This window comes from Sinohyriopsis cumingii, chromosome 19 (assembly GCF_028554795.1).
Source record: "Sinohyriopsis cumingii isolate HCF-2022 chromosome 19, ASM2855479v2, whole genome shotgun sequence".
NCBI classification, from domain to species: Eukaryota; Metazoa; Mollusca; class Bivalvia; order Unionida; family Unionidae; genus Sinohyriopsis; species Sinohyriopsis cumingii.
This window is the reverse complement of record NC_142979.1, coordinates 65,072,008-65,294,038: the sequence shown is the minus strand read 5'-3', so window position 1 is coordinate 65,294,038 and position 222,031 is coordinate 65,072,008. Positions and strand designations below refer to the sequence as shown.

The 222,031-nt window shown below is 34.6% G+C and overlaps 1 protein-coding gene and 1 long non-coding RNA gene across 6 annotated transcripts; one reads left to right on the top strand and one right to left on the bottom strand.

The window, feature by feature from the left end:
• The first annotated feature begins 12,510 nt into the window (after window positions 1–12,510).
• LOC149775862 (unconventional myosin-Ic-like) lies at window positions 12,511–181,507 on the top strand. 5 transcript variants are annotated; one of them, XR_016416624.1, is made up of 34 exons: window positions 12,511–12,611; window positions 18,699–18,805; window positions 61,080–61,313; window positions 69,579–69,694; window positions 76,569–76,767; window positions 79,668–79,748; window positions 82,387–82,566; window positions 83,733–83,831; window positions 84,760–84,873; window positions 85,657–85,728; window positions 88,976–89,095; window positions 89,822–89,889; window positions 90,169–90,274; window positions 91,373–91,453; window positions 101,587–101,724; window positions 102,500–102,595; window positions 105,588–105,668; window positions 108,204–108,309; window positions 112,278–112,395; window positions 112,645–112,758; window positions 117,287–117,363; window positions 118,150–118,218; window positions 121,749–121,833; window positions 128,679–128,838; window positions 129,865–129,948; window positions 132,937–133,030; window positions 133,913–133,980; window positions 134,441–134,582; window positions 135,674–135,744; window positions 138,775–138,798; window positions 148,503–148,603; window positions 149,476–149,575; window positions 163,948–164,256; window positions 179,708–181,507. XR_016416624.1 is itself a non-coding variant. In XM_089944487.1 (33 exons), the coding sequence occupies exons 3-33, from the start codon at window positions 61,188–61,190 to the stop codon at window positions 163,966–163,968; spliced, it is 3,111 nt and encodes a 1,036-aa protein (XP_089800613.1). In that variant the 5' UTR covers window positions 12,511–12,611; window positions 18,699–18,805; window positions 61,080–61,187; the 3' UTR covers window positions 163,969–177,500. The 5 variants fall into 5 exon arrangements, 4 of the variants coding, with proteins under 4 accessions (XP_089800613.1, XP_089800612.1, XP_089800611.1 ...); XM_089944487.1 differs by lacking the exon at window positions 179,708–181,507 and having other exon boundaries at window positions 163,948–177,500; XM_089944486.1 differs by lacking the exons at window positions 138,775–138,798; window positions 163,948–164,256; window positions 179,708–181,507 and adding an exon at window positions 157,428–158,693.
• Window positions 181,508–209,855: 28,348 nt separating this feature from the next.
• LOC149775861 (uncharacterized) lies at window positions 209,856–215,482 on the bottom strand. The gene is made up of 2 exons (XR_016416576.1): window positions 215,377–215,482; window positions 209,856–210,054 (listed from the first exon to the last, which is right to left on the bottom strand). It is a non-coding gene; the product is annotated as an uncharacterized LOC149775861 (long non-coding RNA).
• Window positions 215,483–222,031: the final 6,549 nt, after the last annotated feature.

Below are 222,031 nucleotides of genomic sequence, written 5' to 3'. Positions count from 1 at the left end.
ATTATGCTTCTCCCCCAAGGAGCTGGTCCATCTTTTAATTATAAATATTCCTAAATTGGTCCAATAGTAGAAAAAAAAAATAATAATAATTTTTTAAATTTAAATTTAATTTGATTTGATTTGCAATCCGAACTTCTAATTGCATACATTTTTTTAAAGTTTAAAATAAATTTAATTTTTAAATTTCAATTTTATTTCACAAGAATATTTGTTGAGGTTAGAGACAGAAAGGATAGATATTTGGTTTAAATTATTTTCAAGAGAGTTCCTTTCCAGATTCTCCCATGGGCCTGTTCACTTCGCGTAGCGCCATGTGACATAGCCCCATGGCATCATTATCTGTACTTTCCCTCTTGAGGTATTTCCTAAGTTAAAATTTAATTGGGCCACACTTTTTAATATTATTGACAATAAAACTTGAAATTTTGTATAAGGTTGGTTTGCTAAAATCACCATCAAGATATAGTAGACATTTTGGTTTAAAATTACTGTTTATATTAATTTCATCAATTATAATTTTTCTATCGTTCTGTGTTTCCCTACAATTTAAAATTACATGTTTTTTATTAAAAGTTCCTATTTTACACAGTGGACATTTTGGCGGTGCTCTGACCATATGCCGTCTCACTGCAACCTCTCCTGTCAACCACGCATCATGCATGTATTTGAAGGCGAGGCTTTGTATTTTTAAAGATCCTAATTGTGACCAGTGCCCCCATGCCTTTTTCCAGTTAACGTATAAATTCTCCTGTTCAACTTTACATTGTATATTTTTGGTTATGTCATTCCGAATCCATTTATATGAGAGTTTTTCGTCCATGTCCCAAAATTCTTTTTTATCCCTATATTTCATTAATAAATCTTTTATACTTTTAAACTTCCTGGGTGTTTCTAATAATTTCATTACTTTATTATTTTTATATATCCCCTCCCTGTTCCGCAAAACGAAACCAAACCAATATATATATATATATATCCCCTCCCATGGTAATTTAGGTTCGTCATTCAGTCGTTTAAATCTTTTTAAAATATTGGTAATTTTTAAAATTATGGGACTTGGTATCCCTATTCCCCCCAGTTCTTTTGCTTTGTACAAAGTTTCTTTTATTACATAATGTAGTTTAAAATCCCATATATATTTGATTATAAGTTTATCTATGTTATTCAATATTATGTTACTTATGTTGGTGGACTTCATTATATAATTAAGATTTACATACATATACATGTATGTTTTGGCCACTTGGGCCCGTTCCATTAAACATAACGGCGTAAGTGCCCAGATATCGACATTCCGTTTTATCTCACTTTCCATTTTTTTATAGTTATCCTTCTCTTCGTTTTTGCCAAAGCACACCCCGAGTGCTTTAACAGTATCTTTGAATACATGGGCTGGTATGCTTGAATGCCTACCACGCCAGTTACCTATCTCTAATATTTCCGTTTTGTCATGATTTATTTAAGATCCAGACGCTTGTCCAAATTTTCCATATTCCTTTATTAGGTACTCAAAGGATTTCGGATCATCTAAAAAGTTGGTGCAATCATCTGCATGTTGTAGCATTTTCACTTCATCTGTAATATTTGGAACTTTTATACATTTAATTTCTTTGTTTAGTTTTATGCTAATGCTCAGCATTTCGATTGCTATTACGTATAGTAGCATTGATAGTGGGCACCCTTGCCGCACTGATCTTTTTATGTCAAATTGTTCTGTCATTGCTCCATTATTTTGTACTCTGGATGTTATATTATTATATAGTATTTTAATCCATTTTCGTAAAGGTTCTCCGAATCCAAATTTTTCCAAGACTTTTTGTATATAATTGTGCTCAATTCTATCAAAGGCTTTTTCCTGATCAGAAAGTACCATAGCAGCTTTTTGTCCCTTAATTTGTAAATAGTCAATTATTGTGGTTATGTTTAAAATATTACTTTGTATATCCCTATTTTTTGGCCCACAAGTTTGATTTACATTTATTACATCCCCTATCCCATTTTTAAGTCTATTACTTAGGATCCTACTCAAAATCTTATAGTCTGTGTTAAGGAGGGAGATGGGCCTCCAGTTTTTCAAGTCTTCCCTATCCCCTTTCCCTTTGTATATTAAAATAATTATCCCCTCCTTCATCGTCCCTGCCATTTCCATATTTTTCAAAAATATATTATTATATAACCATTCGAGAATGGGCAACATATCTCCGCAGAATGTCATATAGAATTCTGCAGAGAGTCCATCTCCTCCTGGCGATTTTCCCTTATTCATTAATTTTATGCTTTCTAAAATTTCCTCTTGTGTGATAAATTCATCACAGAGTTGTTTAAAATCATGGTTGATTTTTTTACAGGGTATTTTTTAAAAATAATTATCAATTTCATTCCCTGCTATATTTTGCGATTCATAAAGTGTGGCATAATAGTTTTTAATATGTTTCATAATTTCCTCTTTTTCTGTTATTGTTGTTGTTGTTGTTGTCGTGTTGATTTTAATTTTATCCATAGTTTTATCTCCCCCCAATCTTTTCTCCTCCCTTTTATACAACCCCTCTGCTTTTTTGTATATCCCCGTAAATTTCCCTGCCCTGATTTCTCTACCCCTGCTTTCTATTTTATTTATTTCTTCCAATCTGTTTTTTAAATTGGTCTCTCTATCATTAGTGTTTAGTTTTTGCAGTTGGTATCTAATCGCTTCTCTTTCCATTTTTAGTTTCTTACTTTTTAAGTTAGTGTTCTATCGCTAATTTTTTAAATTTGACTTTTAATTTTTCCCATTCTAGTATTATATCTATATTTTCCCTACTTTTAAGTTTATCTATCTCTTTTTTGATACTTTGTATAAAATCTGTCTTTTAGAATCGAGTTATTTAGCATCCATCTTCCTTTCCCCCATTTTATTCTAGTTTTAATTGTTACGGTCATATTTATAAGTTTGTGATCAGATATTTTAAAATCCGTAATATTAGTTTCTTTGTGTATATTTTTATCGTAATTATTGCAGTAAAATTTATCTAAGCGACTTCCTTTATTAATTTTATATTCGTAAGTAAACTGTTTCCTTAATAAATTTTGTACTCTATATACATCTATTAATTTGTACTTTTTAATAAAATATTCCATTTCTGGTTTAATCCTAATGTCATTTGGTGCCAGGTTTCCCTCCCTGTCTATATTATCTCCCACCCAATTAAAATCACCCCCTATGATAAGATTCCCTGTAGCATATTTCTCTATATATTTGTTTAAATGTTCTAAAAATTCTTTCTTCTGTTCCCTGTTAGCTGGCATATATATATTAATTATGTTTATTTCTTCAATTATAATATGCATCATTCTACCTTTAAAAAACCCTTCTACTTCTATTCTATCCCATGATAATCCCTTTTTATTTTTAATTAAAATTGCCACCCCCCACCCCCTTTAATGTCTGTACTTTCATAATCACTAGTTATTAAAATTCCGTCCAGGTGACTTTCAAATGCTAATTTTATGTTGTCTTTAAAACCATTGTGTGTTTCTTGTATACACATTACGCCATAATTTAAGTCTTTTGGAAATTTAAACACTTTTTCTTTATTTATACCATTTACATTAATAGACAGGCGCTGTAAGTTTTTTCCTTCCATTCCTGTCTCTTACCAGGGTGTTGCTTTTTGATTCTTTTAATCTTTCAGATTGTTATAAAATTTTATTTTATATACTTAGTTGTGAATTTAGTTGTGAATTTTCGTTCGGGGGGGGGGGGGAACTGGTTTCCCCACCCCCCTGTGTTGAATCTATAGTGCTTTCACTTTCGGCTGCACTGGTGATTGTGTGTTGTATTGTACTTTCTGTTTCCGTGTTATTTGTTTGTGTTGATTCGATTGTCCCTTTGGTCCCTGTATCCTCCATTAGCCAGACATGCAAGCTCAGTAGTTCTGGGTTTGGGTGCATGCATGGCAGCCTGAGTAGCATGGCTCGAATTCAACACAAATTTCTTTGTAGCCAGAAGGACTAGTATATTGAGAAATTTACTAGTCCTGCCGAATCTTTACTAGTCCTGTTCACAAAACAATGTCACACAGCTTTCATGTACGTTTACCGATTCAATTTTAAAGTTCGCACAACCCGTAATAAAACTGGATGTTTTCTGTGTGTTATTTTTTGTGAATTGCATACACCAGTTACACCACACAACGTTCCTTTCTTCGTCATAATTCAGCCATTCCCCGTCTTTTGTCCGTTTCTTCTGAAATTTTCCATTACGCTTTTCCCTATCATATGAATTATTCCTCATCATTCTCATTCAACTTTTGCTTTTTTTCCAGTGGCTGAACACCTTATATCAAATGCCACATTTTTCCTGTCTTATAAGGAGGGAATTATGCCTTGTTTTGAAATACGAGATGTTATAGTATAGCTGACGCAAATTATTTAAAGCAAGAAAAGGAATGGCACAGTGTCCTTTATATAAGAAAGTCAGAGCAAGAAACATGTTTCAAAAGAAAGTGTCTTTGCCCCCTCCCACAATTAAATGGCCTCTCCCTAACAAAGACTTAACTTAGCGGATGTTCGGCATGATCAAAGCAGTGGCTATTTTGTAAACACTGTTATAAAATATTAGCATCAGGAGGTAGTGTTAGTTTCAGCTTGGAAAAGGTGTGTTCCCATCAAACGAAGCCATGACACTCGGCGCGTTGTATTTAATAGCTCCAATTACTGTATCGTTAAGTCGTAAGTTTGGTAATTGTTCCTAATTAATCGAACCTCAATGTATTGTTGAAATTAATAATAATGCGGAACATTTTCAAATCTTAGATGCCCATGCTCAGAAATTTTAATTCCCAACAAATGTACAGCATTCTGCTTGGATATCTCCACGTGTGTTCAATTATTTGTCCATTCTTTTAAGGGAAAAATATAAAAACTATTCTTATCGTCATAGAAAACGTAGTTGTATGGAAAGGATGTGTCACTAACGCAATCGTAATAAATTGATCCAATTCTTATCATTATTTCAATGGAAATGTAAGATATGTAGTTTCCTGTTTGTGACTGTTGGAGCGTTTGGGTGGCGAGCAAATAAAAGAACCTTCAACAAAAAAACGTGCAAACTAATTTCTTTGAATAGTTTTTGCCATGTTTTTTTGTGTGGTATACCGCTTTGTAGTTTGTTACTGTAGTCAAGTGAATAAAGTGTGATACCACATTCTTTTTTCATTTAATTCGTTATCAGATTAATTATGATCAATTACCAAACTTCCGTTGTTAATGACGGGACCATAATTTGCGCTGTTAAGTGAAATGCACAAGTTCGGATGGATTCATGTTATAGAAGCGCACCTATCCGAGGCAGAAATTGACTTCATCTTCTCATGCTAATATTTTATGATGTGTTTACAATGGCCACTGCTTTGATTCTACAGGACATCTGCTAAGTCAAGTCTTTATTAGGGAATGGCGTACACAAACGCTGACTATTGATAACCGAAACTTACTAGCACATCGGACTATTAACATTATTAAATTTACTAGCCCAACAGGAAATCTGCTAGCCTCAGGCTAGCGGACTACCGCTAATTTCGAGCCCTGATGTATGACATTGTTTATAAATGTATAACATTCTTTATAGATATATTACATTCTTTATGTATGTATGACATTTTTTATATTTGTATTTAAAAGATTAACTACTCTTGTTACCTGGCCACTTCATCTTTCATTTTATGCATTTATAAGCCAAACCAGGGTCTAGGGGAAAAAAAAACAAGTTAAACGATGACTCTGTGCCCCAAAATTTGGAATGATGACTGTACTGTGACTCTTGACTAGCTAAATTAAGTACAATTGTGCAAGCAGAGCCTAACAATTAGTAATTTAATGACAAAAAAGCAAATTTTATATTGGAAAGAAAGAATATTGCTCAATTAATTTAATTGTTTAGTATGCCAGGCATACTTAACAATTAAATTAATTTAGCAATATTCTATTTTTCATGTCATGCACATTATCATGTCACAATCTAGATAAAGTTACTTAGACCATAGACAATTTTAAAAGTCCTAGCCCTTTAACATTTATCACATATGCAGATTCAAGCAAAAAAGAATCTGTACCAATCAGGTCAGGATTTACATTTCAGAACCTTCTTTTTCACATCATTATCAGAAACACATGTAATAGGGAGGGCTTATTGGATGGGATTCAAATGAATCTAATGTAATAATAATAATAATAATGAGGACTTTGTGTAGTGCCTAATCTTTAGAAGCTCTGAGCGCTTTACAACATTAGACAACACCTATAACATAAAAAAACAACAAATATTGATATGATTACAAAATACAAACAACATGAAATTAGAAAAAATTAAAAACATTCTGAAAATATTTAAGGTTGGAAACATTAATAGGTCTTTATGTTTGTTCTTGCAGTCAAAATAAGTGAGTTTTAAGATCACTCTTGAATGGGATCACTGTGTCTTTGTGTCTAAGTTCAGTGGGCCATTCATTCCACATTGCTGGGCCCTGGTATGCAAAAGAACGTCCATATAACTCGTGGTGGGAATAATGAGTATATGATTGTCAGAAGAGGAGCATAATTATCTTGCTGGTGTGTACACATGGGTGAGGTTGGATAGGTATGTTGGACTTGAGTCCATCAGTGAAACGTAGCACAGAGAACAAATTTTGTGTTTGAGTCTGGATCAAATGGATAGCCAGTGTAGGGTACAGAGCAGGGGGGAGGTGTGCTCTGATCGTGGTACTCAAAGTATGATCCGAGCAGCTGTGTTTTGAACTTTTTGAAGTTTCTGAAGTAGATATTGAGATGAACCAGACAGAATTGAGTTACAATAGTCCAGTCTTGAAAGTACTAATGTACACACAAGTGTTTTAGTGGAATCAGCTGAAAGATATTTGTGAATGGAGCTGATGCATCTCAACTCAAGATATGCAGCCTTGCATATTTTCATGACAAGTTGGTGCATTGTGAGAGTACTGTCCAGAGTGACACCTAGGTTTCATACTGACTGTGAATTTAATGTTGGTGTTGCTGATATTTATTGTTTGAGGTAAAGGATGTGACTGAGCAAGTCTTTGTGTTGTGATCAGAATGGCCTCAGTTTTATCATCATGTCATCTATGATTTAGCATCAGAAATTCACCTCTCTACACCTTGGATGGTAGCGTCAACTTCAGTTGGGTGGCTAGATTTGTATATTTGGGTGTCGTCAGCATACAATTGGTGAGACACTGGATGATGATCTATGACACTTGAGAGAGGCTGAGTGTATAGGATGAGGAGAACAGGTCCAAAAACAGACCCCTGTGGAACACCATAACATAGATTAACTAGGTTGGAGTGTATTCCATTTGTAGACAAAATTTGTGTCCTGTTGACCATGTAGGACTTGAACCACAGTAAGACTGTATCATAAATGCCAAATACATGCTGGAGACGGTGAAGTAAAATATCATGGCCTATTGTGTCAAATGCTGCAGACAAATCAAGGAGGGCGAGGACTGTAATCTTACCACTATCCAAAGCAGAGAGAATGTGGTTAACTACTTTTAGAAAATTAGTTTCAGTTCCTGTGGCAAGGGCAATATGCAGATTGGACATTGATAAAAATGTAAATGATCTGCAAGCTTTTACTGTATATTTCCTGAACTGATATCTGCAAATTCTCAATGCATATACAGTCTGTATAAAATCAGTATGAGAAATATCTAGCTGTAGATACACTATAATGCACTGCATTATGTCATTTATTTTAGTAACATTTTTTATTATTGGGGGTAAGGATTCATGATAAAGTACAATTAAATACCTAGTTGTCAATGTACATTCAGGTGTTTGCAGACTCGTATAATAAAAATAAAATATTCTCTACAAAAAAAAAACAAACTAAAATGGTGGTTCAGTGATGGCTTGAGGCATTAATCAAACTTAGTTTTTATTGATGCAGAACTACTTCCATATAGGAACCCTCATTATAACACATTTCCAGTTATACAGAATGTATGGTCATTGGTCTTGGGTTAAAAAAAGGCATGCATAATGAATCAGAATTTAGAATATGTTTCTTATGAGGAAAGAAAATTTTGAAATTAAAGTTTCAGATATGTTTATTGTAAGAATGTGTAAAAGCATATACAGTATACACAATACATTTCGCTGTCATGTTCCTAAGTACATGTTCTAGTTAACTGTTTGAGAGATTTTTCATAAAATATTTTGTTTTTGTTTTGTGATATTTAAGTTTACTAGCAGAATTTAATTTTTAGCTTTTACTGGTCTTAGACCAGAGGAACTTATGCGATGGTCTGTTGTCCATTGTCCGATGTCCATCTGTCCTTTAGCACAAGTTTTTTGTTGCTAATCCTATATGAAACTTTACACACAAATTCATCCCATGGTCTAGTTTGTCCAAGATGGAAATGGTACCACTCACATTCAATATGGCCACCACAGTGGCCATCTTGATAATCTTGTTAAAGCTAAAAACTCCTGTCTAGTTGGTCCTAAATGAAAATGATGCTGATTTGACATCCAGAATGCACACCATGACAGCTATTTTGAAAATCTTGTTATGGCAACTCCTCATCTTCACTAGCCAAGGTTCCAATATGTTAACCCTAGCTATACCTTGGCAGATCAAGCAGATATTTTATTGCTTTCTCCTAGTGACATCTATTGGATTCCATGAATTGCCTCCCTTAGTATGTTATGCCAACCAACCAATAGCATGTAACAGCTGTGCATTGTATATTGGCTGAAAATGGTAAAGGCAATTGACTTTAAAAGGATACTTTGTATGTTTAACATCGAAAGTATGACTACATACAAGAGAGAAGCCATTATTGGTGTAGTTAAGTGAATGGTATTTGTACAAGCATGGACCAGCAGTGGAAGATTGCTTGTTTATGAGTCTGTTCAAGTTGTGGTGGTTTGCCACCACATCCAATGAAATTCACAGACCCGAAGCACAAATATTTGCTCGATCTGCCAAGGTGTAGATATGATTAACATATTGGAACCTTGGCTAGCAAAGATGGTAAGTCCGGAACATAAAATTGTATTATTGATGTCGGGTTTTCACCAAAGCACTTATTATGATGCCCAATTTGGTCTTAAATGATTACAGTGCTGATTGGACATTCATCATGGCCACCACACAGCAGCCATCTTGACAGTCTTACTGACACTCATGAATGGATGGTCGTAACAATATGAGGTTTTCAGGAATGACTTCTTATGATGTTTGATTGTTCCTACATGAAAATGGTGTTGATCTGGTGTCAAATATGGCCACCACAGCAGTCATTTTGAAACTCTTGTATTTTTTGCTACTCCTCCTTAATATAAAGTCATACAAGGACTTTTTTTTAATGTCATGTTGTCCTATTTGAAAAAGGTGCTGATCTGAAATCCAATAAGGTGATCTTGAAAAATCTTATTTCCAATCCTTCCAAATGGAAATATATATTGACATGATGTTTCTACCAGAAGACTTCTTATGATGAGTTTAAGTCATAAAACAATGGTGCTGATCTAATATGGCTGCCACAGTGGCCTGCTTCAGTATAAAATCTTATAATGACTTCTCTCTTCTTACAGCATGGAGTTTTTACTAAAAGATTTAATCTTCTGTTGACTCTTAATTAAAATGCTATTTTGGTGTCTGATATGTGGCCATCTTGAAAAATTTGTTTCCCCTAATCTTAATGGGGAAGTCTGTTGACATGAGGATTTCAGCAGAGTTCTTATGGTATTTGCTTGGTCCTAATGGAAATGACTAAACCTCAACATGAACAACATTCTGGCCATCTTGAAAATATTGTTGTCTGTAGTCCCCAAATGGATGGCTATATCAATAAGTGGTTTTAACCAGTAGACTTAACCACTCCAGTGGCCTAATGGTTAGAGCATCTGCCTCAGATGCGAGAGGTTGTGGGTTTGAACCTCAGCTGAGCCATACCAGCTACTCATAAAAATGGTACTAGCGGCTGCTTCGCTAGGCACTCAGCATTAAGAGGTTAGTGTTAGAACTGGTTGACCTGGTGTCAGGATAATGTGGATGGGTGTGACATCATGCTACATGTCTGGGGCATGATGCCCAAGTGCTAGACATCACTATAAACTGCCACACTGCAGGCATCATAGCGATATGACTGAAAAATATTTAGAGCTACAAAACACACCAGTAGACTTTCTTATGATATATATTGGTCATAAATGAAAATGGTGCCAGTTGTAATAATAATAATAATAATACTTTATTTATAGAGGCTGACTCATAAGTCAAGGACTATTCACCCATGAGCCCCTCTTAAGGAGAGTATAACAATGTGCATTATATGAAGACAGCAATCATTACTGTTTATTTTAATATTTTTAGTATTAAAATACTAAATTCCATTATCTTTTAGAAATACATACATGCTCATGATCTCTTCTTAAATACTGTAATATTTTCAGCATATTTTACATGTAGTGGAAGCTTGTTACACTTAACTGTACCAGAGTATTGGAAGCTCTTTTTAAATTGCTCTGCTCTTAGTTTTGGTGCTAGAAGGTTTCCATGTGATATTGATACTGGTATTGTGTTGAAAAAGGCCTTAATAAGTCCTGAAGATACTCTGGTTCAGTTCCATTTAGACATTTATATACATGAACTTCCTTGTGAAAAGCTATCCTTTGTACTTCCAATATGGCTGCCATGATGGCAGTCTTGAAAATCTTGTTTTCTCTGAATGGATCATTATGACATGGGATTTTTACCAAAAGATTCTAATGATGTCTACTTTGTCCTAAATGAAAATGTGCCAATCTGATGCCCAATATGTCCACCACAGCAGCTAATTTGAAAATCTTATTACTGAAGAATATCAGAGATGGTTTCAGCACAGTTAAGGAAACAAATATCCTTAGCTTGAATTCCAGGAAATTCTTTTTGCCCACATGAGTGTCAATGCCAAGCCCTTCAAGGGATGTTGTTTAAAAATGTTAACAAAACATTTAGATTGAATTAAATAAGCTGATAGGTGAACAATGCTCAGTACATGTATCTTAGAAAAACTACATTATCCTTTTCAAGATCTACCTAAATATGTGTATAATATATAATTGCTTATAAACTGAGTCCAACTACAAACTACACAGACCCGGGTCTGCCATTGCATAATGTGCTGACAGATCCAGATCTGTGCAGTAGAACAAACAACATAGATCCATATCTGCTGGCACACTAGCATTTGGACTTATAAGTGAATATGTACAGTACTTTTATATGTCTGTTTTCATTAAAAGTATGTTGTTACAACTTCTAGAATTGACCACCCATCATGTCTTAACGGATAAAATAATTCCAGTTTAGATTGATGATCTTTTAAGGGTACAGAAAGTTATATGCATGATATTTAAAATTATTATAACATTTAATATGCGTTTTGCAAAAGGCAGGGATTAAGTAGACATGCTGACCATCTTTTCAGTGTACTGTTAGTGTCTATTCTTGCACACTGTTAGTATGCAGGCTTGAAACTTTGGGATAACGATTGGGTTGGTCTCTGTTAGTGCACATTTGTGGGGTTAAAATCTGAAACAATTTTTTACAAATTGTTCTTGTAAACCTGAATGCTGGAGTGCTTTATTGCAGTACAGTAGGGACATTTAATTTGATTTAACTGTTTCCAGTTTTCCAGTCTTGTACATAGTCACACTGAATAGAATCCAGATTTCAAGAAATGTTCTGCTTCTGCAGTCTAAAAATATAATAATTATTGAGGTTCGGGCTAAATCATATACTTTTTGGATTACACCAAATGGTCTTGCCCCCAGATGCAGAAGAATGTTGCCCTAGGGGTCATGACTTGAAAACTGTTGAGATTCCCACCCTGTAACAATATGTAAGTTTGAATGTCAGGTGGAAACAAAATCATATATATTGTATATTGAACACAGAGAATGGGGTTGGGGACTTGTCTTTGTGTCATAGTGTGGAAAATGTTGAGATCTCCACCCAGCATGTATAACCATATTTTCATTTAAGATCATGAAGATATAAACACACTTGTACATCCAACACAGACCCTAGGTCATGCCCTTCAAGTCTTGTAACTCTCAAGATCCCCATGTTATTAGTCATTTATAAACTAATTGGATTTGAAGAGATACAGGATACAGTGTATAGTGTTGTAACATTGGACTCAGGGTCTGGCTGTGTCCCAAGTGAAATAGCTGGAAGAGAGGGAATATGCAATGGCATGCCATTTACCCCAAATTCTAGTATTATATGAAAGTGTTTCATGCTGCTTGCCTTGGAAGGAAAGCATCAAAGCAAGGAAACATGTTAATTAAGGTTGTTATTGCTTGTTTGATATAAAGCTTCAGTGTCTACAGCCATCAGGAAGAAAGGTAATGTAAGGGAAGCCTGAATGTTTGTTTATTAGGGCGGCTAATGTATGTTGGCCCTGATAAGAACATCTTTGGCACTCAGAAACACTTTAGCAAACTGTCATACCAGACTTACTTAGGACTAAATTGGATGATCTCTCCTATAGGGCAGTACACACATTACATACATGAGTTTACCACTAAATTGGATGTCCTCTCCTATTGGCAGTCCACAGGTGAGTTTAGATAGCCTCTCCTCTCAGACAGGACACCTAACATGCAGGTGAGTTGAGGACTTTAAATGGTGTCTTCTGTTGGGCAGTATACCTATTTCACAGGTGAGTTTAAGACTTTTGATGACCTCTCCTACTGGGCAGGACACCTGTTATTCAGGTGAGTTTAGGACTTAGATGGTCTCCTGTTGGGCAGTACACCTATTAAACAGGTGAGTTCAGTACTTGGCAACTCCTATTAAGCTGGACACCTATTACACATGTGACTTTAGGACTTTAGATGGCCTCTCCTATTGAGCAGTACACCTATTGCACAGGTGAGTTCAGGACTTCAGATGGCCTCTCTTATCGGGGCCATATACCTCTTACAAAGAAGGCCTCTCCTCTCAGGCAGGATACAAAGGTGAGTTTAGGACTTCAGATGACCTCTTATGTTGTGCAGTATATGCATTACACAGGTGAGTTCAGGACATCTAAAATGGCCTCTGACACCTGTTACACAGGTGAGTTTATGTCTTTAGTTGGCTTCACATTTTTGGCAATATTACACAAGTAATAGGCAATTACCTATTACAAAAGGAGTTTATGACTTTAGTTGGTTTCTCCCATTTGTCACTTGTCAGTCTCCTAATGGGCAATACACTTGTTGCACAAGCAAGTCAAGCAACATAGAGAGTTCACTGTAGTCAAACACTGTTGTTGCCATAAAATCTATATATAAAAAAATACTCACAAAAAATGTTTAAATTACAACATTCATCTTTTGCAAGACTTCAGGTTATTCTGTCCAGAAAGCATGAGGTTAACTATCATATATTACAGTATCCATTCCAAAAGTTTGTAATGTCATGTTTGGACTGACTGTCAAAAGCGTTAAGTTTTCAACTTTCAAATATTATAACTTTCAGCCAGACAACCTGACTTCTAGATCTCTAACTAAATGCCTGGTCTAGTTTTGTTTTGTTTGGTGTCTTATGGCACAACACCACAAATAGGTTATTCATTGCTTAGTCAGCTGGTCTACAGGGTCTTGCCCAAGGACATACAATTGTAGTTTGATGAAGGGTGGTCAGTAAGATTCAAACCCACTTCTTTTCACTAAACTAACTGCCTCTGGTACAGTAACCATTTTGCCATGATGGATCCTATCTCCATTAGTTGCCCCTATTGGCACATGACAGGCTTCATATGGCCTACTCCACATCCCAAAACATGTAGGGCATCTAATTAAATGTAGTGAATTGATGAGTTTTCTATAAATTTATCAAGGGTCCTGTTGCAACAAAATATTTGCTAAGATCAAATTACCTGATTTATCAGAATTTAACAACAGATAGACAGAGAGGCATAAAAATACAGATTTAAAGAAAAAGTCACTGAAAAGAGAACAACAAACAGTGGATGAGCTTTGATAATGTGGAAGTCCAGAATGAATAGTACCATATATACTTGCTTATAAGTCAAATCATACTGCAAATAGCAAAGATCCTGATCTGCTAGAGCATAATGCACCTGTTGATCTGGGTCTATGTTATTTGTTTTACTGATTACTTCTATCAAACTGCACAGACTCAGACCTGTTGGCACATTATGCAATGACAAATCTTGGTCTGTGCAATTTGCAGTTGAACTTGATTTATGAGTGAGTACTGATGGTATCTGTGTTGACTCATTATCAGGGTAAATTTTTCTGTGGGGTTTCCTTGGTATCTTACAGGCAGAGCATTTGGAGGAAGTACATGTACTTGGATTGTATTGTAGAGTGACAATTTACTAGTTCACAATTGCATGTTGACTCAGGGGTGTTTTCCTGTAATGCCTTAAAAAGGAAATGGTGCAGTTTGCCTGATTAATTGTATCACTAGAACTTTGACACTGAATTTGTTATTGTGTCATAATCTTGTGAACATAGCTTACTTACTATAACTCTGTATAATCAGTGCTTAAAGAAAATAATTACAGAAACAAGCTCAGGGCTGGTGACTTTAAAAAAAATCAAATTCCAGACTCAGATTCCAAAAGCCCTGACTACAATTTCCATATGCCATAAATGTCCACTTTAAAAAAAAAAATATTTTTCACACAAAGTTGCAATTGCTATACTTCAGATATATAGGGTTCAGTATGAGGTTTGAAGATTGTTGTTGTTGTTGTTGTCAGGTTTAATGCCATTTTTCAGCACAAGATAGGCTATGCATGGCAGCCAGTATAAATGATGGAGGAAGAACCCGGGAAAACCCCAGAAAGAATACTGACCCACCAGAAGGTACTCCCAAGCTTTCTTACATACCAACATAGGCAGAATATGAGAATCAGACCATCTCAGACAGATTATGATGGCAGCGATCTGTAAAGGTGAGCGCTTTGGACCATTAGGCCACACGGTGCCCCATGTTTGAAAATGTAATGCAAGTGTCATTAGTGTTCATCACTATACTCACTAGGGACTGGATGTTAATGGTATTCAGAAATTTCTCTGCTGGATTCTTTGAGTGAATCCTGGTCACAACCAAGTTGTTCTGGACAATTATAATATTAGCATTGTCAAAACTATCTCTCATGCAGTCTGATAACAAGCTATGCTTGTTTTTATTGAAAAATTAATATGCATCACTTTTGGGACTGACCATTTCATTGGGGGAGGAGGTCATAATATGTTCTTCAATGGAGGGCTTTACAGGTAATAAACGCCTTTCCATTATGGGTGCTAAAGATTTATCAGCACAAATCAACTGTGCAAACACAAGTGTGTGCTTATTATTGTCTTTCAATCAGTTTCATGGCTAAATAGTATTTTAACAAGATTAAGTTAATGAATAATAATAAAGAGAACTAAGCTGTTATGTTCAACTCAGCCTTTCAAATATGTTACATACAGTGCTCCTTTTTGACAGACTTGGTACACAGGAATGAAGTATATCACTTGGTTGTTTGCTGTATGTATAAAGAATAAAATGCCCCCAACCCCTTTCTTGATGCTGGTGTGCTTCACAAAGTAAAAGACCATCAACCAACAGTTTTGAAATTTAATTTTGCTGGGTATTGCTTCCTAAATTGTCTTAAAAAATGAATTGTACTGAAAACTATTCCGGCAGCTGAAATGCTTTCTGCTTTCATAGAAATGTTCTGCTGTTCACAAACTTGTCAGTAATCTTTAATGCAGATCACTTAAACATTCCTGTTCAAGGCAATGATATATGATAACCAGGGAGGGATTACCTATTAAGCACACTAAGCATGTGCTTAGAGCACCAGTTCAACACTGTCACCAGAAAAAATTCAAATTGTTGATGATAAAATTGAACAAATAATATATGACGATTTTGACCAGCATATACATGTATTTTGATTTGGAATGATGGCAACACTGGTATTTTCCCACCTTTTTAGCTTATAATGTTGATTTTCTTTTGAGTTTCACATTTTGTAGGCGGGGGTGGGGGGTGTTTTGAGAGCACCATGATATTTTCAGTGCTTAGGGCCCTGGAAAGCCTTATTTCAGCCCTGATAATAACTTTTGTTCTCCTACATATATCTAGCATCTCTTTGATTGAACTGATATTGGGTTGTTCCACTTTGTGATCATTACCTATGCAAATTAGTACAATGGGCTCACCCACCACAGTATTCAAACACATCACACTAGCTATTGTCAGCCATTTAAGTAACATGTGAAAATAGTGGTTTAACCTCACCTCTTAGCCTTTGTTTAAACTGCCCAAATAATAGTTTTACATCAGCTCTAACCATGATTGTTTACTGTTTATGCATGCACATGCATTGTTTATTGTAAGGGGCTCAACCACTGCAGTATTGAAATACATTACAAGAGCTATTGTCAGCTAGCTGAGTAATACATGAAATAGTTGTGCATATCTCAACTCTTAGCCTCTCTTTAAACTGACCAAAGAATGATTTTACATTAACTCCAACCATGACTATATGTTTACCATGTATACATAATATATATAATTGGCATATACTAAAGTGTTCTTTTTGGTTCTGTTTTTGAAGATTATTGAAAATCATGTTTTTGAAACACAACTGAATCCAGGGTTTTGGGACTAAAAATCAAATTTTGAGCATGACATGCCATCTTATGGCAGGTCAAGATCTTGAAAATAACTTTCATCAACATGATCAATGTTTTCCAGGCAAATTAATATTTTTTTGACAAGCCCTGGCACCTCACTTGGAATACAGGAGATGCCCGATTTGAAATTAAAGGGGTCCTGGGTTTTGGGCTATCAGATTTTTGTTAGCACTGATATATAAAAGAGCCATAGACATAGGTAAATGCATTAATTAGTGTGCCTCCATAATAACGTAAATATAGTAATTAGTGCGACTCATTTAAAAAAGAAAATGTAATTTTTTTCAGTCTTTTTTTCTATTAGATGTTCTATCTGGAACTTATGTATAAATGTATACATAAGTCTCAGGTTCTATATATAATAGGTTAATTGAATACATGTATATTAGATTTTATTTGGCTGTCTTTACATGAATGGATAGAAATTGATGTACAGGGTATTTAGTGACATTCTGTTTTATAGGAAATTATTCGCCTTAAAGCTTTTGGGTTTCTTTTGTAGATTTTTTGATGGTCTGATATAAGTTTTAGCAAGGTTTTCTCCACCTGTTAAGTTATGAACCATGCATACCAACCAGCAAACAACTTGGACCCAGATCACATGATATGATTATCTTGATGGTATCCACTAACTGTTAGCTTATGTACCATGCATGTCAAACAACTTGGACCCAGATCACCTGATACGATTAATATGAAGGTATTCAGAGTGTTTGCAGTTTGCAGTCCTGTAAGAAAATTGTGGTATATACATGGATCTAAGTATTCTTTGATTGGAATCAGTACATTACTGATGCTGATGGTTTTATTTATATTCCTAATAGATGAAACTTTGTTGTTAGGGGTATTGTTCCGTTGCTATGGGTATGACTATTCAAAGTTGTTGTAGGGATAATAATTAGCTTGATCAAAGGATATACATGTGTAACACAGGTAGATTATCAAAAGGTAAGTCATCTACTGTAAAGTTGGATTTTTCAAGTAAGTAGGTTATGATTATTATTTTTTTTTGGTACTAGATATCAGATTTAAGTAGGTCAGTTACATGAAAGTACCAAGAATTCTAGTATATTTTAAAGGTAACATGCATTTATAGTATATTTGCACAGGAAACATGTATACAATTGCAAATAGCACACACTGAGATCTTGGGAACTACGTGAAATGTAAAAATTGATGATTGGTTCATCTTAATTATCACCCTTTAATTTTAATTATGCAGCAGTTAAAGACAGCTGTGCACATTTTTTGGAGTTTTTTTTTGACAATGTCATTTTTCAATACTTGGTTACAGTTAAATTTGTCATGTGTCAGGTAGTTCCATTTGGGATATTCTAAATAATGGAAAGTTACATATATGTTAACTGGAAGCTATTATTCACCTACTTGCATTGTAATTTTCATCCCAAAACGTTGAGTAGCTTATGAAAAAGAACATGTTTATGATTTTGAACATGGTAAATATTAATAAAATGCTTGTCATGTGACTTTTCTTACCATTTTTATAAATTAATAATTGTCACACCACTGACCCATGCTGATGCTGTCAGCTTGTACATGAAATGTCGAACAGCATAGACCCAGATAATGATGAAATTGTGCTGGCAGGTTAGGGTCAGTAATAACTGCATGATTTGTCCATGAATTATGCTGTGGCAGATCAAGATTTGTGATCGTTGAGGTTGGATGCTTATCATACTTTGTTAAATTGGCATGCCTTGATCATTTGGCTCATAGATGTAGGAAGAGTAGATAGATTTTTGTATACTGTATGTGGGAAAAGTAGATAGATTTCTGTATACTGTATGTGGTAAGAGTAGATAGATTTCTGTATACTGTATGTGGGAAGAGTAGATAGATTTCTGCATACTGTGTGTGGGAAGAGCAGATAGATTTCTGTATACTGTATGTGGGAAGAGCAGATAGATTTCTGTATACTGTATGTGAGAAGAGTAGATAGATTTCCTTAAGTATTGTAAACCACATATCTGTTTCAGATGACAGGCTGTAAACAGCTTGGCACTGGATAAGAGGATCAGTGATAGCATTCAGTGAGGCTGACTACAGCATCAAAAGGGTGTGGACAGATATTGATCAAGAAAAGGTGAGTTTGCTGTTATAGTTGGGCTTGTAGAAGCTACCATGTATTATATACAGTATCCAAGATGTCAACATCACTAAAATCTTTACTAATGGCTCAGGTTTGCGTATTTATTTAACATTTATTGGTTTATAATATTTCTTTCATTGTGTAAGATACAGAAGCTCTAACATGAAAGAAGTAAAATGAGGACTGCATGAGTGTGTTTGTGGATTTTTAACGTAGCTTTAACAGCTTGAGTCATATTACTACGATATCTTCAGTGTGGCAGTTTATAGTGATGTCTAGCATTGGGCATCATGCTGCAGACATGTAGCATCATGTCCCATCCATTCACATTATCCTGACACCAGGCCGATTTTTTTTAACATTAGCATATTAATGCTGAGCACCAGGTGAGGCAGCTGCTAGTACCATTTCTATAAGTTATTAGTATGGCTCAGTGGGGATTCAAACCCATCACATCCTGCATCTGAGGCAGATGCTCTAACAACTTAGACTACCAGAGTGGTCTCAAATAAGAACTGCTCATTTCAAATAAAATTTCTAAATTTGAAATGAAGTCAAATAATGGATTGCTCATTTAAAATGAAATTTCTAAAACAAGTCAAATAATGGACTGCTCATTGGAAATGAAATTTATGAGACAAGTGAAATAATGGACTGCTTATTTTGAATGCAATTTCCAAAACAAGTCAAATAATGGACTGCTCACTTTAAATGAATTTCCTGAAAAAAGTTAAATAATTGATGTCATCTTGAGCCTTTATGAGCTGAATAAATTTCATTTAATATTTGAACAAAAGATTCTGTCTTCATACGATGACAAATACTTTTTTTTTTTTTTTTTAGCAAACCAATGAAACGCACAGAGAAATGGCTCTGAAATACATTTAGATGTCTTTTTCACAATGTCTGTTCAGGCTTGACAGTGCTAGAGATATTTAATACATGTTATATGTGTATATAGAATAACTATGGGTATATCCACCTAAATAAATCTGTACTGGTAGTCATGTGATAAATTAAAGCTTTTTTGACAGTGATGATTATCATTGTTTTCTGCTTGTCAGTTTGCATTATTTTTTATTGCTGTATTAATTCCTTTCTAAGAAAGTCTTAGGGACTTTTTTTGTAACTGAATGATCTGTCTGTCTGTCTGTCTGTCCATCCTACAAGGGCTGTCACGGCCAAATTGACCTATCATAACAGCAAACATAGCCACTGTATAGCATAGTATTTAACACAAGTCAGGTCATTGTATATTGACACCTACCCAGTCTGAATCAGTGTTAACACATTAACCCCTGGAGGTTTTTGTTGTTTTCGCCTGAAATTCGAGTAGAAAACACATTTTGAAAGCTATTTCTGAATACATCCTAATACATCAACTTCCAGGTGATTTTCCAATAACCTCATGCCTAGTTGTGTTAGAAACATCGTTTTTCATTGGCTATTTGGCTCGTGCATGAGCAGAAGGGTAAAAGTTAGATTTTTTTTTTTACTTATCATTTTCATATCGAGACCACTCTTTATTCCAAATGCCCATCTTTTCCTACTTTTTGAAAGGGTTCATCTGTCTCTTTGTAGTTCATACCGGTCTGCCTTAGATCTGAGACCAAAAAGTCTAAAATCCAGACACAAAATTGGATTCTGACCATGAGCAAATTTTGGGTAAACAAAAATCAGGTCTAAGGAATGAGGTTTTTCCCTCTGTATTATGTAGTGCAAGTAGAACTTCCAGATTATTTGGTATCATTGAAGAGCTACATCTGTCTACCTTTCTATAATAGCACTCACCTTAGTGTATCATACATGACCTTGACGCTACAGAGCTTGGCAGTAGGCTACTACCTCCTGCCACGTAAACTCGTTGGCAGGGGTTAATGTGTTATTGTTTTACTGCATGCTGTAAGATCCATGAAAATGGTTGAAAAATGTTCAAGTTAGGTAGTTTGAATTTATGTATGGTGTACCATGGAAATTGATAGGTGGTGGGCATTTAAGGCCTGGATGAGTTTTAACTGCCAGTGTGCCTGAAAATCATGACTTGGTACCCAAACCTTGATCAGGTGGTCCTTAGGTATCAGCATTTGTTTGGGTTCGTTGTTGTTGTTCAGGGTTTAATGCCATTTTTCAGTGCATGATTGCTGTACATGGTGGCCAGTATTGTTGGAGGAAGAAGAACCAGAGAAAATCCCAGTAAAACCACTGACCCATGGGAAGCTACTAGCAAGCTTTCTGTCATTCCCACATTGGCTGAGTGACATTTGACAATACATTCATTTCCATTAGCACCAATGTTTCTATGCTAAGATCATTGTGGATAAGAAAAGAATTTCTTCATACATGTATTTAGTTTTTTCATTTACGGTCGAAATCCGCTTTAAAAATATAATTTTTACTTGTTATAAAAAACCCAAAAGTAAATATTTTATTCAATAATTTCATCATTTTGTCCAAACTTTGGTACAGTCATGGACCAGTGGCCTTGCCAGCCTTACTGGTGATGATAGCAGTGAAAACTGTATCTCATGACTGTCCGAATTACTGGGTAAGATAAGAACATAACTGCCAACTGACAAGGTGCAAACATTTTCTTGGCATGCCTTCTAGCCATCTTGTTTTTATCTGATTGGGAATGAATATTGCACAGGGGAATGAGACATTTTCAAATGGCTGAATTTATTTCCCATAAGTGGATTGTCATCAGACATAGCACCTAAGGTCAAGTAAACAAAGTTTTGTGTTTCCTGTAACCCAGTCATCCTTTGTAAAATTCCCTTTAACTAAATTCTTTTTTCAGACATCATATTTTTATCTAGCATTATTTCTGCAAATTTTCACATCTGGTCTGTTTTGGAAATTTTGTGTGTGGTCACTTTAGTATAAGTATCACTCAGAATACTTTGTTTTCTTCAGTTTGAAAATCAAAACTGATAGAGATTGTGGGTTATTATTTTTGGTTTTATTCCTTACAGGCAATCTGATTAAAATCCCAGTTTTTGATGTTATGGTCATGTGTTGTAGTTGAAGGCAGGTAGTATCCCAGTTTTTGATGTATCACCATATGCTGTAGTTAAAGGCAGCTAGTATCCCAGTGATTAATGTATCACAATATGATATAGCTGAAGGCAGCTAGTATCCCAGTTTTTATGTGTCACCATATGATGTAGTTGAAGGCAGCTAGTATCCCAGTTTTTAATGTATCACCATGTGCTGTAGTTAAATGCAGCTAGTATCCCAGTTTTTAATGTATCACAATATGTTATAGTTGAAGGCAGCTAGTATCCCAGTTTTTTATATGTCACTATGTGATGTAATTGAAGGCAGCAGGTATCCCAGTTTCTGACACAATCAGCATGATTTTTAGTTGAAGGCAGCTATTATCCCAATGTTTGATGTATCATGATGCATTGTAGTTTATGGCAGTTTTTGATGTGTCATGATTTATTGTAATTGAAGGCAGCTGGTATCCCAGTTTTTGAATATCACCATGATTTTTAGTTGAAGGTAGCTGGTATCCAAGTTTTTGTTGTTTCACCATGTGTTGTTGTTGAGGGCAGCTAGTATCCCATTTTTTGATGCATCACCATGTGTTGTAGTTGAAGGCAGTTTTTGATGTATTTTGATGTGTTACAATTGAAGGCAGCTGGTAACCCAGTTTGTGACATAATAATTTATAGCTGAAGGTAGCTAGTATCCCTGTTTTTGGACATATCATGATTTGTTGATGAAGGCAGTTATTAGTATAATACTGTATATATTGTACATAAAAGATAGAAAGCCTCAAGGTAGATTAGTTCTGTAACTAATTGATTTACCTTATTATTATTATTATTATTATTATTATTATCCCAGTTTTTAATATACCACATTGTGTATTAGTTAAAGGCAATGTACAAGAGAATCTTGTGCTTTCTCATAGTTGTGGAAAGCAATGTACGTTATGTACTTGCTTATATGTAAAGTTTACCAACAAGTATAATGCACTTGTTGATCAGGGTCTTTGTTGTTTGTTCCTCCGATCTCTACTAGCAAAATCCATAGAGCCAGATCTGCCAGTGCATCATGCAGCGGCAACTCTTGGTATGTGCTGTTTGCAGTTGGACTTGACTTATAAGTGAGTACAGATTGTTCAAAAATTTTAATAAAGAACAAGTTCTGGATGACCTTCATAAAGTTTCATGGAATACAATCCAAAATTTTGATGACATAGATGAATCTCTCAAGGTGTGGACAGACTGATTTATGGATGTAGTCTCTTAACATGCACCACTGAAAGTACATCCAGTAAAGTATGAAATCCAGTCTAAATGGCTCACTACTGAAATCCTAGATGCCATGAAAACACTAGACCAATTCAAGGCTATGGGAAGCCATGCGAAATATAAAATATGGAGAAATAAAATAACAGGTTTGATATAAAAAAAAAACTATAAAAACCAAACTTATTATCAATCAATGCAAAACAAAGAGCAACTCAATTTCTAATTGGAAAGTTTTCAAATGAATGAGGGAAAACAATGATCAGACAAATAAAATTCAATCACTTCTGGTAAATGACACCACTGTAGTGGTGTTTGGGTAGTTTTGATTGGCGTATTGTACCTTCTTATAAGGTGTCCACTTTATTTGGTTCTCGTTATCTAGGAGATGATCGCCCTCTGTGTTATTACCCGGATTGAGTAAATATTAACATAAAGTGTGAAACTTATAGGTGGAATAAATAGAGATCTGAGCAGATATATAGAACAGAAAGACATGAGCCCCCATACATGAAGAAAAAACAGCAGTTTAATCAATTACATAAACAACTGTAATTATACATTACATTAGGAAGATACGCTACTTTTTGAAATAAATCTTCCACCGAATTTCAAACACATATATATTTATAAAAATAGCCGATCTGTTTTAAAGGATTGAAGTGGTTCATCATAGAATTGAGTGAACAATTGAAGTCATTGCCTTGTACAACTTCATAACCTGCTGATTTCCAGTCCACTTCATCTTCACTGTGGTTCTTCCTTTAGGTCGTTTCGTTTTTTCCCTTCTCCAACCTCCCTACTGTCTTGCCTCATTTTGGCCCTCAAACTTTGTGTGAGTAGGTGGATACTTAAGAATGTAGATATTTAGATACTTGGATCTGTAGGTATATGGATATGTCAGTAGATACCTCATTGGATACATCAGTGGATACTTCAATGGATACATCAGTGTATATTTCAGTGGATACATCAGTGGAGCTATTTCCCCTTTCAAAATAAACAAGAGAAGCAACCTAAATCTTCTGTCAGTTGTCCTACTGGGAACAGAACATTACTCCCCTCTCGTTATGTCAGATATCGTTCTATCAGAATTCAGACAGATACCAAAAGCTATCTGGTCAAACTAAACATGGCAGACCATAAAAAAACCTAGTTTCACAAGATTAATGTACTTCCTAATGGCTATTTCATCACTGATTCCCATTAATATTACACGAGATATAACAATTCCATTCTTGTCTTAATTACACAAATGAATGAATGAAATTCATTACATGACTTAACTACATTATTTTCAGCGAATACACACATTTGAGTCTTTAGCATACATGAAATCATCAAAGATTGGTGAATTCACATGGATTCTTGTAATTCAACTAAAGTAATGCATGTAATTCTTAGATTCCTATAACAATCAAGATGACAAATTCAAACAATTCATCAAACTTATACGAAGAAGATCATTGTACAAATTCAGATAGATGAACTCAAACACAGTCAGACTCATATCAAAAGAATTGATCTTCGGATTTAAACAAATAAATTCATGCAAATATAAGCAAATAAATTCCAACAAATCATTATATTGGTATCAACAAATTACATGAGATTGATGCAGATTCCTTGTGCTTTCAAGCTTTGTTCACTTCTACCACCAGAATTGTGTCCATTGACTTTCCAGACATCCGGTCCATTTGACAAATGTTTTACGAGAGAATTTCTTCCAAATTCAATCTCGGAGTCCCTATTTTCACTCTTGCAGGAAAAATGCAGACTGATTAGATTTTTCGATTAGGGCAATTTAAACCCAAGAAATTTTGTGTGGGAACCATGCCCCTTATTTAGCATAACCAATCAGGATTAAATATATCTACCTCATTTTATAACTAGTCCCCAAAATTGTGGTCAGCCTGACTTCTAGATATCCAAACAACTGATTCTGGAAAAACTCAGCTTCCGTCTTTTCTGATATAAAATCGAAGTTAACCTTCCCTTTCCTAGTCTGTCTAACAGTTAAATAAATGAAGGCTGAATTAAGAATCACTTCCTCTTCTGACACAGACATTAGAAACTATTGCAGTATAGCGATCTAACAAGCACCTGTCCCCATAAATCTAATTAATTGTTCTCTGGCCCAAATTAACATGCTCTTTATAGATCAACAGAAATTTGCATCCTTACAATGTTTTCAATGATTTTTCACCAACATTACCACATAGTTAATGAACCAGTGAGAGAAAGCAGGTTTTATGAACTGAAAAGGTTCTGCAGGAGCAAAATCCCTAAATAGTTTTGTTTCTGTACCCCACCAGTATATAAAAAAAACTGTGTTAAAAAATGTCATTGAACTTGTTACTAAGAAATCTACAGGACTTGATCAGATTGGTCCATGACTCATTAAAACTTCTGCCTCAGCTATTTCAGATAGCATAACATTCATAATCAGTTTAAGTATTGCACCCTCATCTGTCCCGAGAATATGGAAAACTGCTAAAGTAACGCTTTTCACAAATCTGGTTCAAAGAATGATGCTGATAACTACTGACCAATCTCAATTTTATCAAACTAAAATTAACTGAAAAACATGTCCATGACTCTTTCATGTCATATTTAACCCTTTACCTCACACAAAGTGCAGCGTGCTATAAATAAAACACCTGTCACCTATTTGACTCCATACGCATAGGCCTGCCTGTTAACTGTTAAGCAATGTAGTGTATGTTATGTTTAACAACAATTTTAACCATTTTACCTTTTTGGTACACAACTATTATGTGTGGAAAAATTTAAGAGTAAAGTCCGATTGTTATAGCTGTGTAATTTTTTGTCTGCGTCTACATCACTAAGTCATCTGAATTTGATAATTTATAAAAACTAATTACTGTCTACATCAATATCAGAGCCTTTACCTAAGTTATTTAAACTTTCATAGTTGTGATTCTAATCGTGAAAACTTCGTAAGTACTGAATGATATCCGTGACCTCCATTTTGGAGAGTGGAGATTACGAACCAGTTACTTTAAATAGCAAATATCGACCAGAGCATAAACAGTGACCATGTGATCTGACGTAATTGTCTTTCGCGGAAATGAATGTAGTATTTAATAGGGGGTTTTCCCTGAAGGTGGTGCTATGAAAACCGGCTTAAAATGGCTGATGTTTACAGCAGACATCAAAAGGCGCTTCCATGCGAATGGAGTAGAGACGTCAAAAGGCGCTTCTGTGCGAATGGAGTAGAGGTGTCCAAAGGCGCTTGCATGAGGTAAAGGGTTAACCAAACACTTACCGTTACACCCTAAACAATCATGCTTTAAACAGAAACATTCACGTGAGACTGCCTTGATCTCACTAACCAATAAATGGCTTCAAGCACTTGATCAAGGTATAATAATATTATCTGTATTTGTAGATTTCAGAAAAGCTTTTGACATGGTGGATCATGAAATCCTTTTGAAGGAACTGAAAGTTTACAAATGTGATAAAAGCACAGTTAAATAGATTATTTCATAGTTAAGTAAGGAAAGACAACATGTTTATATAAATAATGTTATGTCTGAACCTGGAACAATCAGATATGCCCATTCTATTTCCTTCTTCTAAACCCAGTATATCCAGTGGCTTCAGAGATGCAGCTAAAATAAATAAATTTCCTTTGTATGAGGGCCTCAAGGTAGATTAGTTCTTAGCTAATTGTGTTACCACTTTAAATAAAGTCACTTATTATTATTATTATTATTATTATTATTGAGTACCACTGTTTGTATTATTTATTAATGACCTACCAATTTTACTGGGTGATTGAATTTCATCTACAGATCTCTATGCAGGTGATACAACATTGTCAGACATCCAAAACACAAAGCTTGAACTGGAGATTTCTTTACAGTATGCCCTAAACATACTGGACAACTGGTGCACATGCAATAGCATGGTGGTAAATACTGGTATTACTTATCAACACAGCAAAAAATAACAGATCTTGATAGTGATGAACTATGTCTGACATGAAGGATAAAAATTTGTAAATGGTCTGTCATGATAGACTAGATTATAACCTATCCTGGACTGAACACATATCAGAAACACAGTCATTTCAAGTTTATGGCTTCTAAGTAGGATAAGACATTTTATCCCAGAAAAGCAGAGAAAACTATTTTATAACAGTTACAAAATGATAAAGTTACATACAACCCTATTTAGACTACTGTAATACAGTATGGGATAATTCAGATGATAAAACATAGCAAAGCTAGCACATCTTCAAAAAAGTGCATTTGTGCTAATTTCAATCCGAACAGAAAGCAAGGAAAATTTAGCTGGTAAGTAAAAAATATTACCTATTAAAGACCAAATCCTGCTGAGAAAAAGCCAAATTAATGTACAGGATATCCAATAAAGTGCTCTCACTATAGGCTACCTGGTAATACTCCCCACCTGCGATTCATGTCTAGTAAACAGTATAGAAATCCCAAACAAATAAGGAATTATTAAAAAAAGTAGGGATATTTCCAGTTGAGATTAGAAATGCCCACTCTATTTCCTTTTTCCAAACCCAATATATCCAGTGGCTTCAGAGATGTAGTTAAAATCAGAATGAAAATACAGTAACTGTATTTTGTATTAATAAATGCCTCTGGACATCATCAGATATACTACACATCTGTTTTGTCACTAATTGCATACTGCATGTATATGACTGGGGGTTCAATATATATGGGCAAGTATCCATCTGGTGAAAGGAAAGAAAGTAAACATATTGTGTCTATACATGTACATGTGTGTATATGTATGCATTTGTATATAAATAAGTTCCATTGTTTGAAGGCTTCAAGGTAGATTAGTTCTTCATCTAATTGCATTACCCTCTTTAAAAATAGTCATTATTACTATTATTATTACCTGGAATCCCTCTAATTTTGTTGGTGTATCAAAAGTTCAGGATAACATGACATTGTTTAGGAGCCTGTGTATCATAATGTCAGCTTGATTTTAATCCAATCACTATAAAATCCCAAAAAATTTGATAACTTAGAGGCATGCAATGCAGTGGTTAGAGTATGCCTTCGGTGATTTTCTCACACAGTATTGTTTGTTGAGTCATATTAATTTGTCAAGTGGGTTACTAACCCTTTCAGTGAAATTGTGTTAGTGTAACCTATTTTTCACGTTCCTGTAATTTGTGTTAACCTTTGTGTCAAGCTCATTTTCTCTGGTACTATTGTCTGTGGAATCACATAATTTGGTATGTAATTGTGTCAAGAGTCATTAGTGAGAATTAGGTCACTAAGATGTATATTTCTTGGTTTGCAATCATGCCACATCATCATTGGTTTATTTGTTGATCTAGTGTAATATGTACAATTGTTGTTGGGGACCATCTAATATGTCATGAATTTCCAGGTTGATGGGATAGGGGTGGTGGTGGAATGGAGTCGGGGAGGGAAATACATGATATTGGCTTAAAAAAGGAAATATACGCCTCATTAAAAACATGGGATTTGCAAGGATGAGTCATCAAAGGAACAAAATGCATGAGCATTTGTCATGGTTCATGATCACAAGGGTTTAAGATATATTCTTTTAATGGTGGAAATAAATGGATATTTTGGGAGTTTTCACCAGGTAATTTTGATTTAAAAAGTGATGTGTACAAACATGTAAATACTTCAGAATGACCCTTAAAATAGATGCATTTTGTGTACCTAACAAACATTTAAAGTATAAATTTGTATTTGTTTTCCACCCCTAAATTGTCACTTCATTATTTTATTTGAAAGCTGGTGTTGGTTTTACAGACCAACATTGCCTTATATGGCTTATTTAGAGTAGCTTTATGGGATGATTTAGGATATCTACCGATCCTGCTTTCTGCCAGTAAACTTGCAACAAAACACGACTTTTTTTGCTACATTGTTATCATTGAAATGGATGAATCAGTTATGTCCTCAGTTATGTCCTGTAGGTATTTGCTTATAAGTAAAATCACAATATAGACTGCACAGACCCATGCAGTAATGTCCTCACACATAATGCACTGGCAGATCTGTGTCTGCAGGTTGTTAGGAATAATCATTAGAACAAACCACATATACCCTGATCGGCAGTATATACTGACAGATCAGGGTCTGTGTTGTTTGCAGTTGCATGTGACTTGTAAGTGAGGATATATGGTAACTAAACTCTCCACCCATAAATACTGTGACTCTGTTGATGATTGTTATCCACTGAGTTCATATAGTCATGCAGTTTTAAATCAGCCCTATCATTGTTATGGCAAATTGTGCCCAAGAAAATATCCTTGGCAGTAAGAGGGTTCGTGTTACACCTAGTTTTATTAGTTGGCAATGCCACCATTGAAATCAATAATTTACCTGCACATGGAGTAAATTGTGAAGGTGTGTGGACAATATGTCAATTGTACAGTATTTCTGATTTCAAAGGACTGTATACTACAGGGATTTAATCAGGTAAAATTATTAATAATTTTCTGGGTAAAAGTTTAAGTATTTATCAGTTAGGATGCTAATAATTAAGACACTTGCAGTTCTGCAAGATTGAAGGTGATTCTGGGAAATATCACTTGTCTGTGATACATTGTCACTGAGAACTTTTACAGTGGTTTTGATCATCAGTATTTACAAAAATTTGATCATGTAAGTTTGAGACTAAATTAGCAATACAGCAATTGAAACAAAATTAGCGGTATTGCAAATTAAACAAAATTAACCATATAGATATTAAGGGAAATTGATTCATATATTCATTGGTTTTGAACTTAAAGTGTTTTCATATTTTTGATTAAGTACATCAGTATACATTTTTGTACCATAATGGATAATAATAATAATAATAATAATGATAATAAAGACTTTAGAAGGTAACTCAGTTAGTTACAGCACTAATCTACCTTGAGACCTGCTATCTATTATGCACAATAAATACAGTATATACAACATGATGTGAAAAATCTGGCTTGACACTAAATAATTAAGTGATTTTAAAAATGGCTGAATATAACCTTGATAAAAGATGACCCTGTGCTGAAGAGAAATGTTTGTTTTGATTTTCCTTAGTATCCAAAGATAAGAATTAACCTTGTTTGAAATATGTTTAATATGAATATATATGTGTGGACCCAGAAAGCTAAATGCTTATGGCAATTAATGTGTATTGATTTTAATTTTTATGGCTATTATATTTTGTTGCTTCAGAAGGAAACTTGCATTTTTTGTTGGTACTAATATTTGTGGGTTGGGGAAGGGGATATTGCTATTTTTACAGAAGTATAAGTTGTAGATTGGCAAAGGGATCCTGCTATTTCCACAGAAGTACTGTATAATTTATGGATTGGAGAAGTGGATCCTATTATTTCCACAGGAGTATAGTTTTTCATTGGGTCTTCAACGTGCCCACACACTTGCACACAGTTATGCATGTAGTATTAGTACTCACAGCTCATGTATCAACACCCTGTGCCATCTCTCTACCCATTGGATTTGTTTTAGATTCTGATTACATTAACCCCTGGTGATGAGGTTTACATAGCAGGAGGTAGTAGCCTACTGCCGAGCTCTGTAGCATCAAGGTGATGTATGATACACTAAAGTACTAGGTGGTATTATAGAAAGGTAGACAGATGTAGCTCTACAATGATACCAAATAATCTGGAATTTCTAGTTTTACTTCAAAATACAGAGGGAAAAACCTCATTTTTTGGACCTGATTTGTTTCTACACAAAATTCGCCCGTGGTCAGAATCCGATTTTGTGTCCAGATTTTAGACTTTTTGGTCTCAGATCTAAGGCAGACTGGTATGAACTGCAAACAGACAGATGAACCTTTGGAAAAAGTAGGATAAGATGGGCATTTGGAATAAAGAGTGGTTTTGATACGAAAATAATGGGTCCGTTAAGCAAAAAAAGAAGAAAGAAAAAAGAACTCCAACTTTTACCCTTCTGCTCATGCGCGAGCCAAATAGCCAATGAAAAATGATGTTTCTAACACAACTAGGCAGTATGTTATTGGAAGATCACTTGGAAGTTGGTGTTTTGGGATGTATTCAGAAATAGCTTTCAAAATGTGTTTCCTACTCGAATTTCAGACGAAAACAAAAACCTCCAGGGATTAATGTGTTAAACTGAGCTCATTTGCAGCAGATGTGGTACCTTGTATGTGGCATCAACTTTAGAGCAGCTAAAATAATACATATCTTCCTAGTTTGTAATGAAGATACTCATTCACACATCGTTTAGAATTTAGAATTTCATCACCTATGATGTGTGGCAAAAAATTGCATAACAGTCTTATTGCTATCTATTTAACCAAATGTATGTGTGTGTGTGTGTGTATATATATATATATATATATATATATATATATATATATATATATATATATATATATACACACACATATATACACACACATATATAACACTGTAAATGCTTAATGATTTAATATTTAATTTATGTGATGAGTTGAATGATTTCTGCAAGCCTTCATAAACAAATGCTGGAAATTATTCAACAAATTTTATAAATAGTAATAGCAAAGAACAGGTTCTAGAAGGTGGATGCAGGAAATGTCCCATGGTTGCAGCCAATCAATAATGAGAATACTGCACATGGATTTTGTAAGGCTTTTTTGGACCAATCATATTTACAGAATGTGATATGTTAACATTGTTAACATGTTGACATATGATAAATATGAAACTGCAAACTGTATGTAAATTGTACAAAGTGATATATAAGTTATTTACATATTAGAGTAGTTATTATGTATGGTGACCTAAGTATTATTTTGACAATTTATCCTTTACTATCTATCAGATAATTGTAAACATGATTAGTAAAACAGGTATGTATACCTCTAACTACATATACATGTATGGTGTGGTGGCATGAGTACAACATAAGGACATACTTCCTGGTGTATTGAATTTAATGAATGAAACACTCCCATATGTTTGTTCCCACCAATGTACATGAATACATGTAAGCTGACTAATCACACATGCAAACTTGAAAATAATTAGTCAGCTTGAAATTAATTGTTGAAGGCTAGCATACACACCTGTAATTACTCACCTGTAATAACCCTGTCTTTGTAGCATCATACAATTATGCAGTATTCCCTCATTATGACACTAAGCAGGAGCTTCTGTATAGTATCATTACATAATATAGTATTCCCTTATTCTAACACTGTAGGTATGAGCCACGGAGTATACTGCCTTGGAGTGAGACTGCCTCATAATTTAAAAAAAACCATGATGCATACAGTTTTAATAGAAAATGAACATGATACATAAAATATTGCTATCAATTAATAAAATGGGTTTCCATGACTGCACCTGCCTTATAATAGGAACTATGTTTTAATGAAGGGCCTTAAAGTGAGTGAGTTCTGTATGATAAAGGACAATGTTTGCATGTGCCATGTTTTAAAAAAAAAAACCTGATATGTCATTTAAAAATTGTATGATAATGCATAATAAGTTTTAATTACCCTAATTTCTGTGTGAAAATGTTCATATGAAATTGACAATACAGTACTGTATGTCTGAATTCTATCTACTGTTTTACTCTGATTTGTGTGCTTTGAAATTGGCTAAGAGGCAGTGGCTTAGAATAATTGAATCTTTGCATTTTTTTTTACATGCTTGGCTTAAAGTCTTTGTAAACTCACCCAGCATATATATATATATATATATATATATATATATATATATATATATATATATATATATATATATATATATATATATATATATATATATATATTGTTCTACCGTGTTAATTGGAGCTGGATACTAGACTAAAAGAACCATCATTCTCTTCACATCTAAAGAGGTAGGTTATAATCAAAGAGGCTTAATTGGCTGAGAAATAGTAAAATCTAAGAATGTTACAATATCATGGCTACTGTCTTTTCAATCACTTCTGTTATTTGTAAAGATTAATTTTTAGTAGCCCAAAACAGTTGTTACTTGGCCTTCTAGCTGCAGTATAGGGTAACAGCTTTTGTTGGGTCCTGGTGCCATTTATCATCAGGTTTGGTTCTGGTGCCATTTATCATCAGGTACTTGATAAAGGGGAAATGGCTTTGCAGTATTTCAGAACAATCACAAATGCAATAAATAAGATAAATAAGAATTTCTAATCACTTAGGAAAAAATATGCTGCAAGGCAGCATCATGTTTTGGCTTTAAAGTGACTTTGAAGTTTCAAATTAAACATGTTGTAAAAGAAAGAAAACATCTTACCATAAAGAATAGCACAAATTTTAAAAAATTCCATTTGTCCAAGTAATTCTGATTTTCTTGTAACCTTACCAACCCTTCTAAAATCCTGCTGGCTCCATTTTTTTCCTGGAAATTTTATATCATGTTTCATATTTTTTTTTGTCATTTCTGTATTTAGAACTGACTATTTGGAATACTTCATAGTTCTACTGTTGGCAATTGGAACTGATTGAATCTGTATGAAAAGAAGAAATGTTTTTTCTTCTTAAAAAGCTTACCTTCTGACCCAACTGTTTTTTAAACCTGTTGCAGGAATTTATTGATTTAAAAAAAACAACAACTTGGCAATATAGCTTTTGAAGAAATTTAAGCTTAGAAATTTTCAAAGGAGGTAATTTCTTCATAGCTCAATAATATTCAGAAGTTCCGCTAGTGTCGTACAAGATATCAAATACTTTGTAAAAGACTGAAATCTTTAAATGAAACCTTAAAGCTGTTTACAATTATACAAGAACACGTCAAATGGTTATACACACTTGCATAATTATTTCAAAGTTTTATCAAGAAAAATTATAAGAATTTAAATGTTTTAAATACAATTTAAATTGCTGTAAAATTTCACCTTAAATCAGATCATTTTCATATGTTAGTGGACACTTTTGTAGTTCTAAACTCAGACTAAATTTACTCATGGAGAAAATTTACCCTGTTCACTTCTAATAAATTTAAATGCATTGTTACTTTTTCAACTTAATTCAAACTTTAAATTCTTAATTTTAATCTTTATTATCTTTTACATTTCACAAATATTTAGCTGCATATATTTACCCAGATATTTCAAGTAAATGACTTTGCTTAATCTTTTGTTTAATCTTAAATTATTTTTCAGAACATTTTACATTGTTTTTCCTCATTTATGACATCAAAATTAAGAGAAGGTAATTATTTTGCATTGAGTTACATCCCCTTAAAACAATTCACATGCTTGTAACTCTAAAGAACACATGATACTGACTGTAGGGAAAAATGGGAACCAGCCATGAAATTGGTGAACACATAATAGAGTATTTATGGGTTTGAGTGGCCTGGATTGGTTGATAATGGAAGTTATTTGTAGGAAAAAGAATCTTTTGAGAGCTTATCCTAATTGCAACATAAAAAAAATAGAGACATTGTTTTCTTGATGGAATTTCAGTCCTTTAACTGTCATGAGTTTGGAACACTCATTACTGAAAATAGTACTTGACTCTGGTGCTGAATTGAAGGCATGTTTCAGACACATATAGGTTCAGAAAATGCTGTGGCTCATATCCTTTTCTCTACACAGAAGCTATCATCAAGGTTTCATCTATACTGATAAATATAGGTTTGATCATGAGCACTCAGAAATTTAAAGTTATTGAATTTTTAATATCAGGGCGTTTGCATAGGTTTACTTTGGGAACTGAATTAATACATGTACCATGAGTCCTATAGCTCTGCAAGATTTTGACCTATTTTCATGGCTTTAGTACAGATTGTGTCATCTTTGAATATATGACATAATTTTAAATTTCATTGTTTCTCATTTCCCTGAGTCAAAGGATAATTCTGAAGTTGGCATCTTAAAGGCTGATGAAACTTTTAATTAATGATTGACATCTTAGATTTCTGAGTAGAAATTTGTATATTTGTCATTAAAGTTGGTTCAGCACATTACCAATTTATGTCCACTTTGGACCTCAGCATTTCATTCAGAAAAAAATTCTCAGGGTTCTGCCCTTGGGGTAGAATAGTAATATTATGGTTTAATTTGTCATTAATTGTCCATAGATAAAAAAAAAGTACTTGTTACCACTCTCCCAAAGAAAAAATAAAACTGGATTTGTGCTTTTGGTGGATTAAGATGAGTAAATGTTTCAAAAGCACTTTTTCTTAATGCTGCTTTATGCTAGTTCAAAACTGATGATTATTATTTAGAAAAATTACACTTGTCCATGCATTTTAATTAAATACTGGGAACTTATAGGTGATTTAAGAAGAGAATATAAAAAGTATAATTTAAAATAGGTAAAAAAATATATTTTTACAGAAATATTTTCCTTTTGCTATGCTTTGCCAGATTTAATTACATGCCTGGACAAACCACCCAGATGTGATTGTGAAGTCAGCTAGAAAAGCTTTGAGCATCTTCAGGGTCAAAGATAATTGAGGAAGTTTATACCTAAATGGGTAGTGTTAATTTTTTTCCAAGTGGGAAGCAAGTTAAAATAAACTTATTTCATATGAAGGTATTAGTTTCAGACACCAGATCTGTAAATTTTGATTGTCTGATCAGTATACAAATTCAAGCAAGGTAGGTGCCATGAAAGTAAGTAAAAATATTTTGTATGTGTATCTTTGTAGGGGGACATATATTGACATTAATCATCTGCGTTTCATGTCCATCACAAATTGATTTCAGTCAGTAACATTTGAAGGACATCATGGATTGAAATTTGGTATGTGGCTTTTCATGAAGATCTAGTTCAGGTTTGATTTGTACGATTTCATGACAGCATTTAATGGATCTATTGTCCCCTTTTTGCTTTTGAACTTTTTCCTTCAGTTACATCATAGTAGGGGCATATGTGTCATATGAACACATTTACGGTATTTTCAGGCATCACTGGTCAGCTTTTTTTTATATGATTTCAATAAGATGGAGCATATTGTGTTGTCATGTTACCATCCATCTGTCCATGTGTCTTCTACCAATTTTGTTTATACACAATAACTTTAGCTGTTTACCTTATTTGGCCCAAACTGTGTGAGTACCTTGCACTTGTGATAATTAAAAATCTTCTCAGTTTTCATGTCAAAAGCTTAATATTGTAGGTCACACAGGCTGAAAGAAGAAAGCTGGTTTATGTTTGGAAAACTTCATTTATTTACATAGAGTACTATTATAGATTGGGCTTGAATTTAATATTTTGTTCATGGCATTCTTGTTTTATCTGTGATCTTGATGATGCTACCAGTCAAGCAAAAAGAGGCCATAAATATGCAATTGTATGAGCAATAAACCATAATGTGACAATAGTTTTTTGATATTTTTCTTGAGAGAAAAAACTCATCCATGAATCACTCATTGGGACAAGCAGACATATTAATTTCTGGACTCAGCTTTTGTTTCCATGTAACTCCTTCATATTTATTAGCAAGGAATCTGAGTTACTTATGACTACTAAGGAAACTACAAGGAATATTGTATAAGAAACTACACACAGTAGAACATGGTACCTGATACAGCATGCGTATGGTCATGAATTCCATTATGCTGGTTGAATTTATGGCCGTGTTGTATCCTAACGTAAGGCAGACTTGTCTATAACATGGCAGGTTTTATGGCTTCCCATTGAACATCATTATTGTGAGGACCACTGTAGTAGCTAAATCACTACGGAACTACAGGATATAAAAGTTTTGATGAGATACAAGCTCCAGGATACAGTGATATTTTAGCTATAAAATTCCCGATTGTTTATTTATTTATATATATATATATATATATATATATATATATATATATATATATATATATATATATATATATATATATATATATGCTTTTACAAGAGTTGCATACTAATAGAAAGATATCTCCAAGATGCGCTGAGATGTCTAGTTTCATTCAGTTGACCTTGAACTTTTTTTCCTTCAAAGTACGCATGCATCAGGCAACATGTTCTTAGAGATTCCTGAGTAATGACTTCAAAGTTTAAGTTTGACTCTGCAAAATTAAGGTTTAATAATTTAAGCAAGCAAGTAGAGTTATTAAAAATATGAACTTTCATAAAGTTCTCAGATTTTTGGTCTGTTCTAATTAAATTTCTAGAGTTTTAAAGTTTTTGAACTTTGAGATTATTTCTAGAATACATGACATGAATTACAGTATATACTTCCTGTGAGTCCAACTGCAAGCTTCAGAGACCCAGATATGCTGTTGTGTAATGCACCGACAGATCTGGTTCTGTGCAGTTTTTTATGAGTAATAAGTAGAACAAGCAACATAAACCCTGATGTGGAGGTGCATTATACTCTGGCAGATCTGGATCTTTGTTGTTTGCGGTTGGACTCGACTTATAATCTAGTATTTATGGTAAACATTAATCGTGTACGAGGGCAACCTAGCTATAATACACTTTTGTTATAGGACAAATTCCAGTATGACATAGTACACCTCTCCCTCGATAACTCACGCACAACGGGGTCCACAAACACCGACTGCACTATAAGCGAGGCGTGTGTTACCGAGGGACCTCCAGAAATTGAAAAAATCACTTTGACATCAAGAAAACAGGGGCAGTGTTAGGAAACTGGGCTGTTTATTGACTGAATCTTCATTTTACAACTACATGTATGTCGATAATAATTTTTAATAATAAGCTTTTTCTAATGAAGTTGTTCATTATTCTGTTCAAAAAACATTTATTTTCAAAATGTCCATCATATGAAAGATAGTTCCAACTGGTTTCAACAACCATCACATGCACGTGAAAAAATCTGTGTATTGTGTCATTGCTTTTTGTTTTCTTGATGAGTCTGGTTCCTGTAGTGTTATTTACTATTATCCTGCCAAATCGGGAGTCCACATGGCAGGGAACTAGACTAACTGTTGATACAACACCAAACTTTTTTCTTCAAAAACAAGTGACATTTATTTCATGAGACAATCGTCTACATTGAAACTCAATTTTTGTATTGCTCAATTAGTACAATATTGATGTCATGAATTAATTAAATGGAATTATTATTGAGGATATCCCTAAGTGCCAGTTCAAGAATTCTCTGAAACTAGCTTGCCCACAATTGTCCGTATCTGTGAAATCAAGCTCTTTATTTTGCAAAGTATTTGTTTTGCTTGGCTGCCTTGTTATTTTTGATCACAGTTATGAGACAGTCGGTTAATTTAAGGTAGTTTATGTTACATACACAATAACATTTATAAGTGTTCGATTGATCAAATGAAGTGAGTTCACCTGACATATGACTGGGGCCACTAGATTTTAAGATTGTAGGATTTTCGTGCCTTTTAACTTTTCTTTTATTCCATCTCCTTTATTTGATTCAATAGACATAATTAATATGATAATAGAAAGGAGGGCAGCTTTTAATTCAGTGCAACAATACAACAAATAATTGAGTTAAGGTACCAACATGTGTTCACAAATTTTCCTCAGTCAGAACTAACATTCCTTGATAAAGTAGCATTGTGAAGTTAGTTAAAACCTAAGACTCATTGGTGAATATAAAGTAACATTTTCCATTGGTTCAGTCAGATTGGAGTTGCTATGGAGAAATCTTGCTGTTAATAAGGATCTGATTGGCTGATTGGCTCAGTCTGATAAAGTTTTTAATACGGGAAGCTAGAATCTTGATTGATCACTCATCAGTATTAATTAGCTGTGACTAGACCTTTCCTCCTCTTTAGTCACATCTTCATCCTTGAGGTTTAGGTATTTTTGTACACAACACATTTTATGGAGCTGTGATGGGAACTGTCGTGGCTCACAGGTTAAGGCATTGGACTTGAGACCAGAAGGGTCCAAGTTTGAGTCCCACATTAGATCTGCCCGAATTGGCTACTATGCTGTTTTCTTGGACAAGGCATTTATGCCTATTTTCTTTTGCATGATATAACCTTCAGTGTGTTCTTCTACTTTATAATGCCACAAGAAACCAAACTAAACCAAAAACATGCATTAAAATACAAATGCACATACATACAAACAATGCTCACGTACTGTCCTTTGTAGTGAATATATATATATATATATATATATATATATATATATATATATATATATATATATATATATATATATATATATATAAGGCATAGAGCTCAACAACCATATTAATTTCCATTGTTTTTAAAAGTAAGATGTGTTCATGTAAACAAGCATAATGACACAGGTGGCTTTTTGTGAATACCAAAATACATAAATCAACCACACACCCAATGGCATTCTTAGCATTGTACAAAGTTCAACATACTATTTACTGTACTACTTTTATGCAAAAAAAACCCAAACCTGTTAGCAGGTGTGTAGAATGACAAAAGTACATGTCTAAGTTTGGTGGACTGATCAGAATTTGTGTTTAGAGAAGTGCAAAAATGTTGTCTACTTTTGTCTCTTATCTGCAGTATTTATCTAAACACCTGGATTTTACCAGAATAACGCCGGTGTACTGGTGCAAATTCTTGTTAAAAATAATTGATAATCACAATGAAACACATGTTAAAAAGATACATTAGGAGCCACAAAAAAACTTGCCCTATATAGATAGGTTATGCATTTAAATAGATGATAAAAATATAACAAAACCGAGAAATTAAAATAATTCTAAAAATGTGTGCATCATAAACTGTCTTTTTTTTTCTCAGAGGTGTCACCTTGAGTAGTTTTTATAATGGCGCTTGTACTGAATTAAACGTTTTGCTAAAAATAGACATGACATCACTGTGCCCGGCTGCCACCATATTGTTTTCGGACAAAGCACGGAGAGATGCTTAGAAACATGTTGTAATTCAGGACATATAGTCAAAAATAAAGTTGTTTTTATTTGCTCTTCCCTCTCTATGTATTGTTTTGATATATTCTACAATAATATATGAGTGTGTACAGTAATAATTTTGTACATTTTATTTCTTTGTCATCCTTTTGTATTGTTTTCAAATCTACATTGAGTAAAGCTGTAGTGTGTACACATTAAAGGAATATATATATGTGTGTGTGTGTGTGTGTGTCCTAAATGAATGTGTTGAAACAAGTAATATTTATTTATATATTTATTTATATTTACTTTGTTTCCTTTTCAGTTAGTTTTTGTGTGTAAAATGTGTATCATTTTAAGGGTGGTTGTCGTCATTAGGGACAGCAGTTTTTGTATTGCTGTATCCATCAATACATGCATACAATTATACTTCCGACAAAATGTAATTGTATATATCTTTTAATTAAGGAAATGTAATACCCACATAGTATAAATATAATCACTATAATAACCAATGGAAAATGTTACCTTATTATAATATATATAATTAATATAATTAAATAATAATGCTGCTCTTTTCAACACCATAACCCTAATGAACATAATGCATTCTTTTATGTTCTAAACTGCCATTCAAAATTACGATTAGTTTGTAAAACAGACATTGAAATACACATAAAAAAATTTCTCCTTTTTTCTTAACTTTGTTACTGATTATCACATCAGAATCAGAAAAGATTAATAAAATCACTAATGCATAATAATAATCAAAAAAACATTGTTTTTAAACTTATGGATTATATATGCAGCATTTCTAGATTTTACATGCACAATACCACATCAACTAAGCAGAGCGTAATTTTATGCGCTAAACAAAATATAAGAAATAGTAACTTTCCTACACACATCCCTCTCTATGTGTATGTTAAAACAGGAATCACATATACGATTACTTCATTGACATTATTTAATGGCCGGGGGAGGGGGGGGGCGCGGCTGGCAGTTCCTTTGGAATTTTAATCCTAAAATATTCAGGGTATATCTATTGGTGATGAAATGCAAGGGTTTTGTGTATTATACTGTTCTAGAAGATTCATCAAATTTGGTTAATATGATTTATAGTCTGCAGGCTTAAGCACCACTGTAACTAAATATTGGAATGCACATCTTTATTCATATGAACAAATTTAACGCCTGGTACATGGTTTTCAGTAAGAACAGTAATAAGAATAATAACACGGAAAAGAAGACTAAACACCATATCGCCGGTTCGCCTTGTCCGAATGGCTATTTTTAGAAACTGATATCACTGCTTGTGATGTTTCACAGAGGTAAAAAGTACAAGCGCCATACTAGGCCATGCTTTGTGCTAACTATTTGTGACTAAGTTGCTTGTGTGCTCAGTGTGCAATTAGTGGGTTCAGGTTTGAATCCCACCTTGACAAAGCTGGTTGGATGCCATACAGGGTCTGATAAGCTTTGTGCCCCGAGCCCAGGGGTGTTACCACAGTGATAGGTTTGGGCTATTATTCACACTGTATTGAAGTCAGATAGTCCAGTGATCTACTACATAGTATCATGAATTGTTCGATCTTTTTTCAAAAACATCCAAATCAGGGATACTGAAATTTAATCTTTTGCCAAACAATTCCTGAAAATTAGTGTGGTTGCCAGATATTTGTGAAATATAATATGAAATCTTTAAAAGTAGGTTGTAGCAGAAAAAAAGAAAACCATTGATATAGTAAATTATTATTAAATGAACTGAAAATGGACTTTTTTATTCTGGATTTCTCGTAGCTTCATTTCCTGTATAATTATACTTCATTTTCCACTTGTTTAATCACAAATTATTCATTTATAGATTTATGTTTCATTTTCAGAAGGGGCCCCATGAGTAATCTAAAGCACTTGCTTTTACAGATCACTACAATCATACTTATGTCTATGTGGGTTTGAGTCTTTGACTCAGCCTGTGTGGGTTTGTGAGAAAGCTTCTGATGATACATTAAAAAATGGCATTCAACCCAAAAGCAACAAGATTTTCAGAAAAATATATTATAGAATTGTACCCCAGAACTGAATTTTACTACATTTAACTACTTTAAAAATTAATTAATAACTACTATAAAGAGACTGACTCAGACATTCATGACAATTGATGGGCATTCCTGGTCAAGTCCTACTGAATTTAAGCTAAGCTACCAGGTTATTTTTCTGGTAACCAGCTGGACTACCATCTGATTTATAACTTTTTTAGACCCCACCATTTGGAATCTGTGGGCATGGCTTTTGTTTACTCCTATTCAGTCTGGCTGCCTCTGCACTAGTCTTGTATGTACTGATGTGCTGTTATGCATCTATCTACATCTTTACAAATCCACATGAAGGAAATACAGTATCCTTATCAGCCAGATCCCATTTCCCTGCAGGCAGTCTAGTCACATTGTTTACTGATGGCGGAATGTACTTGTAGACATGAGGTCAAAATTGTTGAAATTCTCTTCACTCCTCTTTTTGGTATGCTAATCCAGCTGGCAGCTGATCTCAGACATTCAGTTAATATTTTCAGTTTAAATTGAAATTCAGAAAGATTTATGGAATTTTTGAAGTTGGAGAAATTGGAAGTATGTTGTCCACTTTTTGAAATATAGACAGTAAGTAACTTTATTATGTTTTTATGCCCCATGATTAGTATCATAAACTTAACTGGTGAACCAATATATAGTACCCGTACTGACTCCTGAAGCTAGACTGATATAACCATTGCTCCTCCACCACCATCTTCACGCAGCGACCCTTCTTGCCCCTCCCCTCTACCTCTCACCCCAAAAAAATCCTACAAACTGTTATTTTTTATTTATTACATTTATTATTTATTTATTACATTTATTTTTATTTATTTCATTTACTTTTCAGTTATTGAAATGAAGTAGTACTATGAGAATGTGCTTTTGAATGTTTCCTCCTCTGAAAAGATGAAATTATTATTATTGGCATAAAGTCTTTATATCACCAACATGACCCTTTTTTCATGAAGACCTCACTCCATAAGAAATTGCTGGCTGGATTAATGCATTCAGAGATACTGTAAGGGGCCCCGAGTGGCCGAGTGGTCTAAAGCGCTCTCCGTTACGGATCACTGCCATCTCACCTCTGTCTGCGTAGGTTCGAGTCTCGGATTCGGCCAATGTGGGTATGTGAGAAAGCTTGCCAGTAGCTTCTCGAGGGTCAGTGGTTCTTTCCTGGGATTTTCCGGGTTCTTCCTCCACCATTAATACTGGCCGCCATGTATAGCCTATCGTGTGCTGAAAAATGGCGTAAAACCCTACAACAACAATCAGACATACTGTATACAGAAAAGAAACAAAACTTCCTGGTCAAAATATTAATAATTTGCATGCCTCTCTTTCTCTGTCTGTCTGTCTGGCTCTCTCTCTCTCTCTCTCTGTGTCTGTCTCTGTCTCTCTCTCTTTATATATATATATATATATATATATATATATATATATATATATATATATATATATATATATATATATATATATATATATATATATATATATATATATATATAAATATATATATATATATATATATATATATATATATATATATATATATATATATATATATATATAAATATATATATATAAATATATATATATATATATATATATATATATATATATATATATATATATATATATATATATATATGAACAATACATACATTTTCATAACTGGTGGTTTTGTAATTCATGAAATTGGAATACTTTGTAAAATCTCTTTCTCTCTCTGTCTGTCTGTCTCTCTTTCTCTTTATATATATATATATATATATATATATATATATATATATATATATATATATATATATATATATATATATATATATATATGAACAATACATACATTTTCATAACTGCGGTGGTTTTGTCACTAAATTCATGAAATTGAATAATTTGTAAAATTTTGCCATTGATTATTCATCAATATTTACTCGACGTTACTGATTCTAACTGTGATTAATATTATTGTCTCATACATATACCGCCTAAGTGATCAGAGTGTCTGCCTCGGATGTAGGAGATTGTGGGTTCAAACCCTGGCTGAGTCATACCAAAGACATAAAAAATGATACTAACATCTGCCTTGCTTGGCACTCAACATTAAGATGTTAGTGTTAGGACTGGTCAGCCTGCTGTTAGGATAATGTGACTGGGTGGGACATAATGTCATATGTCTGCAGCGTGATGCCCCAGTGCTAGACAACACTATAAACTGCCACACTACAGACATTATAGTGTTATGACTAAACATTTTAAAGCATCTAAATCACTGTCTCACATATATCACTTTTACAACACGAATGTTTATATCCTAAAGTAGCACGTTAACCTCTCAGAAATGTATATACTAATGTACATGTACTAGGAGTACACTGTTGTACCTGTTGCTCAGGATTAAGAGATTAGTGTTTGGACTGGTGAGCCTGATGTCTCAATAATGTCACTGGGTAGGACATGATGCCACATATCGTAGCATGATGCTCCAGTACTAGACATCACTATAAGCTGCCACACTACAGACTTTGTAGCAGTATGAATCAGACTGTTAAAGCGACATCAAAAATATATGCACACATTCATGCACACACACACTACTACTACTACTACTACCACTACAGATAAATTGATATTATTGTTTTGCAATACTACATAGAAATGGTTATTATTAATTTACTGTACTGTATAGAAATGATTAATATTATTTTTACATTACTACACAGAAATGGTTATTCTTTTAATTTACTGCATAGAAATGGTCATGATTATTTTACAGTTCTGTTTAAAATGGTAAATATCATTTCAAAATACTACATAGAAATTGTTATTATTTTACAGTTCTGTTTAGAATGGTAAATATTATTTCAAAATACTACGATGAAACTTATTATTTTACAGTGTTCTATACAGTACTAAATTATTGCAGGAGAGTAGTATCATGACCACTAGCACTTCATTTCAAGTGAACTTGTCAATATTTTTGTTCGTGTGTATGAAATACTACCACTGTCAGCTTATCAATCAGCTTCCACACCTGTTATGAAGTACATTAGGACAGAGTTTGCATGACCTTTACTTTGCCAGTGCTCCATGTTAGCATGGTGCATAGTCAGCTACCTGCAGTATTGATATATGTTTACATCTGCCATTGCATAAAATCCATGTTACCATATATACTTTGCATGGTGCATAGTCAACTGCCAACAGCATTGATGTATATTTACATCTGCCATTGCATAAAGTCCATGTTGCCATATATTCTTTGCATGGTGCATAGTCAACTGCCAACAGCATTGATATATATTTACATCTGCCATTGCATAAAGCCCATGTTACCATATATACTTTGCAAGGTGCATAGTCAACTGCCAACAGCACTCATGTATATTTACATCTGCCATTGCATAAAGCCCATGTTACCAAATATACTTTGCATGGTGCATAGACAGCTGTCAAGAACTGAGATTCAGATCTGTCTATACATAATGTCCACATTACAATACGTACTGTGCATTGTGCAGTCCCAGCTGTAAACAGCACAGATCCAGATGTGCCTTTGCATTAAGTCCAGTGTATAGTACCAATATTCTTTGCATCATGCATATCCAATTACCAACAGCATATATCTAGAACTGTCTTTGCATGAAGTCTATATATTGATGTCTACTTTGTATCTTGCATACCCAGTTGCCTACAGCACAGATCAGACCTGTCTTTTTATAAAGCCTGTATAACCATATATACTTGTTATTGTACGTACCATTGCCTACAGCACAGATTAGATCTGTCTTTGCATTAAATCCATATTACTATGTATGCTTTGTATTGTGTATACCATTGCCTACAGCACAGATCAGATCTGACTTTGTATAAAGTCCATATAAGTATGTATGCTTTGTATTGTGCATACCATTGCCTACAGCACAGATCAGATCTGACTTTGTATAAAGTCCATATAAGTATGTATGCTTTGTATTGTGCATACCATTGCCTACAGCACAGATCAGATCTGTCTTTGCATTAAGTCCATATAAGTATGTATGCTTTGTATTGTGCATACCATTGCCTACAGCACAGATCAGATGTGACTGTGTATAAAGTCCATATAACTATGTATGCTTTGTATTGTGCATACCCAACTACCAATGTCATTGATTCAGATTTGTCTTTTGTATGATGAGTTGGCAGATTAAGGTCTATGCTGTTCACTTAAATCAACATGAGAGCAAACAACGTAGACCCTAATATATTGGCATATTATGCATTGACAGTTCTGGGTCTATACTATGTATAATCTGGTATACATTTTACATGAACAGATATGGTACTGAGTTGAACAGGTGGACCTTTACAACAGACATGCTCTTCCTAAACACCTCTAATTTGGTCTGCAAGTATTTAGTTCTGTATTCAACATCATTCTTTATTAGTTGGAAAAAATATCAGTATCTGCATTTAACCTGTTACCGAGCAACCAGTTGTAACTCTAATCCTCAGAACTTACAGGAAATGAAGTATTTACTGGATGCTCTTGAGATAACCATGCAGAATCGAAAAGGAAAGGATACAGCTAGGTCCTGATAAAAGTAACATAAGTAAACAATGATTAAGCTTCTAGGCTCAATCCACATCTGTTCTTTGTCTTTCAGTTTTTGGTCTATCTCATTTTCCCCTATTTCAAGAAAGTTGATTCAGTTTTTATATTCAGCCCTGCATACTTTACATTCTAAAAATTGACGAGAAGGAAATTATTGGGGGCTTCAAATACTGACAATTTTTAAGTTTGTCATGGTTTAAGGAAGTTCTTGAAGTGATCTATTTATATATCTTTAATATGGAAATTTACATGTAATTACAAATTGTATGAACAGCAAATCACAATAGTTATGAATAATTTGAGCTTTAGATGGATAAAAGTTCAAGTGAAGTAAGAATTTTACTTTCTAGGTGATATAAATATTGACCTCAGTGATTAAATAATAATGAATTGGATATATTGTATTGCTTCATTTATTATGGAGCAGCTGGTAAATGAACTCACTATAGTAATATTTACCTCTAAAACAGTTATAGACAATATTGATACCAATGCAAAAGAAAATGTTCTGGAATTAAATGGTTTCAAAGATTGAATTATGTGACCACTTTGCAATTTTTCTAATACTTAAAGTCGGTAGCAAATCAGACAAAAATAATATCCATAGATCTATTTCTTATAGAGTGTTCAAAGCTTTGATATTGTTTAATTCCTTAGTTCCTTAATGATTTAAAAAGATTTGAGTCAACATCTTTGATGATATCAGTATATTTTTAGATACTTGGAAATGATCTTTTCATGGAAACAGTAAAGAAACTTTCCCATTTTAAAATGTACAGGATAAAGAAAGACCATCAGCCAGTTTGGATCCTTTCAAAAGTTTAGAAGCAATAAAGCAAAGAGACCATCTAAAATCTGTACGAGATCGAGCTGAATATAAAATTTGGAGGAATTAAATTAATACAGTGATAAATCAATTCAAAGTAGCATGCTTCAAAAAAGTACCATATGAAATTAGGAATAACCCAAAAGATATTTGGAGCGGTTTTACCATGTTCGGTGCAGGGAAATGTAAAAGTAAAACAAAAATTGTATCCCTCAATCTTGAAGGCATTTATACTGATAATTCATGTGACATCTCAATAACTTTTAATAACATTTTGTTCATATTCCTGGAAAGAACTTAAAATTACCTCTGATCAACTGGAACTTTTGTTGAAATATATTCTAAAACTGGATGATTAAAAAACCACAGGACCAAGGCCAGGTTTTTAAAAAGGACAAATATTTGAAGGTCAAAGTCACAGTGACCAAACTTAGATTTGTGGTATTGGATTACATTTATGCACAGTAATTTAAGTTCCTTATTGAACAGATTTCAGTTAAATCCAATATTTGTGTTCCTCTCAGATGAAACTAAGGAAGCCTATTGAATTAGATTGATTTCTTCCTGTTTTTTATGGAAAGTATTTTAGGGATAAATCTTGTCAGTTGTATGAAGTTGGCTTATTATTAGAAGTTGTATATAAAGTAGCTCAGAGTAATGATGAATTAAAAAATTATTTGTACATACTGCTAACAAATGATTTCAAAAGTGATCAACAGTGTTAGTTATTATAACAATTAACAGATAAACCATGGTCAGTAACATAAACTGAAACTCGTTCACCTTAAAGGACTCTCCTTTATTTGATTATGGAACAAACAAACAGGACACCCTCATGAGTTCTTGAAGGAAATCATGTTATTTGTGTTTAACAGATGTTATAAAAGTGAAGATTTTATTGTCAGTTAACAGTATAATTTTTTTGGCTGTTTTACTGGCAGAAGGTAAAAATCAGCTTGTCAGTAAGAGTTGCAATTAATGTCTTCATGTCTACAAATAAAAAAATATTTATACCAATTGTACCGAGATTATTTCTGAGCTCTAGTGGTCATAAACCAGAAATGATTATGATGCGGCCCGTTGTCCATTGTCTATCATCCGCACTCTGTCATCTAACATCCATCTTCTGATGTCCATTAGTACACGTTTGTTATTGTTTCCCCTTTTAGGCTACTTGGAGGATTACCACACATTCATGCCAAGACTTGTTTGGTCCTAAATGAAAATGGTGCTGCAGAGACATACAATATGGCTGCCACAGCAGTCATCTTGAAAATGGTGTTTTAGTTCTTGAACAGATTGTCATATCAACATGGGGTTTTCAATAATAGACTTCCTATGATGTTCAGTTGGTTCTAAATGAAAATAATGCTAATCTGATATCCAATATGGTCATGATGGAAGTTTTACCTTGAAAATCTTGCTACTGGTACTACTATGCCTCCTGAATAGAAAGTGATAATGGCATAGGGCTTTCACTAGAATACTACCTTTGATGTCTTGATGGTCCTAAGTGAAAATGATACCACCCAGTCATCAAATATGGACACCACAAGGGCCGTCTTGAAAATCTAGTGCTATAGTTGCTGTGCCTGACTGGATGGTCATATCAGTATGGAAAGTTCACTAAAAGACTTCTTATATTTTTTCTAGTTGGTTTATAAGTGAAAATGGTACAGATTTGTTATCTGGTATGACCAGCACAGTAGCCATCTTGAAAAACAGGTTATTGTAACACATCCTGAATGGAAAGTCATATCAGCATGTGGTTTTCATCAAACAATTTCTTATGGTGTCTGTCTGTGTTTACTGACATTCAGTACGGCCACAATGGAAGCCATGTTGAAAATCTTATTTTTGCTACTCTTTTTGAATGGAAAGTCATATTGACATGGTGTTTTTACCAGAAGATAAATTACAATATTAAATGAAAATGGTGTCAATCTGACTAATTATGGTTGCCACAATGAACACATTGAAAACTTTCTCACTGACTCTCTTGACTGGTTCATCATATCATCATGGGGTTTTCATTAGAAGCTTTCTAATGGTGCCTAGTTTTTCTTCAATGAAAATGGTGCTAATCTTACATCCAGTATGGCTGCCACAGTGGCTAATTGGAAAATCTTATAATTCAAGAATATCAGAAATGGTTGCAGCACTCATTAGTTAAAAGAAGAAATGCTTGAATTCCTGGAAATTCTTTTCAGACAATATAGTGTCAGTCCATTCAAGGGACTATATAAAGAGGGTCAAAAGGGATGGTATTGATGGGAGTATGGTACAAGAAGCATATGATTAAGCAGAGAACTACAACTTGTGGTCGTTGTTAAATCAACTTTTGGTTGCATTCCTGAACAGTTTGTCACAATTAAAGCAAAATGAGTCAAGTCACTAAATCAATTCCTGTTTCTGTATTAGCTCCAAAGTCTTTCTCATTCACAAGGAAAATGAAATGAACTGTATTATTATGTGACAAACACAGGCTGATTTAAGCCAAAAATATACCAGTGACTTGAAACTTGAATTGTACTGGATGTTAGGATTGGCAAAAGATTTTTCTAATATAATTATCCAGTGAAACTACTCCCTGCATAATTATTAACTGTCCCATATTATATGCAATATTTTTGCTTGTTGCAGACATGGAATGTAGCTCCGTGCTAATGTCTTCCGAGAATGAAGAATAATTAACAGTTGTATGACAGGCCCTCTAAGCCATCTGTTATGTTGGCAGATTACTATAATTGCTGTTTTTTTATTCTAGCAAAATTCCTATTTTGTAATCTATGCTGTTCTGTCTTTGATAGCAGATCATTATCTGTGTTGTTTTACATCTAATGGTAAATCAGATCTGTTTTTTTTCTTCAATTCTGGTAAATTGGGATCTGTCTTGTTTGTTCTACTCTGATGGTAAATCAGGATGTGTTATTTGTTCAACACTGGTAGCAGAGCAGAATCAGTGTTGTTTTACATATGACGGTAAATAGGATCTGTGTTATTTGTTCTGTTCTGATGGTAAATCAGATTGGTGTTATTTGTTCTACTCTGATGGTAAATTAGATCTGTGTTATTTGTTTTACTCTGATGGTAAATCATGATCTATGGTATTTGTTCAACTCTGTTAGCGGATCATTATCTGTTGTTTTACATCTGATGGTAAATCAGGATCTGTGTTATTTGCTCTACTCTGATGGTAAATCATGGTAAGTGTTATTTGTTCTACTTTTGATGGCAGATCAGGGTTTGTGCTATTTTTTGCTACTTCTGACAGCAGATCAGTGTCTATGTTGTTTGTTATACTTTTGTGGCTGTTTGTTCTAGTTTTGATGGTAAGTCAGGGTCTATACTGTTCACTGTATTTCTGATAACAGATCAGATCCTTTGCCTTTTATGGTAGATCAAGGTCTATGCAGATTTTTATATGGTAGAACAGGATTTTAGTGTGATTTTGATGGCAGATCAGGGCCTATGATCTATTTTATATTAGATCAGGATCTGCGTTCTACTTCTGATATAGATTATGGTCTGTGCTATTCTAATTATGTTAGCAAATCAGGGTATATGCTGTTTTTTCTACCAATTATAGCAAATAAGGGTCTATACGCTATTTGTTCTACTTCTTTTAGCAAGTCATGCTTTGTGCTGTTTGTTCTATGGTAGCTCAGGATCTACACTTTTAGTTCTGATGGTTGATCATGAGTGCTATCTTATGTGTTCTACTTCTGACAGATCATATTATGTGTTTGTTTTACTTCTGATAGCAAGTCAGGATCTTTGCTGTTTGTCCTTCTACAGATGAAAAATCAGGGTATGTGCAGTTCAGCTTGTGATGGCAGATCAGGGTCTATATTCATTTAGCTTCTGATGGCATAATCTGTGCTGTTCTACTTCTGATGGCAGACAAGGGTATGTTTGTTCTAGGTCTGATGGCAGATCAAGGCCTCTACTGTTCTACTTCAGAATACAGATCAGGGTCTATGCTGTTCATTCTGTTTCTGATGACAGATCAGGGCCTGTGATGTTTGTTCTATGGTAGATCAGGATCATTGATGTCTGTTCTACTCTTGTTGACAGATCAGCTCTCTACTGATTCTACTTCTTATGGCAAAACAAGGTCTATGATGTTTTTCCTCTACTTTAAATGACATCACTCTAAACTGTTAGTTCTGCATCAGATTTTAATCGAGATAATACAAACTAATTTGCTTTTCATCAGGTGATGTCAAGTCAAATAGTGTACATTAGATTTGAAACTATGGAATCTACAAGTTTACAGTCAAATTTAATTTTGACATCTTTACTTAAGACTGTTTTCTATGAAGCATGCATTCCTGCTGTTCTTACATACAGTATAAACCTTTGCTATCTGTATTACAGTGTACCTACATTTTTACCATTGATAAAAACTAGGTCAACGTACATGTTCATTGAAAGATATTAAATGTAGGTAATATTACACCAGTAATGACCTTTCTTGAGGTGAATATACATTTTGCATCAGTATACAGAAGACAGTGCAGATCCAGCTATAAAAATTGATCAGTTGAAAAGTATATTTAATTGTTGTTAATAAACGTTGTAAAGTTAACTGATAAAATAATTGTTGAAACTATTTTCCGTTCTATGCCTTTGGCTATAAGAGTCAGCTGCTTCATGTGTTTGCAACAATTTACACCCCCTCCCAGCTTTAGTGCACAGTAAAGTTCAAACAATCTCTGACATGAGTGCTTTGATATATTGAAACATTTTTTAATTTGAACAGTGTATAGAGATTTATCAAGATCGAGTTTCCAGCTACTTTGTCATTTGCATGAAATACAGGTTGTCCACTACCATCCACTTTGAAAAAGCACACATCACTCCCTATCAAATGACCTATCTAACTTTAAATAGTACATTCTATTTATTTGAATCTTGGTAAACAAATCTATCTTGCTAAACCTTGTTTTTCATCTGCAAATATTTTTTTGTTGTTCATAAATGTTTGTTAAGTAAAATAAACTCAGCACACCATAAAGATAGATGAATCTTATTTTTCATCTGCAAACATTTTCTTAAAATCAAAAATGTTTGGAAAGCAAAAATCTCAGCACCCCATATTGGTACTTGTTAAGAGTTGATTCTGTTCTTTGCACTCTAGTGAACACGTTACAGAGATAACTTCCTAATCCTGAAGTGGAAAAAAGATGGAACACCAATAAAACAATGAAATGGGGCAGAGCAGAAATCAAAGGTCAGAAACAGATAGGGTGCACTGATTTTGGAGCAGTGGGTCACATCTTTCCATACTTGCCTAACCAGAACACTGAAATCCAAATCCCTGGGGGTAAATTTCAATTTCATGCTCCACCCCCACCCCTATTTAGATTGGAATACCATTCTGTCAAACATATGGCGGGAGGCTAATTGGAACCCATGAAGATTTATGATGAATTTGATGCTTTAAGGATATGAACATGTACATAATATTTAGTATACTGGTTGACTGGTTTCTAAATGGTACTTTAAACACAATCATTACTCCCTCATTATAATGCTGTTCATTTGAACCCTAGAGTATATTGCTTTAATGTGAGACTACCTTATAATGAAATACATGATATCATTTTAATAATAAAATCAGATCTATGAGACACTCACCTTATATTAGAAACCATGTTATAATGAGGGGCCTTTTAGTGAGGGAGTGCTGTATTGGCCATACCACACACAGAAAATGGGAATTAAGTGTCTTCACAAGGACACACACCAAGGCAGCTGATGTGGGATAGACTGGGTGAGTATAAAACCTGCAACCATTGGATTACAAGTCCGTTGCTCCATGAACTGAGCTAGCTGCTTCTTTGCAGTATTTTGTTAATTTGTTGTTGTTGTTCTAGGGTTTAACGCCATTTTTCAGCACAAGATAGGCTATACATGGCGGCCAGTATAACTGGTGGAGGAAGAACCTTGGAAAACCCCGGAAAGAACCACTGACCCACTAGAAGCTACTGGCAAGCTTTCTCACGTACCAACGTTAGCCAAGCCTGAGACTCGAACCCACGCAGACAGCAGTGAGATGGCAGTGATCCGGAACAGTGAGCACTTTAGACCACTCGGCCACTCGGGGCCCCTATTTTGTTAATATCAGTGACATTGGAGGTAAAATACAGGGCTTTCCCTCTAGCAGTAACTTCTGTGAAATTGAGGATAAAGAAAAAACATTAACAAAGCAATTTCCAGTTTTTCCCAACTGATTCATAAATGCTCAATTAGAAAATGAAATAGCAAATATCATTCAGTTTAATTAATATTGGGTAAATAAAATTTTCAATAAGCATTGGGTAAGATTAGAATTAAGATTTAACCCACTGTGATTCAGAATTGCCCTAATTCCAGTATGCCCCATGACATATAGTTAGCATTATGTAACTTGTGTTTATAACTAATATCCTTGTTAATCAATGGGATCCAAATGCAAACTGCATAGACCTGGATCTGCCATCATTCAGCCTGATAAACGTTTTAACTTTTTCCCACACTACAATCTCCTTGGTTATCTATATATAAGGTCATGGGGTACACTCTTGAACATCACAGTCAACCAGATGCATTTGAGTCATGGTCATCTGTGCAACTGTCACTTCATTGCTTATTTAAATTATTGATGTTAAGTTCCAGGGTTAACCTTGTTATTTGATTGAATGAAATACCTGGCTTCAGAGAATTCAAGAACTAATTACTTTTAATAGTTCTGTATCTCACAAAAGTGATTTTTTAATTAGTAGTTACAAGAAATGAACGTCGTTGAATCAGGGCATAGCCTAACATTTCATCATCTACAATGCAGTTCATTCTTTTTTACAGTTTATATTTTCCAAAACAAAGTTTTTTCACTTGCATTTAATCAAATTTACCTTTTTTGTATTTTTAATAAAAATTATTTTGATTATTGAGGTTGGCTTTCATATTACTGTTTATATGATAATGTTCATGAATAACAACTTCACATCAGTGATAAAAAAATATTTGCATGCCATGTCTGGCATAGTTAACCAAATATTGGAAAAACCCCAGAATATTTATTAAAATGAATATTTTATATACAAACATATTTGAGTCAGAAAATGATAACCTTTGAAGTGATTACTATCCCCATGATTGAACTGTAACAGATTTACTTTTGTGAACATTAATATGTGGATGCATCTCAAAAGAGTTACTGAACAATATAAAAATTAGGTCAATGTGAGCTAATTTTCATGCTTGAGTAGCATGTATACTTGAAGCCACATGTTCTTTACGCTTGCAATATCTTAGAGCTCACTTCACCTTCACTCACCATGATGTATCTCAAAGTGAGTAAACAAGCCATACCAAAGTTAGGTCCTCGTGTCTTAATTTTTGAGCTTAAATGATTTTTAAAAAAAAATTTCAGCTATATGTGATGCCTTGATAAAATCAAGCTCATCAGCCATGAGTTGCAGGTTTGACTATTCTGGGTCAGTTAGCCTTGATAAAGGGGCATAGCTCTGATTTCCTTGGCATGATATAAACAAAAAAATGATGATGTCTCATTAAAAACTAACCAACATAACAACCTATATGAAATTTGTATGCTGATGCATCTCAGGGTTGTTTGGTTGATGGTTTAGAAAGCACTTTTATGCATCTTAAGGCAAGTTATTAATAGCAAAATGGGTCCCTGCTATCTAATTTTCATGCTTGAGTGATTTTTGTATTTTCAGCCATTTGCTTGTTACATGCTTTATATCTTGGATCCTATTTCACCTTCACATATGAAAATGATATTTGGAGGCATCATTAGTAGAGAAATGCAACCATTAACCTAATATTTATGTTAGAATGACATTTGTTTCTTATGTCCTTTGTATGTTTAATCATATATCATCGAGGTTAATCAAACTTTACTTTGACCCTACAGGCCAACAATGATGAAACTTTGTTGGTGTGTCTTACTGTGCCGTATATTACAGTAATATTTCCTACCACCCTGTGGTCATTTGCTTAGACTCGCAATCCATGAGTAAGAGGCTCAAATCATGTCAAGTTGAACATGAATTGCCCTTCATGGAGTAGCTCTTTGTAAGGCTGTTAACTCAAGATCCTTTGTACTAGTATGCACATTGTTGATTCACAATCCTGTATACCAAAGTGCATGTTGTTGCTTTACAATCCTTTATACCAGTCTGCATGTTGTTGATTTATAATCCTGGATACCAGTCTGCATGTTGTCGATTCACAAACCTGTATTAAAAAGTGCATGTTGTTGATTTATAATCCTGGATACCAGTCTGCGTGCTGTTGATTCACAATAATGTATACCAGTCTACATGTTGTCACTACTCCCAATGAAGTCTTGGCAAGAGATTTGTGTTTATGAGTGAACAGCTTGTTGTAATATTGATTTTATGCAAATCTCATAACCCAAATTTCTCTCCACATTACAGAGTTATTTTTTTGTGCCATCCATATAATCAGTAGATGCAAGATGTCATGTATGACTATAGGCTGCATAGACCTAGATCAGCTAGTGCATTATGTGATGTCTGATCTTGGTCAGTGTAGTTTGTGATTTGGCTTGACTTATAAGTGTGTATATACAGTAAATAGTAGACAGTTTATATGATGTTAATTTAATTATTTTAATACAAGTTAAAATAAATCTATACAAAATGATTTTATTGCCAGCTCTTTACTACTCTCAATTTACACTCTTCAGGGTTTTCCCCAATTCTTCCTCCACCAAATATACTGACTATCATGTATAGCCAGCCTATCATGTGCTCAAAAACATAACAACTAACCAACATTGTTTAATGCCCTGATGACAGCCAGGCTAGCTTCAGTAGAACATTATCATCATCACAACAACCTACTTAATGTTCCAGAACAGTGGTCTTCAAGCACATGGTCAATTGCACTTCATATATATATATATATATATATATATACAGTGGAGCCTCATTAATCTGGACTCTGTTTATCTGGAAACCTCGCTATCCGGACATAATTCAACGGGAACGGAATTCCTAAACATTAATTTGCTCCGTTAATCAAGAAATCCACATTCCGGATCCAGAAATCAAAATCGGGGACCAAAGTGTAAAATTACATTAAAACTTGTCTCGATAATCCGGAAATAATCTGTCCAAAAATAAGAAAATTAGAAAAATTGTATGTGAAAATACAATCAGAAGAATAATACATAAAACACAGTAGTGAAGCTCTTGAGAATCTATGGCCACTATCAATAACTAAGTAGCGTGACCATATTGTAACCAGCGATTGTATAAACAATGTCTGTTTTAGCTAGTTGCCGACAGGAGTGTTAATAATTAAATAAACACACTGGGATCAAATCGTCCACGCTTTTTGACATAACATATGGTAAATAAATTAAGTGTCATTAAGCCTCTTTGTTGTTTACCAATTGTATGTAACAATCACAGTTTATTGTTTGCTGTGCAAATACAGTTGACATTTTTAAGCTGTGGACAGTATAGGGCTTCATTTTCGAATAAAATGGGGACGTCAGTCATTAGCAACTGTAAAATACGACTTATAAAAATGACTGCATTTTATTAGTTTACCATTACGCATTTAACTGGGAGATAACAGTTTGTATTCGTTTTACTTTTTACATATATTATGGCAACACCATCAAGCAAGCGCAGACGAGTAGAGATACCAGCCAGCATAAAAAAGAAGATTTGCCAGCACAAAGAAGATCACCCAAAAGCTACAATTCAAGATATACGCCAGCATATTATAGCTTACTATTCCTTAGACATTGGCAAGTCGACAGTTGCGGACATTATAAAAAACAAGGACAAATGGTTGCCCGTACCTGCCAACTCAGCAGACCTAACCTGCGCTCGCCATGCCAAATATCAACAAGTCAATGATGCCGTATTCATGTGGTTCTCAGACGTCGGCCCACCACGCTGCCATCAACGATGAAATGCTGATTGCCAAGGCAAAGATACTCAGAGACCAACTCAGCACCACTGACTTTGCCTATTCTCGTGGATGGCTACAACGCTTAAAGAATCGGTGGGGCATCAAACGCAAATTGTATGAGGGAGAAGCAGAGAGTGCCGACATGAACAAAGTGCAGGCCAGCAGAGAAGAACTAAAGTGACTACTGCAAGACTACAACCCACAAGACATATTCAACCTGGACAAAACTGGATTGTTTTTCCGACTGGGGCCAAACTACAGTTTAGCTACCCACAACATTAAAGGCCAGAAAAAGTCAAAGGATAGGATCACCGTGACACTCGCTGCGAATGCAACAGGGACCATCAAATTGAAACCATTTGTCATAACTAAAGTCAACAGACCTAGGTGTTTTGGCAAAACATATAATCCAGACACGTATGTGAGATACAGACACAACTGCAAAGCTTGGATGACGGCAGAACTTTTCATTGACTGGTTGAATGAATTCGATAGATGAGGGTAGCCAAACGCAACATCATCTTACTTGTAGACAACACTGCAAGCCACACACAAGGGGACGTTCGATTAGGCAACGTAAAACTACACTTCCTTCTGGCAAATACAACAGCACACATTCAGCCAATGGACGCTGGCATAATATGTGCATTCAAGGCCCACTACAGGAAACAACTGGTTAGACATTACATTGACTGTGCTGAGCAAGGCTAGGTTCAAACTGTGGACGTTAGGCAGGCAATACACATGGTAATGACAGCGTGGGGTTCAGTAACACCAACAATCTCAAACTGCTTTAGACATGTACAGATCATACCGACAATAACCACTAATGTCGAAGATATTGATGACGGAGATGACATGCCATTAAGTGATCTCAGAGATCTAATAAGAAGCCTTCCCACCCAGACTGAGATGTCTGCCGAGGAATTTGTACGGATAGACGAAAAGGAAGAGCAGGGCAACAACTCAACGATGACGACATTTTGACTCTGGTATCTAAAGATGAGGTTCCAGACAAAGATAATGAAGAAGATGATGATGACACTACCGACCCCGAGAGAAAAGACATTACCATCCACCTAAGCCATGGACAGTTTAGCAACATTAACTTTGTATTTTGAGCAGACGTCAGAAAATTTCACCAGTGATGACATAAAACACAATAGCGAAGCCCTTGACAATCTATGGCCACTATCAGTAATCATTGCAGATAGATCCGCCAAAGAATCCAGGCAAACAAAGGTTACAGACTTCTTCAGGAAATTGACATAATAAATGTATGTACAGTAAATACATGTACATGAACATAGTGTGATGTATGTGATGTGTTAATTGTCTAAACTTCTATTTACTGTATATGTACGTACAAGCACGTTATAATAATGTTGTTGTTGTTGTAGGGTTTAACGCCATTTTTCAGCACACGATAGGCTATACATGGCGGCCAGTATTAATGGTGGAGGAAGAACCCGGGAAATCCCCGGAAAGAACCACCGACCCTCGAGAAGCTACTGGCAAGTTTTCTCACATATCCACATTGGCCAAATCCGAGACTCGAACCCATGCAGACAGAGGTGAGATGGCAGTGATCCGTAACGGAGAGCGCTTTAGACCACTCGGCCACTCGGGGCCCCGTTATAATAATGTGAAATAAACACAAATTAATAGATGTATTCATTAATTTATTTCAACCATTATTGATATACAGTACATTACATTTAAAGCTAGCATATACATGTACATATATACGGTGTGATGATATCGTAAAATAAAAAATGTGCATGATTCAATTATCTGGAAAACTCATTAATCCGGACATATTCGCTGGGAACAAATGTGTCCGGATTAACGAGGCTTCACTGTATGTATATATATATGTGTGTGTGTATATATATATATATATATATATATATATATATATATATATATATATATATATATATATATATATATATACACACACACACACACACACACACACACACATACATATATACATACATACATACATACATACATACATACATACATACATACATACATACATACATACACTGGTAATTGTGTCATCATGTAAATTATATGGTCATTTGAAATTGAGATCCCAATCTCCAATACTAAATTCAGAAATTGTCAATCAGTAAATTACAGTTATGGGTGTCCAATACAGCATTTGTGCAAATCAGAGCTCTACAGTCCAATCTAGGTCTGTGGAGATCATATTTTAATTCATATTTGGTTATACAATAATTGTTTCACTGAGTAAATTACATTGTCTTCTGCTTGTCTAAGTCTGTAATTCTAGATGCAAAAATTGTCAATCTACATTACATTGTCAATTGCACATTTCACTCTGAAATTCTAGATACAGTAGTGTGTCATTCTGTTAATACAGTTTTAATTTACACTTTTAAGTCTTTAATCCTAAAGTAGATTTAATGTATTACTATGGAGATCTGATTTAATTCCATATATAGGAATTCCATCAATCTGCAAAATATGTTGTCAGCTGCATGTCTGAATCTGTAATTCTAGATACAATAATTGTGTCAGACTGTAACAGTTATTGAAAATTATCCAGTTGCACATTAATAAGATGCATTGCTAAACGCTAAGGTTGCATATGTTGCAAGAAAGCAAATTCCAAAAATGTGTGGCAAATGTATAAACTTCTTCACTGCTTTTGTTGAAAGGGTTCTATAGGAGTAGTTTTTACCTTTACTGGACATACACAAGATGAGCTGATGGTCTGGTCTGTTGTCCATCTGGCTTCCTTGTAATTTCTGTCTGCTAGCACAAGTTTGTTGTCATTACTTCTGCTAAACTACTTGGAGGATTGCCATGAAACTTTGCCCAGTACACATTTGTCCCATGGTCTGATTAGTCCTCCATGCAACAGTGCTGCTGCAAATTCAAATGCCAATATTACAGGCCATATTGAAAATCTTGTTATTCCTGTTGATCAGAGGGATACATCAGCATGTGGTTTTCACTACAAGATTTCTTATGATGTCTAGTTGGCCATAAATAGGAGTGGTACCAGTTTGATTTCTAATGTGACTGCCATGACAGCAATCTTGAAATCTTTTTTTGACTACTTTCCTGAATGGAAAGTCGTATCAGCACAGGATTTTCATCCAAATATTTCTTTTGATGCCTAGTTGGTCCTAAAGGGTGCTGAAGTTACATCATGGCTGCTGGCTTGAAAATCTTATTATCACTACTCTTTATGAACAAATGTCACATCAACATGAGGTTTTCATGTCAAGTTGCTCCTAAATGAGAATGGTACAAATTAGTCTGACATCTAATGCAATCACCACAGCACATCTTGAAAATCTTGTATTTGTCCTAAATGTAAAGTCATAGCGACATGTGGTTTTCAGGAAAAGACTTTTTATGGTATATAGTTGGGCTAAAGAAAATGATGCTTATCATATACCTAATATGGCCATTATGGTGGCCATCTTGGAAATCTTGTGATAGCTACTCCTCCTGAATGGATGGTCATATTCACATGGGGTCTTCACCAAAGACATATGATGTCTAGTTGGTCCTAAATGAAACTGGTAATGATCTAATATCTAATATGGCCACACAAGTGTCTAATTTGAAAATCTTATTATTGTTCAAAATAGGAGAGATGGTTTAAACATTCAGCAGCTAAAAAGTTAATAGTCTTACCTTGAATTCCTCCTAGAAATTCTAATCAATTAGGAGAGCATCAGTCCCTTCAAGGGACTCTTGTTTTTATCTTCCTAATCATGCTATTTATTATTTCAGATGAAAATTAGGATGACTGCCATAACCCATAAAATCTAATTAAACCAGTCTGATACCACTGTATTATTGTAAAAGAAGTATTGATAACTGTCATCACAATAACAGAAAATGGAGGAAGAACTACATCATCGAGACCACACTGGAGTACAGGACTTTGTACTACTTGAGGACTTTACAAACCCTGACGCATTCATGGAAAACTTGAAAAAAAGATTTCATGAGGACTTAATATATGTAAGAAATTATTTTTATTATTATAATTATTATTATTATTATAATTATTATTATTATTATTATTATTATTATTATTATTATTATTATTACTGGTATATGACCAATGATACAGTAAAAGTGTATATGTGATAGTCCTGCATTGGGTTGGTTGGTTGATTGGGTTTTAATGGCCCTTGAGGAATCATGAAAATACTGAGGCTGTCAACCTGGGATGGCCTGGATGGGCATCGAATCCGTGACACTTGGATTATGAGTCCAGCACTCTACGAACTGAACTACAAAGGTGGAGTTCTTTGTGTCCATCATCTTTCATCCTTAAGCAATTGTTATTGCTGCTTTTAAAAATAAGTGAAGGACAGTCTTTAAACTTGGCATTTTTTCATCCTAATGTCTTGTTGGTCCTGCTTGAGAATGGTGGCCATCTTGAAAATCTTTTTATCACTGCTTCTCTTGAATTGATATTAATATCAACATGTGATTTTTGCTGAATAGTTCATATGCTATGTGAACAGTTCTAAATGGAAATTGTGCCACTAGAGAGTCTTGTTATCACTATTCTTGGGTTTTCACAAGATACTGGATTTGTGTCAGCTAATGCAAGTCACAAGATACTGGATTTGTGTCAGCTAATGCAAGTCACAAGATACTGGATTTGTGTCAGCTAATGCAAGTCACAAGATACTGGATTTGTGTCAGCTAATGCAAGTCACAAGATACTGGATTTGTGTCAGCTGATGCAAGAAATTAATTGTTAGATGCAGCAGGTGAAAGGGCAGTCCAGTTCTGTAATCTATTGAAAGTTTTCTTGAAGTAATACATTAGGACATTGATGGTCATGACCAGTTCTAAGATATTTTCCTGTCTGTCACAAATAGTACGACATGTTTGAATATATGATACAAACTGTATATACAACCTGTCAGCTATAAAATCTAAATATTTGAATCAACAGTATCTGAATGATGCAGGAATAAGGTACATTTACTTATAGACACTGGGAGATTGCTGCAATTGGAGGTTTTGATTGATTGGTTATCTTTATTTCCTAAAGAATAAAGAAGGAAAGAATTTTAAAGAGTATGTTGTTCAGATATGAAGAATTATAAAATGAACAAATTCTGGTTTGCTACAGAGCATCCATAGAAACTGATGCCTCTTGGACAGGTAAAGCCATATTTGCAGAGACTCAGGAATGGAAATAGTAGAATATATGGCACGGTTGGCAAGCAAAGATTTATGAATTAGGTATTCAAAACTCGTGAGCAGACTGATGGGAATGTATACATTTAGAAGTATGTGGGTAGGGAATATCATACATGCCCCAAATGTCTGTGAACACATTATAGTACATGACTTTGTGTCCAGTCAGTTTAGTTCTCTGTGCCACTACAAGTACAGTAATGGAAGTTTAAATGTTAAACAGACTTGTGTCATTAAAAATGTGCTAATTGTAGAATAATGTGTTAAGATGATGAGTTTAAATATACCACTATTGTATACAGTGGCCCCTGAAATCAGTTCACTGAATATGAAAGCATTTCAAACACAACCATAATTATTATCATGATCATCAAAGATTAACAACAGTGTTTGCTGTCATATTACAGTACTTTCAAACATTGTATGGGTATGTTATTCAAGAAAAATGCTAAAGGCACCCAATGTACAATAGAAAATCTCTCAATGGCTGCCCTGGACTATCACATAGAATCTTGTGTACAAGTTCCACAAGTGTAATGGCCACAGGACATCAGTGGTTAGCATGCCAGACTTGTGACACAAAGGGTGTGAGTTCGAATCTTACCATCAAACCAATCTGGCCTAGCTATTTTGGTGTGTCCTTTGGCAAAGCAATGAGCTGTTTATCTTGCACATCTGTATGGCACCAATTCAACCCAAACTACAACTACTGGGTTAATGTGATGTGGACTATACATGATATCCAACCCAAACTACAACTACTGGGTTAATGTAATGTGAACTATACATGATATCCAACCCAAACTACAACTACTGGGTTAATGTAATGTGGACTATACATGATATCCAACCCAAACTACATCTACTGGGTTAATGTAATGTGAACTATACATGATATCCAACCCAAACTACAACTACTGGGTTAATGTGATGTGGACTATACATGATATCCAACCCAAACTACAACTACTGGGTTAATGTAATGTGGACTATACACAATATCCAACCCATACTACAACTACTGGGTTAAGCTATTGTGGACTATACATGATATCCAACCCAAACTACAACTACTGGGTTAATGTAATGGGGACTATACATGAAATCCAACCCAAACTACAACTACTGGGTTGATGTAATGGGGACTGTACATGATATCAAACCAAAACTACAACTACTGGGTTGATGTAATGTGGACTATACATGATATCCAATCCATACTACAACCTCTGGGTTAATGTAATGTGGACTATACATGATATCAAACCCAAACTACAACTACTGGGTTAAGGTAATGTGGACTATACATGATATCCAAATCAAACTACAACTACTTGGTTCATGTAATGTGGACTATACATGATATCCAACCCAAACAACAACTGCTGGATTAATGTAATGTGGACTATACATGATATCCAACCCAAACTACAATTACTGGGTTAATGTAATGTGGACTATACATGATATCCAACCCAAACTACAACTACTAGGTTAATGTAATGTGGACTATACATGAAATCCAACCCAAGCTACAACTACTGGGTTAATGTAATGTGGACTATACATGATATCCAACCCAAACTACATCTACTGGATTAATGTAATGTGGAGTATACATGATATCCAACCCAAACTACAACTGCTGGGTTAATCTATTGTGGACTATACATGATATCTGAACCATACTACAACTACTGGGTTAATTTAATGTGGACTGTACATGATATCAAACCCAAACTACAACTACTGGATTAATGTAATGTGAACTATACATGATATCCAACCCAAACTACAACTACTGGGTTAATGTAATGTGGACTATACATGATATCCAACCCATACTACAACTACTGGGTTGATGTAATGTGGACTCTGCATGATATCCAACCCATACTACAACCTCTAGGTTAATGTACTGTGGACTATACATGATATCCAACCCAAACTACAACTACTGGGCTTATGTAATGTGGAGTATACATGATATCCAACCCAAACTACAACTACTGGGTTAAGGTAATGTGGACTATACATGATATCCAACCCAAACTACATGTACTGGGTTAATGTAATGTGGACTATACATGATATCCAACCCAAACTACATGTACTGGGTTAATGTAATGTGGAGTATACATGATATCAAACCCAAACTACAACTACTGGGTTACGGTAATGTGGACTATACATGATATCCAACCCAATCTACAACTACTGGGTTAATGTAATGTGGACTATACATGATATCAAACCCAAACTACAACTACTGGATTAATGTAATGTGAACTATACAGGATATCCAACCCAATCTACAACTACTGGGTTAATGTAATGTGGACTATACATGATATCAAACCCAAACTACAACTACTGGATTAATGTAATGTGGACTATACATGATATCCAACCCAAACTACAACTACTGGGTTACGGTAATGTGGACTATACATGATATCTAACCCAAACTACAACTACTGGGTTAATGTAATGTGGACTATACATGATATCCAACCCAAACTACAACTACTGGGTTAATGTAATGTGGACTATACATGAGATCAAACCCAAACTACAACTACTGGGCTAATGTAATGTGGAGTATACATGATATCCAACCCAAACTACAACTACTGGGTTAAGGTAATGTGGACTATACATGATATCTAACCCAAACTACAACTACTGGGTTAATGTAATGTGGAGTATACATGATATCCAACCCAAACTACAACTACTGGGATAAGGTAATGTGGACAATACATGATATCCAACCCAAACTACAACTACTGGGTTAATGTAATGTGGACTATACATGATATCCAACCCAAACTACATCTACTGGGTTAATGTAATGTTGACTATACATGATATCCAACCCAAACTACAACTACTGGGTTACGGTAATGTGGACTATACATGATATCCAACCCAAGCTACAACTACTGGGTTAAAGTAATGTGGACTATACATGATATCCAACCCAAGCTACAACTACTGGGTTAAAGTAATGTGGACTATACACGATATCCAACCCATACTACAACTACTGGGTTAATGTAATGTGGACTATACATGATATCAAACCCAAACTACAACTGCTGGGTTAAGGTAATGTGGATTATACATGATATCCAACCCAACCTACAGCTACTGGGATAAGGTAATGTGGACTATACATGATATCCAACCCAAGCTACAACTACTGGGTTAAAGTAATGTGGACTATACACGATATCCAACCCATACTACAACTACTGGGTTAATGTAATGTGGACTATACATGATATCAAACCCAAACTACCACTACTGGGTTAATGTAATGTGGAGTATACATGATATCAAACCCAAACTACAACTACTGGGTTAATGTAATGTGGACTATACATGAAATCCAACCCAAACTACAACTACTGGGTTAATGTAATGTGGACTATACATGATATCTAAACCAAACTACAACTACTGGGTTAATGTAATGGGGTCTATACATGATATCCAAATCAAACTACAACTACTGGGTTAATGTAATGTGGACTATACATGATATCCAAATCAAACTACAAGTACTGGATTAATGTAATGTGGACTATACATGATATCTAAACCAAACTACAACTACTGGATTAATGTAATCGGGACTATACATGATATCCAACCCAAACTACAATTACTGGGTTAATGTAATGTGGAGTGTACATGATATCCAACCCAAACTACAATTACTGTGTTAATGTAATGTGGACTATACATGATATCCAACCCAAACTACAATTACTGGGTTAATGTAATGTGGAGTGTACATGATATCCAACCCAAACTACAACTACTGGGTTAATGTAATGTGGACTATACATGATATCAAACACATACTACAACTACTGGGTTGATGTAATGTGGACTCTACATGATATCCAACCCATACTACAACCTCTGGGTTAATGTAATGTGGACTATGCATGATATCCAACCCAAACTACAATTACTGGTTTAATGTAATGTGGAGTATACATGATATCCAACCCAAACTACAACTACTGGGTTAAGGTAATATGTACTATACATGATATCAAACCCAGTCTACAACTACTGGGTTAATATAATGTGGACTACACATGATATCCAACCCAAACTACAACTACTTGGTTAATGTAATGTTGACTATACATGATATCAAACCCAAACTACAACTATTGGACTAATGTAATGTGGAGTATACATGATATCCAACCCAAACTACAACTACTGGGTTAAGGTAATGTGGACTATACATGATATCAAACCCAATCTACAACTACTGGGTTAAGGTAATGTGGACTATACATGAGATCCAACCCAAACTACATGTACTGGGTTAATGTAATGTGGACTATACATGATATCCAACCCAAACTACAACTACTGGGTTAATGTAATGTTGACTATACATGATATCAAACCCAAACTACAACTATTGGGCTAATGTAATGTGGAGTATACATGATATCCAACCCAAACTACAACTACTGGGTTAAGGTAATGTGGACTATACATGAGATCCAACCCAAACTACAACTACTGGGTTAATGTAATGTGGACTATACATGATATCCAACCCAAACTACAACTACTGGGTTAATGTAATGTTGACTATACATGAGATCCAACCCAAACTACAATTACTGGGTTAATGTAATGTGGACTATACATGATATCCAACCCAAACTACAACTACTGGGTTAATCTATTGTGGACTATACATGATGATTAGTTTATGAAGAACTTTATGTATATTTGTCAGTAACTTTTGTTTTACTATTATGTTTTACTATTATACAGTTAATAAATATAGTTTTTCTAAATAAATGCAAAAACTCTGCAGATTCTGTGGTCCATGGGGATTTACCACAACATGATGCAGTTATAATGTAACAACAGTCAGACAAGAGATGGATGTTTTCAAGGTTTATACATGGTGATAGTTTGGTACTGTTTTCAAACTGTACTGTTGTAACATTTGGAGAATGGATGTCCATCGTCTGCCCTGCATTAAAATATTTGGATTTAGGCACTGATTATTCACATTTCAGTATCTAACCTTATTAAAGATTTATATCTTTCTTGTCTCAGTTGCATTTGTCATTGTGACTCCACTCTACAACTTGGAGCTGTATAGTAACTAAGTTCTTTTGTATATCTGTTAAGAATTTGAGTTCCACAAGGTAAGAGAAGTTGTGGCCCCTGATTTTATCTCTACCCCCAAGACTGGATTTCAGCAGAAATTTACCTAATTTCTCTCCAGGCCAACCCCTATCTTATTTTACGTGTTTAGGTTTGAATAAACAGTAACACAAGAAATAGGGCAAACAACAAGCTTTGAAAAATACAATATTTTATTTCCCTGGAAAAATTCTGTGACAATGAAAAAATTTGAACTTACAGTTCAATGAAAAAATTTGAACTTACAGTTTTATAGAATCAGATCCAGAAATAATCCAAGAATAATCCACAAATCAAATTTTAGTAGTCCTAATAACAAAATGTTCTAATGATTTCAAGTTTGAGTCCCGATGAAGAATACAATATGGAAAACGATGTATGCTGTAACCTGTTGTGTTGAAGTCTACAGTTCCTTGTAGAAACAAGAAATATCACTCCAGTTTTTGGAAATCTGAATAAATATTTATAAGAGCTGTCTTTGCTCAGGAATTTTGTATGAGCACATGTATTTTCAAGGAAAAAAAGAATTAATCCTTTTGCATCCAAGTAATTTGAAATAACTGCAAACAGCACAATATACAACTTCCAGTATAACAGTCCAACTAACACTGAGAATATCTCTCCAAAACAAAGGTTATATCATATTTGAAAATGCAAAAAGGGGGTCACATGATCGTGTTCCAGAACCTCATAGAAATTATGTACTTGTTAAAGATCACATATATCCAGTGTGGCACTGATGAAAACCAATCATTTTACTCTAAGAAATAAAAAAATAAAAAAAATTGTTTACATCTTAAACATGTAGTCCCATCATGACCTCGACAACAACCAATCATTTTAAAATAAAAATAAAACTTATTTACATGGTTGCTACTAATTTTAAATGAAGGTTAGGATCTAGATCAACACCTGGTGTTTACAAAACAAACAGTCAAGGTCAAACTATTTTCTGAAAAAGGTATCATCTCTAGTGAATAAACTTACATTACTATAGCATGTAATGAAAAATAATATAAAAAAAATTAAAACTGACAAACAAACAATTAAATTGAAATTAATATATATGAAATCAGATATAATTAAATAACACCTACAGCACTCTGTTAGCTGTACTGATGCTTCTTAGACCCACTTAGCCCCACTACACCTTAAATGAACTTGCTGCAACACCATCATTGTTCATTCAGCTCTTTGAAAGGTTCTTTTAAATCAGAAGGATTACATTTTACATGTAATTTAACAATTATTTAAGATCAGTACATAAGATATTGGCCTTTTCCCATATTTTTGAAGACTTTTGTTCTGTACTTTTAAGCATAAATGTACTCGTCTGCAGTTAGATGACCAAACTGCTGATATGTTTATCACTATACCTGTTAAGATATCTGGGGAGTATACTGCTTGTACAAGTTTGCTTTTCAGCTTTCTGTCAATTTGCAGCAGTTATAATAATTAAAAATAAATTCTCATGCATTTATTGTCGTACTCTCTGCCCTCAGAGTCAACATTATAATGAGGGATAATGTATGCCAATGGCCTGTTTCCATATTGAGGCTGTCTGTTTTTAACCCTAGAGATAATTTGATCAGACTTTACCTAGGTCCAAATCTTATTATACAGTCATCAAGTTCCTAGCTCCAAGTTCAATGTTATTAGTAGGGAAAAGGCCACCAGACTTGTGTACTATGTGCTGTTTTTGTTACTTGTATATTTTTTTCCCCCACCACAAATGAAATTAAGATATGCAGCTTACTGCTGTCCATCTGTCTCATTGGCTTAGTCTTGCAATTAGCAGTTAGATAACTTTTTAGGCACTATGGTGTGGCAGTCATGTTCTATGATCTCATTTATATTTTATTTCAGACATACATAGGTTCTGTTCTGGTCTCTGTCAACCCCTACCATGAGCTGGATATCTACAATGGAAAATTTATCAACACGTACAGAAATGTCAACTTCTATGAGCTGCCACCCCATGTGTTAGTATTGCATGATACTTTATTGTTATGTAAAATTATCACCCATTTCATTGCTGCATTTCCAATCAAGCACCAGAAAAAAAAGCTTTTCCATGAATGCCTTAGAATTTTGATGCCATCATCAATTTCTACATGGATGGGCATATAGTGATATTCATATAATTTCATCCATTTATACATGCTGCAGTGCATCACATGATTTTCTTTCAAGTCAAACATTTCAGAAAGTGTAAATATATTTGAATATATCTGAATCTCGGTTAGGAAAGGAGGGATGAGGGAGGGCTTGAGACGTGTACCAGGAAGACCCAGGTTAAATTTTATTGTCACCCTCAGTCATCAAAACTTAAAGGAGACCAGAAATAAAACATTTTCTTTTATGTATGTAATTCTCTACAAATTTTTGTTTGACTGTAATGTTTATAAATTAAATATCGTATTTGGGTAGTGATTACATTGCACGGAAGATGCCATGATTCCGTAAATTATATCTGTTGAATTGTGTGTTAACAGTGTGTTTAAGACCTGACAGCAGAAAAGTACAACACCAAGAAGGTGCTTATATTTCATATTTTTGGAATTTTAAAAAAGCAATGTAATTTTAAAATAAATACTTATACACTGTGTAATGTGCAAAAATGTGATAAGGATTAAGTGACTGTGCCCAATGTAAAAATTAAAAATTTACCACAATACAATAAATTCATTTGGCAGGTCTGGTAGCCTACTGCCGAGCTCTGTAGCATCAAGGTCATGTATGATAGACTAAATGGGTGGTATTATAGAAAGGTAGATAGATAGATGTAGCTCTACAATGATACCAAATAATCTGGAAGTTCTAGTTGCACTACAAAATACAAAGGGAAAAACCTCATTCTTTGGACCCAATTTTGTTTCCACCCCAAATTCGCCCGTGGTCTGAATCTGATTTTCTGACTTTTTGGTATCATATCTTAGGCAGGCTGGTATACTACAGACAGACAGATGAACCTTTGCAAAAAGTAGGATAAGATGGGCATTTGGAATAAAGAGTGTTCTCGATATGAAAATGATGGGTCCGTTAAGCACACAAAAAAAAGAATAAAACAACACTCCAACTTTTACCCTTTTGCTCATGCGTGAGCGAAATAGCCAATGAAAAATGATGTTTCTAACAGAACTAGGCATTAGGTTATTGGAAAATCACCTGGAAGTTGATGTATTAGGATGTATTTAGAAATAGGTTTCAAAATGTGTTTCCTATTTGAATTTCAGGCGAAAACAACAAAAACCTCCAGGGGTTAATGTGTTAAGAAGGATGAGGTACAATCATATTATATGTGAATGACATATTTATTATGTACACACACACACACACACACACACACACACACACACACACACACACACACACACACACACACACACACACACACACACACACACACACACACACACACACACACACACACACACACACACACACACACACACACACACACACACACACACACACACACACACACACACACACACACACACACACACACACACACACACACACACACACACACACACACACACACACACACACACACACACACACACACACACACACACACACACACACACACACACACACACACACACACACACACACACACACACACACACACACACACACACACACACACACACACACACACACACACACACACACACACACACACACACACACACACACACACACACACACACACACACACACACACACACACACACACACACACACACACACACACACACACACACACACACACACACACACACACACACACACACACACACACACACACACACACACACACACACACACACACACACACACACACACACACACACACACACACACACACACACACACACACACACACACACACACACACACACACACACGAGTCTGATATCTTGAAAATATACATCAAAAGCTGAGAGATAATACTGAATCCTAGGCAAAGAGACTAAAATGGGAACTGACTTGTGTGTGAAACAGTATCCATTACCGGGGAGGTGTAATAGGCATTGAGAATGGTTTTCATCGGTCGTAACTTAAGCATTAGTTTTTCACACAAAAAAAATCCACAAATAAATTTGCAAAGCAGAAATCATAAATAATTAATTTAAACATTAAGAAGATTCCTTCCTAGGATTCAATTACAGTATTTTACATGCAGGCTACAGTTAGTGCATTGAAAAATCTAATAGGTTTGACATGTCTGGTATAAATAGTTTAGATTATGAGTTATATAACTATAAGCAATTATAAGAATCAATAACTTTTCTCATAGAAACTGTTTCCATGAGGTTTATTTAAAAGGTACTGCAGAGAAACAATACTGAGATCAGCAGTTTCTTTTTATGACATATGGTACACACAGTGCATTACTTCTGGTTCATTTTTATAAATACAGTAATTTATAATATCCTGTAACATTTGGTTTGGATTTGATAACTAAGTAATCAGGCATTATGTAAAGTAACTGCCATCTTAATAAGAAAGAGAAGTTTACTTGCTTATAAACCAAACTATAAACTGCACAAACCAAGATCTGCCATGACATAATGTGCCAGCAAATCTTGGTCTATTTACTTTGTTATGAGTAATAAGTAGAACAAATAGAACAGACCCTGATCTGCCAGTGCATAATATCATGTCAGTGATGTTTGCAGTTGGATTCAACTTACAAGCAAGGACGTATGGTAACACTTGCCATAGAAATTGATTTACAAAATATGGTGTAGGAATTTTTGTGCATTTTACATTTGTAATCTAGCTAAAGTAATTGGTGATTTTCCTCCCAGACAGTAACATATCCTACCATGACAATGGAAGAGCATGGGGTGTTACCCTCAACCAGCCATCCAACCATCTGTCCATTACATTTTGGCCAGGTTTTGTGTATATCTCAGTATTCAGGCACTGTAGTGGCCCATCCACTATTTTTCTTGAACATATTTTTTTAAAATATACATTTATTATATTGATCAGGAATTAAATAACTATTAGTCTTTGTATTACCATAATTAAAAAAAATAATTATACATAATTTATCAAATAAGAGGTTAGAAAGCAAAAAGTAAATTAGGAATTCAGTGATTACAAGTGATTGTACTTTAATTGATTACAGTAAAAATTATCCTGTAATTACCACAACTTACTAATTATGTAATTATTTGGGTCTCTTCAATCCTGGACAGTTATCGCAAATTGTGCTAAATTGACTAAATGTGCAAAACATTATGCATGACATTTTCAAACCAGTCCTTAATTTCTTCAAAAAAAATACCTCCAATATTTAGAAAATATGACATTTTTTGTAAATGGATGGTCATGTACCCCATGAATTTTCATTTCTTGAAATGCCAATGATTTTTATTATATGCAGGGTTCCGTCGCTACCGGGAAATCGGGGGAAAAGTTGGGAGAAATGATAAATTTTTATTATATGATACTTATTTTAATTTTCAATATTTGCTGACTTAGAACTGCCCTTGAGTTGTTAAGATTTTTGTCCAGATTTTTAAAAAAATCATAACTTATTGTTATTTCTATTATTATTATTATCATTGTTGTTGTTGATGTTGTTATTATTATTGTTGTTGTTTTCCACCTTTTTTTAATAAAGCAGGAGGCACTGTATGCTTGTTTCCTTCTATCCGCATATCACACTTTCAGTTCTGCACTATACATCTGTAGCCATTTTGAGAATAAGGGAAGAAACTTGCTGAAGTCATACATCATTAGAAAGTATGTTGTGTAGCTCTTTGGTTATTCTATCTTAGTACTTTTTTGTTCCACTTTTATTTCTGTTCTGTAACTTTCATTCCTTCTGAGATTAAGGAATTAACCTGAGATTAAGGAATTAAACTTAGTGTTATTATACCTCATTATCAGAAGGTGTGTCATGAACCACATTTTGGTTACTATATTTAAGGTTAAGTCACAGCACAACTTTTAATTTTGCCTCAGTTTAATTTCTGCTCAATAACTTTCAAGCCATTGGAGATTATAGATTATTGGATGATTTGTTTGGTGCTTTGTGTCACAGTATCACATGTAGGTTATTTAGTGCCAAGGCAGTTGGAGTAATGTGCCTTGTCCAAGGACACACCACGGTAGCTGACCCAGGCTGATCTGATGGTAGAATTTATGGCTGCACCCTTTTGGTCATGAGTCCACCATGCTAACAACTGATCAACTGTGACACCCTGGATTAAGGGAAGAAGATTAATATAATAAATTATTATTAGAATTTTTTTGTGAACCATATTGGGCGTCTTGTTTTCAAGGTCAAGGTCATTGCTTAATATTTTGTTTTTCCTCACAAATTGAATTTCACTATATCTAGAAGCTGTTTAAGATCAAGAGATTAAGCTTTGTATACATACACATTATCATTATAATATGTTTCATTTGCCAAAATTTAAGTCCTGTTTTTGAGTTCAAGGTCATATTTCACTATTTTAAGTATTCCATCACACTTTTCACTCTGGTGTATAATTTTATAACTATTTGATTTTTAGGGGATGAACTTTTGTATATTTACACATCATCACTAGAAGGTGTGTTGTGTATGACATAGTTGGTCAAGTCAGCTGACCATGATTGGTTTTGTCTTAACTCCACTGCCCATGACTGGTCAGTCTTAACTCAACTGCCTATGATTGGTCAGTCTTTAATCCTTTAAACCAATTTGAATACCTCAATAATAAATGGTATTTTGCCCCACAAAATCCTCTTTAGGTTTTAGAACAGTTATGCCCCTGATTTTAAATGCTTAATGTCATAGAACAATATGGGTATTGCCACCTAGCAAATTCCCTTCCACCCTATAGCTATTTTCAGGTTGTAAAATATTTAAAATGTTTAAAAGCCTTCGATTCTTTTTGTAAAGCTGAAGACAGATTCTGTCCAACGATTATAATCAAATGTAGTGCAGCCATCAGCTTAAATTGTATGTTGATGTAAAAATGCATCAAGTAAACCCTCCCTCTTCATGTTTCTTTATTGATCTCTTAAGATCTTTAATCAGCGTTGTAGCTTTTACAAGTTCTTTAATGACAATATGATGGGTATGTGAATATAATGGGTATATGATTATGATGGGTATGTGAATATGATCGGTTTCTGAATATGATGGATGTGTGAATATGGTGGGAGTGTGAATATGGGAAGCTGTGAATATGATGGGTGTGTGAATATGGGAAGCTGTGAATATGATGGATATGTGAATATGATGGATATGTGAACATGTCGGCTATGTGAATATGATTGGTATGTGAATATGATGGGTATGCGAATATGATGGGTATGATAATATGTGAAGTTTGTGAATATGATTGGTATGTGAATACGTTGGGTATGTGAATATGATGGCTATGTGAATATAATGGGTATGATAATATAAGAAGTTTGTGAATATGATTGGTATGTGAATACGTTGGGTATGTGAATATGATGGCTATGTGAATATAATGGGTATGATAATATAAGAAGTTTGTGAATATGATAGGCATGTGAATATGATGGGTATGTGAATATGATGGATATGTGAATATAATGGGCATGCAAATACAATGGCTATGTGAATATGACAGATATGTGAATAATGGCTATGTAGCTATGATAGGTATGTAAATATAATGGCTATTTGAATATGATGGCTATGTGTATATGATGGGTATGTGAATATGATGGCTATGTGAATATGATGGGCATGTGAATATGATGGTTATGTCAATATGACAGGTATGTGAATATTATGGGTAGATGGATGCGATGGATATGTGAATATGATGGGCATGCAAATACGATGGCTATATAAATATGACAGATATGTGAATGGTGGCTATGTGACTATGACAGATAAATGAATGTTAGGTATGTAAATATAACTGCTATGTGAACATGATGAATATGTGAATATGATGGGTGTGTGAATATGATGGCTATGTGCTTCATATAATTGTAAATATTAGATGAGCATTCATGACTTTTTATATGAATTACACCATGTTTTATGATCACTTGGATCAATCAAAAATTAAAACTAATGGACACTTTTTTACTGCCTTATCGTAAGACCGCCTTATAATGAAGTCATCGATACACAGAGTATGCCCTTATTAGAATGCTGTCCTTGAGAGCCAGAGAGTACACTGCCTTATGGTGAGACTGCCTTATAATTAAATACACAATATCAAAAGTATGCCCTATTTAAAATGGCTGCCTTGTGGTGAGACCACTTTGTAATGAAGTACATGATAATTATAACATTACTCCCTCTTGGTATGGTGCCATGAGTGGCTGAGCGGTCTAAAGCGCTCACCATTACGGCTCACTGCCATCTCACCTCTATCTACATGGGTTCAAGTCTCGGGTTCAGCCAATGTGGGTACGTGAGAAAGCTTGCCAGTAGCTTCTCGTTAGTCGGTGGTTCTTTCTGGGGTTTTCCTGGGTTCTTCCTCCACCATTAATACTGGCAGCAATGTTTAGCCTATCTTGTGCTGAAAAATGGTGTTAAACCCAACAACAACAACCCTCATTGGGAGCCAAATAGGATACCACCTTTATACTGTGACTGCCATGTGTGAACTATGTGTGTAATTTTACCACCACTTAATGAATGCCATCCATACAATTCTCACCTTAAAATAGGAACCACGTTAACATGATGTGTCTTCTATTGAGTGAGAGTTATAATTTAAAACCTTTGTTTGGTCTGAATTTTATCTGTTTGGCTTAGAAGTTCCAGTTGGCCAGTGTCATCATAATTTACTGAATTTTCAAGCTAGAATTCAGTTATTTTTAAGATTTCCAATTCCCATCTTTCAGGTTTGCTATTGCAGACGCATCTTACCGATCAATGCGAGGAGAAAACAGGGACCAGTGTATTTTGATATCTGGTGAGTCCGGTGCTGGGAAGACAGAGGCATCCAAAAAGATCTTGCAGTACATTGCTGCCACCAGCACACATTCCAAAAATGTGGAGGTCATCAGGGACAGACTTCTTCAGTCAAATCCATTGTTAGAGGTTTGTAGAAGAGAAGTGTTGGTATATGATTCACTTTTCAAGATTGATCATTAATTCCCTCTGACTAGTGAATGTTCAATGAAATATTAATTTAACTTTTTCTGTGCAGTGTTGAAAACTTCATAGATGATAATTGGTCCATTTTCTTATGAAATCAAGTAAAAAGTAAAGAGGCTAATTTGAAAATGGTTTTTTTTGAGACTTTTTTAAACCCTGTTTCTCAAATGCAGTGAAACTTTTAATAAAGTAGTAAGCAAGCTTTATCATTACTTTAAGAAAAATCCCTGCCATATTGCATGAAAAATAGATTCCAGCCAAAATTGGTCATAGAAATTGTAATTGATTGATATTAAATTGAATATGGATGCTTGATGAATGTTTAAATGCAACAGAAGGAGAAGACTATAGTATCACACACACACACACATATATATATATATATATATATATATATATATATATATATATATATATATATATATATATACACACACACACACATATATACATGATGATTTTTGCCAGTCATGACCATATGAATTGTTGAAACCTCCATTTTCAGATTACCCTAATCAGACATCAGTGATGAATTATTTTAATTCCTTATTGAGTCATCTAACAACAACACTAATCCAAAGCAAAGCAACAAATAATCAATAAAAACCCCTATAAAAACAACTTGCACTGCAGTGATACCTATACACTCTTCAGTATCTCCCAATTGAACTGTAATATGCAACATAAAGGTGATGGCTGTTACCGGTACTGTCCTCCTGTGTCATGGTAGGGATCTTTCTCTTTCTAAATTCTGAATCAAAGTTTGTGTATTTCTTTTTTCAAGGTTTTACCCTTTTTGGGGAAATTGGGAGTAACAAATGCATATCATTTTTTAATTTGTTTTTACAAATTTCATTTTCTGACCATGTTTCTTATTGACCTCTTTGGACAAATTGGCGAGTTAGACAGTTAGGTATCTTAGATATACAGAAGTGTTTGACACATTTGATGCATTTTTGCAGTAAATCCAAAGCCAATACTTGATTCATGTTATGGGCCCTACTTACCCAAATTTCACCATTTCTAGTGTTGCTGTAGTAAAACAAATCAAACATATAAATAAAAGTCACATAGTGTTTATAGAAAAATGAAGGAAAAAAACCCCATAAACTTCTCAAAATATTCATTCTGAAAAAGACTAGTGAAAATCTGTAAATGTTGCAGCAGTTTGAAGAAAACCAGATTCACTATGCAGAGAGCACATGTCAATGTGGTAGTCACATGACACCAACAAACACATCGCTGACATGTGCTCTGTACTTCTTGAAAATGATTTTCTCCACCCTTCTGTGATACCAACATGTTTCTGGTCATTGTTTTCAGAATAAATATGTTGAGAATTAAGAGTGCATTATATTTATTTGCAAACATTAAGTGACTTCTACATAATATGTCCAAATTCTATGTACAACAACTTTGGAAATTTGTTTATTGTCGATATCACATGACCATATGACCTCTGATGTCATTAACATGTAGGTTGTGAGATTTGTATAGTCATGTGAGTTGGAATGCAAATGGCCAGATCCAGGTCAGATTTCAGCAACGATGTACTTTCATCTATCAGCTGATTAAAGACGATGAATGCGCTATGTTCATGAGTTTTTAGAAAGTAAATCATATTCCTATCGATTTCATGCAGGTATATCTCGATCAAAGGTTGTTCAAGTTTGCTGGGCCGACTAGTATGTGGCTATCCCATGCCGACACCAAATGGTGCCGGTGAGTTCCAACTTGTCGATAGGGAATTGACTCTGACCCTACACTCCAACATAAATGTCCAGATATAAAAAAATGGGGTGACAAGGGTCAGAGGAAACTCAGACTACCAATGCCTCTGCAGTTCATCAACCCATTTATTTGCAAGTCTGATAAATGTTAACAGAAAATAAGGCATTGATGCTCATCTGTGACAATTTTTATTTGGATAACAGATGAGCAAGAGAATTTTCAGTTCGCCATCATGATGAAAATATTTGCAGTGTTTATGTCATTTGTATATTTTCTGTGGCAAATTATGATTTCTAAGGCAGATTATGATTTCTTTTCACAACAGATGAACATCATAGTTTTATTCCTATCACGCAGTTCTGTCAGGGATAGCCTTTTAAATTGCAATTTCTGTCAGCATTTTTGGCATATCATGAAAGGACTATGTATAGACTATATCATATCATTATAGGACTATTTATAGACTGGTGTATCACGAAAGGACTATTTATAGACTGGCATATCATGAAAGAACTATTTATAGACTGGCATATCATGAAAGGACTATTTATAGACTATATCATATCATGAAAGGACTATTTATGGACTGGCATATCATGAAAGGACTATTTATAGACTGGCATATCACGAAAGGACTATTTATAGACTATATCATGAAAGGACTATTTATAGACTGGCTTATCAGGAAAGGACTATTTATAGACTGGCATTATCATGAAAGGACTTTATAGACTGGCATATCATGAAAGGACTATTTATAGACTATATCATGAAAGGACTATGTATGGACTATATCATATCATGAAAGGACTATTTATAGACAATGGTCTATTAGTTAAGTCTTTGATGTATATATATGTATGTATGTATGTTTGTATGTATGTATGTCTGTGTGTGTGTATGTATGTATGTATGTATGTATGTATGTATGCATTGTCAAAGGTAGTATTACACATGTGAAAACAGTATAATACATGTGCCTCATGTTTATTCTGCTTAAATCATGTTTTTCAATACATTTGCTTAAGTACTTTATATTTAAAATAGATATCTTTATTTTGTCTTGAAAATTACTTTCTACTTGAAAGCAGTTTTAATTTCCTTTCATGCAGGCATTTGGAAATGCTAAGACAAATCGAAATGACAATTCCAGTCGATTTGGAAAGTACATGGATATCCAGTTTGATTACAAGGTATGATGGTTTATTAATCATATACTTGTAATGGTACTTGGGTAGCTGTTTTAGCTTATTTCAAATAGGGATTATTTTTAGAACTATTCAGTGGAATTATTCAAAAGTTTGCAAAAGACATTGACACCTTTTGAAAGCCTAAATAGTTTATCTTCTTTCATAATTATTTTTGTGCATCTCATGGAAGAAAAACAGGAACTTTGATATTTGTCAAGTCTGTGTTTAGCATATATATATATATATATATATATATATATATATATATATATATATATATATATATATATACGTTTTCATTTATGAAATTTTACTCTTCAGATGTTTTATAAAGAATGATAACAATCACAACTGCAACAGCATTTATAAATATTATAAAAACAAAAATAGATTGCAATAGCAACCCAAGGAATTTTGCATGCCCCCCCCCCCATCACTTTCATTCATTCATGACAAGTTGTTGTTGTTGTTTTAGGGTTTAACACCATTTTTCAGCACACGATAGGCTATACATGGCGGCCAGTATTAATGGTGGAGGAAGAACCCGGGAAAACCCCGGAAAGAACCACCGACCCACGAGAAGCTACTGGCAAGCTTTCTCACATACCCACATAGGCTGAATCCGAGACTCGAACTCACGCAGACAGAGGTGAGATGGCAGTGATCTGTAACGGAGAGCGCTTTAGACCACTCGGCCACTCGGGGGCCCCCTTCATGACGAGTAAATTGAAACCAAAATTTAGCAATATGGAAGACATACCATCCAATCCAACAATTTCAGTTAGTGGAAAGGAAATCTTCCATATAATATTGAAACCTGTCTTTTGTTTCTTATAAGGTTTGTCTTCCTTTTCATTGGGGAAATCATACTATTGGAATTGGAATCGGCCAACTCAGCAGCAGATCTTAGCCAGGTCATCATGGGGCTGTGGTATTCACACACCTTCCTGTTTGTTTGTACCCCTCTAACCCTTCTACCAATTTTAGTAACAAGGATGTAAAAAATGACAAAAACTTGGTCATTTCATTTAATCCATATTGCTACATATTGGTATGATTTGGTCATGGGGTCCATAATGGTACCATTATATCTGGAGTCACATTATGAAAAGGTGCATTATAATGGAGGAGAGCTGCATACATGTATGTTACCCAGTAAATAAAAGTCACCTATTTTCAAAGTTACTATTATAATGCAAAATCTAAAAACATAATATTGAATGCTACTGGTGACTTAATGAACAAATATTTTGAAAACATCTACTGTTAACTGCCTTTTAAAGTTTGAAATAAACATGTTCTGAAAAATAAAATTTTATTTATATATTTGAGATCTGGTGAAAACACTCCTATCCTTATCTAAGAAAATTTTTGTGAAACATAGGGTTATGAACAAATTTAATTTGTACAAGATGGATAAACCAATCAGCAGCAGTGCGGGAAAAAACCTAAATGAAGAAACTAAATCAATCTTACACATTAAAAATTAAAATAATACTTAAAGACATTTATTATTATTAATTTTTATTATTACTATTTTTTATGCATTGGGTTTGGTTGGTCATTTCTCCCAAAGACTGCTGTTATATATGTATATTTAATTTAATTGTTGGTTTGTTAGTGATATTTTTTAATTTTATTACATGCTATTGTAATGTACCACTGTATGTTGGACTTGACCTTGTCCAAAACTGAGTTCATTTCTGCTTGACCTGATTGAAATTTTTTTTATTTCATTTTATTTAAGCAACTAATACATAACTAAATTATTCTCTCTGTGTATGGGCTTAATATCAGGCTCTTTATTAATAGAAGAAGAAAATGTTTATTTCAGTCAGGGTTTTGGAATTTCCTAAGTGAATTTTACAGGTTATGATTTTGATTTTGTAAACATCAGGATCATTCTAGAAGGTTATTTTCCATTAGGTAATTTTTTAAAATAGAAAATGCTAATTGTGGCCTAGGTCAAGTAGAGAACTATATAATCTTATAATTGTGAGGACTTGGTTATTCATGCTCATCTAATACCTTCAAGTTGTATTATGTTGTGACCAGTTGGGCTGAATTTTATTTTCTTCAAATTATTGAATTAAAGTGATTATTTTCTCTTGAAATACAAAAGCACTCTGATAAAATTCTTGGATAAAGACATTCACTGGAATTTATACTGAATTCAAACCTGGAACTACATTACTGTGATTCAGCAAACGACTTGACACATCAACACTCAATAAGCTATAACAGACAAGTCATTGCCTTCAGTTTTTGGATTTCTTTGAGACTTGTACTGAATTTTATTCAGCACTTTAAATTACTAGGACTCGTGTCTGTAATTCTTGGATTATTGTGGGATTTAATTCACAATACCATAAGTTCTTTTTTCTCATTTTCACTTTGTATTCTAGGGAAATAATTTGTTACATTTTACAAAGCTTGTTGTCTTTCACTCTTTTGTGTTATTTATTTTAAGAGCATAGACTTGTAACAATGCAAAATGTTTCTTTGTTAGGACCTAGCAACTTTCTCTGAAAGCAAATCTGGCCTGACTCCTGCTATAAGATTATTGATGTTTCAGCAACATTTAAGCACTAATGCTTAGAATATTTAAAACCAATGTTTGTCCTTTTTTCTTTCCATAAAGGGAGCACCAATTGGAGGCCATATTATAAACTACCTTCTGGAGAAATCACGAGTCGTGCATCAAGCAGAGGGAGAGAGAAATTTTCATGTATTCTATCAGCTCCTGGAAGGTGCCACTCCAGTGCTGTTAAGTCAATTGAAATTAGAGAATTCTTCTGAAAAGTACTATTACCTGAACCAGGTGAGGCTGACTTCAGAAGTGTGTCACTCTCTCCTTTGTTTCAAACTTAAAAAATGTGTAAAAAAATAAATACTTTTCAGCTTCACAACTTAGGATAGCATCGTTTATACTTCGTAACAAAATTTTATTGTTACACATATTTTGCATCCTTTTTAATAAATAATGAACTAAATTAACCAAATAAATAATTAAGCAATAATTAAATAATTGATCATTTACTTTCAAATGGTACAAAATGTGTTCTTTCAGAGTTAATAACACATTACTGTGACCTTGAATGACCTTGAATATCAATATTAAGTTGAACAACTTTAAAATATTATCAGCAGTCTTGTATATAATTAATTTAACACCTAAATGATGATTTTAAAAAATATTGATATGTTTAAGAGGGGTAATGTTAATATCCCGTATAGGAGGAACAGCTGCCAAAATTTTATTTTAATGTTAGACCCTGCAACAGGTTTCACACTATGATTAATTGTTTTTGGTGGCTTAGTGTTGAGCATGCCAGACGTGAAATCAGAAGGATCTGGGTTGGAATCCTGTTCATATAAGATTCCAGTTGCCTCAGCATGATATAAATTTTCATGTGTTGATGTGACATCCAGAAACCATCCAGATAATATTTTTAATAATAACACTTTACTCCATGGTATTAGATAACAAATCAGTGAAAATTTTCTATGAAGCATTTCATTTGCACATGTGATATAGAGGATAGCACATCTGTGCTCAGTCCAGATTGTATTTATGTGTTGAGTAATTTCTCTTGTTTTTTAAACCTTGGCAAGTAAGAAATTGAAATTATTCAGTGACTTTCATGAAGTTCGTTTAACAAATGTATGAATCTACCACATTACAAAAATACTTTGATTTTATGAAAGGTAAAAAATAGCATTGTGAAACAATTTTAAATTACATTTTAGTGCCTTTGTCTTAGAGAGTATCTTGAGGCTTTATTGAAAATGTATAATATGGGAACATTGATATGGGTTTAAAACCTTAATAAGAGTGTAGTCTTGTGATAACAAGTTTTTATATTGTTTTATATTTGTTGTTTTTGTATTGATCTGACATTAAATTTACATTGCAAATGAAGGGCTATCCTTAAATGAAAACTTGTTTTGTATGATAATAAAAATATGGTCTTAGTTTTGTCATAGGGCCACAGCAACAGTCTGACTAGTGTAGATGATAGAGCTAACTGGAGGGCTGTTCAGCATGCTTTAGATGTGTGCAGCTTCTCAAACCAGGAACAAAAGGTAATATTTTTTAATTGGGCTGCATACTTCGACAGATTTCCTGTGGTCAGTAATCTGCATCTTTATGTCCATCCATCCATCCATTGGTCAGTTTTTCTTGTAACCTAAATTCTTTCAACATTGATTGAGAGAGGTCAATTATATTTGGTGTGATGTGTCTTAACCTGGAGTAGAAGACAACAATGGTTTTGGAACCTCAACTTTTAATGGTGTGGTTGGGGTGCAGGGCTGGAAACATTAACTTGTTGTTTGGTTATATTTTTTAGCAGTTTTGATTACATTTGAGTACATGACATCAAAAGTTTCAGACCCTGAATGCCGGCCCTGAGGAGAGGTGAAAGGTGATGTGTGGAGGTCAAAAGTCAGTTTCGTAATAATAGAAAGTGCTGAAATTTGCATTTATTTTCATCACTAGTATGATCACTAAATTGTTCATTCTGATTATTTTCAAAATTGTAAACTTACTATTTAATCATCTATTTTAACTCTTGTATCAAATTTTGCTTTACCAGTGACAATCCAAACAAAATCAATGTTCCTTACAGAGACTAATTGCTTTCAGTAATTAGAATATTTCCAACAACTTAGCATCACATTGTTTGCTGAAGATTTGATGAGTGAAACCATTTTATTTCTGGTGATGGTGTCCTTCCATTATATTTACATCACTTGTATCAGATTCGAGTGAGGAAACAAGAGCAGTCTGAAATAATTTCCTGATTTCTACGAAAAATGTAAATATTACACAATTCTTGTAAACACGACCCCATTTAGTCCTTAATGGATATAAAACTACCATCATGGTAAAATCATTCAAATTTAATACAGTGTAATGTTTAATAATAGTGGGCACTACACCTTATTTATTTGGACAGACTTAGATTATGTGTAAAAGTTCTCATATTAAAAGCCTTTGTTACTATTTTAGGACCTGTTTGCAATTGTTGCTGCAGTATTGCATCTTGGGAATGTTAAATTTAGCGGAGAAGATGGAGGACCAGCCACCATCACTAACAGTGAACCAGTCATCTTCATTTCACAGGTAAGTACTTGGCTTAAGGTCTTTAGTCAAAACTAGATTTTAAATTAACATGGTGCTATTTTTGTATTTTTTTCTTATGTGGACCTACCATACAAAAGTCAGTTATGGTCCCCCAACCCCTACCCTGCAAAAAAAGCAACAAATCAGATATGATACCTTAATTCACGTACATGTAATTATTGAATTATTTTGGGTGCATAAGCACTTTCATATGACAATTAAATAATGTATGCAAGTAAATGCAGTTATTATAATTTTACAATATCTTTTATCCATATGCTTCCACACACATTCATAGAGTTTTTTAATATCTTTTTCATTATGTTACATAATTATTTATTATATGACATATTTGTATGTGCATGTGTTATTTGGATTTTTAATGTAGGTTTAAAAAATGTCAGTGATATCGCTACGATGTCTGCAGTGTGGCAGATTATAGTGATGTCTAGCACTGGGGCATCATGCCACAGACATGTAGCATGATGTCCCACCCAGCCACATTATTCTGAATCAGGCGGACCAGTCCTAACACTAACTCTTAATGCTGAGCACCTAGCAAGGCAGCTGTTAGTAACATTTTTATAAGTCTTTGGTATGATTCAGCTGAGGTTCGAACTCGCAACCTCCTGCATTTGATGCAGGCACTGTAACCATTAGGCCATAGGAGCAGTTGACATATTTGTATATAATGCATTTGTTAGCTATGGACGTTAATTAGCAATTAATTAATTATAGCAAAGGAGCAGTATTTGTTTATATCAATTCTTTTCTTTTATCCAGTTGCTGGGATGTGAAGAAGAAATCCTTCTGTTAGCACTGCAACACAGAACCATTGAGGCTAAGGGCGATAGGGTATACTTACTCAACATCTGTCTTCTGTTTGTCAGTGTGTCTGTCTGTTAAATCATCTTTTCTCTAACCTTAAATAACACAAAGATATGCAGATATAGGGATAAAAATGTCCTGACTTTCCATCTGTCTGTCTGATTGTTTGTAATTCTATTGACTGAGTAGTATAAGTATAATCCCTTAAGATTTCTGGACCTATTTGCTTCATTAATTGGCAGGCACTGAAAAGTGAAAATTCATAATGATAATAAGATTCAAAGGTTGGATGTCCAGGTAGCTACATGTAAAAGTAACTTCAGTTTCCTCATGCTATTTTTTTGGTGAACTCTTTGGGTTGCTGTTTTTTGGTGAACTCTTTTGGTTGCTGTTTTTTGGTAAACTCATTGGGTTGCTGTTTTTGGTGAACTCTTTGGGTTGCTGTTTTTTGGTGAACTCTTTGGGTTGCTGTTGCATATTGCAACTCCCTATTTATTTGAGAGGCAAAAAGTTCAAAGGACAAATTGCTGCATATTATAGCAGAATTTTGAACCATAAGAAGGATTTTTTTTTTCAAATACAGTACCCAATCATAATACATTAAGTGAATATTCACTACATCTGATATCCAGCCCTCTGAAGTGATAAAGACATTAAAACCATTCCGTTCTGGCTTCTTTAGCAATGAAAGTGCCACAGTGTCATCTGCTTACAGAGATAACATCATCATATGTTCATTTATTATTTATGCATGTGTCTAACTAGGTTACTTAAAGGGGCCTTGCAAATACCTTCATTTTATGACTTTCCTGAAGTTGGGACCATGATTAGAAGTTTTTTCATCACATGGGAGCATCGACCGTCTACTTTCTTACTCAATTTAATTTGGTTTGCATTGTTATATAAATATATGTTGGGTCTCAGTTGTCTATTTCATCATACAATAAGCTACCATATACACTGATAAGTCGAGTTCAACTGCAAGTAACATAGACCATGATCTGTTATTGCATAATGCATAGCAGGTCAGGATCTGTGTTGTTTGTTTTACAAATTACTACTATCAAAACAGCATAGACCCAGATCTGCCTGCATGTTAGGTGATGGCAGATGTGGGTCTCTGCATGTGAGTACACATAGTAACTGTGCCATCCTAATTCTCTACTCCAGTAGTTAATAGTAACTAAAATATATTTCAGTATTTAACTCTATTTCATTTTATTCCATGTAAATGATCATTTATTCTTATTACTTTGATAAGTATCCCTTCAGAGTTTAATATGGGGGATAGAGCTATTGCTGTTTCCATCCATTGTCTGTCTGTCTGTCTGTGCATAATCTGTCTGTCTGTCTGTAAACATTTTCATTTCCAGGACAAAACTCTTAACATTAAATTATTGAAGGTAACCATTTGAAACTTTGGAACAATTATTGGACTACTGATCTAGATGTGCCCTTTGCTATTCACAATTCTTCAATTTCAATATTTTGTCTATTTTTCTGTCCATGCATCTCTTCATTCATTATGCCCACTTTAATTTTCAGGGCAGAACTCCAGGACCATTTAAAATACTCTGTGAAACATAGCAAATATAGTAGACTAATTGTCCAAATGTGGTTTTTGCTGTTTACAAATCTTCAATATCAGTATTTGTTAATATTTTTACCCATTTGTGTTTTCATCCATCCATCAGTCACACTGTAATGTCCATTCTTGTTTCTTTATGAAACAGAATTTTTTACCTGTATAATGCATAGAAGTCAAATCCAAGTAAGTACATCTAGGTTGGTGAATGGAAGGATTTTTGTTTTGCTTATAATGTTAAGATGTTGGTATGGTGTCATCAGTAATAGTTATATGAAAGTTCCCAGCTTGATGTGCTAGGATTTTATGTCCTATCTGGATAAACAGCAAGTGACATCTTCATTCCTGTGTTCACGGGTGAGTATAGCTGCCAACCCTGATGATTTTGGCGTGAATTTCATGACTTTTTCAGCGATTCACAGATTCATGCTGCAAGCAAAAATTCATGAATTCTCCAATTCTCAGTTATTTTAAAGCTTTAATAATATAATCAATTTCCCGTTAAGCGCTAGTTGTGATATTGGCAGTTGCCGAAATGGTCTGGTTCTGACGGTCACAATATTAGTAGAACTACATCCAGTTGGTACAGTTGGCCCGGTAGCAAGCATTTTAGCCTATTTTAATCTATATGTATAAGAGTAGTTTTACAAATGCTTTTGAGAGAAACTGTGGCCGAACCGGAATTTTGCTCCGTGCATGTGTCACCAACACTGATTTGAATTACATTCAACATCTCATGTAAGGGCATGTAAGATCTTGAAAGTTTAATTTGGAATATACCAAATATTGGCCGTGCATTCTGCCATTAAACATTGATATACATGATGCTTTTTGCACGCAGTGTGCTAACAATTTTAGTACTGGGCATGGTGGCAGAGACGATGCGAGGAAGCACATTGGTTGCAAAAAACACGTAGATGTTGGGAAAATTTAGAATTCGCAGATTTCAGCTCTGGAATATTTTAAGCCATCAACGGAAGACCTGCAAGCTACCAGTGCTGAAGCATTATTTGTGAGTTTTCTTGTTGAACACAATCTTTATCAGCTGGAGACCATGCTAAACATTTGTTCCGACAAATGTTCCCGGTCTCGAAAATCGTTCCCAAATTTTCCTGTGGAAGAACCAAAAGTGCTGCAGCTCCTGTGCATTCCTGACAGCAACAATGACAGCGAAAGAGTATTTTCTCTTGTGAGGAAATATAAGACAGACTTTATGGCCCCCTTATCTTCAGAAAATTTGTCAGCAGTGTTAGTCACCGAGATCAACCAGCAGGCAAGAAGTCTGAACTGTTTTGAAAACAAATTTACGATCAAAAAGTTGAGGAAGTTCAAGTCTGCCAAAGTATCATGTCTTGATAAATAATCACAAGAACAAGTGAAGTTTATGAATACCATATTAAATAGAAATGCAGATATGTAGTGTTTTAGTTTTATATTGCAATCTTGATATAGTGTAGTATTGACAGTCAGAGTGGATGGAGTTATTGTCATGGTATTTATCACTAATTCATGTCCAAATTCACTAATTTTTATCCCTATTTTCACTAATTGCAAGCCTGGAAGGTTGGCAGCTATGGGTGAGATGCATGATTCCACAAAATCATTGTTCAGTTAAATTCTTTTCTTGTAAGTTTATTATTGTATAAGCTCTAAGGAACTTTACTGCAAAATGTTATGCTTCTATTCTAGGTGATGTCCCCACTGACTCTGGACCAGGCACTGTATGCCCGGGATGCCCTGGCAAAGGGTGTATATGACCGACTCTTTACTTGGATTGTGACGAAAATCAATGACTCCTTGAACAGTAGGGTAATAAAACAAATTCTCTTGATTCACTTTTTGGTTGGGTGCCAATTTTTGTTAAGCCCCTGTCAGTGGAAAGTGAGATATGGCAATCACTTTTCTTCCATCAGTATCCACATCAACAGTTGCATTGAATTTTTTGTCAGATTTTTTCATTTTGATATGGACTTAGTCAAGGCTTTCTAGTCTAATATTTGGTTGCCACAAACTTTGAATTAAAAGCACCGGTGTAAAAGCAGCTACCTTAGAGAAAGAAATAATCTATTACTGCTATTAGAAGCGTATTCATGAATTTGAGCACCAACAAATCTATCCTTTTCATAAGAAAAGAACCCATAAATAATTAACAAAAGCTTTACTCATCAAAAATAATTGAATGACCTTTAATTTCGAAAGTCATATTATTTTGAATTATGTCTGTTTAGACTAACTTGACAGGGTGTATTATCACAAACAGGTTTGATGGATTCATCTGGAACAGGATCACTCATCACTGCCAAAGGAAGATCACAGCAACCTGGTTTCTAGGCTTAATTGATTGTGTTTCTTATTCATTAAGCTCTTTATCTCAGACACTTAAGTATATATAATCATTTTGGGTAGAGGGATAGTCCTACATAACACTAATTAAAGAAGATATAAGTGGCCTACTTTTTATGTTTCAGCAGTCCAACAAAAAGAAAGTTTTAGTGCCCAATTTATTTCATATACTCCATAAATGTTTCATTTCAGAGAAAGCAAAAACACAGTTTGATGGGTCTTCTGGATATCTATGGTTTTGAAATATTCCAAGTTAATTGGTAAGCAACAAGGTCTAGTTTTTATAATATACAAAGTTGAAAATTTCTGTTTTCGTTGTTTCTTATGTGGCATAGGTCAGAACTAACATTTTTGCTAGTCTGGCATTCAAGCTGACAATGTATGATACACATACCTAATATTTCTATTGTCTATCATAATTATTTTTTTATATGTTAGATTTTCCCATAAGCATTTTGTAATTATTGATACATTTTGAAGACCATGTTCATGTCCAAAAATCTGACATTATTATTGCTTATATATCCCTGTATTTTCAGCTTTGAGCAATTTTCCATCAATTACTGTAATGAGAAGCTACAGCAGCTGTTCATCGAGTTAACCCTGAAATCTGAACAGGAAGAATATCAGAGAGAAGGCATTGAGGTAATGATTATGGGGGGGGGATGAGAAGGATCACAAGTGATGATGATAATACTGATGGTGATGGAGGTGGCGATGATATAAATTATGATGATAATTTTGATGATGATGATGATGGCAACTAAATATTACTACAACTAGTTGAGTTAGTAATATTAATTATTATATACTTTATTCACAGTCCAGTTAGTATTAATGTTGTTGTTACTGGTCAGGATCCAGTTGTATTGACCATAATTGTGTAAAAGTATTCAGTACTTTCTTGTGTTTTAAGCATGTGCCAGCATTCGAAGAACTACTTTCAGCTACAGCTAAATATAGATGGCAATAGAAATATGGAATGATGACCATGTCGTGAATCTGATGGCAATAGAAACTTGGAATGATGACCATGTTATGAATCTGATGGCAATAGAAATGTGGAATGATGACCATGTTATGAATCTGATGGCAATAGAAACTTGGAATGATGACCATGTCATGAATCTGATGGCAATAGAAACTTGGAATGATGACCATGTTATGAATCTGATGGCAATAGAAATGTGGAATGATGACCATGTCGTGAATCTGATGGCAATAGAAACTTGGAATGATGACCATGTTATGAATCTGATGGCAATAGAAATGTGGAATGATGACCATGTCGTGAATCTGATGGCAATAGAAACTTGGAATGATGACCATGTTATGAATCTGATGGCAATAGAAATGTGGAATGATGACCATGTTATGAATCTGATGGCAATAGAAATATGGAATGATGACCATGTCGTGAATCTGATGGCAATAGAAATGTGGAATGATGACCATGTTATGAATCTGATGGCAATAGAAATGTGGAATGATGACCATGTTATGAATCTGATGGCCAACAGATAGTGACAGTAACCCTTTCTACCTGATACCAATACTTGAGGATCAATAGATTTAACTCTCATCCAAAGGAAAATATTTATCATCCAAATTAAAAAGAGAAAATCTGATGACATACAAAGACTTAAATTTTAAGGAGAAAAAAGACTTCTAAAATTATTGCAGAGAGAGATAAAGAAAATTAATATGGATACATAAAAATAATGTAAAATGTTTTTATTTCAGTGGGAACCAGTGCAATATTTCAACAACAAGATTATCTGTGACTTGATTGAGGGAAAACCAATGGGAATCATTGCTGTTTTGGTAAGACATCTTGGTTTTTCTTCATGGTATCAAAGTTACAGCACATTACCCATGGTAACAGGCTTTCTGATTGGTTTAGAGTATAAATTTGTGGCAGGAAAATCAGCAATAATCTGTTCTAAAAATATGATGCAGTTCCACCATGTCCTCTAGTGTCACATAAAATTCCATTATATAAAATTTATGAAGAAAATCTTTTATAAGGTCTTTGAATATTCTTGCATTAACTGTTATTTTAACTGGTATTTCATGCAAATATACAGTTTACAAGCATAACTGAAACAGCTTTAACTATATTTGTAACAGTGAAAACACATTCCTGTCAGTATCATCTGTCTCAAAGATTTCAACTGAATTTTGTTGATCATCGTTTACTTGTAAAACTGCTGACAGCCAATGAAATGCTGCAGCAGATGCAATGTAAGTTGCAGCCTTGACATTTTTGTCTTTATTGATGTGAAAGTAATTTTAACACATTAACCCCTGGTGACGAGTTTACGTGGCACTAGGTAGTAGCCCAGAACTGCCAACTCTTACGATTTTACCGTAAGTCTTATGAAAATTACCCTTAAAATACGGATTTATGGCATAAAAGCAAAAACCTACGGAAAAATGATCATTGCCGAAAAATCCAGAAAATTTGTTTATCTGTGTTTGATTTGGATCTGGGTTTCATATTAGAAGTAGTGAAATTGATTAGGGAACCAGACTAACTTTACAGCAGTGCATCAGATGCTTTAATCTGGACCTATTTGTTCATGTGAAGCATCTGCATGATCAAACTGTTGATCATATAATTTTTTTTATATAAATTGCATTCAGCAAGCGATGTATGTTTAGGACGAAAGGGAAAAATAAGCCTCTTGAAAAGTGTTAATAATCAACACAGGAAAAATAAAAAAGGAATATTCAGATTTATGTGAATAAAAGCTGGAAGGGACACAATTATGTTTATTAGACATCACTTGCCAATTTGAGTGACTTGTGGTTGAAAATATGATTGTCATCGTCATGTGAAATGGAAAAATAATTTCCAGGAATTACGTCAAGTATAGAGACAGCAACAAGCCATTGAGCTGCATAGGGTTTGGAACTAAACTTTATGCACTGTACTAGTGGTAAATAAAGTCTATGCTTACTTTACAAACTTTTCAGTTGAACATAATGTTTATTGTCGCTGCTTGTTCTGAATACTGAACTTTTAATTACGTTTTCCAACTTTACAATAGCAGTTTATGATATTTTGTTACATCTTACTGAAAACTGGTCAGACTTGCGGAAAAAAAATCAACTGCCTTACTGAGACAGACTTGTCAGGGTTGGCAAGTCTGGTAGCCTACTGCTGAGCTCTGTAGCATCCAGGTCATGTATGATAGACTAAAGTGGGTGGTATTGTAGAAAGGTAGACAGATGTAGCTTTACAATGGTACCAAATAATCTGGAAGTTCTATTTGCACTACAAAATACAGAGGGAAAAACCTCATTGTTTGGACCAGATTTTTTTCCACCAAAAATTTGATTGTGGTCGGAATCCAATTTTGTGTCTGGATTTTAGACTTTTTGGTCTCAGATCTAAGGCAGTCTGGTATGAACTGCAAACAGACAGATGAACCTTTGCAAAAGGTAGAATAAAATGGGCATTTGGAATAAAGAGTGGTTTCTATATGAAAATAATGGGTCCATTAAGCAAAAAAAAAAAAACTCCCAACTTTTACCCTTTTGCTCATGCGCAAGCCAAATAGCCATGAATAATGATGTTTCTAACACAACTAGGCATTAGGTTATTGGAAAATCACCTGGAAGTTAATTTATTAGGATTTATTCAGAAATAGCTTTCAAAATGTGTTTCCTACTTGAATTTCAGGCGAAAAGGACAAAAACCTCCAGGGGTTAATGTTTTAATGGGTGTATTTTGATGACATCACCAAATTTGAATATTCCTTGCATATTTAATCACCTGTGCATCAACATTGCACATAAATTATAAATTTAGCCATTCCTTAATGATTTGTAAAGGGGCCTTGAGTGGCCGAGTGGTCTAAAGCACTCTTCATTACGGATCACTGTCATCTCACCTCTGCCTGCGTCGGTTTGAGTCTAAGATTCAGCCAATGTGGGTATGTGAGAAAGCTTGCCAGTAGCTTCTCGTGGGTCGGTGGTTCTTTCCGGGGTTTTCCCGGGTTCTTCCTCCACCATTAATACTGGCTGCCATATATAGCCTATCGTATGCTGAAAAATGGCGTTAAACCCCACAACAACAACAACAACAACAACAACGATTTGTTAAAAAAATTAAAAAATCCTTGTTAACACATTATCTCCTGGTGATGAGTTTACGTGGCAGGAGGTAGTAGACTACTGCCGAGCTCTGTAGCATCAAGGTCATGTATGATACACTAAAGTGGGTGGTATTATAGAAATGTAGACAGATGTATCTCTACAATGACCCCAAATAATCTGGAAGTTCTAGTTGCACTACAAAATACAGAAGGAAAAGCCTCATTTTTTGGACCTGATTTTTTTCCACCCAAAGTTTGCCCCAGGTTGAAATCGATTTTGTGTCTGGATTTTAGACTGTTTGGTCTCAGATCTAAGGCAGACTGGTATGAACTGCAAATAGACAGATGAACCTTTGCAAAAAGTAGGATAAGATGGGCATTTGGAATAAAGAGTGGTCTCTACGAAAATAATGTTTCCGTTAAGCAAAAAGGAAAAAAGATAGCTCCAACTTTTACCCTTCTGCTCATGCGCAAGCCAAATAGCCAATGAAAAACAATATTTCTAACACAACTAGGATTATGTTATTGGAAGATCACCTGGAAGTTGATTTATTAGGATTTATTCAGAAATAGCTTTCAAAACGTGTTTCTTACTCAAATTTCAGGCAGAAACAACAAAAACCTCCAGGGGTTAATGTGTTAATATAAATAAAAAAATGGAAATGATAAATAGATTTCAACTAGAATCATTCCTCATACTCACATTTACTGCTTATTTTCATGGACAGCAAAACTGTTGCTCATTAAGTTGTGAAATCAGTTGGCTGTGCTTTTAATGTGTGATCCAGTTTGCTTTTAGTGCTTGTCACAGCTAGCCTTACATTTATTCCACATGTATTTTATGGAGTCCAGATACTGGATGGAGTACCCAACTATTTTTTATATGCACACACATAAATTAAATCACCATCAACATAGCAGCCAACCCTCATGAATTTGGCATGAATTTCACGACTTGTTGAGAGATTCACAGATTCATGCCGCAATCCGAAAATTCACAAATTCTCCAATTCTCAATTATTTTAAATCTTTAATAAAATAACCGATTTCCTGTTAAGCGCTAGTCGTGATATTGGTAGTTGCCAAAACGGTCCGGTACTGCTGGTCACAATATTAGAACTACAGCCGATTAGTAGTTTGCCCGGTAGCAAGTATTTTAGCCTATTTTAATCTATATGTATAAGAGTAGTTTTACAAATGCTTTTGAGACAAACTGTGGCCTAACCGGAATTTTGTTCTGCGCATGCGTCACCAAAACTGATTTGAGTTACCGTTAGGCATCACATATAAGATCTTGAAAATGTCTTCACCTCCAAGGAAAACAAAATGTATTGCTCAAAAAGTGAAGTTTAATTTGGAATATATCAAAAATTTCCATGCATTCTGCCATTAAACATTGATATACGTCATGCTTTTTGCACATAGTGTGCCACAAATTTTAGTATTGGGCATGGTGGCAGAGACAATGTGAGGAAGCACATAGGTTGCAAAAAACATGTAGAATTTGGGAAAATTAAGAATTCACAGATTTCAGCTTTGGAATATTTTAAGCCATCGGCAGAAGACCTGCAAGCTACCAGTGCTGAAGCATTATTTGTGAGTTTTCTTCTTGAACACAATCTACCTGTATCAGCTGGAGACCATGCTAAACATTTGTTCTGACAAATGTTTTCGGACTCGAAAATCGTTTCCATATTTTCCTGTGGAAGAACCAAAAGTGCTGCAGCTCCTGTGCATTCTTCACAGCAACAATGACAGCGAAAGAGTATTTTCTCTAGTGAGGAAATATAAGGCAGACTTTAGGGCCTCTTTAGCTGCAGAAAATTTGTCAGCAATTTTAGTCACCAAGATCAACCAGCAGGCAAGAAGTCTGAACTGTTTAGAAAACAAATTTACAATCAAGCGGTTGAGGAAGTTCAAGTAAATAACTACAAAAACAGGTGAAGTTTATGAATACCGTAATAAATTGAAATGCAGATATATTTCTGATATATGTAGTGTTTTAGTTTTATATTGCGATCTTGATATAGTGTAGTATTGATGGTCAGATTGGATGGAGATATTGTCATGGTATTTTTCACTAATTCATGTCCAAATTCACTACCTTTTATCCCTATTTGCACTAATTGCGAGCCGGGAAGGTTGGCAGCTATGCATCAACCGTTTCAATTGTTACTAATGCAGGATTAAAAGTTTTGATCGAAGAGTTCTTGTTACTGAAACGCAGACTCTAGAGAAATTATTTATTATTATTGTATAAGGAAAACTGTAAATATATTGATTTAAATTTTTTTTTCTTTTTGAATGTTCATGAGATGAATACAGTAGCTCACTCGAAAATTTGCAATAAATGAATGATGCAAACTATGGGATTTGCATATGAACTACTGCATTCGTCAAAAATTAAATGCTAATTAAGGCATTGAGATGTGAGAGCCCTATTGGGATCACCATTCCATCTCTCCATCTGCTAGTCTGTCTGTCCATTGTACACTTGTAACCATCAAGCTATGCAACCCTTGCACATAATTTGATGTTATTTCATTGGTGAAGTGCCTATTACATGTAAAATGTTCCTTTTTAAATGTTTTCATATTCAATTTTTCTAGAGATATTCCTGTTTTTAGATGTATTCATAATCTCCACTAAAGCAAATCCATGTAATGAAATCCAACTTCAAATTTCATTGATCCAGATCTTCCATTTCATAATGTAGCAGCAGATCTGGGTCAGTAGAGTTTGTTAGGAGCAGTCAGTAGAATAAACAGCATAGACATTAATCAGGGGATGCATTATGTGATAACACATCAGAGTCTGCATTGTATGCAGTTGGATCTGACCTATAAGGTATCACGGTACCAATTGTTTTTCCATATACCTCAATGCTAATGTTTTGTGAAATAAATATACTTTCTGTCCTACTTGGGCATGCATGTCACACGCTGTCATATAGAACAATGCTAGATTGTCAATTTGACAATGACATAACCAGGTACTCCATTGCATTTAAGAGAGATAACTCTACTGGAACTAGACAGGGGTAAGAGTTATCTAGTCACAACAAGCACATTTTCAGTCATGTGTACCATATTTTAAAAAAATCATAAAAAATACAAAATATGATCTAGATAGAAATTAACACAAGCTCACATGTTGCCAAGAGGCTCAACTTTTTTTTAAGCCAAACAGAAAGCACAAGTCTTACATAATGCACCAATCACAGCTAGTTTTGTTCTTTAATTCTGAATACAATGTTCCATACACCTTAAGCTCCGCCCACCTGGACTTGCGCAATTGGTACCGTTATACCTATAGCAAACCTTAATTTTTCCAATAATCTGTGAAATAGTTCGGGACTGTATAAGTAACAAATATACTTAGTCTCACTTGTGAAAAACAATTTGATGAGGTACTAACCTATGTCTTATATGAATGTGTATAGAAATGTCATTGAGCTGTTTGAACTATTGTTTTCATACTTTTGCTTCACCATCAAAATCATCTTTTGAAATAAAATGAATTCTTTCAACTATGAGTTCTATCTTATTCATATCAGCAATTATTGAACTTCACATAGGTGATATGGGATAAATCACATTATATCATATTATGTAATAACTAGGTCAAAGGTCAATGTACCAAATAGTATGCACCTGTCCTACTTCAAAATGTACAATTCACCTAAAAGAAAGGAATTTATATTTGTTTGGTAGGTGCAGAACTTAACATCAGAGACAGGTGGACATGACCCAATCTTATTATAAAGTATAAGCTTTGACCACTTTACACTATCTACAGATACAAGAGGTCACTAACCACCAGTCCTCACACAAAGGTCCACCTACCCATCCTCTTTGTAACACAAATAGTAAGCTTTCCTCCTTTGTAATGTGAATAAAATTGTTTCAATAAGCCAGTCAGTCACCAAATATAGTAAATCGCAGCTTCTAAGTGGTTATGTTTGGATTGGGAGGTGAAATTAGGGGAATAAAATACAGAAAAATGCCAAATATAAACACTAAGTATAGCACATCAAATGGAGTTAAAAACAGGAGGAAAGTGTTTATCTAAAAGGGAGAGGTAGCTTATGATAAAGGAATTAAAGGTGGCAAAGTCAGCAATGCGAAAAATGAGAAGTGAAAGTTTGATGACCTTACCTTGGACAAATATATGGGGCAGGGCCCAACAGGTCCAAGGACAGCCCAAAGGCCACTGTGCTATAACATCCCTTACAGGACCCAAATTTCAAGTGAAGTTGTGTTCATTTCCATCTAATATAAAAGGGTGAATAATTTAGATAATATAGATACATATAAAGTATATTTCTTCTACATAAGAATTTAATAATAATTGGCATAAGATAGAGAGAAACTTATCTCAGAGCCAAGCAGAACATACCTTATCAGTTTTTAAACTTGTAAACTTTACTGTGAGAAATTATCAAATTGCTTCTACTTACATTTGCATCAAGATTGAGGGCTAATATAATACTTCACAAATCTTCTCTTTATTTTCATAATCAGTCACTGAAAATGTGAGATTTTATTTCCTTGAAATGTTATGACTGGTGTAAGGGAGATAACTGAATGATATACATAAGGTGTGGTAACCTTGAATACATTATCCATGTAATATAGATGAGTTCATCAACAACCTGTATTAACTTCATTGCAATTAAATTATCTCAAAATACATTACTGACAAAGTGAGAACCTAACATTTAGGCTCCTATGTTTAGTGGAGACCTCAAGAGTCATGTAATTTTAATTTCTAAGATGACGCAGCTCTTTCATATCACATAGTTCATATTTTCTACAATGCCGGCATGTAGAGTGCAGCCTTCCATAACCATGCAGATATCATCTCATGCCAATTTGGATTCTTGCGATGGGATGCAAAGTTTCAAGAACAGTGTGGATTTGAATGGAATGAATACGCACTGTGTGACTAAAATGGTTATCATTCTGTAATGTTGGACCAAACATGGAAATTCCACAGGAGCAGCTTGACAGAAAGAAATAGGATTAATTGAAAGTCAATAGTAGATTATAATTGGGCTTATATAAGTGCCAATGGGAAATGCTGACTTAAGGAAACTGTTCTTGTTTGTTGGTATTCACTGCTACTTCAACAAAAGGGAATGCAAGAGAACTGAACTAACTACATGAACAATTTCAAAGCAGGAGAGTGTAAAAAAAAAGGGACAATTAGAGCAGGACAATTCAAATCAAAATGGGAAGGAATACCAAATCCTTAATAAATTACCTAAAAATTATTCATGCCAGAACATCCCACATGATACAAGTGATCTATCTACAAGTGTACTTAGAATGTTCTCTATCCTGGTTTATGGCATGCCTTACAAGAACAAGATAGTTGTTTTTGTACACATGATTTTTCATCTTTTGCAGGTACAATAGCCAATATTTGGCCAAAATCAACTATATTATGTTTCCATAACTTATTTTGTTGCATGCATTCCAATCTAGGAGGTAACAGCACATACATAAAGGCATCAGGTAACACAAGTCTATATCTATCATAGCTATAGTTATCAAAAGTCCCCATCCAAAGCCATCTTGTGCTATTTTCTAAAGATTTCATACATTTTATTCTTAAAGAACTTTCAATATTTGACCAAAAGTGTTCAGCATACATTTGTTTTCCTACATCAAACTAGTATAGTTCATAAATGCCGCCCACATGTATGCGTTTCTATGGAAACACTGTGAGGCTATTCTTTCCTTTAGGTATCACGGTACCAATTGTTTTTCCATATACCTCAATGCTAATGTTTTGTGAAATAAATATACTTTCTGTCCTACTTGGGCATGCATGTCACACGCTGTCATATAGAACAATGCTAGATTGTCAATTTGACAATGACATAACCAGGTACTCCATTGCATTTAAGAGAGATAACTCTACTGGAACTAGACAGGGGTAAGAGTTATCTAGTCACAACAAGCACATTTTCAGTCATGTGTACCATATTTTAAAAAAATCATAAAAAATACAAAATATGATCTAGATAGAAATTAACACAAGCTCACATGTTGCCAAGAGGCTCAACTTTTTTTTAAGCCAAACAGAAAGCACAAGTCTTACATAATGCACCAATCACAGCTAGTTTTGTTCTTTAATTCTGAATACAATGTTCCATACACCTTAAGCTCCGCCCACCTGGACTTGCGCAATTGGTACCGTTATACCATAAGCAAGCCTTTTATACATTTTATTTTATCTACTCAATTTTGGAAGAGTTATAGCCCCTGACAATCAACTTGATATCTTTACATGGGATATTATTTGTAACTGTAGCTCAAGAAACATTCAACATATTCTGTCAGATGCAGTTTGATTTAAACAAGACTTAGATATTTTATGTCAAGAATCTCCCAGAGCTCATAGTACTTTGGTATACTGTGATGAAAGTGATAAACAAGTGAACTTCATATAGAGGTGTGTTTTACAGGACATGTTACATCATCCTGTTATTGTGGTTGCTGATGATACTGCATGGACTTTTACTGTTACTATCATGTTTTGGTCCAAAATGATGCTGGCTGGACCAGTTGCAGCATAATGGACTGGTCATTTTTTATGCTAAATGAATTTGTACTGTCACTATTATACAATGGTCCCTAGTGATAATGGCTGGACTTTTTAATCAAGATTTACTTATACTTCAAGTTAGTACAGTACTGTCTCAAAATTTAGTTCATGAAAGCAAACAAATGAATGGATGCCAATGAAAATAATCTATGGAAAGAGCTCAGTACTATTTTTTGATGCTCCTCCATCATGAATATGGAATGGATGGACACATTAATATTACTTTTTCTCATCCATCATGAATATGGAATGGACACAGTAGCATTACTTTTTTTCATCCATCATGAATATGGAATGGATGGACACAGTAGTATTACTTTTTCTCATCCATCATGAATATGGAATGGATGGACATGGTAGCATTACTTTTTCTCCTCCATCATGAATATGGAATGGATGGACACTAGCATTACTTTCTCTCCTCCATCATGAATATGGAATGGACACAGTAGCATTACTTTTTCTCCTCCATCATGAATATGGAATGGACACAGTAGCATTACTTTTTCTCCTCCATCATGAATATGGAATGGACACAGTAGCATTACTTTTTCTCCTCCATCATGAATATGGAATGGACACAGTAGCGTTACTTTTTCTCCTCCATCATGAATATGGAATGGATGGACACAGTAGCATTACTTTTTCTCCTCCATCATGAATATGGAATGGACACAATAGCATTACTTTTTCTCCTCCATCATGAATATGGAATGGACACAGTAGCATTACTTTTTCTCCTCCATCATGAATATGGAATGGACACAGCAGCATTACTTTTTCTCCTCAATCATGAATATGGAATGGACACAGTAGCATTACTTTTTCTCATCCATCTGATTAAATTCTGCATGTAGGTCATGCAAAAAATATAGGTCAAGGGAATGAATACATTTCTTGTTAAATAAGCTTTAGTTTCAGTTGAATGAGAACAGAAAATCAGGACAAAGTAAGTGTCCAGATTAAACATGTCCTTTATTTAAAAGGTCATTTATTCAATCATTTTTATCAGGAATATCCATAATGCCCTATATTGAAAGGTGTTCTTTGCTTTGCAGTAAATTTCTTTGATCATTTCACAAATGTGAAAGGTGAATTTATGGGAGTATAATTTAACTTACCACTGTTTTTCTTTCTACATCCAGTTAAACTTTTAGGTAACTGTGGTGGGGCATTTGTGTTGCTTGAATATATTTTTGTTTTAACCTGGTATCATATAAAAAATACCGCCACTTTCAGGATGAGGAATGTCTGAGACCAGGGGATGCCACAGATGAAACCTTCCTGGAAAAGTTGACAAAAACGATCGGCAAACACGTGCACTTTGTCAGCCATGCTACCACAGATAACACAACACGCAAAACCATAGGCAGGGATGTAAGTGTCATTTTCAGATATGAATCTTTGCTTATTCCATGATGAAGGGGAGTTTTCTAAGTGATACACATACAAACTGGCAAATACCAGTCTTTTTGAAATTTTCATACCGAATTCTCTTGAATCAAAAATAAGTCCATTAAAGATAGACAAACATCAGAAATTGTATGAGCCCTTTTTGCACATTTATTAGATGAATTTAGCAAAAAAGTTTATCAGAAATCATCACATAAATTTATACAAATGTTTAAACTTGATTCATAATATTATTTGTGATCCGAGTTTCACTTTGACCTTTCTTTTGCTCTTTCTATTCCAAAACAGATTACATGAAATTGTTTTCATATCGTGGGTCAACATCAGCATCTGTTGGACCTTTTGGTTGGTTATTTAAGTAGACTGCTTGGTGTGCATGCATCTAGCTTGCTTGGTCTGTGTACATTAACTCCAGCTCATCCAGCATACACTGTGTATGCATAACACTATACCTTTATCTTAAATTGTCAACATTACACTTTTGGCATAATCATTGCTGTTTTTCACTTAATAATGTGTTGTTCTCCTCTCTTTATGGATTATGCTTACTTGGTGCAAAATATAATGGACCGGTTATTCTTGTTGACCTATGTCAGTGACATCCTTTGTTTTAGTATCTACTATAATTTTATCCCCCTCCCATTTTAAAGGGAGATAACCATTTTATGAAAACTGAAATCATCAATGCTTTTCCTGATGGAAAGGGATTAAAATAAAAAATTTTTTATGTCCACTACAGGAGTTCCGTATGAAGCATTATGCAGGGGATGTGACATACAACATTAAAGGTTTCCTGGACAAAAACAACGATCTTCTTTTCAGGGATCTGAAAGAGGTAAGGATTAATAATGAGGCTATATCTGTGATTGCAGAGCAACTCTGGCCTGTGAATAGATCTTCCCAACTTGTCAGTCAGCCTTGATTTATTTACTCATGTATAAGTCATTTTCAACTGTAAACAACATTGTCACTTATATGCTGTTGCATCGGCTGATCAGGGAATGTGTTCTTTTCACTTCTGATTACTCTTAGCAAATTGCAGATACCTTGGCAGTGGCAGATCTGCCTCTGTGCCTAATACAGTTGGACTAAACTTATTGAGTACGTATGATACTTTGCATCAAAATACATTGTGCCTACATCTAATTGTCTAAATACATTGTGCCTACAGCCAGTTGGAGAGCAACCAACTGAGAACTGGTAAAAGTATTTACATAATGTTACATAATGTGGGATGAAATGTGGGAATGTTTTGTACAAAGAAAGCTAAAACATAAGAAATGTGTAGCAAGACAAATTTGAGAGTTTTCTTTAAATTTGTTTCTCACCTTTAAGAATAAAACAATAGTACAGCCTCACATAATGTCGACTATTGTTTATTCATATGTTCTAGGTGACAATTAGGTGTGGATTTTATAGTACAAATCCCATGTGGAGGGGACTGAGAGGGATAACTTTGTACATACATATACTACATCCACAACTTTAAAGTAGGTCACTTTGACCAATTTTTGATGCGTCATTGACTTTGGATCAGATGCTGCTTTTACATTTATTTCACAAAAGCTGTTCATACTAGAATCATCAGAATATATATATATATATATATATATATATATATATATATATATATATATATATATATATATATATATATATATATATATATATATATATATATGTGTGTGTGTGTGTATATATATATATATATATATATGTATATATATATATATATATATATATATATATATATATATATATATATATATATATATATATATATATATATATATATACACACACATGCAGCTTGAGCTGTAGTGGATAATTAAGGTAATCATACAACTTTTAAAACCCATTTGGGCAAAGAGCACTCAAATTACTGCACTTCCCATAGTTTTTGTTGTACCCAGTGCACATTTTTTGAAAATTTGCTATTAATGTTGATCAGATCTTCATCTTTTCACCTTGATCTCAATCAGTCTAATACTAATGGAGGTTATTGCTTGAATAAATGTACCTTTATGATCACTGTCTGATGTCATATCAAAGGTTTCCAAATGAATTTTTTGCTAGAGGGTATAGCAAATTGTTCCATGAATCAATCACTAGGGAATTATGTTAAGTGCACGAGCAGTGAGTAATATCAAAAGAAAAGACAACTGATATCTTTAGGAAAGTTGGGGGCATGGAAAGATCATCTGTTAAGGATGTAACTTGGGATGGGGAAATGCCTGGTGGTTTGATGCTCATGGAACATAGTACAGACAGCAGTAGATACCGAATATCTGGTACCTTTTCATTTAGATCTTTAAAAAGTCATATCCTTGGACATAAATATCTTAGGAATGATATGCACAAATTGTGGAAAATTATAGTTGGATATCCTGAAGCCTAGTTCCTCAATCTATTCAGACTGCAAAATTGCACTGGTTCTACTTTTATTTAATAATAACAATAACAATAATAATAATATTTCTGAGAGGAGATTCATTTCTTGAAACGGAATTAATGCTAGTTTAAGTATCTGAATATGTGGATAACTTACATATTAATTTCAAAGACATGATACAAAGTCATTAAATAATTGTTTAAAATTTGGAATACATATACCTTACAATATATTGTCACTACTCAGCTGTCTTTCACCATTGTCTCCCCCTCCCCCTGATCCCTACCTATGGTTCCCCCATCTAGAGATAGGTGTGGAGGACCTCCCCCTCATCAGAAAATTTTGAAAGCATCTCTGCTTTCACTCCAAATTAACTCAAAACCGCAAAATTTCACGTTGTAAAATATTTTTTTGGGGGGGATTGATATTTTTAAATGAGAAAACCTAACTCATTATACTACATCCACATTGGTACCATGGAAAAGAATGCTATTTTTCATTAACTGTATCTTTTATGCCCTATTTTTTATGCCCTATTACTGTGTGTGTTTGTATGGTTTAACAATATCAGTTCAGTACTAGGTAGTTTTAAATTTGTAAAAGATAAAAAGTTAAAATGTTGAGATAAAACGTTACTCAAAACTATTAGTGACAAAAGGGGTTGACATTTCATTGTCAGTATCACTTTAGTCCGAATTTATTTTCCACATTATAATTAATGTTTACAATGGCTGCTGAAGACTGCTAAAACTACAAAAAGTGAGCTGTATAATAGGAGATTACACTCTGATTTATATATAAAAGATCCTTTTTATGTCAGTGAGAGAGGATGGGGATTACAGCCAATATCAGAAAGATCTGTTTGATGATCTTATTGGCCCATTTGTCTGACGTGAACATCATAATCAGTGTGTGTTAGGCTAATTTTCTTCAGATATTTTGCCAGCAGAATTATGTAAATCGATTCATGGTGAGAATTACACTCCATTGAACTGACTTAAATGTTGTCTTTAGCTTAGGTTTTCATACCTGTTGTCAACGTGGTTATGTAACTTCATATGTAAATGTGTTAGGAAGAGTATTATAAGGTGTTGCAATATAAGCTTTGCAATCCAGCCATACAGCAAATGGTTATATTCTTTTTTCTATATAAAAAAACTTGATATCTCTGTACTTGAACTACACGTATTTGGATGCATTACAACCTCCTTCATGAGGTTGAAATAAAATCAGCTTTAGTTGGGTTGAGTGATTGATTGATTGGTTCTAGTTCTTTTCATGCTGCCTTTTTCATCATCATCATTGTCATCATGGTGGTTATTGCTGCTGTTGTCAGCACTGTTTCTAAATGTCAACTCTAGATTTTTAATTAAAAATAATTTACCTAATGCATTATTATTATTGGCTCAAAATTATTGGTTTTATCTTTTTCCAGGCAATGAGCACAACCAAGAATATCATCACTTCCCAGTGTTTTCCAGTGAAAGAGCTTGACAGCAAGAAACGGCCTGATACGGTAAAACCAACAGACTCAGTCACAGGCGTGTGAATGTGTGTTTGTGTGTGTTGGGGGTGTTGGGGGTGAAAATGAGGCAGAGAGTAAGGAAATCAAATTCTCAAGGTCAGATCTTGTTGGCAGGAGTTAAGATTTTTAAAATTATTTCATGTTCTCTAATTTATATAACAGTGACAAATCATTGCCACATTTGTGGCATTGTATAAAAATGATTATTGGATAAATGGAAGTAGACAACAAGAATATAGGAGACTAGACTTTATTATAGTTGTAAAAAAGGACATATTATCAATTCAGAAAGTAGCCATACAAGTGCAGAACATCTTTCAAAAATGTTTAGTTCGCATAGAACTGGAATAGGTGTTTGTACTGTATACTATAAAAATTGTTTAAAGCTGTCATAAACATAATGACTTAACATCAGATAGTGGGATAGGCTATGTCACACAGGATTAAGAAAATCTATGTTGGGGTTGTTACCAAGACAAGGAAATCTCAGTCAAGGGGTTTCATTATTTTTCTCCCCACTCAGCATAGCCTCAGGGTCCCCAAGTGGCCGAAAGGTCTAAAGCGCTCTCCATTATGGATCACTGCCATCTTACCTCTGTCTGCTTGGGTTCAAGTCTAGGATTTGGCCAATGTGGGTACGTGAGAAAGCTTGCCAGTAGCTTCTCGTGGGTCAGTGGTTCTTCTTGGGGTTTTTCTGGGTTCTTCCTCCACCATTAATACTGGCCGCCATGCATAGCCTATCTTGTGCTGAAAAATGGCGTTAAACCCCACAACAACAACAACAGCATAGCCTCATGGGGAGACCAATAATATGACCTCATGATTGGGATTTCCTTGTCTTGGTACAGACACCAATATAGATTATTTTTCTCACTCAGGTTTTTCCAATTAAATTAATATAACCCTGCACTTTTGCAATTTAGTTAACAGATTCAAAACACGGTATTATTCATCAGGTATTATTATTGCTTCTCACTCTATATAAAGGTCACCAGAATTTGTACTCTTTTATGAAAATCTGAATAATTATTTAAGTAGAATCTAGCTATATATGCCGATCATAGAAAAAGGAAAAAAATCAAGAAAAAGGTCATAATTGTTAGGTATCCTAAGTAATGCACAACGAGCATCTTGAGCCACATGCCATTGTTGCTCAGAATGCTGTTCTGCATAGTTATATGAATATGTCAATGAGGGCAATGGGGTGACCTGTCGATCTTAAGTAAACAAGTTCTATGCATGAGAAAATAGAAACATAATCACTGACCAATATTATGTTACATGTATATGTTGTGGATAGCTAAATAAATATACACATTTAGGATTTAAATAAGTGATATTTATATACATTTATTACATGAAAGTTGTCAACTTTACATTATTTTAAGAACCAATTGGGAAAATGTGGACAGCCAACAATGCAAATTATGATGTTATTTCTAGATTATTTTGTGGAACACAGCCTTCTGTGAAATACTTGCATGATCTATTATCTGCCCCAAAAACGCAAGCTAAGAATTAAGGAAACAAAATGAAGTGGCAAATATTCAACACCTGCTTGAAAACCTAGTAGGAAAATGTCTTCACAAGTAATTTTTTTTATCAGTCTGAAAGCACCTCACTTGAAATTGTAAGAATTACCCAGAGTATCAGCAGACTACTGTTATTTGTAATAAACATCAATATTGACCTTTGTTTGCATCACAAATTACGTTGGATATAGAGCCATCTGTTAATATTGTCCCCATCATCATGCATATTTCTGTCATATTCTTGTATGGCAGCAAAAGACAACTCTCAGATTTCTACCAAGTAGCTAAAGCATACAACAGGTAACTAGTCTGCTATTGGCTGCCATGTGTTTTGAACACTGATGAGCCATTTTCTTTGGAAAACAGGTTTTTGATTATTAATGGCTTGAGATAAGCATTGTTCACTAAGCTATACTGTTATCATTCCCATTTATTTGAATTTTTTTACAGAAAATGATCCAGACCTCAATATGGTTGTTCCATTTAAACATACATGGTACCCAGGGAAGGCTGTTCCATTTAAACATACATGGTACTTTAGGAAGGCTGTTCTATTTAAACATAGGATACACAAGGAAGATTGTTCCATTTAAACATATATAATACCCAGGGAAGGCTGTTCCATTTAAACATACATAATACCCAGGGAAGGCTGTTCCATTTAAACATACATGTTACCCAGAATGGCTATTTTACTCGACTTATTCACCAAGTTAATATTAAAAACATAACAAGATTTTAAATTGCTTCTATGGGTGAGTATTCTACATTTAAAGTGTCTTCAGGTAAGGTCCCAGGTATGTTTTACTGGAAAAGCCTTAAGACTTTTTGCAGAGGGTTTTGATACAAACATACATACACAAGTCAAATGGTAAGCTAGCATAATGAGAGACAAATTGAAGTCATATGTTCCTTTTGTTTATAAATTCCTCATAACAGTGCTAGTCTTGTCAATTCTTTGGTGATTTTAATTCCAGTTTCACTTACATTCCAGGCTGGTACCCAGTTTAAAGCAAGCCTTACCAGATTGATGGAGATTCTTGTGTCCAAGGAACCCTCATATGTAAGGTGCATCAAACCAAATGACTTCAAGAGAGCAGGTCAGTAGTTGCCCTATTTAATACCTAACCATGTCAGCAGATGAGTCCCCGTATTTAAAACTGTTTTAGCTAAAAAGGCAAGCTCATGCTTTGAAACTCAATTTTTGAAACTCATTAAACATCAAAATTTTAAAACTCAATAAAACTGGAATTACAGAACTCATCTTTACTTACGCCCCTCTTTTGGACTGTCCAATTTCAGTAACAGAGATGTATAATAAATGGAACATCCTTTGTCTTTTTCATTGCGAGCTAGAAAAAAATAATGGCCATTATGCTAGTGGTTGTTAATATGTCACGATAATAATTTTATAATGTCTCAATGAATAGTCATAATTAATGGCAATGCAAGCAGTTGCAAACATTTGAAACTGAATGATTTCTATAAATGTTTTCATTACAGAGTTGCAGGAATAGCATTTAAATTAAATCTGCAGGTATTTCATTGAACGTTGAAATGTCATCAAATATTATTTTCAACACCTATCATGATATTAGGCTCAATCTGTTCTTTGCACAACTAGCTGGATGTTGGTCTGTCAAAAATCCTTACCAGTTTGAGAAGTATTACTACATTTTACACCATGTTTCTCTCAGAGTCAGTTGAAGTTATTTGGCTCTCATTGGACAGAGGTGAGGATGTTCCAAATGAGATTCATCCTAAGTATCATGTCTGATGTTGGGGCATTGAGCTTGACTTTCTTGCACAAAATGTTTTGAGAACATGGGCCGGGTCTACATTGGCTCTTTTACTTTTGATCTAAAGTAAATAGCAGAGGCTTTGATCTTCTGGCATAGTACACAGTACCAAGTCCTGGTCTGTATCATTTGCATTTTTGTAAGTCATGTTATTATGCATAGCCATCATGATGTAATGTCATCATGTTCGACATGACAATAATATCAGCCAGAAATATAGATCAGTAATATACAAATACACCATCCCCAGCTTGTATCAATGTTTTTTAACTCCATGCAATACAGATACACCATCCCCAGTTTGTATAAATGATTTTGACTCCATGCAATACAGGTATACCATCCCCAGCTTGTATCAATGTTTTTAACTCCATGCAATACAGATACACCATCCCCAGTTTGTATAAATGATTTTAACTCCATGCAATACAGATACACCATCCCCAGCTTGTATAAATGTTTTTTTTTTAACTTAATGCAATACAGATACACCATCCCCAGCTTGTATAAATGTTTTTAATTCCATGCAATACAGATACACCATCCCCAGCTTGTATAAATGTTTTTAATTCCATGCAATACAGATACACCATCCCCAGCTTGTATAAATGGTTTTTTTTTAACTTAATGCAATACAGATACACCATCCCCAGCTTGTATCAATGTTTTTAATTCCATGCAATACAGATACACCATCCCCAGCTTGTATAAATGGCTTTTTTTTAACTTAATGCAATACAGATACACCATCCCCAGCTTGTATCAATGTTTTTAATTCCATGCAATACAGATAAACCATCTCCAGCTTGTATAAATGTTTTTAACTCCATGCAATACAGATAAACCATCCCCAGCTTGTATAAATGTTTTTTTTTAATTCCATGCAATAGATACACCATCCACAGCTTGTATTAATGTTTTTTTTTAACTCCCTGCAATACAGATACACCATCCCCAGCTTGTATAAATGTTATTAACTCCATGCAATACAGATACACCATCCCCAGCTTGTATCAATGTTTTTAACTCATTGCAGTACAGATACACCATCCCCAGCTTCTTGTATCAATGTTTTTAACTCTATGCAATACAGATACACCATCCCCAGCTTGTATAAATGTTTTTTTTTAACTCCATGCAATACAGATACACCATCCCCAGCTTGTATAAATGTTTTTAACTCCATGCAATACAGATACACCATCCCCAGCTTGTATCAATGTTTTTAACTCATTGCAATACAGATACACCATCCCCAGCTTCTTGTATCAATGTTTTTAACTCTATGCAATACAGATACACCATCCCCAGTTTGTATAAATGGTTTTTTTTTAACTTAATGCAATACAGATACACCATCCCCAGCTTGTATAAATGTTTTTAACTCCATGCAATACAGATACATCATCCCCAGCTTGTATAAATGTTTTTAACTCCATGCAAGGGTTGAAAGGAGTGCTTTTGAAGTCTGGTCCCAGGTAGAGGAACAAATCAGAAGAGAGTAAATGTGACTGAAGCTTCAATTACTTTGTGTTATTTTTTACATTTCATGAAATGTGTCACAGACCATATTCTTTCTTATTAACCAGATCATCGGGTCATGAAATATGAAAATTTGATCATTGAAGTCCATGAAATTTAGATACTAGCTTGTCCAGGTTTGGTCCAAATCCAGATTTTCATTATTAGTGAATATGGTCATTGAACCAGACTAACTTTATAGAGGTATCTCAGATGCTTCAATCAACCCTATTTTGTTGATGGCATTAAGAGGTTAGTGTTAGGACTGGTCGGCCTGGTGTCAGGATAATGTGACTGGGTGGGACATCATGCTACATGTCTGCAACATGATGCCCCAGTGCTAGACGTCACTATAAACTGTCACAATGCAGACATCATAGTGATATGACTGAAACATTGTTAAAGCTACGTTCAAAATCCAGATGACACACACACAAATTTTGTTGATGCAAAATGTCCAGATGATAAAGCTTTTGCCTTTACATTATAGCATTGTCTGAAAATGTGATCTAACAAACAAAAACACATTGAAGACGATGGGGACAATTTGACATGTAAAAGGTTCAGGTGTTATGCATAGAAATGCAAAAATGGAATGTTCATATACTTGCCTGTACTTGGAACAAAAAGCAGAAATTGCGAAATCTGCATTTATTAGACATGTTAATCGGAGCATTGTCTGTTATAGGAGAGATGATTGCCACCACATCATTCATTAAAAACCCCATAAACTTAAGATTACATTGAGTTGAGATCTGGCACGAAGTCATTTACCTCTTTGTCGTTTGGAATGCCAGTATCTGTTTGAGAAACTTACTTGGAGATCATTAAGGCTGAATTATACTTTAAAAAGTTTGTAGTTGAAACATTGCATCCAACCACACTTAGCTTTTTAAATGCATGTTTTCCAAGTTGACAATAACAGTACACAAGATTTTGTTACACATTACTAAAAACTGGTCTGAACAATAAAATGTGACAGCCTACTGTGGCCTTTTTAGGGTTGGCTGATGAAATGATATCATTGAAGGTAGATATGTCCCAGAGATGATTTTGGTTCTCTCAGTGGCTAGTTGCAAAAGTGTACTTATTCTGACTTGCTTTACCCTAGATGTTTTGAAGTTTCGCTGGTTGATAATTATGTATAGTTTCCAAAGGAATTATCTTGTTTATAAATTTATCATACTTGAAATATTTTCATATATTGCTTTTACAGTTTTGCTTTGAGTCTCAAACCTTATGTTTTTTAAAACTTTGACTTATCAGTTACCATCTTACAAAATGTTGGTTGTTGCTAAAGTGACCAAGACTGTTGCAGAGTTGAGATTACACAAAGGATCTTAAGACAGTTTCCATTCATATGTTAATAATACAGTAGTAACCAAATGTGAATAAACTCCATTTCCTCATAGAGTTCTTTCTCTGGTATGGATAGAACGTAGATGAGTCAAAAGATTATGATCGTTTTGTAAAATTACATGCATTTTTGCTTGTAACCTACATCACAGGAGGGGCAACTGAAATTTTAATTAAAATAATCTTGAAAAATCACCAGGTAGTTCACCCCCACTTGACATGGTTATTTTTAAGAGTCAGCTCATTGTATATAAACATTTTTGAGTGAATTATTGCCTTTATATGTTTTTAAAATAAATTTTTGTTTTTTTTAACCAGGCCAGTTTGATGAGTCAGTAGCCATGTTTGTGTCATCATTTAATGTCTTGCTTTATTTTGGGTATTTTTGCCAGGCCAATTTGATGAGAGGATAGTCATGCATCAGATCAAGTACCTTGGGTTGATGGAAAACCTGAGAGTCCGTCGAGCAGGCTTTGCTTATAGACGGCCATATGAAGTCTTCTTTAAAAGGTAATAATTCTTGACCAGTAGTCTCAAAATTTATCTTGTACCCAAGTTTGAACTCTGACTAAAATTTTAAACATTGAGGTCTTCACAGAGGTGAATGCAGCAAAGTGCAGTGAAGTTAGGGAGGGATTGATTGTATGTGGCACTAGCTGTAATGAAGAGCAATATCTGATCAGACAAATTAAATAAATGAGAAGAGATAACAAAGATGTGTAGAAAAATATATTGAAAATTTCCTGTTTATTTATACAGGTACAAGAGCCTGTGTCCAAAGACATGGCCACGTTACCAAGGTTTACCCAAGGAAGGGGTCAGAGAAATTGTGACCCATCTTCACTACAAACCAGAAGACTTCAAAATGGGCAAGTAAGTTTCAGGAGCAAAGATATGGCTGTAATTTATGGGTTTACTTACAGAGAAACTTACTTGGGTTTCATCACAGACATTTCCCCAAATGACCAGTTAATTGTCAGTCAGTTTCAAGATGGAGCTAAACGTTTGTTTTAGCTGGACTATGAACTCTGCTATTAATACATTTAATATTTACCAATGACAAAATTAAGAACATTCTGAAGTTGTATTGTGTTTGTTATTGAAATTGGTTTGGTTTTGTGGAGTTTCATGCCATTTTTCAGTATAGGATGGGCTATACATAATGGGCAAGTATATTTGGTGGAGGAAGAACCCTGGAAAATGCTGGGAAGAACCACTGACCTACAGGAAGCTACTGGCAAGCTTTGTGACATAACTACATTGGTCGAGTTGACACTTGAACTAATGTGAACATAGGTGAGATGTATGAGTGATTTGTAAAGTGAGCACCTTAGAGCACTCAGCCACCCGGGGCCCCTCATTATTGAAATAATTGATACAGAAATTCTTGTATTGAATGAGTAATTGACACCATGAAAATCTGCATAACACTGTGCAAAATTCAAAAGTAGAAGAACCAATGCAGTTGGATGTCCTGTGTCCGTGTATCATAATCAATACATATCAATGGATATCCAGACAATAATCTTCTGTTTTAAAGCAGAATTCTTCATTAATCCTGATGAGAAAATCAGATTCTCGATGTAGCCATTTTTTTATATCTCCAGTCCAGTTTTTAAGAAACTGTCTGTCTGGTCCCATTCCACAATGATCCTTGTAAAGTATTCATTCTTTATATTATTTAACACATAATCATTGTAAAGAGTATTCTGATTGGTCAAAAGTTTCTACTGATCAAGTGAATCTTCCTATAATGGAAACTAATGGAAATGAACATGGCATCTCAAGTTTTCAAGGGAGAATAGGGCACAAAAAAAGTTTGGATAAAGGTTTGAAAAATGTCTGGAAATGGAAATGGCTGAAGCAGAAGGTCAGTGGAAATGTAGTTGGACAGTTCATAAGAAAACTGAACCTCAAAGGTCTGGCATTTTGTGATCTTTTCAAGAAAGATTTAAATTACACTAATTGTGGTTGTTAGAGTTTGGAGCAGTAGCCAGATCTTCCAAAAGAAGCTTCATACAGAGATATTGGCACTGAACATCAGAAGCACAAATTACAACCAGTGCTAGACATGCTGGAAAGGAAGAACAAAAAAATGTTGCAAAAATAGGAAGCCAAAAAACATTATTGGTGACAAAAAGGAAAGCAAAGGAAATCTTTGCCCAGGCTGCAAAAAGAGCAAGGCTGACACTATCAATATCAACAGGTGGTGTCCAGTTGAGGGAAGAGACAAGTGAATTTATGTGATTATTTGTATGTAGTTGATGTATTTGGGTGTTTTATTTTATAGATTTTTCTGAAAAGAGGAAGTGTAATATAATTTTTGCTGCAAAAATTGACACATTATTGTGACTAAATTACAGTGTGAACATAGTCATGTACATGTAGTAATTTCATCACTAATATTATTGGAGAAAACAAGCTGATGTGACAATGAACGTTGTGAAATTCTTCAAGTATTTGTTATTTCAAATGATTTTTGGGGACTGAAGTAACAACTTTGCAATATATTATGATAAGGTCCATCAGGACCAGTTTTGCATGAGTGTCAATGTATTTTTGGACAGGTGCCTTTTTTAAAACTGATTTAAGATCATGTCCATATATGATATGTCCATGTATCATAATCAAAACAAGCAACTGAATATCCTATGCCCATGTATCATAATCAATACAAGCAACTGAATATCCTATGTCCATGTATCCTAAATCAATACATGCAATTGGATATCCTATGCCTATATATCCTAATCAATACAATCAATTGAATATCCTGTGCCCATGTATCATAATCAATACAAGCAATTGAATATCCTATGCCCATGTATCCTAATCGATACAATCAATTGAATATCCTATGTCCATGTATCCTAAATCAGTACATGCAATTGGATATCCTATGCCTATGTATCCTAATCAATACATGCAAATGGATATCCTATGCCCATGTATCATAAACAATACATGCAATTGAATATCTTATGTTCATGTATCCTAAATCAATAAATGCAATTGGATATCCTACGTCCATCTATCATAATCAATACATGTAATTGGATATCTTATTTCCATGTATCATAATCAATACAAGCAATTGGATATCCTATGTCCATGTATCATAATCAATACATGCAATTGAATATCATATGTCCATGTATCCTAAATCAGTACATGCAAAAGGATATACTATGCCCATGTATCCTAATCAATACAAGCAATTGGATATCCTATGTCCATGTATCATAATCAATACATGCAGTTGAATATCCTATGTCCATGTATCCTAAATCAATACATGCAAAAGGATATCCTGTGCCCATATATCATAATCAGTACATGCATTTGAATATCATGTGCCCATGTATCCTAATCAATACATTCAATTGGATATCCTATGCCCATGTATCATACTCAATACATGCAATTGAATATCCTATGCCCATGTATCATAATCAATGCAAGCAATTGAATATCCTGTACCCATGTATTATAATCAATACATGCAATTGGATATCCTATGCCCATATATCATAATCAGTACATGCATTTGAATATCATGTGCCCATGTATCCTAATCAATACATTCAATTGGATATCCTATGCCCATGTATCCTAATCAATACATTCAATTGAATATCCTATGCCCATGTATCATAATCAATGCAAGCAATTGGATATCCTGTGCCCATGTATCCTAATCAATACATGCAGTTGGATATCCTATGCCCATGTATCCTAATCAATATGAGCAAATGGATATCCTATGTCCATGGATCCTAATCAATACAAGCACTTGAATAACCTACACCCGTGTATCCTAATCAATACATGCAATTGGATATCCTATCTCTATGTATCATAATCAATACATGCAATTGGATATCCTATGTCCATGTATCATAATCAGTACATGTAATTGGATATCTTATGTCCATGTATCATAATCAATGCAATCAGTTGGATATTCTGTGTACATGTATCTTAATCTATATGTGCAATTGGATATCCTATTCCCATGTATCATAATCAATACAAGCAATTGAATATCCTATGTCCATGTATCATAATCAATACATGCAATTGGATATCATATGTTCATGTATCATAATTACTACATGCAAATGGATATCCTGTGCCCATTCATCCTAATCAATACATGCAATTGGATATCCTATGCTCATGTATCATAATCAATACCTGCAATTGGATATCATATGTTCATGTATCATAATTACTACATGCAAATGGATATCCTGTGCCCATGTATCATAATAAATACAAGCAATTGAATATTCTATGCCCATGTATCCTAAATCAATACATGCAATTTGATATCCTATGTCCATGTATCCTAATCAATACAAGCAATTGAATATCATATGTTCATATATCATAATTACTATATGCATATGGATATCCTTTGCCCATGTATTATAATTAATACAAGTACTTGGATATCATGTCCATGTATCATAATCAATACAAAGAAGTTCATGTATGATAATCAATATGAATAATTGGATATCCTATTCCAGTGTATCATAATCAATACATGCAATTGGATATCATTGCCCATGTATCCCAATAAATACATGCAATTTGATATTGTTTGCCATTCAGTTGAATGTTCTACATTCATGTATCATAAAATAATGGGAAGTCGTTTTTTACATGGATGATGTTTGAATCAAAATGAAGAGGATAAGCATCACATGTTTATCTCTGTGATTTATCAGGAGATAATGTGATACCCTCTGCCTGTCTGTCTGTCTATTTCTCTGTCCTTCCATTTGTCCATCACCACATCTCTTCAAGTTCTTGGTGGAAATTCACCAACTTTATTGTTTCTCATTTTGTGACCATCTTTGAAAGCAGTATGTTAATTTGGTTTGCCCCCCTCCTCTCCTTCAGGAACTGGTCAAAGTAAAATATAAATACCATATATACTTGCATACAAGTCAAATCTATCTGCAGACAACATAGTCCCAAATCTGCCATCACATAATGTTCCAGAGATCAGGCTCTATGTTGTTTGTTCTACTGACTACACCTAATAAACTGCCTAGACCCAGACCTGAAGTGCATTGTGCAATGACAGATCTGGGTCTGTGCAGCTAGCAGTTGGACTCAACTTTTAAGCAAGTACATATGGTATTCAGAAGGGCAGTTGCAATGCCATTTTGAATTTTTTGATGACCTATCTTTGTACATGTACTAGTAGTAGGTGGACATCACATGACAATTTGGTGGGGTTGCAGTTGACATGCAAAAAAGCATGGAGATTTACTTTGGTGAGCCAAAGAAACTGCTTTAGAATATAATTCTATTTTCATCAGCAGTTCTACCTGCATTAAAAAATCAGTTTAGCTTAATTTGTGTTTTCTTCTCTCCATCTGTACAGGACAAAATTGTTCATAAGGTTTCCCAGGGTGCTTTTTGCCACAGAGGATGCTTTCCAATTAAGGAAGCATGAACTAGGTATGTAGTGTTTTTTCTTTGTCCTTTTTAATTCCAAGTCTGCATGATTCAGTTGGAAGACACAGTTACATGTATCACATTTTCTGCTGTAAGTGACAACTGTCTTAACTTTAGGATTCTGTTTTAAAGTTCTGCATTAATTTTTTTACAAGTCATGAGCAGTATGAACACATCATATCACATTGTAAGTGTTCAACTTTGTATGTGTCAGTAATGGTAGGAACACATCATAGCACATTGTAAGTGTTCAAGTGTTTATGTGTCAGTAATGGTAGGAACACAGCATAGCACATTGTAAGCGTTCGAGTTTGTATGTGTCAGTAATGGTAGAAACACATCATATCACATTGTAAATGTTCAAGTTTTTACAAGTCAGTAACATTAGGAACACTTCATAGCACATTGTGAGACACAATGTTTATGTTTATATTTATATGGAAAGTATTTTATGCTTGCAAAACTTAAAAATTAGCAGCACATGAAAAATATTTTTACTAATGTGAACAATTATTTGATTTTCCATAAAAATTTCTAACTAGTTTATTTATAACAGATGGGGAGATTCCATTAAATTATGGGATGCAGATTTCATGGATTTTAATTTTGCTTTGAAATAACAAATTTTAAAGACCAAGTAAAAAAGATAAGCTAATGAAGAAAATAAGAAACAGATTCCCTCATCCCTCACTCTGATAGCTACTAATTTAAAGTAATGAAAGAAACCCTCAATTTAATGCAAATCCACAAAACATTTAGGTAAATTTACCATATTTTGTTTTTCTCCAGCTGCTACAATTCAGGCAAAGTTCAAGTGTTACAGGCAGAGGAAAATATATCTCAGGATGAGAGGGTCAGGTAGGTTTTGCGATCTTTATGTTACAGTAAAACCTGTCTTGAGAGACCACCTGTCTTGAGACCATGTCCTCTAAGCACATATTTATTGATAATATTGTTACAACCTGTCATGAGATACCACCTGTCTTGAAAGGCCATTATGCTTTGGCAGAAGGGTTGGTCTTTCAAGACAGGCTGTACTGTATTTGCAGATAATAGTTTATACAGTAATCCCACATTATAATACTGTCCATGGGAGTCTTAGAGTATGTCACATTGCAGTGACACTGCCTTATATTGATATACAGTATTCCCTCATTATAACACAGTGTATGGGAGTTATAGAGTATATCACATTATCACATAGTCAGTACTCTTAGTACACTTTGCATATAGTGTGTGACTTTTAATATTTTGATATTATAACATGTTAACATATCACTTTATGTGATTCTGATTGGTCCAAATAAACCCATGAAATTACTGTGCAGTGTTCTTTTTACTGATAGGCTGTAATCGTGAGAAAACTATTTTAACCCCACTTTCTGTAAATGTTTTCAGAGAACATTTTGGTGGCCTATGTTATATTTGACTCGTATAGAAATTGATGGCAAAATGGAATCTGTCTGAACATGGCCAATTTACCCCCCCCCCCACAGAGGCTTGTTATGTTGTGTATAACATCATAACATGAAAAATGGCTGAAACCCCAGGACAAGAAAACAGCAAGTAAAACAGAGGCTATTGCTCAGCTGATAGTAGTTCTGTGGGGTGGTGGAGGGGGGCAGTATAGTTGTAACATGGAATTCACCCTATATACAAGTGTGGTTTAAATGTTAACTTAAAGATATAAATAAACTCAACTCTGTTCACAGAAGAATGTGGACATAAAACAGTTTCCAAACTGACAGAAGCTTAATATCCAGTAAACATGTGGTACAATTCTGGCTCAAAATGAAATTTGTTTACATATTCTGTGGTCACTGTTCCTAATTGAATACTGCAAATATCCATTTGCATATACATTACAGTAAATATGGGAATTTCTACATCCATTCACAAATACATTATTGTCAATATGGGAATTTCTGCATCCCTTTACAGATACATTACAGTAAATATGGGAATTTCTGCATTCATCCACAGATACATTATAGTAAATATGAGAATTTCTGCATCCATTCTCAGATACATTACAGTAAATATGGGAATTTCTGCATCCATTCACATAAACATTACAGTAAATATGGGTATTTCTGCATTCATCCACAGATACATTATATAATAGTAAATATGGGAATTTCTGCATCCATTCACAGATACATTACAGTAAATATGGGTATTTCTGCATTCATTCACAGATACATTATATAATAGTAAATATGGGAATTTCTGCATCCATTCACAGATACATTACAGTAAATATGGGAATTTCTGCATCCATTCACAGATACAATACAGTAAATATGGGAATTTCTGCATCCATTCTCAGATACATTACAGTAAATATGGGAATTTCTGCATCCATTCACAGATACATTAAAGTAAATATGGGAATTTCTGCATCCATTCACAGATACATTAAAGTAAATATGGGAATTTCTGCATCCATTCTCAGATACATTACAGTAAATATGGGAATTTCTGCATCCATTCACAGATACATTACAGTAAATATGGGAATTTCTGCATCCATTCACAGATACATTACAGTAAATATGGGAATTTCTGCATTCATCCACAAATACATTATATAATAGTAAATATGGGAATTTCTGCATCCGTTCACAGATACATTACAGTAAATATGGGAATTTCTGCGTTCATCCACAGATACATTATATAATAGTAAATATGGGAATTTCTGCATCCATTCACAGATACATTACAGTAAATATGGGAATTTCTGCATCCATTCACAGATACAATACAGTAAATATGGGAATTTCTGCATCCCTTCACAGATACATTACAGTAAATATGGGAATTTCTGCATCCCTTCACAGATACATTACAGTAAATATGGGAATTTCTGCATCCCTTCACAGATACATTACAGTAAATATGGGAATTTCTGCATCCCTTCACAGATACATTATGGTAAATATGGGAATTTCTGCATCCCTTCACAGATACATTACAGTAAATATGGGAATTTCTGCTTCCAGTAAATCTTTCTCATTAATAGGTTATGCAAACATGGATTGTCATCTGTATTATAACAGGTACTGCATCAAACATTGAAACATCATGCACATTGGACATTCTGTGTTGAAAAATTATTTTGTCTGTGTAAAATGTTCAATTTATTTGGAAGGAGGCTGCATCTTTGATTTATAGTTCATAAGAAATGTATAATCAACTTTTAAACATTAATACTAGTTCACTTTTGTTCGGGACTATTTTTTACACACAACAAATGAAAAGTGCAGCATCTGTCAGAATGAATGAAATTATTAATTCTTCTTTCTATCTAAATAATTTCCACTGAAATTAAAACTATGTGATAAAAAGAATCTCAGATGGGTAATGATTTATTATTAAATTTATGAAAATCATTGAATAATGTCCAGCTTTTGCAAGCTTTCATAAATTCAGTAATAAATCATTACCCATTTGAGATCCTCTATTTATTGTGAAACTCATATAATGATCAGGACTATCCCTTTATTATAACACTTTCCATAGGATAGTGAGACTGCCTTACAATGATAATGTTATACAGTACTCCCTCATTATAATTCTATCTCTGGGAGCCATAGTGTATACCGCATAATAGTGATGCTGTCTTATAATGCTATATAGTATTCACTAATTATAACACTGCCCATTGGAGCCTTTGAGTATATCACATTAAATTGTACTAGCCCTATGAAGTGTATGACACATATAGTATTACTACAACTTAATACTATGGGGTCCATGTCTATACATGCTTTATTACTGTGTTATAATGAAGGGCCTTTTTGTGAGGGAGTGTTGTATTTATGTTAGGTCACATTATATCAAGTTCAGATCAGTCAAGAACTAAAATCATCAGACTTCTTTATAATGATATATAGTATTCCCTTATTATAACACTGCCCATTGGAGCCTTTGAGTATACCACATGAAATACTAGCTTTATGAAGTGCATGATACATGTATCATTACTACCACTTAATAATATGGGATCCATGCCTATACCTGCCTTATAACAGGAACAGTGTTATATTGAAGAGCCTTATAGTGAGGGAGTGCTGTATTATATCAAGTTCAAATTAGTCAATAGCTAAAACAAATTGTCTTTTAAAAAACGTTTTGGTAGCAATTTCAGCAGTAAAAATGCAAGTTCGATGCATGTTAGCACCCCAATTTTCTCATTATATTTTAAAAGAAATAGTTGTGTAATGATTTTGCTTTGAGAAGAATCTAATTTATTAAAGCTTTGACCTCTGATGCAGTTATTGTAACGTTGTAACTTTATCACCTAAAACATCAAGTTAGTAACTGAACGACAAAGAACTTGTATTTTTATCATCTAAAATAAAAGTAGAATGCGTGTTTTTCAGCCATAATTGTTCAGTGCTACTGGAGGAGGTATGCTGCTATCAAGCTCAGAGAACAAAGAAAGAAAGCAGCAGAAGTCATTAGAAGGTTAGTCCTCCCAAGAAAATGGAACATCTGGCCTTCAAACTTGTTATCACTGTGTTAGTCTTCATTTTATTATAAGCTGCTGTGTAATTTTTTTAAAGGTTTTGCTAATCAGATAAGATAAAGGTCAAAATTGAATGATGATTTAATGTACTTTTCAGGTAGTCAAAGATGATATGAATTAATTCCCTTCCTCATATTCTTTCGGTGACATAAAGTTTGCATATCTCACTGGTGATAATGGTTGAGATGTGAATGTGTTCAAATTACTTTATTTTTGTATCAACTAAAATTCACAAACACACACACACATGACAAATTGGTTCTTTTTTATGCTTTTTTATATGTAAATCTGGAAAAAGATATCCTCACAGTGAAGATCCTGTAAATGTCACATACAGAAAAAGAATATAGAAATTATGAAATAAGAAAGTTAATTTATAAATTGTATTTCACAAAGTGACCAGTCATCAGATTGAATAAGGAGAGAATGTGTCATTTTGACTTGGTTAACTCTTATTGTTACATGGCCTTTACAGTCTGTTATAGACTTTATTTTCTAATGGTTGTTGGCATTAAGAATTTGATTATAAATTGATTGATAGATATTGTTCATTCTTGTTGCATATTTGTTATTATAATTCAAATGAACCAGTTTCATTTACTCTTGTATGCAATATTGGTACTTGGTCATATGCATTCTTGATGCATATTTGTTATTATAATTCAAATGAACCAGTTTCATTTACTTTTGCATGCAGTATTGGTACTTGATCATGTGCATTCTTGATGCATATTTGTTATTATAATTCAGATGAACCAGTTTCATTTACTCTTGCATGCAATATTGGTACTTGATGCATTCTTGATGCATATTTGTTATTATAATTCAAATGAACCAGTTTCATTTACTCTTGTATGCAATATTGGTACTTGATCATGTGCATTCTTGATGCATATTTGTTATTATAATTCAAATGAACCAGTTTCATGTACTCTTGTATGCAATATTGGTACTTGATTATGTGCATTCTTGATGCATATTTGTTATTATAATTCAAATGAACCAGTTTCATTTACTCTTGTATGCAATATTGGTACTTGATGATGTGCATTCTTGATGCATATTTGTTATTATAATTCAAATGAACCAGTTTCATTTACTCTTGTATGCAATATTGGTACTTGATCATGTGCATTCTTGATGCATATTTGTTATTATAATTCAAATGAACCAGTTTCATTTACTCTTGTATGCAATATTGGTACTTGATTATGTGCATTCTTGATGCATATTTGTTATTATAATTCAGATGAGCCAGTTTCATTTACTCTTGTATACAATATTGGTACTTGATCATGTGCATTCTTGATGCATATTTGTTATTATAATTCAAATGAACCAGTTTCATTTACTCTTGTATGCAATATTGGTACTTGATTATGTGCATTCTTGATGCATATTTGTTATTATAATTCAAATGAACCAGTTTCATTTACTCTTGCATGCAATATTGGTACTTGATCATGTGCATTCTTGATGCATATTTGTTATTATAATTCAAATGAACCAGTTTCATTTACTCTTGCATGCAATATTGGTACTCGATCATGCATATGCATATTAAGCTGAATTCAAGTAATTGACACTTACTGTTTCAGAAAAATTGAGAAATTAAAGGCTGATTTTTCAGAAACTGTTTACCAGTGGTGAACCAAGTTTTATGCAATAAATAAAATGTAATCCATGTGTTCAATGCATGTTATACATACCATAGATACTCCCTTGTAAGTTAAGTCCAACTCTCAACAGTATAGATCTCAATCTGTCGTCATATTATACACTGGCAGATTAGTGTGGATGTTCTTTAGTTTGCTAATTGCTCCTAACAAACTGCATAGACCCAGATCTATCAGTGCATTATGTAGATGGACTCATAAGTGAGTATATATAGGAAGCACTGATTTTCCCTCTAATGTGGATGCAGCCTTGTAAGTTGACATTTACTAAAGATTTACACATTTTTCTCTAATCTGAAATTTAACTGTAAAAGGTAGAAATGTATTGAATTGAATTGTTAAAGGAAGAACTGTCTAAAATCTAGGCATTGGCATTCATATCCCAGATATTTGTTTTTGTTTTTAAATATTTTCAATGCAAATACAATACTATATTTTAAGTATTACTACATAAATTAGAAATTCCTTGTTTTCCGTAAGAAATGCACAATATATACAGGTCATTTTGCAGTATATTTTAATAGTGATCAGTTGCTGAAAGAGTCAGAGGTTATCTTGATTAGGAAGACTTTTTACAGTGAGATTTGTTTGGTTTGTTGTTTTGTGACACAGCAACACAAGTCAGTTATTAAGTACCAAGGCATTTGGAGTAAAGTTCCTTGCCCAAAGATACACCATAGTAGTTGACCTTGGATGATCCAATGGTAGGATTCAAACCTGCACCCTTTTGATTGCATGTTTTGCATACTATCCACCTAGCCACTATAGCCTCTGTAACACTGGTTTTCTTTTCTACACCATGCTTGATGTATTATTTGGGATACTAGCTACACCAGGTGTTAGCAACCTATGAAACACATGCCAATGGTGGCATGCCAGATGCTTTGGAAAGGCACCTTGTACAGGTTGTAGTTTTGTATTGTATGTACTAAAAATGATAATGAAATTAAAGGGACAAATATGACTTAGCATGCAGTGCTCTACTACTGACTGGACCTGTCACAGACAGCAGTTGTACAAGGTTGTTGATTCTTGAGCTACACTTAGTCATGAAACTGTAAAATGATCCCTTACTATAGTAGAGTTCTTGGATCAAAAAAGTCATGGAATACCTAATAAGTAGGCAGGGATCGTCCTGGGCTTCGCCAATGTCGCAAATTGCGATTTTTTTTCCTTATTGGCGACAAAAATATCCGATCTGGCGATTTTTTTGGCGACAGACTTTTTGGTTATTTAATTTGTACATACAATCATGGATTTGGACTGGATAAATTAAAAGGGAGAATGAAAGGAAGCCACAAACTTGACTAAGCAATGCATTGGAATTGATCTGTTACACAAACGATCCTTTGTTCGTATTGACAACCCCATCTTTACAGTGCTGCTTATGCTGACATCTGAGCGGAGTACTGTATGCTGTGTTACAGTCAATCATGCTACCGAACTATACCTACAACTGACCGACTTCTGAAGATGCGAATAGAACAGATACAATTAATTGAATGGCTAATCCTTCTGTTGTTTTTTTTTTTTTTACATATACCAATACAGTAGTTTTGTTGAACCTTCATAGAAAATTGATAACCTTTGAAGTACCGACTACTGAGTATAAATACAAAGTAAATGGAAAAAATCTCAATCACAATTATATCTGTCGCCAGTACAGCATTTTACTCATTGATCTTATCCTATTGCCACCAATCCGTGTTACGGCTGCAGAGACTTAAACTCCGCAACAAGAAATAGCAAAAAAAACCAAACAGTTTTGCATAATTAATAATAATTATTTATTTCTCAAAATACAGGAGTGAAAGAATCCCTAAATTGGGTGTGAATTTATGCTTATATATACGGTCCAATATTGCCAACTGTTGACTCGTGTAAGTTTCATTCATGGGAATGGAGATCCTATTTTGCTTATCAAGAAAATTTATACAGCATTCAGTGATCATTCTTGGGATTTAGGAAGCAATTCACTACAAGCTTTGTGAAGCTAGCCATGGGGGGGGCGGCTGCTGAGAGACTACTGGTGTCACCTGTCAGCACTGTAGACTGTGAACATGGATTCAGTAAGATGAACCTCATAAAAACTGACATCAGAAATAAACTCTTCATCTCATCTCTCGAGAATTTAATGAGAATCAGCATGTACAGATGTGAAAAATTAGACTTTGAAACTGCATTCAACAAGTGGGCAGCCCTAAAATCGCGACGGATCTTCATGTAACACTTTGTAACATTTTGTTAATGCTTGTTGTAATTAGAGTATTAACTAACCCATCTTTTGTAATTTTCATTGCCTGTTACATTAATAGACTAAATTAACACTTGAAAAAATGTACACTACTTGTTCTGGCGACACTTTTTGAAAATTGGCGACAGAATATTGAGGTTGGCGATTTTTTTGGCGACAGCTTTTTAAAAGCCAGGACCATCCCTGAGTAGGTCACCTTATATTTAGATATCTCTATACAAGAATGTGTTGGATTTAATGGTACATCAGCACAATCCTGGCTATATTATGCCAGATAAATTTAGGTATAACAATAAAGACCAAAAGAATAAAAACAAAAGGGAAAAGAAATGGTTAAACCAATAATAAACAAAGTCAAGTTTTTAACACAAGTTCTGCCCTTTTAAATTGTTAGGACTTTTCCAGCTCAAACACCATTTATGGAACACATCCCAGAAAAAAGGTTATTTCCATTAGTTGTCATGCCTATTCTACATCGCAAGCCAGTAAAGGAAAGGAGAGTATATTGAGGTAGTTTATACATGCCATTACTATTAAATGATAGGACCATGACCATACCCACCTTGTAAAAGGGACTGCATTATAGTGAGAAGTAGTGTATGTATAGTGATAAGTATTGTATGTATAGTGATATGTAGTATATGTATAGTGAGAAGTGGTGTATGTCTTGTGATAAGTATTGTATGTATAGTGATAAGTAGTATATGTATAGTGATAAATAGTGTGTGTATAGTGATAAGTAGTATATATATAGTGAGAAGTAGTGTATGTATAGTGATAAGTATTGTATGTATAGTGATAAGTAGTGTGTGTATAGTGATAAGTAGTATATGTATAGTGAGAAGTAGTGTATGTATAGTGATAAGTAGTGTATGTATAGTGAGAAGTAGTGTATGTATAGTGATAAGTAGTGTATGTATAGTGATAAGTGGTGTATGTATATTGATAAGTAGTGTATGTATATTGATAAGTAGTGTATGTATAGTGAGAAGTAGTGTATGTATAGTGAGAAGTAGTGTATGTATAGTGATAAGTGGTGTATGTATAGTGATAAGTAGTGTATGTATAGTGAGAAGTAGTGTATGTATAGTGAGAAGTAGTGTATGTATAGTGAGAAGTAGTGTATGTATAGTGATAAGTAGTGTATGTAATGTGAGAAGTAGTGTATGTAATGTGAGAAGTAGTGTATGTATAGTGAGAAGTAGTGTATGTATAGTGAGAAGTAGTGTATGTATAGTGAGAAGTAGTGTATGTAATGTGAGAAGTAGTGTATATATAGTGATAAGTATTGTATGTATAGTGATAAGTAGTGTGTGTATAGTGATAAGTAGTATATGTATAGTGATAAGTAGTGTATGTATAGTGAGAAGTAGTGTATGTATAGTGAGAAATAGTGTATGTATAGTGAGAAGTAGTGTATGTATAGTGATAAGTGGTGTATGTATAGTGAGAAGTAGTGTATGTAATGTGAGAAGTAGTGTATGTAATGTGAGAAGTAGTGTATGTATAGTGAGAAGTAGTGTATGTATAGTGATAAGTGGTGTATGTATAGTGATAAGTGGTGTATGTATAGTGATAAGTAGTGTATGTATAGTGAGAAGTAGTGTATGTATAGTGAGAAGTAGTGTATGTATAGTGATAAGTAGTATATGTATAGTGATAAGTAGTGTGTGTATAGTGATAAGTAGTATATGTATAGTGAGAAGTAGTGTATGTATAGTGATTAGTGTATGTATAGTGAGAAGTAGTGTATGTATAGTGAGAAGTAGTGTATGTATAGTGATAAGTAGTGTATGTAATGTGAGAAGTAGTGTATGTAATGTGAGAAGTAGTGTATGTATAGTGAGAAGTAGTGTATGTATAGTGATAAGTGGTGTATGTATAGTGATAAGTGGTGTATGTATAGTGATAAGTGGTGTATGTATAGTGAGAAGTAGTGTATGTATAGTGAGAAGTAGTGTATGTATAGTGAGAAGTAGTGTATGTATAGTGATAAGTAGTATATGTATAGTGATAAGTAGTGTGTGTATAGTGATAAGTAGTGTGTGTATAGTGAGAAGTAGTGTATGTATAGTGATAAGTGGTGTATGTATAGTGATAAGTGGTGTATGTATAGTGATAAGTGGTGTATGTATAGTGATAAGTGGTGTATGTATAGTGATAAGTAGTGTATGTATAGTGAGAAGTAGTGTATGTATAGTGAGAAGTAGTGTATGTATAGTGATAAGTAGTATATGTATAGTGATAAGTAGTGTGTGTATAGTGAGAAGTAGTGTATGTATAGTGAGAAGTAGTGTATGTATAGTGATAAGTGGTGTATGTATAGTGATAAGTGGTGTATGTATAGTGATAAGTATTGTATGTATAGTGATAAGTAGTGTATGTATAGTGATAAGTATTGTATGTATTTATGACTTGCACATTTTGGATCACTGAAACAATCCTTAAGCAGAAACTTCGTATAAAATGACACCTAATACAGGATAACATTTAAGAATCTCTTATTATTTTTACTTATGTTTAACCTCTTTACAAAGGACAACTGTCTAAAAATGGCAATTTACCATCTACACTTGTTTATAAGTTAAGTCCAATTGCAAAAAGAAAATAGACCCTTATATGCCAGCACATATTGTGCCAGCAGATCAGGGTCTATGTTTATTTGCTCTTCCAGTTTTTCCTTACAAACCATATAGACCTAGATATTCTTGCACATTATGTGACAGCTGATCTGGATCTATGCAGTTTATAGGTTGACCTGACTTATAAGCAAGTATATACGGTGATCGTACTTAAGCAGGTTTCATTTCCATTGTTGCAAGTGTAAATTAAACAGTATGTTTCTATGTTTCAGGTTTATAAAAGGCTTCATGCACAGAAATGAGCCAGAGTTTGCCGAAAACCGTGGTTTTATCAAGTACACAAAGATGAACTTCCTTATGAGACTAAGTAGGGAAGCTCCAAAATCTGTACTTGACAAATCGTGGATTCCAGCACCAAGACTTCTGGAGGAGGTGATTAATGAGTCCTTGATTTTATTTCAAATATTATATGACAAGTTATTTCTAATGCTAAGTAAAACCTGTCATGAGAGACCACTTCTATGAGAGACCACCTGTCTTGAGAGACCATTATGCTTGGCAGAAGGGGTGGTCTTTCAAGATGGGTTCTACTGTATAAACCTTTACAAAAATGTGATTAATTTTTTTTCCTCTTCTCCTGTTTTATTTTATACTACTGGTTAAGAAATCATGTAAAAGTGTATGTTAACTTATGGAAACTTTTTTGTGTTTTTTAATTACAGAAGGACAGGATACATAAAAATTGCTAAAAATCAGCAGCACATAAAAATACCAGTTACATGGTGAATGAGATAATCATGTGGTGAAGTAAAGCTTCATATTTTACAAAAATCAAGGGAGGTTTAGTACAGTCAAAAGACCGTTCCACATAAATATCAAGGGAGGTTTAGTACAGTCAAAAGACCGTTCCACATACATATCAAGGGAGGTTTAAGTACATTCAAAAGACTATTCCACATAAATATCAGGGGAGGTTTAGTACAGTAAAAAGACCATTCTACACAAATATCAAGAGATGTTTAGTACAGTCAAAAGACCGTTCTACACAAATATCAAGGGAGGTTTAGTACAGTCAAAAGACCATTCTACACAAATATCAAGGGAGGTTTAGTACAGTCAAAAGACCGTTCTACACAAATATCAAGGGAGGTTTAGTACAGTCAAAAGACCGTTCTACACAAATATCAAGGGAGGTTTAGTACAGTCAAAAGACCATTCTACACAAATATCAAGGGAGGTTTAGTACAGTCAAAAGACCATTCTACACAAATATCAAGGGAGGTTTAGTACAGTCAAAAGACCATTCTACACAAATATCAAGGGAGGTATAATAGTCAAAAGACCATTCTACACAAATAACAAGTGAGGTTTCAGAAGCCTTTCTGAATTAAGAAAACTTGTCATTAAATCAGAGGAAACAAATTAATTGTTATACTGGTTCTTTTTTTCTTCCCACAGACATCGGGACTTTTAAGAAAATTGTGCATTAGAAATCTGGTTCTGAAATATGTCAAGAACATCAAACCTTCACAGAAAATCCAGGTAATGATCTTATTAAGACAGAACTTCACAGAAAATCCAGGTAGTAATCTTATCAGGACTGAACTGCACAGAAAAAACAGGTAATGATCTTATCAGGACTGAACTGCACAGAAAATCCATATAATAAAATTTATCAGGACTGAACTGCACAGAAAATCCAGGTAATAATCTTATCAGGACTGAACTGCACAGAAAATCCAGGTAATAATCTTATCAGGACTGAACTGCACAGAAAATCCAGGTAATGATCTTAGCAGGACTGAACTGCACAGAAAATCCAGGTAATGATCTTATCAGGACTGAACTGCACAGAAAATCCAGGTAATAATCTTATCAGGACTGAACTGCACAGAAAATCCAGGTAATAATCTTATCAGGACTGAACTGCACAGAAAATCCAGGTAATAATCTTATCAGAACTGAACTGCACAGAAAATCAAGGTAATGATCTTATCAGGACTGAACTGCACAGAAAATCCAGGTAATGCTCTTATTAGGATGGAACTTCAAAGAAAATCCAGGTAATGATCTTATTAAGACAGAACAGAAAATCCATGTAATAATCTTTACAGGACTGAACTTAAAAGAAAATACAGGTAATGATCTTATTGTGAAAGAGGTGATACCTAAGTGAGTGTAACTTCATATACAATACAGGAATTAATCTAATTATTAAAGATATGATAACTGAACGAGTGGACGTCACATAAAATACAGGTAATGATCAACAAATTAAAGATATGATACCTGAATGAGTAAACTTCACATGCAGTACAGGTAATGATCTTATTAATAAAAATGTGTTACCTGATGGAGTGAATTACATATATAAAAAAAATTGGCAATGATCTTGTTTATGAAAGCTGTCATACCTAAAGAGGTGAACTTAACAGAAAATACATATTATGATCTTATTATTAAAGATGTGTTACTTGAATGAGTGAACTTCAAACAAAATACAGGTAATTATCTTATTATAAATGATGTGTTACTTGAATGAGGAAACTTCACAGAAAATACAGGTAATTATCTTATTATAAATGATGTGATACCAGAAAGATTGAAATTCACAGAAGATTCAGGGAATTATCTTATTATAACATATGTGATACCTGAAGGGGTGAACTATCCATGTAAAGATTTCTTTTTGACATTTGTCTGCGGATTCTGACATAATTTCTGTTCTATGATATTGATTGAAGTAAGGACATATATTTTTCACTAAAAGTTTTTACTCATTTTATACCTTTCTTTTCATCAGTCAAATGGATGCACAAGTGAGTTATGAATATAAATTATCATTTAAGCAAGGAAACTATCAAAGTAAAAAACAAATATGACATAATCTTAGAAAATTAAATTTATCAGATAATGTTCTTTTTTACTTTATGCACTGGCAGTTTTGAGTTTCCTAAGTTTCCTACTTTGATTTTTCTTAAACTAGTCCACTTTAAAAAAGTTAGGTTAGTTTAGTTTTTATTTATTTAATATTTTTAATTTTTTTAATGGATATGTTGACATGGCTAATTGTTTAAGGAATCCAGGATTCCTAAACTAGTTTATTTATGGTGCTATAAATGAACAACTTCTAATATTCCACATCACATGATGTGAATTTATCAAAATTCTTTTCACAAATGCTTTGTAAAATATTTGAATTGTAAGCATGAAAGTGTTAAATTTTGGGGTTAATTCATCAGTAACTTCCAGTGTATTGTCATAATAAACAAGTATCAACTGCAGTTCCTGTATGTAGGACATAATCAAAATTAACAAGATAAAAATACATCTATCCACACAGGGTGAAAGCCAGACTCTAATTGCTAAGATGTTTAAAGCATTGATGTCTAAATCCAGTAGTCAGGGGTTAGGCCCAAACAGAGATGATACTACTGTTTTTACCAACCATGAATTATTGTTGTATATTTTATTCTCAGTAACTGATCAGGTTGTTCATTTGTGGTTTGTATCTACACAGGTTTTGAAATACATTGTTGCAGCTTTACCTGCTTTATGGTTTTGCAACATGGTTAAAAATCTAGTGGAAACTAACTTTATTTTACCAGGAATTTTGAAACAAAGAGAACTGATGACCTAATGTTTCATTTTACTGATTTAAATAAATCTTTCCAACACTTCGTTGAGGATCAGTGTCAAAATTGCAGATTTTGCACCAAAATGAAAGTTTGGCAATTCTTGAACCTTTATTGCAAGTGTCCTGACAATGAAGATTATGATGAGCATTTACAAATAAAATAATATTTGCTTAAAAGCATCTTTGAATTGTAGATCAGTAAAAAGCATGCACAAGTCAGTATAATTTCCACCCAAAAGGTAATAAAAGACAACTTGCTCCAAACAAGTGAGTTACCACAGTATCAATGAAGTAACTGGGGCCCAGTGGCCTAGTGGTCTAAAGCGCTCACCATTACATATCACTGCCATCTCACCTCTGTCTGCATGGGTTCGAGTCTCAGGCTCGGCCAATGTGGGTATGTGAGAAAGCTTGCCAGTAGCTTCTCATGGATCAGTGGTTCTTTCTGGGGTTTTCCAGGGTTCTTCCTCCACCATTTATACTGGCCACCATGTATAGCCTATCTTGTGCTGAAAATGACATTAAACCCTGTAACAACAACAACAACCATTTGGATACTGCATTAAAAATTAGGTAGCAATCATTTGCTATCCACAGCTGTATATACTGGCTTATAAGACAAGTTTGTCTGCAAACTGCTCAGACGCAGATATGCTGGCACAGAGCTGGATGTATGAAATCTGTTAGGAGTAATCTGTAGAACAAACAACATAGATCCTGATTTGCTGGCACATTAATGATGGCAGATCAGGGTCTTTATTATTAGCAATTGGACCTCACTTATAAGTGAGTATATACTGTACTTCATATTTAATTATGACCCTACTACATATGTTTCCAGACTTTTGTTTTACAGAAATTAGTGCATACATGCTGGACATATTTATTTGCAGTTACAACAAAAGGTTGTGGCTGAGGACTTATTCAAGGGGAAGAAAGAGTCCTATGCAAAAAGTGTTAAGGACTACTTTGTGGATGGTAGATTAAGTAAGTTATAGATTTATTGACTCATTCTTAATATGTGTATGATAGTGTATTCAACTGTGGAACATTGATGTAGAATGTCTGTCTTTTAATCACATGACTGTTACCTTAAATCACATGATCTCAGAATAACATTTTGATTGGTTGAACACTACTTCTGTTTGTATGACATCAATACATTATATCTCAGTTGCATGCTATTGTTATATCACCTTCGTTTCAGCAGTTATATAGTCAGTCTGCATTGAACTTATTTCCAAGTTTACACCATGTTTATAATGTAAACCAAGCCATTATAGGCTCAAAAAATGGAAACATTTTTAGTATATATTTTGTCATTTTTGTGCTTTATCTGTACAAGCTGGATGCCATTTTGTTTATGATCTGTATTTTGTGCCAGGAGTATAAGAAAGATAATCCTTTATGATACACTGATAATGGATAGGAAAAAAATTGAATCCTTTTGATCAGAATTTTGACTTGTACACTGAGCAAAGCCTAGTGTCTGACACCATATTTTGACCCTCGGGTGGAATTTTTCAATTGAACACTGATGCAGATAAATGCATCTATTGCTTGTTGTACATATAATTGGTTGCCTGATACATGTTTTGTTCTGTATTTGATGACTAAATTTTGATAGTTGACAACTAAAATTAATTCAGCCAGTTTTATTGTTGCTTGAAATTTATCTGATTACAGTTTCATATTTTGGAAGCAAATCTTGAGTTTTATATCCTTCTCCCAAGAAATTTGTAAAAATAAATAATGCTGATGATAAATGACTTAAAATTGTGCCATAGTGAAGAAAGAATATTCGACAGTCTGTTTTTTTATATTAAATTAATGATCAGACTTGATATTAGAGTTCTTAATACATTTCAGCACCCCAACAGGATTCCATGAAAAACACAGTATTTAGTGCGATTAAACCAGCAGATGAAAACATTAGGGTAAGTCAATTAGCCTGCAATAGATCTGCATACAGCTCAAATATAGGTGTAGGTGACACTAATTTTAATATTTAATCAAGTAGAGATGATCAAATGATACAGATGTTAATGATAAACTGGTAGATTTAGAGGTTGAGTAAGATCAGCAACAGTTGGTCACGCAGCTTCATTGACATGACAGAGAATGAATTCTCTTAGGATTTGAAAACACATAAAAAAATTATTTCATCAATGATGATTATATAACTGTAAAGATCAGATTTTATCTATAAACTTATCTCCAGAGAACTTGTGAAGAGGTAAAATGGTTACAGTTTAAGTTGAACTTATAATCACTACACTGCCTCATATTTTCCAGGCAGACCTTTTCACATGAAATTGTTTAGGTAGTGTCAGATCTATATACATTCAAAAAGGTAGCACCAACAATACTAATATTGAATTCTCTATAATCAACCAGTACTGTACGCCAGTCACCAAATATGATCGCCATGGTTACAAGGCCAGAAAGAGAGTCCTAGTCTTGACTGACAAGACTCTGTATGTACTGGATGAGAAAGACTTCAAGGTCAAGGACAAGGTCCCATACTTAATGATCAATGGTGAGTTTACATCTGATTTTGCACACTTCATGTAGATTTGCATGAGGTAATTATAATTACCCCAAAATTATGTATAGTTTTGATCAAACATTGTTTTGGGAGTGAAGGGTGAGAAAGTATCCCAAGCAAAGTTATTTTACTCAGGTTATATGGTGTTTACAAAAAGAGCATCTCTCAAGTTCAGATATTAGCTAGTTAATTCTTTTCTTTATGTCTCCATTTTAGTGAGTCTGTTTTATATCATTTTCATTTAATTAAACAATAAAGCCAGTTTGTTCACTATTGGCTTGGGATTTACAAAACATTTAAGAGAAACATCCATACAAAAGGTTTTCAAGGTTTTAGTGACTTGTCTTAGCAAATAACACAAAACAAGTGTAAAAAAAAAAAAAATATATATATACCTGTTGTAATCATTGACAGAATTATTGTAAATCCCAAGCCCAGTAATGAATAAACTGGCTTCATTGTTTAATTAAATAAAAATGATATAAAACAGACTTACTAAAATGGAGAAATAAAGTAAAGAATTCATGAACTGGAGAACTGATTTTTTCTCTTAAATGTTTTACATAGCAAAGACAGTTCATTATTTTGCATGCACACTCTACCTTTTAATCTTGGGATCAAGGTACATTATACAGCAGCAATATTTTGATGTCTTCTTGTTTCCACTAAAGGTGAATTTTTTGGCCAGTAAAATTTGGGTCAATGTCAAATAGCATCTATATCATTTCAATGGAAAGAAAAGGGCTTAAAAAATATTTATAGTGACAGATTTCAATGTACATTCATGAATCTTTATAAGTACATTTTTTAAAGGATTTTTTAGTATTTGTTCAAATTTTGAATAGTATTTTCTTTGCAACAGAATCAAAATATCCATTGCAAATAAACCATATTTTGTATGAATTTGATACATAACTTCAAAACAGTGAAAAAATAAAAATAAGATTTAAACACAATCTGTAAATCAGAGAAGTGAATAATGATTGTACAACCAGACTCTAAAACTAAAACATTAAACTGAAGTTTGATTTCTTTCAAGCTGAATTTTCTAGAAATCATCATGTTTAATTTTCTGTCTTTAGGTATTGTGACCAGTTCACTTGCAGATGGATTGTTTGTGATTGTTTTGGCAACCTCAGAAAATGGCTCAAAGGTATTCCATCATAGATTAAAATTATACAACATTCCAGTGCAAGAAATTTACTAACTTTAGTTCTGCCCATACACTTAATACCATATTTAGTAATGTATGGAATTGTTAACAGTACTCCCCTAGATTTGATGTCAAATAATACACCAGCAGGATATAAGATGTTGGTTTCAAATCAGAATTTGAAAGAACTATGTCTATCGATACACCATAGAATGCCATGTTTAGGACTTCACCATTTATAGCTGGATGCACATTGTACAAGGACAAGTTTGACACATTGTAATGGATATGGTACATAATGTGTTGTACATGAGCAAATGTAATACACTGTAATGAATGTGGTCCTTCTATAACATATTATAGTGGAGTAAATGTAATACACTGTTGAATGTGGTCCTTGCCTTATGTTATACTGGAGTAAATGTAATAGGCTGGTGAATGTGGCTCTTACATAACATGTTATACTGGAGTAAATGTAGTACACTAATGAATGTGGTCCTTACATAACATGTTATACTGGAGTAAATATAATACACTCATGAATGTGGCCCTTACGTTATGTTATAGTGGAGTAAATGTAATACACTATAATGAATGTGGTCCTTATATAATATGTTATACTGGAGTAAATGTAACGTGGTCCTTACCTTATGTTATACTAGAGTAAATGTAATAACACTGATGCATGTAGTTCTTAGATAAAATGTTATACTGTAGTAAATGTAATACACTGTAATGAATGTGGTCCTTATATAACATGCTACCTCCAACCTTGTGTGAAACCATGGCTAACATTCTGACAGCTTTGGCTAAACTGGATCTCATTAGATGAGTTGCCTGCCTGCACTTGTCTGCCCTTAAATCACATCATGCATTTGAACTTCACTCAGCACTTCATTGCTGTTACTCAATGCTGAATAGAGACCAGAAGATATACCTTTCTACATCAACATTATACAAATGAAAGTCATTGTAAATGAGTTTAATTCTAGAGAGACCAATTATTTGGAAAGGGGAGGAGTCTTCATTATGACAGGCAATTCTGTAATGGTGGCCTGCCTCAAACAGACAGTGCATCTTAGTTTGTGATTTTCTGCGCTTGTGTGCACAGATGAACGTAATGGCCAAAATCAGACCTATCCGCAACAGGCTCAGGGTCCTGGCTGATTCATCGTTGATATTGATTGACATTTTGAAAACTGCTCCATTTCTTTCATTTAATATGTTTTTTTATATAAAAAAAAATTAATTGATAAAGTTAGTGTTAAGTCGTTTTTCTTTTATTATAGCATTTTGCCCCTTCCCCAAGCTGACCTAGCAGTCTAAGGTGTTCACCTTTACAGATCAGCTGACATCTCACCTTTGTCCTTGTGGGTTCGAGTCTTGGACTCAGCCAGTGTGTGTATGTGAGATAGTTTACCAGTATCCTCCCATGGTTTCCCAGGTTTTTCCTACATCAGATATACTGGCCACCATATATCATGTGCTAAAAATGGTGTTAAACCATAACCATAACATTATAGCATGTTTCCATCTGTTCACCATTTTTATATAATTAATAACAAATCAGAATTATGGGTTATGTCCTTTGTCATGTTTTTATTTTACTGTAGTTGAAGTTTAGAATTTGTATGCTACCCTTACAAAAGCTATACCAACACGTTAAAAATTAATTAATTTTACTTGCCTGGGTATAAGGCCAAGTGGGCTTATCGTATGGTTCTTTGTCTCTCTTGTATCATCCGTCTCTCTGTCTCTATGTATGTGTGAATGTATGTATGTATGTATGTATGTATGTATGTATGTATGTATGTATGTAATGTATGTTTGCCAAAAGACAGAGCATATTATGACATACTCTGTCCATCTGTTTTTTATTTTGTTTCCACTCAATAACTCGCATTCTACATCATCTACTTTCACCAAACTTTGTAAGTAGCTTGAAGTTGGGGCAATGTAGAAACCTGCCCATTTGTGGCCTGAAATATTAAAGGTCAAGGTCACAGGGGCTCAAAGAACTTGGCTTGTATAACATATACCTTGATCAGCCTTTATAAATACCTTGTATTTGAAATACATAAAAAAGACATCTGTTCATTTGAGGTCAAAGGGGTAGTGGTCATGGTCGCTGTGACTCTAAGAAGAAAAATGATCTCTACTTTGACCAAACTTTGTAAATCAATTGCATTTGAGACAAGAAAGACACAATTTTTTGGGGTAACAGAAGATCAATCAGGTCACTGAAGAAGGATAAAAGATTTCTACTAAAGTACTGAAGTCATGCACCATATACCTTGACTAAACTTTGCAGATGGCTTGCATTTCAGACAAGAAAAGCTACTATTTATTTTGGGTTAAATGTTCAAAGTTACAGGGAATACATGAAAGAAAATGATGTCCACAAAACAACTAAAGTCCTATGCCACAAACTATGACCAAACCTTGTGGGTGGCTTACATTGAGACAAAAAATGCACCTATCAGTTTTGGGTCAATAGGTTGAAGGTCAAGTTGACAGACACTGATGAGAAATGGTTTTAATATGTCATCCAGTTAAGACTAATAATAATAGGTTAACTTAAAGCAACAGTCACTGTATATACTATCTTATAAGTCAAGCCCAATTGCAAACTACACATACCTAGATGCAGTGGCAGATCTGTATATGTGCAGTTTGTTAGGAGTAATCAGTAGAACAATCAGCATTGACTCTCATGCATTATGCAATGACAGATTAGAGTCTATGTTATATGCAGTTGGACGTTGCTTATAAGTGAGAACATATGGTATCTTCGTTTAGTGGTTAGTTCAGGTTGTGCACAAATGTTGACTTTGGTCTTAACCTCTGATGGACTGGCTTTCCTTACAGGAGGATTATGTACCCTCAGTCACTTCACATCATGAAAGTCAGAATAATGATTTCAGCTTCATAAGCAGCTATCTGACTTTGTCATCCAATTATTGAACTTGGTGAGTTTATATTTGGGACCTTGATTATCATTCTAATACAGCTATTTCATTTTGCAACCAGGATGATTTAAGTCAAACAGAGAAGGTAAATTATTTTTGGCAGCAATGAATATGCTTAAATTTTATTTCCTTGTGTGTTTCATATGTTTGCAGTTTACATGTTTTCTTTCTTAATTCAAAACAGCTGTACTTTTCTTTCCATAGCAGTGAGCATAAACTATTCTATAGCAACTTTATCATTACAATATTTTTCTTGCCTCAAACATGCATCCATTTGATAACTGCATTGACCAATATCAACACTCCCATATAGCACTAGGTTATGGTTTTTGCTGATAATTATGTGTACGATTTCAAGTGAGCAAAATCAACCTTAACATTCCAGTGCATGTTGCACAAGCAAATTTTGGTCCATTCTGTTAATTGTCAGATGCATGATATAGTGAGTGGAGTTCAAGATTTACAAAGTGAGATCTTATAATAATGTGTTCATCGATACAGATTTTTAATAGCTTACGTTATGAACAGTTTGCATCAGCCATGAGTTTGTAATGAAGCCATAACAGGGTTGAGCACCAGACCCACCTCCCACTGTAGATGTCCTGTTGAATTTGTTTTGATTTCTACTCCCTAGCAAAGCTGTATAGTGTAACTAGTTTCCAAACAGACAAAAATTGTTTGGAACAAAGAGAAAATATATTTTTCCTTTTAAAGATGGACACTAATTTTTGAAAAAACACCACCATGTATTGTGTATGATTTCCTTTGCAAAGCCTAACATATGATGTAGCAATCAATTTCTTTAGTGACACCTGGTGTCAGTAAGTGATGTAATGAGAAATCAGTCACCTTCACTTGTCATATGTTTTGCCTATTTCACATTACCTGGACATGTACAATAGTATGGATTCAGTTAATGATATTCTGTTATCATACTACAGTAGGATGTAGGTAAAACCTAGTAACAAGCAAATCATGCTGAACATGACAGACATTATTTGACATCACTATGATGTGATGGTACTGCTGTTATATTGCATGGGGTATGATTTTTAAATATCTTTGTTCACATATATGCATTGTTTAAAGAGCTCACTATGCATACACCATTGAAACTTCATCGGCAATAAAGATCTGCTAAAATCAGGGAGCAGAATTTGTAAGGTTCCCATTATATTACTTTTAGGATGGTCATTATAAAGTTAAACATTAATTTTTGTTTCACTTAGCACTAGTTGTATAGGTTATACATTACTGATCGTGGATCAAAGGACCATGTTGTACATTACATTATAAAAAGTCATCTCTTTGGTGTGTATGTAATGTATTTTTGACCAAACTGAAGATCAGTTTTGGCATGGACAATCCTATTTCAATTTGGCAAATTGGTTTTTAAACTTGTTTTGTGCCATTTTATGGCAGAGTTAGTTCTAAAACAAAATAATTCTTTTTTTATTTGGCATTATATAGCTTGAACTGTTGATAATGTGTGTTGTCAATTTGCTAAATATTTCATTTTCAAAAAATTTCTTATTTTGCCTTTCAGTGTACTCATTCATTTTTCATTGTGTCCTCACTTTACGTACTTCCTGGTATCGCAGATAACATATATCTACACTGTACTCAAACTTAGTCATCCTTAAGTTCAATTTGCATGAAGGCATGGAATTTATATTCTTATGGATTTTTCAATCTGTGAATGTTTCACTACTCCTTCATGAACACTTGCAAAAAATACAATTTCGCAGATTTTCATCTCTTTGCCTCTTCATCTCTTTCACTCTTTCTTATGAACAACGGGATCTTAGTGAGAATGGTTGTTGTTTTTTAAAATTTACTTAAAGAGTTCAAAGTTTCAGCTTTATTTCCAAACTGTACCTGCAGCAGTCAGCAGTAAAACCTCGAACAATGTATTGATGATACCACAGATATAGGATGTTGCTTTGTACACACATTTTCCATGACTACTCAAGTTTCAAACTAACATACCCTGTCAGTCAAGCTTGTCTACTGCCTGATACAGTATTTGCAAGCCCACCATGGCAGTTTCAAAGCAATGATACAATGAAACATTGTGATTTCTTGACTAAACAGCCTTTTTCCCTATCTACACATAGATCTAGTACATGTGACACAGCCAGTGGACTTGTTTTTAGCCCATGTAAACATGTCACATGTTTGACCTTTCCTGCTTAGTAAACAATAAGGCACAGTATCACTGCTATGTCACATGTTTGACCATGCTGTACTTAGTAGTGAATAAGACACTGTATCACTGCCATGTCACATGTTTGACCTTGCTCTATTTAGTGAACAAGACCAATGTCAAATGAGTATCACCACCATACTAGGTGTAAGTGTGACATGTTTTCAAAATTGATTTTAAGAACAAAAATGAGTTACATTTACCTCATATAATTACATAAACTTAACATATGGTGAGGGAGAGATGTCTATGCTGTCAAAATGAAACTCATTATAAATTTTCCACAAATTGCAAGTTTCCAAACTTGAGTTTGACATGAAGGATATTGCATTTTTAATTGAAAAATTTGTTTAAAGATCCACATTTGGTTTATTTATACCATTCTTTTATTTGCCCAACACATCCTGTGGAATGTTTTGAGTAACATAATATGTGCAACCAGACATTGGTCATAGAAGTTCTTAAATATCATTATATCAGTTTGTCTTTGATTTGTTTATCCAGCATACTGCCAAAAATAAAATCTTAACAAAGTAAAATTCAGTGTTCACTAAGGTCTGGTTTATAGATGGTTCAAATACATTACCCAATCACATTAGGAAATTACCCTCTGCTACCTCGGAATTCAGAGCTTCCTGAAAGTTGAAAAGACATCTTCCCTTCGATATGCCATATACTGTAGTATCATTTATTTTCATTGGGCTCAGTTTTTGTGGTTTTATTAAAAAAAGGCATTTTTGTGGGTACTTAAATTCATGGTTTTGCTTGTCAAAGTTTGCATATTAGTAGGTATTTAGTTTCATGGTTTAACCTCTACAAATACCCATAATAAAGAATACAAAAGAATAAAACTATGCCTATGCAGACAGCGGTCACTTTAATGTTTAAAACAATACCACCACCTGTATGAGCACAAATCAAAGACCTGGCAAGTTCAATACTTGCACCCTGTTTTCGACCAAGTGAATAACATCAGTCAACAACACTAAAACAATACTTCCATCTCTATGAGCACAAATAAAACACCTGTTAAGATTAATCACTTTTGCCATGTTTTCGTTTGAGTGCTCGACATCAAAGGAAGCCAATGCAGACAACAACACTAGACCAATTGGTTATTGAGGTACATATGAATGTTCTCTTAAACCACTGTCCATCAAGTTGCACCATCAGTACTTTCTGATGATCATGGCATTAACACAGTAGCTTAAGAGTGGTAAAATTCAACTTAGAACCCCCTTGGTTCCTGTTCTTCCTAACCCGTCAGAAGCTGCAAACATGGCTCAGGCGCTTGCTTACCAGGCGGCTAATGATGCAGTGGAATGCCTGCTCCAGTCACTGTCCCAGAAAAGAAAGCAAAGAGAGTATAGCAGTTATAATGAGGAAATCCAGGCAAAGATAGTTTCATTTCTCCCTCAGGCATCAATAATGGTGTTGCCAAGGCAGCCCACAAATTCAGTAGCGATTGAATTGTATGATCAGTGAGACTACTGTATGGAGTACGTGGGACCAATACATAACATTAAAAAATAACATGGGCAAGAACTTTCTAACTTACCCAAATCACCCCAGGGCAATCCTTTGATGCTAGGAAGCATACTTGATGTGGAGATACAAGATTGAATCAAGAAAGTTAGAATTAATGGAGTAGTGATCAGTATTAGGATTGTAATGGCTGGTGCAGAGGCTGTGATCACCAAGCATGCTTGCAGCCAGCTGGAACGTTACGGTGGACACGTCAGGATCACCATGCATTGGGCGAGGTCACTACTTCGCCATATGGGATTTGTTAAGTGGAAAGGAACAAAAAGCATAAAACAGCTGCCCTGTGATTTTGAAGACATTATGAAAACGTTCTTGGAGAAAGTTAACAATATTCCAGACTGTCTTATAATAAATTGTGATCAGACCGGGTGCCAAGAGGTGGTGATTGGACGATGGAAGCCCATGGATCTAAGCAAGTGTCAGTTTCTGCACTTGATGACAAGAGGCAGATTACGATTTTACTCGCAATAGCAAAATCCAGAACTCTCCTGCCCCCATAAGTCATTTACACAGGGAAGACTGACAGATGACAGCCTAAGGGTTTAGTTTTCCCTGACTGTTGGGGTGTGACTCAAACAGACTCACACTGAAGTAATGAAGAATCTGTGATACGTTATGTGGATAATGTCATCATTCCATGTGAACAAAACACGTGACTGGCTGCCCCATGTGCAGTGCATTCAGCAAGCAGTGGCAATATTTGATGTGTTTAGAGCCCACCAAAGTGCAAAGATGCTAACTAAATTGAAAGACAGTGGAATCACTCCTCTGTTTGTGCCTGCTTCTTGTACACACTGACTTCAACCACTAGACTTGACAGTAAATAAAGAGTACAAACAAGAATTAAAGGCACACTTCCACGAGTGGTATGCTAAACAGGTCATGGATACCATTACGGAAAAAAATGTTACTGATGATCTGTGCACAGTATTAGTAAACCATGCAACCTCATTAATCAAGCCAATTCATGCTGAATGGATAATGGCAGCTCATGTGACAATGAGTGAAAGATTGGACCTAATTACTAGTGGATTTGAGAAAGCTGGACTTGTTTAATTCAGTAATTTTTGGATTCTTTACCTGAGAAGCATTTGTGAGTACCATGAGACTTCATTGACACCATGTTGATACAGTGGCTTTGTCCAAAAATCTGTGAAGTGTGAGCTTTAATACTCCACTGTAATTAGTGTATATACACAGTGTTTCATTAATAATAGTTTTTCAAGAAATAGTTATAGTATTTTACAGGTTTGTTGTTCTTTTGGATTAAAAATGCATGGATATAATGAAATGTGCTTTCAGAAGGACTTAAATGTTTCAACAAGAGTTGTACTCAGATGAAGGATCAATTTGAATAAGTATTAAATTTAATTTTCATATACTTTTTTGTATTTTTTCTTCTTCATTTTCAATGTTACTATTGTTTGAATACTTCATGCTTTTTCTCTATTTTCTCTCTATCCTTACTTACCTCACATATCAATTTATGGTAGTGAACGCAAAATTATAGTTTTCGGATACCTTATTAAATGTGTGCATTGAAACAATATAAAATGATTTATAATTCCTGTTTCAAAAGGTTTAAATAAAAAATAAAACAAACACATGTAAAAGGTAATATTTAATTACCAGATTACAGTATTGACCTTGATTTATCAAATACTAATTGCTGTGTTAATCTCTAGGAATGAAACACTGTAAGAAAATGAGGGGGGGGGGGGGCATCATCCAAAGTCATGTGAACTTGATCCACCAAAGTCATGTGGACTTGATCCAATTCCAACATCATTGCTGCTTGAGTGTTTAGATCCAGTATTGCCATCACTAACTGATGTTATTAATACCTCTCTCTCATCCAGGGAATTCCCATCATTTTTCAAAACTGCCATTGTAAAGCCTCTGCTGAAGAAACCAACACTAGACCATAATGATTTAAAGAACTACTGCCCAGTTTCTAATCTCCCATTCATATAAAAAATCTTAGAAAAGGTTGTTCTATCCCAGCTTGTATCTCATCTAAATTCAAACAGTCTTTTTAGCAATGTACAATCTGCATATCACCCTTGCCACAATACTGAAACTACTCTTCTAAACACATGAGCCATGTAGGATAATAATAATAACAATAATAATGAGGACTTTGTATAGCGCCTAATCTTTAGAAGCTCTAAGCGCTTTACAACATTAGACAACACCTGTAAGATAAAAAACATATAAAGATATGATTACAAAAACAAACGCCATGAAATTAGAAAACATTAAAAAACATGCTGAGAATATTTAAGGTAGGAAATATTATTAGGTCTTTAAGTTTGTTCTTGCAGTCGAAATAAGTGAGTTTTGAGAGCACTCTTGAATGTGATCACTGTGTCTTTGTGTCTAAGTTCAGTGGGCAATTCATTCCATGTTGCTGGGCCCAGGTATGCAAAAGAACGCTGTCCATATGACTTTGTTTTCATAGTGGGAATAATAAGTATACGATTGTCAGAAGAGGAGCATAAGTATCTTGCTGGTGTGTACACATGGGTGAGGTCGGATAGGTATGTTGGACTAGAGTCTGACAGTGAAACATAGCACTGGGAACAAATTTTGTGTTTGGTTCTGGATCGAATGGAAAGCCAATGCAGGGTACAGAGCAGCGGGGAGGTGTGCTCTGATCTTGGTACTCTAAGTATGATCCGAGCAGCTGTGTTTTGAACTTTTTGAAGCTTCTGGAGCAGATATTGAGATGAACCAGACAGAATTTAGTTACAATAGTCCAGTCTTGAAAGTACTAATAAACACACAAGTGTTTTTGTGGCATCAACTGAAAGATATTTGCGAACTGAGCTGATGCGTCTCAGCTCAAGATATGCAGCCTTGCATATGTTCGTGACATGTTGGTGCAATGTGAGAGTACTGTCCAGAGTAACACCTCGGTTTCGTACTGATTGTGTGAATTTAATGTTGGCATTGCTGATATTTATTGTTTGAGGTAAAGGATGTAATGAGAAAGTCTTTGTGTTGTGATCAGAATGGCCTCAGTTTTCTCATCATTCATCTGCAGCTTGTTACATGTCATCCATGATTTCACATCAGAAATGCACCTCTCTACACCTTGGATGGTAGCATCAACTTGACTTGGGTGGCTAGATTTGTATATTTGGGTGTCATCAGCGTACAATTGATGAGACACTGGATGATGATCTATGACACTTGAGAGTGGCTGAGTGTACAGAATGAAGAGAACAGGTCCAAGAATAGACCCCTGTGCAACACCTCAACTGGGCTGGAGTGTATTCCATTTGCAGATACAATTTGTGTCCTGTTGACCAAGTAGGACTTGAACCACAGTAAGGCTGTGTCACGAATGCCAAATACATGCTGGAGACATTGAAGTAATATATCATGGTCTATTGTGTCAAATGCTGCAGACAAATCAAGGAGGGTGGGGACTGTAATCTTTCCACTATCCAACGCAGAGGGAATGTCATTAACTACTTTTAGAAGAGTAGTTTCAGTACTGTGGCAAGGGCGATATGCAAATTGTACATTGCTAAAAAGACTGTTTGAATTTAGATGAGATACAAGCTGGGATAGAACAACCTTTTCTAAGATTTTTGATCTGAATGGGAGATTAGAAACTGGGCAGTAGTTCTTTAAATCATTATGGTCTAGTGTTGGTTTCTTCAGCAGAGGCTTTACAATGGCAGTTTTGAAAAACGATGGGAATTCCCTGGATGAGAGAGAGGTATTAATAACATCAGTTAGTGAAGACAATACTGGATCTAAGTACTCAAGCAGCAGTGATGTTGGAATTGGATCAAGTTCACATGACTTAGCTGCACTCTTCATCAGGATTGTACGTAAAAAATCCATAGAGACAGGTTCAAATGCTGCTAATGTTGCCGCTCAAATTCTGTATCCCAGCTGCATGGTGATGATGAGTCAATTGAAATTGTGGTGTCAAGCTTATCTCTAATGGTTTGTACTTTGTCATGGAAGAAATTTGCAAACATGTCCAGAAGGACGACTGGAGAGAAGGTAGTTGGAAGTGGTGTTGATTTGTTCCTTGACATTAGCTTGTTAGTAATCTCGAAGAGCTCTTTGCAGCTGGAACTTTCCATGATCTTAGTAGTGTAGTGGGCTGATTTCGCTGCATGGACTATATTTGTGACATTCTTCTTAGCGACTTCATAGATTTGCTTATGAATAGTGAGTCTGGTGGAAAGCCAGAGCCTCTCAGCTTTACAGCGGTCTCTTTTAGCAGTACGAAGCTGGTCCCTAACACTGCTATACCATGGAGAACACTTTTGAATTGATACTCTGCACTTGGTAACTGGGGCATGTTTGTCAAGCAATGAACGCAGTCAGTTATCGAGTTGTTCTGTGGTAGGGGGTAAGCAAGTTGTTAGGTTAGCTTGGATGTTGTGCATTAGCTTGGTTCTATTTATCATACAGAGGTTTCTCTTAGTAGCAGATAAAGGTGGAGGGTTAGGGACTGGTACATCAAGATGGCATATAATGCAGAGATGATCTGATGCAAGGTCATGGGATACCAGGGAGGACCGTAGAATGTTATCATCGGGTCTATGAAGAATCCAGTCTAAAATGTGACCATGTTTATGGGTGGGTTGGTTAACATGGGTATATTCAATTGAATCTCATTATAACACATTTCCAAATATAGCACAGGTATAGTCAATTGGTTCTCATTATAACACATTCCCAGATATAACATAGATATATTGAATAGATTTGGATCTCATTATAACACAGTCCCAAATATAACATGGGTATTATAGTCAATTGGATCTCATTATACTAGCTGGTATATATTTCTCCATATTATGTACACCATTATAAGACATCCTCCCATATATCACAGTACACATTTTGGGCTTCTCTGTACAGTATTATGGTGAGAAACCACTGTAACTATTTCAGGAAGAAACACTGTGCAGGGGAATTATTCATATTAAAAACCTTACCCTATTTTTAGATAGTATCAAAGCTTATTTTGAAGCAGATTCAGTTAACATTTACAACCTTGTCCAAGTTCAGAATCATAGAAGAAGAAAAAATTTCACAACAAAAATCATTTAATTTAAAAAATAAATTTTACTGGTGTCACATAGGCATAGGTATAAGTTTGATTTGCATGTTACACATATTTTAAGGTAGTAACCAATTTATAAATTTCAGGATCCCAATCTATAACCATTCATATAAATGTCACAACATTTTGTAACAAAAGCATTCCATATACTTACTTTTTTATTTATTTTTCTTTCCTTTTACTCATCAAAAAGAGCCACAAAGTATTATGCTCGTGTATTTTTAATTCATCAATATTACCATATATACTCACTTACAAGTCAAGTCCAACTGCACTCTCCATAGACCCATATTGTTTGTTGCATACTGTACAGCAGATTTTAGTCAATGCAGTTTGTTAGGAGTAGTCAGTGAAACAAAAATGACAGAGACCCTGATCTGTCAGCACATTATGGGACAGCAGATCAGGGTCTATCTTATTTGCAGGTGGACCCAACTTATAAGTGGGTACATACAGTATTTAGTATGATGTTTTATTAGGATGACTAGATGATGATCAATACAGCCTCAGGTGAGGTTGGGCCAATGGTCAAAGGTTGAATAATGATGTTATCAAAGTCTGGATAAAGTCCCCAATCATGTTGGATCTAGGGGTCAAAGGTTGGAGAGTGTTCATATTTGGTATAATACTTTAGGAGGATGAGTAGATGACAATGAAGTGTTCAGATTCTGAACAAAGCCCCCAGGCAGGGTTGGGTCATAGGTCACAGGTTACATTTTTATAGGTAATTTTGGCTTTTCATTAAAGTTTGAATTCCATCAATACTGATTGAAGGATGTGAATCATACTTAGTATGGAGATTTAGGAAGACAAAAAAAAGGTTCCAAATCCAAAATATATCCTGGGACTGGGAGATTGTCAGGGGAAAAATAAAAGGTGCAACTATTTGCATTTTCCTTCCATGTCTAGTTGTTTATTATTATTATTATTATTATTGTAGGGTGACATCATCCTTCACAGTGATCATGTTATTGAGACCTTAACAAAACTTGTCATGATAGGGAAAAAGGAAGAAATCTTCAAAATTGATAAGGCAGGAAGGTATGTATTCTATGCAGTTAATTCTTTTTCATAAATGTACAAATTATAAAAGCCAAGATAAACATTCCCAGCCATTAACATACCATTCCTAGTGAAGATATTATAAAGATGTTTAATGTTTGACTTCTGACGGAATATTTTAAACAATTTTAAAGAGATTATTTACTTTTTTTAACAACTTGGGACATTTAGTGAAGCACATCAGTTAGTGATGATAACCTTTGACACTGAATGTAATAAGCAACACATTGCCGTATAGTTATTAATAAGTGTAGAATGTTCCATGGCTGTCTCTAGTGGCATATGAGTAATTGAACAGAAAGTGTTTAAAAAAGGAAATGTTAATCATCAGTGAACTTATCCTTCAATTTGTGCCCATATTTTGTTGCACAACACTTATCTGATTACAAATTAATGCACCAAGTTTAATAAGTTTAATCTCTCCATCTCTAATAATTTTCACATTACAGTTCAAATACATAAAATTTCAAGTGTCGATCTGTGACCTTGAACAAGAATCCTCAGTATTGTATGTTGCGCACTGCCTATTGATGATATACAAGAATATGAAGTTTCATTCCTTATCTCAAATGGCTTGAATAATGTATTTTTATAACACACTGTGATAGCTGGATGGCTTGCCAGACAGTCAAATACAAGGACCATGTCCTCCAATTTTTTTATTATAACATGGGATGGATAAGAAAAGAAAACTGAAAAATGAGAGTTACCAATAATAATATTTTGTGAAAGATGCAGGGATTATTTTTATATAACATTTTAGTTATAAACTGAAATCTTCAGTTAAAATGTCAAGATATAATTGTGTTAGTCTATTCTCAGAACAATATTACAAATTTTCTGTGTTTCAGTATTACTCATGACCTTGCTAGTGGCAAACAAGGTCTAATAGAGTTTATCAAGGGAGATAACTATCTCATCAAGAAGGGCAAGAATGGACATCTGACTGTGGTATGTATTTCTAGATACAAATATCCATCATTTTCTCACCCATGCGACAGAGAAATCTACTTGTTTTGCTAACCTTACTTTTCTTGTCTGTCTAGTCATCTCAGACCAGTCATCTCAGTCAAGGTGTCTACGTACTCAGAGCTACTTTAAAAAAAAGAAACCCTTGTTGTCTTCTGCTGTGCCTGACATAGTTGTACTAAAATCAAAAACAGCAACAAATATATAACAAAAACACAGTAACTTAAGTTAAATCCATCTTTGAGAACACACCATACAAAAACAATTTGAGAGAGACAAAGACAAACGCATATGATGTCGAGCTTTTTGGTATTATGCTTGTTTGTTCCACACAGCATGGTCAGTTTTATTCTTATGCAGGCCTAGCTCAATACATTTTTAAATCAGCGTCATTAAATGTAGCTAAAGCTACCTAACTAGTTTTAAATACTTCGTGTGAAACAAATTATATACTGTTAGCTACATTTAATGACGCTGACCTGAAAATGACTGCTACAGATAGGATAAAATTCTCAGTGCTGTGTGAAATGAACAATATAATAGAAAACACTGCCCTATGCATATAGACTATAGACCTATACACTTCACAGCCTCCTACTCTCTTAACAACTACAGAAAACTTAGTAACAGCCAGAAAAGTGTTATATAAAACATGCTTTTTTCTAACTTTGTTAAGCATCTCCACTGTGCCCCGGTTGAATCAAAAATATACATAAAATATTTATTGAGAAATAATACACTTACCAGCCAGAAGGAATAATTTATCCGTCAGCACATTAATCCATAATCAAATTTCACTGTAGCACTTGCCATATTTCCAGGACAGAAAAATAAATGTTCAAAGAATCCGTGAACTTGAAAGTTTAGCACATGGTTATCCGCTAGAGTCCAGTTTTGGACGGTCTATTATACACGGGGGTAATTTTACAATCAATATTAAGGACAACACAAGTATGTCACACACAGTTTCACCTCCTCCAAAGAAAAGAATAGTTATATACGATAGTGACACAGATCTCTAATTACCCATGAATAATCTAAAGAAAGATGTTACTCTTCATTACAGCTTGTACTAAGTATAACTGCAGTAGAGCTGAGTAGCCAGTATCGTTTTATTATTTACAGTATAACTTTTCAAAATTGGAACTGATGAAAATAAAAGTTTCTTGCAATAAATATTAATTATTGTATAACATCCATATATTAAATGTGATAATACCTCATTATTATGGGGGCACCAGTGGCCGAGTGGTCTAAAGCGCTCTCCGTTACAGATCACTGCCATCTCACCTCTGTCTGCATAGGTTCAAATCTCAGATTCGGCCACTGTGGGTATGCGAGAAAGCTTGCCAGTAGCTTCTCGAGGGTCGGTGGTTCTTTCTCGGGTTTTCTTAGGTTCTTCCTCCACCATTAATACTGGCTGCCATGTATAGCCTATCGTATGCTGAAAAATGGTGTTAAACCCTACAACAGCAACAACCTCATTATTATGCGATGTTGTATGTTGTTATTTTTCTTTGCTGTCGTATATAAACTGTACTTTGGACGCAACAGTCACACCACAGCCCTCATTAACATATTTATATTAATGCACTGCATGTAAACATTGGACGTGAACACTAGTGCAGAATTCATTTTACTTTAAAGGAAACTATTGGGTGAGAAAAATAATCTATGTTGGGGTTTGGGGCGATACAAGAAAATCTTGCAGTTGCAGGTTTATATTATATGTCTCCCCACAAGGCTTGCCCGAGTGGGGAGACAAATAATATAAACCCTTGACTGGGATTTCCTTGTCTCAGCCCAAACCCCAACATAGATTCTATATATCTTCTCACAATTCTAAGCCTGCGATTATTACAGTTCTAAACCTGGGATTATCAGAATTTTAAACTTGGGATTATCAGTTTTAAATTTGGGATTATCACAGTTTTAAACCTAGGATTATCACAGTTCTAAACCTGGGGTTATCAGAATTCTAAACTTGAGAGTCTCAAAGTTCTAAACCAGAGACTGTCACAAGTCTAAATCTGGGATTATCACTGCTTGCCATAGATGTTTCAGGGCCTTTTGCAGAAAAAATAATGTAGAGAGAGAGAGAGGATCCATATTGATTGATTTGGCTTCCGTTCAAAACTTGTAGTCTGCAACATCTTTAATAATAAATCAGTGCTGTGAGCCATCCTTGTAATAAAAGAAGGAAAAAATTTAAAACTTCTGGCTGGAAAATTCAACTTACCCTTGGCAGATGTTGACTTGATCCAAAATTTTACATCAAATTATGAAGTTAAATATAGAATATCTTCTGGAAATCATGTTACATGTATTTTTATTATATAAATAAAAACATTCGATTTCTTTTTATTTTTTGTATACTGGCAACCATTCATCAATAAATAAAATTATCAACAAGATATATGTAAACAGTAAATTTAGATGAGAAAAATGAAAGGGTTAGAAGCATAGATAGTTAGAAGATGAAGGACACACTCACACACACACAAAAATAAAGACTTTTAGAAATAGATACATTTTAAGAGAGGACAATGTCTTCCCAGCTTGTTGCTTCAACTGTACCAGCAATAATGGGGGCCCCGAGTGGCCGAGTGGTCTAAAGTGCTCTCCGTTATGGATCACTGCCATCTCACCTCTGTCTGCGTGGGTTTGAGTCTTGGATTCAGCCTATGTGGATATGTGAGAAAGCTTACCAGTAGCTTCTCATGGGTTGGTGGTTTTTACTACAGGGTTTTCCCAGGTTCTTCCTCCACCATTAATACTGGCCACCATGTATAGCCTATCGTGTGCTGAAAAATGGCGTTAAACCTACAACAACAACAACAACAACAACCAGCAATAATGAGGGTCCCCAAGTAGCCAAGTGGTCTAAAGCGCTCACTGTTATGGATCACTGCCATCTCACTTCTATCTGCATGGGTTTGAGTCTTGGGCTTGGCCAATGTGGGTATATGAGAAAGCTTGCCAGTAGCTTCTCATGGGTCAGTGGTTCATTCTGGGCTTTTTCCGGGTTCTTCCTCCACCATTAATACTGGATGCCATGTATAGCCTATCTTGTACTGAAAAATGGCATTAAACCCTTTAACAACAACAACCAGCAATAATGAAACCTTAACTTTTTTAATTATTTAGTCATGAGAGGACATTTTTAACAATATATGATAAACATGACTTGAGGATGCAAGAATTTTGGTACATGGATCACACTTTTAAAGGATCCTAGGTTGCTAATAATTGGAGATGAGTCCGGTTTGTTTCTGAGCAGATCTGTCATGGAAATCTCATGAGTTATAATAGTAGTAACTATCACCTTAAAATTGGTAAAATGCATTGACCAGTATTTGACAGGTCAACTTTTGAGGGTCAGCATGTTTGTCAAATTTTGAAGGATAATCACAAATGGCCAGTGGCTAGCATGGGACCCGAAAGTTGGCAAATCACATATACTTACAAGTATTATGATTAAAATGTCAGTGATAAGCCATGCATGCAACCATTATGCTTTGGATCATTATTTATTTTTTGCCAAATTACATTTTCCATTAGAATATATATGGATTACGCTTATTTGCTACATTTAAATAATACACAATACATAGGTTCAATAGACACTTTATTGTACATATAAAATAATCTTTGGCATAATAGGGGCAATTCCTGTCACAGCACAGTGCACCAGCCCAGCTCTGAATTGCTTGTTCTATAGGAATGCCTCAGGAAGAGAGACTTGTGGGAGTTTGTGGGGTTGTGAAGTGTGTCTGACACCTGTATGTGGAGCTGCAAGGGGCTGATACGAGGTTTATAGGGACATTGATTACGGAAACTCGACAAGTCTGATCCTGAGGATGCCATGATAACAAACATCAGCTGATACTCCATAGATGCACCGTTGGAAGCGGGTAGGAAGCATATATGGGCATAATAGTTGAGTACAGTTAAGTACTGACACAAATTGGGGTTCAAAAGCAAAGTTGTGAGTGCCTGAAACTTGGTAATGGCCCAAACAAAGTCAAGGTTGCGCTGTGACTATGAAACAGTGTGACTGTAATGAAGGCCCCCCAATTTAAAGTAAATGTAAAGATATATACGGATAATAATTATTGAAAATGCATGAAATAAGTTTGGAATTGCATGATAAGCCTGATGTGCATAAACGTAGATATGTTTGATATATTTATAGATAGCCAGTTTGGAATTCACATGTCCACTAATAGATGATACAGTAAAGAAACAAATAGTGCATTGATTGACACAAGCGTGAACCTACTAGTGAAGCACATGCTGTGACATCTGTCTCTATGCAAAGTTAATTCTGTCTGGGTGTACCTGAATATATCTACAATATGTGATAGAGGACCATCGACCTAAGGTTTGGATAAGATGGTCTGGAATTCCAGCCTTTGCTGCACTGGTAGCTGCCCCCATGCGGAAGGTGTGTCCATTATAATGATGTGAATCATTACCTAACCTGGACAAAACGGTCTTAATCGTAGTGATAAAGAAAGTTCTACTTAAAGCTTGACCATTGTCCATGAGAAACAGAGGATCACAAGGGTGAGCTCCAGTCAATATATGAATACAATGGAATTTCTTCATCACACGGTATAGGCATATAAGCACATCACCGTTCATTGCATAAATACTGACATTCACCCCTTGATGGAAAACATCAGTCTTAGATGCCCATGCAGAATGAATAGGCACTTATCCATATGGAACATTATGTCCGTCGGACACAGATTGTTTGTTGCAGAAAAATGGGCCCCAAGAATAGTAAATTCTCCACACCGCAAAAAAGCAGAGTTTAGTGTACTCACTCAGTTCATAGTGTTCCAAGCACTGCCATATGTCACACAACATATCATATGTAATAGGAAGTCGATTCTGTCTGTAGTCACATTGCACCTTTCTGACACCATTCAATATATTTTGTAGTCTAAGTAAAGAGCTAATATTAGTTAATGGTGTGTGGACACCAAGATGCAAGTATGAATGCCAAATACCAGCTAGATAAAGTTTTATTTTTTGATATGTCAGTTGCAGCATCTGTGTACAGTGCGCAACAAAGTAAGTCATGGTGGGCAAACTAGATCCTGGAATCCACAATCCTACCATTAGCAAGAAAGACCTGAAGGTTTGGAAGCCTGTTGAATAAAGCACATCTGGTACCCATAGTCAAAGATGAGTCCCACAAGAAATTTACGGTAGGCTCTAGGTGAGCAGTAGTTTTGCTGGAGGAGGACACTCGCATGGTTGTTATGCTGCTGTCGGCGCCAGCTGCCAGAATCATGTAATCTGTAAACGAGATAATGCATCAGCTATGGCATTTTTCTTCCCTGGTGTATGTTCAGCATAAATGACAAAACCATTAGTAGCAGCTGTCAAAGTCAGGCAGCGCATTAGTTTCATAATGTCAGGACTCTTAGATCTGCCTTTTTTATTATTACAACTGTAGTCTCATTATCACAGTGGAAGAGTATTTTCTTTTGCTGCCATTCCTGACCCCACAACACTGCTGCCACCATTATGGGATACAATTCACAGAAAGCTATAGACAGTTTATGGTCCACTAAAGGATGTAACTCACCTGGCCAGGAATTTGCAAACCAGCGACCTCTAGAATAATCCCCAAAACCAACAGACCCTGAAGCAGCAGTGTAAAGTTCCATAACTGCAGAATTGGAAATAACATCATCATAAAATAGAGAAATCCCATTCCACTGATTGAGAAAACCATTCCACATTTGTAAATCTTTCTTGCATTCTCTGGAAATATGTATGCGATGATGTAGCTCACTAATGGACGTTGATACCTACAGAAAATAAGAGACAAATGACCTGCTGGGACATTTACATGACAGGCAAAATTCAAGTGTCCCAGGAGACTTAAGAGTTCACGTTTAGTGATGGATTGTGTTTTGAGAAATTGAGCCAGAAGGTTTCTAATTCTGTCTATTTTTTCCTCTGAAAATTTTGCTTGCATGGTTAAGGTATCCAGAAGCACTCCTAAATATTCCAAACGTGGTAGCACCAAGAATTTTATGAGAAGCAAGTGGAATTCCCAAACAAGCAAAAGGCATTGTCATGATGGCCATGGTTCTATCAGCCATGTGGTGAGGTTGATCAGTTGTAAGGAAGTCGTCCAACAAGCAGATTGTCAGTGCCATAATTATTCACTGCAATCCAACTGATAGCTTGCGACAGCTTGGTGAAAATCTTTGGTGAAGACTGAGAACCAAATGCTAGACGTACATAGAAATAATACTGATTGTTCCATTTAATGCCATGATAAGACCACAGACTGGGGTGGATGGGGATGAGTTTAAATGCATCACAAATGTCAAATTTACATAACCACGCCCCTGTACCTGCCTTTCTAATTGTCTTTATGGCATCATCGACCTTGACATATTTCAAGGAAAATTCCTGCTTGTCAGTCAAGCTATTAAGGCTTGAATGTTCCTGATTATTATGTGGGGTTGATTGATCAACAGTTAGTCTCTTTTTCCTGGAGTATTTACCCTCAACGATGCCTATAGGATTTACCTGGTAAATGAAGTAAGGTGAAGAATCAAAAGGTCCTATCAGACATCCCTTTTGTTTTTCCTGTTCTATAATATCTTGAACTATGTGTGGCTGAGATCTAGCAGACATTAAATGTTTACATTCAAAGGTTGCTGAAGGTTGCAAACCATTTATTAAATCTGTTACAAAATCAGCATCAGGGTGAGCACGGAGCTTTTGAAGAAGCACATGAACATTTATAGGGGTAGTGGCAGTTGTCAGCATGGAAGAAACATTATTTCCTTCTATCTTGTCTAGCGCCACACCAAGAACAGAATAATCCTTCTTATTATTTTCTTTAGCATGACTTAAAGTTTTAATGGGGTTCTCATTCTTGATTCTCTGATTACATGTGGCCTGAGTGTGGTCGTTCTTGCACAGTTTACATACATGTACCAAACTGCAGTTAGGCCTGCTACAATAGGTCTCATTAAAATTGTTGCATATTTGTTTCCCATTGAACAAAATTACTGGATGGCCACGCCGATCCATTGGAGTATGACTACCGTAACTGAGTTGAAATTCAATTTTTTGGTATTTCTCTTAGATTGTTGAGTATTCTGAGGCATAGTGAGGTTAGCTGTACAGAAGCCACTTGAGTGCAGAGTACTATTGCAATGAATGCAAACCTCATTCCTTTTACCAGAGAAAATAGCTAGAAACAACTCGGTATCCCTGGAAGACCAATCTGCAACAACATTGTATTGTATTAAATACTGGGCAGCCTTGCGAGAAAATGCATTATGATGCTCATAAAAACCAGTTTCATTATATTTCTGATGCTGTTGTTGTTATGTTGTTGTTATGTTGTTGTTGTTATGGGGTTTAACACCATTTTTCAGCACAAGATAGGCTATATATGGCGGTTGGTATTAATGGTGGAGGAAGAACCAGGGAAAACCCCGGAAAGAACCAGCGACCCACGAGAAGCTACCGGCAAGCTTTCTCACATATCCACATTGGCCGAGCCTGAGACTTGAACCCACGCAGACAGAGGTGAGATGGCAGTGATCCGTGACGGAGAACGCTTGAGACCACTCGGCCACTCGGGGCCCCTATTTCTGATGCAGTTCATCAATAAAGTCAGCATAAGAGTCTAATTCAGGCCTCCTAAATGGATAGACCTTACAGAGAATGTTTTAGTATTAGAGAAGGCCTTACAAAATTCAGAAATAGTTAATGTGCCTGCCAAATGTGGGTCATTCCCTTTCACTACAATTTGGTTGCCACCTTGATCAATAATTTTTTGTTTTAGTCTCTGAGAAAGAGTCCATTTCTGGTATCAGCAGTAGGGCAAGAATAATGTGCACTGAGTATATCCTTGAAGATATTGCTGGGCACAGTGTCCACAGGCGGGAGTTTGTCAACAGGAACAGCATAATGCAATGTTTGGAAGAATCTCATGTTGTCATCCCTGCGCCTAGCAAGGGCTGATTGAAGGTTGAAGTCATTATGCAATTGACATGTATCCTCAGCAGCCAGAGTCCATGAAGATTGTGAAACTGTTGTAGCTCGTAGTGATATGGTAGTCATTGTGGAAGATTGTGTTAATGTGGTGACAGAGCTTGTAATTTGGCTAACTGTAGCTTGATAACCGCCATGTCCGACATGTTGAGATGACATGGTGTATCAGCGCTTGCAGGTCATGTGACAATTCTATTGAAGACACATATGAAACACCCATCTGGTCACATGATGATGCTCTTGAACACAAAGAAGAATCACCTGTCTGCTGCACATTATCTCTGTACAGTTGAAGAAGATGCTTCTTTCCAATTGAAACTAAGACCTTGATGTTCTTCTCAGCTATCTGTTTAACCAATTTTGATGCAGTCCAATTTTCTGGAATGTCTGCCCAAGTTGAATTTGTCATAGAGATGGCACGCAGGTTAAATTCTGTATTGCGAATGCTGGTTAAACAATTAACAGTTTGTCTTGATCTACAAGAAGCCATTGTGAGTTGAATAAACATATGATCCCCAAAAGATGGAAAGTATCAGCAAACAGAATTCTTTCCACAGATAATTTTAAGTTAAATACAGCATCGACACTGAACAGCATGCATCTCTACAGGCATCCCAGTTGCTAAATTAATGCCTCAATCAACTGACATAATGTTTGATCACATGCTCCAACTCGGTCATCTGATTGGTTTTACATGATAACATATCTAAATTTAGTTACTAGATTATTAATATATACTAACTGCAATGACATCATGTCTGGCAGAGCAACCATAGTAGACAAAGAGGTGCCTAACAAGGGGTCCAGAGAAGGAAGCACTATGTGTTACTCAAACTATATTTAATCAATTAAATTACAATTAAAAATTAATATAAAAATCAAGCAATAATAATTGCTTTTGTCATTTTATTATCATCTCTTTAATTCCAGTCATATAAATTGGAGAATATTCTTTAAAAACGTGAATTGTGTAAGCAAAGCACAAGAGTGTTTTCATATTTGCTATTTATAGCAACTTTGTATGACCCATTTAGAAGAAAACAGACGAGTTTCTTCCATAATGAACTTTGTCTCACACATTAATTTTTATTGAGAATGTTGTTAGTTAGTGAAACTATCAATGTTTTTAAAGAAAATGGTGATAGATGAAACACTTTATGGAGTGAACTTGGGTGTTATATGATGGAAATGTTAGAGTAGGTGGACCTTTTAAAATGTCAAATTATGTCAGGTCAGATAGAGTAACAAATCAACACTGCTTTACAACCTTTAAAAGAAGAATTGAATGATTGCAGAATTCCAGTTCATGATCATTCAGCAAAGGTTATGCATGTAGACTAGTTGAAATGAGTGCTGAATATAAATAATTTTTCAGTATATTTTGTATTTGAATTCTGGTTTGAAACCATATGGATTTTGCCCTTGGTGAAATAATTTTGGCCAGCTTCAAACCCAGGTTAGTTGTAAAAATGTATCTTTTTCGTATGTACTGTAATTCTGGTATGTAATATGTAGAAGACTTTTTACGCCCAAATTACGCTTTTTTTGCCACTTATAATAGCAATAATTATGCTTATATCTGTCAGGGGGTTGGCATGTATGGATAAGTTAAAATATAAATATTTATTCCCTATTTGTCAATGATAAATATTCACATTATCATGCACAAGAAAATGTGAGATTGACCTTGACATTTAGCAAAAGTCTTCAAGTTGGAAATGACATATTTTCTAGATGGATTGTAGTTCCCTCTTGTGAGGTGTGCTGTAAGTGATGCACATATGGACAGTTTTGACCAAAAGATCATGTGTGCATTTATTATGGCATGTTCAGGTGTTATTTTAAATATGTTTGTTATTCATCTGACTCTTCACCTTGGATTAATAAAAACAATTCTGCAATATCCTTGCTTTTTCAGACTAATTTGTTTCATGAAAGATATTTTAACATTTCCCAAATTTTGCCTCTGGGATTTAACATCATTTCTCAGCACAAGATATGCCATATATAGCAGCCAGTATAACTGGTGGAGGAAGAAACTGGGAAAACCCCGGTAATAACCAGTGACCAACAGAAAACTACATGCACAGGCAGCTTCTACACACACCCTCATTTGCCAAGCCCAAGACTCGAAGACACACGGACAGAGGTGAGATGTCAGTGATCTGTAGAGGCAGAATGCTTTAGATCACTTGACCACCCAAGACCCTTTCCCAGATTTTGTAACATTATATTAAATTATGAAAATACTTTGTAATACACAATGATTTTGACATAGTAATGTGGATAAGATCCAATGAGACCTAATCAGAGCTCCACTCAATGAATTAGGCAGAGCCCTATAGCATTCAGGCTGTCTATCCATCCATCAGTCTGTCAGTCCCTCCATCCACAATCTGATAAATACATACTTCCTATGGTTTCCACAGCATCACTTTACTCCGCAATGTTGGATTTAAATTGTTTTGGATTTAAATTGTTTATTGTGAACTTTATATTGAATGAGCTAGATTTTTGGTATATTCCATCTCATTATTCGGACAAGTTATGATCCCTGATTTGCCAGCACAAGTTCTTTACCAAAAACAAGTTTCAATGTTGTGAAGTAGTGGGTGACATATCAGCCATTTTGTAAGTTTTTGTACACCCTAAGTTTTCAGACACCCATAAAAATTGTGTCTGAACATTTTTATTTTGCACCAATGTCTTCAGACAGTCATGGTAAGTGATTTTATTTAGCACCATAATTTTGGGACTCACCAAATAAGATAAGTGACTGTTTTCATTCAGAAACAGAAAGGTAATTTAATTTAGGACTGCTCCGGTGGCCTAGTGGTTAGAACGTCTGCCCCGGATGTGGGAAGTTGTGGGTTTGAACCCTGGCTGAGTCATACCAAAGACTTTAAAAAATGGTACTAACAGCTGCCTCACTATGTGCTCAGTGTTAAGAGGTTAGTGTTAGGACTGATCGGCCTGGTGTCAGGATAATGTGACCGGGTGGGACATCATGCTATATGTCTGCGGCATGATACCTCAGTGCTAGACATCACTTTAAACTGCCACGCTGATGACATCATAGCGATATGACTGGAAAATTTGTAAAGCTACATTAACAATCTAAATGATACACACACAATACAGTACTTGGTATTTAAAAATAACAAACACAAGTACAACATACACTACCTAATACTGTCAATAGTTGTTAGATTATCAACCACAGTGTTATGGAATATTTTTTGGAAAAGTTTTTGAAAATGACAATTTCTTTTCTTTGTTATTTAATTTTGCATTACATGCATCATTGTTATTTAGTTGCATCTTTTTCCATTTGCTAATTTTCCTGAGAAATAAATCATGAAAATAGTCATCATATGAGAACATTAAAGTAATTCCAGTATTAATATTTGAAAATCATGACATCAGATGGCTCCTAATTTCAGTGAGGATTGAAGATTTCACAGTGGTAAAATAACACTCAAGTGGTCATTGTTATCATGCAGTTAAATGGAGATAACATTTGTCAAACTCATTAATACACATGAAATTTGTTCATGTCATACGTAGTGTTTACGATTATTTAAAAGTTTTCTCATTGCATATAACACAAGATCATCGTAATTTGTTTTTGCCATATTGAAGCAGAGAGATGTTACAGATGGTACTTTGCATTTAAACACCTGTTAAGAAAATGCTTAAGGGAAGGTCCAAGATATACATGCATGCATACATATTACATACATACATACATACATACACACACACATACATACATACTGTCTGCATGGGTTCGAGTCTCGGATTTGGCTAATGTGGGTGTGTGAGAAAGTTTGCCAGTGTCTTCTTGTGGATCGGTGATTCTTTCTGGGGTTTTCCCGGGTTCTTCCTTCACCATTAATACTGGCCACCATGTATAGCCTATTGTGTGCTGAAAAATGGCATTAAACCCTATATACATACCTACCTACCTACCTACCTACCTACCTACATACATACATGCATCCATACATCCATGCATACATACATACATATACCATACATATATACACACACACACACACACATGCACACACACTTACATACACACACATACATACATACATATATATATATACGTACCATACATACATACATACATACATTATACAACATGCATACATACATGCAAAAGATATATGCATACATACATACATACATACATACATACATACATACACATACCATACATATACACACACACTCTTACATACATACATACACACATACATACATGCATGTATACAAACATACATACATATATATATACCATACCATACATACCATACATACATACATACATACATACATGCATACATACATACATCCATCCATCCATACATAGATACATACACATACCATACATACATACACACACACACACACACTTACATACACACACACATACATACATGCATACATACATACATGCATACATACCATACATACATACATGCATGCATACCGTACATACCATACATACATACCATACATATATACATACATACATACATACATACATACATACATACATACATACATGCATACACACACACACACACACACACACACACACACACATACATGCATACATACCATACAGACACATACCATACAGACACATACATGCATGCATGCATACATACATACATACATACATACATACATACATACATATATATATACATAAACACACATACATACATTCTGTGAGAAAGCTTGCCAGTAGCTTCTCGTGGATCGGTGGTTCTTTCTGGAGTTTTCCCAAGTTCTTCCTCCACCATTAATACTGGCCGCCATGTATAGCCTATTGTGTGCTAAAAATGGCATTAAACCGTACAACAACAACATCCATCCATCCATCCATCCATCCATCCCATCCATCCATCCACCCATCCATCCATACATACATACATGCATACATACATATGTACATAAACACACATACATACAGACTGTCTACATGGGTTCAAGTCTCGGATTCGGCTAATGTGGGTATGTGAGAAAGCTTGCCAGTAGCTTCTCGTGGGTCGGTGGTTCTTTCTGGGGTTTTCCTGGGTTCTTCCTTTACCATTAATACTGGCTGCCATGTATAGCCTATCGTGTACCGAAAAATGGCATTAAACCCTACATCATTCATACATACATACATACATACATACATACATACATACATACATACATACATACATCCATCCATCCATCTACCCACCCACCCCATCCACCCCCCACCCCCCCACACATACATACACACACACTTACATACATGCATACATACATGCATACATGCATAGATACATACATACAAACATACATACATACATACATGCATACATACATACATACATGCCTACATACATACATTACATACATACATACATACCATACATACATACATACATAAACACACATACATACATACTGTCTGTGTGGGTTCAAGTCTTGGATTTGGCTAATGTAGGTATGTGATAAAGCTTGCCAGTAGCTTCTCATGGATCGGTGGTTCTTTCTGTGGTTTTCCCGGGTTCTTCCTCCACCATTAATACTGTCCACCATGTATAGCCTATTGTGTGCTGAAAAATGGCATTAAACCTTACAACAACAACATAGATACATACATACATACATACATACATGTGTGTGTGTGTGATCATTCCATTTAATTCATGCACGGTAAGAAATTTGACATTTACTATACTTTGTTTATATAAATATAACCCATGTTTCACCTGTATATACATGTTTACTCTGGTGTTTCATTTAGGTACTAAAGGAATAATGAAATAACTACAACAATAACAGTCGATTAAAGCATGACTTTTTTCTGGTGCATTATTTGTCTGTGTAATGCTCAAGAGATGCAAGAAATATTTAATGATATTGTCATTAAATGAAACAGAAGAGTAAAAACATTGGATATTTTGACAAAGAAAATAATTGATGATGCATGTTGAAAACATACATACATATATATATACATACCATACATGCATACATTCATACCATACCATACATACATACATGCATACATACATGCATACATACATACATGCATACATACATGCATACATACATACATACATACTTGTCTATTGTTTCTGTAATGAAGAAATGGAATATGCATGCAAACTGCTTAGGTATTGCTTGTGCACATCATTTCGCTTACACACATTATCAAAAGAGCTGTCTGTGTGAGTAGGACATTCAAGCTTTGCTTACAATATTTATGAATATGACAATATATGTATCAATATTTTTTCAAATTATTGTTTCAGATTGTCCCTGCAGTTGTCTAGTATACAGATTGATTCATGGAAGACAGCAAAAATAATTTTGATGCATCAGCAAAGTTTTTCATAGAGCAGCACTTTACAGCTGGGACCATGTTATTGAATTTTACCTGCATTAAATCTGCCCATGACTTCTTTGACTGTAAAAATACTGGAAGCAATCTGCTTAGCAGACATGGCAGATAGAGGCATATGGGGATTACTTTTTCAGAAGTAGCAGCATTTTCATCATCAGCATTAAGATTTTGGATGAAATTTACCAACATTGAATGGGCATCACAGAAGGATTCATGGGTAAGAAAGTGCATTCCAAGATAGCCTTTATAATGTATCTTCTCTGCTTTAATGTCACCTGTTTCTTTGTCATAATCTACACAGCCATGTAAGGAATTTAAAGATCTTAAACTGGTGATATTCATGGCCTAAAATTTAGCAAGCATTCAAATTATGTGAATCAGACTCTTATTAAAATAATAACTTATATCTGAGTTACTTTGAATTCATTCATTGTTGCATGGTTTTGTAAAAACATGTTTACAACAGTGTCTAAATTGGTGGATAAACTAAAAATCAGTAGAGGGTCTTTTGTTCCTCACCTGTGAATATTTTTCTTACCTGCATAAACAATGTGAAATATAGTCACCACTGTTATCCTGGTACAGTGGTAGTATCAACATTTTTTGCCTCAAACTTTATGAAAGGTAGAAATGGTGTTTATACTGACAAGCATGTGAGTACAGGTCAGACACTGAGTTTGTTGAACTCTTTTTAGATTGGGTATTCAGATTGTTTGCAGTCCACAAAACAAATTTACAGTGCATGAAAATTATTCTAAATGCAATTTTTTTATATATCTGACTGTCAAATTTATCCAGAGTATTTGATGACAGTATTTGTGCTCAGATGAATGCTATCTATAGGTCATTATTTGTGTACTATCTTTGCTGGACAAGTTATTTTGGCAGTTGCTGATGATTATACAAGTTAGCTATGCCAAATCAGTGAGTGTACCTGGAATATCAAACAATATACATGTTTATTACGTGCTCTGATTTAAATTTGGCACCATCTGCCAAGTCTCTTAAAAACATTTATAAATATTTAAATAGACATTACTAAGCTCTATTCATAATTTTATTAATGATGTAGATGAAACAGTCTTGCAGATTATGTTATATTGATGCACGTTCTTATCAAAGACTTGTGCCACTTGATAACAAAATTTACTGAAAAATGTTCTCCCTACTTATGTCTGGGATGAAATTAGAGTATATGATAATAAGCTGTTTATAATGTTTGGGTGGGTGTCTTATAGCATGTTCTCAGATATGAACAGCAGAGACCCACTGATCTGACATTGCATAATGTACCAATAGGTCAGGATTTACTCTAGTCTGACATTGTATAATGGGCCAGCAGATCAGTCTGCACTGATCTAATGTTGTATTATGGGCCAGCAGGTCAGGCTGTACACTGATTTAATATTGTATAATGGGCTGGCAGGTCAGACTGTACACTGATTTAACATTGTATAACAGACAAGCAGGTCAGACTGTACACTAATTTAACATTGTATCATGGGAAAGCAGGTCAGGTTGTGCTCTAACTGAACTAACATTGAATAACAGGTCAGCAGGTCAGGATCTATACTGAACTAACATTGTAGAATGGGCCAGCAGGTCAGGATCTGTGCAGTTCGTATGAAATGATGAACAGAACTAAAACCACAGATCATGATCTGGTGGCACAAATGGGATGCAGGTCTGGGTGATGACTGTGTGTTATACATGAGAAGATATTGTAGATATAATTTAATAGCCAATATTTATTTTGTGTCCATTGTGCCTAATGTGATTCAAAATTTGTATGTAAATGTTAATTACAGGTGATGATATTTAAGTGCTATATGATATTTAATGTGACTTGTGTTGCTGTGTTTAGTCCATGTTTACAGAATACAGAAAAGCAGTGTCTGCATGTTTAATAATATACATTACATTACAAATTTATGACATATTCAGCTTTTTGTGATTCCTATCCTACACAGTTCTGTTCCTGTGTAATATGATCTACAAATTAAGACTGATGACACATTGGCAATGTATAATGTCATATGTCATACAGCTTGACACTTTGAGTTGTGTCAAACTACTATATCATTTATCCCAGTGACTGACATGAACTATGCTTATAAATATATGATCTCATCAACTGTACTTTCTTGTTACCTATCTTAAGTCCATATCATATAAAGTAACAAATGTGATATGGGTAGGCATCTTGGCTTGTGTTCTGAGAATTGCAACAGACAGAAAGTATATCCTGATTGATCCAACTTGGATTTGTATTGCATGGTATGTCAGTGCATACCTTTTCAAAATACCTTCCCTAGTTTATTGTATCTAATGACAGGAATTGTCCCTAAGCTCGGAGGAGACTTGAGGCCAAAATGTAGGATCATTCCAGATTTTAGTTAAAGAATATGTGCCAAATATAAACCAGTTTTTGTTGTACAAACCTGACCAAATCATGCAAAATTGGCCACCTAATTATTTCAAATTCCTTTAAGTACAAAAATAAAATGGGGCTAGGCTTACTAACACTTTAATCACTCTCACAATTTTGCTTTGGGATCTTAAATGTTTGCATTTTGTATTGTAAATGCTCTGTACAGTGAAGACTGGATGGTTGAGTAGTCTAAAGTGCTTGCATTTATTGATCAATGCCATCTCATCTCTGTCCACATGGGTTCCAGTCTTGGGCTTGGCCAATGTGTATATGTGGGAAAGCTTGGTAGTAGCTCTCCATGGGTCGTTTGTTCTTTCCAGGGTTTTGCCAGGTTCTTCCTCCACATTGCTGAACAATGGCAGTGTTGAACACAAGTTATACTGGCTGCCATGTATGGCCTATCAACAATGGCATTAAACAAGAAGAGCAGTGTGGACTTGAAATATTTTGTAATATTTTAATATTGGTGATGTCATCAAAAGTCAAAGGTCAAAGATAACATGACAATCAGCTGTAACTTTTTGGTCGGCATGTGAATTTGCACTTTTCTTGGTAGACATACATGCATGCCATTCTTTCATTAAATATGATTCAGGATTATTTATCATTGAATAGCTTAGAAATTGTTTAACTAATTGTTAATGACATTATTTCTTTAGAACATTTAGCAGAGCTCAATGTAGTGCAAGAAAATTTGACTACTTTGCCTGGTTGCTGGTTTAGCCTTTGCCTTGTCTTGTCTTTCTAATTCATGACATCATCTGATAAGGTGAGAAATCTTGACACTATTGTTAAACGAAAGCTGAAGACTTTCACTACATTGATTTCTATGATATTTAAAAGATAAAATAACTATCTGAGCAAATATAACGCCTGAAACTCATCAAATTTGTTATCAATCCTTTACTTTTGATGTGCAAACACTTCCACAGAGGTAGACTTTGTTTTACATTTGCATTCATTCATTTATGTTATGGTATATTGCAGAAAGGTCCAAATCATTATTAAAAATTTTATTGTATGAAAATAAGAAAATATATGAAAATATTTGTGGTTTATGTTCTTTTTCACAGAAATATATGTGCCAACACATCATTACAAAAACATATAGAGAAGGTAAAGGTGCTGACTTGAACCATTTACTTTCAGTACATGACACTGTAACAAATGCACTGATAATGTAACAAATACACTGACAGTGTAACAAATACACTGATAACATAACAAATACACTGATAGTTTAAAAAATACACTGATAGTGTAATAAATACACTGATACTGTACAAACTAAACTGATAAGGTAACAAATACACTGACAGTGTAACAAATACACTGATAACATAACAAATACACTGATAGTTTAAAAAATACACTGATAGTGTAATAAATACACTGATAATGTACAAACTAAACTGATAAGGTAACAATTACACTGACAGTGTAACTTGATGCACTTTATACATTAGTCAGTTTTTAAATATGTCTTTGATATTTGACAATGTCCCAGTATTAATAATGTGGCTATGCGAGGACCATTTGGGACAATTTATATTTAATTGGAACATACTGAAATCTAAGAATTTGAAGCACACTTCAAGAGTAATTCAGGTTTTGGTAAGTCTACTCCCAGTCTGAGTTTCATATCAGGTTTTGGTGTGTCTACTCCCATTTTGAGTTTCGTATCAGGTATTGGTAAGTCTACTCCCAGTTTTAGTTTTGTATCAGTTTTTGTAAGTCTACTCCCAATTGAGTTTTGTATCAGGTTTTGGAATTCTACGCCCAAAATGAGTTTCATATCAGGTTTTGGTAAGTCTACTCCCAGTCTGATTTTCATATCAGGTTTTGGTAAGTCTACTCCAGTCTTGAGTTTAATATCAGGTTTTGGTAAATGCACTCCCAGTTTTCATTTCAGATTCAATGAAAGTTATCTGAGAAAATTAGTTGTCAATTTGTGTTTGTGTAGCTGGTTGGTTTGAATTTTGTACTTATGTATTTCTGTACTAAAATCTAATGTCAAATCTTTTGACCTCAGACAAAAGCGTCTCCATATATCTCTTGCTTTAAAACTATCCCAAATTTTGTATCATTTTGTATTGTATGCAATAAATGTCTTACAATAATAAATCCTGACCGATGTTACAGAAACTGAGTACAGAACTGTATCAGAGATTTTTATTACCTTACATGTATTACATGTCATAAGTTAATGCATCATAACTTATGTTGTAGGATTTGATTCAATAAACTTAACACATATCTTATGATTTATATCCAGTAGTATGTATCAGATATAAAAGCAAATGTATAATCCTTAATGTATCCTTAGATTTTCATTTTATTTATGTTGTAGGATTTGATTCAATAAACTTAACACATATCTTATGATTTATATCCAGTAGTATGTATCAGATATAAAAGCAAATGTATAATCCTTAATGTATCCTTAGATTTTCATTTTATTTATGCATCTCTTGACAGAGATCTTCATGTACATTTAATGACCTTACTTTAAAGATCTGACTATCATGTCATATTGTCAAGTCAGAAGTGTCCATGTTCATTTGTATATAACAGCCTTTCTTTAAAAATCTAACGTGTCATATTGCCAAGTCAGCTGTGTCAGTGTCAATTTGCATATAATGGCCTATCTTTAAAGATCTATCATGTCATATTGCCAAGTCAGAGATGATAGTGTCCATTGTATGTAATGGCCTTTCTTTAAAGATCTCTCATGTCATAGTCAGAGATGACAATATCAGTTTGCATATTATGGCCTTTCTTTAAAGATCTCTCATGTCATATTGCCAAGTCAGAGATGACAATGTCCATTGCATATAATGGCCTTTCTTTAAAGATCTGACTACCATGTCATTGTTAAGCCAGAGATGTCAATGCTTCAGTCCATCATACCTCTGACAGCTAGCTCAACTAAAGTACATGTCATTCAGGTCATCAATGTACCATAATTACTCCCTTATATGTTTACCCCAACTGCAAACTACATAATGTGTTAGCAGATTTGGGTTCAGAAGTTTGTTATCAGTAATCAGTAGAACAAAAAACTACATAGACCCTGATCTGCCAGCACATTATGCAATGGTAGATTTTAGCCTATGTTGTTTGCAGTTGAACTCAGCTTAAAAGTGAGTATATATGTTATGCTGTCTTAACTATTTCAGCCAAAGAGTGTCAGTTTTGAGAATATAATTACGGTACATGTAAGTTTAAAGGATGATTTTTCAGGGTTTTTTTGCTGCCTGTTGATCAGTATTCCTTGCAGGATCATCATGTAACTGCCCCAGAAAATATGTTTGTATTGGCATTAAAGTATCTGGATGTTTTTAGTCAAGGCCATCCATGCGGTATGATTCAGAATAAACCAGATTGAATGTCGCATGCTATTACGTCACATTGGAACTGCTACATGTTGGACAAACTTTTGCACTACCCTGTGAGCTGGAAATGATTAAACCTGACCTCCATTTTTCTTGACTCAGGCTAGTGCATAGTCAGTACCGATCAATAATTTTCATCTGAATGTTTTGTGATGACAGCTGAGGTGCAAATCACTCAACAATCAGGAATGAACAGACTTTGTTCAAACTATATTAATATTACATTTAGAAAAGCCATTATTTCTTAATACCAATAAAGGTGCCTACGTGACCAGGTTGATGTATACTGTAGCATACTGAGATCTGATTTGTATCATCACGTCATTTGTGTTCCATGACCAGGGTGAATTTGTTTATAAATTATATACTGCCTTTTTCATGAAAGGAAGATTTGAAATGAGAGTTCATGTCATATTAAATTTATTAAACTAGTTGAATATATATTGTTATTATGTCACAAGCAGATGTCATTATGTTTTATCAGCAGGTTTTTAAATTTTGTATCACATGAAACCAAGTTTGATATTCTATTATTATATAATGTTAAGATCTTACATTACACTGTTATGTTGCCTAATTGCATTGCTATATGTTATGTCACAGTATGATGTGCAATGTTTATGAGAATTTATGATGCTTATAAAGGTTAACATGGGTTGGATTTAGATAGGGTAATGGGAGGAGGAGGATGGGAGTCACTTAAACGTTCTTTTCAGTCACATAGTAAACTTAAAAGTGTGAAAATTGAGAAAATATTGCCACTGTTTGCTAAATAATGCATGCCCTGTTACACTGAATCCCTGTAGAAAATCCCTATATTTGCCCATGTTAAGCAATAAAGGATAAACTGAATTAAAACCTTTTCTTGCAACTGGATTTAAAATAAAAATATAATCTGTGTAATGTTTATTATTAACTTAACAATGTCCCTTGACAAGTACAGAGGACCCTGTGTAATATGGCATTGAAGAAAACCAGTCATAGTTCAAGCAGGATTGGGCAGTGAGCTGGAATACTGTGTGTCAAAGCCACTTTAACAAGATTGTGACTTTCTGAATTTTATGGCCATAATTCCAGGGATCTGGCATACCCAAGGACTGTGGTAGATGGTCTCCATTGTATTATCAAGTCATGGATTTTTTCCCCTTTAAACTATGAAATGATCTGAAATTCTTTTGCCATAATATTTATCCTTAACATCCGTTACAGACCCTGAAATGAGTAATATTACCAAATTTGCATTTCATTTCCACTTCATTTACATTCTTGCATTCCTTTCACATTTGCATTTCAGCTACCATATTATGTTTTTGTTTTTTTTGCTCATGGTCCCAGAAATGCATTCTGATTTTGCTTTTATTGCTTCCATTCATTATTTCTTTCCACTGTATTCATTATAATGCAGTTACAAAGGTCATGACTTTTGTTTTTGATTGTATTAAATGAAAAGATCCATTGACATAAAAAAATGAGTATAAAGAATATGTAACCTGATTCTGTGTTATCATGTAAAATGGCTTTTGACCATGGAAATTGAGCAACAGCCCAAAATACATGTACATTGATTTTCAAGTCCATGACATTACCTTTGTTGTATATAATATTTATGTTTGTATAACATTCTTTAAACTGTGAACAACACATAAAACCTTATGTACCTTCACATAATGGCCCATCATATCTGTAGCACACAAACCTGATCTGCCATCACACATTGTGCCAGCATATTGGGAGCACTTAGACCCTGATATGCCATCACATAATGCATCAAGATATTGGGAACACATAGACCCTGATCTGCCATCACATAATGCACCAAGATGTTGGGAAGACATAGACCCTGACCTGCCAGCACGTAATGAATCAAGATATTAGGAATACATAGACCCTGATCTGCCAGTACATAATGCACCAAGATATAGGAAATACATAAATCCTGATCTGCCAGCACATACTATGCTTAGATATTGGGATTACATAGACCCTGATCTGCTGTCACATAATGCACCAAGCTATTGGAAACACATAGACCCTGATCTGCCATCACATAATGCACCAAGCTATTGGAAACACATAGACCCTGATCTGCCATCACATAATGGGCCAAGATATTGGGAATACACAGACGCTGATCTGCCAGCACATAATGTACGTATATATTTGGAACACATAGACCCTGATCTGCCTTCACATAATGCACCAACATGTCAGGAACACATAGACTCTGATCTGTTCTCATATATTGCACCCATATATTGAAAACACAATGATCTGCCAGCACATTTTTTTTTGTACCAACATATTAAGGAGCACATACACCCTGATATGCTGGCACATATGTACCAACAAAACAGGAACATATTCACTCTGATCTGTCAGCACACAATGCACCAACATATCAGGATCTTCACTGTCATGCATTCAAACTTATAAGTGAAATGGAGAACAAAAGTCCTACATATGCAAGTTTGTTGTGTGATAGCAGGTTTGAGTCAGCACAGAAATTCCACAGGTGAGTGCATGCATATATATGTTCCAGTCTCTTTATATATTCCACTGTATTAATTGACCTTGAGCTTATAATGTTGTGTAAAATATTTATGTATACCATATATACTTACTTATTAGATGAGTCCAACTGCAAACTGTATAGATCCAGATCTGCCACTGCTTCATGTACCAGCAGATCTGAGTCTGTTTAGCTTGTTAGGAGTAATAGGTAGAACAAACAATATAGACCCTGATCTGCAGGCATATAATGCTACAGCAAATCAGGATCTTTGTTGTTTGCAGTTTAACTTGTGAGTAAATATGGTAGCTTTAGTATCTTCTTAACCTTAAAGGTAGTGTAGGGTATTTCATGACCTGGGCTAAACGCAAAGAAGAGAGTCATGCAATGAGTCCTGGTGTGTAGCTATGACATAGGTTCCATGTGTTCTGACATCAGCAGCGATTAATGTTTCAGTGGAGTCCTTGCTTAGCAGATAATGAGATATAGATATCATTTTTCCACTGCAATTCTCTATTATAATTTTTCATTGTTATATTTGCAAGTTATAAACAGTGAAGGTACTTGATAGCATGGGTTCCCAGTGAGACATCGCCTTCTGTGAAACCATTGCTCTGTATAGTTACAAATCCCTAATGTTTGGCTAACATACATATTCTGTACAAGTATAAATCCCAGAGAGTTTGCTATCATACATGGACTGTGGAATCAGTAAGAATTGCTGGGTATTAACCTTTTCACATTCACTCCCCCAACACCCTCTTTGTGATCATAAAGCATAGGCAAGGTCCATATCAAATCCTGGAGTTTTTCTGTATGGTCATATATTCCAAACATGTGGGGATGGGGGTGGGGTATTTCTGTCATACTAGCCCTGTACAATGAATAAGTAGTACCCTTCTATCTCCATGCATCCTAAACCTCCATGTGCCCTGGAATCAAGGCCAAGTTCACTTAAAATTTTGGTCAAGTTTTTTAATATAGTCATTTTGGGATATAACCAAGGTCATTTTGGGATATAACCATCATTTTATAATGTTTGTTTATGTCATGCAGATGGGTGGACAAGACACACACCTTAGTTCCTTAGAATCATATGTATAATAATTGATTGAGTAACAGAAATACACACCTTTACCATATTTGTTTTTTTAATATATATTTTATCTAGCTTATTTTGATATGCAAGCTTTTACTGACCTTTTGCCATATTTGATAAGTCATTGTTATAAAAGAATTATGATATTGTATGATTTCTTATGCATGTATACGATTTGAGTTATTGGTGCTTGTATTGGTTAATTCTTGAGTAATCTAATAGTACCATATATTCTCACATACGAATTTGGATCCACCTGCACACTGCACAAGACCTATCTGCCAAAAGATATGTGTTGGCAGATTTGGGTCTGTGCAGCTTGTTAGAAGTAATAAATAGAACAAAAAACATAGACTCTGATCTGCCAGTGCTTTATGTGCTGGCAGATAATGGTTAGTGTTTTCAGTTGTACCTGATTTATAAGTGAATACATATCATAAGGTACATGATGAACTCCAACCATTGCACAAAAAAGGGAGGTTAAACAGTCACTGTGAATGATGTACATCTATCTACAGCATGTATTTCTTGTATGCTTTGCAGGATTATTTATTGCTATATTTTTTATAACCTTGACAACTGGTGCTGGAGTTTGTAACTTGTATCTAAAGGCCTTCATTTTGTAACATGATTATTACAGTGTGTCTGTTTGCATCGCACATATTCCTAAACAGGGGTCCTAATGCCATCTTTTCATCACATATAGAAGGCTTATAATATGTGCTACATCCATGCTTCAGTGTTGTGAATGCAGTGAAAGATCTGTCTACGGTATGTACTCAGAGACTCTTATAAGTCAAGTCAAACTGTAAACAACAAAAATCCTGATTTGCTGTAGAATAATGTACTTAAAGATCTGGGTCTGTGTTGTTTCTTCTACTCATTAATCCTAAGATCGCTACACAGACCCAGATTACTTGCACATTATGTGACGGCAGATTTGGGTCAGTGCAGTTTGCAGTTGGACTCGTTTTATATACAAGTATATACATATCCATCGATCCATATTTCTATTTTCTCTTAAACTGATGGATTTAGATTCACCAAAATGAGTACATTGCTTGTCTATGTAGTCACCATTTGCACCTCTTTGTCTGTATAGTCTCCATTTGCACCTCTTTGTCTATATAGTCTCCATTTGCAAGAGGTGCATAACCTTTGGCGCTTTTTACTGGCCTGATTTCAAAAGGAGGAATGGAGATGGTAAGATGTCAGATATATATATAATTTTAGATCCAGGGATATTTTTAACTACTTTGTGACTAAACTGTGTTGATGGTGTCATATTTCTTTGGTAGGTGAGGGTGAGGGGATTATAATATAGATGCAGTGAAACACTTATAACATGGTGGTCAGGGTCCACAAAGTGTCATCATGCTATGTACTGTACGGTGCAATATCCAGCCAGTTTGGGTGAGAATTATAGTAAGTACCCAGGTTTTGTTGAAATCAAGAATTATTGTCTAGACCGAAATTCAGAGTGAAAATCGGGTTTTAATAACAACAACCAAAACTATGAACTTATCATCGAGAAGTGAAATGCATTGTCAAAATATGTTTTCAGCTATATTGTCCTTAACCTTGGAACTACTGACGGAGAATATCAATAGGTTTATTCAGTGGGGTAATGGAACAGATGTACAGAGTTCTGTTGAAATTTGTTTGCTAGATCTTCATTTATTTTTCAGTAACCAAACTAAACAACATCCTCACTGCCCAACCATCTGTCCAGAAACTGTAAACTATGATATAAAACACAGTGGTTGAGCCTTGTGATGTACACTCATGGTTGGGATTATTGTTGAATTGATTAGATAGATATTGGTATAAATTTTGCAAAAGCTGGTATAGGCTTATTTTCAATTAATAGGCTTAAAACAGTGAGATTCAGTCATTGCATTTGGTAAAGTTCCATTTCTGTATCTGATATTTCGTTTTTGTTACTAGCATCATGGCATTGAAATCATAATTTTTGGGACCAGTAAGGATATATGCAACTGTGTGTTGAGGTTTGTTCATATCAGGACCAAAATTTATGAATTTTATCAGAAAAATAATGTATTGATATTGTTTAATGGTTCTCTTTTAAGGTATTTTCCTTTCTTTTACATTAATCTTTGGAGTTTTTTTTGCTTGCTTTTGAGTTGGTTGGTTAAATTTTACATCAGTATTTAAGTAGCCTTTTCCCACTATGAACATTGATGCAGCAAGTCTATCTATCCAGGGATTAAAGTTGAATGTAAGGAAACAAGAAAGGATATATATTAATAGTTCTTAATATGCTAGAAGGATTCATGAAACATCAACAAGGAATATATGAAACAAATATAAAATAACCATTTCTTTAAGTCAGTCTATCTGTAAAACTGTCTTTATGAATGCTTCAGTTTAAAGGTACCTATTTTTAAATTCAATAGATATAAATCTTTGTACTTCAGTCTGCTTACATATTTAAACTTTATAAATGACACCTGTTATTAAATCTACAATTATAAATCTTTGAACCTATGTTAACCTATATATTTCAACTTTATAGCAAGGGCAAAATTGTACTGATTCTTAATTGACTTGAGGTTTCACTACTTCTAATTTAAATTTACTGGTTATATTGCTATTTTCTCTGTTCTCAGTTATTTTATATTTGTCAAGTTGTGAATTATGTTTCAATTCATATCCATTTATAACCGAAGTATTTCATGATATAATTTATTTACAATCAATACCATAACTGTTGTAATTTTATTACTTTTGGAACCTATGATAACTGACCTCTCAAAGTTAGAAGTATTCTAGCCACTAATCAGAATAGTTCTTTAAAATCAGGATTTACAGCACCCAGTTGACCCTGGATTTCATTCTACTTTATGAATGATTTAATTTTGTAAGTATTTGACACTTTGCAAAAGTTTTATTATGGTAGCACTTAAATTGGTGGATTGGGGAATGTGTCTTATTGCTTCATAGAAGAATCATTGTTTGAGAGATCTTTTAAATTCATGGCTAGTAGAAACTGTGAAATTTGCCAAAATTAGTACTATACCAAAAATATAGAATTACAATATTCAGCTCTGTTAAGAATTATTTCTGCTCTTTTAATAGAGAAAATGCATTTTGTATTCGTTATTTCTGACAGTGTATGCAAAACATTTTTTATGTGTAAAGAAATATCTTGTTCCATGAATCCCATTATTTTTTTATCATCACCATTTTTCACAATGATTTAGAACATTTCAAGTTTCAAGAAAATTTTAAAAAATTTCTGAATTTGTCTATTGTTAGAAGGCAACTATTATTGTGCATGGAAAATCAACCTTTTGATGAATGAAATCCATATTTGTAATAATTAGTAGTAATTTAGCACATTTTATGTATTCTTAATTTAAAACATCTATGCTTCCTGCAAAATTTGTTTTGTTGCAATACATCATCAATAAATGGAAGGTTGCTTCTAATACTGTGCATATTTTCATGTGTAGTTTTTGCCCCATGTCCTTATTTGGCATGTCTGATTGTATTATTTTACAAGTTTATTTTTTCATCATATTATTTCATTCTGTACAGAAAATTTCACAATTTCTCAACAGATGTGAATTTCTCCAATAAAACTCTAATCTGGACTTACATTTAAGTCTAGAATCTAGCAATCCAGTGTGCTGAAAATTAACCCTGATTTAAAATTGACCAAAACCAAAAGCAAATTTATAAGCTTAGTGCTGTTCATGATTTCATGTACAATAAAATGTCCTAATTATAAAATGCCCTTTCAATTTAGAATCTGGTAAATGCATTGCCTTGTGATCAATATTCAGTGACTTTGATACATGTAATATTGTGTTTATTTGACAGAAATATAATATTTCATACATATTTTTCTTTGTATATAACAAGCTCTTTTTCTGGACAGTAGTTGTAAATATTTGCTGATCTACACTGATGTAATGCCATATGTAAAATATACAGGAAGCTAGTCTTATTGTATGTTTATTTATAAAATTTGAATATAAATGTAATAAAAATTACCAGTATTGTTGTGGTTTGGTTTGGTTTGATAGATTAGTAGAATCTTCTCCATAAATGTTGGCAAGATCAAACTAGGGCATAAGACTGCATCTGAGACCAAGTCTTGCCAAGTTCCTGGTATAAATCTCCATGAGGAAAAGATTTCCCTATATTTTCCATGTGTTTGGAAAACATTCATTTTTCTCTCTAAACATATAGTTCTACCTTCCATTGTGGTAATCTTATGTTCCCAGGTGGTAATCCAGTCTTTCCTAGTGGCAATTCTATCTTTCCTAGTGGTAATTCTATCTTCCCTTATGGTAATTCTATGATTGCTAGTGGTAATCCTGCCTTCCCTAGTGGTAATTATGTCCTTTGTTATGGTAATCCTATCTTTCCTTGTGGTAATCCTATATTCCCTAGTATTTTTTAACCTATCTTCCCTAGTACTTTTTATCCGATCTTCCCTAGTGGTAATCCTTTCTTCCCCAGAGGTAATCCCACCTTCCTTTGCAGGAATTCTATTTTCTCTAGTGGTAATCCTGTCTTCTCTAAGGGTAATTATATCATCCATTGTGGTAATCCTATCTTACCTAGCAATAATCCTATCTTCCCTAGTGGTAATTATATCTTCCCTAGTGGTAATCCTGTCTTTCCTAGTGGTAATCCTATGTTTCCTAGTGGCAATCCTATCTTTCAAAGTGCTAATCATATGTTCCCCTGGTGGTAATACTATCTTCCAAAGTGCTAATCCTATGTTCCCTAGTGGTAATCCTATGTTCCCTAGTGGTAATCCTATCTTCCAAAGTGCTGATCCTATGTTCCCTAGTGGTAATCCTATCTTCCCTAGTGGTAATCCTGTCTTCTCTAATGGTAATTATATCATCCATTATGGTAATCCTTACTTACCTAGCAATAATCTTATCTACCCTAGTGGCAATCCTGTCTTTCCTAGTGGTAATCCTGTCTTCCCTAATGGTAATCCTATCTTTCAAAGTGCTAATCCTATGTTCCCCTAGTGGTAATACTATCTTCCAAAGTGCTAATCCTATGTTCCCTAGTGGTAATCCTGTCTTCCCTAGTGGTAATCCAATGTTCCCTAGTGGTAATCCTATCTTCCCTAGTGGTAATCATGTCTTCCCAAGTGGTAATCCTATCTTCCCAAGTGGTATCTTCCCAGATAACTCTGACTTGTGGGAGTAGAAGAAATATTTATTGATTTATTTATTAATTTTTAAAAAATAATCATTGTTAATTCATTGATTTATGGTTTGTGTAATGGATCTGACTGAACATTGATATAGGATGAAACTACAAATCTTGTACAAGACGGCACATTAAATCTAATCTAATTTTGTCATATCAGGTATGTCTCATCTTTTCTCTTATGTTTATGAAAAGACCAGAAATTTAGAATATATTGTGCATTTGATTTAGCTTTAAAATTGATATAATGAAGCAGCAGAGGGGGCAAACAGACCGACTTTGGGAGCGTCCAAAAACCGAAATAAGGCTTCTAACTACAAATATTTTGAGCTGAATATTTGCTTGAAATAAATGATTGAGGATTCTCCGGTTAATTAGACCATTTATTTTCCTGATCTGAAAACTCGTGAAATTACAAAAAACGAACCAACTTGAGGTCATGCCCCCCTCTGCTGCTATTAATTTATCCAAATATTTTATCAAGTCCAATACGATATCTTGTTCTAGGATCGTGCAAATTTATTGTTATAAACCCATGCGGAGTAGCTTGCACTTGTGAAAAGAAATTTCTGAATTTAATTATATCCATGTCACCGCTGCACCAGGTTTGATGAATATTTCGCAACGTATGAGTATCAACTCCATTAAACACAACTAAAATATTACAGTTATCTCTGATCACTTTTGGTATTGGTGTGTAGCGTTGAGTAACATAAATAACATCGGTGTTTTTATGTCTACCTCGAGAAAAAATCCTAGCTGGATTTGATTGTTTGTCCAGCATCACATCATCGTATACAACTAAATTATTAATAAATCCGTCTATGGAATCAACTGATGGTGCTTCATCAATATTGGTTATAAACTCAATAACATCGTTATCTTTATCTATTTGCGTGTTTTCATTAAAATCCTTAAGCACATTGTAACATCGTTGATCATCAACTGACGGGGCTACTAAATACAATTTCTCCCACTTTAACCATCTCATTATAAAATTAAGTAACAACTGTGTCTTTCCACTTCCAGATGGTCCTATTATTATCATTCTAATTGAATTTGGCAATGCAGGATGGTGCTTGACAGGTTCTCGTTTTCTTGTCGCTGAGAAATCAATTATATCCATGCTGTATAAAATATTCATGGATTTATATTGTGTGAAGTGCAGGATGCGTACCCCGACGGATACACTAACAACTATTACCACAAAAAATAACAGATCAGCAGTTACGGGTAAGTGTACGCGGTGTGGTACAAGGAAGTTTAAATTTATTCCCGGTGATAATTCAGGAACAAAGTCAGCATTAAAAAAAAAGCAACGCGGAGGTGATATTGCAGCAAAACTAACAAAATTACCTGGGACTCCATGGGCCAAATACCCAGGAGAAAAACACCTACCAGGATATAATTATTGCGGTCCTGGTACTCGACTCGATATCAGGCTTGATAATCAGGATCAACCAAAACCAGGCGAGGAACCAATAAATGCTATTGATAAAGCATGCCATGCTCATGATGTTGTGTATAAAAGCAATGATCTATAACATATGCATATTGCAGATGTGAAATTAATTCATGTGCTAGATTCTATAAAAAATAAAAATATCAAAGAAAAATTAGCTAATTGGTTAGTAAGATCTGTGATGAAAGGTAAATTAGCACTAGGGGCTGGTAATATATAAAATGGAATCGATTTATTATTCACCAATTGGATACTGGAAAGGTAAAGCAGCAATTAGTAAACTCGCTGATGCAGCAGCGGTTAAACATTCTACTGCTAAAGCGTGGTTATCCAAACAGGCAATATGGCAAATTTACCTACCGCCACCTAAGCAAATTCGATTTGCACATTTCAGTGTCAGTGTTCCTAATGAAGTTCATCAAGCTGATATTCTGTTCTTACCACATGATACTGTGTGTAAAAAAAGGTACAAACACGCGCTAACTGTTGTTGATGTTGCAAGTAGATATAAAGATGCAGAACCGCTATCAACGAAAACAGCATCTGAGGTAGCCGATGCTTTAAAACGAATTTATCAACGAGGTGGTCTACGATGGCCACAGCTGCTACAAGTTAATCCTGGCAAGGAATTTCTTGGTCCAGTATCATCGTTAATGAAGCAACATAATGTCAAGGTACGACGAGGACATACTGCAATTCATTGTGATCAGGCAATTGTTGAACGATTTAATCGAACACTTGCTGAGCGGTTATTTGGATATCAATACGCGAAGGAATTTGTTCAGGATAAAAGATCTCGTGAATGGGTGGCAAGATTACCAAGTGTGATAGCATAAATAATGAGATCACTCGAACAACCAACATGAAACCTATTAATGCAATTGCAAGCGCGCACATACCAATACAACGACGTGATTTTTCAGCGCAACCATTATTAGTAATATCACTGTCAGGTATTTATATGAGCCCGATGAACTTGAAGGCGGTAAAAAAAGGAGCGACTGATCCTATTTGGAGTATTACGACGCACAAGATATCCACCGTGACAAGATCCTCAGGTAGACCCGCAATCTACAGACTGGATTCAACTGCTCCTCAACGTGGATTTGTACGTGAACAATTACAAGTAATTCCCGAGGATACACAATTACCACCCAAATCACTTAACCAGAACCAAGGGTGCCAGCACCCTGACGTCGATTACATTCAAGACAGGTCAGCATGATATTTTCTCGTGTATGACCAAGATTGTTATTTTTTCTATCTACGGTAAATTGTCTTGGATCATTTTTTAGATACCGCCATAACGTTATACAATTACAACTTGCACAATGATTATTCTGTTGTTGTTTCAGCGCATTAATAAAATCAGCATCAAGATCAAAATCGCGTTTATTTTTTTTATTACACTGTTTATAACCAGATAATTTTTTTCTTATTATGTCGCTTTGACATTCGTCAATATCATCACTAATCACTGACGAGTCCATGACGATTCGTCTCAACTGAGATATTTTTCTAACTCGAGACACTGCAAGATAAACCAAGTTCGACCATTCGATACGATCATCAACGATCCAAACAACTGTATCAGTAATAGTTAATCCCTGAGATGAATGAATCGTCATCGCGTATCCAAGCATCCACGGGGATTTATCAGCACGTAGAGCATCTTCAGCAACATCAACATCAACTGCAACAATATCATTCAATACAAGATTCTGTTTCTCCTGTCCTGGTATATCAACGTCGATATTTTGCCGTCGCGTATCTGCTGGTCGATAACATAACGGAACTGGCAACGTTGGAAACTTTTCTCGTTGTAACTGAAACAACTCCCGTTGAAGTGTATCACGAACTATCTTTCTACTTGCAACTATCAAATCGTTTGGTCTCCACGCGCGCAAAAAGTCTTTCATGGGTGTTTCTGAAATTATCTCGCGCATTACTTCACACTGAATTTTATTCGGTTGTAGTCTGATTAATTTTTTAAATTCCTTCAATGTTGCATCAAGTGCTCTATGATCATCAGATACTTCTTCGAAGTGGTCAACGAAATTTTTCAGCCAATCATGTGGAGATGGTCCAGCTACGGGTGGTGGTTAACCGTGATCGCCGCACATTATCACGGCAGTATTTCTTGTTAATAACCAATCAAGAAATATTTTTAATGTTTCTAGCGGTACAGTGCATATTTCATCCCATATTATAATCCTTGGAATGTATTTCTCGCCCATCCTTAAAGAGTCCATGCATCACCCTTCCATCGGAAAAAGCTGTGATAAGTACATGATTGTACTCCTCGTTGTTTCATTTCTCACGCGAGTCTATGTGTAGGTGTTAGCACAATCATATCTGAATTCTGAAATAGTTCGATAGCTCGAGTGGTTTTACCAGAACTGCCAGGTCCGTTTAGATAAACCGTTTTATGTCTAGTTATTGGATCGTATATCGATGGCAACAACGAAGTTTTAATGTTTGATATTTTTTACAGTAAATATCTTTAACCGCAACATCAGCGGATTCGGAATAATCGAGTATATATTCCTTTTTTATTCTCCACGAACTCCACAATGCACAAGTGCCTATGTTTAATCTTTCTAACAGTATTGAATGTTTTTTACTTATATAAAACGAATCAGTAGCAACTCAGACAGCGAGTGTAGAAACCTTATTTATCATCGATAATAGGTTTATTGAAACGTACGCGAGCATCGATGATCTTAAATGAGTATACTGAGGTGACTCACCGTCCATGTAGCTCACAATTGTACCTAGTTTATTTCCATTTGACAAGAAAGCTGTTTCTCGACTTATAAACATGTTCTTGTTCGTTGTATCAGCGATTATAAAATCTAACTCAGCATCATCCATGATCAATCTTGTACAATGTCGTCTGTGATCATATGCTCCTCCTTGGGTAAACTTGCCGATTATTTTTCTACCAAGATCTTTTGTAATCTTGTTCTCGTAATCGGCTTCATCCAAATACTCCTTTTGTTGTGGTAACCAAACTTCGGTTTGTTTTCGATATGATATAATTGCTTCACTTACAATCAACCGTGTTAATATCGCACAATCAAGCATATACCGTAATAACACTATTGGTGTCCACATTTTTTCTGAAAAATGTTTTCCAAACCAAACATAAAAAATTGGATGAAGTCCTTTAGACATTTCAAATGACTCGATACGAGCGAATCCAGTTAGGTCAAAATCCGGTAATGGTCCATTTATCGATACTCGAGTCATTTCGTGTGTCGGATGACCGAATCTTCTAAAGTATGCAGAACAATCTCCGTATCCAAGAAAACTTCCGGGATAACACGCGACCATATCAACTGAAATAACGTCTCTGTGATTGTGTTTAGTATTCCATAGTCCGCCGTGTCCATATTCGACACAACTGGATACTATGTAATTGAGAAAATCAAACCGAATTGGTTTCCACGAATTTTTCTTTCTAGCAAAATGAGCCGCAACTGACGGAACAGTAAAACAGTTGCTCAATAGTTCGTCAGTATCATCAGTATATTGCAGTGCAAGATTTTTCATTTTCTCGTGAAGAAGATCTGTTCGATAAATAACACCATTTGGTCTCACAAACTGATCAAATTGATTTTTTTCTTCCACGCAAGACTGAAATAACCATACTGACACAGGATCGTTTTTACTTATTTCGTTAATAAAATCAAACATGTCTCCGCGGTAAATTTTAACAGTTCGATCTCGTGGAAATATTGTTACTGCGTTAGTCCACGCGTGTGCTTATGATCAATAATTTCGATCGAAGCTCCTTTTGATCTATATTTTGATTCATACAAAATCTCTCCTGTTATCGTCGCTACGGTTATTGGGAATTTTAATCTTTTTCCTAACTCGGCAACATCTTTGATAGACGCACCGGTATCTTTAACCATTTCTTCCCATGTGTTTATTATTTTACGTCTTTTATCCGTTAGACCGTTTCCACGAGTCGAAACAGTAAAATGTTCTGTTACTCGTTCAGCCACACAATTTATTTTTGAAAATTTCATCGGCGCCATTTTATCAACGCTGGGTTTTTCATTTATCACATAGATTCCATAAATAACCGCGGTCACAGGATATGCTCGTTCATAATACGGTTTGTCAATACCTGTCAATAGACCTGGTTTGGAATCTCTACTTAGTAAGACAGTTTTTTTTATTACCGTGGACAGGATCATATTTGTCACGGATAATCCAATCATCTGTTTCTGTCAACACGACAAATTTTATTCTGAAAAGATATTTGCGATTATCAAGATAGTTAATGATAATTGCTGCTCGTTTGTCGTTCATCATAACGTCGATGATATCTTTGTTGCGTATAATCTTGAACGTTGACCAGACATGAGATGCATCATCTGTGTGAAATTCTTTCTTGGCGTCGTGAATTTTATTAATCAAACCTTTGTTTTTTGGATCAACCAGATCTTGCATCGGTAGGTTAGGAGATATTCTGTCGAGATTAAATTTATCTCCGCTCAGGGGCTTTATTTGGGATAATCTATCGAATTCGTTCATATTATATTTCAAGCAAATATTTAAATTAAAATATTATGTATACAATGTCTCAATGCAAATGGCTCATGGTGGGTTCATTGACTCGTTGTAATAAATCCTGTAAAAAGGAATTCTGCGGACAACACATGCAAAACATTCACCGTGGAAGCTTAGGACCAATACCATGTCTGCGATGTGGTGCTGGAGTACGAGGAAAAACACAGTTGTGTGCGTATTGTGGTGGTAAACGATACAGAGAGCTTAAAAGATATTATGACACAAAAAATAACGTCAGTGACGGAGCTATAAAATCCATGGAGGATTATCTAACTAAGTTTTCAGGCAAATTATGATTTAAACAAATAATATTATTGTATAATGGAGCAAAATAAGTTTACAAAGCATCCTACAATAACAAACTACGATCAAATATTAATGGTATGATCAGAAATTGTCAGAAAAAAATACCAGTTGGTTATATTAATAATCATGGTTATCTATTGTTTACTGCGGCGAAGAAAACTTATCTCTGTCATCGTTTCACATACGAGTGTCACAAGGGGTTGATCAAAGACGGTCTTGTGATCGATCACATTAACGGCGTGAAAATTGACAATAGTTTATCCATCTTCAAGCTGTTACACAGAGCGAGAATAATGCACGTGGTAATACTGGGAGATGTAAAATAATTGTAAGGAGGCCGATAAAATCTACAAACATAGAAACTGGCGAAGAAATTATATTTCAATCGATGAACGCGGCTGCGAAATATTTTGATATTAATCCGCCTTCAGTACAATTTGTCGCGGTAAATATATATCAATCCACTTTTTCCAAGAAATATAAGCAGAAAACCACCTTCCAATATTGTTAATGAGATAAACTATCATCACTACCTCGACTTATATTTATTAACCATTTTTTGACCATTTATCCTTTTTGTCAGAAAGCCTCATTGTTACACTACTGAATTTTTGATTATGCAAAAGGGAGATTGCTTCTGTAATATATAGTCTTCTTCGTAGATTTCCGATTTTTTATGGTCGTAATTGGTTAATTAATCATCTACGTCGTAATTAATTATACCAAAGAAAGATATTTATGGTTTCTAACTTACAAAATAGAAAAATAAACGTATTTCACATCATACAGTATAGCGAGCTATTTTTAAACCTGTTATGAGAAATCGAGGCACAACACGCTGTTTTTAATGCAGATATTTACAATCTGTTCACAAATACAGAAATATTTAAACCGATCTGTAGGTGGTAAAACGTTTAATGGTGCCGTGGTAGTACAGAACACGCTGTTAGTGCAAGATATTACGAGAAATCTATTCAGAACACGCTGTTTATAATACAGAAATTTACAATCTATTCAGAAACCGCTGTTTTAATGCAAAAAATGTTTATGTAGCTATATAATAACCTTTGAAACATATATGGTTAGATGAATTCGATAGCTCAATTGGTAATGCATCTGGCCGTGATGCTCGAGGCCGCAGGATCGAATCCCATGACTGACAACCGTCGGTGGTTACGCATATTAGCGATTTTTATAATGAATTGGGGCGCCGCCAGCCCCCCCTACGCTCAACAGAACCCTCCAACCACATATCACTGGTGGTTGATACATGTTTTGTATCATCCACGGGCTGATTATTGGGGGTGTGTTCTGTTGAGCATAGAAAATGGCCTCATTTCATTTCATTTCATTCCATTTCATTTCATTTCATTTCATTCCATTTCATTTCATTTCATTTCATTCATTCATTGCATATATTTCATTACATACTTACTGAACCTGCTAAAAGACTCGAATAGAGGTTCATTCATTGAATATATGTTTGTGCCGTCCTTAATTAAGATTGTCATTCATTGCATACTTACTGGACCTGCTAAAAGACTCGAATAGAGGTTCATTCATTGAATATATGTTTGTGCCGTCCTCCCCCTTGGGCCTCTAGACCGTTGTTTGACGGGTTAGGGGCTCTCATAGGGGGTAGTATTTCGTGTGCCCGTTGAACCTGGTAGAATGCGGTGGCAAGCTACGAGTTCTGGGTTTGTGCCGTTCTTAATTAAGATTTCATTCATTGCATACTTACTGAACCTGCTAAAAGACTCGAATAGAGGTTCATTCATTCATCGTGTACCCCTTCCTGAACTTGCTAAAAGACTCGAATAGATCTTCATAGGGGAAATATTTTTTTATTTTAAATATATATATACTAAATAATGAACTACGAAAATATTAATGATGTAATTGTTGCTATTAAAAAATTGGAAAAAGATGGAATTAATATATCCGATGAACTAAATCCTGAAAAAATAGTTTCTGATTTTGAAATTTTACAAGAACGTAAAAACCAAGGAAAACACACACTATCATCTGAATACAAGTTCATGAAACGGATTCAGGCGGCGATGTTCCGGTCGCTAGCTACTGTAGAATATAATCAGATGAAGGAATTCGTTCCTCTCTCTGCCGCAGTAGAAAAAATTAGATTGGAGTTATCCCACGAGTACAAGGCAAAAAAACAAACAATTAGTACTCTCATAAGACTATTAAGAAAAATTATGTTAGATCGTGAAACGATCCAAAGTAACCTTGTTACTGGTGAAGTAGTACAAAATAATTCTGGTGAAAATGAAAATGAAAGTTTCGGTAACTGGGCCTGACCACGTGTAGATCTTTGATCAGAAATATTATATTTATTCTGAAATTATATTTATTCTGAAATTATATTTATTCTGAGATTATATTTTATTTATTCTGAAATTATATTTATTCTGAAATTATATTTATTCTGAGATTATAATTTATTTATTCTGAAATTATATTTATTCTGAAGTTATATTTATTCTGAGATTATATTTTATTTATTCTGAAATTATATTTATTCTGAAATTATATTTATTCTGAAATTATATTTTATTTATTCTGAGATTATATTTTACTTATTCTGAAATTATATTTATTCTGAGATTATATTTTATTCATTCTGAAATTACATTTATTCTGAGATTATATTTTATTTATTCTGGAATTATATTTATTCTGAAATTATATTTATTCTGAGATTATATTTTATTTATTCTGAAATTATATTTTATTTATTCTGAAATTATATTTTATTTATTCTGATATATTTTATTTTTTCTGAAATTGATGGGCTAGTTGGTACTCAGACACATGCAAACCAATCAATTTCGTAATTTTGATGGGCTAGTTGGTACTCAGAACTATGTAAAATGATCAAATTTTCAGAAAAAATAAAATATTTTTTTGTTATTTTTAGTCAAATTTGTTAAGGAAAATTGATGAATTTTCCAATATCATCAGGTCAAACCTCAAGCGGTTCTCTAATTGATTTATCGATAAATCGTTAAAAATCAGTAAAATTAGCTCAAAAAATGAGATTTTTATGCGATTTTTGTTAATTTTCCTGGCAATTTTCGAAAAAAATGAGGATTTTAACGATTTATCGATAAATCAATTAGAGAACCGCTTGAGGTTTGACCTGACGAAAAACTGCAATTTGACAAATTTTCCTTGACAAATCGCCTAAAAATAACAAATTTGACTAAAAATGTTGAAAAGATCTATGATAAAATAAAATAAAATAAAAGATCTATGATCAAAAATCATTACGATAAAAGTATTTAAGATTTCACATGTAGATTGACAATCACTTCCTCCCCACGCAGGTCAATTAATCGTCCTATGTGGTCTGTGAGTTTAAAATTTATTCGTGATAAATACTGATTATGTATACGTAGATAAACAGGATTGGTTGGTACTTGCACGATCAAATCCGCAGGGGGAACTTGTGGTGTGAACGTGTATAAAATGTATCCTTGTTGAGCCTGATTTGATTTTCCAAGATCTATTTGATAATTGCCTTCGATTACGTCACAAACTAGATTGACTGCGATTGTCGATGTTATATTAACGATTCCCGGAGATACGTGACTGCCACCGCCGTGTGGATCATTATTATATCTAAGAACAGTTGCTGGTGGGGCTATTTTTCTCCATGCATCGAGTATTTTAGGAAAGAACTCATTGGTGATGTCATTGACAGATTTTCTCCGAGCGTCCGGGTTATAATTGGGAAATTTGAACGTCGGTATATCAGATTCCTTGATTTTATATTTATCAATTAAACACTTTTTTGAAGCAGGAGATGATTTTAAAATTAGATCTATAATTTTGTTGTGACTGCGTTCCATAGCTTCTGCGATATAATTCAGAATTTCTATTTATTTGATAATTTCCCCTCGTGTCTCGTGGGATGTTATATCGAATAGATACTCAGTGAGGCGTTCACGTAGTTTATTTAGTTGATCTTTATGATCAAGATTGGAAAAGTCGATAGTTTTTTCAATTTCTTCTTCATTAATATGGCCACGGAGTTTACTTTCTGGTAAAGCTGCAAATATGCTCCCACCATAACCAATTAAATCATCTAAACTAATGTCCCAAGTTCGAGCTCCACGCCACCACCACCACATATGTCATTGTGATTTCGTGACGAGAGCTATTTGTTGACGTAAAATCAGCTCGTTTTGGTTCAGGTGGTCCTTCATGCACTGGGGGAACATCCGGCCAACCTAGTACGGATCTTTTCGCGGACTGATAAATATCAACGGCATAATCAGGCGAGTTTATTTCGATTGCAGAAGATAGCGTCGGCTCATGAACATTGATCGATATTTTGCTTCTTTTCCTGTTATTGATTTTATTCTACGAGCAAATTCATCATTGATTTGTTCGATCTCATAACTACCAGTTGGTATTCCAACAACAACTCAGTCAGGCGTTCCATCGGGTTTATTCTTATTAGCAAATACAAGCGAATTATATGCTGGTGCACCATTAAATGATCTCGATCTGATATTTGGCCAACTATGGTATACTCGTAATTGCGCTAGTGCAATTTCATTTGCGCGAATTGCAGTTGGAAAATTGATGTTAAATTCAGGATTAATCGAGCTTACCGAGATCATCGTGGTTTTGTGCGGGGTTGTGTTCGTCACGATCTGCTGGAGTAATTCTGTCATTATTAATACTCGTACCTTTAATACCAGCGCATTTGTATATTTTAATCATCTCTGAAAACTCAAAATCGGATATAATTCCATCACTGAGAATCGCTGATAACAACCAGGATAACTTCGAGTATGCGACAGTTGCTATGTGTAATTTTATCATGTAATCGGATAATTTTTCATTCGTGCAAGTACATATACTTTTTGCAATGATATTAAGCACACCTGCAATCGTTGTTGCTGCTGAAATACAAATAGTCACAGCTACTGGTGCCATCATTGTTACCGCGGATAATATTATTCCAGCTGCAGCAACAACAGCGGATACCGAATAAACAACAACGTCGATGATAACTAATCGTCGTTGATACTTTTTTATTTTTACTGTATATTGTTCAACTCGATCTTTCAACGCTGCCTGCCATTCACGCGCTTGATTGTACCTGTAATGTTGCGATGCAACATCATTTTGAACGTCGATTGAGGTACTCATTATATTTTATGCAGTAACCAATTGAGGTGTTTCAGCTACAACTTCCAAACACCACCAGAAAGATGTTGCGGTTAATTTCTTATCAGCTGCTTCCAGAATAAATATTCCCTTGTTTCCGCTATTTAATATAACAGATACAACCCCGGAAAACTTATCAGTTGAATGACGCCATGGATACGTTGTAAATATTTCAAATTTTTCAGCACTAAACACAGACAGCCTGTACACGCCAGTGACTGTTGCGGTATATTTTATAGTTTTATTTTGCTGCGACCATGTTGCGAATCCCAAAGATACTGTGTATACGATGTTGGTAATATGCCCCGGAGTAACCCCGCTGGGAATTTTAATCAAACTGGTTTTACTAACGATCTCAGGAATCCCCGATACGATGTTTTGCTGTGTTTGTTTGATCGTGTCGATGTTCGTCTTGATGTCAACGAGTTTTATGTCAATGGCGTGCGGAGTGCCGAAGAATTTATCTATAGATTCATCGGTTTTTTGAAAATTTCTTCGTAATCTTCCAAAAGCGCCTACGTGAACGTCATACTCGGCCCGCAACGTGGATAATTTACCATCTACGGTGTTGTAGTTGACGTCGACGTATTTTTTTGTTGCTGCGTCTTCGTCGGATGTTGAATCTCTTAAAAGTACTATCTTATTCCCGTTCATGCTGAGTTCTCCCGTCATTGTGTCACCGGTATTTTTCACGCTATTAGCAACACTTGTTGTAATTTGATTTCTGATGGTTGTAAACGATATACTTGAATCCCTAATTCTGCCGCTGTCAGTAAACACAGGGATATTATCCGAGACCGCACCGAGTACTCGTCGAACTATATCATTCCATTTGATATTGCTCGTTTATAGTTTACCATGTCGATCCTGAAAAATAACAACCTCATCTGGGTCAACTCCAGCCAGGTTCATAATATCACTAAGATCATCTTTAGTCGCGTACTTCGACAGATCAACGTCGCCGGACTTTTTCTTAACGCGTGAAGAAGATCTTCCGTAAATATCAACCATTATATTTTAAGATCTGTTTAAAACGAAGCGGTTGCTTGTATAATCATGCACGACCTTATGTGGCGGTTTGGTTGATTTTGATATAGCGTTAAGTACATTAATTACCTCACGGCCGCATATTGGCGGATCTGTCATTGTTTGTGTGGGTAGCGTTGAACACCAAACTTACGCGTGAAGTGATGCAACATACTTGATAAATTCACTGGGTGGAGCTAACCCGTATGAATAAAAAAAAAAACGATTCCACGTGGATCAACCGCATATGATACCCAATGAGTACCAGGTCCTGAATTCGAGTCAAGATTAATAATACCTGTTTCTAGTTTGTTTGGTTGTTTCGGTAATTGATCTCGCATAAAAACACCTCTGAAGTTTTTTATTTTTAATCGTTTAGCAGCATCAAGTATATCAAAATTTGATGCTGGAGCGTCTAACGTGGGAGCCTCAGACCTCTTCCCCAACGAGATCCCGGTAATCTTAGGCCGCGTCCCTTTTTTTTATATCCATTTCCTGTTGCTTTCTTTAGAGCCATTCCAGCAGCTGTTCCAACAGCACCTAACGCGGCTGCTTTTGCTACGGCTGGAGCGGCAGCAGCTATTAACGCTGGAATATCCGCGAGAAGTGGAAAAATGCCACCTGTTTTAATTGAGTCTTTAACCGCACCCGCAGAGAGATTAAGTTTGACGCCTGTTTTTGATTGTTTAGCGCCGTTGAAATGTTTAAGCTGGCGTTCTGATAATGATAGTTTATTTTGACCACCCGTGATCTGATCTCGCTTTAGTGATATTTTCATTCCGCAGTTTTTTTGCTGAATTTGATTAAAGGTTTTTAATCTGACCAGGAGTCAGACTGACACTAACGTGATGATATGACATTTTATGATAAATGCTTACTACGCTCCAAATAATGATTAAGGATTTTCCACTGGTGCATCAACGACCCTCATTCGACCACTACCACCTTCAAGTAACATGGCTTTATCGCTGAGTATAACCGCGATTGCTCTGTAATCAACACCGCCTGTATTTAATGTTGCTTTAAGATGTATATCAACGACAGATTGTTTTGATAGATCAAGATGCTCCAGTGAAAAATAATAAATCGGATAAAATTTTCTGAAATCATATTGCGATATTTGCAACCCAGTATCTACATTTTGATCATGTCCCATGAATGACATCAAACGATGATATGCACGTCCTATATGATTTTGTGCATAATTTAGTTGTATATTTTCTGTTGGTTCTTGTTGTCCGTTTATCCGTAAGGAAATATTTGTGAGACCTAAGTTGGTCAAATATCATATGAGAGTGAGTTTGTGAGTTTAAACGATTATGGTTCTGAAACGCAACAAAAATATGCCGTCGTGCAGAAACACCTTGTTGTGATGCTATATGCCATGTAAACTGACCGTTAACGTTAGTTTGCATACTATCTGTGCTTGTTGTTAACCATGACAACAAGGATTTACCACCTGTGTCCCTGAAAGAAATCAATTTTTGTTCTTCTGCGATCGTTGGAGTCATTACCGGCATCCACAGTGAAAGTTTCGATAATACTACTTTACCAGCATCACCAGCAGGTCTCCACAGAGCATCGTTATCATCACTCTTTCTTACAAGAACAACCGTGTGTCTAGCTTCAAAAATAACCTTTTTAACATTCCTACAAAATCCAAAAATGTGCGATAGTGGAATTGTACATGAAAAACTTCTGTTGTCTTCTAGCAACATATTTCTACGCGTTGCAAGTCCCAGGTTGAAATTTTCATTAGAACCATGAACTACTGGCCACACAGCAGCATCAGCGGTATTGGTTTCGTTTCTTGGTCGTCTTATATTATACGGATCGCTTTCAGGGTTATCAGAATTATCTTTCACAAACATCATTGTGGGACCTGCTGATCTTGTATAATCATCAGAATATCTTGCCAACCCTATTATTGTTGTAGCAACGTCGACATTATTCTCAGTCGATTCAATATTTTTTCCATCAATCATATACGTGGCGCTACTAAATAATGCCATGATCCCGTTGTTGACAAAACCAACTTTTACTGCATTTAAGTAATTAGTATCATCCGTTTTTACAATTGTACCTTCTACCTCAATAAAAGCCTCAGCGGGTAGAAAATATCTACTTGTGTCATGAACTTGTAGTTCAATTCTTCCTCCACGTTGATCTGGTGTTCGTGCTCATAAGAATAAAACTGATAATCACGTACCGATTCATCTTTAAGGACAGGTGCTTCCATGTCAGATGCTGTGTCGGATACGCGCTTTAACATTTTATTGTAATTATTTTCGTCTAACACGTTGATTACCGCGTTCGGAAAATTCCACCTCGGGAAGTTCCACTTCCGGATATTAAACTTGAGATATTATTTCCCGATTCACCGAGTCCCCGATCTGCCAACGCTGCTAGTTTTTGATTTGCAGCTTGATTTATTATTTTACTGACGTCTGCGGGCATAATTTCAGTACTTGGTAATTTTACTGGTTGTTGTTTTCGTCTTATTAATCGTGCTAGTCTATCTTTGATCGCCGAGAACGCCTTACCAGCAACATTGACAATTGCACCAGGAGCTTTTTCACGAACAATATCAATAGCTTTCATCGATAATTGTTTTGCAATAGGCGCTGCTTTTGGGGCTAACCTTGTAAATAATCCCTGAATAATATCACCAAGTCCATTTCCGTAAATAACCCTATAGATTGGTAATCGTGAGTTTACCGCTCTGACCGATACGGATTTGCGATGATTATTGTGTACGATCATCTTATTTTATTTGCCATTTATCTAATCACGGTGACTAATCATCAACGAGCTCATCAATAAGTTCTCGGTAAATGCCAATATCCATGATGCCACCTTGAAATAATTGCCGACAAATATCAGCTGCTTCATTGGTTATTTCTGGTGAATTATTTCCGGCACGTTTTCACCCTATGATAACTTCTAACCGTGACACGTCATTGAGGATATTATCAGGACATAAACCAGAACCTTTTTTAGGTTCATCTTGAGGTGTTTTAAATACTGGTGGTTGCATTACCGGATAAAATGATTCAGTGATGACCGGGTGTGTGCCAGGTGAATCACTTCGAAATCCACGTGGTTGAATCTGTCGGTGTAAATGTCATCATCGGCGCAGAAATTATTTTACGTTGTAAGGGTGGAGGAAGCTGATATGAAGGTTCCTGCACCGATGGAGAAAGTTGATATGAAAATTCCTGCTGCGGTGGAGGAAGTTGATATGAAGGTTCTTGCTGGGAGAGTTGTTCTGGTTCTAGTTGTTCCGGTCTCTCTCTATAAAGTCTTTTTACTTCTTCATAAATACTTTTGAATTCTGGACCTCTAGCTTGTTTTTTGTTTCTATATATGCGATACATCCATCTAATAAGATCATCATTACTCACTTTTTTACGACTGGGTTTTAAAATATTAGATCTATCAAACATAACAAATAACATTATTTCGATAATTTTTTTTCTTTTAGTAGTATTTCTAATATCTTCAACAAACCCTTCGTTAAATCTTGCAATCAATTCTGCGTTTTCTCCTGCTGGTTTGGGTTCAGATGCAAATTCTTTTCTCACGTCGGCGACTTCAGTACGAAGTTCTCCAATATCTTCGCCAATGGGTGGAGGTTGAGCTGCAGCTTTATCAGTTGGAAGATCTCGTAAAATCTTTTTTGTTTGTTTGGTTCTTCTTGCTATTTTTTCAGTCTGCGCTGCAGTTTGTTCTAATTCTGGAAAAATACCCTTTTTCCTCTTCTCATCATCCTCAATATCTCCCCTTATAATTTTTTCAACAGCTGCTGCAGCTTTCTTAGTAGCTGTAGTGACGGGTTTAAATAGTTTTTCAGTGTCTTTTTCGTACTCAACTTGTGCTTCCTGCTGCGCTTGTAGTTTTTTTCTGAATGAATCTCTAACAGGAAGAAATTTTTTGATTGCTTCTAATCGTTCTCGAGCTATCCTTGCAGTATGAGATTCCGGATGTACCATTTTATTATAACATAATGATTTAATTATAGCAGCAGAGGGGGGCATGACCTCAAGTTGGTTCGTTTTTTGTAATTTCACGAGTTTTCAGATCAGGAAAATAAATGGTCTAATTAACCGGAGAATCCTCAATCATTTATTTCAAGCAAATATTCAGCTCAAAATATTTTTAGTTAGAAGCCTTATTTCGGTTTTTGGACGCTCCCAAAGTCGGTCTGTTCGCCCCCTCTGCTGCTAATGATGAATCTGTCCAACAATAATTAAGTGTAATAATTGAATCATTATTACTTATACATCCACTATTAAGTATAATGATTCTATCAGAATTTTCAAGCAATGGAAATTTGACATTGGAACTTATTACTTAAAGACGTAAAGTTTGATTAAAATGAGGTCCAATGACTTGTGTCATGCAGTTAAAATATATTCAAACTGGGATGTTTTTAAACGATTGAATACAAGTGTCATTTTCATACCTTTTGGAAGCAATCATGATTTCACCAAAACTTGAGAGACGACCAAGTACAATAGGCATGAAAGCCCTAAGCTCCGAACATTCTAAATTTAGTGAAGTTATACATGTATTTAGTCAATTTGTTAAGAATACATGTATTTAGTCAATTTGTTAAGAATACATGTATTTAGTCAATTTGTTAAGAAGAAAACTTAATATATATGTTCATAATTACTGTGCACCCAAATGTGAAAAGAGTTGACAGATATACATACCAACAAATCTGGATCTACATTGTTCACTGTACTGTTTGTTACATATGAACAATGTAGACTGATCTACTGGCACATTATGTGATGGAAACCAAGTTTTAGAAAATGTAATTAACATTATTAAAGGAGTATGTCTATGACAGTGAATAGCTGTATCTCTGACATTATTTTCTTCCATTTGACCTCGCTTCAATCCTTGAATATTCTCAGTATTTTGAGTACTTTGACCTTTCGGAGTTATTGCTTGAAAAATGGACTACACCTTAAATAATGTCCCTCAGGCTATCATGGCTACACATATTTTGAAAGTTTCTAAACAAAGTCAAGACTGGTGTGGGCTTGTCTGTCAAGTTTGACTTTTTTTCTGTGAGTGGCCAATTTATGATCTGAACTGTTGGAGACATACTGCACAGGAGATGTCACTTGTGTTACGACTCTGTGTATTTACACTCAGTAATAAAAAGAAGTGAAACCAAAAAGCTTTATAAAAAAATTAATTCTCTAAGTTACAAAGTGAAAATTTAAGAAGAACTTGCTAAAAGTTCTATCACAAGTCCAGAAGTATAGTGTTCTGAATGAATTCCAACATTGAATGTACTGATGTACTAATAGTCTTGAATAGGCTGGTTTGCCAACAGTATTGATGCATCAAAAAAAAATAATGGAAAATTACTCCAAACTGTAATCAAGTTTGCCTCCAGAACCTTCTAAGGTAACAATCAATTCTATGTTTTGAACTCAAATCCAAGTAAACATCTATTTATAACTTACAAACAAGATTAACATTAGATACAGACTGAAACTCGATCCTCAATCATGGACAAAGTTCAAGTTCACAGTATAAATTAAATATTCACAACACTTTGTTTGCTTGATCAATAGAGAATGTGCAGCATTTCTGAGATTTATGCTGCCAAACTCTGCACTCCATTGCAATTCTCCCCCGTTCAAAAACTGTCATTCCAGTATGGACGAGACAAGGCCAAGTGGGGCAATCATGTGCGAGATCTTCCCAAGACTCCTTGTCTGTGTTGAGTGTTTCAGTGATGAAGCATTTCTTAACACCATGAGATCACTTTCTCACCTTCAGCTCACCATAGAAGAACTTCTTTGGTAGTCACTCTTTTGACAACCTAATGACGTGCCCGACCCATCTCAGCTGTGACTTCATCAAAAGAGCCTGGATGCTTGGAATGCCTGCCCATGTGTGAGCTTTCATGCTGGGACATTGTCCCACCATCCATTTGCACTTATTCTGTAAAAGGCCACACTTAGTTTAGGAATTATGGCATAAGTTTCATCAATGGTGTGGATTGTAGATGACAAGTGTGCTGTCAAGATAGGTGAACATGTCCACTACTAGGAGGGTTGGCCATTAACAATGATGATAAACTTTCCTGGTGTAAGTTGGGGTATTATTGATATCTTTTTGATACTTATTTTAAGACCAAACTTTTGACAAGCTGAAGAGAAATTGTCCATACTCCGTTGCATGTCAGACTCAGTGAGCAGTTGTCAGAAAATAAGAGATCACGAACAGTCACTTACTGTAACTTCATCTTCGCATGTAGTCTCCGAGTTCGTACTGGACAGTCTCTTGATGTGATTGTTGCTGACTTCTAGGATGATTAAGCTCTGTCTTCTAAAAAGGACATAAGAAGCCAGTGTTTCTCATCCATGATCGCTCTCATGACTTATATTTTGATGATTATGTATGATGTAACCAAGGGTTTTGCATGCAGTTTAGTACGACGCGTTTCAAAAGGATGTCCAGTTTTCCTCGACACCAAGTGTTTATATTGATTTATCTAATTGGCTTAACAGTATTTCTCTTTGACAAATGCCGGTTTCAAATTTGGTGGGCCAACAGAAGCTGATGATAGCTGTATGTCATTTTCCAAACAGTGACAGTCTCATTTGCATTTGGCAGATTTTTGAGCTCACTAACTAGCCTTAGTCAAGACCTTATGGAAGATTTGTGAGTCTGCTAACTAGCTTTAATTTTAAGGCAAAGACAACACAATCTTCACTTCCCTCTTTATTACTGTAGCTACTCAGAAGAAGGAGTAGCCGGCTTATTTCTGCTATTTGCCATTCCTCAGCTAAACGAGTTCTACCCAGGGCTGTTATCTGGATGTTGCCATTTCTCTACCAACAAGAGCTTTGCGTCTCTCTGGTATATCTGCTGATGTACTGTAAATAATTGTGCTTATGTTCCAGTCACCGATGGTGATTTATGTCCCCTTTGTTTTCCTGTTCAGTTTTTGAACGCTAAGGTGGGATCCCCATTAGCTGCGATATGCTGACTAGGGTTATGGTAAAACAGGTAATGTTTAGAGCACTTTTCTTGCCATTTTCTCATTCTGCGGAAGTAAGCATTGTGATCATAAAAATTGCCATTGGGCTGCTAAGTTCCACTACTGCTCTGGCATGATAAGAAAAGAGATTTTATGCCCTGATCTTCATTGGTGGAGGTCTGCAGCAATAGCTGACATTGTATCCAAACCTGCTTCTTTGGTGCTCGCCTATCACCTTAGGATCTGAAAGTATCTGGTGGGGAGTAGGGAGGGGAATACTGTAATGACTTGCGCCGGGGTTGTTTTGAAGTGAAGGAAAGTTGCGTAGAGTCACCCTCGCTATCTCATCTATTCCTGTCTGAACCCAGTGGCACAACAATATTGAAATTTCTGGAGACATGCACGGATGCGGTGGATGACCCTCAGTTCCTATTAGCCTGATGCTGCCCACACAGCTCTTGTCATCTGCTTCACAGCTGAGTCACCTGATACGCCAGAAAGGACTTTCCAGTGAGAGCCAGGTGTAGTTGTCCACTCTGGGTTAGCAGTCGCAGGTAGTGCCGTCTTCTGTTTATTACAGTAGCTAGCAGTATCCTGGCTGGACCTGATTTATTACATAAACAAAGACGAAAGGCTTGACCAAACTGGAGCCCAAATGACTATTTATACAACATTTAAATTAACATAAACACAGTGATGATAAGATGTTTATTGCAAAGAAATGAATCACTGGAATGGAAACGATCCTTTGATAGCTAACTTTTTTTAGAAAGACCACTTGACAACGGGGACTGAAGCAAACTAAATCAGAAACGCTTAATAATGTCACATTTATACAAACTATCACGATTACAAAACGTTTGGAAGTTTAAGTAAGCCAGATAGCTGCTTTATTAAAGTATAAAAGTTTTAATAAATGGTATGAATTTCAAAAACAATTAGTACATTAGTATTGGGGTGTGTGGGTGGGGGGATCCATGTTGGAAAGTGTCGAAAGTTCATGAAGACAAACATGATTTTAAAATTGATGATTGAAAGTTTATCGGGACAATCGATAAAGCTAATGTTAAATTACGTGATCTTTCCAAAACATATATTTTGATTACAAGCCAACACATACTTTCTGTTGACTATCTAAAACACCACATATACTATCCAACAATAACATTTTTATTACAATCCATCAACTACCTTTATATAAGTATCCAACAGATAAGTTTTAATCTGCTTTCCAAGATTAACATTTTAATATGCAGTCCAACACGGCCCATGAAATGACTAACAACTTACACTTATTATCCAATGAAAGGGATTAAAGAAGGGGAATGAAATATGCACACCTTATCACACGGAACTAAGGTCAATAGTGTTTATACCAGTACTGTACTCTAAAACTCTTTCGCACACAAGGAGGCAAGAGAAGTAGTGTTTGTCGACACTTTTCCCTCACAAGTATGCTATCACACACAATAGGGTCAAGGGATGTTTAATTCTAGTTACATGGTTCTAGTTTTACCCACAGGTTGACACGTTGTCTTGAAAACAGAAAACACAATGGACCAATGCGTCTCTCTCTCTCTCTCTCTCTCTCTCTCTCTATATATATATATATATATATATATATATATATGAAAACAAAGTCATATGGACAGCATTCTTTTGCATACCAAGGCCCAGCGACGTGGAATGAATTGCCCGCTGAACTTAGACACAAAGACACAGTGATCACATTCAAGAGGGCTCTCAAAACTCACTTAACTCACTTATTTCGACTGCAAGAACAAACTTAAAGATCTAAAAAATAATGTTTCCTACCTGAAATATTCTCAGCATGTTTTTTTTATTTTTTAATGTTTTTCTAATTTCATGGTGTTTGTTTTTGTAATAATATTATTATATGTTTTTTATCTTATAGGTGTTGTCTAATGTTGTAAAGCGCTTAGAGCTTCTAAAGATTAGGCACTATACAAAGTCCTCATTGACTGGATTGAACTGTTCTGTAAATCAGAATACGTGTAACATAATTTGACAGAGCATGTTGTTTCTTTCCAGTGAGAGGACAGTTGACTCATGGCATTATATACAATTGTGGAAGTACTTGATTACATGGCTAATAACATTTCAGTCTGTATTGCAAAGTCAAGTAGGTCGTGCTCACTATGGATTAATTGTTTGCTCTTGGAAAAGGTTGGAAGGCTACTGTGGATCATTGGAATTTAGTATCACCCAGTCATACACAAATCAAACATGAGATGTGAGTACATATCACTCCTTATAAGGACGAAAGTATACACATATTGACGGAACATTTCATTTGCAATATTTGTATTAATCATCATTGATACGGAACTGATTGATCGAAAGGGTTAGGATTTCTCATATCTGATTTTGATTATCATATTGAATAATAATACTCGCATCAAGCAAAACAAATCGGAAAATCATCACCACCGTCGACTTGAACAATTATATTCGAGATGCCAGTCTTAAGTGTAAAATGCCAGTTCTAGAATACCATTTGAGGGGCACATGGATAGACATTTCAGCAACTGCATATTAAAACAGACCATATACAAGGGTTAAGTTACAAGGGTGAGGATTTTTCAAAATGCACCCAAAGGGACAGAATCCTCTCTTACCCACTGACCCTTTACATATTAATGGGAAACTAACACCGGGTAATACATCAAATAATTTAAACTAATGATATTAATTTAAAAGAGGACATATATTAGTTAAATAATGCACAGATAATTTTAAAACCGAATCTGAATAACAACAAGGAAAATTTAAGTAACGAGGCATGACCTTGTTTACAGTTTGGGGTAATTCCATTTAAATGAAGGAGATTTTCCTATGAAAAGGTTATTGAGACATAGGTCAAGTGGGGATGTTTATAAAGTTGTTTAAATCAAAATCAAAATTAAAATCAAAATTATTTATCCCTTTCTTAACATCAGTCTTTATGGCAAGTCGATTACAAAACATTTTGGCAGGGTTAAAATATCTGAAAGAAAATTAATCAGACGTCTTTAGTCCAACCACAAGCGAACGAGACATTCACCAACCAAGATTATTAAATCTTTTATGATTACATCTTCAGTCATCACCACTACGAAGCCAGCTGCATCAACTATTACTACATCTACCTTAATAACAGGAGCAGCGCTAGGCCACTGAAAAAGAAAAGCCCAGTTTCAGCTGACGATTTCAAGTTAATAATTTTTTAAAGGTTTTATTGACATAAAGATAAATGACACAGACATCTAATACATACATACATACATACATATGTATATATATATATATATATATATATATATATATATATATATATATATATATATATATATATATATATATATATATATATATATATATATATATATATGTATGTATGTATGTACAATATTTCAACCATAAGATATATATGTACGTATTTCTAGACAATAATTTTCTGTCACTTTAAGAAGAAGAAAAGACGTTAAGAAAAGAAAGAAAGAGAAAGTGGACAACCATAAAAGAAATATTGTTTACATACATATTTTAAAGATAGCATATCATGATATATGGAAATTATTATGCTAAACAAATATGATTGTGTGTATATATCGGCATACTCATTCACAAACACAAGCTCGTACCTACATATATGCATACTCACATATACACATCATCCCCATATACAAAAAGAATGTTTAGAGTGAATTCCAATAGTCTTGAATGTCATGATGTATTACAATCTTATAATCCTGGTTATCTTTAAAGGATTTTCATCAAAAATCCAAAAATAGTGTGTTATTCCGGTCAGTGAGTACTTTAGTAATTCCAATTAATGATTTAAGTAATTCCTTTTGAATTCTGACTAAACACAACTTTAAACTCTTATAGATTCCTAACAACTGATATGAAACAGAAATAAAAAATTTACAATGACCCTATTTATATAAGCATTCTCATTTGACCTAGATATTATTCGCTCTAATATGAAAATTCACTAATTCGTAAACAGGGTCAGAATTAGAACTTGAAACTTTAGTAAACATTTTCGTATTCTTTACAAATGACTATTCTCTTCAATCATTAACAAAATTTAAGCACACACTATCGATATAAATTGCACATCCCCTTAAGCAGAAAAGTAAGATTTATATAATGAAGGTTTCTTTTGCAAAGACACACATATGCAATTATAATACTTAAGTATGCATCACAATTATCTTGAGTAGATGTGATCATGTTCATTAATTCAGATTTATTCATACCAAACTGATCACTTTACACTGATAAAATCACATAGAGTTACAAATGCCGAAATTTCTTTTTGATCTTTCTGTGAGTGGAATTTGCCAAAATCCTGTAAAAACTTCCAACTTGGTGGCACATTTAGCATTTCCTATTTTGTCATTGCACTCATCTATTCTTGGCATTGGAAATGAATCCGTTTTGGTGACACTGCTGACATTTCTATAGTCAGTAGACATAAGGAATGTATTATCTGGTTTAGGGCACAATGCTACATGGTGAACTCCAGTTACTTTTGCTTGGTACTATGACATCATTCTTCAGTAAATACTGAATTTCTATTCTCAGACATTCCTGATTAAGGGGATTTATTATCTAAGGATGCTGTTTTGTATGCATAAACTCTGCAATCTCAGCGTCATGATATATATCTTTTGTATGCGCAGGAATCAGAAAACAAGTGCTCATAATCACAAAATAGCTGTTTTAGTTCACATTTTTCCTGTGGTTATAAATGTAAAAGTTTCTGATCCAGATTGTTTCAAACTTCAAAATTCCGAAGCTTGATTAAACCAAAATCACTTCAGTCCGATTGAAGCTTATCATTTACTATGTAACTGTCAGTATGTAATGGACAGTATAACAAAACACTTATTCAAAAGAACTAAAACCTCAAGATTCTTCAACTGATTCCCTAACAGCAAACAACAAAAAATGAACACTCTCATCTTAATCTTTTCCTGTATCAAAACAAATCTTTTCATAGCCTCTTGACTTTCAGGGTGATAGGCAGAGGCTTTAAACTGTTGGATGCCTAATTCACGCAAACCTTTGTTGGAAAATTTCAGATCTAAAATTCCATCTTTGGTCAGACTTGACAGATCTGGGAGAAACCAACAAGAGTAAAAAAAATAATCGAAGCTCTTACTATAGTTAATATGGTTTAAGTTTTTGATATTTCTCAACGGAATTGCAATTGAAAATCTTGATAATAAGGGACCAATTTTTTGACAGGAATATTTACAGACGAGACTTAAATATCTTCTAGTGGAATTTTCCAACCATTTGACGAGCGTGACAAGATCTACAATATTTGGAAACATCTTTTTTAATTTTCAGCCAATACAATGATTCAAGATCTAGCGATTGGTCGAGTTGACTCCTGTATGACCAGCCAATGGATGTTCATGGGGTAGACTGAGAATTTCCTCGTAGATAGCCCACTGACCACTCGGCAACAGCGCGTACCTTAGCCAGTCGAGTTGTTATCATAATGATACTATTTCTCACAAAATAACAATCTAAGACTTGCGTTGATTCTGTTTTGCTAATAGCTATATGAAACAAACAGGAGATCTCAGGATATATTTCCAGTTCGACGATAGGTGATCATCTTTCGTCACCCTGATTAGAATAGAGAAAATGAGTGGTAAAATAGGATTATTGTGATTAATATATTTTGATCGATCAATACAAGGAGCAAACGTGACCTCATGAAAAGATTGATCAATAAATGTGTCAGCTAAAGGAACAGTTTCCTGATCAACATCATTCCCAAAAACTCTTTTTATAAAGCTCTAATAACTGTACAAGCAGGATACAAATCAGAATTTTACAAGGATTTCATTCTCAACTGGATCCAATCAGGTTTTATTTTAGGTACATATAAATTCATCATGACCTTATCTCCAGTGAGGTCATTGCCTGGTAATAAATAAATGCCATTAATATGTATAGAAGAACTGCTCCGATAGTCACGAATCCAAAGACTAATTCTGATGACAAACTTACACCATGTAGATGAATATTAACAAAGACGCACACTATTCCTTGAATAAGAACTTCATAAGAGTAATATTTCTCATTTAAACGCTTAGTGACTGTTAATTAAAGACTCAAAAGTTTTCATGTCCCTTTATATTTTTATGGAGATAAGATCGGCAGAATCGCCAAAGATAACATAGAACCTTTCGATATGAATGGCTCATCATTTTCCATAATAGAATCAGACTGGGATTTGTTTGACCCAACAAATTTGTTGTTCTCAATAGATGATATTAACGTTGACCTCATAGAAATAAGAACTTTTGGAATAGCTGTCTTGATTTTGCTGCTTATTGCTCAACCTGTAGCAATCAAAAATGGAATGCCTTACATTTTACAATAGGTGTATGTAGGAGGACGTAATGATATCTGATCAGTCTTATCAGAAGTTAGATTTAAAAAAGGTGTACCAGACCGAGATCTTGAATTGCTATTGACAAATGATTTGTCAGTCAAAGAATAATCATCAGCTGTGCGAGCAGCATTTTCCAAATTTTCTGCCTTATGCTTTTCTACAATTCCTAAACATTTGTCGATATACTTCAGTTACCAACTCATAACCATTCAAGATACATTCCTTAACCACATCACAACCAGTACCTTGATGTAACGATAGAGAAGTGTAGACTTCACAGGCTTTGATAATGTGTACACATTGTAATATTAAAGTCCAATATTATCTTGGCCATTTCAAGTTTTCAACAATTTTCTCAAAGTGGGGAAAGTATTTATTTATATTTTTTAGCGAAAATGGGCAACTAACCTAATATATTTGGTAATGTCGAAATCTGAACACATTCTCTCTCTCTCTCTCTTTCTCTCTCTCTCTCTCTTTCTCTCTCTCTCTCTCTCTCTGGATCTCGTATTTTTTTCTATCAATTTGCATTACTTCATTACTTTCTTTCATTTCCTGTCAAATTCGGAAATAGACTTACCAATCAAACCAAAAGCATTATTATCCAAATTTTCCTTTCCAATCAAATACTGAATTAAAATATTCTTTATCTCCTGTTTTGCTAAAGATGCTTTCGCTCAAGGAAGATGATAATTCTGGCAGCTGGTCCGTTTTCAAAGACTGCAACCCTTCCTGGGTAAGATTTGAAACGAAGTTCTTCACTTCAGATGACATTGTGAATGCTAACTGGTTGCAATAAAAATTTCTCAAATGCATGTGAAATTAAAAATCTTTACTTAGGATAATAAAAAAATTCAGAAGCATAGTTAATTTAAATATTAAAGACATTTTTTAATATCTGTGAAATGTTTTATGAACATTTAGACCCAGACATACCCCCAACTTTTTTTTACCGCTCAATGGTCTTAAAACAGAAGGTAAGAGAAACCAGCCTTTTGATACAATTAACAAGAATTTAATTCTCTAACTTACAAAGTGAAAATTTAAAAGACACGTACAGTTATGTGAATGAAATTCTAAATAATCGGAAATTTTATTTTCTGTCTCATATCCAAAGAGTTTAGAATGCTCCAAATGAATTCCAATATTCCTGAATGCCATGAGTTAACACAATGCTGTAATCCAGAATGTCGTTGAAGGAGTCCTCAATAATCCTAAAGTAGTGATTTAGTCCAAAACGTCGATGAGCACTTCTTAATTCTAACGAATAATTTCAAAAAATAATTCCTCGCAAATAATATCTGAATAAAAATACAAACGCTGTCAATATAATCCAAAAGACTGATATGAAACAGGAATGAAGACTTTGCTTCCAAATATCTTTTATATACAGTCATCTGACCTATGACACAACATACTGTTCTGGAAAACGAATCATTTATAATGCAAACAATTCCCTAATTCGTATACAAGGTCAGACCTGAAACGTAACATTGTAGTAAACATCTTGTGTACTACTTATATTCGTAGAAAAGGTTAACTATGTAAACATGTTGTTTACAAATTTCCATTATCTGAAAGTACAATCTCTAATAATGAACAAACGTTAAGCACACAGTAAAGATATACGTAGCAATAAAGCTAAATAGCATGTTCATAGCCATAATGCTCAGGAATGGAAAAAGAATTAAAAAGTTCCAATGACTATCTCCAGTGACTATCAAAACGTTTGTATGGATCCACCATCAGCATATTGTTTAAAGGTCCTTCAATTTGTAACAATATGTTACACAATAACATATTTTAAAGTACTGGTATACACTGTAAATGAATTACAGGATACGATCAAACTTTATTGTGAAATGTAAAATGTGAATCACTCATGTGACAAAACAGTCATTTTTCTTCAAATATTTAGTTAAATGGTTTATTCTAGAGGGATGGCTTGACATTATATGCTATGATAGCTCAGTGGCAAAGCATCCATATACACACTGGAAGGTCCAGTTTCAAATTGCGAGAGTAGCCAACCTGCCTTGGTCAATAACACCAAATATAAGGTCAATAACACCAAACCGAAGCCTCTAACCAAAACCGAAAGTTTCTCTATCTGGGTAACCTCATTTTGATATTTTATCTTTGTCGTTCGTGTTTTCAAATTTGTATGCGTGTTTTGTTTACCTTTCGGACACTCATTGTTGGTCGCACCCTCTCTGCTGCTGTAGTGTGTAAGTAACTAAATCATTATTATATTGATAAGGAAATCTCATACAGCTAGATTAGCTCGAGAGCGATGGGAGGCAATTAAGAAATATATCCATGTTCGTGATGCTTTCAAGCAGCAACTACAAGCGCGTCAGGAGTCTCAGGTGGAATTCGCAGAAGGTGCATAACAATTATTTAAACCAGTTACGAAGGCTACCGAAGGAATTACAAAGGCTACCAAAGATCTTACAAACCCCTAAAGCAACTGGAAAAATAGCAGATTTTTTTGTTGAAAAAAAACAATAATAAAAAAAAGATTCTACGAGAACTAACAGGCGAAATAACTGCGGCTCAACTACAATTACAAGAAGAAATACAACAAGTACTTGAGAGTATTAACAAAGTCCATGAGGAGGTCAGTGATATAATGGATCTTGTTACGCCAAAACCAAATTTACCAGCCTGGTTTACCAAAGAAGGTCGTAGACTACTTCGAGAAAACGCTGTAACGGTTGCCGCAACAGGATATCCAAATTGTGATAAATTATTATTTCAAAATACCGCCAGTGTCTCGGGAAAGAAGTGGGTTCCTTTTCTATATCGAAAGGCTCATGGTATATCTATAATCACTGGTGAATATAAGGATAAATTGTCAGAATTTGAGAAAAAAGTCAATGAAGCAAGAAGAACGTCCTTACCCAGAGTTTTTTCATTCAGTCCACCTCGTATTGAGGAAGTGGTAGTGGTCCAGGTAACAGTGGGAATGGCCTTGTTACTTCATGCCCAAATAACGTCCTAGGCTAGAAATTCTGATTGGCGGAAAACAAGCCGGTAATAATTCCCCAGAAATCATTAATGAAGCAGCTGATATTTGTGAGATTATTCACAGGCGATATCATGGACATTAATGTTTATCGGTTTCTTATTGATGAAATTGTTGATGATTATCAAAGTGATTGAGGGTATGACTAAAATAAGATGATCATACATAATGCTCAACGTGGACCTGTAATGGTCAGAGTGATACATACATGATTACCAACATACAAAGCGATCTACAGAGATAGACTCGGTGATGTTGTTCAGAGTCTATTTAGAAGAATAGCCCCAAAAGCAATACCGATTGCAAAACAATTATCAATGAAAGCTATTGACGTTGTTCGTGATAAAAGTATTGGTGCTGTTGGTGATGTTGCTAGTAAAGCATTCTCAGCGATCAAGGATTGACTAGCACGATTAATACGACGAAAACCTCAGCCAGTAAAAGTACCCAGTACCAAAGTTATGCTTGCAAATGATACTAAAATAATAAATCAAGCTGCAAATAAAAAAACTAGCAGAGTTGGCTGGTGTGCCATTATCAGAAAAAGAAAAAAATATAACTGTAAGTTTAATAGCAGGAATTGGTCTTAGTGTTAGACGATAGCAATTATAATAAAATGTTCAAACGGATATCATTTGACATGGATCCGCCACTTCTTAAACATGAATCTGTGCGCTATTATCAATACTATTCTTATGACGCACAAGAGCCAAATCAGCGTGCATGAATCGAACTTCAAGTTCAGGATACCAGCAGATATTTCTTATCCGCTGTGGCATTCACTGAAGCAGAAGGTACACTTTTACAAGCAGATGGTACAGGAATCAGAATTGGTGATCGACCTAGTTTTGTTAACAATATTATTATGGTGTTATGCGAAAGTACCATATACATGATTGGCGGAAGACCCATTGAATCATGCCTGGTAAACGTCGATATCGCCACGACGATACTTGGCCTTGCAAGATACAGCAATGATTACTCAAGATCAGCTGGTCCGTCAATGATGTTTGCAAAGGATACACTTGATCATCCAGAAGACAGAAACGTAAATATATGTAACGTAAGAAATGCTGCAGGGGATGGTCCAAACAGTGCAGTAAAATCAATGAACGATGAATTCAGCTTAAAATTTGCGGCACATAGATTAATGTCAAATGATGAAGAAGAATTTTCATGTGTGATTCCACTATGACATATCTTTGGATTTTGCAGACATGTCAGAAAGGTTATTTTCGGCGTCAAGCATACATTTGTACTTGTTAGAAAAGACAACGATAGTGATGCAATTTGGTGACCCGACACAGTTGGTGCGTGTATAGTAAGACTAAAAAAACTTTCATTGTGGATGCCAGTAATGACTCTATCGATCGACTAAGAACAACGGTTACTCTCTTATGAGTCAAGGTGGTAAATCAACATTGTCATGGTTGACGATGTCAACAGACAGTAGTTCAAGTGAAGTTGCTAGTTTATTTACATTGCAGATAGCACCACAGCAGGTTGTTTCTGCACCGTGACATATATTTATTGCATTTCAGGAAAATGCACAAGAAAACGCACAAACATGAAATCCAATGGTACTTGACACGCTTGGAGTTAGTGAAGTGAAGTTTCTTTAAGGATAAATGTGCATCATGAACCATCCCAAGAAGTATTGCTCATAATCATGTAACACGTGCTTATCATAGATTGATGACATTTATGGGGCGTGATCAGAATGTTGATTCAGGTTTACAGATATCTCAGAGTGATTTGGCTTCGCTGTATCCAATCTATTACTTTTCGTTGGCACAATTAGACTTAACTCAGGTGCAATCTGTCATTGATATACACTTCCGAGCTCGTGTAGCACGATCACCACCAAGAATACCTGGTCCACCAGTTATTCCTGGTTGTTAAAGAGAAATCGCTGTTATACTCTCAGATAAAACAATGCTACTTGTCGGTGTTGGTGGACGAATGAGTCACTGATGCCCCAGTAGAAAATATGTAATTAAATCGTTCATGATATTATAATGTCATATCATCATGTTAGTGTCAGTCTGACTCCTGGTCAGATTTTTTAAAAACAACTACAATCAATATCCAAAGAAAACTGGAACAAAAATATCACTAAAAAGAACAACTCGCAGGTGGTCAAAATAAACTATCATTGGCATAACGTCAACTCAAACACTTCAATAATGCCAAATTATCAAATACCGGTGTTAAACTTCTTTCTGTGGGTTTATTTTCACTTCTTGCAGCTATACAATCGTTAATAGCCGTTGCAGCCCCAGCTGTTGCAGAAGCAGCTGCACCTGGTGCTGCTGAAACTGCTGCTAGGATGGCACTAAAGAAAGCAACAGGAAATGAATAAAAGACTTTTAAAAAAATGGCAAGGGTCTAAGACTACCAGGAAACCCTCATTCGTGGTATGGAAAAGGTCGGAGTCTTCCCGGGACACTTCGTTAGACGCAAATCATCTCCTTCCTATGTCAAATTTTGATTTAATTTATGCTGCTAAAAAATTAAACATAACAAATTTCAGAGGTGTTTTTATGCGTGATCAATTATCAAAACAACCAAAGAATATTAAAACCCGTATCATTAATCTCGACAAAAGTTCTGGTCCAGGTACTCATTGGGTTGCATATGCGATTGATCCACGTGGAATTGTTTATTTTGATTCGTATGGACTGGCACCACCAAAAGAATTTTTAAAATATGCGGCACTGGAATAAGTAGTATTCCTGCGATTAGGTATTCAACATTACCAATACAGACAATAACCGATCCACCAATATGTGGCCGTGAAGTAATTGCTGTACTCGACGCTGTGTCAAGGTCGCTGACACCACCTTATGAAGTCGTGCAAGAGTATACAAGTAGACGGTATAACCTTACACCTTCGTTTTAAGCAGATCTTAAAGTATAATGGTAGATATTTACGGAAAATCTTCTCTGAGTCTTACGCAGAGTAAAACTAAAGCAAGGCGACTTATCAAAATATGCAACCCTTGATGAGGCCAAGGATGAACTCGCTAATCTTTTGAGTCTTGGGAATGTGGATCAAAAAGAAGTCGTTGTTTTTCAAGATAAACAAAGACGATTAAAGACGAGCAATATCCCGTCGACATATATTATTATTTTATGTTCCAGATGCGACCGAAATTAACTTAGTGGTGTTGACTAAAAACGGTAAAAAAGTAAAAACTCGGAGGAATCAGTTCTATCAGTCATGGGAGAAATTGCTGGACGTATCAGAAGAATTGGGGATATTATATATGGTGATCTCAATATGAGTAAAAATGCAATTTTATAATGTTAGAGAACCAAAATCAGATGATAATGTAGTAACAAAAAGATATGTAGACAGCAACAACAACACGATCAGAACTGAGATCATTGATCGTTTATTAACCGCAGGTGATACAATGACTGGTTCTCTAAATATGACTAATAATAAAATTACTAGTCATGGAGAACCAGAATCAAGGCGATGACGCTGCAACGAAGAAACATGTCGATGATAGCAACATTCCGATGATGAACTCATTAATGACAATCAACGATGGAATGACCACATTTAGATCTGAATATTCGAATCATGTACAAACGCTTTTAAATTTTCGTAGAAACATAAATATAGCCATTAACGAATTTTTGGGAAGTCCACCAGTCATGGATATTAACCTCTCTGACATAAAAAAGTACCGACAGTGTAGCATATACGGTAACATCTGGATCTACATTATGGTCACTACTTAATAAATCCATTAACATCGCGCTGAGGTTACCGGGTTATACAGATTATCAGTACTCGGTACTACGACATTTACGATATCCACCACAATAGCGCGGCGTTATCCAATTAACGAGTTTACTGGATGTGTGATAGTTATGTTGGATCAAAACGACAAGGGAACATTGGTTGTGGAACCTGAAGAAAAAGTCAACCCCGTGTTGTATTATTGGTGTCTTGAATTAGTCGCTGAACTACCACCAACTTAAAATATAATGAACTCCCCAATAAACGTTCAACATTACAGATATAATCAGGTATGTGAGTGGCAAACCAAACTGAAAAATATCATTGACGAGTATACAGTAAAAATTTTAAAAAATCTCGCAGACGTGTAGTTGTCAATGACATAATTGTGTGTTCGGCGTATTGCTATCAACAATAACAATGACATCACCAGTAGTTATAACAATTTGTGTTTCAGCTGCACCAACAATTGGCGGGATTGTTAATATTATTGCAAAAATATATGTACATGCACAAATACAAAATTGCATGAGTATACAATATAGTTCCACACATCGACGCTAGCATATCCCAAACTATTTTCGTTGATATCGCCAGGTCTTAGCGATGGAATAATATCAGATACTGAGTTAACATAAATGATTATGATTTACAACGAGGCAATGACTGTATCAGAATCTACGTCCAATTTAGAAAATTGGGATTTAAAATCACGGGTTATAAATAATGTCAACGTCGAACGAATTATTACAACAGACTGTCGCAAATACAACTCCGTCAAAAAAAACGATAATATCAGCACGATCAACCAATTCTGAGTTCAGCGTTAATATTCCAACTGCAATTCCATCGAAAGAAATAGCACTAGCACAATTACGAATATATCATACTTGGCCAAATATTATATCAAATTCATTTGGTGGGTTGCAAGTAAATATTTCACTGGTATTTGCAGCTATAAAATAAATCAGATGGAACCCAGATTGGCAAGTACCTGATAATCCCACTGGCAATTATCAAATTGAACAAATCAATGATGAATTTCAGCGCAGAATTAAATCTAATCCAACATCGCTATTATTGTTCACGAACCAACACTATCAGCCGCGATATATATATATATATATATATATATATATATATATATATATATATATATATATATATATATATATATATATCATCAATCAGAACCGAATTAGGATGGACAGAGATACCACCTGTTTATCAAAGACCATTAGAACCAAAACGATATGATTTCCTCACATATAAGAAAATATTTCTTGTTTTCCTGACGAAAGAATTTATTTTTCTGCGTCTGATGGTACTAAACTTACTAAATTAGTAAGAACAATATATGATAATGATCACGAAACCGCTATTTCATATATTGATGAAGAATTTATCGAAATATTTTCCGACGACATTGAACCTGAGCACACACGTGTACCTGGTGACCTACGAAATTTATTGTCTAGTATCACACAATACTATAACGAAGATGTAAAACAACAGATCATTGAAACAATACAACATTTAAATCAAGTTGTATCAGATCTCAAATATGTCAACTGGATTATTATTGAAGAGGTAATGTTCGATGACGAATTAGGAGAATTCAAAAACGAAGGCCCTTCATACAGACTAAAACAATTATTTCTCAATCATTATAAAATAACCGAAGCAGAATTACCAAATTTTGTAATACCAGGATTTAACGCCGACAAATTAAAAAATCACTCATCGCATGAATATTATCCTAAAATCGTCGAGTCATGGAGAAAAATAACCCCACCAGCAGCTATTCTCAAGCATAACAATGATCCATACGGTGGAGGTCGTCATATTTCACCAGGTATTGCTAATATAACATCATCGATCGCAGTCAATCTTGTATGTAATGCAATTGATGGCAGCTATCAAGTAGATCTTTAAAAATCCAGTCGGGCTTAGCAGGGATATATTTACACTTCAAGTGCCTCCTGGATATTTGATCGTAAAAGAACCCATTAATCCGATGTATTTGCGATTCTTAATCCGCTATTATCAGGGATACATTTCAAACTTACCGACCAATCCGGACACTTGCTTGATTTGAGATATGCAGTTTTGAATTTGAATCTGTATGAAAGATGATATATCTTCACGCAAGTGATTGATTTTCAATCCTGATTCCTAATAAGAGAAATAAATTACATTATAACAGAATTCATTTTTTACCATATCTCGTTCATATTTTAGGTAAATGATAATCAAAATAACAAAAATTAGTTAGATTTTATAGTTTGATGGGGTAAATGATAATAAAATATGCTAAAATCAGTAAAATGGTACTCGAAATCGTGAGAATCAGTCCGATTGTATCATTTGATAGAGTAAATGTACTCAAAATTGTATATAAAAAAATCCTTCTGAAAAACAGAAAATTACATAATAAATATTACTACCAGAAAAAATATTACCAGAAAAAATATTGTTATCAGAATAATATTATTATCAGAAAAAATATTATAATCAGAATAAATATTATTATCAGAATAAATATCATTATCAGAATAAAAAAATTATTCTTCACTGCTTATTGAATTTGCTGGGCTAAATAGTACACAAAATTGTGAACGTCGATCACATTTCATACTTTGATGGTGTAAATGGTACTCAAAATTGTGAAAATCAGTCAGATTTTATAATTTAATGGGGTAAATGGTACCAAAAATAATAATTATAGGACTGATTTTATAATTTGTTGGGGTAAATGTCACTAAAATAATATTTACAGGACTGAATCTGAATAAACATTATTATCGGAATAAAAATAAATCTGAATCTGAATAAAAATAAGTCTTAATCAGAATAAATTGTATTATCAGAAGAAATATTATTATCGGAATAAATATTATTTTCAGAATTAATATTATTATCAGAATAACTTTTTCTTCACTGATTATTGAATTTTCTGGGGTAAATTATATTCAAAATTATGAAAATCATTCAGATTTTATAAATTGATGGGGTAAATAATTAAAAAAATAATAATTATACAAATGATCTCATAATTTAATGGAGTAAATGGTACTAAAAATAATAATTATAGGACTGATTTAATAATTTTGGAGGTAAATGTTACAAAAAATAATAATTATACGACTGAATCAGAACAAATATTATTATCTGAATAAAAGTAAATCTGAATCTGAATAAATCTGAATCAAAATAAATATTATTTTCATAATAAATATTACTTTGTCATTGTTTTCATCAGAATCCGTTATCATAGATAATTCTGAAACGTTCGGTGTTGCCATAACTTTCACAATCCCCTTTAGTGACGTTTTCACTACTTTCAAAATCACTCCGGTCACTGGTGACAGCGCTTTTATTTTCATGGTCTGGCATAATCTTTCTCAACTGTCTTACGCGTGTATTTAATAATATTTTTGGTTTCGTATTCGTGAGATAATTCCTATCTAATTTTTTCAACTGCGCGTGAGAGAGATACGAATTTTTCAACTTCTGTATCTTTGACTGTCGCCAAGGATTGAAACATAGATTGTTGATTCAGCTTAATGAACCGGTCTTCTGCTTGTAGTGTATATCTATCTTCGAATTTTCGTTGTTCTAATAATCCAAAATCAGAAATAAGTTTCTCAGTATTCAGATCATCATATATTTTTATACCGTCATGTTTTCATTTTTTAATTGCAGAAAAAATAGCATAAATATTTTTGAAATTTATTGTATAATAAATATATATTTAAAATGTAATTTCTGACAAAAAAATAAACCGAAACATGATGAGCGGTTATCATTCCAAGGATATCAAGGTTAAGATACAAGTAGGTCTGTATACAGCTATTTACCTAGAGATCTAAATATAACTTAGCTGCATTGTACATAACGCACCGTGTTTCTGTCATGACTTTGCCTTTCGCCTTTCCATAGGGTCTTTTGGTGAGACCTTTCTTATGGTCTCATTGGAACCCAACGAGGCTTTACTTTCTGGCTTACATTCTGAATGATTTTGTGTGAGATTGAGAGCTTACGTCACGCTACTGTCTATTTTTGGCGGCTCTACACATTCTTGCATAGACAGGCCCCCAGCAAAAATAAATAACCACATAATATTACGCAGTAACAAGCGGGGCAACCGCTTGGTTACTCAACCGGAGAGAACTTTACCTGACAGAATTACCTCCCTTCATATTTTTGCATCTAACACAATCGGCAGATACCGCAATAATATTTTTTGTTAATATTTCTTCGAAAATGCTTATCTGGTAATGTTATCTGCGACATTTTGTACAGAACGCATTGAAATAGCAAAATATTTTCCAGCTGCATCCATTTATTGAAATATTATTTCTTCGCCAGGCTCTGTATTTACAGATTTAATAGCCATCCTTGCAAATTTACAGTGTTTACCAGTACCACTAAATTTGCTATTTTGACTTTGTGTAACAGCTCGTAAATTAGCCAAGGAATTATCGAGTTTCCTGCCGTTGATATGATTAAAGTCCATTTTTGATTAATCCGTGAAACTATTCGTAGATAAATTTATGACAAAGATACATTTTATTCGCCCCGGTATTGAATAAGAGATGACCAGTATTATTAACAATGCCTACTGGATTTTTTAGTCGAAAGTTCCTGATGATACCATCACAAGATCCTTCATAATTCTTGAAGATAGGATGTTTTACACATTCATTTTGCTCCATTTCGTATAATAATATTATTTGTCTAAAAATTAGTTTGAAAATCTGGCTACATAGCTTTCATCGTTTTTATAGGGATTCATCGGCGTTATATTTCTATTATCATGATATCGTTTCAGCTCTCTGTACTTTTTACCACTACATTGCACACACAACTGCGGTTTTATTCTAACCTCAACAAAACACTTCAAACACGGTTTTGGTCCTATACATCAGCGACGAACGCTTTGTAGGTGAAGTCCACAGAATTCGTTTAAGCAAGCTTTGTTACATGTAGTTGTAGAACCTTTCATTAGCCGCTAGCGGTTATTCTTTGTTTGAATCATTATATATATTTATATTTGAATTTAAATTTATATTTGCTTTAATAATAATAAGGAAGAGTTTGAGAGATTATCTACAATCGAACCTTCTAAATCTAACCTTCTAAATCTACATTCGACCTTGACAGAAGAACCCCTGACTTACGATGCTGAGCTCTGGCTGATCCGACGGAAACTCTGATTAAAATTATTCTTGGCGCCAAGAAAGAATTTTGCGATAATGGTGAATCTCATGTCAACATTCAAAATCACGCACAATACCGAAGGTGTTGTCGATGCTACAATGAATGACCAACGAGCAGCGACGATTATTAATTATCTCGACAATCAAAGATATTTTTAGAGCGAAATTTATTTTAGCGGTAGCTACCGCGAATGACGATACTTGGATTATCCGTGACAAACATGACCCTGTCCGTCCTCACACAGGAATGTTGACTGTTATTGATAAACCGTATGATGAACGAGCGTATCCTATTACTGCAGTTATTTATGCAATATATCCGATAAATGATAAACATAGCGTTCATGATCTCAAACCGATGAAATTTCCACAATTAAATTGTGTAGCCGAGCCAATTACAGAACACTTCGCAAACGCGATACCTAAAAATAAACTAACGCATCTGGGACGTAAAAAAATAAAAGATTGGGCAGAAACAGTCAAAGACGTTGCTGAAATGGGAAAGAAACTAAAATTCCCAATAATGGTAAAAATAATAACCGGAGAGATTTTGTACGTATCAAAATATAAATCGAAAGGAGCTCAGATAAATATTATTTATCATAATGCGCATGCGTGGGCGTTGACAATATTTCCTTGAGATAGAACAAATCAAGGAAATATTTTCGATTATATCAAAGCTCTGAAGATGATAATTATCAGATACATTCTGATGGAAGTCTTTGTATCGAAGATAAAAGCAGATTTAATCAGTTTGTGAGATTTATCGAACAGAATTTCTTCATACGAAAATGAAAAATCTTGCGTTTAAATATATTAGCGACTATGATTACTCAGTTATTGTCTTACTATTCCATCAGTCGCGGCTTATTTTGCCAGAGAGAAAAATTTGTGGAAGCCGACTCGGTCTGATTTTTTCGATGGTGTGATATCAAGATGTGTTGAATATGGACACGGTGGATTATGGAATAGCAGATACAAATGTAAAAATATCATAGCACTTGATATGGCAGAGTGTTATCTGGAAGTTTTCTTGGAATGGGAGAATGTTTGGAATATTTTAAGAGATTTGGACATCCAACCCATAAACGATTCGAATTTCTGTAAACGGACCTCTACCAGAGTTTGACGTAACGGGTTTTACACGAATTACATCATTTAAGTTAAATCTTCATCCTATTTATTACACATGGTTTGGTAAACACTTTTAGAAAACATGTGGGTACCAACAGTATTGTTACGATACATGATTGATTCGGGAATTTTATTATTGTTAACAGTGAGTGAAATATTAATGTCGTATCTTCCACAAAAACAAGTTTGGTTACCAGAGGAAAGAAAAAATCTTTGGATCCATTTGAAATCGAAGATAAGATTGACCATGAAAATAAACAAGCAAAGGATCTCAGTAGAAAGATAATTAGGCTAATTATGGATGATGCTGAATTAGATTTTATCATCGCCGATGCAACAAGGAAAATACATGTATTAGCCGAGAAACAGTTTCCTTTTCAGATGGAACTAAATTAAATACAATTGTGAGTTACATTAATGGCGACTCACCACTATACTCATTTAAGATCTTCGATGCTCGCGTATGTTTCAATAAATATATTGTCGATGGTGAACATATTACCTTAATTAGCCGTTAGAATAGCGACGGATTCATTTTATATCGATAAGAAAGATGCAGATTTGTTAAAACAACTAAATATCGGCACTAAATCATTGTGGGGTGGATGGAGATTGAATAAAGAACAAATACACATTTATGATGAAACAGCTGATTTCGTGTGTAAAAATACTTATTGTGAAAATGTTCAAGAGATATTATCATCACCATCGGTATTTGTTGCCATAGATAAAACAGTTTATCTTAACAGATCAGGTGGATCAGGAAAGACAACATGTGCAATTGAATTATTTCGTGTACTTGATATGGTTGTATTAACACCTAAACATAGACTCGTCAGGGACATGAAAGAGGAAGGGGTAAAATTTCATGCTTATCATACCTTCTTTCGATGGAAGGGTGATAAATGAACTCCTGAACGAATGGGTGAAAAATATATTCCAAAAATTATTATCTGGGATGAAATATGTACCTTTTCATTAGAAACGTTAATAATATTTGTTGATTAGTTGTTGACGAAACATACTGCTGTAATAATGTGTGGCGATCATGGTCAACCACCGTCTTTTGTTGGATCATCTCCGTATGAATGGTTGAGGAATTTTATTGATTATTATAAAGAAATAACTGATAATCATAGAGCGCTTGATTCAGAATTAGGAAAGCTTAAAAAATTAATCAGACAACAGCTAAACAAAATTCAGTGTGAAATAATGCGTGAAATAATTTCAGAAACTCATATGAATGATATTTGGAATATGTGGATAGTTGCAAGTAGAAAGATAGTTTGTGAGACACTTCAACAAGAATTAATTCTGTTACATATAGTAATATTTTCAAATTTACCCGTACCATTATGTTATCGCCCAGCAGATACTCGACGGCAAAATATCGACGTTGAAATTCCAGGTTGTGGTAGTAAACAAAATCTTGTGTTAAATGATATTGTTTTAGTTCCTGTCTGTGTTGATGAGAGCGCGTTAACGATGGACAAAACTCCATGAACGCTAGGATATGCCATAACGATTAATTCGTCACAAGGATTAACTATTTCTGATACTAATATTTGGATTGTTGATAATCGTATTAAATGGTCAAATTTAGTTTATCTCGCAGTGTCTCGAGTCAAAAGAATGTCTCAGTTGCGGAGGGTTATTATAGACTTCACAGAAAATAATAATCAAACTGCTATCAATAGCGATGATGTTGTAAGAAAAAAATGAGTTGTAGGCAGTGTGACAAAAATGTAAGCGTGACTTTGATCTCGATGCTGAATTTATCATGACGCTGAAACAACGACATAATAGTCATTGTGCGAGCTGTAACACAGTAATGTTGTGGCAGTATTCGAATAATAATCGAAAACAGTTTACCGTAGATAGAATTAATAGTAGTCTTGGTCACACACGGGAAAATGTGATGCTGACCTGTCTTTAATGTAATAGACGTCGAAAGGTGAACGCGGTGGTAATTTTGTCTTCAGGAATTACTTGTAATTGTTCACGTACAAATCCACGTTGAGGAGCAGTTGATTATAATATGTAGATTACAGGTCTACTCGGGGATCTTACCACGCTGCAAATGTTATGTTTCGTCACACTCCAAATAGGATCAGTCGCTCTTTTTTTACCACCTTCAAGTTCACCAGGTTCATATAAATAACTCACAGTCACATTGCCGAGTACTGGTTGTTTTGAAAATTCATTTCGTTGTATTGATATATTTTTTTTGGTGATCGCATTAGTAGGTTTCATAGAAATTGCACGAGGAATTTTATTATTTAACGCAGCTATCACGCTTGGTAGTCTTGCAACGCATTCACGAGATCTCTTGCCTTTCTGAATTATTTCATTTGCAAATTGATATCCAAACAATCTCTCAGCAAGTCTTCGATTAAATCGTTCAACAATTGTCTGATCGCAATAAATTGCGGTATGTCCTCGTCTGATTTTGACGTTATGCTTTTTCATCAGAGATGATACTGCACCAAGAAATTCCTTAGCTTAGTAACTGTGGCCACCGCAAGGGTCCTCGTTGATAAATTCGTTAAAACGCAGATACAACTTCAGTTGGTGCTTTAGTTGATAGTGGTTCTGCTTCTTTATATCTACTTGCAACTTCAAAGCCAGTCAAGGAGTATTTGTATGTGCTTGTTTGAGGTCTACCAGTTTTAACGATATCGTCTGGTAAAAACAAAATATCTGCTTGATGAACTTCATTTGGAGTGCTGACACCAAAATGTGCATACTGAATTTGCATAGGTGGTGGTAGATAGTTTTAGCATATTGCCGTTCGTGCAAACTAATTTGCAGCAACAGAACGTGTGACATTTGCTGCATCAGCATGTTTACTAATTGCTTGCTCTACCCCTCCAATATCTAAATGGGCTAGTAAATAAATTCCATAATAATAATACTAATAATAGATTGATTAATTACCGGCCTCTAATACTAGCTTACCTTTCTAGGACGCTAGAAAGATTTTCTCTGAAAGATTTATTTTTCATGGAATTTAACGAGTAAATCAACTTCACATCTGCAATATGTCGTTGTTGTAAATCATTATCTTTATACGCGACATCATGAACGTGGCATGCATGATCAATCGCATTTATTACATACTCTCCATGTCTTGGTTGGTCTCGCTCGTCAAGTCAGATATCAAGTATCAGACATTACAAATAGCCTCTATAGAAAACATTTAATGCGAATTTTCATTATGTACATCCTGTAATCGTATGCTATAGACAGGTAGATCTGTAAGTGTTTGTATATTGAGATGTATATTAATAAATATGTTCCTGCCTGGATATGCTGCAGATGTGTTTTGCTGCCATTTGTCTGAAGCGAGGGCCAAAAATGGCTGCAAGTACCAAAACATAATTTATTCATTTTTCTATTTCTGCAACGAAGAAAGAGTATATTTGTACAGCGTGTGTTGTATTTTATGGTCATTTCCCCAGCACAACTTCGATCGCACTTAGTTAAATGCTCGTCAAAAATATGAAGACAGTCATAACACAAAGATGGTACAAATATTGCGATATGTCAGTGAAGAAATATGGAGAAAAAAAATTAAAGTTTTGTCGATTTGATACTTAAAGACGAACCCAGTGATTAGTTTATGAGTATGTTCGGGATTTTCCTTTTCTACATCAAGATATAAGATGAATGTGTTCAGCAACATTGTTTATCTTATCGGTGTAGGTGCTCACTAATTTTTGGGGGGTAAAATACCCGTTTTAAAGCAAACACCAAGACTGAAAAATACATCTAATTTGCGCATGAGGATGTCATAATGTATATTTATTGAAACTTAAACTGACCTCAAAAAGAAAGTATTAAAGACGAATAAACGATCATTTATATTCGGAATCCATGCGCAAGTTACAGACTCATTAATTGATTACGCATAGTCTGAATTCGCCGATACCTAATTGATGATCTAGACATATTGATGAAAAGCGCAGTAATATTTTTCGATGATCCTACAGTTGCATTACAAAATCAAGAAATGTCGATAAAAGTAATTAGAGAAAGTTTAACAAAAGCGTGGTCTCTTGTTACGTCATTGGAGTACACCGATCATTTTTCACCGGGTGTAATCTTCCCTGTATATTTAAACTTAAAGTAAGATTAACTGTGCCTAACTGCTAGTCGTAAATTTTCAATTAAACAATTTTGTTAACATTCTGAAAATAAAT

Excerpts from the sequence above, each read along its gene's own strand:
- LOC149775862 (XM_089944485.1), top strand. The coding sequence starts at position 61,188 with ATGGAGGAAGAACTACATCATCGAGACCACACTGGAGTACAGGACTTT. Across the intron at positions 83,832-84,759 it reads TCTCAAACCAGGAACAAAAG|GACCTGTTTGCAATTGTTGC; the intron begins GTAATATTTTTT and ends TTACTATTTTAG. Across the intron at positions 148,604-149,475 it reads AAAATTGATAAGGCAGGAAG|TATTACTCATGACCTTGCTA; the intron begins GTATGTATTCTA and ends TCTGTGTTTCAG.